Genomic DNA, 288,358 nt, shown 5'->3' on the forward strand with positions numbered 1-288,358 from the left:
TCAAAGAGCACACCCAGGTTCCTAACTGACGACGAAGACTTAACAGAGCAGCCATCAAGTGTTAGACAGTATTCTAGATTATTGCGTGAAGAAGTTTTTGTTCCAATAATTAGAATCTTTGTTTTTTCAGAATTAAGTTGTAGGAAATTGCTAGTCATCCAATTTTTTATACATTTTGTGAAATGGTAAGATTCATCAGGGTGCAAAGAAAATAGAGCTGAGTATCATCAGCGTAACAGTGAAAAGTATGATATCTCCCAAGGGTAGCATGTACAAAGTGAAAAGCAACGGTCCTAGTACTGAGCCTTGCGGTACTCCATATTGAACTTGTGATCGATAAGATGATTGTTTACTGTTACAAAATGATAACGGTCAGATAAGTATGATTTGAACCATGCCAATGCAATTCCACTAATGCCAACATAGTTTTCGCGTCTATTTAAAAGAATGTTGTGGTCGATATTATCAAATGCAGCACTGAGATCCAGTAACACTAATAGAGAGATACAGCCACTCTGAGTGTTTGTGATCTGTGTTTGTGTTTGCTTGAGTTGGACTTTGAGTTGGTTTTCACTGTTTCTAGATCAGTTTCCTTTGTGTTCATTGGTTACCATGGTTACTCATTAGTTCATTAAGTCACTCCTGTCCTGTTTTATCCCTCATTAGTTTGTGTATATCCAGCCCTCAGTTTGTGCTTGAGTTTGTCCATTATTGTCCTTGGTAATGTGGTTGTTCTGTTCGTGTTTCCGAAGATTGCTGAGTAGCCTGTGAGTTTTTGTTGTCTTTGGTTTAGTTACAAATGAAAACTGCTGCACCTAGTTTGTGCCTTTATTCATCCCTGCTGCAACCAACACACGTTGTATGTATTTTTGGCGCCCACTAAAGGAATTATCCAGTAATGGTGCAAATGGCGCATTTAGTGCTAAAAGCAACCTGCATGGATCATCCCTTGGATTTACCATTATTAGTTATTATGAGGTAACTTATGAATAAAATGACAAATGATGGTCTTTTTGCTTCAGATCTAAAGCTTTTTATGTGTATAGCCTAAAACTATCCTATTTTAAAGACAGCTGAAGTACTGTCACATTATTGAAAGATAAAGTCAAGTTAGCAATGTCTCAATGTGCCAGAAGTTGACATGTCAGACCGCTCAAACAAACCGAGCAATGTTTGGAAAGAACCACAGGGCCAATCTGTTTATACTCTTCAGGTCAGCCTATAAATAGTTTACTTAAACTGGGATAGAAGAGAATTTTCTACCATTAAAAATTGCACTCCTTTCCTTCCATGTGATCCAGATGAGTCTACTGTAAACACTGAGAATGAAAAGAGACAGCTTAACTGTACAAAAGATGCATTTCTCTCTTGCAACCTGATTATGAGGGCAGTCAGGATAAATTGCTGCAAACTTTAAATGAACAGCAATAAATGTCAGAGTGTGATGTTTGTCGTCATGGAAAGTTTTCATGCACTTTCTCTAAAGCATTGTCACTATATTAGTTCAACAATAAATCTGTACATAGATAACTCTGGAATTTTTCAATGGTGCAATAAGATGATAATCATAACAACAGTTGAAGTTGAAACCATCTGTGATTTATAAGTTTGGCTTTCTGGATGAATGCTGTGTGTGCATGTTGTGTGTCATATAATTATTATTTCTGTCCAATATAGGTAATGTTAAATTACACGTGTTTTTTCTTTTGAATACAGTGTGCAGAGCACATATTGGCTGACAACATTAAGTTGTGAACAAAATGTAAATCTACATTCTAGATTCACATTTTGTGAAGAAAGTAGTGCTTTCCTGTATAAATCTCACTGCTACAATGCTGGTGTTGATGGTGGTTGCTCGCCCATTGCTTTGTGGTTTCTAGGGTGTTGCTAGGATGTTTTGGGTAGTTTCTGGGTGGTATTCCTGTACCTTCCTCTTTCATTGTTAAGTCTGAGATTTTTCCTGTATTTTATAATACTCCAGGTAAAAATGTGTCCAAGTCCAAATGCTTGTGTAAATAGCAGTGTCTTTGACATTATTCAACAGTACAAAATATCTCTTTAAACAAAAAGTCCTGTTCACTTTAGCATTTATTTATGTCAGTGTTCATTGGTTAGATTTTCAACAATGATGTGACAGGTGAACAGAAAAGCTCCTGGGCTATGTTCACATAGGACATGTTGCCCTTGTCTCGACTGAAGAATGACTTTAATGGGAATGGATTACAGCTGACGGTCAACATATGGTGGTCACTCTCTGAGTTAAATACAGTCATGCTTCATCTCTTACATGGGTCAGTGATGTGACGGGTCTTTTTCTTTTTTTTTTCGTCCAAAGGCCTTAATAGTAATAAAAAAAACAAACATATGACATCTAAAGTATGTAATGTAGTACAACTAGATCTCTTTTATTGAATCCAGAAGGTTTTGATTATATTTTGCTACATATAAAGGTATTTTAAAAAGTGTCAAAAGGTCATTCATTTTAACCGTCCAAAGTTCAATACAGCCATTTCACTTGTGATTAAAATATCTTAATGTAATAAATGTGTATTTTTTTTTATTCTGGCATTTGGATTTTATAACATCATATATCAACATAGTGCAAAATGGTATTAAAATTATGTGTAGAAGTTGTTGCTTTGTTATGGGAAAGAATGTCTGGAAAAATTTATTTCACTGATGTCATTCGGAGTAACCAATATAAAGGGACCATTTTGGATCAAGTCATGCGGTCAATACCATGTGACAGGATGTGACATCATTCATGACTTTTTTGGTTACAAATTTTGTCCATCTTGTAAAAAATGACAAAAGCTGTGTTAATTGACACTTAATAAAACATCAAAATTAATTATATTATATTATGTTTGTTACACTTTTAAAAACTTTATTCGTCAATGACCCACATAAAGATCTCTTTTACACTATTTTATAATGGCAAGATCATCTTTTAAATTCCAAATGCCTTCATGTATGTTTTGTTTATTTTGTGTCATTTAAGTTATGGTGGGTTCAGTCTACATGATATCAGCCCGATTTTGGCAAGATCCATTTGACGTAGGGTGTTGTGGTGATTCATAAATGAAAATGAAAGCTGGGACGAGAGAATTGATCTCTTCATCTCATATAGTGTGTCAAAGTGGATGATAAGCGACGCTTCACAATATCATGACAGAAAGACTAGCATGTTTAATTTTGTCACATTTGTGAAGTTGACCAATAGGAGAACAGAAGCTCTTCCGTACACAGCTCTCTAACATGGCGAAGCGAAAGAGAGACGATGGTATTGGTGCTGCTAGGTGGAATTATGCACTGGAGGAACGGTTCGTGGAGCTATGACAACAATACTTCTGCCTTTATGATGTTTCCTCGAGTGACGACCACCAGAGAGTGGAAAAAGTTAAATGCTGGTGAATGATAGTGGAGGTGCTTCAGCAAGAGCTGGAGTTAGCATTAGGCTAGTGCAACCATTCGTTGCGTCCCAAATTACGCACTATACCTATGCCCTTAAACACTATCATGTTCTCTGCCTGGATTTATTTATTTTTTTTTTGTTTACATAAATGAGTCTACTGCATTTGGATCCAATTTTGATTGTTTGACTCCACGCAGCATTTTATTTCAACCACCATTTTTAAAAGTCTGTTGAGGTGTGTGCAGTAAGAGTTGTTTGCTATTCGAATCAACATTGGAGTTACATGCGGTCGTAAAGTACGACTGATGGACCGACAACGAGGTTCAGGCTTTATTAAGCTTATATGTAGAGGATGAAATCCAGCTGGAACTTGAAAGTCACGCGTAGTCCACATCAAAACATCAAAATAAAGAGTTAGCAGATATTAAGCAGACTGTCCACTAATACTCTAATGAGAGTTAAAAAGTGTTGATTATAGCATTACATTAGCTCTATGGCATTATATTTAGATCGTGGCATGAAAGGTTGCAGTGATGAACACTGAAGCCGATCACAGACATGTTGTTGAGCGCATGAAAGCAGTGATCTCATCATTGAAACTCAATTTCTGCACACTAACAAATGCTTTCATCATAACTAACAGTGCAAACTCAATGTAACTAAGAGATTCGTTAAATAAAAAGGGAGTTTTGGCGCGAGTCCGGAACTCAGTCACTGATAAACTTGTGCTGTTTGATTGACAGCTCCAGCAATTTCAAAGGGAGCGTTCTTGAATTGCTTTCTGTGTATAATTTAATCACAATTTAAATAACAGATTATTTTCATCCTACTAAGGGAAAAGAGTGTTTAGTCACTGGTTTGATTTACTGACACAGACAAAGAACATCTGACTGTACATGAATCATTAATATCAGATCAGGCATTAGAATGAACACAGTTACTGACATGCTGTTGCATTACTGGTGAGTCTGTATCGTAAAAGTCTGTTTGCAAAGCCTGCGCCGAAATACGATTGATTTACCAAAGAATCCACAGTGAAATAACAAAAATAAAGCTCAACTGAGACATTAACATTGTTGAAAATAAATAACCATATTCCTAGCATTAGGATCCTTTGAAAGGTAATGTTATTTTAGTCCTGTATCGCTCTTCTCTCCTCCTCATTTCACTATGCCTGTGGGCGGGGCTAACGATGCAATGATGAAGTAGGCGTTGATTTCTTCTGCAGAGAGTTTCACCATAGATAGGCACATTCTGGGATCAGTCATTCGATGGGTCTGGTGTCAATAAAAGCTTTTATTGAACTAACAAGGAAGTTTTCAGTTCTGAAGATTACAGGATATTCTTATAGTACGAATGACCTCTTATTTATCAAAAGCTCAAGGAAAAGTTGATTTCTCAATTCATAACCCCTTTAAGTAAACACTGTTGTGTTTACATTTCTTCTATCTCTACTCCTTGTACACAAGAAATTCTCTTTTACAGTATCCTAAAATCAGTAATTCTGATCAGTCATTTGGAGAGAAGGATTTTTAATAATTATAGCAGGAGGACAAACAGGCAAGTGATCTCTACAATGACAGCTTACAAATCTGTCTATAGTGTTTTTAATCATTCCACATTCTCATCATGTGTTCATATTAACAGTTTACGAGTCTTTGCTTCATGTAGCAAATTGTTCTATCGTCTGTGTAATTCTCAGTCTTTCCAGGATAAACTATTCATTGTCAGACAATGTAAGTAAATACTGTCAGAAGAACACAGAATACTGAACCAAGCCAGGAGTCAAGACCGGCTTAAAAAGTGCAGGCTGCGTGTGGCAGGATTACATAACCATGTGTGTGTGTGTGTGTGTGTGTTAGACCGGGAGGGATACACTTCTCAGGAGAGCCTGTGTGTCCTCTCTGCCACGGCTGTCACTGTGACTATATTGAGGGCTCAGGGCTTTGTAGATGGTGACGTGGATGTGACCCGGGTGTCGGCGTGCCCACTGCACACTGTGGTTCCGCTCTGCATGTGTGGGCAGGGTTGCAGGCCAAACATGGCCACAGCGCAGTGTCATGTGACACTGTTGCTGCCAAACTGCCGGAGTGTGTGTGTGTGTGTGTGTGTGTGTGTGTGAGGCACGAGTGGCACGCTACACTGGTGTTTGATTGGCTTGTGTGGTACCAGTTAAATTTTCACTTAGGCAGCATTTGATGGCATCGCAGGCGTACTCTTAACAGGAAGCCTGTTCCAAAATGTAAAAGGTTCAGAGGAACATTGTTGTGGCCAGCTAGTTTTGGAACAGAGCAATTCTGAGCCATTCCCATTCATTTTGTGTTGTTTCTAGTTTTCTGTATCTCTTTCAACTTTCCTTCTAAATTCATTTCTTTCTAAATATCTTGGGCCTGGTTTCACAGACAGAGCTTAGATTAAGCCAGGATTAGGCCTTAGATTAATTAGGACATTTAAAGGTGCCCTAGAATTAAAAATTGAATTTACCTTGGCATAGTTGAATAACAAGAGTTCAGTACGTGGAAAAGACATACAGTGAGTCTCAAACTCCATTGTTTCCTCCTTCTTATATAAATCTCATTTGTTTAAAAGACCTCCGAAAAACAGGCAAACCTCAACATAACACCGACTGTTACGTAACAGTCAGGATCATTAATATGTACGCCCCCAATATTTGCATATGCCAGCTCATGTTCAAGGCATTACACAAGGGCAGCCAGTATTAACGTCTGGATCTGTGCACAGCTGAATCATCAGACTAGGTAAGCAAGCAAGGACAATAGCGAAAAATGGCAGATGGAGCAATAATAACTGACATGATCCATGATATCATGATATTTTTAGTGATATTTGTAAATTGTCTTTCTAAATGTTTCGTTAGCATGTTGCTAATGTACTGTTAAATGTGGTTAAAGTTACCATCGTTTCTTACTGTATTCATGGAGACAAGAGCTGTCGCTATTTTCATTTTTAAACACTTGCAGTCTGTATAATTCATAAACACAACTTCATTCTTTATAAATCTCTCCAACAGTGTGTAATGTTAGCTTTAGCCACGGAGCACTATCAAACTCATTCAGAATCAAATGTAAACATCCAAATAAATACTATACTCCCATGATCCGACGCATGCATGCAGCATGCATGATGAACACTTTGTAAAGATCCCTTTGAGGGTTATATTAGCTGTGTGAACTTTGTTTATGCAATGTATTAGAGTCACGAGCTCGGGGGGCGGAGAGCGCGAGAATTTAAAGGGGCCGTAGCCTGAATCGGTGCATATTTAATGATGCCCCAAAATAGGCAGTTAAAAAAATTTATAAAAAAAAAAAATGTATGGGGTATTTTGAGCTGAAACTTCACAGACACATTCAGGAGACACCTTAGACTTATATTACATCTTTTGAAAAAACGTTCTAGGACATCTTTAAGTAGCCTTCATAAACATGCCTTGGAAAAAAAAAAACATTACTGGTGTGCATCTTGAGACAAAACAATGGACAAAACAAGTTGCATTTTCAAACATGCATTTTAGTCTGGGACTAGCCTAAGCCTTGTCTGTGAAACTGAGAGTTTAGCATGGAAGCTTGTTTTCACCACTAAATAAAAAAATAAAAAAGGTAATTGGGACTTTTTATCTCACAATTCTGACTTTTTTTTCCTCAGAATTGCGAGATTTAAACTCTCAATTGTGTGATATAATGAATGAAATGAATGTAGTTTAGGTGAGAATGTAGTTGTTTAGACATCAAATATAAGATTTGGACAGTTCCCAAATATAAGGAACTTGTGTACCCCCCGAGAGCAGCTTCATCTCAGCCAGTCCTTCGGGAATTTGCTGCTTTTGTGCTTTTGACTGAATTGTATGCTTGTTTATTTTATTTATTTATTTACAAATTCTCTATATATATATATATATATATATATATATATATGACTATTATTGTTCATTTAATTATTATTGTTCAATAAATAATATTTTAATAATATTTGCCGTATTTGGTATTGACAATGGATATATATCAGGGGCGTTTCCTCCGAGGAGGTAAGGGAGTATCTCCTCAAAAAAACTGGATAAGAAAATAATCAATATTTAAAAAATAAAACAACACACATATTACAAAATTAGACATTAAAAAGTGTAAAAGTCACTTGTTTTTCTACAGAAACACTGTCAAACAGCGACACCCGCAGGTAAAGTTACAGCGGGGAGTCCGCGTCTCTCGTGCATCCCTTGATCCCACAGAGTTAAAACAGCTTGCTGTGGGTTTAGTGGGGGATAATTGAGAATTGATGGGAGAAAGTCACGTGAGAGAGGTCTCCATCGCGCAATGTTTGGATATGATCGGTTATAACTGGATATGATTGGTTCGTGCGATAAATCCCACCTTTTGTTTTCGTGCGCGTTCTCGTCGAATAAGCCTGAATGAAAGGATTAGTTCACTTTCAAATAAAATTTTCCTGATAATTTACTCACCCCCATGTCATCCAAGATGTTCATGTCTTTCTTTCGTCAGTGGAAAAGAAATTAAGGTTTTTGATGAAAACATTCCAGGATTTTTCTCCTTATAGTGGACTTCAATGGGCACCGAACGGTTGAAGGTCCAAATGTCAGTTTCAGTGCAGCTTCAAAGGGCTTTAAACAATACCAGATAAGGAATAAGGGTCTTATCTAGTGAAACAATCGGCCATTTTCGAAAAAAAAAAAAAAATGTATGTGCTTTATAAACACAAATGATTGCCTTCCAAGTGCTTCCACCAAAACCGCACTTTCGTATTCTTCAAAAAGCTTACGCTGTATGTCCTAAACCTTCCCTATTCTAATTACAGAAAAAATGGAACTGGCGCTGCGTTCGTTCCATTTTATTTCAAATTTTATTTGAAAGTGAACTAATCCTTGAACTCAATAATGGGAAGACTAATTAAAAAGTAAGTAAACAGCTCACCCACTTAGATATTACCGCTTTATGTCACGACAAAATCAAACTTGAAATGGGCTGAAAACATGATAACTGTGGGGGTTTTTAGTGAACAATCAGCTTGGTGAAATTAAAGGTATATCTTTGTGTCTGTGACCAGTGTTAATCGAGCTTGATGACTGCTGAAAATAAGTTGACTTTTAAAAACAAAAGCTAAACATTAGTTCACAAATAATATATATTGTTTAAATTGTTACTGCCTGATTATCATCTTTGAGCGGCTCAAAAGTATCAAGTTTCGGTAGTGACAAATTTGGGGAGAGGAAAAATATTCTAATACTTTTTTTTCCCAAGACATTTCCAACTCTGACTTTGAACTAATTCTGTAGAATGGCTCATATATACATTTTATGTAAATAATCTGTTATACTGTTATAAAGATCTCATTGATTTATATTCTTTTTGGCCATATAAATATCCGTAACTTCACCAAATTGCATATTTTTGCCTCTGAATAAAACTGAGGTGTTTTTTTCCTCCTCGAGCATGAGCTCCACATTCTCATATCATACTCTTTGAGCCATAAAAGCCTGATATATATATATATATATATATAATATAATATAATATAATATAATATAATATAATATAATATAATATAATACTCTACAAAAACCCATATGTAGACTTTTTTTTTTTTTTAAATATTTTGTCTAAAGTTTAAAAAAGAAACTTTTCTGACTATTATTTCATATGTAAGGCTCTTTAGGGTTAATATGACTCTGCCTATTAAACTAAGATGGGACAAAGTATTTTAACACTGAACAAAATACACACTTCACACCTAAGTGGTTTAGCACTTTTTACTCTCTTTTCAGTCTCTCTTCTCTTTCAGTAGGCTACAAACCCTTCTCCTCTTCTTCTGTTAGTCCTGAAGATAAAAGCAGTCACCTCAATGACCCCAGCATGAGAGCTGTGAAGAGTTTGTCAAACAGAGGTCAGTAGTATCTGACAGCAGAGTGCATTAGTGAACTTATAATAATTTCACTGCTCCACATGCACAATTTATTGATAGCTGTGTCATGCTATTAATGAATAAGAGGAGCATGCATTAAATAGCAAATCACTGCTAATGCTGGTTATTATAGTCTGAATCTCTCAGCGGCGCATGAATATGTTACCAGAACGAGTCTGCTTTAAAATGTGTGATTACGTTGATTAAAGGTGATTATAGTGACATTTACTTCCACTGTGGGAGATCAGATGATGTATGCAGCCGGCTGCAGGTGGTGACGCTAACGATTATGACATAGCATGTGGGCGGAGCCTGCCGTGATCTCTGCCCGTCTCTTAGGAAGTGACGCTCTCTCACCCATCTGTCCGCACAATAATCCCTGTAGCGCTTAGTGATATTACTGCCTGGCTTATCGCCGTGGCAACAGGCCCTCAATCCCAACTTGTAACCACGTGACTGCAGGCAGTAGAAGGGGTTGACACGACACACACACACACACATAGATGTGTACAATAAAAGAAAATAGACACTAATGTCATGTATGTACAAATCCATGACCCACATATGATGCTTGAAATAAAAGACCACATTTGGAAAAAAAAAGTGTTCTAGCAGTAAAGCAGTTTTAATCTTTAATTCATGAGAGTTCATTAGCCTTTCCGTTATAATTACCATATTCCTGCTATGACCTCTGAAGCTGTTGTGTGTTTTGTTGATCTTGGAACTGCATGAACTCATTAATGCAGCCATTAAGCCATTGGAAACGACGTTTTCCAGCTAATATAGTAGTTACAATTACTTATATGTGATTCTGTTTTGCATTTTTGTAATTTGTTATTTAGTGTGTACCCCTTGTGCTTTTATGACAGCAGTACTTGAACTGGCATGGACTCCACACATTTGTGCTAAACCTCATGATCCATGTTATCCCAGCATGATTTTCCAGGATGTTCCAAAGGGCATCTTCTGTGAAATCTGACCTTTTATACCTTTTTTACAAATTTGCTTATTTGATTAGTGACCTGGAATTGTTGTGGAGTGAAATTTCTTCTACATTTTACATAATAATTTTCTAGGTTTTCACGTAGTCCCAACTTTATAGACCCAACTGTTACATTTCTGTTACATGTATTCAATTACACACTATTACATGTATTCAATTTTACCTTTCCTGACTATACAGTTCTGGGGTCATACAGTATAAAGTACAGTGCATAAATTTCTTGAAGGGAAATGGGAACTGAAACTGGAAAAACAGACTGAATTTATACTCGCTTTCACTCTAAGGGCCGGGTAAACATAAGACAGAACACATGTTGGTTTAATTTTACCCAGCATACGTTGTTTATTTAACCAGGCATAATGGGTTGATTTAACCCAGCATAATGGTAGAGATTTTGAAGCCCCCAAAAAAATCATCCATCCATTATAAACTGTAATCCATACAGCTCCAGGGGGTTAATAAAGGCCTTTTGAAATGAAGCGATGTGTTTTTGTGAGAAAAATATCCATATTTAAAACTTTATAAATTTAAATGATGTCTCAGGTTACGCTTGTAACCATAGTTCCCTGAGAAGGGAATGAGACGCTACATCAAGGACGCTTTGAGAACGCCTCTGCGTAATTGCGTCTGAAACACGTGTGTCAAGTAGTCCAATGGCAAGAGTGGACATCACGACCAGGAAAGCATAAAAGCATATCCGGAATGACCGGCGTTAGCTTCAGCAAGTCGATCACAGGGATGCAGGAAGTATAGCAGGGCGACACACAGGCAGCTCTGTGAACTTAGGTATCCAGCACTCTTCCTGGTCCTTCAAAAGGACGAGGGCAGAAGGCCTGCAGAACAATAGGCCACGGTATGTTGGTCGGCACCTTAGGGACATAAGGTTTTGGATAAAGGAATGCTTTGACCAATCCCGGTGCGAATTCAAGGCACGTACGGGATACCGATAGGGCCTGAAGATTACCTTCTCTTTTTAGAGAAAAAATGGCTAGAAGAAATGCAGTCTTTAAGGTCAGAAACTTTTCTAGAACAGTATCAAGGGGCTCAAAGGGAGCCGCAGATAAGCCCTCTATCACAACAGCCAGATCCCAAGCTGGAACTCTGGTGCAAATTGCAGGCCTCAGCCTCAAGTACCACCAGTCACTAGTGGGTTACTCCCCACTGAAACACCACCCAAAAGGACATGGTAGGCAGCTATAGCTGCCATTTATGCCTTTAGTATAGGCTGCAGTAAAACGATCTTGCAGAAATTCTAATACTGAGCCAACCGGACAGTTAATTGGATCCCACTGACGCATTCTACACCAAGAAGCGAAGACTCTCCACTACAAGTCATAAAGTTTCCTTGTGGATGGAGCTCTGGAGTGAAGTATGGTCTCTACAACCTCAATTGAGAGACCTGAGTCTATGAGTTGGGCCCCCTCAGAGGCCAAACCCACAGGTTCCATATCTCGGGGTGGGGGTTAAGAATCATGCCTCCCACCTGAGACAGAAGGTCCCTCCTGATTGGAATCTCCATGGAAGAGCCGTCAAGGAGGGATATTAGGTCCGAGAACCATATTCAGCTTGGCCAGTACAGTGCTACTAGGACCTTAGACTCACACCGGTGGACCTTCTCCAGAACTCCTGGGAGCAGAGCAGGAGGGGATCTGGTGTGCCAGTTTGCAAAGTGGACGTGACCGCAGACTACCCTGATGATTTATATAAGAGACTACCGATGTGTTGTCTGTACGAACAAGCACATGATGGCCTCTAGGTCTGAAAGGAAGTGCTTCAATGTCATGAAGACAGCCATCATCTCCAGGCAATTTATGTGAATGCAACCCCATCCTTTTTTGGAACAATGAAGTACCGGCTGTAGAAACCGGACTCCCTGTTGGGTGGAGGAACCCGTTCTATGGCCTCCTTTCCTAAGAGAGTTTTTACTTCCTGCTCCATCCAGAGTCTGCTCGGGATGAACCACTGTATGTAGAATGCTGTTGAATCGCAGTGGACGAAAACCAAACTGGATTTTGTAACCATCTGCAGGACCCATTGAGATACGTTTTGGCAGAAGTCTCCACTCTGCCAGGTGATCTACTAAGGGAACCAGCCTCTCGAGGCTGGCCTCTGGTGAAATTAGAGCAGCCACCTTGGTGGTCTGCCCCATAGCTCTCCTCAGAGAGTGTGAGCGTCTCAGTGATGCAGTGTCTTGTGACGAGCCCTTATAAATGCGCTCGATGGAAACCGCTGCACCCCGAGGCACCAAGGGTGGCAGGTTGGCAGAACGGCCTGACAAAGAGGCCAGGAGATGAGAGCAGAGCATCTAGAATAAAAGATCTGTCTTTATCTTTTATATTGGACAGATTGAGCCAGAGATCACTCTCAGCAGCCACCAGTGCTGTCATAGATTGCCCAATGGCTCTAGCTGTCTCCTTGGTAGCCCTGAGAGACAAATTTACTGTTCAAGTAACCCCCTCGCCATTATCCAGGTCCCTCAGCAGGTCAGCCTGGTATGCCTGCATGATTGACATAGTATGCAGACAGGCGCCAGCCTGACCCGCGGCCACATACGCTTTACCCACTAGGGCTGAAGATGTTCTTAGGGGCTTAGTGGGCAGCGTTGGGGCCTTCAGGGAAAATGCTGAGCCCGGGGACAGATAACTCACGAGCGTCTGTTCCACCTTTGGCATCGCCCCATAGCCACATTCTCTTAAACCTCTTATATTTGAATAAACATGAACATTATGGTTAAACAGATGAGAAGAAAATGGCTTATTCCACGATCTCAAAATTTCATTGTGGAGGTCAGGAAAAATGGAAGGCCCCATGGTAGAGGTGTAGATTTTGGTGACAAAAAGCACTTATCCAGCTTGCTTTTAGGATGATCGTTTTGTTTCTCATTTGGCCAATCGATATTTACCTTGGACAGAGCACAAGAAATCACCTCCACCAGCTCCTCATACGCTGGAGAAAGAAGTTTGTCCATTTTCAACCCAACATGGGTTGTTTTTAACCCAACATTTTTTAAAGTGTGGAAATACTGGAGATACTTCCTCATGCTCTTTACTAATTCTCTTTAATGATCAATTTTTTCTTTTAATGTCATTCACAGTACAAAACCATTTTAATATGATGCTTCTGTTTATACACTCTAAAAAATGCTGAGCTGTTTCAACCCAAATTTGGGTCAAATATGGACAAACCCAGCCGCTGAGTTAAATTTTAATTACATTTTTAAACCAACGGCTGAGTTTGTCCCAAATTTGGGTTGAAACAACCCAGCATTTTTTAGTGTATGAAAAATATTAAATCTGCACCAAATATCCATGAAAATATCTGAATTTAGTTGACAGTATACATAGAAAAACACACACTAAAGGACCAATCATTGAGTTCATTCAAGGTGTTTAATTAAGTCATTGTACACAATCCACAATTCAGAAACATATAGAAAGAAAACCTTCAAATAAGGTCAGTTACAAAATAGAAATCTGTGCTCCAAACAACAGATTTCCTTGTGGAAATTAGAAACAAGTAAGAATTGTTTGTTTGGATTAAATTCAGCAAAAACTATGATCAAAACAGGGCTGAGAGATAGACTTGACAATTAATGTACAGCTGTCAGTAAAATTGATATTACTTGAGTATTTTAGCAGCACCCATTTGATATTTCAGGAACATCACATTTTGCACACTGAGTTGAACACAATTGTGCGTTGACCTTTGCCTATCGTTTCCACACAATAATAATAAAAAAAGAGATAAAAAAAGAAAATTGGACATAAAAGAAGATAAATTAATAAATCCTATTCAGTGCACACGATAAAACCCATTTTAATTAGATAAAGTAATCAGACGGTTTATTTCATGGTGGATTAAAGGGTTGCACATTGTAATCTCTGAAGGACGTTCAGCTATAGGTAGCGGCGTTACCCTTTACCATATGGCATATCACAAGTCTAACATCTGCATTTCTGAATCTTTTAATAACCAAAAAACTGTTGCTTTGTGTGAGGAAAAACAATAGTTTTTTAGATCTTTGAATTGACTAAGCATCGCCTCAATAAGCAACTGTTACCATATTATCAGTCAAGCTTTCACTCTTTTAGGTCTAAGGAAGAGATTTGTTTGAATATTTCAGACATTATAGAACAAAACATTGTTGATGGGGCAATTATTATAGTGACACAATTGTAATCACTATGGAATGAGGCTTTTCTCTTTTTGATTGACTGTGATAAGCGTTTAATTCTGATTCGCAGATTACAGCTTTTAATCATATTACTGCATAACTTCATTAAAAATATTCAATATTCAGATTCGTTCATGGGACGCTCTGAAAGGCTTGTCTAACCAAGCAATGGGGCAAACCGTCAACTGTATTTTAAGAGTCACTTGTCTATCATGTTTCATATGGCTAATTACATCGATTGCGATGAACTGAAGAGTTGTCTGCAGTTCTCCTGTAATAATGTTTCCCTGGTTAGCAGAACAGGCCCTGATTTCTCGTGCTGCTCTCTCTCTCTCACTGTTGGTTTTTAGGATTGGTGCCTTTGCACAGATCCTGAGTTATAGCGGCATGTGTTGATGTGATTCGTCCTGTGATGGTGCAGGTACGAGGGATGGATGACTCGCCTGCCCTTTTGCCTTTGCCAAATGCTAATCCTGTATTTATACGAGCATGTAAGCAGCTAGGAGTGATTAGGAGTGGCGACTCTTCTTATTCCTGAGAGATTAGTACGGCTTGTGCGGCGGGTGTCAAACAGCCCTGGCAGCACACGTGGAGTTGTAATCGATTGAAGCTCCCCTTATGAGGGTTAAAACTAAAGGATGGCTTTTTGAAGCAGTTCGGAAATACAACAGTGGTTATTAAGAGAAGGACAACAGATTAAAACTGCATAATCCCATTTAACTGTCCATGCCGAAATGAGGGATTCGCCAGAGATTTAGAGGAAAACCTGGGTTGGTGAAAGTGTGGCTGGGACATGGGCTCTGGAGACTGTGGGTGCCGTGATTTCTGGCAGACACTCAGAGAGCATTCTGGGACATTTGATGAATCATTCAAAAGAGATTAGAATGAGATTAGGATGATTCTTTTTTCCTGAGCTAAACGGGAATGAACTTCACCCTGTTGTATTCATTACTTAATATGTATATCTCTGTAGAGTGAACGTGATTTCACCAAGTACAACATTGAAAAAAGATTTGAGGGACAAGTTTACAGTTTATGTCAAGTTTGGGTTTACAACTAGAGTTAGGTGCTTCGGTCGCCATGATTTTGAAGTAAGACATGTTCCTGGTTCAACATATTTTGTTGATCCTGGAACAACATTCCTGTCTGAAAATGTAGTCCTAACCATATCCCTACATCTAAACCTAACCCTACACATAACCTCCCTAAAATGATAGGTGAATGATAGGTGAATAACACTGATGTAGAAGCACCTATGTATATATATTAGTGCTGTCAGTTGATTAAATTAATATTTTTATATTGTAATAATTTCACAGTCCAAATTAATGTAGAAACGACTGTTACGGTATGGTGGTGTAGAGATGAGGCAGATACGGATTTCCACAGTTATAGACAATACTTTAATCAACACGGGCAAGGAGTAACCAAACATACACTTAACATAAACAGCATTCAGAACGGACCAGGAGTGAAGGGAGTGAGTGCATTATAAAGGGAGTGCAGATAATAGAGTCCAGGTGCAGGTGATCCGTGATGATGAGGAACTGACGAGGGAAGTGAGTGCAGGTGTGGAGAACAGGAGGAACATGGGAATTGAAGTCCAGGGAAACAAGGGTTCTGTGACAACGACATAAAGACAGTATATTTTAAATATGTGTTTAATTGCATCTTTTTATGAATGAAGGCCAGTATCACTGATACTAATACTGCTACTGATGTTTCTATGAAATTATAATAATATTTTTATAATTAAAACTATTTTAAATCTATTTTATAATACATAATAATTATAATATATTATAATTATAAATATTCAACACTACAGTATAACTGAAAGCAATTCATTTTAATGTTTATTAGTCTTTAAAAATGAACTTTTAAGTCAAGTGACCTTAAAACAATCTTCACATTTAGCTATTATAATAAATGTCATATTTAACCATGGCCTTCCTGTCTAACAGGTATGAAATATACAGATATTGAATAAAGTTATCAAACACTTTACAGTCTTCACTGCACAAATTATAAATTAAACCTTATTAAATCTACAAGTTTCTCTGTTCCCTTTGTCCTTTGATTAACATTATAATGACAGACATCACAGCAGCTGGTTTATTAGGCTGCTGTCACTTTAAGAGCTGCTGCAGCCGAACATGACGCGGATCTGACGTGCATCTCATTTTCTCACAACTCTTTAAGTTCATTTAAGACGTTATTTAACTCATTTAAGACTGCTCTTATGAAGATACTCGACAAAACGGGCATTTTGTCATAATTCTGTGCTTTGTTGTTTGTTCAAGCATGAAAGAGAACTCCAAACTGGTGCGCGTCTTTCTGCGTACGCGAGTCGTGTGTGTGTGTCACATGACACGGCATTCACAGACAGCACGTTCCTGTTTGTATTGTGGCCGCTTGAAAGGTTTAAATGCATTTGCATGAAAAAGAGCATGATCATATATTGTAACGCTAGCCAAATTATTATGGAAAAAACAAATGCTGCGTTAATTGCAACGCTATCTCACGACCAATTCGTACGCATTTTACGAGGTGGCTAATTCATACGAATTTGTACGTTTTGTCTAAACCCCAGTGACGGGTAGGTTTAGGGGCGGGGTTAGCAGTAGGTAATTTGTACGAATTCATACGAGTTTGGCAACTTGTAAAATATGTACGATTTAGCAAAAAAACGTACAAATCCGTATGAGTGAGGTCATAGGAATTGCCATGAGATCGGGTTGGTTAATTGCACTAACATTTTTAACGCGATTAAACTGAAAAATGTAATTGCATGCGTTAACGCGCTAAATTCATCAGGACCAATAGATAATGAATGAATACAACAGAGTGAAATTCATTCCCGTTGATTTCAATGTTGTTTCAGGACAACGATGTTGAACGATGGTGAAATCACGTTCACCGTTTAGGGGTAGGGATAGGGTTAAGACTAAATTTTCGAACAGGAATGTTGTTCCAGTATCAACAACAGATGTCTTTACAAACAAAATAAATATGTCTATATCTTATAGCAAAATCACTGTGACCATCTGGGTAGAATGATTGCTGTAAAAATCTTTTGGCACTGCCAGGAGAGACTAGACTGATGTTTGAGCATTATTCAGATTTTTCTGTAATGTACTGTATACATCCTGAAAACATGTTGGTAAACGATTCACTGATATCAGATAATTCACAATTTATCAATAGTTTTTGTTTTAAAACTCTATAAAACATGGGCAAACCTTCAACTGGCTTTTGGAAAGATATTGTACACTAAACAATAATTGTAGAAAGAATGTCTTTTGAAAAGGTCATTTTAAAAAATTTGACACCTGAGACATTTTTCCCCCACATGCCACATTCCTCCAATATGTTTTTTGTGTGTTAATTACTTTATGACCGAAATGTCAGCAGTTAATATATCTTTGCCAGTGGCAGTAGATTAACATCGTATTGTCAATTAAACAGCAGGCTGGTTACTTACACATCAATTACGTCTCAAAAACACTTTTTTTAGGTGAAAACAGTTATTTACAAAATCATCTGGCAGTGACTACAGGATGCATAACCATAAAAATACTTCCCTCATGTCAAAAGTTTGTGCTGAAAATCAAGTGTTGCATACGTTTGTAACAAGATTGCAGTCTGTATAGTTTAAAAACCTGCTATAGTCTTTTGATTCAGTTTTGGCCCATTAAAGCCTCAAGAATTTGCTACTTTACTCTGTTTACTAATCTAACCATGCCGTTTACTCATCCCTGCTTTTCTGTTTTCATAAAAAAAAAAAAAAAAGAGAGAGGGAAAAGAAGAACAAAAACATGCTTTCCATATCAGTCATACATGCTTTACAGCAAATAACCCATTCACTGGAACCCAATTAGTTATGAAGTTGCATATAACTTTGGCAAGTAAAGCCACATTTTTACTTCATATCCTAATTCTGGTCTTTAAATACCCCCTGCGGTATCCCTGTTAACCCTCATATCACAGCACGGTATAAAAGAGTAACACACATAAACATAATTCACAAGCTGGAATAAATAAAAAGAGAAAACAAAATTTGTCTAGTTTTTAAACTTGGATATAGGATTTATAAAAAATAGATTGAGGAGAAGAGTGGATTAATGCAAGCACATGAAGAAGTTCTCACTTGGGGAATCTTCATAATCTCTGAACTGCACTTGAAAATAATACGCCTGTAAAAGTTGCCCTTTAACGCTGCATAGTTACAGAGGTTATGATTTTGGTAGAGTTACTATTTTTGTAGATAATAATAAAAGAACTGGAATTGTTGGGAGAAGGTACAGTCTGAGATAAGAGATATAGGATTGGTCCCAACAGCGTAGGGATACATTTCCTTTTTACCCCTACACAATAATGGCTATAGTCCCTTATAATTTACACGTTAAACCAAACGAACTTGAGATTCAAGTTCATTCAGCCATAGCACAGTATTATTTTTTGTTCTGGTTAAGTTGAACTAAAATTGAGTTTCTTCCTAGAGAGATGCACTGCAAAAATAATTTTCTTAAAAAGTATTTTTGTCTTGTTTTTCATCTAAGTCTCCTTAAACAAGATTAATTTACCCATGAACTAAATGCAATTAAGATAAGCAGACTTCTGACACCGTGTCCTAACAGGAACGCGACAAAATAAAAGGTATATTTTTAATGTCAATTGGAGTTTTTGTCCTAACTAGCCGCGACGGCTGGTGTAATATTCATGAATTTGGTTATGTACTTATCTATTTCGAGTGCCCGGAGCTTGCCGAGAGAGCCCGCCCATGCACTCTTCTGATTGGCTGTGATTTTTGATTGATGTTATGGCATCTCATAGTCACATCGTGTCTGGTCTGAACAGACAAATTGTTTGTCTCTGGAGTCTTATCGCATCGCGTCTGCTTAGGACACGGTGTTAGAATACATCTTTTTATATTGCATTGGCATTTATTCCAAGCCTCGCTAAATTCCTGTTAGATTTAGTTGTACGTTACAAAAATACTGTTTAATAAATGACTTTTGATACACAGCAGCCAAAATTAACTTTTGAATCATGCTGGCAAATGGCGGGTGAAAATGTACCAGTTCTAAATATTGGTTAATGGCCATGGAACTGTATTTGCAATTGTTTTTTTAAACAGTTTGTATGTCTTTAAATTGCATCATCACTTCATCAAGGTTCAGATTATTGCAGTCTGTTGCAGTCCCTAATAAACTGGCAAGCAGCTTCATTTATGTACTTTCCAATTGCATTTGCAGCTTGATAAGAGTTAATTTTGGACCCTGGGCGTAAATGTAAGCAGAGAAATCCTGGTTCTCGTCTTGGAGACGACGGGGTTGTACAGAAAAGTCTGCATTTGCTTCTGAGGTTTTACGGATCATTTACGACTTGTTTACATTAGCAGTAAAACAAATGCGAGGCCTCTTAAACCTGACCCATTTTATACCTCTCATTCAATTTAGATGTGAACGACAATATCCATCCTCACACTGACTTCTGGCCTGAATCAGAATTGTGGCTGAACTACACTTCATGTCCAGCTAAACATAAACACAATTTCCTTGTAAGAATTTTCTATAAGACATGCCTAAGTCAGGACACTTTGTGTTCCTCTTAAAGGGCCTCTGCAGTTTCCTCTCTTTCTCTCTGCATCTTCTCTGTCAGTGTTTTCTGCCTCTGCGGTTTGTCAGCGAGCTGGCCCGTGTTAGTTGCACTGTGTTCTGTCTACACTGGGTTGTTTCATGTGCACTTGCAGAAGTTAGTCAGAGCGGTGTAGGCACAAGTACTGTCTTCAGTGGGCCTAAGCTAGTGCTAATATTGGCTGAATGACAACTCAATGTAATTTGTGTGTCTTTGTTAGAGACGTTACACCCTGCTTCATCCCACACTGTGTAAACAAAGGCACACAGCTACATACACGCACATACTCGTTATTGATAGGATGGACCAATTCAAAAGGCTCACTTTCCCAACACTAATGTCCTTCCCAGAGTGAGTTTCTCCTTTTATCCACTCTTCCCATCCCACAAAGTGCAATGCATACATATTTTTTCATCTTTTCTTACTAATAAAGGCATGCCGATAAACACGTGACAAGAATAAAAAGCTAATAAAAACACTGTAAATTGTTCCTTTTTCCTAATAACACACACTGAACATCAATTTTCATTTCAAAAGTCATTTGACAGATAAAGCTTTGTAAACATGCCTTTGAAAGATACCTTTATGCTTTTTTTTTGATAATAAATTCATCTGATAGAAACATCTGGATACATAAACATTATTTTTTTTCAATCCTTTCGACGGGTGTCCCCACCAAGCATCTACATTATCATAACAAGCAAGATTTCCTTTGTTAATCACATTCACCAGAATGACCATGCTGCCCAGACAGCAACATAATGTTGGCCAAGATCCAGCCCACATCTGGTACGTGTGGATTCCACAAGGAACAGATGTGGGCCGGATCTGGGCCGACACCATAGCCACTTTTCCACCAAAATTACCTAGAACTATTTGTCCCAGGAACTTCTTTCCCCCAGACTTGTTGCTGTCTGCATTTCCATCGCAGACTAAAGTACCATGAAGATAGTCCCGTGATGTGGAACTGCGCACGACACTCTAGTTTCCGCTGGATTTCATCCTCCGAATATATGCTTAATAAAGCCTGAACCTCGTTATTGGTCCATCGTTTGTATTTTTAAACGCCATTGTTGATTCAAATAGCAAACAACTCTTACTGCATGCACCGCAACAGACTTTTAAAAATGGTGGCTGAAACAAAATGCTGCATACCCAAGTCCCACCCCCCGAAAGTTCCTGTACTTTGAAAAAGTACAACCTCGTGAGCAGGGACTTTCTGAGGGGGAAAATTTTGCCTGTAACTTCATTTATACCCTGGTTCCTGCAGTCGAAACACAATGAATACCACCCCAAAGTCCCTAGTTCCTGGGGAAATTTCTTGCACTGGAAACACGGCTAATGTTGCTGTCAGGGTGGTTACCTAGCATATTTTTTTTTCTTGTGAACAGCACTGGTGCATCTGAAATCACATACTATCTACCAGCGTCAGTTGTGTCGTGTCACTGCCATTCATAAATCCTGTCCCGTGATCTCATGGGATAGTAAAGTGTCCATTGAATGCGCACTTCAGAATCTCTCGGGAAGTAGTAGGTCATCCAAGGATTTCCGCCTACTGTCTTTCCAATACTATGTATTTGGACATACTACTCTTTTGGCGTACTGTTTTTCACATACTATATAGTAGGGAAGTATTGGATTTCAGACACAGACCATGGCTATGCTGCTCCACCAGCTAATCCAGCAATAATCAACATAAACCAGCCTTGGACCAGCATGGAAATTCTTTCAGCAGGGTTGGCTCCCTTTCCCAATAAAGATAAATAATCTAACTTTGTAATAATCTTTTAACTATATGTTTTAAATAATAATCTGAAAAAAACAACAACAGTCATTTAAGTTGATGGCACCAACTTTTTCAAAAAAAAAAAAAAATCATAAAATGAACAAAAAAGAATCTGCAGTCTCTAAATTCTTTCAACTTTGGTCACATACAAACATATAAACACACATTCATGCACCACAAGAGGGAGGAATACTTGATTGGAACACGTAAGAGTGGGTGTCTTTGTGGAAGGGCACAATTTGCGCAGAGGTAATAATCATCTCCTAGTCTTGCACGACAACCAGAGAGAGATTATAAAAAAGATGCTAATGTTTGTTCAATCATATGTCAAAGTGAAGGTGCCACTGCTGTAACAATGTTTATATCTCACCCGTTGTTTGCTTTAGGCCGATTCACTGCCAGGAGAGCAAACCTAAACAGAATTCCTCTTCTGGCACCATCTCAGTGACAACGGTTGATAAAACTGGGAGGTTATAGTCATGCTACGGTCTCCTGCTAATTCATCCTTCCTCTTTCCTCAAGATCTTGAGAGTGAGAAAAGTGGGAAAACAATCCCAGATTCTTTTGTTTCCATAGCATTCTGTGCTCCCAGCAGCATACCTCACGATCTTCACCCTTCCGACGCTTGCGCACAGTTTGAGACTTTCCAAAAATTCCTCCTCCGCGCCTCGTCTTCACGTGCTGTTCCAGAAGCCTAACATAGTGCAAACTTCCTCAAACATTGTCATATGCAATAAATAGGGAGGGAGTGGCTTGTGGAAAAGAGGTGTGGCTATGTGGAGCCACTCCCTCTTTGCCATTATAAACATTTGCACAAGTACCATAAGCGCCTTGTAATTCTTCACTCCACTCCTTGCGACGCCATATTTGGATGAATGGAGATCAGACATAAGCAGACTCACTGGACTGGGTCCTGCCCAGGTTTGGCGGTTGTGACAGGTGGGACATGTCCTTTTTACGGATCTCACAGATGGACTTCCTGCGGGCTTGCACACCTCGAATGGCAGCCTTGATTTTCCTCCAGCCGAGGTGGTTGAGCTCTGCAAGGTTGAGTACGACGCAGATTCCACTTACAGCAAACATGAACACTAGAAAGACCGTCTTCTCAGTGGGCCGTGATACGTAGCACTCCACCTCCTTCAGGCAGGGGTAGCGGTCACACTCGAAGATGCCGGGAACACTGAAGCCATATAAAAAGTACTGCCCCGCCAAGAAGCCGATCTCCAGTGCATTGCGGAACACTACCTGGATTATGTAAAAGCGAGAGATGCCCTCTTGTCGGCGTACCTTGGAGCTCCTGCTATGCAGGAGACCTCTTGGAGCATTTGGGATCTCCTTTACCTCCAAGCAATCAGGTTCGTCCTTTCCGCCACCACTGTCAGAATGCTGCACCAAAATGCCATTAATGTTGCGTAGTTTGCGGGTACCCTCACGACTGTAGTCCTTCTCCATAATTGGGTAGAGGAAGGAGTAGCGACGGTCACGCTGTTTGGCCGACTGGTGTACTGAATAGGTGATGAAGCACAGACTGGGTGTGCAAACAAGGATGATCTGGAAGACCCAGTATCGGATGTGGGAGATGGGGAAGGCCTTGTCGTAGCAGGCCTGGTTGCACCCAGGTTGGAGGGTGTTGCAGATGAACATGGTCTGCTCATCCTCATAGACTGTTTCTCCTACAATGGCCACAATCAGGATACGGAATATCACCACAACTGTCAGTAGAATCCTGCAGGAGAGAAAGAGAGGGAAAATTAGATGTGTGATGTGAACAGATCACACACACACAAAACCTTCAACTGACGTAATTTGTCCCTTATTTAGGCTACCAGCTTATTAGCATTGCAGATGTTCGCATTTGCTATTCAAATGTGCGTTTTCACTTTCAAGAGCAACTTTGCACATTTAATCAAGAGCTCTAATTTTGAAACAATTCTGCTCTCTCAAGCTCTAATTATAGCTCCTTCTGCGCTGTTAAACTCTGTTAACATGGTAACCTGCACCGCTGGTACAGTAACATGTGGCAATGCTAGTCTCTGTAATGCTCATTAATTTGGTAGCGTGATGGCAGGCAAACCTGTTCTCTTTCCCATAGCAACAGTTTAGATTTTACACCTCATTTGTTAGGCTATTTCTGTACCAGTGTTTGATTGAGGAAAGAGAGAAAGATGGACAAAGAGAGAGATTACATGTGTTTGTAAGGAAAGGCAAGAGTAAAACATGGAGTGAATGTGTGGATCAGTGGCTTTACACATTACATTGAAGATGATTGGCTCTGTAATATAGGGCAGCTCATTTATTTGGGGTATTTGCATATTTCTTTTTAGGTTCTGTATATCTAGCACCTGTGTACAGTGTTGGGGGTAACACATTACAAGTAACAACCCAGGTGAAAAAAAGGTACATTTCTATACATTTCTGTACATTTTGAGACACCATGAAATATGAACTAACTACATACTAACATACTATCTATGTATTTAAAAAATGTATTTAGTTACCACTTGTAGTACACTTGAACCCATAGTTTAGTACAAGTGGTAACTAAATACATTTTTAAAATACAGAGATAGTATGTTAAAAGCACATTTTAGTTCATATTTCATGGTGTCTTAAAATTTCATGGTGTCTCTCTGGTGTTTTATATAGTAATAGTAGTTTTTTCAACTAACACATTACTTTTTCAAAAAAGTAACTCAAGTTACTGTATAGGCGTGAATTTGCATTTTCTTCAGCCTGAGGCTTAATCATTTCATTTTTGGTGTTAAAGGGCCTTTACATTTGCCAAAAAGAGAACTTTTTTGTAGTGCTGTCAAGCGATTAATTGCATCCAAAATAAAAGTTTGTTTACATAATATATTTGTGTGTGCACTGTGTATATTTATTATGCATATATAAATACACATACATGTATATATTTAAGAATTATTTACATCTGTACCTGTGTGTGTGTGTGTGTATATATACACTGCCCTCCAAAAGTTTGGAAACACCCCTGGCAAAGTGTGGTTTTGGACGACATCAGCATAATTCCTTATCATTTTTTGGTGCAAATACATTACAGTAACTAGACATTATCATTGAAGACCGGCAATAATAATTTTCATTTTGATTACATAATAATGGCAATATATACATGTCAAAGTCAGACATGCCCCTTTGCCAGCTGTGATGCTGGTTACTGGTTTAAACTTGGCCCAGGTTTGTAAAAGATCTTTGGGTCAGCACACCTTAATAGCTTCAACAATTGATTGCAAATTAAGTTTAGAATACAATGAACCAATCAGAACCCAGTTTAGGTCAGATAGCTGCTAATGGTGGATATTTTGATGAATCGAAAATTAATTTTTTTTCTATGTATAAACTGTTTATCAGTGCAAAATTATCACAAATTAAAAAGGATTCACGCCATTATATTGTCCAAAACCCCACTTTTCTAGGAGGGCAGTGTGTGTGTGTGTGTGTGTGTATATATATATATATATATATATATATATATATATATATATATATATATATATATATATATAAATGGTTAGTTCCTGTCCTTGATTCTGATTGGTCAAAAGGTGTGTTTTATTCACAATAAAACACGGCTATGACCGCTTCACCCAACAGTTCTGTGTATCACTACACAACACCCTTAGCAACCACTCTTAGCAACGTAAACTGTTCTCAGTTGATATTGTTCATTGAAGCTTACTGTATTATGTAGAAGAGTATTGTGAGAAAGAGATCAAGTGAGCGAGTTTATTACCTGCATTCAGATTTAGCATTTTCCTTCAGGTCAGTCCTATGTTCATAATAAAAATCTGTTTAAATGTCCGATGTATTATCCTGTCCTTTTATCAGTTAAGGGGTTTTCCATGACTGACAGCGCTAGTCAAAGCATTTGTCAGTTGCGTCTTCTTCCGTGTTCACAACAATTCAGTCTTTTCAATGTAAAAGTCTTAACTACTGACTGACTCACTCATAAAGACAGTCTTTGCTGCCATCTAATGGCGTAATAATGTAACTTCTGTTGCTGTTCACGGTCAGGGACTATTTTTTCTGGCGGAAGGAAGGCTTTAGTGAAAGTTTACTTCATGAAAGTTGCATTGATACATATTTTTGGCTTTAATATTTGTATTGTGTGATAACTGTTTTATAAAAGCAATAAGGTACTCGAGGCTAGTGCTGAATAAGTCACGGCTGAAGGGGTTACTCCGCTTCGCCTCGTTCCTAACAACGCTCTTTAGCCGTGACTTATTCACGATACACTACAGCCTCTCGAACCTTATTGCTTACATATATATTATATATAAATATTTTATATATAAATATAATATATGTTTGTTAAATATATACATACATGAGCATGTTCTTATATATACGTAATAAATATACACAGTACACATACATATATTATGTAAGCAAACTTTTATATTGCATGTGATAAACAGATAAACAAATAAACATCCCAGCCCAGATGAGAAAAAGTAATGCAAAAGTAATGTATCCCATTACTTTCCATAAAAAGTAACTAACGCAATTAGTAACTTTTTTATGGAGTAACGCAATATTGTAATGCATTACTTTTAAAAGTAACTTTCCCCAACAGTGCCTATGGATTGTTCTGTGCAAAGTGCAAGGTGGATATAGAGTACTTTAAGAAAAAGTCCTCTTTAACCACATTTCATAGGCCTGAAAGGTTAAGCACACACTGTAACCAATACCAATTTGGTTTTCAAATCTGATCTGTAGCACTGAATATCCACTCTCTCCCGCAACTAATGAATCAGGGGTGTGTTTCCTGAAGCCAATGGTCACAAGTTCCTCCGTCATCACCAAAACAATTCAACAGAACCTGCGACCATACTTCAGGAAACACACCCCAGATCAGTTGTTCAGAGAGCATATAAAATATCCATTATATCTAAAATTGTTACCATAGCAATGACTTTAGCATCAACACAACCTCCAAAGGAAATGTCACTTGAACTCATGAGGAGCATCAGACAGCAGAGGCATTACTGTATTATGCACATGATACGTCTAAACCTCTCACTCTGAGCAAATATAGAGACACAGCTTTAAACACTACTGTGATTTGCATATGTTAATGGTCATGTAGTGTCCTGAATGACAACATCAACAACAACAAAACTGTTTGCAATAAAATTTGACCGACCAAAACTCATTTCTAAAAAATCTACTAGGGCCATCGTTCTGATCGCAAACTACATAGATCAAGTTTGTAAAAGAATTTATGCTTTTCAGACTACAGACAACCAGGAGCACGTTTCCCAAAGCCAACTATGGTCGTAAGTTCCTCTGTCATTACCGAAAGAGTTCAGTGGAACTTGCGACCATAGTTGGCTAACGATGCTTCTGGGAAACACACATTTTTTGCCTCTCTGAGCAAAGCTACATATCCACAAAACCTGGCACAAAGCAGACAGTAACAACATTTCAAATAAAAGACACATTTGTGTACATTTTCTAGCAATAATGGCAGCAGTACTTCATCAAATAATAGTAAAATGATGGCGAAGAGAGTTATATTCTGGCACACATCATGACGCTTTGTGGTAATTTTCTCACTCACAGTAGGCTTGTGTAATGCTGCCTAATGTCATCTTAGTAAGGCATTAAATAATCATAATAAATATCAGGACTTTGCATTTTTATGCTTTTTAGAATTTATTTTTACACCCCTTCAGACACATGGTTCTGTCCAGTCAGCTCATAACATTAGCAACTGAAAATAATAACCTGCAAAGCACGGCCTCATTGCCGTATGACAGTGATTAGTTCATATAACACATTTCAGACAAACTTGCACATGAAATTCAGTTGTGAATCACACAATGAATTCTGTTATCATTGAACTTTTTATGAACAAAACCATATTTAGCCTTCTGACAACCATATTTTACTAGTTGCTAGTGTATAGGCTAAATCAAGTCATGTCAAATTTATTTGTATAGTGTTCAAAGGCAATTGAGAGATTTAAATATTGTTCTTTTGTTTTCAAAGCAAGAGTAAGCCTTTTTTATGACCAGATGTCGCAGATAAAAAGTCTGAAAGTAAATAAGGGATTTACAGTAGATAATGGCTGTTTTTGTTGTAAGTGAGAGTAAACAATTCTCAGAAAGCATCAATGAAGAAACGATTTTGTTGTCTTCAGTAAAAAAACAGCTGGTTGTCAAACAGTCTGAGTTTAACATTGTTGAAAAATATAGGATATGACTTTAATTTCAATTAGTAGCGTCTGAGATTTCAGACAGAATTGCTATAACATGATGGCATTCCTCACTGTGGTTGAAAATAAATTATATTGTGATTTTGGTCATATCAACCAAGAAATTTAAACAGAGTTGCTAGAAACTCGACATAGTGATTTGATTGTAAATACTGTATATGCATAAAGTCATAAAGTTCCTTTCCCCCCTTGAAATCATGTATTACTTGGAAATACATCACATTTCCAATTGAAATGAGGTTGTGAATGTTCTTCAAAAATGCTTTTACCATATATTTCTTGATGTCCTCATCCAGAAATGTAGTTGCTTTTCTGATCTCATTCATTTTTAAATCAGAGTCAGCACTTGAGCATGCTGGACAACCCAGACCTTAGCAGACACCAACACAGTCAGACATACTCCAAACGCTTGTTTAGACAAAAGTGTTTTAGTGCATGAACTGCAATGAACTACATGTTTGAGGTAAGAAACCATAATCAACCATCTGTAGACAACATATGCTTATCTATTCAAGCAAGTTATATTAAGGATATATCAGGAGTCTTAAGGCCCATTCACACCAAGAATGATAACTTTAAAGATAACTGTATTTAGTTTCCACCGCAGGAACTTTCCCCAGGAACTAGGGACTTTGGGATGGTACTCGGTGTGTTTTGACCGCAGGAACCAGGGTTTAAATGAAGTTCCGAGTAAAAATTCCCCCCTCAGAAAGTCCCTGCTCACGAGGTAGTACTTTTTCAAAGTTCAGGAACTTTCAGGGGTGGGACTTGTGCGCTGAACATGCTGATTGGTTGAGTTCACGTAGCATTTTGATTGATTGACTCCACACAGATTCCAGGTTTGAAAAATCATGAAAAATCATGAAAAATCTGTGAAAAGGATTTCTAGAACTTATTGTTATCATTAGTCTATGGTGTGAAGAAGCCTTTAATCTTAAATGTGTTCTTGGTGACTCATTGTCTTAGGAAGGCTGGTCAACTACTGATTAATCAAGCCAATTTCAGAGTGTTTCAAATAAACTTGTGTGTGTATTTGTCAAATGTGTCTCAAAACTCTAAAATGTTAAATCATAGTCCGACGAAGGCTAACCTTAAAAACATTTTTGCTTGACATTATTTCCAGTAATCACATGTGTCCCATAATTTCTGTCGACTGGAATCAGAACCAGCAATGCCAGATTCATTAATATCTCTCTCTCTCATTATTGTTTTTTTTTTTTAAAGAAATCAATCAAACTGGATGGCAAAATGGTTTGAACTGGCCTGTGATTCAGTCATAATCATTCACATTCAGATGATTTACATAATAAATCATTTGGAGCTAATTTTTCTTTTATTATTCTTTGAAATGCATTATACATTAGACTAACAGTTCACCAAAAAAGCCAAAAAATACTTGACTCAAATTCTGATGAGGTTATCTCTTCATAGCAATATTAATTCAGAATAGTCCCTCTGTAGTATTAATGTAGCTTTGAAATCTACGAATGCTTTACAGTTAAATTTCTCTTTATGATTGGTTCTCTAGGGGCTTTCTAGCTCTAGAAGGTGTCACATCAGGTAAGTGAATTATGTGATTGAAGCCCTCACTTATGATGGATTTATGCACTGTGTTCCTGTTGTCCAGCTGTGAGGTCAAAGAGGCAGCTTTAATCTGCACCCAATCAGCAGCTGTGTTTCTGTTTCTCCAGGCTCAGTCTGAGCTCATGGCTGGACAGGGGGCAAAGATGTACTGCACGACTAATGGAGTTAAACAAATGGACAAAATTAGGAACCTGCAAAATAGTGCCCCTAATGAAATTAATGAAACCTGAGAGATTTCCCCAAACGTTTCAAGCTTCCAAAAGTTCATGAAGACATTATAAAAGCAATCTAAATAAGTCAATGGAGTGATTTAATCCATGTAGTCTGAAGATATCAATGGCTTTATATGAAGTTTTGGGGGAATGGATTTTCATGGGACAGAAATCTCATTTGTGATGAACGAAAATGGGGCTCAAACCACCAATAGAGGTCAGGGGGAGTGAGGTTTACCTATTATTTACCTGTAGTTGTTTCAGCACATTAAACTGGGATATTTTAACATTGAAAACATAACGACACACTGATTGATGCTAAGAGAGAAAAACAGGTTTCAAACGAGCATCACATGTTGTTAGCAGTGCTCCATTGCAGGTTTCCTTAACGTTTCATCACATGAAATCCAAACTTAATTTATTTTCCGAGGTGACTTTGCCAAGGTGTGTAATGAGAACGTATTCTTTGTTTTATGCTTTTGCAACTCATTGCAATCACTGTGCACTTTGTAGGAGTGTGTTGTGTTTGTGTGGTTAACAGTGTAGGCAAGACTGATCAAAAGAGTCCGTATATTGGGAAATGGAGAAAGGAAAACACACATGTGCACAGACACACACAACACTGACAAATAATACCAGATTTTCGTGAATAAGAAAACTGCCAATGTGGTGAAAATTTCATCAGAGGATGAATTATATAATAGCTTCCACACGCCAAACCCACAACCTTTAATCTGCATTGCAGCCAATAGAGGGATTCTTGCATTACGAGTTCTTTAATGCCATCCAATAGCTTTAGATTATCTATTCCCCAACCCCCACGACTCCTCACTCGTTCCCCTCACACACTCTGTCTCTTTTCATCTCTTTTCATTTCCCTCCTGTCTGGCTCACCTGCTGCCTCTCTCATTAGTTTCCTGTCAATCCAAAAAGACATTTTAGGGCTATTTGAAAGGCTACTAAATTGTGGGGGGAAAAAACTCTTATTTGTTACAACCAAATTTATCAGATTTTCTCAAATTATATTTATGATTTGGTTCAAACCTTACATTTTTATTTAATATTAATAAAAAAATGATAATATTTTCCTCATATTTGAATGGTTTAATCGAATTTGTAGGGTCATCACTTTTGGCCACTACTGTATGGTGTGCTCCTAAATGTCGACAAATTCATTTTAAGCAGATGTATGCAAGATTGTCAATCCTTTTGCTCCAACCAGACAAGCCAAAGGCATTAAACCTGCTGCACATTTTAGTCTGTTCTGGCCAAGGACCATCCGTTCAGATGCACATCAGAGTGCATCAAAAGTGATGGTTCAACAAACATCTGGTTTACATGTAAATATCTGCCTCCAACACAATTCTTATATATCTTTAAAAGCAACTTCATTTGAGGTCTCATTCATATCTGTACCACAAACACTACAGGGCAAGGTATAAAACAAAGTTTAATACTTAGAGTTGGAATTTTGTTGGGTAACACTTTATTTCGATAGTCCACTTTAGACCTTCTACTAAAGTAACTACATGTCAATCATTAGAGTATCAGTAGAGCATTTAATATCTGCTAACAGTTTATCTTGAAGCTCCCCAATAGACATTCACTGACTATAAGTAACTTTGCAACTAACCTGAACCCTAACCTAATAATCTACTACGATCTATTAATACTCTAATGAGAGTTAGTTGACAAGAAGTTACTTATGCTTAATATAATTGCGACTTTTTTATCAGAATTGCAAGATAAAAACTCACAATTGTGTATTGTAGTAGGAATTGTGTGATATAAAGTTGCAATTGTGTGTTATAGTCAGAATTGTGAGTTATAAAGTCAGAATTGCAAGATATAATGTCAGAATTGTGAGATATAAAGTCAGAATTGCGAGATATAAAGTCAGAATTGCGAGATATAAAGTCAGAATTGCGAGATAGAAAGTAAAGTCAGAATTGCGAGTTATAAAGTCAGAATTGCGAGTTATAAAGTCAGAATTGCGAGTTATAAAGTCAGAATTGCGAGATATAAAGTCAGAATTGCGAGTTATAAAGTCAGAATTGTGAGATATAAAGTCAGAATTGCGAGATATAAAGTCAGAATTGCGAGTTATAAAGTCAGAATTGCGAGATATAAAGTCAGAATTGCGAGATATAAAGTCAGAATTGCGAGATATAAAGTCAGAATTGCGAGATATAAAGTCAGAATTGGGAGTTATAAAGTCAGAATTGCGAGATATAAAGTCAGAATTGCGAGATATAAAGTCAGAATTGCGAGATATAAAGTCAGAATTGCGAGATATAAAGTCAGAATTGCGAGTTATAAAGTCAGAATTGCGAGTTATAAAGTCAGAATTGCGAGATATAAAGTCAGAATTGCGAGATATAAAGTCAGAATTGCGAGATATAAAGTCAGAATTGCGAGATATAAAGTCAGAATTGGGAGTTATAAAGTCAGAATTGTGAGATATAAAGTCAGAATTGCGAGTTATAAAGTCAGAATTGCGAGATATAAAGTCAGAATTGGGAGATAAAAAGTCGCAATTATCTTTTTTATTTAATGGCGCAAACCAGCTTCCATACATTAGCGAAATTTCCAGAGAATAGTAAGGTCCGTTGTCTATTGTCAATAATCTATTTTGTAATAAATATACTATTGCTGATGTATGAAACACATCTTATACAGAAGGTGGTTGCAAAATATGCAGCTTGGTCAACACACCGAATCCACATGACCAACTCGAACACGTTGTGAAATCTGTGTGGGGAAATCTTTCGCCCTCATGTGAAATTCCAGATCGCAGATACCTGAAATGAATTGAAATGACTCCATTGAAATTCACCGACCAACGGTAAATGTGACCGCACCTTTATGTTATAATAAAAGTATTATACTTGGTGACATCACTGCTTTCTCCAGAACGGAACTTCATAATTGATGATCTTTACACAGTTATTGAACTGAACTGAATCAACACTGAACTGACTCTTTACTACTGTCTTTTCTGAGCTTCTTTACAGCAGAATTGAATTCTGTTTTCATCACTGAATCAATATTTTCCTGTTTATCACTGTAAAGCTGCTTTGAAACAATCTGAATTGCATAAAGCTCTACACTCTAAAAATGCTGGGCTAAAAATAACCCAAGTTGGGTTGAAAATGGACAAGCCCAGCAGATGGGTTGTTTTAACCCAGTGGTTGGGTTAAATGTTTGCCCAACCTGCTGGGTAGTTTTCTTAAACCTATTTCTGGTTAATTTTAAGCCAGAAATATAGTAATTTTTAAACAATAGTTTAGTTAAATAAAACTACCATCAGGTTGTGTCAAAACAAACCAGTTTCTGGGTTTGTCCATTTTCAACCCCACTTGGGTTGTTTTTAACCCAGCATTTTTAACATGAGTGTATCAATCAGCATGATTATAAGCTTTATTTCCCTGATTAATACATTGAAAGCACTGTTACATGTGGAGAAAGCACACGCCACTCGATATCAAGTGTATCTACCACTAGCCTGTAATGCCTCTGACTGTGTGTAGTAAGGAGGTGTGAAGGCGTTCAGTCGGCGAGGGCGAGAATCCCCCAAAACTCCCCCCGTCAATGGTACCCACAGCATCACTCTGCCTCCCTCTGCCTGTTACCACGGCAACAACACAAGGCAGAAAGCTGGAGAGAACAAGGGAAAGGAGAGTGAGAGAGTGATTTTCCCTCAGTTATGTGATAAGGACCTGCTATATTGAGATGTCGAGGTCTATTCAGCCTCTATTTGAGCTCTAGCAGTGTGCTATAATGCACTGCCTCTGATAGCAGCAATTACACCGGCACGACTCTGATTAAGAAAACACAAAGGAGAGGTTGTTTTGAAAAGCATTCTTCCTAATGCAACAAACCATAGTTCAGCTTCACCCAGTTCTTCAGAAAATGAGGAGAACGAGTCGGAAAGAAGGACAAATGGAGCAGATGAGATAAAAGTAGTTATTTTAGTGGCTGAATCAAAGGAAGCTGAAAGCTCATGTTCCAGTGCAGTTTTAGCTTGTGGCATTTCCAGCTGTGCTGCGGACTGTGAAGTGTGACTGGGAATTGTTTTTCTTTTTTTTTTTTTACATGCATATCTTACCATCGCTTACATTTCTGCATTAATTAATTATGTTAATTATTTAATATTCCATTTTGAATTTCCATCGTGCTCTGAGGCCATAATATTATACAAATGTCCATATGCATAATGTATGGGCATATAGACATGGTTGGGAGGGATGGGAACTGTATTTCAAACGTAGTTATTTCAAAAATATATTTCAATATACATAAACATTACTAATTGAGTACTAAAATGTAATGAGTAACATAATGCAAATACAACAGTGTGGATTGTATTAGAAATAAAAAATAAGTACAACATTTCCACACATTTTTTCAATAGACACAGAGGGCCCTATCATACACCAGGCACAACGCAAGTGTTTTTTGCTAGTTTCAGCCCGACATGGTTATCATTTTCATGTCCTGCACCACTTTGTTTAAATACTTTAAGTACTCGTGTCCATCTGTTCGCCCATGGGTGTGCTGATCTGAAAACAAGGTGTGTTCAGGTGCATTGTTGGCGTGTTGCTATTTCGAGGCAACTCAAAATGACTGTGCCATTGACCAACTGAAACCTGCAGTATTTTTTTTGCTGTTGTTGTTATTTAAAGGGTGTGTTAATAATATGCACTTATATGCGGGTGCACAACAAGCGTATACTCCTCTTGTTACACACACAGGCATGCGCAGCAGCACACAAACATTTTTAAATATTAAAGATGTCTAAGAATGCTTTTTCACAAGATGTAATATAAGTCTAAGGTGTCCCCTGAATGTGTCTGTGAAGTTTCAGCTCAAAATACCCCATAGATTTTTTTAATTAATTTTTTTTAACTGCCTATTTTGGGGCATCATTAACTATACACTGATTTTGGCAGCGCACCGCCCCTTTAATTCGCCTGCTCCCTGCCACACGAGCTCTCGACTATATTACAGTGCATTTACAAAGTTCACACAGCTAATATAACCCTCAAATGGATCTTTACAAGATGTTCGTCATGCATGCTGCATGCATGCTTCGAATTATGTGAGTAAAGAATTTATTTTGATGTTTACGTTTGATTCTGTATGAGTTTGAGGCTTTGCTCTGTGGCTAACGGGCTAATGCTACACTGTTGGAGAGATTTACAAAGAATGAAGATGTGTTTATGAATTATACAGACTGCACATGTTTAAAAATGAAAATAGCGATGGCTCTTGTCTCCGTGAATACAGTAAGAAATGATGGTAACTTTAACCACATTTAACAGTACATTAGCAACATGCTAACGAACCATTTAGAAAGACAATTTACAAATATCACTAAAAATATCATGTAATCATGGATCATGTCAGTTATTATCGCTCCATCTGCCATTTTTCGCTGTTGTTCTTGCTTGCTTACCTAGTCTGATGATTCAGCTGTGCACAGATCCAGACGTTAATACTGGCTGCCCTTGTGTAATGCCTTGAACATGAGCTGGCATATGCAAATATTGGGGGCGTACATATTAATGATCCCGACTGTTACGTAACAGTCGGTGTTATGTTGAGATTCGCCTGTTCTTCGGAGGTCTTTTAAACAAATGAGATTTACATAAGAAGGAGGAAACAATGGGGTTTGAAACTCAATACATGTCTTTTCCATGTACTGAACTCTTGTTATTTAACTATGCCAAGGTAAATTCAATTTTTAATTCTAGGGCACCTTTAAAAATAAAAGGATTGCTCTCTGGAGAAGCATTCAGTCTTTCCACTTGCAAAGTCCACCGTGTAAATAGCGAATCCACAATGGCGTGAGCGCAACTGGCTTTTAAAGAGAATGGGAGATGACTCTGATTGGTTTATTGCATTTAAAACACACCCATGACTCATTGAGAGACTAGGGACAACCCTTTTGGACAACCTGGTCTCATGGGAGAGACGTACCCGTGGGCACGTTTTCGCGAGACACAAAATTACGTACCGCCGCGTACGTCTGGCCGCAGTTTCCTACAGAAACGAACGCTAGAGGCTGGTAAAACATCAACGAGCGCTTTGGCTTGTTTTCACACACGGTTTCGACGACAGCCGGGGTCGGATTATGGATGAATAAAGACTCGTTTTCACATATCCTCATGCAATATCATGTCACTACTTCAAAACGCTTCTTACCGGAGCGCCCGATTTGTAAACGAACGTACTTTGGACTTTCCGGCTCTACGCGTTTCGCTTTTTTTGGCCGCAACCAAGCTTGCTCTGTAGCTCAGCCGGACTTATGATGAGGAACCAATTTTTTTGGGGTTCAAAATCTCACACCCCTTTCACTCCCATTATAAAGCTTGGAAGAGCCAGAATATTATTTAATCTAACTCCAATTTTGTTCTTCTGAAAGAATATAGTTATATACACCTAGGATGGCTTGAGGGTGAGTAAATCATGGGATAATTTTCATTTTTTGGGTGAACACATTTACTTTACTGTATAGGCTCTTTCGGCATTATCCTGAACATTGTATAAGCATTATAAATACATATTCCTGTGCTACGATTGTTAGCTTTCTCACTGTTATATTGTCAAAGTATTCTTAAGAGATGTTCATACAATTATCCTTTAATCCCTTTAATTAATTGTAAACTAATTGTATATTGAAAGCTGCTAATTCTCACAAACCTTTTGCATTGCTTTTTCATTGTGAAAAAAATAAATAAATGAAGAAAGTTGGATTGGAAATGAAGGAATGCATTTTTAGTGTGACGTTTCAATGCCTCATGGGTAAAGCACTGTTTCTTATGTGAGGCTGGGCTGTCCGGTACCACGGGTATATCAAAGTACCATGGTATTACTACCACATTATTGTCACTGTCTTTTTGTGAGGTACTTCCTTCCACAAACCCAGCAGAGACCCACATGTCCTTATATAGAGAGACAGAGGCTCTCTCCACTCTTAGCAGAAGGACAGAGGAGAAAGAGAGGAGAGGAAGGTCCCCACGCACGGTTTTGTGCCAGGACAACCATCCGTTTACCCGCACTGACGTCCAGAATCCTGCGTGACACACATGCACACACGCAGCCACAAGTCAGCAACAGGAAGTGACCATTATTGTACTCAATAAGAATTGTGTTCACTTTGATTGAGCAATCACATAAGGCTTTTAAAGGTCTTTATATGTATTTGTGTGAAGCATCTTTAAAAGTACATTTGAAGGTGATGTACTGTATGTACATTACATAACTTGGATTTTGCCAAGGTTTAGAATATTTCTCTCTCTCCGTCTTTATTGTTTTAAATCTGCTGGTCTAAAAAAAAACAGCATCCCTTAAGGATTACACTGCCGTGCCTCTGAGTGGAATTATGTAGTGTTTACGCACATCTTACGCACTCGTCTCTCACTGCGTGAAGTCACATCCTGCTAGACTGTTGCTGTGTTGCATTCAGAGATTTGAGATATCCGTAACTGATATCTCTGACTTCCGACTGAGTGACTAAAAGCAGTCCACTGCCGAGCACTTGGAAGATGACATTCAGGGAAACAAAATAATTTTATAATTATAGTTTATAATTTTCTCAAGAGTTTACACATAATATAATTGCATACTCTCTGAGTAGGTACTTCTTTTGGTCACACTTTAGATTAGGGTCCAATTCTGACTATTAACTAACTATTAACTATGACTTTTGCCTTAATAATTATCCTAATTTTGCCAAGTAAGACATATTTTGTTGATCCTGGAACAACATTCCTGTCTGAAAATTTAGTCTTAACCCTATTCCTACCCCTAAATCTAACCCTACCCATAACTTATCCCTAAAATCAGAGGGAAAAGATAGGTGAATAACATTGATGTAGAAGCACCTGACCCTGGTTGTAAACCTAAAATTGACATAAATGGTAAACTTAAATCTGATTGGTTGATTGGAATGTTGTTCCAGGATCAACAAAGATTTTGATCCAGGAACATGTTGTACTTGGTGAAATCACATTCACCAATCCTAATTACTCTTATTAAGAGTTAATAAGGTAGTTGTTAAGTTTAGGTATTAAGGGATGTAGATTAAGGTCATGTAGAATAAGGCATTAATATCTGCTTTATAAGTACTAATAAACAGCTAATTTCCAAGTAATATACATGCTAATAAGCTACTAGTTAATAGTGAGAAGAGGACCCTAAACTAAGTGTTAGCCTTCTTTTGAATAACACCGTTTCCTAACCAGACACGCCGTGATAAAAGGTATCTTTTCCATGTTAATCGTGGTTTTTGTCCTAACTAGCCGCGACGACGATACGCGATTCTATTTTCCGAACGTTTTTTATTTTGCTGCAACGTCGCGTCTGGAACAACAACACAAAGTATGATAATCTCAGGTGCTGTTTATGTGCTTTATTTATTATTGAAAGCATCTATTGTGAGTTTGAACATCATTTTGTGTGTCTTTTATAGCTGTATTTAAAGCAACAGTGGACAATCCACCTCAGATCTTCGAAATAAACAAGAACGTTCAACTCATTGTGAACAGACAAGTGTATTCTTTGACAAAGACTGTTTCAGTATCTCAGTATGTATTTTTAATGATGTTAAAATGGTGTAATATTCATAGGTTTGATTATGTACTTAATTGACCCTTCGCCGGGAGTTTGATTGACAGGCGATCTAACCAATCATAACGCTGAATCCGCCATTTTGTCCGATAAAGCAGTCAGGAGTTAGAAGATTAACCTCGGTGGACTTGAAACAACATTCTGTCACGACACATTAAAGAGCCACAAAACGGTATTTATCATTTGAATTTCTTAAAAAACTACACAGTTTGAAAGCTGAGACTTTGTTTAATATCATAGGTAACCTGCTCTGTCTCGTCTGTCGACGTGTTGTCAGTGTCCTCTTTGCTCCGCGATGTATTTTTCACTCTGTGTGGCGTGACAGCGCCGTGGCTTGTCAGACCATGTCAGACAAAGCAACAGTAACTAAGGGGGGCGGGTCTTTGCGAAGGGTCGAGAGAGCCCGCCCCCGCGCTCTTCTGATTGGCTGTGATTTTTGATTGACTTTATTGTGTCTCATAGTCGCGTCATGTCTGGTGTGGACAGACAAATTGTTTGTCGCTGGAATTTAATGGCATGGCATCTAGTTACACACGGTGTAAGTACTTTGCAACTTTTTTGCCATGTACTAAGCATTAGTACATACTACACTTTTCACATACTGTTTTCGCTTACCATATAATAGGGAAGTATGCTATTATTGATGCAGTCAATACGTCTGTCTGTATGAATGGAGATGGATTTGTCGACATCTAATGAGGCTAACACCAATTAGAGATTTTTTGAAGCAGGATTCCAATAATATTGACCCTAGGAGGTTAGAGTGGTTGTAAGGATCATGGTATCAGCCACATGAAGTAACCAATGCCTTATTATGTAGTTACAATAGAAAATGATTTACTGATTCTTCCACCATTAGGTCAAAGTTTAAACTAATTTAGTTCAATTTAGTTCAAACTTTGACCTGTGGAGGGCACTAATACACTTAGCAACATCTACACTGCCGGAATTCTAATAGAGAAGAAGAAGAGAGCTGGTTCAAGATGAGTGTTTATGGTTAAAAGTATATTATTTTTTTATTTTTTTTTAGAAAATGACCGATAGTTTCACTAGATAAGACTCTTATTCCTCGTCTGGGATCATTTAAAGCTCTTTGAAGCTGCACTGAAACTGTAATTTTGACCTTCAAACGTTTGGGCTCCATTGAAGTCCACTATATGGAGAATAATCCTGGAATGTTTTCATAAAAAAACCTTAATTTCGTTTCGACTGAAGAAAGAAAGACATAAACATCTAGGATGACATTGGGGTGAGTAAATTATCAGGAAATTTGAATATGAAAGTGAACTAATCCTTTAATGTACTGGTTTAGACACTATTATAAGAGAGGTATAAACAGAAAATCACAACATACACCAATCAGGCATGACATTATGATCACCTTCCTAATATTGTGTTGGTCCCACTTTTGCTGTCAAAACAGCCCTGATCCGTCGAGGCATGGACTCCACTAGACCCCTGAAGGTGTGCTGTGGTATCTGACACCAAGATGTTAGCAGCAGATCCTTCAAGTCCTGCAAGATGTGAGGTGGAGCCTCCATGGATCAGACTTGTTTGTTCAGCACATCCCACAGATGCTCGATTGGATTGAGATCTGGAGAATTTGGAGGCCAAGTCAACACCTCAAACTCATTGTGCTCCTCAAACCATCCCTGAACCATTTTTGCTTTGTGTCAGGAGCATTATCGTAGGCATTTCGCGCCACCTGTGACGTCATGTGCAAACAACCTTTTGTTTGCCTTGGTTTTGACCCTCTGTCTGTTATTCGGATTACAAATCTGGATTGCCCCAATAAAAGCTGCGTTTGGATCCTCAACCTGTGTGTCAGTGCATTTTCAAGACAGAATCTCAGTAGTAGCTCAATTGTATCTTCTTTAAAAGTGAGATTTATAAGTATTTTGCCTATAGGTCTCAAATTTTTAATCTGTGCTCAGATTTGCCAAGACACCAACATTTGCCTAATCTTAACCCAAAAGTCAGAGTTTTCAATATGAAGATTACTACAATTTATTTTAAAGCTGTGCGTCAAAGAATTTCTCATTTGCTTCTTTTTTTTTATTTCTCCAAGGCATTTTAGTAGAAATATCTGATAATGGGTGCATGTGATTGTTGCTATGCAGAAATAGTTATGTCAGCCCTCCTACATGTTTGCCATATATGTGAATATGTGTGTGCATAACTGTGAAATTACGTATATAGCGCAACAGGAGGTTGACGTGCCCCTGAAAGTATGCTTGTCTTGCTAACATGATGAGTTAGGAGATGGTGACATACTGTTGGTTCAGACGCCTCTGGTGGAGTGCATGTGTGTGTGGTGGATGATGAATGTGTGTGTGATCTAATATTTGTTTTCATTTTGTGCGTTTGTTGGGTGGAATTTTGAAACATTGTGGACTGTACGGTTTTTCTTTTCTTTGCTCGTGGTGTTGCCCAGATCGGTCAGTGTGTATGTAATGGTTAGTGGTCTGTAAAGCATGTTTTTTTAACAGATTTTTTCTTCTTCCAGAGTAGTCGTTCAGCTTCAGTCTTGAGGGACGTACTCTAGATGTACAAACAATATCAGCCCTAAACCTCATTTTGTGCTATATTGGTTCTGACAACCATCATGTGCATCTCCTGTCCTCACAGGACCCTTTTACCCTTCTCATCTCATCTTCCTTCGAGAAGCTCGAGGTTTTGATGCAGTTCAGAGTGGGAAGACAGTGATTTATGCTTTATTTGCTCAGGAGAGAGGCAGTTAAATGTCATCCCACAATTCTCTGCGGTAAACCGCCACACATCTTCACACAACTTCAAAATCTGACGGTGAACTACATTGTCTTCTTTATTATATGAGTGTGTCTGCATGAAATCTGTGATTTAATTCCCTAGTTGAAAACATTTGCTTGGTGATGTGGTAAGATTCACCATAAAGCTGTTTTTACTCTTTAAAGCACGCAGCACAGAAGGCACTTCAGAAGTGATATGCATAACAGTAAAGTGCTTTAAGCACTGATTATGCAACAACAGCTTCAAGTTTACGGATTTCATTTGCACAGAACCAAAGTCGCATTAAAACCTCCGTTGATACTGAGGTGGATCAGAGGTGGCATGTTTTTTACGTCCTTTATTTAACTCTGCAAAGACAGTATTCAAAGCTCATTTGCACAAATTCAATGTTAGTATTTGGTTTTGAGATACACAAGAACCAATGGCATTTTACATAGTTGACATCAAAACTAAAATTAAAACCATATGTTCTCCCAAAAATGAGAATTCTGTAACACTTTATTTCGATAATCTACTTTATTCTAGTAACTCTGCAACTTCATGTCAACTAACTCTTATTAGGGTATTAGTAGACTGTCTGCCTACACTTTATACTATTGATTATAAGTAACTTTTATAGTACGTCAACTTATTTTACTAACCCTAACCCTAACCTAACAGTCTACTAATACTCTACTGAGAGTTAGTTGACATGTAGTTGTCAAAGTTACTTAGAGTTCGTAGAATGTCTAAAGTGGACCATTGAAATAAAGTGTAATCGAAACTTCTATAATTTACATCATGTTTTGTTGAAAATAAAAGAAGCTATTTTGGGAAATGTCAATGGTCGCCAAAACTGTTTGGCTACCAAGATTCTTCAAAATATCTTCTTCTGTGTTCTGCAGAAGAAAGAAAGTCATACAGTTTTGGGACAACATGAGGGTGAGTCATCTTTTTGTTGAACTATCCATTGAAGGAAGCAATATTTGACAGTTTTTCAGTAAATACAGCTTTAGAAGTATAGCTTTAGGAAAGATGAGTCACACTAAATACTATACTGTATGAAAGAAAGTCATCCAGGTTTGTAACGAACGAGGACATGATGACAGAATTTTCAGTTTTGAACATATGAAGAGTTCAGATGCAAAAGGCATTAAATGCCACCTCCATCAAAAAGAGATCATGATATTGAGCGAATCCTCTCCACACATAGTATATCAAATACTTTCGCTTCAAACCAGCTAAATCCCAGCGTCAGCCCATTCAGAAATATCGGTTTGTTGGCAGAAACAACTAAACGCCACTTCCCTTTGTCAGCAAAAGCCTCTAAGTCTACAAAAGAACAAATCGGAAGACGCAAAACGAATCATAGATTCAAGATGAATGACAGTGTGCGTATGAGCCGCTTTCAACAGCCAAGCTGCAAGTTTTTATCATGTTTTGTTCATCATTACAGTAGCAATGACAGGATTTGGTGAGTAGCAAGTAAACGAATCTCAACATAACACTGACTGTTACGTAACAGTCGGGATCATTAATATGTATGACCCCAATATTTGCATATGCCAGCCCATGTTCAAGGCATTAGACAAGGGCAGCCAGTATTAACGTCTGGATCTGTGCACAGCTGAATCATCAGACTAGGTAAGCAAGCAAGAACAATAGCGAAAAATGGCAGATGGAGCAATAATAACTGACATGATCCATGATAACATGATATTTTTAGTGATATTTGTAAATTGTCTTTCTAAATGTTTTGTTAGCATGTTGCTAATGTACTGTTAAATGTGGTTAAAGTTACCATCGTTTCTTACTGTATTCACGGAGACAAGAGCCGTCGCTATTTTCATTTTTAAACACTTGCAGTCTGTATAATTCATAAACACAACTTCATTCTTTATAAATCTCTCCAACAGTGTGTAATGTTAGCTTTAGCCACGGAGCACTATCAAACTCATTCAGAATCAAATGTAAACATCCAAATAAATACTATACTCACAGGAATCGATGCATGCATGCAGTATGCATGACGAACACTTTGTAAAGATCCATTTGAGGGTTATATTAGCTGTGTGAACTTTATTTATGCACTGTATTATAGTCGAGAGCTCGGGAGGGCAGGGAGCGAGAGATTTAAAGGGGCCGCAGCCTGAATCGGTGCATAGTTAATGATGCCCCAAAATAAAACTTCATAGACACATTCAGGGGACACCTTAGACTTATATTACATCTTTTGAAAACACGTTCTACGGCACCTTTAAAAGAAAACGTCAGACAGACTTAGAGGTTTATGAAGAAGATATTTCTGTAAGTGCTAGAGACATCTTCTATTTTATCTTCTGTGATAAATGCCTCTCGTTCTCCTCTATCCCTTCTTTGAACTCTTAATCGTGGTTTGGCATAATGTCCGTCTTCACTGTGTATAATCTTGCTGTAACAGAGATTGAAGACGATTGTGTCTACAATATACATTTGTGGCCTCTAATCTGGATGAAATGTGTGTTGATGTTGAGTGGCAAACGGATTGATGATTTGGAAATGTGTGTCATAACACATCTCCTCTGAGGCTTCATGTTATGTCCCTGCACAGAATCGAATGCATAACCGATATAATCCAAGGGCTAAAACCGGCGAAGAGATGCAAACATGGATGGAGGGCAGAGAGAGGAACTGGAAAAGCAGGACGGACAACAGCCAACAGCCTGTGGTTCAGGAAGTCACAGTGTGACTCTTGAGTCACGCACGAGTGTATGTGAGTGAACAGAGCTGTAATGAATCTGTAAATGGATGTTTAAATATATATATATATATATACATATATATATATATATATATATATATATATATATATATATATATATATAGAAATGACATGATGGTATGAATGAATGATTCAACAGTCAAATATGACTGGATGGTATGATGGAAATGTGGAATGGAAAGTCAAATCCACTGCGATTAAGGTGTCACTCTAAAAATACACACGGATACACAGGGAGAAGCACACATGATACCCATAAATCTGTGCAGCTATAAATAGCCCATTGGAAAGTGAGCATCCCTCAGCCCTAATCACTCTGTATTGCAGAACAATTGAATTGAGCACTCTTGGGGGATGCTGAGCATTACTTACTCACAGAGACTAAAATTAACACTCGCCAAGTGCCAAATGCTGTTGGCAATCGCCAGTTGGCCGGTAACATTTTTAGGAATTCTAACAATGCAAAATTGTGAGAACATAAGGTGAACAAATGTGAATGATACACGGGAGGGTTGACGGGCCAGTGCTGCTTTGTCACGAAAGTTTAAGCCTTGCCAATTTAACTATTCAAGCGCAAGAAGACACAAAAGGGATCTCAGTTCATTACTGAATTGAGCTCTCTTTCACTTCCTCTTGCACTTGAATGGACATTTTCAAACAAAATTATGTCAAAATGCCTGTCTTGGAAAGTATCCTCATAAACTTAAGCCCTCAAGGTTCTTTCTGAGTGACATACACAAAAGTAAAGACTCATAACTTCAAAACTATAGCAAGGAGAGTCAAAAAGTAGGTATTGTTTGATATATATATATATATATATATATATATTTTTTTTTTTTTTTTTTTTTTTTTTGTAATTTTACATATCTTTCTTATTTGACATGCAATGACTCAGGAAGGAAATACAATAGGAGGACAATTCTTTTTTTGATGAAGTTCTCCTACATGTGAGATGCATCTGGATAAAATTTTGTGGTGATAGCATAAAGTAATCAAAATTTACAGCATTTGCAACCAAGGTAATGGCCATTTTTTAAAATTGTTCCTCCATTAGGAATATCTTGTGATTGGCTTACTGAATTATGTTGATTTTGGACTCATTTTATTCTTGAGCATCCACTGTAAGTAATGCTGTGCTATTTTTCACAATTGGAGCAAGTTATGAGTGCCATAACATAAATGCCGCATCGGTATGTTATTTACGTATGGCTCTTGCGGGGCTTCAGGAACAAAAACTTGCTCAAGTTTAGTCAAAGCCCAAAACAGTTATGCTTGTTGTAATCTACTCCATGAGACCTTTCAAAAGACATATGACACATGATTATCGGAGCGTTATGAATCAGAGTGTCGAATCATGATTCAGATCACGTGTCAAACCTCCAAACTGCTGAAATCACGTGACTTTGGCGCTCCGAACAGCTGATTCAACACGCTGATTCGTAATGCTCCAATGCTTCATGAAGGTGTGTTTTGAAATCGGCCATCACTTTATAAGTCGTTATTTATTTATTTTATTTTTTTTGTCACACCAAAAATATTCTCGTCGCTTTATAATATTAATATTGAACCACTGTACTCACATGAACTGATTTAAATATGTTTTTAGTACATTAATGGATCTTGAGAGAGGAAATGTCATTGCTGGCTATGGAGGCCTCACTGAGCCGTCGGATTTCATCAAAAATATCTTAATTTGCGTTCCGAAGATTACCGAAGGTCTTACGGGTGTGGAACGGCATTTCATTTTTGAGTGAACTAACCCTTTAAAGGGTTAACATAAACAATTATGAAATAAAACGTAACAGTATATTGGATCAGTGCATTAGCTCTTAAAGTGACAGTAGCCTAATAAACCTGCTGCCGAACAACAAAAGACAAAGAACAATCACCCATCTTGACTAAATAACTTTTGTAACTTTAATAAGGATTAATCTATGTTTCATGGCTGGTAAAAAATATTTATGGCAGGTGAATTTTCTTAATTCACTGGCCATTGGCAGGTGTGGCAAAAAGTTAGTTTTAGGCCCTTTGACTTTAATAATGTATTAGAAAATTTACATTAACAAAGATTAATAAATGCTGTAGAAGTATTGTTTATTATTTGTTTATAATAACCAATTTAGTTAATAATGTTAACAAATTAAACATTATTGTAAAGTGTTACCTGTATAAAATATTTCAGCTTTATGTAAAATACTTGGCATCATCAAAATAATGATTTTTTTTTTCCTCCAAACAGGTCTAAAGTACACTGTGCACTCTTAACCTGCAAAAAATTACCCTTGAGTCAAATCACCTTTATTTATACAGCACAATTGCTGGCATTACTGGGTAGTTTTCTGTATTTTCTGGTGTGAGCTGTTTCGACGTTAATTAATATGTGTAATTACGGAGAATGTTAAATAACAAAGAATGTTAAATAAATGACAATGTAATAATTTCTTCCACTGTATCTGTAAATATTCTCTGTGAACTGTAGAGCAGCACAGCCACCTGTCTGCAGCACATCTCGTGTTGTCTATTTCAAGATGTCCTTTACTGAATAATAGCTTGTAAATGAAACAGCTGTTTAGAAAAAATTCCAGTCGCCCACATTCCCCCACCCCCATCCCTACATACCAATTTAATTGAAAACTGCCTCCCATAAACCTCAGAGTGCAGCAAAATAAATCATCTATTAATTATGGAAGGGTTTATTAGGTGATTATATTGGCTCAATGGTTATAAACCTATCTGGAGCGTTTGGAAGTACATGAATCTAAACTGGATTTTGCCTAGGGTTTTGTTTGATTGCCAGCAAATTTGGTATGTGGTTACTAGCATTTCACTATGCAGTTGCCAAGGTGGTTGCTAGAGCATTGCTAGGTGGTTGCTAGGAAGTTCTGGGTATAATTGCTTGGTGGCAAGCACATTTGCAACAAACCAAGGCATTAGCCTGCTGTGCATGTTATTTTCCTGCAATGAAAAAGACATCATGCCTCACTGAGGTATGTAACACATGCTGTGTAATTGTCTTTTGTTATGCAAAACACTCTTGTCTTCTACAAAAATAACCAAATCAGGTTCAGACAACTGCTGTAATCTCATTTATAAGCCAATTGCCCTTTTCAACACAATATTTGATGTTGTAGAATAAAACGTGAAAATATCTTGTGTTAACCACAGACCTTGTAGGATAGCTTTCCGATCGTGAAAAGATGAGGCCCTCTGAAATGCATTTGAGACAGATTTAAGGTGGTGGTCAGGAGGTGGTCTGAGATGCATTCCAGTCAAAACTGAGCAAGTCTAAATGGTATGAAGGTAAAATAAGATTTGCATGTAAGATTTGCGAAACATAAGATTGCAAGCTTAAATTAAATTTGCATGCTCAAGAGAAGCTTTGCAAAGGTTTAAATCACTTTTCAAGTGTAAGAAAAAAAAATATTTGCAGCATTTTACTGTTTTTGTAAGCGTAATTAATGTATTGTGAAAATATGTCCAAAAGCATTGCAAGCCTGTGAACAGCGATTTGCAAGCGAAAACACAAAACAGGTTGACCATGTAAAACCAACCTTTGTGTAGAAAAAATAAACTGTTGCAAATGTCTGTTGCAAAAGTACGTAGGGCATAAAAGTTCCTGAAATAGCCCGATTTGTACAGTTGCGTCTTTCCTTTACCTGCGCTTACAGTTTTGGCACGATTCTCTCACTCACTGAGTTTTGTAAGCACGAGGAGGAAGGCGGGTCCTACTTTTTCATGTAGCCAATCAAATGAGACTCTCGCTGACTTTTGATTTACTCTTATCTGATTGGTTCAATAAACACGCCAGATGCCAGAACACATCTTTATCATCATTTGGCTCATCATTGTTCTTGTTGCCGGAATGGTATTTTTATAATATAATGCAATAATCAACAATTTTCATGATTCATTCATTTTGACTGCTGTAATAGTAAAAATGTAGTAAAAGTATTTGAGAGGATACACAGCAGTGGGCGTTTACACTGAAGTCTCACAGCAGACACACCCCTTCAAACAGCGTTCAAATCAGAGGGCTAAAATCAGGGTAGAAAATAGCCATTTATTTATAAATTATGTCAATTATTTGATGCACCTCAGAAACATAAAAAAAAAAGACATGTTGCACGATTCAATCATTCATGTCAGTGGCACAAAAGAAAGAGCCTTGCGTTGAAACGCTAAGAACATTCTTTGGCAACAGCCTCCATATTTACACAAATTCATTAACCTCCTCGTAACAGCTCACATCAGAAAAACACAGAAAACTACCCACATCACCTCACTAATGCCAAACATAATGAATGAAACAGTCCCTTGAGACTGAGGCATACCCTGTCAGGCGTAGTGCAATTCACCATTGGCTGCCAAGCAGCCTGCGCTCACTGAAGTGTGAGTGTGGGGGCAGTGGCTGGTGAATGAGATTTGATCAGGGTAATCATTCATATTCAGCCCATCGGCACCTCTATGAAAGTGTTGCTCAACGTCTGACCAGCCAAATCGATGCCAGAGCAAATCAATGGCAAGAGAAAAACATGGCAAAAACATGCCAATCATTCTGTCTCGTGAATGGAAAGACAAATTCAAGCATCTGTTGCGATGGAATCGATGTGTATTCTGGGTTCCAGCATAGCAATGAACTGCAGATTCAGCGAAACGTCTCATTTGAGTCTATTATTGTGTGCCAGACCCTGCTGGATGAGGTGGAGTCATCCATTACATCATAGCTTAGATGGTCGTGACCTATGCCGGTCATTTGATATATGACATACTGTCAGTAGGTGAGTCACCAACAACCTGAATGCTAAGCATTTGTTAGATGGCTGTTTGGATGTCTGAACCATTTCACACCCCATGTCTTCTGGCTGACTGCCTTAATGTACACTGCTTGACAGTGATTGCCTTCAAGATGAATTCAGATGACAGGCTAAGACAAATTAGCGTGTTTCTGAGAAAAGCGCTGCACACAGAAAAACGACAAGCTAAAACCACATGTAGCTTAAACAAGCATCAAGCAATATGTCTTTTTATGCAATGCTTGTCCGAGCTAAATCTGGCAGGACGTTTATATCTAAATTACAAACGAAGAAGAGAACATGAGGGGCTGAACTTGAAGAGAAAATAGCATCACCCGAGCAGGCGATGTCACTTGAGGTCTCGCAAGCTTCAGTGGTTCAAACATTGGATCTGCTGAAGCTTGAGATCGACCAATAGGAGCTCACGGTGCCCGCAGGATTAGTTGAAAGCTCAGCCGTGAGGTCATTCTCTCTCTTCACCGTAAGCCACCATTATGGACCCATAACACTATACAGTAGAGCTTCTTAATCCTGGTCCTGGGGAACCACAGATCTGCACATTGTGTATGTCTCCCCTATTTAATGCACACGAATCAAGCTGTCAGCTCATTAGCAGAGAGCTTTATGAACCAAACTGGGTGCGCCAGAGAAGAAAGACAAAATGTGCAGTGCTGTCGTCTCCGGGAAGAGGATTAAGAACCACTGCACAGTAATTCTCATAATCCACCAATATATATATATATAGTCAGTATTTGCATTTAAGTCATTTTTCAGCTATATATTTACTTGTATCTGTTGCCTTGGAATGATCTGTGCCTTTGTTTTGCAGGTAAATCAAACAGTTTCTGTGAAGCCATGCCCTAGATATTGGCAGTTTTATCACTTGCCAGATGCAGATCATTTGAAAAAGTAATTGCACATGTTATTACTACTTAATAAGCCACATGGTTCATTCATGTCCATAGCACAAATGGTATGAGACGAGTCACTCTGCATGTACTCTGTGTAATACTTCAGCTTACGGATTTAGACAACCCGATCTGATGGGAAAACATGACTATTTTACTAGGTGGCGATTTTTTATGATACGAAAAATGCGTGTCCACCCCTAACCGCACCCCTGAACATAACCATCACTGCGGCGTAAGCGGATCATACAAACGAGATGGTACGAATTCAAAAGAAATAACCAAGTGCAATGAGATTGTGTTGTGTTTAACACAAAGGTAATTCTGCTCCGAACTAACTTAGACACAGAAGTTGACATATTGTGCCTGTTAAACAAAGTAACAGTGTTTTTACTCTTCAGAAATTCAGCCCATCAGTGGCTTTCTTGCAGTTGCCTCTGCATGTCAAACCATGAGAGGAGAATGCACAGTACCTTAACACTAAAATCAATTATTGGAACCGTAGCAAAGGTTAATGATCATCTCTTCAAAACAACTGAAGCCGATCGTTTCATTGATTTCGCATTTCTTACCTTCCAATCATTGTAGAGTGCTGCTGCACAGCAGCCTCCAGGAGGCGCTCTAGAATGGTCCACTCTCCCATGGCTGGGTGCTGAAGACATCCAGGGATCACTAGACACTATTTTGGACCCCCACCGATCCTTCACGCAGACCTCGGAAGAAACCCTCCGTTTCGTCTCTTTGAGGTAGTCAACAGCAACAGAGATGCCTACAGATAGTTCCGCTGATGGCTGGAGAAGACACGTGCACCCATGCTTTCTGCCTTCAGCAGTCTCTGTTTGCTTTCCCTTGTTGGGTTTGAAGTGCTCAGACAGCAGTTACATTAAGAGTGCAGAATCGGAGAGCTGTGCTTGTCCCTGAATGCCCTGGCATCCTCAAGTGTCTGCACTATCTTTTCCCGTTCCTCAAGCAACTCTCCAGCTGCTCGGTTTTCCCTATCTAAACACGCACACTCGCGGACAAGCTGCACCTAGCCCTTTTGTTCACCATTAAACACACACACTCTGACACACACACACAATCGTCCTCTTCTTGATCTCTCATAATCCACCAAGCACGTTTTCCTGGCAGTATTGTTGGCACAGACAATCAGACACGCTCTCACAGACACGCTCCACGCGGCGATTTAAGCACATCACACATTTCCACACTTTCTCTCTGCTTCCTCACTGTTGCTTCCTAATGTTTCTATCTAGCCTCGGCAGGCAGTCTGCATTCTCCAGTTTTCTCCTCCAGCACTCCAGCTTCAGTGTCTTTCCTGCATTCCCCCCCACTGTCAGTTTTCTCTTCCCCTGCTTGCTCGCTCGCTCTGCCTCCCTCTGCCCCTGCTGTCACTATGAGCCGCTGTCTTGCCACACTCTCGTTTTCTACTTTGCTCTCCCTCCCTCCCTCCCTCCACTCTGTTCGCCTAACGTTCTCTCTGTCGCTCTTGATAAGTGTGCCGCCTCCTGCCTCTCTCACACACACACACACAAGTCAGTGCTCTTGATCTGTTGCACGAGTATCTGCTTCAAGCGGTGGTGCCAACTGATGGCACTCTTTATTTGAACAGTTCTTCTTTAAATTAACCCTGTTCATTCACCTTTCACTCTTCAAGCCTCTTTCTCTGTCTCTCTCGTGGGCACCTGGCTTGTGCGTGTGTCCAGAGGATTAGCGGGAGAAATCATCATGCTACCCCTCCTCTCCTTTCCTCTCATCCACACACCACATATCCAACCAAACTCCTCCTTTCATATCCAATCGCAATCCCATTTTTGTCTCTCTCGCTATGTCAGAAACAGAAGTGTTGAGCAAATAGCATGAAAAAAAAGATGTGCAAAAATGTTTAAACTGACACAGGCTGATGATCTAAAGACAGAAAGGACATGGAAAAATGGGAAATAATGAAAATGACAAAAAACAGCAGCTTTTACACAAGTTACACCACCTTTAAAAAGATATGTTTTACAAAACAGAGCAGCTTTACACCACCTTTACACAACAGAATAAACTTTACAGATCTCTGCATGATAGAATAACTTTACACCACCTTTTTACAACCGAGTAGGTTTACAGAGCACCTTTACACAAGTTCACCATGTAATTTCGGGAGGAATGAACCCATCTAATCTTTCAATTAGTGAAATTCAAACATAATCTCAAGAGGAGGGAACCCTAATCTTTCAATTACGACCAGAGCATATAAACAGCTACTCACCCTGCTCTGGCATCAGTTGTTTCGATATCCCTCCACCTCCCCAACTCCACCACATAATTTAGGCATCTCATCTATTGTACTCCTCTTCCAGGCACTAGTAGTCCCTGGGGGGGATAGCCAAGCTCGAGTTGAAGCTGTTTCCTCGAGCCCCTCCACAGCGGACAGCAAGCCAAATACGTTTAACCGTATTGGCTTAAACATTTTATGAGGAAACGAACTCATGAAACCACCTTTCAAACAGATATGTTTTACAAAACAGAGCAGATTTACAACACCTTTACACAACAGAACAGCTCTACAAACCTCTACACAGCTGGACAACTTTACACCACCTTTACGTAACAGAGCAGTTTTACACAGAGTAACTTTACACCAAGATTTACAACACCTCTACAAAGCAGAGCAACATTACAAACCTCTACACAATAGAACAACTTCATACCACCTTTATGTATAAGAGTAGGTTTACACAACTGGGGTGTGTTTCCCAAAAGCATTGTTAGCCAACTAACATCGCAAGTTCTGTCGTTAATTACATAGTTCAACGATTTGGTGTTTCCCGAATCCATAGTTCAAACAAACATTCACAAACTGCATCGCAAACTTGTGTGGTTGGAATGACAGCTCTCGAGCTGTAGTTAGAAGCATAGTTTCCTGTTTTTATGACATGTGGACTTAATAAATCCTTATCTTGAGCACAATAAGCAAGCTGACTGTAACACAGTTCGTATATACGGGAAGAAGGAGGCGGAAACCGGCGAACGTTAAAACAATAATTTTTAATAAAATAAACAAAGAACATAACGGAAGTAATGCCGGCAGACCCTCGCGGATGTCTGCCGGCCACACAAACATAATAAAACATAAAATAATATCCAGGCCTGGTCCTCTCTCGTCCTTCACTGTCGTCGCTCCTCCTTTTATGCTTCCGGACCTCCTCTGTGAGAGACTCAAGGCCGGTGCGCCTCGCAGGTGGAGCTCATTATCTCTCACATCACCGGCCTCGCGCCATTCCCTCACGGCTCTCACCCGCCCTGCTCGTCACATACCCCCATCGCCCCTCGCAGGCCGGGGGGTACTCCCGTGACTGCGCTCTACTCCCCCCCGGGGGCCTGTCTCGGCGGCCGCAGCACCTGGGGGTAAGGACAGACGAGAGAAAGGAGACGGAAGCACAGGGAGCGACAGAACGAGAGAGGAAAGAGAGGAAAAAGAGAGGGAAAAAAAATTCTTGGTCCGGTTCCCAGACACACTGCCGCTCTGTCCTCAGCCAGCCGAGAGGCTCTTCCTCGCGGTGCCATGCGATGGTACTGGACGCTCGATGGACGGCTTGATCCTGGTGGCTGGCGATGGCTCCTCCAGCTGAGGGCAGCCGGCAGCGAGTCCGCCGTCCCCTGGTCCTCCCCTTCATGGCGGACGGTAGCAGGCTCCAGCCCATGGCAGACGGCGCCGACTCCTCCGCTCCCTCCTGGATGGCAGCCACCCCACCTCGTCCCAGGAGCACGGCATCGAGCTCTCCGTCCCACCTGTCACTAGGCTCCAGCACCACCGCCTCGGGCAGCCTCTCGCGGTCTTCACTCCCACGCTGCCCTACCTCCGCAGCACCGCGATCCCCCTCAGCAGCGAGGGATCTTCGACAGCATGTCCCTCCTTCCTCCCGGGTTTCGACACCAATGTAACACAGTTCGTATGTACGGGAAGAAGGAGGTGGGAACTGGCGAACGTTAAAACAATAATCTTTAATAAAATAAACAAAGAACGTAACGAAAGTAATGCCGGCAGTCCTCTCTCGTCCTTCACTGTCGTCGCTCCTCCTTTTATGCTTCCGGAGCTCCTCCGTGAGAGACTCAAGGCCGGTGTGCCTCACAGGTGGAGCTCATTATCTCTCGTGTCACCGGCCTCGCACCGTTCCCTCACGGCTCTCGCCCGCCCTGCTCGCCACAATGACATTAAGTACAATGTATATCTTTTATTTTGAATATAGACAAATGTCATTTACATATTTTAGTTTGTCAAGAGATTTAAAGCACCGTTTTTGGAGAGTGCGCATGTGCTCTAGTACGTCAAAACAAGCATTTGATTTAATCTGGAAATAAAGCAAAATAACTGCGGAAAATGAGAACTAGTGCTCTAATGCCATGTCCATTTATAGCAGAAATTCTAGCATTAATTCAACTCCACCTGTGTGACGTCATTCACCGACGTGGTTGAACGACAGGTTTGCGACAATACGGTTTCGAGAAACAGTCGTGACTAGCTAGTTGATTTGTTCAACAATGCATCGTACTATAGTAGTTCAGCAGCGAGTTACATCGTTGTTCGGGAAACGCACCCCTGATCAGTTAAAACAGAGCAGATTTATAACACCTTTACAAACAGATTACCTTTACACATTAGAGCAGTTTTACACAACGGAATACATTTCACACCATAACTTTGGTGCTTTGCTGTCAACTTCTTATCCTGTTGTTTCAGTTTAATCCTCTTGTGACTCTGTGCACTTTCCCTAATCTTGTTTGACGATTCACACTGATCTTTATAGGCTTTGAAGTTCTCTCATTCATTACCTGTAGCAACGAACCTGATTTGTGGATCTCTTTTTCAGTTATTTTTTTAGATGTAGTTATAGGGAATAATAGGTACATCAATACATCACTTTACAATAATTACCCATCAGTCATTGCATATCACCTCAGTACTGCATGAAGTCAGTTGAGACTCTGGCATTTTTATTGAATTTAATTAGTTCCAGGTGAAGAAAGCGAGCATTACTTAATACTTAGAAATACTTAAAGAGACTTTGATGACTTATAACACCTCTACAAATGTGTTATTACAACCCTACAACTCAAGATTCAGTTACCGTGTCTGTCATTACCATCCTTCACAGATGTGAAAATATTAACAGGAAGTCACTGAGGTGAATCTGGCAACAGAACAGGATTACTGACGTTCCACCGGACAGCACGGATCAGAGATGATGACCAGGGTGGGCGTCTCTTTAGGTAAGATTACATTCACCCACAACTGCATGATAATCAGCTTTGCACGCTGTTACCAGGGGAGAAGCAAGGGGGAAAAGCCCTTGTTTCCCCGGCAGAGGCCTTAATTAAAGCTAAGGATAATGGGACTGAATCAATCCCACACCTCCTCATTCTCCTCACCCCCGTCAAAAAGTGGTTGTGTTAGAAATGCAATACAAAGTGTACTTCTTATTATACTTGATAAAAAAATACACTTATATAATGTGTGGTGCATCACAGAGCAGTGCAAGATGAGCATTTGTGGTTAAAAAGTATATAATTTTTATTATTTTAGAAAATGGCCGATGGTTTCTCTAGATCAGACTCTTATTCCTCATCTGGGATCATGTAGAGCTCTTTGAAGCTGCACTGAAACTGACATTTGGACCTTCAACCCGTTGAACCCCAGTGAAGTCCACTATAAGGAGAAAAATCCTGGAATGTTTTCCTCAAAAATTAATTAATTTCTTTTCCACTGAAGAAAGAAAGACATGAACATCTTGGATGACATGAGAGTGAGTAAATTATCAGGAAATTTTAGTTCTGAAGTCAACTAAAGTGAACTTTATTCACCCAAAAATGAAAATTCTGTCATCATTTGCTCACCTTCATGTAAAGTGTTTGTTTTCTTTCTTATTGAAACATAAAAGAAGGTATTTTGAGATGTTTCAGGTTTTTTCCCCATCCATACAATGGAAGTTATTAGTCAACAAAATGGTTTCAAAATATCTTGTGTTCCACAAAAGAAAGGCATACAGGTTTCGAATGACATGAGGCAGAATTTATATTTTTGGGTTAACTATCCCTTTAAAGGATTAGTTCACTTTCAAATTAAAATTTCCTGATAATTTACTCACCCCCATGTCATCTAAGATGTTCATGTCTTTCTTCAGTGGAAAAGAAATGAAGGTTTTTGAGGAAAACATTTCAGGATTTTTCTCCATATAGTGGACTTCACTGGGGTTCAATGGGTTGAAGGTCCAAACGTCAGTTTCAGTGCAGCTTCAAAGAGCTCTACATGATCCCAGACGAGGAACAAGAGTCTTATCTAGAGAAACCATCAGCCATTTTCTAAAGAAAAAATTAAAATTTTATACATTTTAACCACAAATGCTCATCTTGAACCAGCTCTCTTCTTCTTCTCTATTTGATTTCCAGCAGTGTAGACACTGCTAAGTGTATTACTGCCCTCCACACACAGGTCAAAGTTTGAACTAATTGTTATATACTTGCACAAGCATATTGTACATGACAATTTAGTTCAAACTTTGACCTGAGGAGGGCAGTGATACACTTAGCAGTGTCTACACTGCTGGAATTCAAATAGAGAAGAAGAAGAGAGCTAGTTCAAAATGAGCATTTTTGGTTAAAATGTATACATTTTTTTTTTGAAAATGGCCGATGGTTTCTCTAGATAAGACCCTTATTTCTCCTCTGGGATCGTGTAAAATGCTTTGAAGCTGCACTGAAACCGTCATTTGGACCTTCAACCGTTTGGGGTCCAGTGAAGTCCACTATAAGGAGAAAAATCCTGGAATGTTTTCATCAAAAACCTTTATTTCTTTTCGACCGAAGAAAGACATGAACATCTTGGATGACATGGAGGAGAGTAAATTATCAGGAAATTTTAATTTGAAAGTGAACTAATCCTTTAAGATTGAGAAGAATAAAAGTTCCCATGACTCCATAAAACATTGCTAAAATGTTAACAAAAGGTCAACTTAACTTGCACTATGTTGTGAGATTCTCAAATGCTGCACACTGCCACTTCCATAGTACAATGCTTTATTTACAATTCTAATAATTTGAACTCATTCACAAATGGGTCACAATAGTTAAAGTTCTTACATTCGCAAATAAATAATAGACATTAGTGGCCTTAATTTTAGCCTGTTTGGCAGGCAGACGACCTGGATTAGGCAATGCCTGGAGCGACAACCACAATCTGCAGCTGTGCGTGAGTGAAGCATTTAGTTTTAACTGACCGCATTCACTAGAACTACAGTGAACAAAAACACAGTACAACACAATCAATACAATAATGATTTATAAGATGTTCAAACATTATTCAATTAGCATATGATTAGTATTGCACATACTACATAAATAGAAAATATTTGGCATATGCAGTACATTTATTGTAATGTGTGGCTTTCTAGAGGGGGAAGGGCTCCCCCAGCTGAGTCTGGTTCCTGTCAAGGTTTTTTCCCACAATCTTCACATCTTATGGATTTTTCCCTTTGCCACGGTCACCTTTGGCTTGCTGACTGGAGGCACTAAATGATGGTTTTCTGAAAGGCTGATCTGCAACAGTGTGAATTGGAAAAAAAGAAATAAAATCGACTTGGCATTTTCAGAAACACCACTGAGGCAAGAGGTCGTTTGAATAGAACATTTATTTTCGTATTGCAATATGAATAGGACACCATAAGAAACAACTCTGTGCGGTCACTGTATCTCCCTGAAGGCTCTCTTCTCTGTGTATTTCAGCTTGTACTTCCTCTTAAACCTGAAAAGAGTAGGAAAGATTAAAAAATGGAAATGAAGATGAAATTAAAGAGAAAGCATTGTAGTGTCAGCTTGTCACAAAGCCTATTATTCCACATTAACAGAATCTATTTTACACAAAGCAGTAAGGCATTGATCTTACTTGGCTCTTTCTCTGGGCTCAATAAGGTTTCTCTTCTGTAAGCTCTTAAATCGATCTTTTAGGATGCTGCCCTCTGGCTGCAAGACAAAGAAACACGTGTTATCACAAACGACATGCAGCTGGAAGTCAGTCAGAGCTCAACACAGACAGATAAACACATACCTTCAGACTGCGGAGAGAGCCGGCAAGCTCATCGCTGAGCTGAATATCTAGATCAGGTGCCTGAAACCTACAGGAAAATAAAACACTGTTTTAGTTACAATCAAAGAACAAGAGGTTACATCTTCACCAACCTTTGTGTTTTTGTTACATATCTTTGTGAGCAGAGCACTTTTGATGAATATGGTGCAAAACTGACAATCTTAACCAGCCCTAATGCCAAAATATGCTCTTTCACAACAAAGTGTCAGTAACCCGTCAGAAAATACCTCACCTGGAGAGGCTAAATTATTGTCAGATTAATCTCATTGATTTTTTTTAAATCAGTTGATGTGTGAAAACTCCTAATGCTGACACATGTGATAATACAGTCAAAGCACAATTATCTGATTGCAACAACCAATTATTTAATCAAACAGGCCTATTTACACGGTAACTCAGCCCTGCTCCTGGGGACCCACTGTCCTGCACAATTTAGCTCCAACCCTAATCAAACACACCTGAACCTGCCATAGTAATAGCATAACATAGTTGTGTGTAATAGTATTGCCTAAACTAAAGGGTTAGGTCACCCAAAAATGATGTCATTAATGACTCACCCTCATGTCGTTCCAAACCCGTACGACCTTCGTTCATCTTCGGAACACAGTTTAAGATATTTTAGATTTAGTCCGAGAGCTTTCTGTCCCTCCATTGAAAATGTATGTACGGTATACTGTCCATGTCCAGAAAGGTAATGAAAACATCATCAAAGTAGTCCATGTGACATCAGAGGGTCAGTTAGAAGATTTAGAAGCATCGAAAATACATTTTGGTCCAAAAATAACAAAAACTACGACTTTATTCAGCATTGTTTTCTCTTACGGAATCCTTTCCATTGAATTGATTCCATTGAACTGATTCCATTGAACTGATTCCATTGAACTGATTCCATTGAACTGATTCCATTGAACTGATTCCATTGAATCCTTTCATCTGTCGCCGTGGTTGTTTTTGGCGATTAGGACATCCGCGACATTTTGAAGCATCAAAAATACATTTTGGTCCAAAAATAACAAAAACTATGACTTTATTCAGCATTGTCTTCTCTTCCGGGTCTGTTGTCAATCCGGGTTCACGACTTCGCAGTGACGCTGCTGATGTAAGACGCTGCTGACGTGTTATCTGGTGCGCCCGAGCTTCGTTTCCAGTCTGAGGGAGACGCACGCTGTATTCAAGCTACTCTACATTGTTTGTATTTTGGTATTGCTATATTTTTTTAAATGGTGTGTAAGTGTGCATGTCGCGGATGTCCTAATCGCCAAAGACAACCACGTAAAAGTGCTTTACCAACGCCGACAGATGAAAGGATTCAATGGAATCAATTCAATGGAATCAATTCAATGGAAAGGATTCTGGAAGAGAATACAATGCTGAATAAAGTCATAGTTTTTGTTATTTTTGGACCAAAATGTATTTTCGATGCTTTAACAAATTCTAACTGACCCACTGATGTCACATGGACTACTTTGATGATGTTTTTATTACCTTTCTGGACATGGACAGTATACCCTACATACATTTTCAATGGAGGGACAGAAAGCTCTCGGACTAAATCTAAAATATCTTAAACTGTGTTCCGAAGATGAACGAAGGTCTTACGGGTTTGGAACGACATGAGGGTGAGTCATTAATGACATAATTTTCATTTTTGGGTGAACTAACCCTTAAGATCATACACAAAGGCCTATGTAAGTTGGTACCAAACTGTAGTGTGCAGTTATTGATTCATATTTCCTAAAATCAAGAAATTGCCATTGATTATCCTCCCACAATAACAGGGTTGAATGATCAAGTTCGATCAAATGTGTGACAATAGAGAAAGTGATTTTTTTTTTGCCCGACGTTCTGTAAAAAGGTTCAAATTATGTGATGTTGGCCGTATTACTTCGATCTACTTAGGCATACCTAAAATGGTTTGCAGAAGTTCACACGCTGGATACAAAACATCTTTAAATTAAGAAAACATTCAGAATCCTGGATTATCATCATGATTATCCCAAATCCTTGTTAATGTACATGAAGACTTCATCCTAGTCTGTAAGATTGTACATTTTAATACTAGAAACAGAGCAAATAGTATAAGTTAGATGCCAAAAATATTATATATTCTTTTAAGATTAATTTATGACTCTGGATAATCTGGATTAAAAAAAATAAAATAAAAAAAAATACAGATCACAGTTCTCCCATGATTCTGAAAACAAAACAGACTCAGCAAAATCCTGACAAAAAGTTATAAACGAGTCTATTTATAAATGTCTATAATGTTATAAATGAGACTATTTAAAAATATGCATTTTAAATGAACTCATTATGTAGAAAAATCATTTGAAATGAATGAAGACTTGTTTCATCTAGAGTTTTTGATAATACATTTTAACAGTCACTGGACGCCACCTACTGGCATAATGCAATACAAGCTTTATTTGAAGCATAACAGTTTCATTTACTTATTTTTGATCAGTGTTTATATCTTTCCAGGGTCTGCTCAAATTTAGCAGAAGTGCATCATTGTTGTGAGGTGGTACTTTCCATTTTACTCTGGTGTTATTTACCCACATTATTGTTTCTTGGGTCTGCGCTATTTCCTATTATCGATACTCATGCCAATAAATGAAGGTTATCATAACGCTACTTTATGAGTTTCTTGCATTAAGGCATACATGCAGACCTAGCGGAGATGACTCTTCAGCTGTCTTCAAGTTTGTTTGTTTTTTGGACAACTCAGAAGGCATGATTCTCTTGATTTCTTTCAGAGTGACCCGGTCCAAAGACTGTCTTTGCAGACTAACAAAATCGAGGTTTTGATTTTAGGTCATAATCGTCCAGCCCTACACAAAAGCACAATTTTCCCCATCATGACAGACAGCTGGAGAACATAAGAGTCAAAGTTAAAGAAACTGACTTGAGTCTGCCCAGTCGGCGAGGCGTGCTCTTCTGCGCCTCCTGTTTGGCCTTGCGTTGAGCCTGTCTCATCTTGGTCCTCTGTTCCTGCTTCTTCAGGTCGGAACGGATGGATCGCAACTGGAATAACTGCTGCTGCTTGTCAACCTTCTGACGCTCTGCCTTCGTCTGCAACTCCTGTTCAATAAATTAAAGGTTTGATTGTGAATCAAGAGATTCATGCCCAGCTTGGTCACAAGGCAAGTTCATTCTGCTTCCTTACCTTGATCCTTTGGGCCTTCTCCTTCTTCCTCTCTCTCTCAGTTTTCTTTTCCTGTGTTGCAGTCGGCCCAGTGACTGTGTCTTCGGCGTCCCCTTCTGGCTCTTCCGGTTCAGAATCCCCTTCTTCAATCAGCCCCTCCACCTGCTCTTTAAAGTTGCTCTCCTACAAACACAAACACATCTATATTTAGAACAGCAGGTGGACACATTCCCATCTAAACATGGAGCCAAAACAGAATGCTAGCGTCCCAAAGTACTGCATAATGCTTACTATTTTAAAAGGGTGCTCTTGATTATGATTTGACTCTTTTAACTTTAGTTAGTGTGTAATGTTGCCGTTTGATCATAAACAACAAACGGCTGGTAGGGACTACAACGAGCTTCTTCCTGGATTGGTGACATCACTAACCCTAAAATTTACATAAACCCCGCCCTCGAGAACACACAACAAAGGGGGCGGGGCCATGTTGGGCTGCTTTTGTTCAAGCACCCCCTCTGTCACCTGACCACTGACTGAAGGTGTTAGCATAAGGTTTGAGGTTGTACCTTAGTGGCGATGTCCTCATTCACAGCCAGCTGACGTTTCAACCTTTCCTCTGCTTTCAGCTTCTTGACCTCCACTTCATGGGCTTCACGAAGCAGGTCCTAGAAAAACACACACATTGATTTCAAAACAAACAGATGTGACATAAAATGATCAAATCAATGTTTTCTGATGGAAAGAGCTTTGTGTAGCAGAAACAGGCTGGATTTTACCTGGTGAGAAAAGAAGTCTGGGTTGTATGAGGCTCCAGGAGCGACGACCTCAATCGCAGGAAGAACTGAAGGCTTCTCGTTCAGTCTGTCTGGTCTCTTTAAGAGGAAAACGAATGAATTCAGCACATGAACAACAACGGCTAAACCTAGCAGTCAACCGATATGGATGTTTTGTGGCTGATGGTTGATATAAAACCAATATATGTGACATCACACCATTTTATTTAAAGATAGTAAATAACATGCATAATGATTGTAAAATAAATACTACAATTTCAGCATCAACTTTCATAAACTTATGAGAAATATTAAAAAAAAACACCCATTGAGAGCACACATGCACTATGTGACAGTCTGGTAGGTTAGACTAGTGCGCGTGCATATTTAGAGTGACGCTTTCACTGAGTGATTTAGTCTATTAAAATGCCTTTAGAATGCATCAGAATTCAAGATAAGGGGCAAAAGTGCCCCTGTATATCTTTTATATTTATATAATTTAATATAGTTAAACAATATTACACAGCGCCGTTTTTTCTCATATCAGAATGATTACAAATGTGATATTTTATTCAGCGTACAGTTTAATGAACAAGAACTTAATATCAAGTGGCTTACATTTTAGACACCAAATCATCTGTTTCGCTGTATTTCACCAACGAAAATAGTTCCAAAGTCCACAGAATTGTTTTGCTTCCCTGAGCAACACTTCCTGAATGAATCAGCCGTTTGAATGAATCGGTTGAATCTCAATGATTCGCTCATTAACAGTGATTCTCTGCCACCTACTGGTGGGTTTAAAGACATTTAAAGTGTCTTTTCATTTTTTAAATAATTTCAAATAACAGCAACGTTTTATATTTTCAACATTTCAGAACATTATTTATGCATCTGTAACTGCTCTTGACTGATTAACTTTAATAAAGTTTAATCTATAGTTATATAGTTAGCTATAGCCTACATTAGACTACAATTTCTGTACCCGAAAATCTCCTGTTTAAACCTACATGAAAAACTTGAAAAGCACCATTTATTTCATTTATATGTTTGTTCTGTTGAATTTATTTGTGCTCGTAATTTGATTATTTCTTACTATTTTATTACTTGACTGTTTATTTGTCTAACAAAATTTAACAATATTTAAAATTTAAGTGAGTTAATCTAGTAGCTTTTGGTGTCATAACCCTATTTATTGAGGTTAAATGTAACAAAAACAACGAAAACAATAACTATACTTATTTTATAGGCCCATTTTCTTGGGGCAAGTGAAAGTGTTTGCGGAGCAAGTAAAAATTTGAACCAAAAATCAAGAAAAAATCCTTAGCGTTGAGCCCTGATTTATCATTCCAACTGATAAAGTTCCTTTAAAGGGTTAGTTCACCCAAAAATGAAAATAATGTCATTTATTACTCACCCTCATTCTGTTCTACACCCATAAGACCTTCATCTTCAGAACACAAATTAAGATATTTTAGTTGAAAACCTTATGGCTCAGTGAGGCCAGCAATGACATTTCCTCTCTCAAGAGCCATTAATGTACTAAAAACATATTTAAATCAGTTCATGTGAGTACAGTGGTTCAATATTAATATTATAAAGCGGCGAGAATATTTTTGGTGCTCCAAAAAAACAAAATAACATCTTATTTAGTGATGGCCAATTTCAAAACACGCAGCAACACAAAACACTTCCTGCTTAAGGAAGATTTGGAGCACAAATGAATCAGTGTGTCAAATTAGGGCTGGACGATTATGGCCTAAAATCAAAACCTCGATTAATTGAACATTTTACCTCGATTAGGATTAATGAACGATTATTTTATTTCTGATTTTTTTTTTTTCCCCTCATAGTTCACTCACAAGGTTTGCACTGTAAATAGCCTATGATTGACTATTAAGGTGGGATATATTTTTTCCTGTTGAAAGAGTGATCTGACATCATAGCTCACTATCAGCAGTTATTTTATCTATGGTTTGTAACATTTCTTACAGGTTTTTGCTCGTTGTAAATCAGATAAAGATAAATTAGCACAGTACCAGTAGTGATTGCGTGTGTGAATTAGTCATACCGTCTCTCTATTAATTGTGAAGCTGTGGGTTGTAAATAGTTCCTTCAAAAGTAGAAAAAATAGATGCTATAACTTTTGAGTTTCTAAGCTATTTTAGTGATAAATCACAGGACAGGGCTGACAACAAGTTTCTGCGTTCCTCTGTGTGCGCGCGATCTTCACGTTTTGCGCAGCTGTTTGTATGAGTGTTTGCTTTTATGCCACTGACTGGACGGGGCGGAGTCACGTGGCTCCACACGCAGTTATGTTTTTAAGGGGGAAGTATTAACAGGATTAAAAAACCGAAATAACCGACATGGGAAAATTACGTCGGTTAGAGGTTCTGAATTTCGGTTTCGATTACTTTTCGATTAATCGTCCAGCCCTATGTCAAATCATGATTCGGATCGCGTGTCAAACTGCCAACTGCTGAAATCACATGACTTTGGCGCTCCGAACCGCTGATTCGACACACTGATTCATAACTCTGTTTTGAAATCGGCCATCGCTAAAGTCATTATTTTGTTTTGTTTTTTGGCGCACCAAAAATATTCTCGTCACTTTATAATATTAATATTGAACCACTGTACTCACATGAACTGATTTAAATATGTTTTTAGTACATTTATGGATCTTGAGAGAGGAAATGTCATTGCTGACTATGCAGGCCTCACGGAGCCATCGGATTTCAACTAAAATATCTTAATTTGTGTTCTGAAGATTAACGAAGGTCTTACGGGTGTGGAACGGCATGAGGGTGAGTAATAAATGACAGAATTTTCATTTTTGGGTGAACTAACCCTATAAAGTATGTCAAATATTGGCCGATATATTAGTCAACCACTAAGTACATCCACTGTCCAACTGAGTGAATATTTTTCTAAAGACAATGTTAATCACAAAACAACAGACCACAAATGAACACACTGCTCTCACCTTGACAAGCTTTTTCTTAGTCTGTTCGAGGAAGTAGGGATCGGCCGTCTCTGGTGCTGTTGGACATTGAGCAACATTATGCCACTTGAATACATGACTGACATATAAGAGAAAGTGTAAAGATGGCCTCCACTCACCACCTGCACTCCACAGGTCATAAAACGCTCTTTCTGGATTATTATTGGCCACTGGTTTCTCTTTAACAGACAGCCCAGAGGCAGCTGCGGCCCTTCGGAGTTGAAGAAGCTTTTCTCTCCGTGGCACAACTCCCATAGCCGCCAACTTCGCTGCTTTCTCTGCCATGCGCCGCTGCTTTTTAGCATTGGGCTGCTGGAACGCCAAGACACTGAAAGAACATCAGGAGAATCAGGGTTTGGATACGATCGGAATATCTTAACGGTATATATGTGGTGCAGTAAGTATTTCCTTTAATACTTTCATCTCTGCAATTGTGTGCACGCATGTAATTATAATATATATTTCACCATTTCATCATTACATAATGGCATCGGACAAGAGAATAAGATCTCAGTAACTGAATCCTGCCCTCAGATCCTGGGCGGCTGTTCACACAACAGCCTCCAAGTTCCATAGTGTTATCTTCACATTCCCAAAGAAATGCTGGGAGCGCAAGGATGAGATCATCAGCGGGCAGGAGGATGCAGATTACGGGTCATTTTGAATTCAAATCTTACAGTTGTGCTGTACTCACTTTTTGGGAGCAGGTATGAGGGAATCCGGACGGAGAATCAGATCTATCCGCAAAGGTTTTGAGCGTTTACCTTTCTTGACTGTCGTCTCTATCAACAAGAAAAACAATTATGGATTGAACAGGAAAAAACTGTGGCATAGTGTACAAAGAGAGGACTTAAAGGTACCCTAGAATTAAAAATTGAATTTACCTCGGCATAGTCAAATAACAAGAGTTCAGTACATGGAAATGACATACAGTGAGTCTCAAACTCCATTGTTTCCTCCTCCTTATATAAATCTCATTTGTTTAAAAGACCTCCGAAGAACAGGCGAATCTCAACATAACACCGACTGTTACGTAACAGTCGGGATTAGGGCTGCACGATATATCGCATGAGATTGTCACGCGCATTTCGTCAGTAAAGCCGGTTCCCTGATTACCGCTAAATCGCCATCACCTGCTTTCAAATGGAGCAGCATTTAATAGACAGAGCTGTAGATCACTGACAAGCTACGCAATATCGCGTTCATTATCGAAGGCGATTCATCTGCAATATGAACGCGATATTGCGTGGCTTGTCAGTGATCATTAATATGTATGACCCCCAATATTTGCATATGCCAGCTCATGTTCAAGGCATTAGACAAGGGCAGCCAGTTAACGTCTGGATCTGTGCACAGCTGAATCATCAGACTAGGTAAGCAAGCAAGGTCAACAGCAAAAAATGGCAGATGGAGCAATAATAACTGACATGATCCGTGAGAACATGATATTTTTGGTGATATTTGTAAATTGTCTTTCTAAATGTTTTGTTAGCATGTTGCTAATGTACTGTTAAATGTCGTTAAAGTTATCATCGTTTCTTACTGTATTCACGGAGACAAGACTGTCGTTATTTTCATTTTTAAACACTTGCAGTCTGTATAATTCATAAACACAACTTCATTCTTTATAAATCTCTCCAACAGTGTAGCATTAACCCGTTAGCCACAGAGCATAGCCTCAAATTCATTCAGAATCAAATGTAAACATCCAAATAAAACACTGTACTTACACGATTAGACAAGCTGCATGACGAACACTTTGTAAAGATCCATTTTGAGGGTTATATTAGCTGTGTGAACTTTGTTTATGCTGTTTAAGGCAGTTGCGAGCTCCGTGGGCGGGGAGCGCGAGAATTTAAAGGGGCCGCAGCCTGAATCGGCGCATATTTAATGATGCCCCAAAATAGGCAGTTAAAAAAAATGAATAAAAAAAAAAATCAAGAGGTTATTTTGAGCTGAAACTTCAGACACATTCAGGGGACACCTTAGACTTATATTACATCTTTTGAAAACGCGTTCTACGGCACCTTTAATACTTACGTGGTTGTGTGTCTTTGTCTTTTTCACCAGTGTCCACAAAGAAGAGACTGTCGTCGGGTTTTTCTGCTATCAACCCCCTATAAATGAAGAAAGGAGAAGAAATAATCAGTGTTTGTTCAGAATCTCTTCTGTACTCTGTAATAATAATATTAATACAATACAAACGAAATGTACTACACAAAACAGCCACGTGACTCTCATCGACTATATACTGCACAGTCACATATAAACTAAATTAATGTTTTGTATGTAGTCTACTGGAAGAAAGCAGACTATAGATATGCTAATAAATATAAATATAAGAGGTTAATCAATTCCATCAATGTTAATGGTTAATAATAGCCCATATTTACATACCCGACTGCTTTCTCCTGAAGCCGCACGTCTTCCAGAAACTCCTCCACATCCTGGATGTCACTGTATTTGTTCCAGTTCTTTTTCTTATTTTTGTTCACGCGTTTTCGCCGTTTGATATCCGAACTGTTGCCGTCCAGATCCGATTTAAGAGGCAAAAACCCCGGCTGAGACGCTGCCACGCGCTTGTGTCTCCTGGCGGCCGCCATGACGGAGCGAAAGAGGCGGGGAAATGAGGGCGGGGACAATGCGTTCTGACTCATGAATATTAAATTAGTTCACGTGAGCTCTACAAAGAAGAGCGGGAAATCCAAAATGCGTTACACTAGTTACTCTAAAAAATAATGTATTATCAGCTACTGATTACATCTTCAGCAGTGTAATTAGATTACTGTACTAATTACTCTCTCTCTAAAAAGTATTGCGTTACTTATTATTACTTTCTAAATCCCATGTACGGCTCTTTCAAATAAATAATACAAAATTACATTAATTATTCTTGAACTGACTAAAGTATTTAAAGCGTTAGTTCACCCAAAAAATAAAAATAATGTCATTAATTACTCACCATCCTGTCATTCAGTGAGGCCTTTATAGAGAGCAAAGCCATTGAAACTCTCAAGGTCCATAAAGTTACTAAAAACATATTTAAATCAGTTCATGTGAGTAGTTCTATCTTAATATTATTAAGAGACGATAATATTTTTGTTCGCCAAAAAAAACTGAATAACACCTTTTTAACAATATCTTTATGGACTGATTTCTAAACACTGCTTCAGAGCTTTACGAATTGAATCAGTGAATCAGAGCGCCAAAGTCATGTGATTTCAGCTTTACAGGCTCGAGCGGCAGCACTTCAGACTGCTACACAATTAATGAATGGCGCATTTATGCCAAGCGATTGCTTATGAGCTAATGTTGATGAATTATGACAAAACTTTTAACTAAAATTACAATGAAAGCAGAAAAACTAAAAATCTAATTAAAATTTTAAACGAAAACTATAATAGTACCTCAATGATAAGTGTGTCAATCCCTAAAAAAGTACTGAATTTTGCTTTTTCGTGTCTTTTTGAACTTGAACAGTCAAAAACAGTCTGTTTTGGCGGTAGATTTAGTCAACTAAAATCTTATGATATTTAGTCGACTAAAACTAGACTAAAACTAAAACAATTTCCGATGACTAAAATATGACTGGCATTTTAGTCAAAAGACTATGACAAAAACTAAATCAAAATTTGCTGTAAAAATTAACACTGGTTCAGTGGTTCTATCTTAATATTATAAAGCGACACGGATACTTTTTGTGCACCAAAAAACCCCCAAAATAACGACTTTTCAACAATATAGTGATGGGCGATTTCTAAACACTGCTTCAGAGCTTTATGAATCGAATCGGAGCGCCAAAGTCACGTGATTTCAGCAGTTTAGCCGTTTGATAGGTGATCTGAATCACTGAATCGAAACAAAAGATTCATAAAGCTCAGAAGCTTCATGAAGCAGTGTTTTGAAATTGGCCATCACTAGATATTGTTAAAAAAACATTTTTTTGGTGCACCAAAAATATTCTCGTCACTTTATAATATTAATATTGAACCACTGTACTCACATGAACTGATTTAAATATGTTTTTAGTACATTAATGGATCTTGAGAGGGGAAATGCCATTGCTGGCTATGCAGGCCTCACTGAGCCATCGGATTTCATCAAAAATATCTTAATTTGTGTTCTGAAGATTAACGAAGGTCTTACAGGTGTGGAACGACATGAGGGTGAGTAATAAATTACAGAATTTTCATTTTTGGGTGAACTAACCCTTTAAAGGGAGAAGATTATATTAAAACATTGTTAAATTTTGATGTTTAATCCACTATTGTTTTATATAGAGTTGTTCTATAGTCTATACAGTATATAAAAGGGAAAGTGAGAGTGACAAAATTATATATAAAAATAAATATAATATAACAATGAAAGTTAATGTAGTAAAATTTATATAAACTGTATTTTTTTATAATATATTAATATTATTATAATATTATATTTGCCATTTCTAAACCCAGTTACAGCCATTTACAAACAGACTTTATTCTATAAAAGTCTATACAATTTTCTGCAGACGTCATCACTATGTAATTAATATTCATGAGCCAGTACTTCCTCCATGCTTTAGATGGCAGTAGTGGAGCTCAAGCAGCGCCAGTGAAGAAGAATGAAAGGCGGTACTGATGTGAGACGCATGGGTAGAAAGTTGAAGAAGAAGCGGAGGATAAATAAAGTACTGTAAGCAGACATATAACAGAGAGAAGCCTTATTTTCAGAGCAGACTTTCTATATTAATAGATTGAGTGTGTAAGTTGCGTCGGATTGTTAGTTTTGACCCTCTCGTAGCAGATATCATCAGGATGCGCAGTCAAACAGACACTTGTCACTCTGTTCATGCTCCTAAACAATTGTGATGAAGCTCTTCTGAGACACAGTCATGAGTCTGGCGCTGCACGAGCTGCTGATCTGCTGCCGAGGACTGGAGCATGAGAAAGCCACAGAGAGGAAGGTGTGTGACCGACATCACCTCAGCTTCAGCACTGCTGTCACTAAACATCAGAGCGTTGCATTGAGAATATGGCTTTGGAAACAAGGAAAAAAGGAAGGAAACAATATTGTAATTTGAATTTGAATGCTAAGAGGAAGACTTGAAATGTAATAAATAATCAGTGTAAGAGATTAATAACACGCATGACAAAAATACTATTTATTATAGTAAATTGTAGTATACTGTATATATTATAGTATTTACAACACTTTGTTTATGAATGCTACAGCATACTGTAGTAATAACACAAGACGTGTCACTCGTATTGTTTTGAATGGGAGAAAGTGTAACGCGCAATATGGCGGAAAGTCCCGCCTTCTAAACAAGAGCCAATCGCCGACTGGTAAAGTCATCGCGTCACTTCAGTGGCCGTTAGAATCACCGGTTTCTATAGAAACAGTCAGACGCGCGCCTCAGAAGAGACGCGCATTTAGGTCTGCGCATGCGCATTAGCTTGAGCCAGCCTGAACGATATTTTTTTTTGTCATGATTCACGCGTTTATAAACTAAATTTATGAGCCGGTTGTTGTTAGATTTCATTGGTGATTTCAAATATGAAATTTAATCGTAAGGTTGGCGAACAGTTTTGGAGAATTTGATGTTTCCCCATTCAAAGAGATTGCATGATGCCCAGGATGCCCGAGAGGCGTTTCAAATTTGAGTGAAATGACTTGTTTTAAAGGGACTTTGGTATTAACTATAGTGACTGATAAACTGTAATACATACTGTAGTATACTTTAGTTTTTACTACCACAACAGTTGTAGACTTACCACAACAAATTAATTTAAGTAGCACATCAAATTCTCGTATTGCACATCAGCAACCTACTGATAAATAATGGATTATTTCCTTCAGCTGAGACATTCAGATGTGCCCTGTCCACCATGATGGTTTTGAATCGCTTGAAATAAGATTGAAATCACTTCAAAAAGGAAAATACTGTTAAGTACAACATGTGCAGCGCAAATCTGTCGTATAGACTACATAAAATTGTAATGAGAACATTACAATTGTGTGCTTGGACATGGCTTTTAATGGCGAGACTTTTGTTTTTGTACTCAGGCTCTCAAAAATTATATAAAAATTTTAATTTAGATTTATTGGTCAATATATCGGTTATCGGCTTTCAAATATTGTTTAATATCGGTTATCGGTATTGGACAAAATTTTCATATCGGTGCATCCCTAGTATTTTATAAATTAATGTTGTGACTTGACTGATGTTTTTGTTTCGTTTTTTTCCAGAAAGAGGTGGATCGCTTCAGGAGACTCATCCGTTCACCAGACACGGTGGAGGAACTTGATCGTACGTCAGGATGCAAAGTCTCCAAAGGCTCCAAGCAGCTCACCTGGGATGCTGTTTTCCGGTCTGTTTCTGTTCATCTTTTTTTATTCTGTCCATGAGCTGAGAGTGCACTCATAATGATTTTTCCTTACAGATTTTTACAAAAGTTTCTTCAAAAAGAGACAGAACTTCTACAGTCAGGAAAAGCCAACGTCTCCGCCACCACACATGCAAACCGGCAGAAGAAGATGCAGGAAATCAGCAGCCTGATGAAGTATTTCATCAGATGCGCCAACCAACGTAATGTCTGAGTTACTGATACTGTTCATGACAGTTCAAGAGAGTTCGCTCTGTATCCATAGTAGATATTTATGTGGTTTTTGTTTACAGAAAATCACTCTTCTGTTCTGCAGGCGGTCCAAAGTTAAAATGTGCTGAGCTGCTGTCTCATGTGGTGGAGGTCTTACAGAGTTCGTTCAGCTGTACGGCGTACGGCGAGGACTACAGCAGTATTCTGCTCAAGAACATCCTGTCTGTCCGTAAATACTGGTGTGAGATGAGCCAGCAGCAGTGGCACAGTGAGTGCAAGACCAGTGTAACATCTCTATTCGTGTGTATTTATTTATTTATGTGAATTTCCATTTTTGGGTGAACTTCCCTTTTACATTTTCCCTGAGGTTCTTGTATTGAAGTCTGAAACAGATAAATTAATTCTTGAACTAAAACTTTACAGACGATCGTCGCTGTCACATTCGAGCATTATCCATATAGTTTCTGTTTTGTTAATCATGTTAATCAGCATTCCTGTTGTCATTTTGTTTGTTGTGCAGGTCTGTTGGATCTGTACTGTGGGCTGTTCAATAAGGGATCAAAGTCAATCAACAGAGTCCAAGTGAGTCGCATCATCTACACGGTTGTTTGGGGCTGTTGTGTCCAAACGGAGGGGTTATCCCACAGTCTCTTTAAATTCTTCCTGAAGGCTCTGAGCAACACCAGGTATCGTTTAATGCTTATCACATGTTTTTTTTTTTTTCTAATTAAAAAAAAAGTATATGCTTAACTTGTGTTGTGATGTTCTTCCTCAGGGAGGAAAGACAGCCGATGGTTCTGGAGAACCTGGTCTCTGCTGTGAACGTGTTTCTGCGCTCAGTGCTTCTGTCCTGCAGGAAGAGGGTGTGTGCTCTGGGGGAGGAGGTTCTGTCCGCTATGCTGTGTGTTTATACTCAGAAGAGACCCAGCTCAGTACTAAAAGAGGAGCTCGTGAAGTTTTTCCACCTCCAGCTTTGTGTTCATCACCCAAAAGGGGCAAAGACTTTAGAGACAGGTAATGATACAACAGTCATTTAAAATGCACTGCATTTTAACTATACACAAATTAATCTCATTGGTTCTTGCTGAAGTTCAAACGTGCTGCATGTTCAGAAGATGAATGAAAGTCTTACGGGTTTGGAACCACATTAGGGTGAGTAAATAATGACAAAATTTGGGGGAACTATCCCTTTAAAAGGGTCATGAAAAGGAGGAATCAAAATGTTCTCAAAATAAAAATATACTGAAAGTTTCAGAACTCATTCCCCAGTTTAAAATATGAATTATTGTTTTCTACCCTTCTGAAACTCCCGGATATCGACACACCCTGTAACATGCTTTATCGTTGTATGTAATCAAGTAGGTGTGTTCTGACCAAATCATGTCTGTCCATCAATCACAGGAGCGAGATGTCGAGTAACGCCGTCAAACTCAAACATGATTCTGTGAGTGGATGTAAAGAAACTGCACCTCCAAAAACTTTGCATAGCCTTCCAAATGCATGACTGATGTTTATTTTTAATGCCGTTCCTGAGCGACTGAAAGATAGCTTTTATTTGTTCGTCACATTTCCCAACGAACTGCTTTGTGAGTTTTTCTCAACATAATGCCATTTTTTAAAATATCTTTTATTAAAAGATACGGCAGTGCCATGCATTTTGTCCTCGGAGGCGATGCAGGTTTATTTTATTTTTAATGTCGTGTCTACGCTGGACACCAAAGCAAACGTTCCAGATTCATTTGTCAATTTGTACAAAAAACATTTCCAATAAATGCTGAATAAATATTCATCAAAAAACTCCTGACAAAATGTATCACACTTTCCAGCAAAAATATTAAGCAGCACAGCTGTTTTTAACATTGAAAATAATATAGAAATATAGCTGCAAGCAGCAATTATGGGGCCAAGCACAAAAACGGCACAAGAAGCCAGCCAACACGGCTGGGAGCATCAGACCAACCGCCACAGTGAGCAATTAAAGACCTTTTAAGATCATTTTAGACAAAAGAGCTGAAAAATGATCAAAAATGAGGATTTACTGGTTCATCACTTTCGACCAATAGGTGGCGCTGTGACCTAATTAATGTGGTATGGTCAGAGTGAGGTGACAATGACACTTGCAAAGTTTGGTGTCAATATGTCAAAGCAATGCAGAGATACAGCTTCAAGAGTTGTTTTTGCATCATGCCTCAAATTCGTTGCTCCGGTATATGAAAACGGTTTGACATATCAACTTGAAATCCATAACTTCTTGTCGGCATGGTCTGAAGATCATACGGTTCGATTTTGGTGAAAATCGGAGCAACGGTCTAGGAGGAGTTCGAAAAAGTATGTTTTTAAAGAAAAACAATGTGGCGGACAGGAAGTTCAGCCGACTATGGCAAATTTGATATCTGTGTTCTCGGCATTACCCAAGGAATCTACTGAGACCAGTTTCATTACAATCAGTTAAAATAGTCAAAAGTTATTAGCATTTTTGTAAACTTCTCAGGCTCCTTCAGGGCATTGTGCTGATGACCCATACTGAGTTTCGTAACGATACGCTAATGCGTTCGTAAAATACAGCATTTTAGCACAAAATTCAAAATGGTCGACGGCCAAAATGTCCGATATGGGAAAATTGGTTATCATTTGACTCGACATGATGCCCCCAATCTAACAAGACCAAATTTATGATTTTTGGACAAACCCATCAGAAATTATAAGCAAAAACAGCCAATTTTCATATCTCCGCACCAGTAGGTGGCGCTGCGCCGAAACGCTGCATGATGCCTCAGGTCATGCTTGTGATGACATGTACGAAGTTTAGTCTGAATACGATAAAGAGTTGCGGAGATACAGCCTTATGTCTATTTTCGCAAGCGCTATGTAAAATTCATTCGCGTGTTTTTTGAAAACGGTTTGAGGAATCGACTTGAATTCTATAACTTTTTGTCGCCATGGTCTGAAGATGATCTGGTTCAATTTTCCTGAAAATCGGAGGAACGGCCTAGGAGGAGTTTGAAAAAATAGTTTTTTCAAATAATTCAAAATGGCGGAAAAATTTTCATGATGGAAAATGACGTCATAGGGTGCAATCGAAGGAATCGGAAAAAAGAATTTTGTTTCTAACCCTCACGGTTCAAAAGTTATTAACATAAACAAAAGTGCAACTTTGGACAGCTGGTGGCGCTAGAGGGATTGAGTTAGAGACTCCAAATTTGCTATGGACATAGCTTAGACTGTCCTCTAACTGTGTGCCAAATTTCACAACTTTTTATGGGCTGCCATAGACTCGAGCGGAAGAAGCAGAATAATAAGAACGCCAACGGATACAATAGGTGCCTCTGCACCTTCAGTGCTTGGCCCCTAAATATGTTTCTTGAGCACATTAGAATGATTTTTAAAGGATCACTGACACTCAAGACAGGATTAATTCAGCTTCGCCATCATATGAATAAATTACGCTATATTAAAATTGAAAAAAAGTTCTTTTAAGTAATAATATTTCACAATATTACAGTTTTATTGCATTCTTATCAAATGAATGCAGCTTTGGCAAGCATAAGAAACTTATTTCAAAAACATAAAATAAGTATCGACCCCAAACTCTTGAACAGTATATATATTTGAGAAGTCTTTAAAATGACTCTTTGCTGGCACAGGTGCCCATGCGGAAGACTGGGTCAGATGGCAGGGTCAGCTCCGCGACCTCTATGATGCCCTCGTCAGTGAGATCAGTCAGATCGGCAGCAGAGGGAAATATGCCACTGGTTCTCGTCCTATTGCAGTGAAGGAAAATCTCATTGAACTGACAGCTGACGTCTGCCACCAGGTGATTCTTGGATGTTTTAATGCTGTTTCTGCTCAGTTACCAATATTCCCCTTGTTAATATAAATTAGGTACCTTGGTATGTGAATGTGTTCGAGGCCCATAGTATTATCATCATCACTGTACTGTGGTACGCACCAGTGCTTTTTCATAATTACAAAGCACATGGTCAGTGTGGTCTTGTGCATGACTTGTTTCCATCAAATTCTGATTTGTTGATTTCTAATTGCATACAGTGTTCATGAATGTGCCGTGTTTCTCTAGTTGTTCAGTCGAAGCACTCACGTTCAGGAAGTGACATCATCAGTCTGTCGGGATACCCAGCGGGACAGTCCGCAGAGCTGCAAACGCAGGCGCATCGAGCAACCGCTGACAAATTGGGAGGTGATACGAACCAAACTTCAGCCCCAACACAGCGACTTCGACATTATACCCTGGTACAGTTTTATTTGAAAATTTAAAGCACAAATAATCCTTCATTTAAATCCTTTCAGCATCATTTTTTATTTTTATTTTTTTTATTTATTTATTTATATAATTTTTATCTTTTTATTACATTTTTGCATCTGCATTACATCAGCATTTTAAGGCTTATTCAGATGTCCCAATATTAAATTCCAAACTTCATATAAAATGAAAAGAAAAGTTGATTTAATAATAATCATTTTACATGCTTTATCAAAGTTTCAAGCTTTTATTCGTACCCTTTCAAGAAAAATGTTCAAGTACAGTATCTTAATCGGTTGTCAGTAGTTGGTACTCGAGTTGCATGATTAATTGTTAAGAGATCGCGGTCTGGATTCAAACACCCACACAATTTTATTCCTAAATGACGATGATTCAGCTCTGTTTATTAAACCTCTGACAAGTATGATCACTGCAAACATTCAGATCTGTGTTCGCGCTGCCGCTGAGCCAGGGAGAGCAGTTTTTAATGTATAGATATCTTTTCAACCATTATTTCTGTTACAATAATTCAAATGATCACAGAAGTACTGGGATAATAGTTTATAGTTTGGATATAAACACTGATGTCAACTGTAGCAATCAAAATAGAGTAAATCGCCTTTTGAAAGTAACTTGACGCTTCAAATAACGATTGTATCAATTACATTATTACACCAATAGGTGGCGACAAGTGACTGTTAAAAATGTATTTGTCATTGAATCATTCATCATTCATTAAAAAACTCTGATTCATCCAGTAATGAAACAAGTGAAGTCTTTATGAGTGAGTCATTGAATCATTCATTCAAACTGATTTTTTTAAAAATGAATTAATTCAAATTAATGAAAATTAAAAACACACCGTAAATAGAAACCATTGATTTAGAGAGCGCTCAAACAAACACAAATGCAGCTTCAGTGGCTAGCAAATATACTCAGTACTGCAGAAATGCTGGTACTGTCAAATTTTTTTTGTACTGACTGGTGCCGGTAGCACTGGTATGTTTGACAACCCTAGTATCCTAACATTGTTTGTTTGCAGTGTAGTAACTCTTTATGTTCATCAACAGGTTACAGGTCACAGCTGCTCTGATATCCAAATACCCCTCCATCCTGCCAGCAGATGATCTTGTGCCTCTGCTGGGGCTGCTCTGCCAGCTTCAGGGTGAACAGCAGCGTCGGGGCGAGAGGGGGCCGCACGTCCTGCGCTGCCTGAGGGAGGTGGCACTCTGCCATGCCAAGAGCTCAGCGAACTCCTCGGCTCATGCAGCTGAGCTGGGCCGTCTGTGGGCCAGAGTTTGGGCTCTGGCTCTGCGTGGAGTCAGCTCAACCCAGACCACCGGCAGTTTGTGTCTGGAACTGCTGCGCACAATAGTGCAAGAATCTCTGGTGCCTGTGGATAGAGAGTTCTGGAAGGTCTTCTCTGCTGCTGTTTGCAAGCCCTCTCTGTGAGTTTCTTTGCACTATGTTCAAGCACAGTTTGAGTGTAAAAATATTGGAGTATTGTCAAAGTTAAACACAACAATCTTTTATGCAGAAAATAATTTGCACTCATCTCTCAAGTTATAAAAAAAATCATTTACAGTAATATACTGAATATATATATATATATATATATATATATATATATATATATATATATATATATATATATATATATATATATATATATATATTAACTTCTTTGGCAGAGTAATTTTTATGTCTATAAATATATGCATTATTACATTGAGTTTTCTTTATAACAAATAAATGAATAAAAATACCAGGTTTTTGATCCTAAATTATATCCCATATGAGTAGGTTTATATATTTATGATTTTCAATGTTTCCAAAATGATCAGAAATCATTTTAACAATTTCGACAATTAACACTGACAAAAATTTTAAATGAGCAGAAATTTCAAAAACAATTTAAAGGGGACCAATAATGCCTCTAAGATGTAATATAAGTCTCTGGTGTCCCCAGAATGTGTCTGAAGTTTCAGCTCAAAACGAGGGTCAATTCAACACTGGATTTGCACAAAAGATTAACATGATGGCACATGCTTGAATCAACTCCACAGCAACTACATAAATTTATCCACTAACCGTTCAGAAACGTCCTAAAAGTTGTAACTTCTTCCTGAGTCTCTCCATCAGTGTCGACTCCGGTTTGAACAATGTAAGGCTGAACACCGTTACTGACGATCCTCATTTTGGCTGCGTGAGATTCTCCAGCTTTGTTGTTGTTGAGCTGTTAAAGCTCCGCCCTCTTCTGGAAAGGGGGCGGGATCAGCAGCTCATTTGCATTTAAAGGACACACACAAAAACGGCGTGTTTTTGCTCACAGCCAAATAGGGGCAAATTTGACAAGCTATAATAAATGATCTGTGGGGGATTTTGAGCTGAAACTTCACAGACACATTCTGGAGACACCAGAGACTTATTGAAACGGGGGATAATAGATCCCCTTTAATATCTATTTGTATTTAACTTGGAATATTTATTTAATCTTTCCAAACTCTCGGTAATGTTCACTTCTTATTGCTTCTCTTTAGGGAGGGTGCCCAGAGCTTGGCCCAGGCCTTGTTGAAGTGCTCCGTCCCTAAAAGTGTTCACAGTCACGACGTCATCAGTGGCGTGCTGATGGAGACGGGTGGAGAGTCGCCCACTCTGAGAGACTCCATCATCAGCTGGCTGGTCATGAACGAACACAATGAGGAGACGGAGGAGAACTGCAAACCTCACCTCATTATCACCAGGTCCGGCATCTCTGGATCACCTGTTAGCATAGCATAGCGGCGAGATTTGCATGGGAAAGCACCACTCTGGTTTTCTTCAAAAATATGGTTTAGTGATTTGTAGTTTTATTCAGTTTCTCTAATTCTAGTGGTGCAGAAAGGTCACATTTCACCTTTGAAGTTCAACTGAAGTTGCAACCAATGTAAATATTGGTAGCATTGTGAATAATACTTTGTCTTTGTAGGGATTTTCCATTGAACCTCATTCCTAGAATTCTGGTGTCTTTGACACTGAAGGACAGCAGGGCGGGACTAACGTTTCTGATGGGCAGCCTGAAGCCAGACAGGTGAGTGTGGGCCAACAAAAGTGGCTATAACACACTACTCATACTATTGTTGTAGTGGTCTACTGTGATTTGTATGCATGGAGTACTCTGGATGACCAACTACATTTGCCAATATTATTATTATTATTATAATTTTTTTTTTTTTTTTGGTAACACTTTACAATAAGGTCTCATTTGTTAACTTTAGTTAATGTATAAACTGACATGAAATAACCATGAGCAAAACATTTGTTACAGTATTTATTAATCTTTGTTAATGTTAGTTAATACAAATACAGTCATTAATTGTTAGTTCATAGTGCATTACCTAATATTAACAAAAACAGCATTTGATTTTTAATAATGTATTAGTAAATGTTGAAATTTTAAAATTAATTTAATTAATACATACTGTAGAAGGTATTGTTCATTCTTAGTTCATGTGAACTAAAGTAGGTAACTAATGTTAACTAATGAAACCTTGTTGTAAAGTGTTAACTTTTATTGGTGTATAACAAGAACACACTGCTGTATCCTTCATTAGCTGTTTCCATCCAGTTGCACATTTAACTTATGTGCAAAATTGGAATATTGCATAAAAACATTTGAGAATAAAACAGCGTTTTCTTCCCATGTATTCAAGCGAACAAAATCATCACTTCCTGCCTGGGAAATTAGGGCACAATATCTGTAATAAAAATGAAAGTAGCTGCAATCTGAGAAAAAACTGTGGATTTTTTCCTCCATCATAAATGACTTGCACCTCAGAGTGGCAGACGAAACGCACAGTAGAAGCTGTCATGTTATCTTGTGTTTGGATACTGGTCTTTGGGAAATTAAACCAAATCATTCTGATGACGGACTTTGGCTCAGGCATTTCAAAACGACCAAACCAACATTTGAAATTTGGTCCGCTGGTTAGTCCAGTTATCCAATCACGTCTGCTGTTGAGGCAGAGTCACTTGAGTTTTTTTTTTGTTGCGCATCGAGGGATTTATCCGGTAAAAGTTTATGGGCATGTCTTCGATTAAAAAATGTATTCGCTTTAATTGAGTGCATATGTTTTTTTGCACATTTTTAGAATTTATCCGCACTGGTGTTTACATCCAGCGTGTTTACACATTTTTAATGTGATATCCTAAAATGCACATAAAAATAGGTGGATGGAAACATAGCTATCTTAATTAAGCATCTTAAATATTATTTTCTTAAACGTTTAAAATATATTTAAAAACTTCTAAATATACTTATAGTACATATTTACCTCAAGATACACAGATAAATCATTTATAATAAATACTGCAATATCCCATTTAAAAAAAAAAAGAAAAAAAAAAAAAAAAGAATTGTCAATATTGATTTCATGGTGACTTTAACACTCTGAGGTCTGAGGGTATCGCCGGCAATACCACCGCGTTTTTTTCTTACCAGTGTGAAAGAGACTCAAAATACTCCGTCAATGTTGCACATACAATTAAGAGTTATACACCATTTTAATCTGTGGAATATCTTCTTTTATTTGTGTACACTCAGAGTAAAAACAAAATGTTGTGCTTTTTGTAAAATAAAGAAAACTAACATGATGCGTGATCTCTCGTCTCCCTCTGAACGAACTCCAATCTGATAGTTCTCAGAAAATGAACTGTAACTTAGTGAATACTAATGACAAAAAAATTAAACTTATGTCTAAAGAAACGCTGAAATGTCAGGTTTTAAATCGTGTAAGTCAAATCGAAAACAAACCTTCTGTGTTTATGTAATCTGTATGAAAAGAGAGCCATGTCAGAAGTCAGTGATTCAGCTCATTATCCGCTAATGCGGCCACACCCACAGAGTCAGCGCTATTGAGACGCAAATTCAGTCAATACATGCATTCATCGTCTCAATCGTGTATTTATTGTCTTGAAAAGTGTTTATCTGGATGTTAAAGCGTTGTTGTAAAGCATGGTTAGTGAACTCTAGAAGACATGTAGTTAGTTCCTGGTTCTTCTTCTTCTTTATATGGATTTGTGGCCTAAAGGTGCACAGAGCGCCCTCCGGCTGCAAGTATGAATTGTATCCAGCACTCATAGTGATGATATATATGTGACCCGATCTGGCGAAATGAGTCGGAAGTCGCAACGTTCTATTTTAAGATATGGGCCGATAATGTGGAAAAACAATGAAAAAATCAAAAAAATTTTTTTAAGCTAATTTCAAAGAACAGACTTTCAAAAATAATCTCCCAAAGTTTCGTAGTCCAGATAATTGAGTAAAGGTATTTAAATGGCTATTAAATTTGACATGGTTTTACTAAATTCGCTGGAAATGAACTTCTCAACTCCTCTCGTCACTTATGAGCATTTCCCAGTATCCCCTGAAATGTCATTATCTCTGCTCTACAAATATGGTGTTACACGTTGTATAGAACCAATCAAAAAACTTAGAAATGTAAACATACTGACCTAAACGCTGATTTTTAACAATGGGAAGCCCCGTTTCGACTGACAGGCACGCGATCGGTCCAGCCATCCTCCTGTCAGACTAGCGCGCCTTATAAAATAAAACTCCCATTTGCGTGTCTCTCTTTAAAAGCCAATAAAAATTGAATCCATATAGGTAGCACAAAAATTCTTTTTGCATACAAAACCAAAGACTTTAAACTTTCATATCAAGCCTCCAACATGCTTCTGTTGCATTGTTTTCACCCTCTAATGAGTCTGAGTAATATGCGTTTACAACAAAAACAGCCCAGCCGCTAACTGAATACAGGTATGTATATTTCACATGCTCATAACTTCAAGAAAAATGCACAGATCATAAAAATCGCACATCAATATTTAAAGCAGATTCTCAAGATTAAAATGAATCCAAAATCAATATAATATATTGCGTTGATCACAAGATATTACTCACGAAATGATTTAACATAGTTGGCTAAAAACATGTCTCTCATCTCTCCGGGATGCAGTGTGTATCCAATGTTCCCGGACCCATCCATGTTCGTTTTCCAACGTGGAATAACACATAATAGATATCATTTTAAAGCTTAGAATCTCATCTTTTTAATGCATCTAACCATTTTAAAAAACTCCTAACGAGTGCTGAGAAGCTCCTCTAAACCGGAGTTTACCGCCCGTTGGCGCCACCTGGCTGCGGAAAAAATGAACAACAATTTTTCAAACTATTCTTTATAATATCACCACGAAATTTGAACCAGATGCAGCTCACATATAGGAGAGCATCACCAAAAAATAATTTTTTAGCGATCTTATTGTGTTCCTGAGTTATTCCATGTCAAATAAAAAAAGAAAAATTATTTTTTAAAAATTATATATATTTTTTGTCTTTTATCAGCTGTTTCTCAGCAAGATAATGTCCAAATGGAATGTTTTCTATCAAATGATACCTACCTTTTGACTCTCCTTGCTAGAGTTTTGGAGTTATGAGTCTTTACTTTTGTGTGTGTCGCTCAGAAAAAAAAAAAAAAAAAAGAACTCTAAAAAAGCCTTCAGGTCTTAAAGGGTTAATTCAAATAAATACTTTAAAAGAATTTGAGCTTCAGCCTGGTTTAATAGCATTTATATATATATATAAAAATGTCTTTGGTCAAATTAAGCTGTAAAATAAATAGTTTATCCCTTTAAATGCAATGGATTTTGAAAGATATCAACAAAAAAACGGGCAAAAAATTTTAAAAGCGATTTTCTCAGGTTTTCAATTGGAAAAAGAGGGCAGACGACCATAATTAAAATGGGTATATCTTTAAAATGACTTTGACTAGGATATCATTTTAAAGCTTATTGTCTCATCTTTCCATTGATACCAAAATCTTAATTTTGAAATTTGGGTCACTGTGACTCATTTTGCTGGATCAGGTCACATATAGAATAAATATAGAATAAATATTACTCCTCTGTATAGAAATTTGACATAAACATATAAGAATCCATCAATATTTCTCCAAATGTGCATGCTTTAAGCTAAAAGCCTATATGAAATGCCATAGAGGTAACATAATTGTTCAGGCACTTTGAATCACAGAAATACATTATATTTTAAAGAATATAATAGAATACCATTATTTTAAATTGAGCTGAGACATGATTACAGAGGGTTTTTTCACACCCTACCTGACTGAAAGGCCTCATTAATATGCAAGTCATTTCAGGTCATTATTATGTGATTCTTTTGCCTTCTCAGGTGTAAATGACCCATTATTCATGATCATTCACGCCTCCATGCATACTGTGTTTCTTGACAAAAAGTGTCTTACAAAAACTAAATCAATATATTGTTTTATATGAAGGAGTAGGCAGCATAATTTTTACATAATTCTGAAGCAAAAACTCTAGTCTACAATCTCCAATACCCAGAAGTCTTATGAACACAGATTTAATATACTTTTTTTGGCCTTATTTCAGTGACTTAAGTTTTTTGTTTTTTCAATAACCACGCATAAACGTTATTCCTTCAAAAACACAAACATGTACATACATGTTCCTCACATATTATGGTAGCCTAGTTTGTGTTGAATACAGTGTAATGACACTTGTGTCATTAATGTGTTTATGAACAAATGAAAAAAGCACAAATGTCAGGGCATGTTAAAACTTCTCCAGTCCCCAAATCAGCCTCAGACTCCAGAGGGTTAAAAGGTGTTGAGAATTGTTTCTAATGTTTAATAATATGTCTTTGTGTCCTGTACAGTTTCTCTTCTCAGAGTTCTTCCATCACTGAGGGCAAAGACACTTTGCGGGAAGTTGAGAGTCTCTTCCTGCAGTTCACTTTTGATGACACACACCCCAGTGCTGAAGTTACGGTTGATAGAGATAGTGTTTACTCAGAGAAACCACAGTTCACTGTTATTCAAGCTCTCAGAAGCAAACTAGAGCACAGTCTCCTGTCTGTCGCTGAGCAGCTCTTTAACTGCTACTCTCCTGATGTAAGTATAGTAGGCTGTATCATAGAATATGAATGTCAAAAGCACTGGTACATAGGTAGCATGTCGATAACAACATTGTGGAAAAAAAGTAAAAATATAGCTATATCGGGGTTCAAGCACTTTAAGGCCTTTAAGCACGTGTAAAAAGGCCATATATGTTTTCACTTTTACGGGAGAATGCTGATCCTTGGAAATTTTAACAGTTACAATAGGGTTTCAGTGCTACACGCTTGAACCCCTAAATACTATTTTTTTTTAATAATAGACTCATTTTGCTTCACAATGGTAAAACTGAGGGCTGAAACTAATCAATAAAAATTCACACTGTGTAAACCATGAACTGTTTATTGCAGTGAGATCTGATCTGTAGTGTCTTCATGTTTCTCATGCAAGATTTTGCCTTCACTCACTCCACAGAGTTCAAACTCTCCTCACGAGTGTGTGCTGCGTTGTGTTTCGCTGCTCACTGGAGTTCTGGCTGCTTACGTGTGTATTGGACTCCTCACAGAAGAACAGGCCTGTCACTCTCCCCTCTTCCTAAAAGCCAAGGTGGGATTTTCCATCCATGATATCCATTTATTTTGATATTGTTTTAAAGGGGTCATGACATGAGAAATCAAATTGGCTTGATCTTTTGACCTATAAGAGGTCTTTGTACCATTAAAACATCCTGCAAGTCTCATAGCTTAAAATGTCCTCCTTGTTATAAACAAAGCACTTATGTAATCAAGCTCCAAAAACGGCTCTTTTTGATATTGTGGGATCTGTGATGTCACACAGGCAAATAATTTGCATATCACTGCCTCCAGAGCAAGATATCATCGAATAGTTATACATCATCGCACCATAGGCCCCGCCCACTGGCGTTCAGTTGCATAATAGCTGACACTTCCCTTCACTGGATGTGAGCATCGCGTCAAAATCAAACAGAAGTCATTATAATCAGTGATGCTGTCTACACTGATACAGTATACAGATGTGTGTTTCGGACATACTCCACAGTCTGTCCACAACAGGACAAATGGAAGAAAAACATTCGCCAAAATTCGCTAGTTTAAACCGCTTATTTCTTTTTATTGCTTCGTGGATCGTGTCGGAGGTTTGTTCAGAGGATTTGACTGCAGATTTTGTAAACAAGGCACAGTGTAATGGAGGTCTCAGAGAAATGATTGTTTCTATTGCAAACCGTAAGTAAACAATTAAATTACAGTTTTATATGGTTAATGTTTTCAAAACACTTACACGTGCAGTAATGTTCGTTGATACCGTTCCCTATGCATTTAGCCAATCATTACAGTGACCGTTTACTGACAAGCCTTAAAGGAGCCGCTCCTTAAAAACTGATTGTTTTAGACAGGGGTCAGAATGAGGGTTGAAAATAATCGTTTTTCTGCATATACATTTGTTTGTTTGGGTTTTTTGTGCAAAAAATGTACATTGTAAGTAAACATCAAGGAACAAATTAAAATACTAAAAAAAAAATCTGTCATAACCCCTTTGTTTACTTAAATTATAATTGCTATAATTACTAATTTTATTCTCAGAAATTAAAAGAAATATAATAATAATAAAAACAATATAAATAGCTCTAGTAAAAGGATGCTATTAAACAAACATTTTAAATATAAAACATTTAAAATACTGTATTTCTGTTGTTTCCACAACAATTTGGAGCTTTAATTCAAAATGCATTTATGATTACACATTATAGGTGTGAATAAAACAGAAGCTTAATTATTTGATTTAAAATGCATAGGAATAAATCTAGATCCTGGTATTTAATTACCTTTTCTTTCCATTATAGGCATTGGTTCAGGAATTTAGTCATTACATATCAACGGCAAAGAGCAGATTGGCTGAGAATGAGACCATCAAATCAGTTCAGTCAGTGATGCTGTTGTGCTCTGATAGTATTTGTAGAAGAGAAAAGGTAAGCTGTATTATTTCTCCAAATACAAGGTATGACTGTTATTTCTAACAAATATTTGCTTATTCAGTATTTATAGTTTTATATTTTACAAATACTGTAGTAATAAGTTATAAAATGATGCATACATTTTTATATTTTCAGTTAAATCTGTTTAAATCAAAAATCCAATGTTTCTTAAAGGGATATTCCACTCAAAAATGTAAATTGTGTCATTTACTCACCCTCATGTTGATCCAAACCTGGTTGGCTTTCATTCTTCTGTGGAAAACAAAAGAAAACACTTTGAAGAATGTTGGAAACTGAACAACATTGGAGCCCATTAACTTCTGTTGTATGGCAAGTGACAAAGTTTACATTTTTGGGTGGATTGTCTCTTTAAAGGTCATGGAAGGGACTTTTCATTTCATTTATGGATTTGGCATAAGCTTTTATCTAAAGCGGCTTATGTTGAATTCCAAGTACATATTTAATCAGTTCAATCAATGCAATCCCTGGGAAAACCCATGGCCCTCACTGTTGCTAGTGTAGCAACTTTGCTCTGTTGTTTGAGCTACAGGATTAATATACATATTTTTCAGCTCTAAAATGTGTCATGGGCTCTTGTGTCGAGTAAAACGTCCTTGTAAGCCAAGGTGATTTCTGATTTGTGAAGTCAGTTCTTCTCAATGTTTTGGTCAGTCAGGTTCATAGATTGGTCCTTTTTAAAAAAAAATAATCCAGTAACCTCAAAATGATTCTACGGATTTAATATTTTTTTCTAGGATGACAAAGTTTCCACCATCTCTCGCATTTTATTCATGAAGACTTTGCCTGGGAGGTTGCTGAATGACCTGTGTGACATATCCAAGCAGTTGGTGAGACTTACGGGCATCCCGACACTTTATTACAGATGTCCATGTCTCCTGAATGATCCATGAATCTACAGGAAGTTACAGGAGACATGTTTGTTTATGAATAAGCAACAAAAAAGTACATTTGATCACCAAAAAATGTTTTAATGTTTTTGAAAAAACAATCCTCAATTTTTATTTTTTATGTATTGAGATTTTACAACCAACCTTCTAGGGGTGGGCAATATGGCAAAAATATCACATCATATCACAGTTTTTTTTTTTCAAACAGGATTGCAATCCACAATCTTATCATGATTTTTTTGAAGAAGAAGAATGAAGAAGATTTTGCAAGTCACTGAGCAGTACAGACAAACTAATTTCTCAGTTTTTAAAATGTATCCCTACAAGGTAACAAAATGGTAGACCAAAATAGAGGTGGGTGATACAACCAAAATCATCATCAATTTATTATTTTATCTTTGTTTTTAAAAAAATAAGAACAAAGATGCAAATTACAAATAATAGGACAAATACAATATAATATACAGTTGAAATCAACAGTGCATTAATATTTTCAGCTACAGGTGTATTTAACAGTAGCATTAAATTAAGAAATTGAATAAAGTAATGTAAAAATAAAACACTACATAGATGTCACCCTATGAATTAAAAGGTTAGTTCACCCACAAATGAAAATTATCCCATAATTTACTCACTGTCAAGCCATCTTAGGTATATATGACTTTATTCTTTCAGTCAAACACAATCAGAGTTATATTAAAAAATATTCCGGCTCTTGTAAATTATTTGCTGTTATGTTTTTTTTCTCTTTTTTTTTTTTTATACATGTACCGTAGGTGTTTCTGACAGTAAGATTATTGTAATTATTAGATTACTGTAAATAATTAGAGCAATGTTATTCAAGCATAAATTGGTTTAAAATAACCGTAGCCTATATACCTTCACATATTTATGTATTTTTAAATTAATTTTATTTTTGCAACCAAAAATCACTTATTAAACTTACACTCAATAATACACCTCTTTGCGGAGGTCTGCTTGCACGAGTAAAATAAATAAATAAAAAACACTCATTTAATGTTTGAGAGCATAAACATAATGCTGGTATCACATTCACTAACCTGTCGCTCTTTAAATTCTTTGTACAAATCGGGATGTTTGTCGGCAAGATGCTTTTGACTCCCTTCGCTTGCGTTATTTTGTAACATCTTTTGCAGACGGACTTTGTGGTGTCCGTGGGCTTGCATTGTAAGCAAAATAATGCCATATTTCGCTTCGTGCATCTGCTTTCTCAACTGTCTGCAAACATACCTCTCGTTTCGTCACCATAAAAGCCGTTGCGCAGTTGAGAGGAATAAACACACTCAATTTGCCTTAGAAACAGCGCGCTGCACGCACACTGTCCTCTGCTGTCGCACATTAGGAAATACGGCTGGCACTCAAAGTACCGGTACTAATAAAATGAAGAACCGGACCGTTTTTAAAAGCAGGGTATCGTGATACCTTTCTAGTACCGGTATATCATGCAACACTAACTCCTACGTCATACACTGAACTCTCGCGAACACGCGGACGGAAGTTACCAGAAGATAGTGATTACAGTCTATAAAGTTATAAATATGGATATTTTTCTAACAAAAACCCATTGCTTCACTTCAGAAGGCCTTTATTAACCCTCTAAAGTCGCATGGATTACTTTTATGATGGATGTGCTTTTTGGGCTTCAAAATTTTGTACTATTCACCTCACATTATAAAGCTTGGAAGAGCCAGAATATTTTAAATATAACTCTGATTGTGTTTGACTGAAAAAAGAAAGTCATATACACCTAAATGGGCTTTGGAAATGGCTAAGTGACTTTATTGACCTTTGGCTACAGTAGGTAGATCCAGTGAGAACAACAACAATGTCATTTCTGCAGGCTGCATCTTACTCTGTGAGATCAACACTCACTCTTTTCATAGCTTTTGCTGGCTCTGAGACACTCATTTGGTATTTATCCTGCTCTTTGTCTAGCAAAAAAATCCCTCATCCCTAAATGAAAGCTTAAAATGAAGGCCTGATTATTTCAGGGGCTTTGTCACAAGTCCATTGTTTTTGAATTTCTGTGTTACTTTTGCTATATTTTCACACTTAAAACAATGATTTGGTAATCCTCTTGTACCACTGTCCTCTTTTGGGCTAAGAAATAAGTCTCCTGATGATTCTCTCCCAAGTGCTTCCATTGTTGTCAGCATTAAGTCTGAGAATGATTCAGTGGGCTATATAACACTTTTAATTGTCATGAAATTACTTCTTTTTAAATGTTTTGGTTCAGCATACTTACCTGTTGATCGAACATTGCCTTAAACTTACACCAGAACATTTTTATTTCATTTTATTTAGTAACTTTTAGCAGGGTGTACTCATTTTTGCTACACAACATTTTATCACCTTGATATGAAACTCTTATTTTCCTGAATAATTTTGACATGCTTCTTTAGTAATTGACTTGCTGGAACATTATATCTCTAAAGAACCCTAACATGTCTTCTAAGTAATTTCAGTAGTGTTTTGGTACCGAAGTCAGTACTTTTGACAACACTTGTTCCAGAATGACACTCATCTAAAGTGCACCTTTTACTTTTGCAGTTGACCAACTCGAGTAAAAAGGACAACACAGTCATGGAGAATGACCCAATGGATGAAGATATGGATATGACCAGAAACCAAACGGATAATCAGGAAGAGATTGATCTGTTTGAAGATGGAGATGGGACACAAAACAGCACTTCCAGACCTCGTCAATCTAATGACGAAGCTGGCGATTCAAAGTTCAGCACAGGTGCTCAGAGAGACTGGAGAACTCCCAGATATAATCAGGGATGTGATTTCATGTTTCGCAGCTGTTGAGATCACATAATTGATTTTTTTTTCTTCATTTTCGATCATAGGGACCAAGAGTGCATTATCTGAGGAGCATTTATCTAGGCAAGACTTAGCCTTCCTGTCTGTGCTTGGATTCCTGTCGCTCTGTGCATCTTCAGAGCTCAACGGTGGATTCTCCTTCAAACCTCTGGACACACAACGCAAATTACTCAAACTACTGGACCTCACAGACTTCTCTCAGACGCTTCACCTCCACATGGTGATTATGATTTCTTAATGTACTGACTCTTATAATTAAAACATTGAATTATATTAAATATTGTTCATGGGGTCATCTAGGAAACTAGTCTAATGTAGCCTAGTCTCATGTAGCCAGACCTTCAGACTGACGGCAGAAGGTCTGGACTGCCGTCAGTCTGGACTTGCAGCCCGAGAAGACGTTTGACTGACATGTAATACAACCAATCACAGTTTGTTTTGTTCTGCAACACGTTTAAGGGCGTGAAAAGTAACAGACCGGCGTGCATCTAATAAATTATTCATTCAAGAACGTTGTGCAAGTTTACTGCAACAATGGAGCCGTGAACTTCACATACTTTTGAAAATCCAGCATTTAGTTGATCCTGGTTAAGCGCTCGTTGTCACAGTTGTAAACATGACATCATTCTTTTTCCATGAGGGGGTTTGTCATCATGACATTTGTTTCCAGGTGGACGGTTAAAGAATGTGACACACATCTTCTGGAAATCTGTAGAATTCAATCAATCAGATGATGACTTTGAATCTCCTAAGGTGTTTCCCATTTTGCGTGTCTTATGCATGAGACGTTCAGCCATCAGTCCGTGGCTGAGACTACATGTAGACAGACTCTTGACTATTGTCATGAAATATGGTCCACATCTTAGTCTTGATCATCCATTTCTTGTGCAGTATCTTTCCCTGCTGAAGAAACTCCCAGCTGAAGTCACATCTCTGGATCCTGAAGAATTTGATGCTCTTCTCAAGCCTCTGGCGTAAGGATACCTTCATTTCTCTTATGTTCTGGTCAATATCTTATATTCGGTGCATTAAAAGTTCATTTTAATAAATGGTCGACCAACTGATATCTCAGTTCTTCTAAAGTGTATTTGAAAATGTAAAATTTAAACTAACTACTGTATCTGACAATACTTTGGAATAATTAAGAGTCTTTAATGTGTTTGAAAGAAGTTTATGCTCACTAAGTCTGCATTTATTTGATCAAAAATACAATAAAAAGTTAAATAAATATTATTACAATTATTCATTAGAAATGTATTAGAAGTTTTTTTCTGTTTTAATCATTCCAATATTCTGATTTGTTGCTCAATTATTACTAATGTTTCTTATTATCAATGTTGAAAACAGTTTTTACTGCTTAATTTTTGTGGAAACCATGATGCATTTTCAGAAGAACAGCATTTTATTTGAAATGGGAATCTTGGTAACACTTTACAACAAGTTTTCATTAGTTAACATTAGTTAACTACTTTAGTTATTTTAGTTTAGCATGAACTTCGAATGAACAACACTTCTACAACATTTATTAATCTTCGTTAATGTTATACATTATTAAAATAGTGTTGTATTTGTTAACATTAGTTAATGCACTGTGAACTAACATGACCAAACAATGAACAGCTGGATTTGTACCAACTAACATTAACAAAGGTTAATAAATACTGTAACAAATGTTTTGCTTATTGTTAGTTCTTGTTAGTTCATACATTAACTAATGTTAACAGATTAATTATTACTATTGTAAAGTGTTACCAAAATCTTTTGTAATAATATTATGAATGTCTGTCACTTTTGATCCATTTAATGGATCAATAAAAGTTGAATAAAAGTATTAATCACTCTCTTTTTTAAAAAAAAAAAACATCTTACCCCAAATGTTTGAATGGTAGTGTATCACGATTTTACAAAAATTTTAAGCAATTAAGTTTTCAACATTGATAATAATCATAAATGTTTCTTGAGCAGCAAATCATCATATCAGAATGATTTCTGAAGGATCATGTGACACTGAAGACTGGAGTAATGATGCTGAAAATTCAGCTTTGATCACAGGAATAAATTACATTTAACATAAATTTAAAAAAAAAAAAAAACATTTCTTTTAAATTGTAATAATAGTTCACAATATTACTGTTTTTGCTGTTTTGATTTTGCTCAATTAAATGCAGCCATAGTGAGCAGAAGAGATTTCTTAACAAAACATTAGAAAAACTTGGATTTAGCCAGTAGTGTATTCCAATAACAATTTTTTTCTAATTCCTTTTTTGGGGGGTTTTCACACAGAGATGTTTGTTCTCTGTATCGGCAAGACCAGGAGGTGTGTGCCGCCGTCCTGTGCTCTCTTCTGCCGTCCATCCGCTGTCTGGGCCGCTCTCCTCCTGTGAGCGAGCAGGACGATGACATGGCGCATATCAGAGGAGCTCTGCTCAAAGTCATGTCAGGATTTTGGTGAGCAACAAACTTTGACTGAAAGAACTCAATTATTCCTTTGGGAACACTTGTCAAGTCAAGTCACCTTTAATTTATAGCGCATTAAGCTGATTTATACTTCTGCGTCGAGTGTACGCCGCTGCACGCATAGCTTATGTAACAACGTGTCAATTTTACGTGGACCGCAAGCGCTGTGATTGATTCACTAGAACCCCTCCCTCAGGTCAAAAAACTGCCGTGGAGCAAGCGGAGAAGAACGAGTGTTTTCATCCTCCACAGGAATGAGAAAACGCTCTGTTTTAGGGGACACGCACCGTTAAAATGCAACAAAACTCATTGCCTATTTGCTGCCATCACTTCTGGAGCTTCTCTGACAACGTACATGACAAGCTGCTGCTTCTGTTCTTCGGGTTTTACCTTCATACTCAACATGACCGCAGACACTGCCTACTAGCGGTCTGCATGTTGTACATCGATGCAGACAACTTTGCAGAAATATATCCGATGCGTAGTCTACGGCGCAGAGGCCCGGCGTACGTCTGACGCAGAAGTATAAATCAGCCTTTATACAATAGAAATAGTTTCAAAGCAGCTCCACAATAATACACAGGAAAGTAACAGAATCAGTTGCTATGTTTCCGTTCAAAGATGTGAATTTAACTAATGGAAATATCACATAAAACATTTGTGAATAAAGCAGCGTTTCCATCCCATGTGTTCAAGAGGACAAAATTGTCATTTCCTGGGAAATTGGTGCTCAATATCTGTAATAAAAATGGAAGTTGCTGTAATCAGGGAAGCCACTGAGGCTCTTTTTCCTCCATCATAAATGACAGACGAAACACAATAATCGCTGTTGGGAACTTAATCATGTGAGACGCTTCTGGGAGGAAATTAAACCAAATCATTCTGATGACAGATTTTTCTTTGAAACCCATTTTCAGAAGCCCCCAAAACGTGTTTTTGTGTAAATGAACGGCCAAAGTTTTCTGTTTTTAATTGAAAATGGTGTCGTGTAAATGGTTGTAAAGTTTCAAGTTTGGATACGGATGTCTATGATAGCAATCAAAATAGAGTTAAACCGACCTTTGAAAGTAACTTGGCACTTCAAATAACGACATCTTATTCCACTAGGTGGCGACAAGTGACTGTTAAAAATATATTTGTCATTGAATCATTCATTCAAAAGATTTGTTCAAAAACATTGATTCATCCAGTAATGAAACAAGTATTATTAATGAGTCATTGAATTAATTCCAAACCATTTATTTTAAAAAAATAATTCATTTAAATTAAATAAACATTTAGAGTCAAGCAATTAATATTTAGTCAGAACCTCTAGTAAATTACATGTTATTTTGTTTAGTTTTATATTCAGAATCATGGGAGAATCTCTAATTGAAACCAATAAATCGTGATTCTCATTTTATCCAGAATCGTGCAGCTCTAACCATGGTATATATAAAACTATGGTATTACCATGATATTTCTGATTTTAAAATGTTTTAGAGATTATTTTACTTTAATACATAACCCAGATAGCACAAAGCGATTCTTCAAGATCTTCTTAAGGTTAAATTCAGTCTCTTTCTACAGCATCTTAGGGAAATCTGGCAGATGTACTTCAGCTGTGAGAGTGGCACTAAGGCAGTGTTTACTGGCTTTGCTGGAGGTTAGTACAGTATCATTTTTATTCCAGTATAATAGTACAAAATAAATAGGAAATGGTAAATGTACTCTTTTAAATAGTATTATTTTATATTTATTTATACATCTTTCTGCTTTCGAGTCCATGTAAACAGCTGTTTCCAGGAGAGGTTTGCATATCTAGTATTCTGCTTTACCTGTTAATTAATTTTTTTACAAGGTGGACCCATGCTGTAAGTGGGCGGTGCTAACTCTGAGGGAGGAGGAGCTGCCAGTGTCTGTGGTTCTCTCGTCTCATCTAGCAGATCCCCATCACCATGTGTGCATGTTGGCGGCTCTCTTTGTGGAGAGGTGGGCTCAGCACTCCTTCTTTCTGCTGAAGTAAACGCTAATATAACCTGTTCAACTGAAACTGATCTTCTATTATACACACGAAAATTCTAGCTTGTTCCTTAAAAAAGGACTGGATAGCGGTGGGAAGATGATGCTTCCTCTGAAGAATCAGCAGACGGCATTTGAGAACATTTACCTCAAGGCTCAGGAGGGAATGAGGGGGCAGGTACAACTCTTCGACCTTCATCTGAATGTCTAAACAAGTAGTGTGTTTATATGCAGTCTTGCTTTTTATGCTTACGTGTAAATGGCCTAAATAGCTTTACCCTTTTATGTGCTCATATCTGACTTCTGTGAGAACTTCAAGTCAAAATCCAGCATTGGCATTATATTGATTTGTTTGTAAATCCTTAAAATGGGGGTTTATGATCAGATTTCTTTTGACGGTTATCATCAGGTTGTTGACATGTAAATGCACTCAAGATAAATGACACCACAGTTTACTAGAAATTAAAGATAAACTTATTTATGATTTTGACTAGACGCCTATTTTATTTGTTCATCAGAAATACAATTTTTAATTAAATTGAAATGTGAATTAACGTGCTTTGAAATTGTACTTGTTTTAATAAATCTTGACCATTGCATAAATGGATTTTGAAGTTAATCAGATGACTTTAGATATTATAATACATTCTCAGAACTAAGGGCAAGATTCGTGTTTGTTTGATCTTTATCTGATTATAGGTAATTTATGACATAACCAGTCAAATAATTATGGAAAAGACCTGGGTTGTTACAACACTAAAATTTCGTGAGCTGATATGTATACCATTGAGTTCTGATGCCACAGCAAAAACATATTCCTTTATTTTAAAAATTACATTTTAACTAAACAAAATTAATTGTGTAGATTTATAAATATTACATGAAAACAAAGTCATATATCAATTAAGAAGTTTTTGCAAGTAATTATTCCAGTAAATAGTCAGTCATAAAATAAAGAACACAAATTACAAACGGTAGAACAAAAACAACAGCAACAAAAATAATAGATCAGAGATACAAAGATTTTAAGTAAACAAGTTTTTGAATGCTCTGAAATTTAATTTAGGCTTAAATTAAATTTTTTTAATCTAATTAATTACGTGAATTAATGAATTAATCGCATTATTGTGTAATGAATTAATTGTCATTATTGTGTAAAGCATCAAATAGACATTACAAAAAGTAGCTTCAGCAAGAAATGTTTTATTTGGCTAACATAAAATGTATTACACATGAACTTTTGGACCATGAGGGTGAGTAAATGATGACTGAATTTTCATTTTTGGGTGAACTATACCTTTAACCCTTTAAGACCGGATGGAGCGTCGGCGCTCCCATTTGCGTGTCTCTCTTTAAGAGCCAATAAAAATTGAATCCATATAGGTAGCACAAAAATTCTTTTTGCATACAAAACCAGAGACTTTAAACTTTCATATCAAGCCTCCAACATGCTTCTGTTGCGTTGTTTTCACCCTCTAATGAGTCTGAGTAATATGCATTTACAACAAAAATAGCACAGCTGCTAACTGAATACAAATATGTATATTTCACGTGCTCATAACTTCATGAAAAATGCACAGATCATAGAAAATGACTATAATATATTGCATTGATCACAAGATATTACTCATGGAATGATTTAACATACTTGGCTAAAAACATGTCTCTCATCTCTCTGGGATGCAGTGTGTATCCAATGATCCCGGACCCATCCATGTTCGTTTTCCAACCTGGAATAACAGAAAATAGATATCATTTTAAAGCTTAGAATCTCATATTTTTAATGCATCTAACCATTTTAAAAAACTCGAACGAGTGCTGAGAAGCTCCTCTAAACCGGAGTTTACCGACCGTTGGCGCCACCTGGCTGCGGAAAAAATGAATAACAATTTATTAAACTAAACTTTATGCTATCACCACGAAATTTGAACCAGATGTAGCTCACATGTAGGAGAGCATCACCAAAAAATAATTTTTATCCGATCTTATTGCATTCCTGAGTTATTCCATGTCAAATAATAAAAAAAGAGAAATTATTTTAAAAAATTGTATATATTTTTTGTCTTTTATCAGCTGTTTCTCAGCATGAAAATGTCCAAATGTAATGTCATTTATATTTTCTTAAAATTTAAAAAGTGTTCTATCAAATGATACCTACCTTTTGACTCTCCTTGCTACAGTTTTGGAGTTATGAGTCTTTACTTTTGTGTGTGTCGCTCAGGGGAAAAAAAACTCTAAAAAAAGCCTTCAGGTCTTAAAGGGGTTAATGTTTTTTTTTTTTTTTTTTTTTTTTTTTTTATTACTATCGAAATATGAAATTATTTTTTAATGAAATTATACTCTAAATAAGAAACTAAAACTGCCAGTAGGTGGCTGTAAATGTCTGAATGATTGACTCATTGAGTCATTGATTCATTCGATTCGTTCAAACGGCTGATTAATTCAGGAGTGAAGTGAATGGCTCTCTTTATGAATGGTCCATTGAATCATTAGGCTTGTTGGACTTGGTCTGTTCAACGCCACTTCAAGTCCAACAAGCCTATGGTTCATCTGTTCGTTCAAAACGCAGATTCAGAAATGAAATGCCACTGTGTGTTTCTCTGAGATGAAAAGTTCTGCTTTGTCTTTATATTTTTGTTGGTGAAATTGAGCAAAACATTGAATAAAATAACACAATATTAGCTTCTTATTTATCGAACTGTTGAATAAAATCAGTATCACATTTGCACTCGTGCTGTTCTGGACAGAAAACAGCACTCGTGTGATATTGCACTCGTTGCTTGTGTGATATAGCTTAACTATATCATATGATGTAAACATGAGACAAAAACTCAAACAGGGCATTTTTTGCCCCATATCTTGAATTTTAGGGTCATTGCAACTACATTCGTCATCAATCAACTGAAATATCAGATGGCCTACGTTGGTCTGGGGCGGGGCAAGTGAGTTAAATGCGTTAATAATATTAACAAGTAATTTTTCACTGTAATTTAACATGTTAACAATTGACAGCCCTAATTTAAATTAAAACATCTTGGTTTAGATTTGATATTGACTTGGTTTGACGTCCTAAGAATAGACTTCTAATTCTGTAATGCTGTTGTTCTGCAGAAGAACTGTCCTTCAGAAGACTTACCCGACGAGACCTTTAATCGACGGGCAACCTTGCTGAAAAGTGTCTCTATGGTGATGTCCTGCAGCCCTGTGTGTGAGAAGCAAGCCCTGTTTGCGCTCTTCCAGTCCTACAAAGAGAACAACATTGATGAACAGCTCATCAGAAAGGTGAAGAAATGTAAAGATGTTCAACATTGAACTGTACAGATGTTTCTTTGTATACTCCATTAAAATGTTGTTCTGTGGCGACTCTGCAGGTGCTAAGAGGCGTGTCCCGGTCGCTTGGGTACAGGGACTCTAAGAGTTTAATTAATTCACACCTATATTACCTAGTGGCCGAGTGGCTGAACCAAAAACAGTCCGACTCGAGGTACACGCTGCAGTCCTTCCCCTACACACTGCTGGGCTACTGCAGTCTGGAAGAGTTTTACAGGTATGTGCTTCTGTCATCTTCCTGTTTACTAGGCTGAATCTCACAAAAACAAGGTTCCCTTGGATCCTAAAAAGTCTTAGATAGTATGTATTAAAATTTTAGGTCATCCTACCATGTGCTGATCCCGCACCTGGTCTTCCTGAATGACTTTGAGGAGGTGAAATCCATTGGGGATCACTTGGCTCAGGACTGGAAGCAGCTGCTGGCTAACTGCTTCCCCAAGATCATGGTGAACATCCTGCCTCACTTCGCCCTCGCCGGGCAAGACACCCATGTGGCCCAGCAGAGAGAGAAAGCTCACATGGTGTATGACATACTGAAGAACAGCAACTGCCTGGGAAAGCAGGTGAGGATACAGTGGTGTTCCAATTAATTCAACTGATATTTAGTACAATACTCATCTACACTTAGACCTGTTTATATCTTTCTGTAGATGCAGTTAGTACACAATTGGTAAAATTGGTACACAGCTCAAGAAATTTTTATTTTACTGATTAATCTGCACCAATAAGTTAGCGATAACCTATTGCTGGAACAATCAGTTATCGGCAAAATTCCATACAGATAGTTTTTCCGGGTTGCATCCGTTCCTGGAGCATCTGAGAAGAGTCCGCTGTCATTATACAGTACGAGAGCAGCCTCTAGAGGTGGAATAAAAACTGTGCGGATTTTAAAACAGACACCGAAACACTATGTATACGGTACACTTCCATACGTGTTTTCATATCATTATAAAGTAATTAATTTGTTGACTAGATTCTGCATCAGTGGAGAACAGCAGTTTGTTTGTTTGGTTAAAACAATGTGACAAAAACACACAGAGGTCTGACCAAAATGTTTGATGTCAGGATTGCTACCATCTCTTTGCATTATTTTATATCCACCAGCTGGTCATTTTTATGTATTCGTTTGTAAGCAGAGGTGCGTATTTAAAGCTAGTGATGTGAGAAAGCAAGTTGAAATTTTCTTGCAGCTGACAGAAATAAATCATAAATTCATCCAATTTAAGTTATTTTTTTTATCGTCACTGTAACACATATTTTGTTATTTTTTATTGGATAATCTTTAAGTGTTCTAAAATATATGCCAATAGCATGTGAGAGTATACATAATATATATATATATATATATGTGTCTAATTTCAATGCTATGGCCTTTGTGTAGAAATTGAAAGAGGACCATCTTTAAGCATGACTGTTTGGATTATATGAAATGGTAACACTTTATAATGAGAGTCCATCTGTAACATTACCTAAGGTTATTAAATGCTGTAGGAGTATTGTTCATTGTTAGATCATTAATTTCAACATAATCTTATACATTTTAAATTTTAAAGTTGTATCTGTTAACATTAGTTAATTCAGTATGAACTAACATGAATGATCAAGGTATAATTAATATATTAACATTGTACTGTACTTAATTTAATAAGTATAGTACATTTTTATGGTTCAGCACTGACTTTTTTTATTCAGCACTAGTTTACAGCCCGAATTCTGGAAAAGTTGAGACGTTTTTTAAATTTGAATAAAAATGAAAACTAAAAGACTTTTAAATCACATGAGCCAATATTTTATTCACAGTAGAACATAGATAACATAACAAATGTTTAAACTGAGAATTTTTACACTTTTATCCACTAAATGAGCTCATTTCAAATTCGATGCCTGCTACAGGTCTCAAAAAAGTTGGCATGGGGGCAACAAATGGCTGAAAAAGCAAGAAATTTTGAAAAGATTCAGCTGGGAGAACATCTAGCAACTAATTAAATTAATCGATGGGAAGAGCTGTGAAAGAGTGCATAAAAAGATTGTGGAATACTTTAAAAACAATGTTCCTCAACGTCAAATTGCAAAGGCTTCTCATCATCTACAGTGCATAACGTCAAAAGATTCAGAGAAACTGGAGAAAGAAACTGAAGGCCAAAGTCCTTTATTGGAGACCCGTGGTCTTTGGGCCGTCAGACGAGACACCGCATCACTCATCGGCATGATTGTGTCAATGACTTTACTAAATGGGCCCAGGAATACTTCCAGAAACCATTGTCGGTAAACACAATCCGCCGTGCCATCTGCAGATGCCAACTAAACCACTGTCGGTAAACACAATCTGCCGTGCCATCTGCAGATGCCAACTAAACCATTGTCGGTAAACACAATCCGCCGTGCCATCTGCAGATGCCAACTAAAGCTCTATCATGCAAAAAGGAAGCCATATGTGAACATGATCCAGAGACCTTCCAGCGTGTTATCAGTGTTCAGTTCAAAAGCCAGCATCTCTGATGGTATGGGGGTGCATAAGTGCATACGGTATGGGCAGCTTGCATGTTTTGGAAGGCACTATGAATGATGAAAGGTATATAAAGGTTTTAGAGCAACATATGCTCCCCTCCAGACGACGTCTATTTCAGGGAAGGCCTTGTGTATTTCAGCAGGACAATGCAAAACCACATACTGCAGCTATTACAACAGCATGGCTTCGTCGTAGAAGAGTCCGGGTGCTGAACTGGCCTGTCTGCAGTCCAGATCTTTCACCTATAGAGAAAAATACACCAAAGACGACCACAACCTACAACCGAAACCTATATCAGGCAAGAATGGGACCAAATTTCAACACCAAACTCCAGAAACTCATAACCTCGATGCCCAGACATCTTCACACTGTTTTGAAAAGAAGATGCTACACCATGGTAAACATGCCCCCGTCCCAACTTTTTTTGAGACCTGTAGCAGGCGTCAAATTTGAAATGAGCTCATTTAGTGGATAAAAGTGTAAAATTTCTCTGTTTAAACATTTGTTATGTTATCTATGTTCTATTGTGAATAAAATATTGCCTCATGTGATTTGAAAGTCTTTTAGTTTTCATTTTATTCAAATTTAAAAAACGTCCAAACTTCCAGAATTCGGGCTGTAATTGGAGTATTTTTGTATGTTTTCGTTCAGTGTCAGTTTTAAAAAGTTATCGGATGGTTAATTGGTTATCAGCCAGTGTGGTCCAACCTAGTTATCTGTATCGGTAAAATCCACTATTGGTCGACATCTGTTATTTATATACAGTCTATTATTTATATACACAGTTGAACTCTTTAATTTAATTAATTAATTAATTAATTTCTTTTTTCCTTCAGCAAATTGACAGTTTGATTTGCAACAACCTGGCTGACATTGTGGTGGAGCTGTTGATGACACTGCATGAGACAGCAGGAGCGGATAGTGGAGATCTACAAAAATTTACTGGGTATATTTATTTCTTATCATGCCACCTTACAGATCATTAAAAGGATTATAACATGAGGAATCAATATTCATTGTTTATTTGAGATAAAACAGATAAAAGAGAGTTGATACACTATGAAAACATACTGTAACTTTAAGAACTTTCACACTTATTGAAAATAGCTATGTTTCCATCCACCTATTTGTAATGCAGAAAAAAAGAAACACTGGATGGAAATGGCACATAAATTCAAAAAATGTGCATAAAAAAACATATGCACTCAAATGCTCATCCAGCATTGAGAAATTCATTGATATTTCCACTTGGAACGTATTATATTATTGCCACCCTATATGAATCATAAGAAATTTCATGAACATGTTGTATTTTTGTAATTAGGGAGTTGGATCCTGCACCAAACCCACCATTCTTCAGCTCATATGTGATCAAAGCCACGCTGGATTACCTGAGCAAATGCCACAGTGCCAACCACAAGTCTCTAGTCGCCATCCTGTCCAAGACTCCTGTGAGCCTCCCACTGAAACTTGCGTATTCATATTTCCCTGAGCTCCTGTATACATGTGCAGCAAGTCTGTGTTTGTTCTGTTTGTTCCAGATGTCCATTCAGAGGATTCTCATAGCAATCTGTCAGAAGGCTGCTGAGACCACCAACGCCTACGAGAGGCACCGCATACTGATGATGTACCACCTATTTGTCAGCCTGCTGCTCAAGGAGGTGAAGGACGGGCTGGGCGGAGCCTGGGCGTTTGTGCTGCGTGACATCATCTATACACTTATTCACCACATCAACAGCAGGTCTGCTCTCACACACACACATTAGAGCTGTTTTAGGGTCCTATTTGTTTACAAAAAATATCAGCTAGATGGCAAATGAATCATTAGTAGTCATTAGTTGGAGACAGGTTGAGAAGCAGAGTCTACAGGCTGATTTTGCTGTGAATTACTGAGCTGTTGTTTTCTGCTGCAGATCATGTCAGCAGGATGAGGTGTCCACTCGCAGTCTGTCCCTGTGCTGTGACCTGCTCTCGCTGGTCTGTCAGACGGCTGTGGAGTACTGTGATGATGCTCTAGAGAGCCACCTGCAGGTCATTGTGGGTACTCTCACAGCACAGGTCACTGAACAGTCTGCCATATCTCAGCAGGTGAGAGAGCAAAGTGCTTGTGCATGAACTGTTATCTTAGTCACAACCAAGAGCACAGGTTCTCAACTAGGGTGCTTCAGCAAACTTCCAAGGGGCCTCAAGATGACTTAAAATTATTTAAAATAAGACAAACAATCTTTGAAAAAAAAATCAGCCCTTAAAAGGGTTAGTTCACCCAAAAATGAAAATTCTGTCATTAATTACCCACCCTCATGTCGTTCCAAACCCGTAAGACCTTCAGAGGCAAAACTGGATTATGGTTCGGATTTAAAGCACAATTGAGTCAATTACAAGATTAACAGTGTTCACTAACAAAATAAAAATACATTGTAAATTTGCAATATATCACCCATCCCTGTTTACAAGTGTGATGCATGATTTGACTGATTATTCATTATATAACATGTTGTACATGTGGCTGCTTTAAGGTCCTCAGTCTGCTTAGGTTCCTGGTAATAGAAAACCCGGAGAACCGAATGTTGAGAGAGTCCATTCCCCTGTTGGAGCCTTTCCCTGACCGACCAAGCTTCAGAGAGCTCAGAGCCGCCCAACATGCGCTCAAATACAGCACAGGAGCCTTCACTCTCAGACAGGTCAACATCCTCTTCTTTTTCAGGAATGCTGCATAGACACATATTATTTAACATTAAAGGTGCAGTAAGTGTTTTCTAAAAAACACTATTGAAAGTGGATCGGACTGAGCACAACAACACTCTTGTAGCCAATCAGCAGTATGGGGTGTGTCCACACATGATGGGGGGAGGAGAGTGGGCCAATCAGCGGTAGGGTGTGTGTCCGCTCATAATAGGGGGAGGAGAGAGAGTGGGCCAATCAGCAATAGAGGGCGTGTCTACTCATGATGGGGGAGGGGAGAGAGTGAGCCAATCAGCAGTAGGGGGCGTGAGTGGGCCAAACAGCAATAGGGGGCGTGTCTGCTCGTGATGGGGGAGGAGAGAGAGTGAGCCAATCAGCAATAGGGGGCGTGTCTGCTCGTGATGGGGGAGAGAGTCGGCCAATCAGCAATAGGAGGCGTGTCTGCTCATGATGGGGGAGGAGAGAGAGTGAGCCAATTAGCAATAGGGGGCGTGTCTGCTCATGATGGGGAAGAGGAGAGAGTCGGCCAATCAGCAATAGGAGACGTGTCTGCTCATGATGGGGGAGGGGAGAGAGTCGGCCAATCAACAATAGGAGGCATGTCTGCTCATGATGGGGGAGGAGAGAGAGTGAGCCAATCAGCAATAGGGGGCGTGTCTGCTCGTGATGGGGGAGAGAGTCGGCCAATCAGCAATAGGAGGCGTGTCTGCTCATGATGGGGGAGGAGAGAGAGTGAGCCAATCAGCAGTAGGGGGCGTGTCTGCTCATGATGGGGGAGGAGAGAGAGTGAGCCAATCAGCAGTAGGGGGCGTGTCCACTCATGATGGGGAGGAGAGAGAGTGAGCCAATCAGCAGTAGGGGGCGTGTCCGCTCATGATGGGGGAGGAGAGAGAGTGAGCCAATCAGCAGTAGGGGGCGTGTCTGCTCATAATGGGGAGGAAATAGTGGGACAATCAGCAGTAGGGGGTGTGTCCACTCATGATGGGGGAGGAGAGTGAGCCAAACAGCAATAGGGGGCGTGTCTGCTCATGATGGGGGAGGAGAGAGAGTGAGCCAAACAGCAATAGGGGGCGTGTCTGCTCATGATGGGGGAGGAGAGAGAGTGAGCCAAACAGCAGTAAGGGGCGTGTCCACACATGATGTGGGAGGAGACAGAGTGAGCAAGAGGGAGATTTGAAGAAAGACTGTAGAAAGAGAGATGGCTGAGAGACATTACAAAAGAGAAAAGATCAGAGGGAAAAGAAGAGTTATGATCAGGCAAGAGCTTTAGGACCTGCGTTAACGATGCTGTATGTGATTTCTCAAATTCGTTGTTGAACACTGTTGATATTTGAAATCAACCCAAACAAACACACCCCTCTCTTCATTGGTCCGCCTCCAAAATCGCCAACAGAACAGCAGCTTCAGACGGTCAAACCCCAGTGTTACTCGCATGAGAAGAGGAATCAAATCAGCCTCCGCGTCTGTTTTCAGGCCTTCCCTCTTATCTCTCTCCAGTGCTGGAAAGCTTTTCTAATATAAACCGGGTCCTAAAGCGCTTGCCCAGTCATAAACCTTCATTCCAGTGATATTCTTTTGAGCTTTTGTATTGTGTCTCATCTTTCGTTCTGCAGGTTTTTTTTTTCTTATTTTCAAATCTCCCTCTTGCTCGTTCTCTCTCCTCGACCATTATACGCCCTCTAATGCTGATTGGTTAGACGTTTGTTGTTGGTATCGGCCCGACTAACTTCCAAACAGTGTATTTGAAATACTACTGAGTCCACCTTTAATATTTGAAAAGCTTTCCAGAGCTGGAGAGACCTAAGGGGGAAGGCCTGAAAACAGACAGCGAGGTTGTGTTGTTTCTGCTCCATACATGAGTATGGACCTCCATTTTGCTGTTTCACAGATGGAAATATGCTGTTGTTGTGATGTTAGCTCTAGTAACAGGTCAGTTTTGAGTGTGATTGTTTGTCTGGAGCTGCTGTGCTGCTGGCGACTAACAGTGATCTCTAGCTTGTATATACTCTTGTGTACTGTATGTTCATTTTTTGTTCTTCCTTGTCATTTGTTCATCATCTTTGCTTTATTTTCACATTTTGCATCACTTCAGCTATGATAAAGACACATCCACTCTTGCATTGCTTGTTCGTGTATTTTGGGGGCGGAGCAATGAAGGGAGGGGTGTGTCTGATTGGTTTGATTTCAAACATCAAAAGTGTTTCTCAGAAATCGCTTACTGCACCTTTAACATGTCTAAAAATATCTAAATGTTGTGTTGTGGGTTTATAATGAACTAAATATAAATTGGAGAAGTTGAATTTGAAATTAGGTCATTTGTAATTGGTTGATGATACTACTTTTCAGATTCAAGCCTATTGCTTAACATTGACAATTTGTTCTTATGTTGTTCTGTTCTTATTAAAATTTGTTTTATGTGCCTTTCCCTCCAATTTTTCTGTCTATTGCAGGAAATTGAGCATTTTCTGTCTGTGACGTCTTGTGATTCTTTGCCCCTGGCTCGTTTGGAGGGATTGAAAGATTTGAAAAGGCAACTTCACAGCCATAAACAGCAGATAGGACAACTCTTGAAAGAATGCCATGGTCAGAATCACATTAATGAGAATTTGTATACAACAGTCAGATCAATTTGCTGTAGCTTTTTATATTTAACCCTACTAGCACTGTCTTAATGCCTCATGTTCATATCTGATGTTTGTGTTTGTTTAGCCGATCCTGCCAGCTGTATTCTGGTTAAGCTGGTTCTAAACCTTCTTCAGCTTTGCAAAATCGCAGCTAACCACCCTGGAGGAGGAGACATCTTGAGTAAGTGCTCTTCACTATTGCCATACACATAACCCCATTGAAATGAATTACTGCAGGGGTGTCAAACATACGGCCCGCGGGATGATTTGAACTATAATAAAAAAAAAAAATAGAGATGCACTAGTACACACGGTCATAAATCCAAACTTTTTTTAGTTTTATCTTGTTCAGTCTTTATTCCGGGATTGCAAACAAAGTGCTTTGTAATAGAGCCCGACCGATATGGATTTTTGGGGGCCGATGCCGATATTAACTCGAAAAGAGCCGATTTATAAGCCGATATTTTGATTTTGAAAATAAACTGGATATTAGACCCATTTCCTATAAACTACACTTACACAACATTCAATAGCAAAATATCTGCCTGTTCTATGTATGTGGGCTGTATAAACCATTTTCCAGAAGGGATTATGTTAAAAAAAGCTTAGATTACAGTCTCAATGACTAAACAATTGCACATCAAAAGTATATTTTTTTAATGATCAAAAAACAGTCTGGTTTTAAACATTTAACAGTTTTACTTACTTCCAGTTGAAGCTGGTTTTAACAGTCTGTGTGTGTATACTGTAAATAAATTATTATACTAAAGTTAAAGTAAAAGAGCTATACCAAACAAATTCAATATTCCACAAAACCATGTCAATGAATTGAAAATAAAATTAAAATAAGTTAAATGGGAAACACTGCAGATATATTTAGAATAAGTTAAACACTAACGTTATAGTTTGACCTCTTATTAACGTTCGCGCTCTTCCACTGATAAACATGGTATTAGCTTTGTGGCTAATCTAATATAGCAATGCATTAGCGGCTGTAAGTGATGTTACAGAATATTTAGAAGTGATAATGATAGGACCGTTAGCTAGAACTACCACACTGTTTTATATACAGTGTATGAACTGGTAACACTTTAGAATAATGGTCATTAGTTAACATTAGTTAACTACATTAGTTAACATGAACTAATAATGAACTGCACTTATAAAGCATTTATTTATCTTTGTTAATGTTAATTTCAACATTTACTAATACATTATTAAAATCTTGTTAACATTAGTTAATGCACCGTAAACTAACATGAACAAACCATGAACAGCTGTATTTTTATTAACTTATGTTAACAAAAATGAACAAATACAGTAACAAATGAACTGCTCATGGTTAGTTCATGTTAGTTAATACATTAATGTTAACTAATGACCATTATTCTAAAGTGTTACCTATGAACTAAATCTACAATCATTTCACATGACGAACGACAGACTCACCGTCAAAAGGCTCGGCTGATAGCTTTCTTCTGTAGTGGATTTCTGGCGCTGTTGTCAACTGGGGAGTTGCAGAGCTCCCTCTGGTGGGCAAACTATGCAACACTCATAACATGAGTGAAGCATGAGACTCTGTTTCTCATGTTTCATCGGCCGTTATAAACGCCGATGCCTATTTAAATGCAATTAGCTCATATCGGCCGATAATATCGGCCGGCCGATATATCGGTCGGGCTCTACTTTGTAATAATTTACCAAAATTTAATTTGTGTGGAAAAATTTACGAAGTCTATAAACAGGATGTTAACACAGGCACACGCTGAATATGGACACAAAGAGGAGAACAGACACGCCAGCAGAGAAAATATTCTACCATGCACAAGCTCACAGTTTGCGAAAAATAGGAAGAATAATAAAAATATTGAATTGGGGTTGATATGAATGCATCTCTGAAGGGAACTGTCTTCAGACAAGTTTCAATGGCTTTTCCTCTTATCTCCATATAAAGTAGTAGCCTATTTATAAACGCAGCACTGCTTTGTGTAATGGTAACCAAGGAAACGCTGTCACTGCTGTTCCATAAGTGCCACCTACTGTCAGAGAGTGAATTTGCATTTCATTCAGTCCGTCTGCTGATTTTGATTTGTGCAGTTGTCTTATGTAGCATCATTTCACAAACCTTTGCTGTTAATCTTGAAATTATACAATAATTTAAATTTAAAACTGTTCATGCTCATGTGCATAACATCTTTTTTGGGACTGTGATAAAAATGCAGTGTTTGCCTCTAATATCAAAGAGCTACACATATTTTTTGAACAAATAAACAAGTAAATTTGCTTGAAAAAAATCTGCAACCAGTATCAGAATCGTCCAGTTTGCTTCTAAAAAAATTGGAATTGGCCACAAAAAATCAAAATGGGTGCATCAATATCAAAAAAATATTTAAAAAAGCATTATTTTAAAAATCTAAGGTTTTTTTTTTTTTTTTTTTTTTTTTTTTTAATAAAGTTAATTAATTCGGCCCGCACAATGGTTATTTCTTTCCAATCCGGCCCTCAACCTAAAATGAGTTTGACACCCATGATTTAATGGGTGCAGTTATTTTATGGCATGTTGATGAATTTTGCCCGAGTCCTGTCGGATTGCTTTCCATCAGCTGTGGATGTGAAGACAATTCCCATGATTCCATGCTTCCATGATTCATGGCGTCATAAAGCTACATCTTTGTTATTGTTTTGAAAAAACAACCTCTAGTGGCGAAACTTACATACTGTGCCTTTAAAGAGAAATAACAATTTTGTATAAGAAGTAAAACAGTGGCCTTTAAAGGTTGGGTAGGCATAATCATAAACACTTCTTGTTATAGTGGTCGAAACTCTCTTCACATCCTGATAGCAGTCAATAAAAGAAGTGCTCTAAGTTCCGTATTCTGCGTTCATGCCATGTCGTAATTACCGTAATTAAGAGATCACAACCCGTTCCACCCGAAGCTGATGTTCACGGAATTATACGTTTCTATGGCAACACTGTCAACGCCGAAATGCATCTGCAGCAGTCAGGTGGTACAAGTCCGGTAATTTAACTGTCTCTCACGATGCTTTGATGAATCTGCTCTGGCTGTAAATGTTCATGTGTTTTGAAGGAGGTGTGGCTATGGAGATGCTCTGAAGGAAGGGAGGAAATCTAATGTTTTCAAAGCTAGCTTGCTATTGCTAGCCTCTTTGAAATTGCCTACCCTACTTTTTAAGTATTTTTTACTTAAGTAAACATTGCTTCAAAAAAGAAAAATTACGCTATTGAACAAAAGTTTTGTTTTTCAGAAGAGAAAGACAAATTTGTAGATTTAAAATGTATTTATCTGTTAAAAGCTTTTAGTATACATGTCATGACTTCAAAGCTAATAGACATTTCAATAGATTTCATTGGTCTTTTACCAAAATAAATGAATTTTTAAATGTTTTTTATCATTTGCCCCTCAGAGGCTGTTGGTCGGTGCCTGGGAGAACTTGGGCCAGTTGACCTATCATCCATTGCGTTGCACCATGGGAGAGACCAGCTGTATGCTAGAGCAGCCGATTTGTTCCATGATGTTCCTCTTCAGTGGATCTTCATCATCCTGAACTGCATGGACAATGCACTCACACACCACAGGCACTTCATTACTGCTTCCTTTTGCAGATCTTGCACTTTCATGCTGTTCTTGGATCAACTTAAACACAAATTCTTTAATTATTATGAATGTACCTGCACCAATTACATCACAGTTCTCTCTCACTCCTTTTATTTCAGTATTGCGGTGCGTCAGGCTGCTGGTGTGTGTTTAAAGGACATCTTGGCCACTCAGTCTGGGATTGAGTTCGGGGACATGTATAAAAGTAAAAGGGACCCTTTGTTGGCATACCTAAACCCCTTCCGCTCTGCCAAAAGACGGGCAAGTGTTTCACATCTGCATATCTCTACATGAAATCCTTTTTACGGACATGTTTGATTCCAACTGCATGCTGAATATCTGTGAAATGATGAACCATTAAAGTGCCACTATTATGCTACAAGTTGTTTGTTTTGGGGATCTAAACCCCTCCTTTCCTCTGCTCTGATTGGTCAGATGGCCCAGACTGTTGTGATTGGTTGACCTCTTGCAGCTGAATTTACCATCTGAATTTCAGCTCCAGAGCTTCTGAGCACTTGATACACAGTGATATGAACACTAATGATGGCATTGATTAGTGTTAGCCAAAAAAGCATAATGGGGGCACTTTAATATACAAATGAGTGAATAGATATTTTAATGAATGACAACAAAAAGAATACCTGGAGTAATAAAAGTGTCCCATAAAACAGTCTGTACCTTACACAACATATCTGCTCTTTTATGCAGGAGCCCATCATGACCATGGAAGTGACCTCAGAGTCCAGAGACAGGCTGGACAGTTCTGACCTTTGGTTAGTTCAGCCTGGTGGACACAAGGACTGGTTAATGAACCTGTGTATGGCCCTGTTAGACAGCGGAGGGGTCCGAAATGAAGTTCTGCTGCTCACCAGACCTTTATGTGAGGTACAGTGATGAAACAGTAGCCATGCTGTATTTTGGTGATCGAGTGTATAAAGCAGATTTGTGTTTGTCTAACCCAAAAGCCTTAGTGCTAATGGAAACAACCTCTGAGTGAAAAGCTTAACCCTTGTGCTGTGTTGAAATACATCAAAAATGACCAACCTGCAAAAAATGCTTATAAATCTCTTGTATGCTACATCATCATCAAATATTGGGTTCAATCTTTTTGGCAGGCTGTTTTCTTTCAATTAGGAGAGGTTTTGTATTTATTTTTGTAATTGATCGATCATAAGCCTCTTTTATCTGAGCTGATGTACCTCGGTTTTTGAGTGAAAAAAAGTGTTATTTGTGGATACTTTTGTCAATTTTGGATAAAATATGAATAAAAAGTGCACAGTTTATCACACTAGTGTGCTTTAAAGAGGTCCTTGATTATGATTTCCCTTTTTTAACTTTAGTTAGTGTGTAATGTTGCTGTTAGAGCATAAACAACATCTACAAAGTTACGACGCTCAAAGTTCAATGCAAAGGAGATATTTTCTTTTATAGAAATCGCTTTTTCAGGACTAAAACAAATAGCTGGTAGGGACTACAACGAGCTTCTTCCTGGGTTTGTGACATCACTAACCCTAAAATTTACATAAAACCCGCCCTCGAGAACACACAACAAAGGGGGCGGGGCCATGTTGGGCTGCTTTAGAGAAGAGGAAGAGTTGTTGTAGTAGAGTGTTGTTGTCATGCCGTCATTTTACGCCGGACTGCTTCACAAACGAGGGTCAATTCAACACAAAAGATGAACATGACGGCACATGCTAGTGGATGAGTTGAATCAACTCCACAGCAACTACATAAATTTATCCACTAACCATTCAGAAACGTCCAGTTTCATTCTAAAAGTTGTAACTTCTTCCTGAGTCTCTCCATCAGTGTCGACTCCGGTTTGAACAATGTAAGGCTGAACATCATTACTGACAATCCTCATTTTGGCTGCGTGAGATTCTCCAGCTTTGTTGTTGTTGAGCTGTTAAAGCTCCGCCCTCTTCTGGAAAGGGGGCGGGAGCAGCAGCTCATTTGCATTTAAAGGGACACACACAAAAGTGGTGTGTTTTTGCTCACACCCAAATAATAAATAGTTACTGTTGCTTTGTCCGACAAGCCATGGCGCTGCCACGCCACAAAGAGTGAAAAATACATCGCGGAGCAAAGAGGACACTGACAACACGTCGACAGACAACAGAACCGATCATCTCTTCCTACTAGTTAATTTACAGCATCAAATAAACATGAATGAACTTGAGAAAGAATGTTGTTTCAAATGCTGAAAGATGTAAATACACACCATTTTTCAAGTTCAAGTCCACCGAGGTTAATCTAACTCTTAACTGCTTTGTCGGACAAAATGGTGGATTCAGCGTTATGACTGGTTAGATCACTTGTCAATCAAACTCCCAGCGAAGGAAGTTGACAAAAAATTTGAATTCAATATTTGGTGATGTAGCATAATAAGAGTTTTTGTAGGCCGGTCTTTTTTCACTGAGAACATCACAAGTGTTACAATGTGGAAACCCCCCACAAAAGCATTACAAAAAGTATCGAAACATTTTTGGGAAGTTGTTAGGCTCTGGGTGAGTAAAGTCAGTCAATTTTAGTCCAACGCAATAACATTAACTAGCATTTTTGGGAAAATCCTCTCTGGGTCAAAATGACCCGAACCCAACATGAGAGTTAAAGCGGCTTCTTTACTGCTGCAGGTGAACACGGATTTTTGTCAGAGGATGCTGCCGCTCTTTGTTCATGATATTCTTCTGGGAGATGTGGACGGCTCCTGGAGGCAGCTGTTATCCACACACATCCAGAGTTTCTTCAGTCAGTACCGCAGACCCTCCACACCCACCAGCCGCCCCACCACCCCCATGCTCTCTGATTCAGGTGCAAACCCATTTGTTAGTCATGACTATGTCAATAACAGCTTGGTCTGCTGCAGTGCTGCCTTATCAGAGACTCTCTGTTCTGAGCATTTTTTTTTTCTGTTTTAACAGGGAACAGCATTGATGTTGCCAACCAGAGCCAGATAGACAAAACCTCTCTCCGCAGCATGCTGGCGGTCATAGACTATCTCAGACAACAGAGCCGCCCAGTGGCACCTGGAAGGTTGGACACGTTTTCATTTCTATCAAATTCTGTGTGGCCAAAGCAGTGTATAATTATTATTAATGCTTTAATTTTGGTGATTTGAATATGCATGCCCCTAGGTGTGGTAACATTTATTGCTGCTCGCGAGTTTTACATGAGGGTGAAAAGATTCTCCACGCTGATTTTGCTCATGTTCAAGTTGGTCAAACAATTTTGCCGTGCTGATCAAAAGAAATCTGATCATTGATCAATGGAGTTTGGTTTTTTTTTTTTTTTTTTTGCTTCCGAAATTCTGTGTATGTGTGTCAGGTGGATATTTTTTCAGGATTCTTTTATCAATAGAAAGCTCTAATTATTTGAAATAGAAATCTTTTGTCACATTTTGTAATAAGTGTCTTTACTGTCACTTTTGATCAATGTAATGAGTCCTTGCTGAGCAAGTATTAAACAATGTTAATGTACTTGCTTACCTGCTTCAGATAAAAAAATGACACTATAAAACTTTTGGATTTTGCTGTCAAATTATGCAGATGTGTGATTTTAGGATGCCTTAAATGCTACAGTATATTTAAAAATTAGCCTTAGCATGACTAAAGACATTTCACCATGTATTATTTAAAAAAAAAAAAAAAGCAATTGTAATGAGACTTGGTTAAATAGTTAAAGCACATTCTCACTAATTGTACAGTGCAGTAATTGAGAATTAATCTTTTGACAATTTTTTTTTTAAAGTAATGAATATGGGACGGTGTGTGACTCAAATTTTTGGCTGGATCTGAATTATCTGGAGGTGGCTGGAGCCGCCCAGATGTGTTCCGCCCATTTCACTGCTCTCTTGTACTCTGAGATCTACGTGGACAAGATCAGATCCAACATGGAGCAGAACCAAAGGTACTGCCAGTGACACTCTGACTTGCTTACCTCACGGTTGCTATAATCATGACCACAGTGTTTTAGATTGATTAGTTGTTTAAAGAGTTGTTTGTCTCAGGTCACAGTCGCGAGTGTCGAGACGGATCACGTTTGAGGAGAGTAGCCAGACGCTGTCCATCAGCAGCGTGAATGAAAAGAGTTTAGAAGACTCTGGCATCAGTCTCCAGGTGGGTGATGGGTATCAGAACATGTAAGTGGAGTGGAGCGACAGCCATTTCAACTCCACTCCATTATTCTGCTCTTCACTGTAACACACTCTTTCACTTCCACTCTTCACCACTCACACACTCGATTTCACTGATTATAAATGTCAAAAATATTGATATTTCGATATGTATCGGTACTGAAATATCTGAATATCTACATCGATACCAGCTGCATTTTCTCACTTTCTCTTCTCTCCGACGGCGAATTAACCCTCTGGGGTCTGAGGATTTTTTGGGCCCTGGAAAAGTTTTGACATGCCCTGACATTTGTGCTTTTTTCAGTTGTTCATAAACATATAAATGACAAAAGTGTCATTACACTGTATTCAGCAAAAACAAGGCTACAGTAATATGTGAGTAACATATATGTGCATGTTTGTGTTTTTGAAGGAATAACGCTTATGCGTGGTTATTGAAAAAACAAAAAACTTAAGTCACTGAAATAAGGACAAAAAATAATCTTATATATGTGTTCACAAGACTTCTGGGTATTGGAGATTGTAGACTAGAGTTTTTGCATCAGAATGATGTAAAAATTATCCTTCCTACTCCTTCATATAAAACAATACAGAGATTTAAATTTTGTAGGACACTTTTTGTCAAGAAACACAGTATGCGTGGAGGTGTGAATCATCATGAATAATGGGTTATTTACACCTGAGAAGACAAAATAATCGCATAATGAGCTGTAATGACCTGCATAATAATGAGCCCTTTCAGTCAGGTAGGCTGTGAAAAAACTCTCTGTGATCATGTCTCAAGCTCATCATGTATATCAAACATACAGAAAAAAACAGCATTACTGTGAAATATTATTACAATTTAAAATAATGGTATTCTATTATATACGTTAAAATATATTGTATTTCTGTGATGCAAAGTGTCTGAACAATTATGTTAACAATTATGTTACCTCTATGGCATTTCATATAGGCTTTTAGCTTAAAAGCATGCATATTTTGAGAAATATTGCTGGATTCTTATGTTTATGTCAATTTTCTATACAGAGGAGTAATATTTATTTAGTATTTAATGTCATCACTATGAATACTGTATACTGTGTTTTCAATTCATACTTGCAGCCGGAGGGCGCTCTGTGCACCTTTAGTCCACAAATTAATCTAAAGAAGAATAACCATGTGACTCTCCAGGAACTAACAGAGGCCAGATATTGCTATAACATCCAGATAAACACTTTTCAAGACAATAAATACACGATTGAGACGATGTATGCACCACATGAGCATCTGTCACTCACTCGTCCCATTCTACTCAGGTTGAATAGTGCTTGTATTGCGCATAAGTGTAGTCATTCACGCAGGTTTTGCACTCACACCAAAAGCGTGTGCACCACACCACAAGTGATGCTCACATAAAGCCGCCTCTCAAACAGCTCTTTTTTGTGGCTTATTTTACTTAAACTGCCAAATAAATACAAAATTGTCAAAATGGCCATCTTGCTAAGTATTGAGGTAGATAAGTCAGTTTTGAAACGTAATTAGTTGAGAGAAAACACATGTTGTGTAACAGTATATTGGATCAGTGCATAAGCTCTTAAAGTGACAGCAGCCTAATAAACCTGCTGCAAAATCACTCGCTGTTCTTGACTGAATAACTTTTGTAACTTTAATTGTAAGCATTAATCTTTATTTAATTTTTAAAATGAAAACTATTTAGTGTTATTTTACATTTGATTACTTTCATTTCTGTTGTATTTTTTACCTGAATACTACTGTTAGACCCACCTGAAAAACTTAAAACATGTTTATTTCATTAGTCTCTTTATTCTATTGTACTTATTTGTGCTGTCATTTGTTTATTTGTTCTTATTTTATTACCGACTGTTTACTATTTACTTAGCTATTACAACAAAATTACCCAAATTATCAAAAAATTATGAGATGATTATCTGTTTGGCGGTGTGCAGTTTTCCCCTTGGTATCAAAAACCGATATTTTCAAGGTATCGTATCGAAGTTGTAAATTCCAGTATTGTGACAACACTACTAAGCACATAGTTTGATTTTTCTGTGTCAGGATCTTCTGATTGAGGTGTACAGGTGCATTGGAGAACCGGACAGCCTGTATGGATGTGGAGGGGGAAAGTTAATCAGTCCTTTGACTAGGTGAGACTTTTCAATTCAATTCAATAAATGATCTTTTAAATAAACCCAGTTGTTTAAATAAATGTAAATATGAATATACAATATATGCACAATGGGCCTCATTCAAGAACAAATGAGGAAAAAATATATAAATTAACAAATAAAATGGACCTTCCCAAAACTCTCCTTGGGTTCACAAATGCTTCATTAACCTTTTTTGTTTTTGTTATGTAAATTTGATAGTTAAATGTGTGAATGTTAATGAATTCCAATTATTCGTAAATAGGACATGTGTGCACACTCATTCACAATTAGCATAATCCCCACCCATGAATTATAACTATGTGAAGTCTCAGGTTTTGCTCCAGTATATTGCATAAATGCAAAAGAGACTAACTGGCCATATGCCTTACAAAAATTATTCAGTTTAAGCTTGCAAATAAATACTACTATTAATCGGAATAGTAGTATCTATAACAAAAAGAAAACCAGATAGTGTGGCTGTTTTCAATCATTTTTGTTTTTACATTTAACTTATTATGGCATATATATGGTAAATTAGTGTTATCATAATGCAGTGTCATTAGTTTGCCTAAAAGAAAATAAAGCTTTTGGATAATTTATGCACAGTGTACTTTGGGATCATGTGTAAAAATTGTGCTGTCAATCTATAAAAAAAAAAAAAAAAAACTAATTAATCGCACATTAATCACGCAATTAATCATGATTAAAAACATTGGAGTTTTTAATATATTTATATTGTAAAAATTTCACAGTTACTCTCCAAATTAATGTAGAAAGAGCTTAAAGATATTATATTTTAATATAAGTATATTTTAAATATTTGTTTAATGGCAAGTTTTTATGAATGAAGGCCAGTATCACTGACACTAATACTGCAACTGATGTCTCTATGAAATTGATTTTTTTTTTAGGAAATATACAGATTATTGTTATTGAACACTTTACAGTCTGCATAAATGACAAATTAAATATAGATTAATCCTTATTAAAGCTACAGTTTTCTCTGTTCCCTTTGTTCTTTGATGAACATTAATGACAGACATCACAGCAACTAGTTTATTAGGCTGCTGTCACTTTAAGAGCTGCCGTTGTTGAACATGATGCGGATCTGACGCGCATCTCATTTTCTTACAGCTTTTTAAGTTCAAGTCAATATTTAACTCTTTTAAGACTGCTTTTATGAGGATACTCGACAAACTGGCATTTTGTCATAATTTTGTGTTATTGTTTGTTCAAGCGCAAAAGAGAACTCGATACTGCCGCACGTCTTTCTGTGAGCACAAGTCGTGTGTCACATGATACGACATTCACAAACAGTGCGTTCTCGATTGTCTTGTGGTGCTAGAATGGTTTAAAAACATTTGCATGAATAAGACCGCGATCATATAATGTAACGCTAGCCAAATTAAGATGGAAAAAACAAATGCTGCGTTAATTGCGTTGAATAATTTTGACAGCATTAATGAAAAAAATGCACCAATTGAAAGTATAGACACTTGCATGAATCTAAAAATATACATCAAAACATATTTTCAAACAATTTACACAAATTCATTCTGCTTGTGTTTCATGAATGAGGTCTATTGTGAGTACAGGTCAACATGAAAGTTTAACTAATGAACAGTTGTATTTTTATTAACTAACATCAACAAGGATTAATACAAACTGTAATGTTAGCTCATGTTAATTAATGGTCCTTATTGTAGTGTTATCTTATAGCTATTTTTGCTTTCTTACCAATTAAAGGTGCAATATGTAATATTTTTGCAGTAAAATATCAAAAAACCACTAGGCCAGTGTTATATATTTTGTTCACTTGAGCACTTACAATATCCCAAATGTTTCCAACTATTTGTAAATCGTGAGAAAATTGTAATTTTAACCAAGGCTCCGGGATGCGTGAGGAGTCGCCTGTCAATCGCGTCATACCCGTTACCCTCGGTTTCTGGTTTATTTTGTAGAAACCATGGAAACATGACGCTTTAATATATTACACGTTTTAATAGACAAGGGAACAACTGTTTTGATATATTTATAGACAGAAAACTAATTGTTGTTATATAGCTCAGCACGTTTAGTCTTATTGTTTAAATCTAATTTTCTTGATTTTTTTTGCGAGTACCATGCTTTACCATGCCTCAGAGAAAAACACTGTTTTGTGAAGTAGCTAACATAGCATAATCAGATGCAGCTTTATTTTTAGTAACAGTAATACAGCATTTTCTCCATCATACAATACGTTTTAAAATTAATTGCATGCCATTTATCAACACAAGACATCCAGTATTTAATATGATATTGTAAAATCGATCTATCTTACTGCAGTGTGTAACAGTGTCTCACAGCAGCCGCCGAGCGAACGCACAGAGTAACGTTATAACATCATTTTCGACACACTCAAATGTATCTAATATAAATAGAGCTGCGTTACCTCATACTCATGACCGGAAAAGCGGAAGTGGCGCCGGCGACTGTGTCATAATAAAAGTCCCGCTGCTCGTGAGGCGTGTGTTGATCAATCGCTCCAGCTCCTCGTTCAGCTCCACAACACTCGCTCCTGCTCTGCTTCATACTACAGTAACATTAACCCTCTGGAGTCTGAGGCTGATTTGGGGCTTGGAGAAGTTTTGACATGCCCTGACATTTGTGCTTTTTTCAGTTGTTCATAAACATATTAATGACACAAGTGTCATTACACTGTATTCAGCACAAACTAGGCTACAATAATATGTGAGGAACATGTATGCACATGTTTGTATTTTTGAAGGAATAATGTTTATGCGTGGTTATTGAAAAAACAAAAAACTTCAGTCACTGAAATAAGGCCAAAAATAGTATATTAAATCTGTGTTCACAAGGATTCTGGGTATTGGAGGTTGTAGACTAGGATTTTTGCTTCAGAATTATGTAAAAATTATGCTGCCTACTCCTTCATATAAAACAATAGAGAGATTTAAATTTTCTAAGACACTTTTGGTCAAGAAACACAGTATGCGAGGAGGCGGGAATCCTCATGTATAATGGGTGATTCTCACCTGAGAAGACAAAAGAATTGAATAATAATGACCTGAAATGACTTGCATATTAATGAGGCCTTTCAGTCAGGTAGGCTGTGAAAAAACCCTCTGTGATCATGCTGATAACAGGATTAAAGTCCACTCAGGACAAAAAAAAACATGATTTTTGTGATCTCATGCATGCACGTATTATTGCACATGATATGAAGAAAATTGTGTATAGGCCTATGTTAAATTACACTACCAGTCAAAAGATTGAACACATTGCCATTATAATGTTTTTAAAAGAAGTCTCAAGTCTCTAACCAAATAATGGTTTTCTATTTTAATATACTTTAAAATATAATGTATTTCTGTGATGCAAAGCGTCTGAACATTCCTACCTCTAGGGCATTTCATACAGGCTACTATATTTGTTATATTATAGAGCCTAAATGTTGATGTGCAGTTGACAAACTATACATCATTAAAAAGATCTAAGACTCAAGCTTCACATTTTGACTCTTAAAATCTTATATTGACCATAATTTCTTAATATGCTTAAAAGCATACACATTTGGAGAAATATTGATGGATTCTCATATGTTTATATCAATTTTCTATACAGAGGAGTAATATTTATTATTCTATATTTATTGTCATCATTATGAGCGCTGGATGCTGTGTTTCTAATTCATACTTGAGCCGGAGGGCGCTCTGCCCCTTTTGTCCACAAATGCCTCAGTAAAAGAAGAGGCATATCATGTGACAATCAAGGAACTAACAGAGACAAGAGATCGCTAAATATGGCTATTCAAAACACTTTTCAAGACAATAAATACACGATTGAGATGACGAATGCATGTATTGACTGAATTTGCGTCTCAATAGCGCTGACTCTGTGGGTGTGGCCGCATTAGCGGATAATGAGCTGAATCACTGACTTCTGACATGGCTCTCTTTTCATACAGATTACATAAACACAGAAGGTTTGTTTTCGATTTGACTTCTATGTTTTAAAACCTGACATCTTAAAGTTTTTTTAGACATAAGTGTAATTTTTTTGTCATTAGTATTCACTAAGTTACAGTTCATTTTCTAAGAACTATCAGATTGGAGTTCGTTCAGAGGGAGACGAGAGATCACGCATCATGTTAGTTTTCTTTATTTTACAAAAAGCACAACATTTTGTTTTTACTCTGAGTGTACACAAATGAAAGAAGATATTCCACAGATTAAAATGGTGTATAACTCTGAATTGTATGTGCAACATTGACGGAGTATTTTGAGTCTCTTTCACACTGATAAGAAAAAACCACGGTGGTATCGCCGGCGATACCGTCAGACCTCAGAGTGTTAATAATCACATCCATGAACATGAGTTCTTCCCGACACCAATCCCTATTTTGCACCGTCCGTTGAGATGAAGACCACATGTCCCAAGATTCCGTGCTTAAACTTGACGTCATCAAGCTACGCCTTTGTTTTGAATAGGCCTCTAGCGGACAGAAAATATTACATACTGCACCTTTAAGATCTAAATGTAGAGGTGCTGATGTTTTCTTTTGTGTGTGTGTGGTCTCTAGAATTCGAACCTATGAACATGAGGCCATGTGGGAGAAGGCTTTGGTTTCATATGACCTTCACTCCAACCTCCCAGAGGTCACGCGACAGATTGGCATAGTAGAGGTACGTTTGACCTGTTAGTGCTGATGCTTCTGTAAAATTGTGATCTTTGGTCAACAGCGGTTAGTGTGTGTCTTTCTCAGGGTCTGCAGAACTTTGGCTTGTGTAGTATTCTCAGCACGTATCTTCACGGTCTGGAGAGAGAGGGGGTGGAGTGGAGTCCTGAACTCCGAGAGCTACGCTTTCAGGCAGCCTGGAGAAGCACACAGTGGGACTGTGACCTGCCTGAGAGGTGAGTGTTTGGATCCGCACTCTTTAACCATGGAGTGGAATTAGAATCATTGTTTACACTCAACCGTAGTGAAGGTTTTTTCTGTCGTAGATTTTTTTACCCTCTCTCTTTTATTCAGAAATGAGAAGCTGAAGCCTGGCATCAACGAGTCCTTGTTCAATGCCCTCCAAGCTTTGAGAGATAGAGAATTGTCCCTATTTGAGCAAACGCTCAACTATGCCAGGTAATCACTGTGTTAGGACCTGTTCACACCAAGGACAATGATTATAGAGAATCTAAGAATATCATACAACCAAGATAGTTTTCATCCATGTTTTAAATTTATAGTTCTGTTGTGCAGCACAAAAAAATAAAAAAAATCAGTGTTTTATTATTAATTAATTGTTATATTTTCTTTAGATTATATTTTAGAAGCTGGATTACATTGTTAAAGGGGTCATAAATTGAGAAATCAACTTTTCCTTGAGCTTTTGATATAAACGAGATCATCATACTATAAGAATATCCTGTAAGTTTCAGAACTGAAAATTTCCTTGTTAGTCCAAAAACAGCTTTTAATGTTACTAAGTCCATCACATGACTCGTCCTGATAGAGAGGTGAAAGACCACCTGTGCAGAAGATCAACGCCTACTTCACGTTCACCATTGCAACTTTAGTTAGTGAGATGAGAAAGAGGGAAGAGCACAAGATCACTCACTGGCCTAAAGATAACTTCTTCCAAAGGATCCTACTGCTAGCAATGTGGTTATTTTATTTATTTTCAACAATGTGAATATCTCAGTTAAGCATTATTTATTTTTTATGCAGTTATATTTCACTGTAGATTCTTTGGAAAATCAGTTGCAATTTTGGAACAGGCTTTGCTAACCGATGTGTTCTTTGCTAAAATCAGGGTAGGAAAATTGACTTTTATTTGTAAATTATGACCATGGAGTTTAAGTGTGAACAAACAAGTTTACATGTTTACATTCATTCTCAAGGTCTAACAAATATTACCCCCGTTAATGGTGAATAAATATTGTGATAAACATTGATATCGAATGATTATTGATTAATATTGTGATAATATTTCTGGCCATATTGCCCAGCCCGATGCCAAAGTATAATGCATTACAATAATCAACCGTGTGAAAACAAATGCATGCATAACAGTCTCCAAGTGTTTGGTTAAAAGAATAGATTGTAGTTTAGACAGTTTCTTTAACTGAAAAAGAGTTCTTCACATAACAATTCATATTACTTGACAATAGTCCATAACTGTCAACTTTTCAAACCATCTGGCTTTAAAATACTTGAGCATTTAAAGTGGCAGAGGGGAAAACTCTTATAATAAACAGAATGGTATTGTGCGTTGGTGTGGATGCTAATGTAGTTATCATTATAGATATCTTTATAGTTATCATTCTTGGTGTAAATGATCATTTACACTGGGAAAATGGGTGTATGTTTTTGTTTTTGTGGATGTTTGTTGTCCTCACTTCATGACTTTTACAAATACACATCCTGTCCATGAGGAATTATCCATCTGAACTGTATGTGTTTGCATGTTCTGTCAGAGGTCACGAGGTCGAGGAGTTGTGTCGTGGTAGTCTAGAGGCCGTGTCTTCACTCTATCCGGCTCTCTGTAACCTGCAGAGGATCAGTGAACTGCGGGGTGTCGAGGAGCTCTTCTCCAGGTCAGATTACACTCTCATGTTAGAATCATAGAGGCAAAAGCAGCACTGTTTCTCAATTATCATATAAAATCTTGAAACATTATTTTTTCTAAAGGGATTTAAGAACTTGAGAATTTTCATAGATTCTAAATGTTATTGTAAATGTTTCTATGTCTGTATCAAGTCAAGGTCAAGTTTGTGCTGTTTAGCATAGCCTGTATGTACAGTATAGATCAGGGGTGGCGAACATCACTCCTGGAGTCCTGCAGAGTTTTGATTCAATCCTAATCAAACACACCTGAACAAAGCTAATCAAAGTCTGAAGAATTACTTGAAAGCTAAGCAGGTGAGTTTTTATCAGGGTTGGAGAGGAAGTCTGCAGGACTGTGGCTCTCCAGGACCGGAGTTCACCAGCCAGAATGCGTTTTTTGCCGCAGCGGGTACGCGTGTGGTTGCGGCGTGAAATGCATTTCTTCTCTTGACCACTAAGTGGCATTAAAATCATCGATTTTCACATTATGGAGTGGACGTATCATAGCTCTTTTTCACGAGCAGCATTCAACCGTGCGATGTGGAGATTACAAAAAAAAAGATTAAAAAAAAAAAATAAAAAATTTACATAACCAATTGTAGCTATCAAAAGCCAATGTAAGCATTTGCTGTTTAGAACGAATTCAAATTGAACAGTGTGTCAAAATTGTTTATAATGCTTTATAATGCAGTACTAATACCATGCATTTCAAAAAATAATTCTTAATATGTATTATGATATTTTCTCCTTGTAATAAAATAAAAAAATATATAGAAATGTGAATTATATAGGCTACACATTTGCATGGGAGTATTAAGAGGGCTACTAAGACCATAACCTTGTGGGCAGCCCTTTAAAGGTGCCCTAGAATTAAAAATTGAATTTACCTCTGCATAGTTGAATAACAAGAGTTCAGTACATGGAAATGACATACAGTGAGTCTCAAACTCCATTGTTTCCTCCTTCTTATATAAATTTGATTTGTGCAAAAGACCTCAGAAGAACAGGCGAATCTCAACATAACACCGACTGTTACGTAACAGTCGGGCTCATTAATATGTACGCCCCCAATATTTGCATATGCCAGCTCATGTTCAAGGCATTAGACAAGGGCAGCCAGTATTAACGTCTGGATCTGTGCACAGCTGAATCATCAGACTAGGTAAGCAAGCAAGGACTATAGCAAAAAATGGCAGATGGAGCAATAATAACTGACATGAACCATGATTACATGATATTTTTAGTGATATTTGTAAATTGTCTTTCTAAATGTTTTGTTAGCATGTTGCTAATGTACTGTTAAATGTGGTTAAAGTTACCATCGTTTATTACTGTATTCACGGAGACAAGAGAGCCGTCGTTATTTTCATTTTTTAAACACTTGCAGTCTGTATAATTCATAAACACAACTTCATTCTTTATAAATCTCTCCAACAGTGTGTAATGTTAGCTTTAGCCACGGAGCACTATCAAACTAATTCAGAATCAAATGTAAACATCCAAATAAATACTGTACTTACGCGATTAGACATGCTGCATGACGAACACTTTGTAAAGATCCATTTTGAGGGTTATATTAGCTGAACTTTGTTTATGCTGTTAAAGGCAAGTGTGAGCTCTTGGGGCGGGGAGCACGAGATTTAAAGGGGCCGCAGCATGAATCGGCGCATAGCTAATGATGCCCCAAAACAGGCAGTTAAAAAAATTAATAAAAAAAAATCTATGGGGTATTTTGAGCTGAAACTTCACAGACACATTCACCGGACACCTTAGACTTATATTACATTTTGAAAACACGTTCTACGGCACCTTTAATATACGCCGCGGCTGTGCTTCAGGCGATCCAAGTTTGAGTCCCGGCTCAAGGTTTAGCCATCTCACACCAATATGATAGTTTAGTCAAACTTATATTTGTCACAAATAAAAACATTTGAAATGTACATTTATTGATTCAAAACACTTTTCGAAGCTTTATTCATTGTTTGCTTTAGGGCTGCGTCAATAAATCGATGCTTCGTGATTTGTGGATTGATTGAGATTTTCAGAATACATTGCGATTCTCTAATAGATTCTGAGCTTAGTTTTTAACAGCAGATGGCGCTCTAGGCTCATTTTTAACCGCATGCTCAAACACTCACAAAGAAGAGCGCTCGTGCATTCGGCTGAGTCTGAGAATGTATTTGCACCACAGAATGCTTTTATGACTCGAGATTAATGTAAACATCCCACTGCAAACACCCTTGTAATTCACTTCAACCTGTCCGAAATTTATGAATGATTATTTTATAGAAGGTTCAAGTGTTGTGTGTAAGGAATTGGAAACAAGCAGAGTACGGCTGTTTCTAAAGCACACAGTCTGCTGTTAAAAACTAAGCTCAGAATCGATTTGAGAGAGAATCGAGATGGATTCGGAAAATCTCAGAATCAATCCAGATCATTTCTTGATTTGCAATGCATAGATTTATTTTCCCAGCCCTAGTTTGCATAGAGTTTAGTGTTAATTCTCTGTGCGATTTTATGTAAAATGAGGAATAAAGAATCTTAATCTTGTTCCTGCGACATTTAAATTTGTATTGCCAAAGAAATTGCAGCGTTGCTGTGTACAATTAAAACAAAATGCAAAATGAAAATAGTACAAAGCAACATAAATCAAGAACAGAAGTTTTTCTCTGCCTTTCTGTATCTCTTTCAGTCTCTCTCATGTAGGCAATGAAATAAAACCTTTCAGAGAAGAAACATTTCATGATAATACTGTATATGCTGATGCATGTCATCCACACCAGTTACAAAAACTTAACTGTAACAAATTATTTTTGCTCCTTAAAAGGAACTGAGTACCTTGTTGAATTCACTAAAACGAGGTTAATCACACATAAAAGAGCTCTGTATCCCCTGCTCCACTCAACAGTTCATGTTTAGGTAATGCAAAACCAATTGAAACACTTGGATTAAACACTTCAATGGATTAAACATCAATTCATCGTCTATGTTTTTATATTTTATATTGTAGATCCAGACACAAGAAATTAGTGTATATGACTGTATATTAATATATAGTATGATTCTGTTCTTGCCAGGCCTGTAACTGACTCCAGCCTCAATGAAGTCTACAGGAAGTGGCAACAGCACTCTGATCTCTTAACCGACAGTGATTTCAGTCTGGTAGAGCCAGTCTTAGCCTTGCGTTCCTCCATACAGGAAACATTGATTTCCTCAGAGACAGACCCAGACAGGAAGAACTACCTGATTTCTGCCTATTCCTCCCACCTGATGGAGCTGTGCAAACTGGCTCGTTCTGCAGGCAACACACAGGTCTGTATGTAAATTAGCCAGACTTTTGGCTCATGGACATGTGTCATTGGTGTAGTGCATTATATTAACATAAGAACACATTCCACAACGTTTAGCAACCAGAAAGTGTCCAAGACATTTTGTCGTCAAGTCAAATTAATTTGTATAACATTTTTCACAATACACATTGTGTATGAAGTTTCATTGTTTTATAACTCCTGACAGGTACCACAGTTAGCGATCAAAATAGAGTAAATCTCCTTTTCAAAGTAACTTGACGCTTCAAATAATGACTGTAGCAATTCACCCTTCGTCAGAAGTTTGATTGACAGGCGATCTGACCAATCATAACACCTAATCTGCCATTTTGTCCAACAAACAAACCAGATGGGAGAGTTAGTAGATTGACGTCTTTCTGTGACAACATACCTTCTGATGTTCATTCATGTTTATTTCGTGAAATAGCACGATTCACATGCCGCTTAAACTGAGGTGCTACAGCGATCTGTCAACATATATTAAAAAGCCACAAAGAGGTATTTATTGTTTGAATTTCTTAAAAATAAATGACAAAATTTGAAACTTTGTTTCATACCAAAAATAACCTGCATTGTCTTGCCAGTGTCCTCTTTGTTCCACGATGTATTTTTCACAGCGTGAGAACATGATGTGTGGCATGAGAGCACCATGGCTTGTCAGGTGTAGCAACAGTAACTAAGGGGGCGGGTCTTTGCGAAGGGTTGATTACATCATTACGCCAGTAGGTGGCGACAAGTGACGTTAATAAAATGTATTTGTCCTTGAATCATTCATTCAAGAGATTTGTTCAAAAACAATGATTCATCTAGTAATAAAAAAAGTGAAGTCCTTATCGCCATTTTGAACAATAAGTCTTTTGCTTCATATTTTATAACCTAACAAACTGTTTCTGTGAAATATTTTTGCTTGAAAAGTGTGTCATAATATAAAATGCCTCTTTTTATGGTATTTTGTTATGTAATGCAAAGGTATTTTTTGCATATGTTCTAGCTGGCAGAGCGTGCCGCTTTCCACATGAAGCAGCACCGCCTGGTAAGTGGTGGCGGCGGCAGCAGCAGCTCATGGGCCTGGCAGCTGGAGGAGGCACAGGTGTTCTGGGTGAAGAAGGAACACGGGCTGGCTCTGGGACTGCTCAAACATATGATCCAAAAACTAGAGGATCTGGTGAGTTGAAATGTGGTTAAGGTGGCATCTGTAGTCCATTTCACAGGTGTAGATAATGCCAAATGTGCCAAGTACTCTGCTGAATAACACAGGACGTCTTTGTGTGAGCAGGTGTGTGTGAACCCTGCTGTGGTGCCGGTGTATTCTGAGTGTTTGAGACTGTGTGGAAGCTGGCTGGCTGAATCCTGTCTGGAGAGCCCTGCTATCATACTGGAGAAATATCTGGAGAAGGTAAAGCGCTCATATATTCTGCAAGTCATGATGGGAAATAAAAGGAATTCAGTGACACATGAGTAGTCTATAATTGTGCACTATTTCTTTTCTAGTGTCATTGCATTTGTTATAAAGCTTATATGATATTCTATATGAATATGATAATTCTGTACAATGGTAAATATCAAAATCCTGATATAATAGTATGTAGTGCCCTTCTGCCAGTTCAGGGATGCTTTACAATACAACAATTGAAAAATACAACAATAAAGTAGGAGAGAACAAGTGAATAGTACAAAATACGGCAATACACACAAAATCACATATAAACCAAGAATAGCTTGTAAGAAACAGGTGGGTTTTCAGTTCTCTCTTTAAAGTCAGGCATATTGGAGAGTCGTGTCGCTTTAAAGGTGCCCTAGAATTAAAAATTGAATTTACCTTGGCATAGTTGAATAACAAGAGTTCAGTACATGGAAATGACATACAGTGAGTCTCAAACACCATTGTTTCCTCCTTCTTATATAAATCTCATTTGTTTAAAAGACCTCAGAAGAACAGGCGAATCTCAACATAACACCGACTGTTACGTAACAGTCGGGATCATTAATATGTACGCCCCCAATATTTGCATATGCCAGCCCATGTTCAAGGCATTAGACAAGGGCAGCCAGTATTAACGTCTGGATCTGTGCACAGCTGAATCATCAGACTAGGTAAGCAAGCAAGAACAATAGCGAAAAATGGCAGATGGAGCAATAATAACTGACATGATCCATGATAACTTGATATTTTTAGTGATATTTGTAAATTGTTTTTCTAAATGTTTTGTTAGCATGTTGCTAATGTACTGTTAAATGTGGTTAAAGTTACCATCGTTTCTTACTGTATTCACAGAGACAAGAGCCGTCACTATTTTCATTTTTAAACACTTGCAGTCTGTATAATTCATAAACACAACTTCATTCTTTATAAATCTCTCCAACAGTGTGTAATGTTAGCTTTAGCCACGGAGCACCATCAAACTCATTCAGAATCAAATGTAAACATCTAAATAAATACTGTACTTACGCGATTAGACATGTTGCATGACGAACACTTTGTAAAGATCCATTTTGAGGGTTATATTAGCTGAACTTTGTTTATGCTGTTAAAGGCAAGCGCGAGCTCTTGGGGCAGGGAGCACGTGATTTAAAGGGGCCGCAGCCTGAATCGGCGCATAGTTAATGATGCTCCAAAATAGGCAGTTAAAAAAATAAATTTAAAAAAAAACTATGGGGTATTTTGAGCTGAAACTTCACAGACACATTCAGGGGACACCTTAGACTTATATTACATCTTTTGAAAACACGTTCTACGGCACCTTTAACGTGCATTCGGGAACAACATACGCTACCATCTTTCCATACTTGTAACTAGAAGCACTTATCAACAAAAGAGAAGCTTTAAGGGGCTCCTGTGGTTTTCTGTCAAAATAAAAGTTCAATGGTTTAAGATTAGTATAGTTTTTATTAGGGCTGTAACGATATGCGATATGAAACCGAAATCGCGATACGCAGGTCCACGAACCTGTATCGCGATGTGAGAAGGCAGAATCGCGACACACCCCTTCCAACTCCCAGAGTTATCCTTCCTGTCCAGATCCAATGCTACCACATTTTTAAATTACTATAAGTATTAGGGGTGTAACGATTTATCGTAGATGGTGTGTCTCAATCAGCTCTCTAGTTCAGTAAGTGTTTCGGGCACACATTGAATCTTGCAAGCAGGTTTAAACGTTTCTCATGTCAGTCTCTTGCATGGTCGCGTGAGAAAAGTCGTGGCTTTCTTTCACCGCAGTGCACAGCAACAGCTGTGCTCACAGAAGAGCAAAAGCCGCTTGCGATGCTTTGCTTTAAGAAGTTCTGTGGGGCCGTTCACATATTGCGTCTTTTCCGCGTGCAAGTCAGTTATTATTTTCAAATGTAGCCGCGCGGCAGGCGCGCTCATAATGGGATCAACGCGGTCGCGACGCGCATGCAGTTCTCAACTTCTCAGAATGCCGCAAGCGCACCGCAGGTCGTGTGACAAGAATCAACCGATCAGCTATGGCCTTTCCGTAACAAAACATCAAAAGCTCAGCCGAACAGCTGATCATAGCTGTACATGGTGGTTTTTATATCTTATCTCCATCAATATATCTCGTAGTAAAACTAATGCAAGGGCTAGAAATCATTTATCCTTTGCAGAAACATCCTGATCCTCTTGGAGAGCTCAGTTCATGGTTGCATAGCAACGACCGACGCCACGGGAGCGCAAGCGCTTTGGAAAGAAGGAGAAGCGGTGCGGCCGCGCCTTCCACGCGTTTTTAGATGCGATATGTGAACGGCCGGCCCTATTCATAATTCTAAGTTCATGTTAAATTTAACATTTTTTTTCAGTGGCAGACAGCCCTATTCAACTGTTAATTTGAATACAGAAGGTTTTTATTAAAATTTTATATTTATTTATTTTATTGAAATGTGATCTTGTATGTACAACAAGGAAAATTATTGAAATTTGTTCATGTTTTTTTAATAAATCTTGTTTGAATTTCAGTTTCATTTTGTTCAAAATATCGTGATACGTATCGTATCGTGAACTCCGTATCGAGATACGTACCGTATCGTGACCTGAGCGTATCGTTACACCCCTAGTTTTTATTATTATATTGTTTCTTAAATACTTGATTTTTTTCTTTATTTTACAGCAAAACATTACAGTTGTTTATTAATCAGTAGTTTTTATATTTTTATTTAGTAATAATAATATTAATAATAAAATAAATTATTATTATTATTGCCATATTAATATATACCCACAAAATTGTAGCCTTATTGTGCACACTTTTGTCACACGTTGTATCGCAATTTCTATCAGAAAAATCTAAATTTGTTTTTTCACCCAAATCGTGCAGCACTATATCAAATTTTCACGGTCATACCATGCTACCATAACATTTGTGTTTGGGTTAATGATGTGTTGTTGTTGGATAGGCTGTGGAGGTCATTGAGGAGCACTGCGGCGGTTCAGACGCTAAACTACAGAGCCAGAAGACCCAGGCTTTCTTTTCGCTTGCCCGTTTTTCTGACGCACAGTACCAAAGCATTGAAAACTACATGAAGTCATCTGAGTTTGAAAACAAGCATGCTCTACTGGAGAAGGCCAAGGAGGAAGTTGACCTTATGCGGGAGAGGAGGGTCGGCAACAACAGGTCAGCATGAAAATCTTTTTAAGAAATTATTTTGCTCACCAGTTACAGCTATACAAAGTGTTAAACATGTATTTTATTCATGTGTAGATACACAGTGAAAGTTCAGAGAGAACTAGAGCTGGACGTCAAGGCCTTGGCTAACCTACAGGCCGACCGCAACCGCTTCCTCCTCAAGGCTGTGGAGAACTACATTCAGTGCCTGGAGCTGGGAGAAGAACATGACACCTGGGTCTTCAGACTGGCATCCCTCTGGCTGGAGAATGCTGATGTCAAAACCGTGAATGGCATGATGGAGGTATGATGATTGTACATCTTCCTAAAGTACAATGTACTGCATCAATCCATAAGAAATAAGAATGGGTTGAGATGAAAGTCTCTAAATAGGGTCTAGAATCTACAGATTCTGTGTTGGAATTTGTTCATGTTTTTATTAGAATGGTGTAAAGAAAATCCCGTCATATAAGTTCCTGCCCCTGATGTACCAGTTAGCTGCTCGAATGGGCACTAAAGTGTCCAGCTCCGTGACACAGGACGTGGGCTTTCATCAGGTTCTAAACGAGGTAACCTTCAGCTACTCCTTTATATTCTGAATTTTAACCTCATAAGTGAAATCTACCATAGATTCACAACTACAATATGTTCTGTCATCAGCTGATCTGTCGGTCATCCCTTGACCACCCCCACCACACTCTCTTCATCATCTTGGCACTGGTCAACGCCAACAAGGATGAGAGTTTCTCTCGCAGTCGTACATCCAAGAGCAGCGCCCGCCAACCTTCACCTCTGGACTTGGTATAAAACACATCATGAAAGAAAAAGAAATTAAAGGATAAAAATATACAAAAATAAAATAACACTGTACATTTAGATTCAAAATCCAAGAACTTGAACCTGATATTTATATATACATTATGCATTTTATCATTTATTCCTAGTGCATGCATTTATAATAGTCTTTTACATTTTTGGCAACATTGGCTAAACATTTGTTATGAGAAGACATTTCTGCACTGCTCTAGAAGGTTTTCATGTCTGGTGATAATGTTTAAATCAGTGGTTCTCAACTGGCACGAGAATGAACCTCATTGGTTCTTCCTGAAGCTCAAGCATGCTGCGTAACACGAGAATGAACCTCATTGGTTCTTGCTGAAGCTCAAGCATGCTGCGTAACACGAGAATGAACCTCATTGGTTCTTCCTGAAGCTCAAGCATGCTGCGTAACACGAGAATGAACCTCATTGGTTCTTCCTGAAGCTCAAGCATGCTGCGTAACACGAGAATGAACCTCATTGGTTCTTCCTGAAGCTCAAACATGCTGCGTAACACACGAGAATGAACCTCATTGGTTCTTGCTGAAGCTCAAGCATGCTGCGTAACACGAGAATGAACCTCATTGGTTCTTCCTGAAGCTCAAACGTGCTGCGTAACACGAGAATGAACCTCATTGGTTCTAGAGGAAGCTCAAACGTGCTGCGTAACACGAGAATGAACCTCATTGGTTCTAAGCTCAAACGGCTGCGTAACACGAGAATGAACCTCATTGGTTCTTGCTGAAGCTCAAGCATGCTGCGTAACACGAGAATGAACCTCATTGGTTCTTCCTGAAGCTCAAACGTGCTCATTGGTTCTTCCTTAAGTAACGTGCTGCGTACACGAGAATGAACCTCATTGGTTCTAGAGGAAGCTCAAACGTGCTGCGTAACACGAGAATGAACCTCATTGGTTCTAGAGGAAGCTGCTGAACACGAGAATGAACTCATTGGTTCTAGCTCAAACGTGCTGCGTAAAAGAATGAACCTCATTGAGAATGAACCTCATTGGTTCTTGAGGAAGCTCAAGCATGCTGCGTAACACGAGAATGAACCTCATTGGTTCTTCCTGAAGCTCAAACGTGCTGCGTAACATGAGAATGAACCTCATTGGTTCTTCCTGAAGCTCAAACGTGCTGCGTAACACACGAGAATGAACCTCATTGGTTCTTGCTGAAGCTCAAACGTGCTGCGTAACACGAGAATGAACCTCATTGGTTCTTGCTGAAGCTCAAGCGTGCTGCGTAACACGAGACTGAACCTCATTGGTTCTTGCTGAAGCTCAAACGTGCTGCGTAACACGAGAATGAACCTCATTGGTTCTTGCTGAAGCTCAAACGTGCTGCGTAACATGAGAATGAACCTCAGTGGTTCTTGCTGAAGCTCAAACGTGCTGCGTAACACGAGAATGAACCTCATTGGTTCTTGTGGAAGCTCAAACGTGCTGCGTAACACGAGAATGAACCTCATTGGTTCTTGTGGAAGCTCAAACGTGCTGCGTAACATGAGAAGGAACCTCATTGGTTCTTGCTGGAGCTCAAACGTGCTGCGTAACACGAGAATGAACCTCATTGGTTCTTCCTGAAACTCAAACGTGCTGCGTAACACGAGAATGAACCTCATTGGTTCTTGCTGAAGCTCAAGCATGCTGCGTAACACGAGAATGAACCTCATTGGTTCTTGTGGAAGCTCAAACGTGCTGCGTAACATGAGAAGGAACCTCATTGGTTCTTGCTGGAGCTCAAACGTGCTGCGTAACACGAGAATGAACCTCATTGGTTCTTGTGGAAGCTCAAACGTGCTGCGTAACACGAGAATGAACCTCATTGGTTCTTGTGGAAGCTCAAACGTGCTGCGTAACATGAGAAGGAACCTCATTGGTTCTTGCTGGAGCTCAAACGTGCTGCGTAACACGAGAATGAACCTCATTGGTTCTTCCTGAAACTCAAACGTGCTGCGTAACACGAGAATGAACCTCATTGGTTCTTGCTGAAGCTCAAGCATGCTGCGTAACACGAGAATGAACCTCATTGGTTCTTCCTGAAGCTCAAGCATGCTGCGTAACACGAGAATGAACCTCATTGGTTCTTGCTGAAGCTCAAACGTGCTGCATAACACGAGAATGAACCTCATTGGTTCTAGAGGAAGCTCAAACGTGCTGCGTAACACGAGAATGAACCTCATTGGTTCTTCCTGAAGCTCAAACGTGCTGCGTAACACACGAGAATGAACCTCATTGGTTCTAGAGGAAGCTCAAACGTGCTGCGTAACACGAGAATGAACCTCATTGGTTCTAGAGGAAGCTCAAACGTGCTGCGTAACACGAGAATGAACCTCATTGGTTCTTCCTGAAGCTCAAACGTGCTGCGTAACACGAGAATGAACCTCATTGGTTCTTCCTGAAGCTCAAACGTGCTGCGTAACACGAGAATGAACCTCATTGGTTCTTCCTGAAGCTCAAACGTGCTGCGTAACACGAGAATGAACCTCATTGGTTCTTGCTGAAGCTCAAACGTGCTGCATAACACGAGAATGAACCTCATTGGTTCTAGAGGAAGCTCAAACGTGCTGCGTAACACGAGAATGAACCTCATTGGTTCTTCCTGAAGCTCAAACGTGCTGCGTAACACGAGAATGAACCTCATTGGTTCTTCCTGAAGCTCAAACGTGCTGCGTAACACGAGAATGAACCTCATTGGTTCTTGTGGAAGCTCAAACGTGCTGCGTAACACGAGAATGAACCTCATTGGTTCTTCCTGAAACTCAAACGTGCTGCGTAACACGAGAATGAACCTCATTGGTTCATCAAGTGAACATGCTTGAGCTTCAGTTTACCCCAACTGATGTGTGATGAATGTTTATATGTCAGTAAAAGCCTAAATTCAATGTTCAGCATGTAAAGCAATCATGTTTCTTCAGAAAATTTGGACTAAACTGTCTCTTTATGAACTTCAAAGTGAAACGTCAAAGTGGTAGTTGCTTCGCTGTCAATGGAGGGACAGAAAGTTCTCAGATTAAAAATATCTTCATTTGTGTTCTGAAGATGAAAGAAAGTCTTATAGGGTTGGAACAGGTGATAACAGTATAACGTTTGACAGGACAGGAAAATTTGTCTTTCTTAAGAAACAGCTTTCATGCATGTCAATCAAAATAAGTCTTGCATCAGTAAAACATTTTGAATTACGTTTGTTGTTTTTTCTGTGACTACACACTCCACGACCCACTCAAAACGACCTTATGACCCACCAGTTGAGAAACAATGGTCTAAATACTCTGTAGAAATCTAAAATTTCTGTCCTGACTAACTTTTTTGTTACTAAATGATAAACCTTCATTAAATGTGTTGTTCTGTAGGAACGGGCTGAGGTCGCTCGTAAGGTCATCGACGTGGTTCGTAAAAAGAGAGCCGAGATGGTCAAAGACATTGAGACACTTTGCAATGCCTACATCACTTTGGCATACATGGACGCCAGTCGCCATAAAACTGAAAAGAGTGAGTAAAAGTCAATCATCTGAGAAGATTCATTTCCTGTCTGTTCCCATTATAATGCAAGTCAGTTTGCACTAATACTTTGTGTCCCAAAAAATTTTAAACAATAAATGTACAAATCCCGTGTTTACTTTACCTTGAGAACACACAATAAAGGGGGCGGGGCCATGTTGGGCTGCTTTAGAGAAGAGGAAGAGTTGTTGTAGTCGAGTGTTGTTGTTTTACGCCGGACTGCTTCACAAACGAGGGTCAATTCAACACAAAAGATGAACATGACGGCACATGCTAGTGGATGAGTTGAATCAACTCCACAGCAACTACATAAATGTATCCACTAACCATTCAGAAACGTCCAGTTTCATTGTAAAAGTTGTAACTTCTTCCTGAGTCTCTCCATCAGTGTCGACTCCGGTTTGAACAATGTAAGGCTGAACACCGTTACTGACAATCCTCATTTTGGCTGCGTGAGATTCTCCAGCTTTGTTGTTGTTGAGCTGTTAAAGCTCCGCCCTCTTCTGGAAAGGGGGCGGGAGCAGCAGCTCATTTGCATTTAAAGGGACACACAAAAACGGCGTGTTTTTACTCACACCCCAATAGGGGCAAATTTGACAAGCTATAATAAATGATCTGTGGGGTATTTTGAGCTGAAACTTCACAGACACAATCTGGAGACACCAGAGACTGATATTACATCTTGTGAAAAAGAGCATTATAGGTCCCCTTTAAAATCCATTTTTCACCCACAAAATCTGTAATACGTGTACTTTTAAGTCATTTTGGATAAATGACTAATTAGTAGTTATTTAATTAGCAAAATTATTGTACGGTTCCTATCAGACTTTTACACTAATAGGGTGCAGTAACACTACAGTATTGTGCTTTGGCAAGTTGACATGAAATGGAAGTTGTGCTAGTTTTTTTTCTCTATTGTGATGCATATCTGAGTGAAATGCTTCTCAAACAAGAACAAATGTAGGGCGGGACTTGATTTTGTCCATGGAGAATTGATTGGATGCTTGTGGTTTGCTATTGGTGGATCTCATGTGAGTGACATGTTGCCCCGCCCTCACGCCAGTAAACACATCATCAGAGAAGAGATGTTGATGCCAGAGGGAGGGGAAGTTATTTTGATTATAGATTACAAGGCACGCGAGTTAAAAAAAAAATGTGCATGAATAAATAAATAAAATTATAAAAAATTTTTTTTGCAATATTCCATTAAAAACAAGAATTTTCATGGTGACTTTAAGGCAAGTGGTACTTGCAGAGTTAGAGTCAACAAGTTAAAAATGTTATATACAGCCTGCAAAGTGTTTATTGTTAAATATGATTGTCTTTTCTGTGCAGAAGCCATTCCTATTCCACCGGAGCAACCCATCATGCACATCAAAGACCTCAATGATGTCATCATTCCCACCATGGACATCAAGGTGACAAATATCACTGAAAGAGAATCTGTTTTCTTTTCTGTCAGAGAGGCCTGTGCTCTGCGTCATGTGGTTACCTGAGTTTGTTATTGTGTATGTGGGCATTTCTTTCAGGTGGATCCATCAGGCGGATATGAAGACCTTGTGACTGTCAGGTCATTCAAACCTCACTTTCACCTTGCTGGAGGCGTCAACCTACCCAAAATAATTGACTGTGTGGGTTCAGACGGCAAGAGCAGGAGACAGCTAGTGAAGGTCTGGTTATCAAGAACATGCCTTCACCTCTTTTTTTCGTAATAAAAATTCCACATACAGTAAAAAAAAAAAAAAGCTGATTTCTTATTTCTCTTAGTTTTTTTTTGTTTTGTTTTGTGTTTTTTCTGCTGCTTCTTTTTTCAAGTATTTGGACTCCCCTGGAGAATCCCTTTTTCACTTGTGTTAGATACAGTGGGGACAAAATCGGCTCGCACATGTCTTAGTCATGGACTTCTTTAAAACGTGTGCATCAGTCTTTTTTGTAACTGAGTCTGAAGTGAGGTTATGTGTCGTGACGCAGGGTCAGGATGATCTGAGGCAGGATGCAGTGATGCAGCAGGTCTTTCACATGTGCTCCACCCTTCTGCAGCGCAATGCCGAAACTCGCAAGAGGAAACTCAACATCCGCCGCTACAAAGTAAAGACACCTTTCATACACTATCCTGATAGCACTATATAACACTTATAAATGTGGATGTGTTTCTTAAAAAAGTCATCGCTTCACTTCAGAAGGCATTTATTAACCCTCTGGAGTCGATACTTTTATGATGGATGTACTTTTTTGGGCTTTAAAATCTCTGTTACTATTCAGTCCCATTATAAAGCTTGAAACAGCCATAAAATTGATTAATATAACTCTGACTGTGTTTGACTGAAAGAAGATAGTCATATACACCTAGGATGGCTTATAGGTGAGTAAATTATGGGGTAATTTTCATTTTTGGGTGAACTAACTCTTTAATGCTGGCAAATGACCATGGTATAAGCGGGATAATCCACGGCTAGCTGTGCATTAAACGATTTGAATACGCCATCTAATGCATGACTTTAGCAGTGTGTGTGCTTACTGGGTCGAGTCAAATAGCTTTTAGAGCTATAATGACACATTCAATGTGACTTTATCAACACTGAGCCATGTGTTTGTACCAGGTGGTGCCGTTTTCCCAGCGCAGCGGTGTTTTGGAGTGGTGTTCCGGTACTGTGCCCATTGGAGAGTTCCTGGTGGACCCTCAGAAGGGGGCACACAAACGCTTCCGCCCACAAGACTGGCCCAACATGACCTGTCGCAAGAAAATGATGGTCCTGGATTTTATTAGCTTATTTCATTTGTCATCCTGCTAATTCATTCTTATAGGCATTTTAATATGAATAATCTTATTTAAAAAAAAGATTATTTATAAAATATTTTGCTTGTTATGTTCTTGTAATGATCCAGGAGGCACAAAGGCTGGAATTTGATGACAAACTTGAGGCTTTCACAGAGGTGTGCCAGAAATTCCGGCCAGTATTCCGATACTTTTGCATGGAGCGCTTCCTGGACCCCGCGGTGTGGCTGGAGAGGCAGCTAGCATACACTCGCAGTGTGGCCACCTCTTCTATTGGTACACATTCACACATTATCATTATTCTCAAGTTTTCCACTTAACCATAAACTGATTATAGGTGACATGCACGGTCGGAAATTAAAGGGGGCTTAGGGAAAAATGCCCCCAAAATAGGGTTGTGCCGATGGACGATATCATCGTTACATACTGCACTGAAGCGGCAGTTTAAGATATAAACCCAGAATTCAGTGAACGTCAATTAACTTTTGTCTGGTTAATTTAAAGACAATTTTCCTTGCCATAATGTCAAATCAAATGAAAGAATGAAGGTGATTCTGATAACACAAATTCATTAAAACACAGAAGAACAACAAAGAACAAGAAAACTTTTTTTCCCCCTCACGTGCAACCTATTGGAAAGCCCGGATGATCGTTAGTTGGGTTGGTAAAATAACGAAATTATGGCTTTTAAGTAGAAAATAGTATTTATGTAAAGAAATATATTAAAATAAAAAGTGCACAACTCTTCTTAAGTGGAAGAAAGCTACCTTTTTCCCCTTACGTGCAACTTATTGGAAAGCCCGGATGAGTCATTAGTTGGGAAATGAAATAAATAAAGTAATAAAGTACAGTAAAATAACGAATAATAATTATATAGTAACATCGCAATGTTTTACTGTAAACATCGTCAACTGCCAATTTAGGGGACATCGCCCAACCCTACCCCAAAATGAAAAAATGCTCTCTAAAAATTCAAGATAAGGTGCCAAAAATGCTTCTTTACAGTTAAACTAAATCTTTTATGACAGTCGCGGTTAACGTTAAATGTGAAATTAATGAAAAGCGCCATTAAACGTTGCATCAGAGCATTATAACCAATCACGTGTTTCTGTTGAGCTTATGAATGCAGTGGCCAGTCAGAAGCGTTTAAATGAATCACTGTTGGGGTTTTGTTTATTGCACATGTTCACTGACTAAATTACACAAATACTATCATCATAAACGACAAAGTGCAGATATGATATAAGTAAGGGATTCATTAAAGTCATGGACTGTTGTTTGCTCGCTTTCTGTATAGAATTTATTCCCAGTTTAGTTTTTGATGCTACTAAAGTAACTACTGTGACATCTTGGTTTTCTAATGTGTAAAAAGCAATAAACAAATAATGAAATGTCTGTGTAGCCACAATATGACGTCGTGCCATTTCTCCAAACACTAAATATTTTATGTATTTTATTAAGTGACATTAATGTGTGAAGATGGCTTTTGTTGATGTTGATACAGTTTTGTTGATAACGGTCTATAGTATTCTGATTGATAGTAATTGGTTATATTTTATGTAGGCCTATTTGATGTAAAAGGCATCACAGATACATTTAATGAGAAAAATGTCCCTGAAAATCAGTTCCGGGGGCAAATATTGCCCCTTTTTGAGTTTCTGAGCCCGGTGACATGTCATTTCTACAGGCATCTGGCCTCAGATTTTCCCAACACCTTTAAAATACAATACGCATAGACATGTGAGTGATGTGAAAATAGTGATGTGTCTGTGTCTGACAGTGGGTTACATCGTTGGCCTGGGCGATCGGCACATTCAGAACATTCTGATCGACGAACAGACGGCAGAACTGGTCCACATAGACCTTGGTATGTGTACACAGAACACTAACGCTTCAGAAAGTCTTTTTGTGTTTTCATTTTCACCTTCATCGTCTCTCCTCACAGGTGTTGCCTTTGAGCAGGGTAAAATCTTGCCCACCCCTGAGACGGTTCCGTTCAGACTGTCTCGAGACATTGTGGATGGGATGGGCATCACAGGGGTGGAGGGCGTCTTCCGCAGGTGAGTCTTACGGAGGTGTTTTCATACTTGAGTCATTTAAATTCCCTGAAGTCAATCATTTTATCCCTTAAAACTCATCTTTGATCACCAAAATGACATATTTAAACATTTTTTCCTTAAAATAGCTTAAATGTAACTCTACACCCTTGCCTCATTTGGTATATGCGGATCTACGAATATGCACTCCACTCACACCAGCCCAGGGATCCACTCGTTGACGATCACACGTTGATGTGATTGGTCACAAGGTAGTTTGTGATGTCAGAAACGCCAGTGATTTCAAACCGCGGGTTTGAGACTGTCTTTGGCTCACTGCAGTTTCAAAGAGAAAATACTCTTCAGTGGTGTTGACTGATGAATTTGCACATGGTTTGTCTTAAAGCATATTGAAAACACCACACAGACATATAAACAACATTAAAAACTTGATTTTCACCACAGGGGGTCTTTAAAAGAATGCCATATCATATGTCCACCCCTGTGGCCTATTGTTGCAAGTGTGAGTTTACTTTGAGCAAACTCCTGTTTTTCGGGCTCAAGAAGATGGATTGGTTTTCAGCGGTGTTCTTTGCTAGGGTAACTACATGGCTCCAGTGCAGGTTTTATTTTGGGTAAGAGATTGGAAACCAAAATCAGCTTTGAGCAAAGTGACATATATTTCATGCAATAAAGCCAATCCCTTTTATCTCTTGCTTCAATTCAAGGCAGTTCAAAGTGAAAGCATTTTAGAGATGATATCGCCTGGCTTTTTTGCTGCTACATTTGCGAGTGAACAACACTCACTCTTGTAGAGTTGATGGTCAGTGCTGTATCATCACCAAAAATTAAGCCTTTCCAATGTAAACATAACAAGTGCTAGAAATACAGTACAGTCCAAAAGTTTGGAACCACTAAGATTTTTAATGTTTTTAAAAGAAGTTTCGTCTGCTCACCAAGGCTACATTTATTTAATTAAAAATACAGTAAAAAACAGTAATATTGTGAAATATTATTACAATTTAAAATGACTGTTTTCTATTTGAATATATTTCACAAAGTAATTTATTCCTGTGATGCAAAGCTGAATTTTCAGCATCGTTACTCCAGTCTTCAGTGTCACATGATCCTTCAGAAATCATTCTAATATGCTGATCTGCTGCTCAAGAAACATTTAATGTGTACAATTGTACAAAATATTTGTGTACAATATTTTTTTTCAGGATTATTTGATGAATAGAAAGTTCAAAAGAACAGTGTTTATCTGAAATCTAATCTTTTGTAACATTATAAATGTCTTTACTTTGATTGATTTAATGCATCCTTGCTGAATAAAAGTATTAATTTCTTTCATTTCTTTTCAAAAAAATAAAAATAAAAATTCTTACTGACCCCAAACTTTTGAACGGTAGCGTATAATGCTACAGAAGCTTTGTATTTCAGATAAATGCTGTTCTTTTGAACTTTCTATTCATCAAGGAATCCTGAAAAAAAAAAGTACACAACTGTTTTCAACATTGAAAATAATCATAAATGTTTCTTGAGCAGCAAATCAGCATATTAGAATGATTTCTGAAGGATCATGTGACACTGAAGACTGGAGTAACGATGCTGAAAATTCAGCTTTGCATCACAGGAATAAATTACTTTGTGAAATATATTCAAATAGAAAACAGTCATTTTAAATTGTAATAATATTTCACAATATTACTGTTTTTTACTGTATTTTTAATTAAATAAATGTAGCCTTGGTGAGCAGACGAAACTTCTTTTAAAAACATTAAAAATCTTAGTGGTTCCAAACTTTTGGACTGTACTGTCTATCAAGCACTAGAACACTTGAAAGAGCGCACTATGTAGGAAGTTCAACATCCGAAACGTCCTAAGAAGAAAAAATCCCTGAAAGCCGTGTCTCAGACGCAAATACTAAGTTGAGCTTCCTTTAATGCCGCCCTGTGCTTGAACGTTCAAATTCACACAAAATTGTCACAAAATTGTCTCCATGAGTATCCTAGTATACATAATCGGTTATGTCTTTGATTTAAACCCTAAAGGGTCCTTCGGGACAAATTTGAGCAAAATCATTTTGTTTAGGTTTTGTTTCCTTAATTTCCTAAGTTTGCCACCTGAACACACACATCAAATTGGATTTGATTCAAAAATAAGGAAAAACCATTTCAATTCAGTGTATAAGAAGAACACTAGGCAAGCATGGCCTTCATGTTGAACATCTTATCGAATGCCACTCTTGACCAAGAAGAACATAAAAGGCTGACTTGAGTACGCTAAAATTAATTTAATTTCAAACATGTAACAGACACTGAAATGATTCAAGTGTAAGAACACCAAAATGGGACTCTTTTCTGTTTTGTGACATTATAATCAAAAAGTATTTTGATTTCTGTGAAAGGAACTGAACAATTATTATGATGTTATGTAGATGTTGTGAGAAGACCATGGAAGTTATGAGGAGTTCTCAGGAAGCTCTGTTGACCATTGTGGAGGTAAACAGATTCATTTATATCATCTCATGTCTGACAGGTGTCACTCGTCAGGAAATGAATGTTTGATTGTGTGTTTGTGTGTGTGCAGGTGTTGCTCTACGACCCTCTGTTTGACTGGACCATGAACCCTCTGAAGGCCTTCTACCTGCAGCAGCACGACGAGCAGGCGGAGCTCAATGCCACGCTCAACCCCACGCCGGGTGGAGACGAGATCGACACCCACCGCAAGGCCAGGTAACACATTCATCTGCTTCTGTTCGTCAGCTGTTTTCTCTGAAATGATGTAACATCAGGGCTCCAGACTCTCCAGACATTTTGCAACCTTTTTTCTTGCCGTTGTGAGTAAATTTTGAGTCTCACTGGCGGCACCACCACATTACTCCATCGATGAGAGCCGCCATTTCTGTTGCATATGAGAAACATCAAAAAGCAAACAAAACAAAGCTGTGCAGCACAGACAGTTCATCAGCTCGGACCAATATTAGACAGCGCAGTGTGAGCTCAGAACAGGTTTTACATAAACCCCGCCCCCGAGAACACACAACAAAGGGGGCGGTGCCATGTTGGGCTGCTTTAGAGAAGAGGAAGAGTTGTTGTAGTCGAGTGTTGTTGTCATGCCGTCATTTTACGCCGGACTGCTTCACAAACGAGGGTCAATTCAACACAAAAGATGAACATGACAGCACATGCTAGTGGATGAGTTGAATCAACTCCACAGCAACTACATAAATTTATCCACTAACCATTCAGAAACGTCTAAAAGTTGTAACTTCTTCCTGAGTCTCTCCATCAGTGTCGACTCCGGTTTGAACAATGTAAGGCTGAACACCGTTACTGACAATCCTCATTTTGGCTGCGTGAGATTCTCCAGCTTTGTTGTTGTTGAGCTGTTAAAACTCCGCCCTCTTCTGGAAAGCAGCAGCTCATTTGCATTTAAAGGGACACACACAAAAATGGCGTGTTTTTGCTCACAGCCAAATAGGGGCAAATTTGACAAGCTATAATAAATGATCTGTGGGGGATTTTGAGCTGAAACTTCACAGACACATTCTGGAGACACCAGAGACTGATATTACAAAGGGGAATTATAGGTCCCCTTTAAATTCAGCGCAGAATTGTGTACTAACTGTAACCATGGTATTGTGGCAGAAATAGTCAAATGTTTTACATTATTAATTTCAGGGTTCGTATAACTTTTTGAGAGGGATATTCAAGACTTTCAAGTGCTTCACAATTTTTCCAGCACTTCAAGGCTCTAAATATTGTTATTTTTAATGTGATGGCCAAATAAAATTTTAAATTTTCCCTATAAAAAAAGTGTTTTTTTTATGTGTTACTGTTGTTAATAAAAGTTAATTTTATCTCAACTCAAGCTCGGTGCTTTACTGTCAAATGCACATTTCCAAGAAATAAACATGTAAGATGATTGGTTACTGTGCTTATTAATTAAATTACCTTTATGATTTAAAATACCCCCAGATCAGGTGCTGGTGCCACCATCTGTAGAAATTGCTCTCAAATGTTAGTCTGGAGCCCTGAACATACATTGAATTTAAGGCACTGAAACTTGTGTTGAGCATAAACAAATATCCTGAAATAACCTAAGGGTTTTTAAAAGGGATAAACATCTAGTACTTCTGATTTTGAGACGTAATATCACTGTTACTCTTGAACATGCCATTTTGAATGTGGCAAAAGTATACACTGTGAAACAATGCTGTCGAAGAATTTCATCTGTTACAAATAATCATAAACTACATCTCATGAGCTTTAGTTTAATGAGCAAAGCTCTGTAGTTTTCATTGTGGATACATATATAATGCAATGATGATTGTACAAAAATCGTTCCTCAAAAGCCTGATGTATCATATTTGATACAATTTAACATGATTTTTCTAAACAATGATGTATGGATAATCTAATAACCTAAATTGCTTCAGTGTGTTTACTACTCTGAACAATCAGTAAAGATTTGACAGCAAAAAGACTTGCTTTTAATGGTTAAAAATTATGAACTATTAATCAGATGGTATGTACTAGATGTTGAACAACAGGATTTTCAGCAAGTTTTGATCATGTTGGTAATTTAGAGGATTTTTTTCATATCAAATATGATATATTAGGCTTTATATGGTTAAAGCAATGTCAACAATATTATTTTGTCATAATTGGGCCTCTTAAATTATGATCTGCCCAATGCCAGGATTTGGCTGTAACTGCAGTTACAGTATTTTACCTTTGTATGGCAGTATAGAGTTGGGAAAAACGTATCCAGTCCACATCCGCTCATCTGAATAAAGGTTTTAAATGAAAACACAGCTTGTGTACACATATATTTCCCTTGTCCGGTGTGAGGCCATGTTTCTAACAGTCAGGTTTATGTATGACGAAGCGCAGTGATTGTGTGGATGTGTTTGTGCAGTGACAGTCAGAGCTTCAATAAAGTGGCGGAGCGGGTGTTACTGCGACTGCAGGAGAAGCTGAAGGGTGTCGAGGAGGGGACGGTGCTCAGCGTGGGGGGACAGGTAAACCTCCTCATTCAGCAGGCAATGGACCCCAAAAACCTCAGCCGCCTCTTCCCCGGATGGCAGGCCTGGGTCTGATACACATGCTTGACAGCATTATGATTTATATACCAAAGAAAATGACACATAAAACAAGCACTTGAACAAATAGCAGGTACAGTGGAAATGTCTTATGACTGTATTTTCATCCGCTTCGTAACATGAAATGTTTATCAACTCTGAATGTCCAACTTTTAATACATGTTGCACTATTAGCCTGTATATAATTAAATAAAATGAATATATTTAGCGATGATCATTATAGCCTAATACTTACAGTGAACGGTCTGTTTTTGTAACGTTTTGTTAAAAACTTATTTCGAACGATAATGCTTCTGCAACAAATTGAAAACAGATTTTTATTCATTATCTCCACAAGCTTCGAATTGTATGTATTGAATATGAATGTTTACTTAAAGGAATTGAAAAGAAAGAGTAAAATCAAACAACATCCACTGATGATCAAAGTTTGGTTCATGTAGTAATGTGCACCTTATGTACAGTACAGATATTACTCATAAATGGTTGATCTTTTCATGGCAAGCACAATAAATCACGGTTAAACTGTTTAGTTCTCATTCTGTCTTTCATTTCTGTTTAAAACACTTTTGACAGTAATTAGATGACTAATAGTAACATCAAATCACTACAGTAGGAATCTTTCAGTCAACAGGTTTTATAACAACAGTATAAATGGGTCATTATACATTAAAACTATATATCTTTTTAATGTCTTTTTATCTATATCAAAACAATAATAACTTTATTCAGCAATTTCTCATAGCTCTTAAATATCCTTCACAATGTTAAATGCATTCATGCTAAGAAAGAAGAATTCATGCTGATGTTGTCCACTTCAAAAACTTTTGGAAGGCACTGTATGTCTGGAGACAGAAGCAGATTTTCCCCCCGATAACAGCATAATGTCTCTAATGTACACCTCTGCCTACTACAGTATCCCATGAGACAGTTAGCCACATACTGTACCATCTCTGCTTCATTAATCAATGTGTCGGTGCAGTTAATGAAGTTATAAAGAGCATACGAGTCAGTGGAAGGACTGGAGTTGAGCTGCAGAATGATTACAGCTGCTTTAGCTTCATTAGTGGCTTCATGAGGCAAACCTACTTAAAACAGGAGTGGAGAGGCTGTTACATAACTCACTAAAAGACTTGTGTGTGTGATGAATCATTCCCTCTTGATATATCCCAACTTATTTCAGTCAAGTGCATAGCCTATTTACACTACTCTTGTAAATCAAGCACATTAATTCAGTATAGCTCAAGCTGTATGATATCATTATATGTGCAACATTGCAGGGCCGTTTTGGCGAAGTTCTCCAGCATTTTTTTTTTTTTCATCGGTTGGTCGGCAATCACTTAGCAAATGGCAACTCATCAAAAACCAACCAGAAAATTTAGGAAACCAGAAGCTAAAACTAAAAACCACTCCTTCTGTAAACCAATGACACAAGTCTCATTACACTGCATTCTGCACAAACTAGGCTACAATAATATGTGAGCAACAAGTGTACATGTTTGTATTTGAGACAATTTCATATATGCATGGTTTTTGGAAAAAGAAAAAGTCACTGAAATAAGGCCTCAAAACACATACTAAACATTTTTTCACAAGACTTTTGGGAACTGTATATTTTAGTCTAGAGTTTTTGCTTCAAAGTGATGTTAATATCATCCTGCCTACTCTTTCACATAACACAATGCATTGATTTGAAATTTCTAAGACACTTTTTGTTTTAGACAGGCCATATGCGAGGTGTAAATCTTTATGAATAATACTGTGATTCACACCTGAGGAGATTAAAGGGTTAGTTCACCCAAAAATGAAAATAATGTCATTTATTACTCGCCCTCATGTCGTTCCACACCCGTAAGAAGATATTGTTGATGAAATCCGATGGCTCTGTGAGGCCTGCATAGGGAGCAATGACATTTATTCTCTCAAGATCCATTAATGTACTAAAAACATATTTAAATCAGTTCATGTGAGTTGAATATTTATATTATAAAGCCACGAGAATATTTTTGGAGAGCCAAAAAAAACAAAATAACTTATTTAGTGATGGACGATTTCAAAACACTGCTTCAGGAAGCTTCGGAGCATAAATGAATCAGTGTATCAAATCTGCTGTTCGGAGCGCCAAAGTCACTTGATTTCAGCCGTTGGCAGTTTGACACGCGATCTGAATCATGATTCGACACCAAAGATTCATTTGTGCTCTGAAGCTTCATGAAGCAGTGTTTTGAAATCGGCCATCACTATATAAGTCGTTATTTTGGGTCTTTTTGGCGCTCCAAAAATATTCTCGTCACTTCATAATATTAATATTGAACCACTGTACTCACATGAACTGATTTAAATATGTTTTTAGTACATTAATGGATCTTGAGAGAGGAAGTGTTCATTGCTCCCTATGCAGGCCTCACTGAGCCATCGGATTTCAACTAAAATATCTTCATTTGTGTTGTGAAGATGAACGAAGGTCTTGCGGGTGTGGAACGACATGAGGGTGAGTAATAAATGACATTATTTTCATTTTTGGGTGAACTAACCCTTTAAGAAACCACCTGGCAACTCCTCAAAAACCAACCAGAAATCTTTAGAAACCAAAAGCTAAAACTAAAAACCACTCCTAATGCACTTTTGTAAATCTAGTTACTTCTACTGATTTTCCCATGTTGATATCAGTAATTATTTAGCCAATGCTTTATCCAAAGCAATTTATGGTATACAATACTACAGGGACAGTCCACCTCAATGACCTCTAGAGGCACTAAACTGTACTGCAAAAATAATTATTGCTTTCAAACAGGTTTCACTTCAAACACTCCATGTAAATCATGGTTGTAGGGAATGAAGTAGGATATTGGAAAGTACAAAAAAAAAAAAATAACGTACAAACTTTGGGGTACCAGTCCGGTTCGGCAACTAGTTAATATATATAAATGTTAATACATAATAATTTGGCAGGTGATAGTATTTAACTCCCAACCAGCATTTTCTAAAGAAAAGTTGCCAGCCAGTGGCAGCATTTTTGATCATATTCACAACTTTCATGGCCCCCATATATTTTGTAATATGAATATGTGAACATGCAAAAAATTAAAACACAAAACAGAACCTCTACTTAAAAAAAAAAAAAAAAAAAATTCTAGATTCATTCGTTCTTTTTTTTATCACTTGAATGTGGGAAGGTTCATAAATCCGTAAGATCTTACCTTCATGCTGTGGAAATACAAACCGGAAGACAGAACACAACAGGTGCGGATCTGCATGAGCTCTATAGAGTGCAACAGTGTCCGCCCCTTTTCTCAGAGGCACTGGTATGTTCTACATTAACTTTTCCCATAGGGACTTTAAAATAATCTTTGTTAAAGAGTTATAAGCCATGAACCAAGCTAATCAGCTACGAGGTGAATCGCAACACTACAAACTTTGATTTGAAGCAAAAAAAGTTTTTGAAAATGAGACAAAGAGACAGGATTGTGTACTCAACTGCTTTTGTGAGGGAAAGAATCCCATGAAGCATTGCGAACAGAATTGAGAAACATCTAATCCAATGTTTAACACAATTATTTTAAAAATTGGCTGAAATAATGCGGGCTGACGGCTTCAACAGAAGCAAATACCATCGATTAACAACCTCATATCTCACAGTAGGTCTGTCTTTAAAGGTTTGTAAGTTATCATTCAAAATCTGTTTCGTTATGGAGAAAATGAATAGACATTTTACTTCTGGATCCTGACTGGTGCACTCTATACCTCTTCCTGGGTCGACATTTCATTTGGTAACAATAGGCAGTTTTGATTTATATGCTGTTGAAAGTTTGATGATCAAGTTAGCTTATTTCTGTCTGCTTCTTCTGATTTATGCCAATCATCTTCTTCACTTGTTTTTGGATCCGGAGATGCTGTATCATTTCAGAAGATCTGTAACAGCGCCCCCTACCGTATAACCACGAAAACACAGATTTCAGGAACTCATCAATGGCAGGGAAGCATCGTCTCACAAATGACAGAAAATCTCGTCAATGGAGTTAAATAATAAAAAGAAGAAAAAAATGATCAGGTGGTATTTTAAACACTTTTATTGGTGGGTTTCTTGTGGCAGTGTGCATCATTTCCTGGACTGAATATATGAGCACATGCAGAGAGAATTGAGCGCTGAACTCAACACCAATGTGAGATTGAGGAAAGAATCGAGGCATAGTGGAAGCTTGTGGACATTTGCATTTATTTCAGTTACCTTTCAAATTTTACAGACTAAATCAATCCAATTCAGATCTATCTGTAGTGAGTAGAAATGACTATAAATATATACATTTGTGTAATAAATAATTAATTAGCATTATACATGTATAATAAAATTATTCAAATACATTTATAATAAGTACATTTAAATCATTAAGGGCCAGATTTACTATACAGGGCAAATTAGCGTGAGAACGCAGTCCCATAAAAGAGCAGATGACAGAGTAAAGTTCTGTGGGTGAATCTACTGACTGCACGATCTACCAAGAGCAGCGCAAATTAACATTGGGCTACAAAGACGCAGAGCTGATGATAATCAGGTGTGGGTAATCTACTAACAATACAGGAGCAGCAAATTAAAAATAGCATGGTTTGCCAAGCGACATGTTCGGATATCATCGCTTAGTAAATCATGTTGCATGATTTATTTACATACCCTCCTCCCGTAAATTTTGCGTCTGAAAGGGAAACTCCTACAAATGCATATGCAATAAGGTTAGCCACAAAAATAACTGTCCATGGATTTTTCACTGCGTGTCTTTAGGAAATCCTGACAGTACTTTAACTCCAAGAGAGGGTTTGCGCTGGCGTCAGCTGTTAGTAAATCTGGCCCTAAATCACATAGATATCCATCAGTTAAACGTTTGGAAAAACTCAACTGAATATGTTCCTTATGATCTTGTAATGTAAAGGCCCAGGTTTTTCCAGACCATCTTTACAGATATTTGCATGATAAGATCATCTTATGATGTTTAGCGAATGTTCACGCTGCTCTTTTCCATACAATGACAGTGAATGGGGATGGACCCAAAAAAAGAAAGCTGACCCAACAATGGAATCCAATAGAACGGTTCAGCGTTTCCTGTATGAATTTTATGTGCTTCTGTTAAAAAAACAAAATGCTTCTTGTGCACAAAAATGACCTGTACACAGCAAGAAAAGCTTTAGGTGTGCTGGTAACTACATTTTTAAGGCTATTTTCTCGTGACTGTTTCTAAGATACTGATGTGAACTCTTGTCGTCGTCAAGTAAGCTTAATTCATAACGTTTCCCCTGTTGCAAACAGGTGCTGCACTTCTCTCATAGTTGACTTTCGCCTTCGTTGAAGTGACAACATCATGTTATTAATTGATTTTCTAAATGTTTATTTCTGAAATTTGTGAATCGGTTCGAATCGGCGGAAGATAGAATCATGATTCAAATGTGAATCAATTTTATCCCCCACCCCTAATAAATTCACTCACTAAGTAATATGGTGTAATGGTTTATCACTTTCAACCAATAGGTGGTGATGTGGTTTAGTCGGAGGTAGGTGACAATGACACGTACAAAGTTTGGTATCAATATGCCAAGCATCGCAGAGATACGGACTCAGAGTCATTGTGGCATCAAGACATTCAATTTGTTGATGTGGTATACAAAAACGGTTTCGTCTATCAATCAACACAAAATTCAAAACTTTATGCCGGCATGGTCTGAAGATAAATCTGAAATTCAATTTTGGTGAAAATCAGACCAACGGTCTCAGAGGAGATCAAAAAAGTAGTTTTTGGAAGAAAATCAAAATGGTGGACTGGAAGTTCAGCTGACTATGGCAAAATTGGTATCTATGTTCTTGTCATGACTCAAGGAATCTATTAAAACAATTACAATAGCCAAAACATATCAAAAGCTATTAGCATTTTTGTAAATTTCACAAGGTGGCCAAAACTTTTATACCTTCATGGCATGGTGCCGATGACACTTATCGAGTTTCGTAATGATATGCCAATGCGTTTGTAAAATAGAGCATTTTATAACCAATTTCAATATGGCCAACGCCCAAAATGGCCGATATGGGATAACTGGCATGCTGCACTGAATCTAAAGAGACCAGTTATGATGATTTTTGGCCAAACCTTTCAGAGGTTATAAGCTAAAAGAGCCATTTTTCATATCTCCTGACCACTAGGTGACACTGTGCTGAAACCGTGCATGTAGCCTCAGGTCATGGTTGTCATAACGCACCCAAGTTTGGTCAGAATGCCCTAAAGCGTTGCAGAGATATAGCCTCACATCCATTTTGGCATGCTCTTTGTCGAATTTGTTTGTGTGTTTGACAAATCAACTTGATTTCTAACTTTCTTCAGCATGGTCTGAAGATGATCTGGTTCAGTTTTCATGAAAATTGGAGTGACGGTCTAAGAGGAGTTAGAAAGAGTCAAAATGGTGGAAAAAATTTCATGATAGAAAATTATGTCACAGGGTGCAATCCAATCAGCTTGAGCCAAAAAGTCAGAGAAAAAGATTTTGTTTCTAGTCTTAACGGTTAAAAAGTTATTAGCATCAATGTAAGTGAAACTTTGGACAGTTGGTGACGCTTGAATGATTGAGTTAGAGACTCCAAAATCGCGGCGGATAATGTTCAGACTGTCCTCTATCTGTGTGCCAAATTTCATAACTTTCCCACAAGTGGTTCTGTGGGCTGCCATAGACTTCGAGAGAGGAAGAAGAAGAATAGGAACACTAACAATTACACCTTCGGTGCTTGGCCCCTAAATAAAATGAATGAAAAAACTACTAAGATAAACATTAGGGGAAAAAATCCTTTTATCCTAAATTAACCTTGACTTAGACTGAGATTCTCATTAAATACTGACCATTATTTCAGATATTTGATTCTAGGTATTCACATACCCTAAATCAGTGGTTCCCAAACTGGGGTACGCGGACAAAATGCTGAGTAGTTCATTTAATTCTACCTTAAAGTAATATTTAAATCAAGCATGCATTTCTAAATACCATAATACCAAATACCAATACCAAATAATACCAAAATACCATAAATCCAGTACATTTAATCAAATTACCTCATCATTTGCAGTCAAAAATGACTGTATCCACACAAGCAGCATGTGCATCTGCATTGATTGGATACAGAGTCTGCTGCCTTAAATCGCGCTAAATTACTGCCGTTCTCAACAACGCACCTTTGTAAAAGTGGGGATTTAGCACTCGCATGAAGAACAAATATAGACACAGATAGTGGATTAATTTCAATTTAATACTCAAACTTTCTCCGATATAAAAGCATACCTTGTGTGAGTTCTTGTATTTAATGATGATAACGAGCAAGAATGCAATTGTTTCCAAATATCCACATGCCTGCAAACGTGACATTATTATAGTACAACAGGTCAAAAAACAAAACATACATTTTAAACACAGTACTGTCAGTATTTACTCTATTTTGCAATGAAATAATAGTTCTAACGAAAACCACAGCAGAACTACAACACGCGTCTGTGTTTCACGAACAATTCTGTGGCTTTGAACGAACGAGTCGATGATTCAATGATTCATTCACAGCCACTTGCTTCATTACTGAATGAATGACTCAATGACTCACTCATAAAAACAGCGACTTGCTGCCACCTACTGGCAGTTTTAGTTTAATATTTAAAAGTATCACTTAGTTTTACCATCATTGCATATTTCTCTATTAAACATTTTTATTTAAAACATTATTTATTTATAAAGTTATTCATAAAGGAAAAAAAAATGCACTGGAAAATCAATTTAGGGGGCAAATACTGTCCCTTAAAGGGATAGTTCACCCAAAAACGAAAATTCTGTCATCATTTACTCACCCTCAAGTTGTTCAAAATCTGTATGATTTTCTTTGTTCTGTTGAACACAAAAGAAGATATGTTGAAGAATGTGTTAAACTGAACAGTTTTGGGGCACCATTGACTTCCATAGTAGGTTTTGCAGAAGGATGGTAATCCCTTCAGGGGGTACTCCACGCTAAAAAGTTTGGGAACCACTGCCCTAAATGATTGAGTCTTACTCTCACACCAGCTTCACCTTCATGATCTCACTGTCACAAACTCGCCATAACTTACATACAGCTTTCTAAGTCAGATAATAACTGGCTTAATTATTTATTTTTTGAAAATCCCTATAATCTACTAGAAATAATAATTTCACAAGATTCCATTCTAACAATTTATTTACCAGGCAGGACTGCACATGTCAATTAAAGAATCAGAAAACAAAATATCAATCCAAAATCAATTACACAGAGCATAAAATTCAAAGAAGCATACCAGACCACAAAAACACAGCATGTAAAACACAGTTTTGTCCTCTTTTGCCAGTCTTTCTTAAATATCCTGATCAGAAATGAAAGAAATCTTCAATCTAGGGGAATTAATAACACAATTAAATTTTAAATAAACCCAATCCCATGACCCTCAGGGGTCACAGCTTAACTAGGGCAAAAGATCATTTTTAATCAAGGGTAGTTTTTACACAAGAAAGGCACAACCCTCAAATTAGAGAAGAGTTTCCCCGTTTTAAATCTTTATTATAATCTGCTCTGCTGGTATGAGAATGACGTCGTTCTACCAATCACACAGACATGAAGAAGAAATTTATATATTTATGTGACATACATTCTGAGTGACCTTTAATGGCGGCACGCTGAACTCTCCTGCGGTCTCTGCCCAGTGAAAGTGAAACCAGGTTTATTATTTAATTGTGTGTGGTTCGTTTTCTGTGAAAGCTCCTGAATACAGGCCACGACTACCTCACAAAAAGATTATAAACAGTCCATACAGCTTGTGTGCTGCATAACAAGTCTTCTGAAGCCATTACAATAGCATGGGTTTTCATTTTTGACCTCAACTGCATCCCTCCCCACTTACTGTCATTATACGTAAAAGAGCAGCATAACGTCCTGCCGAACATCTGCATTATACACGTTTGAATCAACATAAAAGTGAGTATATTTTTGGGTGAATTGTTCCTTTCAAAGTACTGCATCTAAAAGGACAAGAAAGCCTGTAGATGTGAACAGTACTTGAACCTCATTTAGACCATTGCTGATTTACAGTAGCTTAACTGACACAATTATATTGAAGACTAAGAATAAAAAAAGAGCAGCATACTTTAAAGTGAAGTATAGGGTAATGCTGATTTCTCCAATCTTTCTTGATACTCATTTTGGCACTTTTGTTTATAATAATACCATAAAAGTCACATTAATAATCATGATTCCTTCATCCTTCAGTAGTTTTGTCCTGCTTGAAAAGTTCAATCTACCGTAAATGTCCACAAGTGTCAAGAAATGTTCAAATCTTCCACCCAGACAAACGGGAATCTGTGATCTTGGGCAAATGTCAGTGCAGCGTGTTCACCCCCGTTACCTGCCCCGAGTTCCCTTCAGCCCTGCTTTGCTGAGTTGGTGTCTCCTCGTCTTCCATCAACGCCTGACGTCACTTGATGCGATGCCGCACCAGCGAGGACTCGTCCGTGATCTCGCCGTCTCTGTGGCATCGGCAGGGCAGGACGAGCAGGACGAGGAGTATGATCAGAACCACCGCACATATGCCCATCAGACCGTATGCGATCACCCACATCATAGGCTCCCTAAGAGACACGCCGCTTGTGCAGTCTGACGTTACGCCCTCAGCTGGGAAAGGCCCTGCGATCTCTGCAAATGGTACACCGCCGTTTTCTGTTTGAAGGACAGGAGAGGGTTATTCAAAACGAAGACAGCTGCACTCTAGACCACTCAAATGAAAATCACCTGAGGGCCACTAGCCAGGCGGTGTTCAGGGACCATTTGAACAGTTAATCCCAAAGTGTACTTCTGTTTTTATATGTACGCTAGGACAGTGCTTCCTAACCCTGGTCTCTGGTACTTTAGGCGAACGGACCAGGACCGGGTTTGGTGAAGCAAACTCTATCAAAGCATAGTACACACATACTGAACATGTCACGCGTGACCTTTCCAACATGATTACGTAATGTGTGGCGCATCACAGAGCAGTGCAAGATGAGCATTTGTGGTTAAAAAGTATATAATTTTTATTTTTTTAGAAAATGGCTGATGGTTTCTCTAGATAAGACTCTTATTCCTCGTCTGGGATCATGTAGAGCTCTTTGAAGCTGCACTGAAACTGACATTTGGACCTTCAACCCGTTGAACCCCAGTGAAGTCCACTATATGGAGAAAAATCCTGGAATGTTTTCCTCAAAAACCTTCATTTCTTTTCCACTGAAGAAAGAAAGACATGAACATCTTGGATGACATGGAGGAGAGTAAATTATCAGGAAATTTGAATTCTGAAGTGAACTAATCCTTTAAGTTGCTTGATTTATTTTTGTAGGCCGACATACAAAAACAAGTTCGCATCACCCTGGTTCCCTCGGCAAAAACCCAATAGGATTTTTTCATTGGCTTTTGGATTACTGCAGAAAATAAGCTCTGTGACCAACAAAAGCTTATGATTCTTACACGTTTTATTCATCATGATAATCTTCATAAATGTTTATAACCTTTAATGAATTTTTTAAGACTAAATATACAATCATCAGAAGTTAAAATCTAAATGTACGATCTGCATCGCGGTTTGTAAGAGCACGACTATGAAACACAATAGCTATGTTTCCATCCACCTATTTCTATGCACATTTTGGGATATTGCATAAAAACAGCTGGATGGGAAAGTCAGAATGCACAAATTCTAAAAATGTGAATAAAAAAACCCGCACGCTCGTTTGAGTCGGATACATTTTTTATACAATACGACAACATGCACATAAACTATGATGGAAACACATTTGCCGAATAAATTGATGGCCATCAAAAAAATAAAAATCACACGACTTTGTGTAATGGGACGGCATAACTGGACTAACCATTGGACTGATCTTTTTGCACAGAATCTGAAACGCTGTTTTGGTTGTTTTGAAGTGCCTGAGCAAAGTCTGCTGCCAAAGTGGTTCGGTACACTGACCTTCCTGGATTGTCTTATTCGACCGCATTCCCAAACAGGCTTCCGAAAGCAAAATAACACATTTATTGCGTTTTGTCTGTGCACTCTGAGATGCAAGTAATTACAAAATTTATACAGTGGCTTCTCCTACTTTTCTTAGTGTTATTTACTGCCAGTTTATCAGAAAGTAACAATTTAGTTCTCTTTGACTCACTGGATGGAAACGCTGATTTATTCACAAATGTTTCATGTGATATTCCAATTTTGCAACTTTGGATGGAAACATAGCTAGTGAGGCTGTGAAAGTGAACTAGTGAGTAGATGTTCGTTTTCATGTTCAGTGTGATGACATTTATCTCTTTTCAGAAGATGTGTAATAGTTCCTCCTACCATATAACAGATAACATAAATGACAGAAAATTCCTTCAATGTTGGCGAAAGAGTCCCTGAAAACCTCTGTAATCCCATTTAGCCACTTGTTAGCAACCACTTTTTTTTTAAAGGTGCCCTAGAACATTCTTTCACAAGATGTAATATAAGTCTAAGGTGTCCCCTGAATGTGTCTGTGAAGTTTCAGCTCAAAATACCCCATAGATTTTTTTTTTTATTAATTTTTTTTTAACTGCCTATTTTGGTGCATCATTAAATACGCGCCGATTCAGGCTGCGGCCCCTTTAAATCCTTGCGCTCCCTGCCCTCCCGAGCTCTCGAATATAATACAGTGCATAAACAAAGTTCACACAGCTAATATAACCCTCAAATGGATCTTTACAAAATGTTCGTCATGCATGCATCGGATTATGTGGGTATTGTATTTATTTGGATGTTTACATTTGATTCTGAATGAGTTTGAGGCTGTGATCTGTGGCTAACGGCTAACGTAACAGTCGGTGTTATGTTGAGATTCGCCTGTTTTTCAGAGGTCTTTTAAACAAATGAGATTTATATAAGAAGGAGGAAACAATGGAGTTTGAGACTCACTGTATGTCATTTCCATGTACTTAACTCTTGTTATTCAACTATGCCGAGATAAATTCAATTTTTGATTCTAGGGCACCTTTAAGACGAGTAAAAGGTTTAAAATTCACAGGGGGTATTACTGATGTAAATTATGTCATTGAATAAAATGTGAAAATATTTTGAGCTTGTGTTCAACTTCAGGACAATGGAACCAGAAGTGCTAAAATGCAAACTTGTTTCTGGTTTTTGGCCTACAAAAATATGTCATCCCAGCACTCTATATAAGCAAAAATATAAGGACTAAAATTAGCAACATTAAAGGCCAATCCAAACAGAAACCGAAAATTGATTTGCCTGCTGGATTGTCTAAGGATAAACTATTAACACTTCAATGGCCCACTGGGCGTTAGATCACTCTAGATTAGACCCCTGCCCTACTCTCTCCTTACTTCTCTTTAACACTTTAAGTTAAATTGTCTTATAGAAGACAGTTCATCCTAAATACAGTTGTGTCACACCTGAGCGCACGTCTCCAGACCCCTGTGTCTACTAGTGACCCACCTACCTGCACATGTGCTAACAGCAAAGCCCACCCTCTTTTGTGCGCGGTCAAAGATGACGTAGAAGCCCTCCATCACAGTGGCTCCAATGACTAATCCGTTGGCTGAAGGGGAGATTCCGAAACGGAAACAGTCCAATGTGCCGTCGATATCTGTGACCGGCTGGACGTACAGCTGCAGAGACAAAAACTGATGTCAAAAGAAGATCTGCGAGGTATGTATGATATTATTTTCTCAAAATGAAAAGAAACCATGCCAACATCACATCAAAAACCACAAAGTAAGGGACGATTCTAAGGGCTCTGGTCAGACAGGATTAAAATATCCAAAAACCACCAGAACAGTGTTGTAGATTTTGTCGACTTGTGTCAACAAAATCAATACTAGTACTGTATTGATTACAATATTATAGCATTGGAAATATTTTTTCTCTATAAAAAAAGAGGGCCCGGCAGAAGAAGTTTGGGAACCGCTGCTCTAAGGGATAGTCCTGACCTGTGGGAGGATGGTGATGCGGAAGGACTGGCTGGTGTTCGTTGCTCTGAGGTAGATTGAGAGTTTCGGAAAAAGCCTCAATGGTGATTCTCCTCTCATCCAACATGCAAGCTTAGTGCCGTCAAAAAATCCAGCTGAGAAATCCTCAATCTAGGAGAGCAGGAGAAACAGGATTGCATCCAATCAGGTGTAACTGAGGAGTCGTTTTAGAATAATCTAAAAAATTTGAATATATATACAAAAAGTTTGTGTTTCTGAGGTAAATATTTGCCAAAACAGTAGGTCATACCAATGATGTTTGCATAATAGCCTCCATCACAGCACTAAACACATTTCCGGGAAGTCGCAGTAGAGTCGTCCCGCTATCCACAATGGCTTTATCCGAGTTGTACTGAACAAACGACCAAAGGGAGAGAAAGATCAGTCATAAACAAGATCACTACATACTTATCGCTGCCGTATATCTCATCGAGTGCTGTAGTTACTCTACTGGCAGCCTTTAAAATTACAATTTCAGCTCACCCTTTGAGCAATTCCAGTGGAAACACTTTACAAAAGTTCAAATAATCATTGTGTTTTCCCCCTTAACTCCATCTAAAAGCATGGACTAGATTTTCTGGTTGAATTGACTTTATTTTTGGAGATTAGACTGTCTCATGTACCTCTTTGCAATCTAGGTTTAAATTTTGGTCTCCAACTTCAAGCTTCAAGACTTCCACTTGATAGTACCACTCTTCCAGGACTGGTGTGTACCAGACTGAACCCTGGTACAAGGTTGGCTCCACTCCTCCCATGATCTGAAACGCAACACAAAGACATTGAAGCATGTCATTTTTTTCATTTGTTTATAGCAAAAATCATTCAAGATATTAACAATGGATACACTTGATATAAATTAAAGTGAGTGTGACGTGACGTGTCCCATACTTGGAATTTGTGCTTTGCATTTCACCCAATCAAGTGCACACACACATTGAACACCCAAAGCAGTGGGCAGCCATTTGATGTGGCGCCTGGGGAATGATTGGGGGATAGGTGCCTTACTCCAGGACACCTCAGTTGTGGGTAACGAGAGGCTGTTCATTCCCCCACCTACACTTCCTGCCGGTACTGAGGCTAAAACCCACGACTTTCGGTTTACAAGTCCGTCTTTCTAACCATTAGGCCACAAGACAGATGTTTTGTATTGCAAGTGTAATAAAATAAACACTTAAATGTGTATTTTGGATGTTTTCTTTCCACTGGTCTGAAAGATGACATGTTGTGGAAGCAAAATAGCCCAAAATCTCAAAATTGACCAATGCCTGAAAAATCTATTGTTTTGTATGTAGTGTCTTAACTTAAATCTTTTTCACACTCATTTTTTACAAGATGGACAAAATTTGTCACCAAAAAAGTCATTTGGTTTAACCAAAAATTCAGTTTTACCGAATGACACTTTTGGTTATAGCGAATGACAATATTTTCAAACGATGCTATCAGACCGATATCTAGCTAACTAGCAAAAGGACAATCAAAGATTTTATATTTAGTACAAGTTTTTGAAATATTACAACATTTTCCAAGTTTTATAGCGGTTGCACCAAATGTTTCGGGACATGCGTATGTGCAAGTGAAAACATTAATTTTTAAAAGAGAGTTAGTTACTTTGCTTCATGACCATGTGGTCCTTTGCATGTGTCTGAATGATGTCACATCCTGTCACATGATATTGACCACATGATTTGATCCAAAATGGTGCCTTTATATTAGTTACTCCGAATGACATTAAGGAAATTCATTTTTCTGGACATTCTTTCTCATAACAAAGCAACGACTTCTACTAATTTTAATACCGTATTGCACTATGTTGATATATGATGTTATAAAATCATCATAAAATCTGAATAAAAAAACATTTATTACATTTTAAGATATCTTAATCACAAATGAAATGGCTGTATTGACCTTTGGACGGACCTTTTCACACTTCAAAATCTGTAAAATACATATATATGTAGCAAAATATAATTAAAACCTTTTGGATTCAATAAAAGAGTTCTAGTTGTACTACCTTACATATTCTGGATGTCATATCTTTGTTTTTTTATTATTATTAAGGCCTTTGGACAAAAAAAATGACCGTCACATCATTGACCCACAAATAATAAAATAATTATAAATGAAAATCAATACAAAATAATCGTATTTGTTTATAAATTAATAAAACATTTACACAGAGAAAAACTATTTTAAAACAGAACTGGTATCATCTGAATCAGCAGGTTCACTTTTTTTTTTTAGGTAACAATAATATAATGGTGGATCTACAGTATCTATTTTTCCTTAGCTTATATTACAGAATATAATATCCGATAAAGCAAAAAATTCTCAAAACGCATCCAACTGAAGACAATAAAAAATTAAATTGACTAGATCTGGTGCTATGATTTCTGCAAATAGCATCTAATTAAGAGGCTAGTCAAATATTTCCAAAAGGCTTTGGACGTTGTTCAGCGGTGGACACAGGACACACCCCTCCCCACCGCGCTTCCCATCTGCTCCTGTCTGCGGGACACGTGGCCGTCTCTTCTTCCAGCGCTCCCGTATTGCTAACAGAATGTGCCGGCAGCAGGGGGCTCTCTTTAGCTTAATTAGCTTCTCACTAACGAGACATGCCGTCCTATACGTGGCAAAGGAGGTGTGAGACACAGGGACGCACTGAGCTATTATGTTTCTTGAGTAGCGCTGAGAAACCCAATCTCATCTGTCCTTGAGATGTGTTAAGGGGTCTGATTTATGAGAGCAGGAATCCTGAATGCTACCTACAGCACCAGTTCTTATGGTTAAAATCCATTTTACCTCTTAAAATAATGTTCTCAAATGTTTTATCAAGGGTCTTGTTATCAGGGTCTCTGATTTTGTAGACAATGGGCTCAAAGTCTGGTCCACTCTGTTCAAATTGTCCATAGACACTGCTGCTACTTGTTTGAATACAATATCTGTAACAACCTATTTTTTATACACCTAAACAGTCTCGGTCAGAATAAGCTGTACTGTTTTTCTGTCATTTGCCAATTTTAAAAAATATTGATGCTTACCTCAAAATGCTTTCCAACATTTTAACAATTAATAAGTTATCTTCTTTTCTTTCCCTAAATTAGGAACATATAACAAATTATGCTAATAAAAAGAGAAAATTAAGTTATATAGTGTTGGTAAAACTAAAACAGCTCTTGCGACAAATGTTTTTTGTTATATTATGGTACCTTTTATTTTTTATTAATTTATTTAAATTGAGTTTTGAAATAGAATGTTCTGTGACTGAATAAATATGAATAAAGATACTTAATATTGAAACTTATTTTCTAATCCTGAGATCTGATTATAAACAAAAACTTTATAACTTACTTTAAACATATTCCATGAAAAATATAGCCAACATACTTATGTTTTTGAGGTCTAAGAAATCCAATATATGAAAATTGAATAGTTTTCATGTTAACATGAACAAATTGAGGTACACATGGTAGCAATTCACTCCAAGTAGTTGGATTAGTTTTATACTAATTTGGATTAGGCGTATATTTTTGCAGTCCATTGTAAGACTGCTTGATGTTCGGTACACACCAGGCTTCCACCTGCTGGGTCAGCTGTAGTGCTGGCAGAGACCCCTGCTCCACACATCTGGAGAGAAAACACATCTGGAATGCCAGTCTGCCGCACAACAGAGTTGAAGAAGGGCTCCACGGATGGGTCGGGCTGAGAGGAGAAAAAGACAAATGCATCCTATTTAAGGAAGCTCTTAATATTTTCAGATCATATAATACTAATAGTCTAAATACAAATTAGTATTTGTGTTTAGTATTTAGAATTAACTGACAAAAATAGATGACAAGGACAAAAATATGCTCTGAAAATAGTAAAAAATGTAATTGAAAAGTAAACTCCAGCGGGCAAATACTGAAAAAAGTTTGATACTATGGTATAGGGATGATATTAGAAGCATTTGATTATAGCATCTGCCATTGGTACACACCATGGCACTTAATAACCATAATCATTTACCACCGTTTTTGTATGGTCCTTCAAAGAATACCAAGGTACCTGTATGTCAAAAAACCTGTTACTAGCATGGTACTATTTGGTGCTTTAAAACAAACTATTTACAATTATTATCTGGAAAAATGCCACTTAACAGCAAATATACACCTACCTAATTGTTGTGTTCACTAGACCATTATCAAACTCAAAACACCACTGATGTTTGATGATCTGAGCCACACCTTTGTGACAACATAATTTAACTTATTATATGGCAACCATAGCTGAGCTAAATCAAACATTTGCAACCATCCCTAACATAACACACCTTTTCTCAACAAAACACTTGTGTAACACACCATCATGTGACTTACCCGAGCCAGTAGAGGATATGCAAGTCCAAGAATTCCCTGCCAATTGATTCCAGGCAGGAAGAAGCCTTCTGAGGTGAGGATTGCAGCTATGTTGATGGTGATGGTACCACTGGGCCCTTGAGGAATGGTGATGTGGTCAGTTCCCAGTTCTCCGTCCCATTCTCCCTGTGTGTATTTTACTGCAACTGCTCTCCCAGTGCTCTGATATGTACTAGAACTGAGCAAACCATCATAACATGATCACATCACTAATGCACTGCTGAACTTACAAACATATATCACTGACATACATTAAAAAACTGGAATTAATTAATGTACGTTTTGTCCGTAACATGTTACTACATGTACTTACTATAATAATAACAGTAAATTATGCATAATAAGTAAGTAACCCTAAACCAAACCCTAACCCTAACTGTAACTCAATGGTAAGTACATGTAGTTAATAGTACTCAGCATTTATTTGAGTAATTACAATGTAACTACGGGTGTAAAATACTGTCAAATAACCATTGTAAAATAAAGTGTAACCACTTTGTCTGTATGCACAGTGTGATGTAGTTGTGAGGTGTGTTTTGATCTTACAGTATTCTGTTATAGTAGTGTGATATAGGGATGTGATCTTACAGTGTTCTGTTATAGTAGTGTGATATAGGGATGTGATCTTACAGTGTTCTGTTATAGTAGTGTGATATAGGGATGTGATCTTACAGTATTCTGTTATAGTAGTGTGATATAGGGATGTGATCTTACAGTGTTCTGTTATAGCAGTGTGTGATGTAGGGATGTGATCTTACAGTATTCTGTTATAGTAGTGTGATATAGGGATGTGATCTTACAGTGCTCTGTTATAGTAGTGTGTGATGTAGGGATGTGATCTTACAGTGTTGTTATAGTAGTGTGATATAGGGATGTGATCTTACAGTATTCTGTTATAGTAGTGTGATATAGGGATGTGATCTTACAGTGTTCTGTTATAGTAGTCTGTGATATAGGGATGTGATCTTACAGTGTTGTTATAGTAGTGTGATATAGGGATGTGATCTTACAGTATTCTGTTATAGTAGTGTGATATAGGGATGTGATCTTACAGTGTTCTGTTATAGCAGTGTGTGATGTAGGGATGTGATCTTACAGTATTCTGTTATAGTAGTGTGATATAGGGATGTGATCTTACAGTATTCTGTTATAGTAGTGTGATATAGGGATGTGATCTTACAGTGTTCTGTTATAGTAGTGTGATATAGGGATGTGATCTTACAGTATTCTGTTATAGTAGTGTGATATAGGGATGTGATCTTACAGTGTTCTGTTATAGCAGTGTGTGATGTAGGGATGTGATCTTACAGTATTCTGTTATAGTAGTGTGATATAGGGATGTGATCTTACAGTGCTCTGTTATAGTAGTGTGATATAGGGATGTGATCTTACAGTGTTCTGTTATAGTAGTGTGATATAGGGATGTGATCTTACAGTGCTCTGTTATAGTAGTGTGATATAGGGATGTGATCTTACAGTATTCTGTTATAGTAGTGTGATATAGGGATGTGATCTTACAGTATTCTGTTATAGTAGTGTGATATAGGGATGTGATCTTACAGTATTCTGTTATAGTAGTGTGATATAGGGATGTGATCTTACAGTGTTCTGTTATATCAGTGTGTGATGTAGGGATGTGATCTTACAGTGCTCTGTTATAGTAGTGTGTGATGTAGGGATGTGATCTTACAGTGTTATGTTATAGTAGTGTGATATAGGGATGTGATCTTACAGTGCTCTGTTATAGTAGTGTGTGATGTAGGGATGTGATCTTACAGTGTTATGTTATAGTAGTGTGATATAGGGATGTGATCTTACAGTGCTCTGTTATAGTAGTGTGTGATGTAGGGATGTGATCTTACAGTGTTATGTTATAGTAGTGTGATATAGGGATGTGATCTTACAGTGTTCTGTTATAGCAGTGTGTGATGTAGGGATGTGATTTTACAGTGCTCTGTTATAGTAGTGTGATATAGGGATATGATCTTACAGTATTCTGTTATAGTAGTGTGATATAGGGATGTGATCTTACAGTATTCTGTTATAGTAGTGTGTGATGTAGGGATGTAATCTTACAGTGTTCTGTTATAGCAGTGTGTGATGTAGGGATGTGATCTTACAGTGTTCTGTTATAGCAGTGTGTGATGTAGGGATGTGATCTTACAGTGCTCTGTTGTAGGAGTGTGTGATGTAGGGATGTGATCTTACAGTGTTCTGTTATAGGAGTGTGTGATGTAGGGATGTGATCTTACAGTATTCTGTTATAGTAGTGTGATATAGGGATGTGATCTTACAGTGTTCTGTTATAGCAGTGTGTGATGTAGGGATGTGATGTTACAGTGTTGTTATAGTAGTGTGATGTAGGGATGTGATCTTACAGTGTTCTGTTATAGCAGTGTGTGATGTAGGGATGTGATCTTACAGTGCTCTGTTGTAGGAGTGTGTGATGTAGGGATGTGATCCTACAGTGCTCTGTTGTAGGAGTGTGTGATGTAGGGATGTGATCTTACAGTGTTCTGTTATAGCAGTGTGTGATGTAGGGATGTGATCTTACAGTGCTCTGTTGTAGGAGTGTGTGATGTAGGGATGTGATCTTACAGTGCTCTGTTGTAGGAGTGTGTGATGTAGGGATGTGATCTTACAGTGTTCTGTTATAGCAGTGTGTGATGTAGGGATGTGATCTTACAGTGCTCTGTTGTAGGAGTGTGTGATGTAGGGATGTGATCTTACAGTGCACTGTTATAGTAGTGTGTGATGTAGGGATGTGATCTTACAGTGCTCTGTTATAGTGTGATGTAGGGGTGTGATCTTACAGTATTCTGTTATAGTAGTGTGATATAGGGATGTGATCTTACAGTGTTCTGTTATAGCAGTGTGTGATGTAGGGATGTGATGTTACAGTGTTCTGTTATAGTAGTGTGATGTAGGAATGTGATCTTACAGTGTTCTGTTATAGCAGTGTGTGATGTAGGGATGTGATCTTACAGTGCTCTGTTATAGTAGTGTGTGATGTAGGGATGTGATGTTACAGTGTTCTGTTATAGTAGTGTGATGTAGGAATGTGATCTTACAGTGTTCTGTTATAGCAGTGTGTGATGTAGGGATGTGATCTTACAGTGTTCTGTTATAGTAGTGTGTGATGTAGGGATGTGATCTTACAGTGTTCTGTTATAGTAGTGTGATATAGGGATGTGATCTTACAGTGTTCTGTTATAGCAGTGTGTGATGTAGGGATGTGATCTTACAGTGCTCTGTTGTAGGAGTGTGTGTGATGTAGGGATGTGATCTTACAGTGCTCTGTTATAGTGTGATGTAGGGATGTGATCTTACAGTATTCTGTTATAGCAGTCTGTGATGTAGGGATGTGATCTTACAGTGTTCTGTTATAGCAGTGTGTGATGTAGGGATGTGATCTTACAGTATTCTGTTATAGCAGTCTGATGTAGGGATGTGATCTTACAGTGTTCTGTTATAGCAGTGTGTGATGTAGGGATGTGATCTTACAGTGCTCTGTTGTAGGAGTGTGTGTGATGTAGGGATGTGATCTTACAGTATTCTGTTATAGCAGTGTGTGATGTAGGGATGTGATCTTACAGTATTCTGTTATAGCAGTCTGTGATGTAGGGATGTGATCTTACAGTATTCTGTTATAGCAGTCTGATGTAGGGATGTGATCTTACAGTGCTCTGTTATAGTGTGATGTAGGGATGTGATCTTACAGTATTCTGTTATAGCAGTGTGTGATGTAGGGATGTGATCTTACAGTGTTCTGTTATAGCAGTGTGTGATGTAGGGATGTGATCTTACAGTGTTCTGTTATAGCAGTGTGTGATGTAGGGATGTGATCTTACAGTGCTCTGTTATAGGAGTGTGTGATGTAGGGATGTGATCTTACAGTGCTCTGTTATAGTGTGATGTAGGGATGTGATCTTACAGTGTTGTTATAGTAGTGTGATGTAGGGATGTGATCTTACAGTGTTCTGTTATAGCAGTGTGTGATGTAGGGATGTGATCTTACAGTGCTCTGTTGTAGGAGTGTGTGATGTAGGGATGTGATCTTACAGTGCTCTGTTGTAGGAGTGTGTGATGTAGGGATGTGATCTTACAGTGTTCTGTTATAGCAGTGTGTGATGTAGGGATGTGATCTTACAGTGCTCTGTTGTAGGAGTGTGTGATGTAGGGATGTGATCTTACAGTGTTGTTATAGTAGTGTGATGTAGGGATGTGATCTTACAGTGTTCTGTTATAGCAGTGTGTGATGTAGGGATGTGATCTTACAGTGCTCTGTTGTAGGAGTGTGTGATGTAGGGATGTGATCTTACAGTGCTCTGTTGTAGGAGTGTGTGATGTAGGGATGTGATCTTACAGTGTTCTGTTATAGCAGTGTGTGATGTAGGGATGTGATCTTACAGTGCTCTGTTGTAGGAGTGTGTGATGTAGGGATGTGATCTTACAGTGCACTGTTGTAGGAGTGTGTGATGTAGGGATGTGATCTTACAGTGCACTGTTGTAGGAGTGTGTGATGTAGGGATGTGATCTTACAGTGCTCTGTTGTAGGAGTGTGTGATGTAGGGATGTGATCTTACAGTGCTCTGTTGTAGGAGTGTGTGATGTAGGGATGTGATCTTACAGTGCTCTGTTGTAGGAGTGTGTGATGTAGGGATGTGATCTTACAGTGCTCTGTTGTAGGAGTGTGTGATGTAGGGATGTGATCTTACAGTGTTCTGTTATAGCAGTGTGTGATGTAGGGATGTGATCTTACAGTGTTCTGTTATAGCAGTGTGTGATGTAGGGATGTGATCTTACAGTGTTCTGTTATAGCAGTGTGTGATGTAGGGATGTGATCTTACAGTGCTCTGTTGTAGGAGTGTGTGATGTAGGGATGTGATCTTACAGTGCTCTGTTATAGTAGTGTGTGATGTAGGTATGTGATCTTACAGTGCTCTGTTATAGTAGTGTGTGATGTAGGGATGTGATCTTACAGTGCTCTGTTACAGTAGTGTGATGTAGGGATGTGATCTTACAGTGCTCTGTTACAGTAGTGTGATGTAGGGATGTGATCTTACAGTGTTCTGTTATAGCAGTGTGTGATGTAGGGATGTGATCTTACAGTGCTCTGTTATAGTGTGATGTAGGGATGTGATCTTACAGTGCTCTGTTACAGTAGTGTGATGTAGGGATGTGATCTTACAGTGCTCTGTTATAGTGTGATGTAGGGATGTGATCTTACAGTGCTCTGTTATAGTGTGATGTAGGGATGTGATCTTACAGTGCTCTGTTATAGTAGTGTGATGTAGGGATGTGATCTTACAGTGTTCTGTTACAGTAGTGTGATGTAGGGATGTGATCTTACAGTGTTCTGTTATAGCAGTGTGTGATGTAGGGATGTGATCTTACAGTGCTCTGTTGTAGGAGTGTGTGATGTAGGGATGTGATCTTACAGTGCACTGTTATAGTAGTGTGTGATGTAGGGATGTGATCTTACAGTGCTCTGTTATAGTGTGATGTAGGGATGTGATCTTACAGTGCTCTGTTACAGTAGTGTGATGTAGGGATGTGATCTTACAGTGCTCTGTTACAGTAGTGTGATGTAGGGATGTGATCTTACAGTGCTCTGTTACAGTAGTGTGATGTAGGGATGTGATCTTACAGTGTTCTGTTATAGCAGTGTGTGATGTAGGGATGTGATCTTACAGTGCTCTGTTATAGTGTGATGTAGGGATGTGATCTTACAGTGCTCTGTTATAGTGTGATGTAGGGATGTGATCTTACAGTGCTCTGTTACAGTAGTGTGATGTAGGGATGTGATCTTACAGTGCTCTGTTATAGTGTGATGTAGGGATGTGATCTTACAGTGCTCTGTTATAGTGTGATGTAGGGATGTGATCTTACAGTGCTCTGTTATAGTAGTGTGATGTAGGGATGTGATCTTACAGTGTTCTGTTACAGTAGTGTGATGTAGGGATGTGATCTTACAGTGCTCTGTTATAGTAGTGTGATGTAGGGATGTGATCTTACAGTGCTCTGTTATAGTATGATGTAGGGATGTGATCTTACAGTGCTCTGTTATAGTAGTGTGTGATGTAAGGATGTGATCTTACAGTGCACTGTTATAGTAGTGTGTGATGTAGGGATGTGATCTTACAGTGCTCTGTTACAGTAGTGTGATGTAGGGATGTGATCTTACAGTGCTCTGTTACAGTAGTGTGATGTAGGGATGTGATCTTACAGTGCTCTGTTACAGTAGTGTGATGTAGGGATGTGATCTTACAGTGTTCTGTTATAGCAGTGTGTGATGTAGGGATGTGATCTTACAGTGCTCTGTTATAGTGTGATGTAGGGATGTGATCTTACAGTGCTCTGTTACAGTAGTGTGATGTAGGGATGTGATCTTACAGTGCTCTGTTATAGTGTGATGTAGGGATGTGATCTTACAGTGCTCTGTTATAGTGTGATGTAGGGATGTGATCTTACAGTGCTCTGTTATAGTAGTGTGATGTAGGGATGTGATCTTACAGTGTTCTGTTACAGTAGTGTGATGTAGGGATGTGATCTTACAGTGTTCTGTTATAGCAGTGTGTGATGTAGGGATGTGATCTTACAGTGCTCTGTTGTAGGAGTGTGTGATGTAGGGATGTGATCTTACAGTGCACTGTTATAGTAGTGTGTGATGTAGGGATGTGATCTTACAGTGCTCTGTTATAGTGTGATGTAGGGATGTGATCTTACAGTGCTCTGTTACAGTAGTGTGATGTAGGGATGTGATCTTACAGTGCTCTGTTACAGTAGTGTGATGTAGGGATGTGATCTTACAGTGCTCTGTTACAGTAGTGTGATGTAGGGATGTGATCTTACAGTGTTCTGTTATAGCAGTGTGTGATGTAGGGATGTGATCTTACAGTGCTCTGTTATAGTGTGATGTAGGGATGTGATCTTACAGTGCTCTGTTACAGTAGTGTGATGTAGGGATGTGATCTTACAGTGCTCTGTTATAGTGTGATGTAGGGATGTGATCTTACAGTGCTCTGTTATAGTGTGATGTAGGGATGTGATCTTACAGTGCTCTGTTATAGTAGTGTGATGTAGGGATGTGATCTTACAGTGTTCTGTTACAGTAGTGTGATGTAGGGATGTGATCTTACAGTGCTCTGTTACAGTAGTGTGATGTAGGGATGTGATCTTACAGTGCTCTGTTACAGTAGTGTGATGTAGGGATGTGATCTTACAGTGTTCTGTTATAGCAGTGTGTGATGTAGGGATGTGATCTTACAGTGCTCTGTTATAGTGTGATGTAGGGATGTGATCTTACAGTGCTCTGTTATAGTAGTGTGATGTAGGGATGTGATCTTACAGTGTTCTGTTACAGTAGTGTGATGTAGGGATGTGATCTTACAGTGCTCTGTTATAGTAGTGTGATGTAGGGATGTGATCTTACAGTGCTCTGTTATAGTGTGATGTAGGGATGTGATCTTACAGTGCTCTGTTATAGTAGTGTGTGATGTAAGGATGTGCTGCTGCAGCTACAGCAAAGTTGCTGCTTCCAGTATCAACCAGGATGTTCAGCTGCAAAGACAGAACACAATGATGTTTATTACCGTCACTCATTTTTTTTATTCATTACTTGGTAATAGTGGCATTTCAGATGATCATCTGTGACATGCTCTTGATTTCCATAGAAAATAAACATCATCACCCAGCTAGTAAAGAACTGATCAAATGTAAATGTTTATCTTGAATGCAGTGCAAGTCACTTTGGATAAATGTGTCTGCCAAAATGCATAAAAGTAAACGTATAAGTAAAAAAACAACAAAAAACACATTAACTGTAATGTACTTTAATGTAAGTCTAGGAGGCAAGTGCTAGAAGGTTTTTTTGTTAAGCAGAAATGTCTAGTTCTTCTTTTGTTAAGAACTGTTGAGCTGTAAAGTTTGTTTTTGTAGTAGGACTACTTTCCTAGGAATATGATTCCTGTGGGTGGTTCACAGGATTATTGCCATGCTGGAATGAAAAAAAGGCCCTTCTCAAGCAGTTGCAACACAGTGGAAGGCACACAGTTCTCTAGAATACCACTGTATGGCGTAGCATTAAGATTTGTCCTCAGAGAAATGACTGAAATAACCAAACCCATTAATTAGATGTAAATAAAACAATATAAAGCCACTTTTTGCACATCTACAGTGGATATAAAAAGTCTACACACCCCTCACCCCTAACATAAATCATAAACCACACCCCTAACATAAATCATATCAAAAATTGTGTGTTTAATATGAAAATTAGAAAACTGAAAACCAAAGTGACACATTTTAGATAAAAAATACATTTACAATTAAAAACTTGGAATAACTAACTGCATAAGTGTACACACCCATGAACTCATACTTAGTTGAAGCACCCTTTGACTTTATTACAGCACTCAATCAGTTTGGATAGGAGTCTATCAGATTTTCCCACTCTTCTTTGCAAAAATGCTCCAGATCTGTTAAATTGTGAGGCCATCTATTCAGGTTCCCCCACAGATTTTCTATAGGATTCAGGTCTGGGCTCTGGCTGGGCTATCCCACAACATTAATCTTTGCTGAAGCCATACTTTTGTTGATTCAGATGTATTTTGGATCACTGTGATGCTGAAAGATCAAAGTTCTCTTCATTTACAGTTTTCTACCAGATGCCAGAAGGTTCTGTGCCAAAATCAAATGATTCCCTCCACCTTCACTAAAGCCCAGAAAATAATTTTTCCACATTGTTTTGGGAAAGTGGATATATATTTTTGCAAAGTTTAGCAGGGTTTGGAGAGAATACAGAGATAGTTGTCACATGTAAAGTGCAACCAGTACTAGCCAGAAAGAGCTGTAACTCTTGTAACGTTGCTGTAGGGCTCTTGACAGCCTCTCTGACCAGTGTTCTCTTTGTCTTCTCATCAGATTTAGAGGGACACCCTGTTCTTGATAATCACTGTTGTGTCATACTTTCTGCATTTGTTGCTGACTGATTGTGTTTCATGGTATATCAAATGCCTCACCTGAGCGATACCTTTCAACAATGAGATCCCATTGATGCTTCCTATGCTCTTTATTGCCCATACAACCAAGAAGATGTCAGAAAAATATAACAGCTGTGGTTTATTTTGAGTTAGAGTCAGTTCAGGTGAAAACAGGTGAGTACTTTCACAGGAGCTTGATTAGTTAATTCTGAAAACAGCCACAAAACTAATTTACTAAAGGATTTGCACACTTATGCAGTTAGGCTATTTTAAGGTTTTATCTTTTTTTTTTCTCTGAAATGTGTGACTGGTTTTCAGTGGCTTTGCATAGGTTGTAATCTTCACATTTAAGGTGCAAAAGTTCTGATAAGTTTTATCTTAGTTTTCTTTTTTTTACATTACAAAAACCAGGGGTTTTATCAGGGGTGTGTAGACTTTTTTTACAGTAGGAGGTCCATTGTATATAAATCTTAGTAGTTAGCCACAATAATGCAGTGTCTTTGAATTATCTTCATTTGGGAGCCTTTCTCAGCAAATATTGATACAAGGCAATAATTATTAGTTTGATTAATTAGTATAATCACACAATTAATTTGATCAAAGTTTTAATTAATTGATAATCCTAAAAAAGAAAATGAAATTGAACTGATGTCACCAAGTACAAAACATTTCAGCAGTTGATCAGAATTAACATTATAAGAGTATCTGATAATATATATATATATATATATATATATATATATATATATATATATATATATATATATATATATATATATATATATATATATATATATATATATATATATATATATATATATGCATAAACTTATAAATCAGATGTATATCATATTATAAATCAGAATGGTTTTCAAACAATAACGTTTGATTTTAGTAGACTAGATGAGAAATGAGTCTGGGATGATTCCTTTTTTATTTATTTTTAATAGAATGGGGGTGTTATTTCATTCAGCTGTTAAAGTAACGTTCAAAGAATAATTATGAACTTTAATGAAACAATATCGGAACATTTCGACAAAGGAATATTTTACCCCAATTTTACGCTGTAATTCAGAGCGATTTACATTTAATTATGTATTAATGCCTTGTCCTTTCCTCATTGGGAAGCGCTCATACACATAACAAACATCTCCGTTTGAGCAGATTGATTATCTCTGTACCTCTTGTTGGTTTCATATGGATTACATAATCAGAGAATCTTTGATTTCAATTTGAATTGGTTCATTTAAACTTATTTCTTATCGTGACTGGGGCAAGTATACACCAGTTTCGTTTCATTTTTGTGACGTGCTCCAGTTCAGGTATTTAGGATATTTTATATGGTCTATTGGTGAAGTAGCATTGATTACTGTTGAGTGAGGGGGGGATACATTTTTATGTACAAACAACTATATTGTATTGTTTTGGTTTATATCAAATATATATTTTTAGGCTTAAATATCAACCATCTAAAAAGCATCAAACCCTGCTGGCACAGAGCCCTCCAATTTAGCCTCTCCACACATATGTTTCTGTTTGCCAGGCGCTTGCGAGGCGGTCACGGCAGTTGGAATAATGTTGTTGGAGCGCTGGTTCAACGAGGGGGAACTAATGAGATAACAGAGCTGTGCCATCTCACCCAGTTGCCAAAGAGGCCATTATGGGCATTCCTCATCGTTAACGCCATCATAATATACACACAGATCTGCTCCACTGCACTGATCCTAACAGCTTCATTTAAAAACACTTAAACTCTTAAACCTATGAATGCATTTTAATGCCGTGTTTGAATTAAACATTATGGAAAATCTTGAGTTGTTATTAAGTAATGATTTTTATATCTATTCTAAGGAGGAGAAAAAGGGAGGGTGAAAGGCCCCGGCTATGTTTGAGTGGAATGCTATCGTACTGCTTACTGCCAAGTGTCTACTGCGTTTAGATAGTAATACATAGTATGCAAAAAAAATATAAAAAAATCAAACATTAGGTGTGTTCGACTTGTTCCTACTTTGCATAAAATATCTTAACTCTTTGCAATCAGAGCAAATAATGAGTTATACTAATAATCCAGTTATACTATGCATACAGTAACAGGAAATTTCCACACTATGCACACTGCATAACCAGGTCTAGATTTACCTCATATTGTGACATAGGCAAAATAAATATTTGGGCCCCCTCAAAGCCCACGACATATTAGTGTTGGTTGGAAACCTCAAAACTACTACTTTTCAGGAAATTAAAAAAAAAAAAAAAACATTGTAGGCCTATTTTTTAAGTAATTAAACACTGCATTGATAAAGTTGATATTGTGGCTTTATACAGTGAGCTCAATTTTTTATACGCATTTCTAGAATTTATCCGCATCTTGGTGATTCCATCCAGTGTTTTTTTTTTTTTTTTTTTTTTGGGCGATATCCCAAAAATGTGCATAAAAATAGGTGGATAGCGTTTAAATTTATTCGACCACCACCCAGTGTAAGGTTTGTGCCACAGCTGCCCTAAACTATTGGTGATTACCAGAATCTTTTTTTATGTTTCTGTTAATCCACAGCAGTGTGTTTAAGCTCTTTAGTCACAGTAATGTTTCTAATGCTATAAAATATAATTATTGTTGGGATTTAATGGATTCGAAGATAGATTGCACAAGTCTTTGGGAACAACTACTAACAACTTTGGAAGTCAGTAACAACAGAGACTGTGGGAAAGTACACAAAAACTATGCCAGCAAGAATGCAAACTGTTACCAAGGCCAAAGGAGGGAATTCAAAATAAAAAATATATCAGGGGTTTTTTGGTTATTTACTGTTGTCAAAGTACCGACTTGGTATCGAAGTTTTAAAAGCATCAAAGGTGCCCTAGAATTAAAAATTGAATTTACCTTGGCATAGTTAAATAACAAGAGTTCAGTACATGGAAATGACATACAGTGAGTTTCAAACTCCATTGTTTCCTCCTTCTTATATAAATCTCATTTGTTTAAAAGACCTCCGAAGAACAGGCGAATCTCAACATAACACTGACTGTTACGTAACAGTCGGGCTCATTAATATGTACGCCCCCAATATTTGCATATGCCAGCTCATGTTCAAGGCATTAGACAAGGGCAGCCAGTATTAACGTCCAGATCTGTGCACAGCTGAATCATCAGACTAGGTAAGCAAGCAAGAACAACAGCGAAAAATGGCAGATGGAGCGATAATAACTGACATGATCCATGATAACATGATATTTTTAGTGATATTTGTAAATTGTCTTTCTAAATGTTTCGTTAGCATGTTGCTAATGTACTGTTAAATGTGGTTAAAGTTACCATCGTTTTCACGGAGACAAGAGCCGTCACTATTTTCAACACTTGCAGTCTGTATAATTCATAAACACAACTTCATTCTTTATAAATCTCTCCAACAGTGTGTAATGTTAGCTTTAGCCACGGAGCACTATCAAACTCATTCAGAATCAAATGTAAATATCCAAATAAACACTGTACTTACGCGATTAGACATGCTGCATGACGAACACTTTGTAAAGATCCATTTTGAGGGTTATATTAGCTGTGTGAACTTTGTTTATGCTGTTTAAGGCAGTCGCAAGCTCTGGGGGCGGGGAGCACGAGAATTTAAAGGGGCCACGCACTGAATCGGCGCATATTTAATGATGCCCCAAAATAGGCAGCTAAAAAAAAAATTAATACAAAAAAATCTTTGGGGTATTTTGAGCTGAAACTTCACAGACACATTCAGGGGACACTTTAGACTTATATTACATCTTTTGAAAACACGTTCTACGGCACCTTCAACAGATATGTCTGTGATTGGCTACAATGATCAACACACGGGAGCGTTTGAATTTGAAAGCATTTTGAAAGTGGGAGCAGGAGCATTTGAAAGCAGTCTGCTGATAGATGCCTGCTTTCGAACGCTCCCGTGTGTATCTGTCAAAGTGCTTGCTGAAGAGCTTCACTGATGTGACGTCTATTTACAGCATGTTTTTGAAATGTTGATCATTGTAGCAAATCACAGAGAGCGCGTGAACACAACGGCCAATCAGAGGTTTTCACAAATCTGCTCAACAACGCTCAAAGCGTCACACCAAGTCGGTATTTAAATGTTAAAAATGTCACGCTTTTGACACTAATCCCTATAAGTGAATAAAGTTTTTTGGTTATTTGTTGGTCTAATAAATTTGATGAGCACTGTAAGAGGGGCATCTTTCCCCATCTTACCCTAAATACTGTATCATGGTTATTCACACGAGTAAGTAAACTTATAAGAACAAGCATCTGTATCTGCTTCGTAAAGTATTTCAGAAATAGAATGTGTTTGTTTTTCCGAGCACAGCTTCTGTTTGTGCAGGGTGTGAAAGAAATTCAATCGTCACATTGTTTTACTAGACCTTTCTAAGTAAGCAGAAACCTGATCATTATTGTGTCTAATTCCTCATTCCTTGCCGGCTTTAACTCAAGACGATTATTAAGGACACATTTTCAGGCAAACAGCACAAAGTTCAACCGTTTCAATCACGTGCCTCCTCCTCGGTCACAATCACATTCTTCTGTGGAGATGGGAAACAACAAATATAATAAAAGACCACATTCAGTAGTAACAGCGGTGCTGGCCTTGCCACTAATAATTCTGGAGGATACATTAAGGACAAGTTCCTCACTTTGGCTACTGTCCAGCCATGCTTCAGTCATGACTACCGGCTTCTTTCAGTAAACATGAAGTCTGTCCGCAGCAGGGCCCTGGCTGGCACACACATACTCCGGCTGGTTCCAGGAATCCGGCCCCTTCCCTGCGCTTTCCGTTCCCTGCACTCCTCCTCTCTTCGCTCCCATGGCTCCTCTACTGCTGAAGCGGGATCTAATCACCCCTATCGAGGTGGCTTAGCTAATTGGCAGGCGCTCTGTCACTGGGAACGCATCTGCTACCTGTTTGTACCAATTAGCAGATGTGAGCCACTCCAGTCCGACGCCTCCGCACATACGACAGATTCCGCAATTAGTGGCTCGTTTAGAAAGAGCGCCTCAATTAACATGAGTACCCTTAATTACATATTCGCAGAGGATGCGGGAAGATCCTGGCCTCTCGCAGTTCACCTTACTCACTCGTTTGTGATGAGATGAGAGAATAAACATGATGTTCAATGACACCGGAGATTTCATTACAATATTTCCAGAGAGACACGCTATGTGAAGGATTCATGATCACTTACAGGCAAGCCTGATTTTCTAAAGGGAGTGGAATGCAATTACGGTTATAGTAGGGATGTAAAAATGCTTCTGCATGACGATGAACATTTGATGCATCAGTTTTTAAAAATAATTTAAGTAGTGGTGTTGTGGTTGAACTCTTTATTCTTAGGGATTTCGACAAACCTAAATCAAAATATATTTTGATATTTTTGGAGGGCATCATGATAACATGAAAAATTGTTTTTTTGCATTATCTTTCATTATTATTTCATGAAAAATATTTTAACCAAACTGTGTTTGCGTGTTAATATTTGAAAAATGCCAAATCAAAGTCGACCAACAAGCAGACAAAAAAAAGGTCAATAATTCTCTTCTCAAAATAATAATTGAACTATATAACATGAAATATGCAAAATGTCATTTAGTGTAACTTCTATTGAAGCGACTGTTAGAATAAAATTTAGTTGTTTTTTTATTTCTATAAAAAGCAAAACATCAGTGGAGGTGTAATGTAAATGTAATGGCAATATCTCGAGACAGCTTTTCACCTCGACGAGAAATCTCATCACATTTTAATCTTGCGAGATCTCATCACACACCTAGTAATGATATTTCTGAATTAATAATTTGTGATATTTTAAAAACACTTTACTACCTTAAAAAATACATTTTAAAATGTTTAATATGTTTTTTTTAAAATAATGATTATAGCTTAAAGGGTTAGTTCACCCAAAAATTAAAATACTGTCATTAATTACTCACCCTCATGCCGTTCCACACCTGTAAGACCTTCATTAATCTTCAGAGCACAAATTAAGATATTTTTGTTGAAATCCGATGGCTCAGTGAGGCCTGCATAGCTAGCAATGACATTTGCTCTCTCAAGATCCATTAATGTACTAAAAACATATTTAAATCAGTTCATGTGAGTACAGTGGTTCAATATTAATATTATAAAGTGATGAGAATATTTTTGGAGCGCCAAAAAAAAAAATTCAAATTTCGATTTCAAAACACTGCTTCAGGAAGCTTCGGAGCGTTATGAATCTTTTGTGTCGAATCATGATTGACTTTGGCGCTCCGAACAGCTGATTCGACACACTGATTCATAACGCTAATTCATAACGCTGTTTTGAAATCGGCCATCACTATAAGTTGTTATTTTGTTTTTTTTGGCGCACCAAAAATATTCTCGTCGCTTTATAATATTAATATTGAACCACTGTACTCACATGAACTGATTTAAATATGTTTTTAGTACCTTTATGGATCTTGAGAGAGGAAATGTCATTGCTGGCTATACTAGGGTGACCATATGTGCCATTTTCCCAGGACACGTCCTGTCCAGGATTTCTAAGTTGCATAAAATGTAGTTTTGGTTTTGTTTTCATATTTGCGGAAGGTAATGATTAAAAAATTATTTTACCAATAGCGTGCATTATACATAATCGACCAATCGGTCTACAGAGAACGGTCAAATCATTGCAAATACGACAACATTTTAATGCATTGCATGAAGACTGTCAGTAAGAACAGTGGCTTGCACAGAAATTGCGTTCAGGGGGCACATCGATATGACCACTTTCACGATTAAGGAGGCAAGGGCTCAAGCCATTTTAGGCAATTTAGAAATCCCGGACAGGACGCGTCCTGGGAAAATGGCACATATGGTCACCCTAGGCTATGCAGGCCTCACGAAGCCATCGGATTTCATCAAAAATATCTTAATTTGTGTTCTGAAGATGAACGAAGGTCTTACGGGTGTGGAACGACATGAGGGTGAGTAATTAATGACTGAATTTTCATTTTTGGGTGAACTAACCCTTGAAGTATGTAACTTAACTAGCGGCATATCTAGAAACTAGAATTTTTATTCTAATTTCTGTTCACATTTGCATCAGATAATGTAGAAATCTAGTTACTGATTATAAATCACTACAACAATCAATGTCTCATGTAAGTGTTAATTTTAGTCCAAAGCACAGTACTTTACTTTTAGTTGTGCCGATCATTCTGCTCATTTCTGGAACAGATCCATGCAGTTGTCGCTCCATTTACGTGTGTATGCTTTAATTATGAATCATATCGAAACAAATGAATCACATTACTATCCAAATTTTGGCCGGTTTTCACATTTCAAAATACATTATCATTTAGCAAAGAATCAAATGTACTGAATAATCAGGTTAGAAAACGAGGCTGTGAGAGGCTCAGTCCGATCAATAAGATCCACGTAAAACCTTCTACCATCTACACATGTAATATTAATCAAACACTTGGAGATTTGCAGCAATATTTGATAAGAAAGAGAAACAGACAACTGGCCATAAAGCCTGTACAGACAAGTGGACACACACATCAGCTTCAGGCCCTAATCTGAGTCAGCTGCTCTCATGGAGGGGCCCGCTGTCATGTGAACCCATGTGAGCTGGCTCTTACATATTCTCAGCACAAAGATCAAGGGCTCTTTGGTCTCCCTCCTGCGCCCAAGGCATCTCATAGAGACTTTCACATCACATGCTTCTTGAACTGATTTGCTCTTAACGGCTGAAACACTGCTCTGAGATCAGCCTGGCCTGTAGGACCCATCTAACCTCATGTTTTTGAAGCACGGTAAGAGCTGATCAGAGATCAGTTTTGAACAAGACTGTGGAGGGCAAACTGTTGAATGTACACATGTAGTATAGTGGCCTACAAATATCTGAACGTCATTTCATTAGATTAGTGATTTTCTCAGAAATACTGTAACTTTGCTTTCTTCAGCTTTTCGTTTGCACTGTCTTCTAACAGGTCCAAAGCTGTTTTTAAATGGATGCATGATGTAATTTCCTCTCAAATTCACACAGGTCTTAGGATAGTAACCACATCACAACTTCACTCTAAAAAAATGCAGGGTTAAAAACAAAACAAATTGGGTTGAAAATGGACAAACCCAGTGGTTGGGTTAAATGTTTGCCCATCATGCTAGACAGTTTTATTAAACTCAACTATTGTTTAAAAATGACTATATGTCTGGCTTAAAATGAACCCAAAATAGGTTGGAAATTAAAAATCAGACACATAATTACTAGAGGCAACAATAATAATCAAAAGGTGAACAATTATTAATAAGCATTTTAATAAATGTTTATTGTTTAATTGTACTCTAAAAAGTGCTGGGTTAAAAAATAACCCAAGTTGGGTTAAATGTTTGCTCAACCTGCTGGATAGTTTTATTTAACTCAACTATTGTTTAAAAATGACTGTATTGCTTGCTTATAATGAACCCAAAATATGATGAAAATTAACATTTATTAATGTGTTTAATAAATGAATTTTGTGTTCATTTTAAGCCAGACATATAGTCATTTTTAAACAATAGTTGGGTTAAATAAAACTGTCCGGCATGTTAGGCAAACATTTAACCCAACCACTGGGTTAAAAACAACCCAAGTTGGGTTAAAAATGTTAAAACCCGGCGGTTAGAGTGTATTTTACACTAGTGTTTGACAAACAGAAAGTGTCTAAACACTTTTTGAACAGAATATGTAAAATGTTGTGAAACTTTTTGTTGTGAAACTTTTTAAAGTGTGCTAGTGTAGCTTTCTTTCAAACAACTAATGGTTGGGTTAACTAATTCAATGACATTCAGTTGTTCTTGAGACTTAAATGTCCACATACTTTCGAGTAATACTTTTAAAGAGGCTGCGATCAACAATTAATGGCGAATCTAGTAAAAGTTTACAGATGCCGCAGGGTTTTGGGAAAGTTTTGTAACTGTACTAGCTACTTCAAGTATGAAGGAAAACATTATGATTTCAACATGTGTGTGCATACCGTTTGTCCAGGAGTCCCAATGACCATCTGCATGTAATACCCCCTGCCAGAGTCTCCTTTTAAATTATCGATCATGTCCAGAAAGTTGACAATCCCGGCCGGATCTGAAGCCAGGGACAGTCCGCTCTCCGCGGCGCCTTCATCCCGTCTCAGAGGCCGGAGGTCCAGCTGTGCAGACGCGTTGAAGTTCCCAGCAAATATCTTTAAAGGTATTTTGAACACTGCATGAGACGTCCAGAAGGAAAGAGAGAGTAGCAGGAGACCGTAGAGCCGCATCTCGCCAAACTTCAGCCTGACACACACTCAGCTTCGCTTCAGAGTGCAGGACTCTGTCATTGATAGTCCCATTCTGATTATTAGTTATGGGAATAATCTTCGGCAGCAGAGAGTATGTGAACCAGACACATGCCGCGGGGAAATAAAGTATGTGTGTAATGTGTTCAATTGATAACTTCCTGAAAGAGCATATGACGGATATGACGAGCATATCCAAACATTCCAGCGTTTAATCAGGGCCAGAGGCACGGAAGAGAGAGGAGGACTGCTGGGCTGTGTCTCAAAAGTTAGTGTACTCACTGCGGCTGCCTAGGCAGGGCGCTATTCAGACCTGCGTTTTTTTTTTCACTGAGCGTAAACATATTTTCTTTTTGAGTCTAAAAAACAAGATTTGAGCATTTTTTTTATTACATTTTTTTCATGTGCACTAATGGACATCAAGACTGAAGCACCAAAAAAATGTGTCATATTTTAATCATACAGTATGAGCTCAAACACAGTATGTGAACTATAGCACTGAAGATTTGGAAATAACCATGAAAATGAAAAACTGAATGACAGTTCACAACAATGAAGTACGGAAGAGGATTAGGGCCAAAAAAAAAAATAAAACCATCTCGAGATTAAAGTTGTTACATTTCGAGAAAAAAACTCGTTAATTTTCGAGAAAAAAAGTCGAGATAAAATGTTGAGAATAAACTCATTAAATTACGAGAAAAAACTCGTTAAATTTCAAGAAAAAGTTAAGATAAAATGTTGAGAATAAAGTCGTTAAATTTCGAGAAAAAAGTCGAGATAAAATGTTGAGAATAAATTCATTAAATTACGAGAAAAAAGTCGTTAAATTAAGAACAAAATCATTAAATTATGAGAAAAATGTAGTTAAATTTCGAGAAAAAAGTTGAGAATAAAGTCATTAAATTAAGGAATTTATTCTTGTAATTTAACGAATTTGTTCTCGTAATTTAACGACTTTTTTCTCGTAATTTAATGAGGTTATTCTCGTAATTTAATGACTTTATTCTCAACATTTTATCTCGACTTTTTTCTTGAAATTTAACGACATTTTTCTCATAATTTAACAAATTTGTTCTCGTAATTTAACGATTTTTTTCTCATAATTTAATGACTTTATTCTCAACATTTTATCTCGACTTTTTTCTTGAAATTTAACGAGTTTTTTTCTCGTAATTTAACGAGTTTATTCTCAACATTTTATCTCGACTTTTTTCTTGAAATTTAACGAGTTTTTTTCTCGTAATTTAACGAGTTTATTTTCAACATTTTATTTCGACTTTTTTCTCGTAATTTAACAATTTTAATCTCGAGATGTTTTTTTTATTTTTTTATTATTGCTTGGCCCTAATCCTCTTCCGTAATGAAGACATAAAATCAGATAAAAAAAAAAATATTAATAATTATTTAAGACCCCCTGTGGTGAAAATCAAGTTTTTAATATTGTTTATATGTCTGTGTGGTGTTTTTAATGAGCTTTAAGACAAACCATGTGCAAATTCATCAGTCAACACCACTGCTGAGTATTTTCTCCTTAAAACTGCAGTGAAAAAAAGTGGTTTGAAATCGCTGACCTCACAAACAACCTTGTAACCAATCACATCAATGTGTGGGCGGGCTTTAGCATATCATTAACAGTGAACTAACAGAGGAGTCTCGAAAGAAGCCAGGTTATCCCAGTACATTTTACTGTTGATATGAAAAATCATGTTGATTTAGCAATATGGCGGGTGTATGATGTATATTACAATGTTATGATGAACTATATGTCTTTCTCCACTGACGTTCTGAGTTGTTCAAAGTGTTTGTAAGGATACTGATTGTTAGAAGGCAGCTGTCTGACTCTGAGATGAAGAACAGGAACATGGTTTGTGTAACACATTATTAGCTGTTTGATAATGTAGTCAAGCAAAAGGCTAATCATATTAATTACCGTTATGTTTCCAGTGGTGTATAAAGTACTCGAAAACGATACTTGAGTAAACCTATAGATATCTTACCAGAAAATGACTTTGGTAGAAGTTAAAGTCACTGTTTAGAATGTTACTTGAGTAAAAGTTCTAAAGTATGTGATAATTTTTGTACTTGAGTACGAAAAGATTTTTTTGATATTAAACGTACTTAAGTATTGAAAGTAAAAGTATAAGTACATTTAAAATACAAAAGGAGAAAAAATATTATTAAAAAATATTCTATACACAGTTTGAGCAGCAAGATTGTGTTCAGTTTTAACTCTTTCTTACATTTTGTTTCTTTGAATTAAAAAAATGGCTAAATGTTTATTGTAATTTTTACATATATAAAAAATACTAATATATTAATTATACATTGATCGTTCATGTTAATTCATAGTGCATTAGAACTAATGTAAGATACAACTTTAAAATGTTAAAATGTAAATGTTGAAATTAAAGATGAACAATACTTTTATTAACCTTATTTAATGTTACAAATGGACTCTTATTGTAAAGTTCATATAAATCCAAACAGTCATGCTTAAAAATGACCATCTTTACACACAAAGTCATAGCATGGGGCTATTATATGTATACTTTTACACATTATTTGTCTCTATTTTAGAAAACTTTATGATTGTCTAATCAAAATATGTGTTACAGTGCCGAAAAAAAAAGAACTGAAATCGAATAAATTTCTGATTTGTTATGTTTCTGTCGCTGCATGATGAGAAAACAGTTTAAATATGCAACTTCACTGGATAACGAATGCATAACAGCAAACAAATGGATATAAACTAATGCAAATGAATGGTAACAATTGTGACATTAAACAGCTGGTGTTTTTGTCACATTGTTTTAACCGCTTGAGGTATCCCAAATGCTTTGGGAAAATGTATCAGAATAAAAGTATACATTTTATTTAGGAAATGTAATGGAGTAAAAGTAAAAGTTGACAGAAATATAAAAACTCAAGTAAAGTACAGATTCTCCCAAAAAATACTTAAGTGCTGTAACGAAGTATTATTACTTAGTTACATTACACCACTGTATGTTTCTGACGTTGTAAAGAGTAATACCACTGTGCAGCGTTTACCTCAGTAAGTTGACCGAGTGGATCTCTGAGCTCATGTGAGTAAGTGGAGGCGGGGCTAATTTGCATATTCATTGATACGTATATTAAATAAGGCAAGGGTGTAGAGTTACATTCAAGCTATTTTAAGGCATGAAGACAATTTTTCACAGGAAAAAAAGTTTAAATATGTCATTTTGGTGATCAAAGATGAGTTTTAATGATTGATTACAGGGGGGACTTTAAGACCTAATGTCCATTGCGATGGACATCATTTTTCAAAAAAATCCTGTGTTCTTCAGCTCTGAAAGATCTTCAAATTAACGTTGAATATTATCACTTGATACTATTAAGATTATAATAGGTGTGAGTTGATGATGCTACCATGAACATAAATCTGCATATAAAAAGGAAAAAAGGAGCTCCTCTATCTATCTATCTATCTATCTATCTATCTATCTATCTATCTATCTATCTATCTATCTATCTATCTATCTATCTATCTATCTATCTATCTATCTATCTATCATTAATATGATGAACTAGCCTACATTCATCATAAGAACAAAAATTCAGCTGATAAAATACAATGACATTTATTTATAACCTTTTTGGGGACCCTTGTGTGCATACTTATGTGCATGCACATACTCTATCTCTCTCTCTTTATATTAACATATTAAAAATAGGCTACATGTGCAGAGATATGTTCATAAATCTCCTCACAGTCGGGCCATTGTCTTGCAGTACCGCTGATAGTCGGATGAGAGCGCAGTACACCGCTCACTCCCCCAGCTGACCCCCTCTAACAAGCTGTGCGGTAAATGAGGGAGATTATCGGAGTGAGCAGGCTAACAGTTTACAGTCCAAATCGCCTTTACTGGAACATTGCTCCCTAATCTTCCACGAACCCTGATTGGAACAAGACTTGAGAAGCAAGACAGAGAACCAGTCAGAGGGAAACGCACCAGCGTCCTTCACCTCAAGACGACACCCATCTTCCACAGAACCACTGCCATTTTAACCCAAAACACCTCTGTGGGGAACGATGGTGGGTTATAACATGTTATATTTGGTGTAGCAGTCACCATAATCGTTTGAAGATCAATAAAAATGCATTTAAAACAATTACTGTAGAAACAATAATAAAAAAAAAAAATTGAGTTAAAAATACATCCAGTGGCGACCATTACGCGCGTTTATCTTTAACAATTACCGCGTACCGAGTAATATTTCATAATAAAACTACTATTTAATTAAGGATATTAACAGCATATGCTCTTATAATATCCCCCTCAGTCTCGTGCTGAAACTGACCACCTGTTGGCCATTTCTGCCGCTCGACCTCAGACCTGCACGCGCTCCTCAATAATCTGCATGCCTTGCGCAGGCCGAATTACTCAAGCATCTCTAAGTCCATAATGCTTGTCTTAGACAGTGCATCTGTTGGCATCTTGCATGGTGATATTGTGTAATTACAGGCAGGGAAGAGGAGTTGGACAATCTGGGATTAAGGGGGGGGGGAAGGAGAGGATGTGTGTAGTGATGACCTGTCCACATGATTTTGCTCCAGTGTTAATTTCCACCCTGGACCATTTAGTGTGCAGCTGATGGAGCAACACTAATGACTGGACCATGCAAAGTTGATATAGATTATGAAAGGCAACATTAAAGGGGTGTTTTACTTTTTTAACATTAGTTAGTGTGTAATGTTGCTGTTTGAGCATAAACAACATCTGTAAAGTTACGACGCTCAAAGTTCAATGCAAAGAAGATATTTTCTTTTATAGAAATCGCTTTTTAAGGGCTACAACAAACGGGATTACAACGAGCTTCTTCCCGTATTGGTGACATCACTAACACTAAAATTTACATAACCCCGCCCCCGAGAACACGCAATAAAGGGGGCGGGGCCATGTTGGGCTGCTTTAGAGAAGAGGAAGAGTTGTTGTAGTAGAGTGTTGTTGTCATGCCGTCATTTTACGCCGGACTGCTTCACAAACGAGGGTCAATTCAACACAAAAGATGAACATGACGGCACATGCTAGTGGATGAGTTGAATCAACTCCACAGCAACTACATAAATTTATCCACTAACCGTTCAGAAACGTCTAAAAGTTGTAACTTCTTCCTGAGTCTCTCCATCAGTGTCGACTCCGGTTTGAACAATGTAAGGCTGAACACCGTTACTGACAATCCTCATTTTGGCTGTGTGAGATTCTCCAGCTTTGTCGTTGTTGAGCTGTTAAAGCTCCGCCCTCTCAGGGTTCAACGCTAAGGATTGTTTCTACAGTGGTTCAAATTTTTACTTGACCTGCCAAAATTTTCACTGGCCTCACAACAAAAAAATGAATAAAGTAAAAGAAAAGAAAATGGTCCTATAAAATAAGCCTAGTTATGGTTTTCGTTGTTTTTGTAATCATCATAAATAAGGTTATGGCACCAAAAGCTCAGATTAACTCACTTAGGCCCCGTCCACACGGAGACACGTTTTTGTGAATACGCACAATTTTTTTTATCGGATAGCCGTTTCGTCCACACGGATCCGGCGTTTTCGAAAGGTGAAACCGCTATTTTTTTAAACCGGGTCCCAGAGTGGATAAATTTGAAAACGCCGTCTTTGCGTTTTCGTGTGGACGGGGCAATCCGTATATTTTCTGAAACAATGATGTCATCACCCCGTGTCGACCCTAGTCAGACGCCGCTAACGGCACAAAACAGCACCAACAACAGCAATAGCAGACTCTAGATGCTTGTGTTCGTGCCGCAGACGATACTGAGCCAAAATAAAGCGTTATTTCTAATGCTGCGTTCACACCGAACGCGTCTGGGGCGTCTGATTTACATGTTAAGTCAATGTAAACGCGCGTCTAGTCATCCTGCGGCGTGAATCAAGCGTATAGCGCGGCGCGAATTGAGCGTTCACACGCCTGATGCGTCTGACGCGCTAATTGAGCGCCCTAGACGCCCAAGTTGAAAAATCTGAACTTTGGCGTAAATTTGCGGCGCGTTAACCAATCAGGGACTCTGCTTTGGTAACGTGTTTATGACGTGATCAGCGGTGGAGACCAGAACAAAGATAATAGTCGCTGTGCGTGGCCACCTATGATGTGTCATCATATTTTTATAGAGACCGGAATAAAAAGGACCTTGCCTGGAAGAGAATAAGCGAAGAAATTGGACAATCTGGTTAGTTGTAAAACGCTTTGCATGATTTTAGCCGTTGATCATAGCCCACCTGCTCGCTAGCAAAAGCCGGCCGGCATAACCGAGTTAAATTGCCGCTACTAGTTTCCAACTGACAAGATGATGTGTTTATTCAGAGGATCTGTGCAGAAAGAGATGGAAGCCCCTCCCATGACGCGAATTCGCGTCTGAACACACTTTGTTTAGACGCGCGAATTGAGCGAATTTTACGCGCGTCTGAAGCGTCTGACTTCAAAATGTTCAAGCGTCCAACTCGGTGTGAACGCAGCATAAGCTTTACTATAGTTTGTATTCAGCGCGCAAGGTTTATGCGCATGCTCCAAGTCTTCTTTGCTGCTTTAAGTGCATTTCTGTGACAGAATTACAGCGCCACATAATGGTCTGGCATGTATACTACATCATTTTGAGTCGTTTCAGTGGTTTCGTGTGGACGCAGATATTTTTGGAGACGAGGAAAAAAAGATCGGTTTCGTGTGGACGTAGCCTTAAACTTTAAATATTGTTAGACAAGTAAACAATAAGTAATAAAATAGGTGCAAATAATCAAATTACAAGTAATATCACAAATAAATACAACAGAACAAACATATAAATGAAATAAATGGTGCTTTTCAGGTTTTTTATGTAGGCTTAAAGAGGAGATTATCTTATAAATCTTATAAAATCTTATAAAAATATAGCAATAGAGAATGGGGCTGGAGCTTTCTCTCTCTCTCTTCTCTCTGCCTTTGCATGTATTAATTTGCCATCTGAATGTTTACGGCTAGTTTTATGTTGTTTTATATCTCCACTGTGTATTACTCGCGTAACTGCTAAATTGAATCAGGCAGTGTTTCTGCTAAAAGCTGGTTTAAAGATTCATCATTAGTAACGGGTAAACTCTCACTGGCTGTGTATTTAAAGACGAGTCCCTGAGCAACAAACATATCCAGTTGATTAGAAGATAACTACATTCTACAATGTCCTTGATAACTGAGAATCTTCACACATTTACTCTTATAGGAGTTTACTCTGAACATGTTGATGTTACAGTACAGATCATCTATCACAAGGTCATTTTTATTTCCAGTTGAACTAGAAATAAGGACATCACGTGTTGTTTGAATACACTAAACCAGCTAGCTGAACTACCACATACTGTAAAGATCAGATTAAGTCCTTTGTTGTGTAATGCATTTTGGCACTATTTTTCTCTCTATTCCCACTTCCTTCTATGTTAATTTAACCCAAATAAAATTGGGATTGTTTCAAAAAACAAATAAAAAAATAAAAATAAAAATACATCAGTGTTTTCTCATGTGTCCCCACAAAAGTTTCAGAACAGATTCATAAGATCAGATCTATGCTGTCCACATTAAGGAAGTTCAGAAGAAACATCCAATTCAAATTTAAGACTATATGTTATAAATTAAAAGCATAGGCCTATTTATTTACCACCAGTCTCTGATAAATTTTATTCTGGGTTCATCTTCAGTCCTGTTCATAATAAAGAAAGAAAACACTTTTCTCAGTTGTTTCTCCATGACCGAAGTCAATCACCAAAGATTAAATGGAGGGACTTTTGCACAATTGAGACTTTTTTTGCACAAGTCTCATGCTTATCCTGACAAAAAGAGTCTAGTAATCTCAGTTGTCTCCTTAGGAGTTTTTAGAGCAGTTGTCAACTGTCTCAACTGGCCTTGCCAAGATATCATAGTCTACAACCAAACATAAGATTTCTTATAATATTCTTCATAATGGTGATATCCACATTTATTTTATAGCTCGTACTATCATCTCTTTAGACTACTCATATAAGAAACGTCAGGAAATTTTTAAAGGTGCCGTAGAACGTCTTTTCACAAGATGTAATATAAGTCTAAAGTTTCCCCTGAATGTGTCTGAAGTTTCAGCTCAAAATACCCCATAGATTTTTTTAAATTAATTTTTTTTACTGCTTATTTTGGGGCATCATTAACTATGCACCGATTCAGGCTGCTTCCCCTTTAAATCTCTCGCTCCCTGCCCCCGAGCTCTCGACTATAAATGCAGTTATACAGTGCATAAACAAAGTTCACAAAGCTAATATAACCCTCAAATGGATCTTTACAAGATGTTCGTCATGCATGCTGCATGCATGGATCGGATCATGTGAGTACAGTATTTATTTAGATGTTTACATTTGATTCTGAATGAGTTTGATAGTGCTCCATGGCTAAAGCTAACATTACACACTGTTGGAGAGATTTATAAAGAATGAAGTTGTGTTTATGAATTATACAGACTGCAAGTGTTTAAAAATGAAAATAGCGACGGCTCTCGTCTCCGTGAATACAGTAATAAACAATGGTAACTTTAACCACATTTAACAATACATTAGCAACATGCTAATGAAACATTTAGAAAGACAATTTACAAATATCACCAAAAATATCATGTAATCATGGATCATGTCAGTTATTATTGCTCCATCTGCCATTTTTTGCTATTGTCCTTGCTTGCTTACCTAGTCTGATGATTCAGCTGTGCACAGATCCAGACGTTAATACTGGCTGCCCTTGTGTAATGCCTTGAACATGGGCTGGCATATGCAAATATTGGGGGCGTACCTATTAATGATCCCGACTGTTACGTAACAGACGGTGTTATGTTGAGATTCGCCTGTTCTTCGGAGGTCTTTTAAACAAATTAGATTTACATAAGAAGGAGGAAACAATGGAGTTTGAAACTCGACGTATGTCTTTTCCATATACTGAACTCTTGTTATTCAACTATGCCGAGGTAAATTCAATTTTTGATTCTAGGGCACCTTTAAAGTCACCATGAAATCAAAATGGAAGTTTTTGGCTTTAAGTATGCACATGTTAGTCTTTCTGTTATCTATAAGCTAATGTGCTCCAAAACAATTACAAAATTCACATTTAGAAGATTTAAGAGTTCAAAACTCCGCCAATATGGATCAATGACGCTACATCACTCTGCACTCCAGCTTCTCATTATATTTTCAGTCCAATCAAATGCTTTCCAGAATCTCGAGCTATATTTGCCTCAAATCACGTCTTCCGCGCAAGTTGAAAAATTTCAACTTGAGCGGGACATTCGCTTGATACGTTGTCACTCAAGCCAATCAGCGAAGAGCTTGACACGTCCGGTTGTATCAGAAAACGGAGGAGAGCATTATCGTAGCTGTCTGTGGGCTCCCACGAAATTTATGAGACCAGACAAAAAAGGAGATAGCTTTGAGAAAACTGAGCGAGGAAGTTGTAGGGCCCTATGATTTCCGTGATGCGGAAAACGCGAACGGAATCGCGGAATCCAGTCATAAAAACGTAATTTAATATATAACGCGGAATGTCACGGAATTCGTCAAACACAGTACAATCGTGATATGGACTAGTGTCCGTGAATATTGAACCGCAAATAGACTATTTAAATATGAATCCTGCATGTCTGCATGCCTCTGAAATGAATGAAGCGCGTTTTCATTTACCTCACACACGTACACGTACGCGCACACACTGAAGCATGTGCAACGCTTGCAGTGTTTTCATCCTCTTTCGCCTCACTATATGAGGAAATGAACGCATGAAATTCATCTCCAGAGCTGCTCTGAAAGTCACTTTCATCAGCATTTAACTGCTTCGTTTGAAAAACTATGGTCATAAACACAGAGAAACTCAAAACTCTCGGCAACCCGTCAAAATAAAAGTTCGATTTATCTTGACAGAAGCATTAGTGTTGTACAGTAGAATTTAGATAAATTAATTTTAACTATTGGTATTATTACCTATTATTACATTTTAACTATTGGTATTATTAACTATTAAAATTAAAATTAATTATTGCTTTAAAAATAAACTATCTAATCTCAGTTTTTCATCCATGTTTTAATTTTAACAGTAAAGCTCTGTTGTGCAGCACAAAAAAGTTTAATTTCATGATTAAAAGATAAATTAAATGGTATGCATTAATTTGATTGCCGGAAAAATTAAAACACAGAACAGAATTTCTGAAGGAAAAAAAAAAAACATTTAATGAAAATACTTTTTTTTAATTAATGAATTTTGTTGTTTTTAAGAATTCAATTAATTAGACATGCTTTTTGATAATTAAAATGGAATTAAACCATTAAAATGGAATCCAGAAAAGTTAAAACAGAAAACAGAATTTGGTAAAAATAAAACAGAATTTGAGGGGAAAGAATAAAACGTATATCATAGGGCCTTAAAAAATGTAATTTTTTGTTAAATTTTGAATAAATTGTTGGTAAATTGGATAAGTTCATTATTTCAATTAATTAGACATGCTTTTTGATTACTAAAATTTAATTTAACCATTAAAATGGAGTCCAAAAAAAAAAAAAAAACGGAATCCAGAAAAATTAAAATGGAAAAAAAACGGAATTTGGGAAAAAATAAAACAGAATTTGGGAAAAAATAAACAAAACGCTATTGGCTATTTTTACAAAGGGGAGGAGCTGTTTGATATGCCCCACCCTGTCTTCCTGTTTCAGTTGAAATTACGTCAACACATTCAATAGTGCTGTGCGTTCCAAGGCACTTCAGTGGGCCTTTAACTGAAACAGAACTTCTTTCTTCCTTTCTTTCTTTCTGCTTGTTTTGTAGGCATTACCTATATAGTGAACCCTATGGCATTCACCTATAGGTTTTCCACATCCAAGTGTGTTGCGGTGTGTAGCTGTCCGTACTGCAGTGTGCATCGCTGCACACTACGCACACTGCTGATGGCCCACTCAGCTGGCAGGGTTAAGCTCACCGTCCCTGTACCTGCCAGCTTGCTCTCTTAAGGGGCATCGCCCGCTTGCCATCTCTGAGGTATCACCCTCGCCCGCCATCTGCGCCCCGACAGACGCTCGTACGCCACACTGCGCCGCAGCTGTTCCCAGGACAGCGGGAGGTCGAACGGTGAAGTCTTTCTGCCACCCTCGCTGCCTCACGGTGCCCCCTGGGGCCGGAGCCATCCTGCACTCGGCATCACAAACACCTTCTGTGATATGACCGCGAGGTGTGTTGATCACCGGCTCATTTGAAAAGGAACTAGAGGACATAGAGGAGAAATGTTTTGGTGGGCTAGAATCACCATTAAAAGTTAAATCCACTTTAACACCAAATTGCATTGGCTGCGTTCACAGTTGTGAGTTGAATTTCCTCATGTGACACAGATGTGCTGAGGGTGACAGTGTGTACAGCAAAAATCACTTTGAATCTGGATCAGTTCTGATCTGGCTCAATCTAACATGACTTGACACGATTTACCCTTGAAGAAGATGGAGGACAAGGAAAATGGACAGTTGAATGATGAGATGTTAGACCCAAAGGGTTAAGGTGTCTCTGGTTAGCATGGCCCTGTTAACCCCTGCCAGTATAAATACACAGTTAAGGGCCAAGGCCAATCTTAAACAACACATTTTTGCTATAAAAATGTGAGGTGTAGGGCAGTGGAGAAAAAAAAAAAAAGCAAGGTCTAAAAAAAAAGCTGAGCTACTTATATCTTGATCTGTGTGCTTTTTTGGAATGCCTTGTCATTTGTGAGATGGGCAACACGAGTGCAGTGGTAAAACACGTTTCCACATTATTTTTTAACACTGAATGTGCGGAGATTTCTGATTCATTAGCCGCCAAATAACAAGAACAATATCAAAGTATATGGAAGCTTGTTTCTGCCATGAAATAAAAAAATAAAAAAGGTAATTGCGACTTTTTATCTAACAATTCAGATTTTTTGATATCACAATTCTGATATAAAGTCACAACTGCAAGATATAAAGTCAGAATTGCGAGATATAAAATCAGAATTTCGAGTTATAAAGTCAGTATTGAGTGATATAAAATCAGAATTGCATGAAAAAAGTCAGAATTGCGTTATAAAGTCAGAATTGCGAGTTATAAAGTCAGAATTGCGAGTTATAAAGTCAGAATTGCGAGTTATAAAGTCAGAATTGCGAGATATAAAGTCAGAATTGTGAGATATAAAGTCAGAATTGCGTGATATAAAGTCAGAATTGTGAGATATAAAGTCAGAATTGTGAGATATAAAGTCAGAATTGCGTGATATAAAGTCAGAATTGTGAGATATAAAGTCAGAATTGCGTGATATAAAGTCAGAATTGCGTGATATAAAGTCAGAATTGCGAGATATAAAGTCAGAATTGCGAGTTATAAAGTCAGAATTGCGAGTTATAAAGTCAGAATTGCGAGATATAAAGTCAGAATTTCGAGATATAAAGTCAGAATTGCGAGTTATAAAGTCAGAATTGCGAGTTATAAAGTCAGAATTGCGAGATATAAAGTCAGAATTTCGAGTTATAAAGTCAGAATTTCGAGTTATAAAGTCAGAATTGCGAGATATAAAGTCAGAATTGCGAGATATAAAGTCAGAATTGTGAGATATAAAGTCAGAATTGTGAGTTATAAAGTCAGAATTGCGAGATATAAAGTCAGAATTGCGAGTTATAAAGTCAGAATTGCGAGATATAAAGTCAGAATTGCGAGATATAAAGTCAGAATTGCGAGATATAAAGTCAGAATTTCGAGTTATAAAGTCAGAATTTCGAGTTATAAAGTCAGTATTGAGTGATATAAAATCAGAATTGCATGAAAAAAGTCAGAATTGCGAGTTATAAAGTCAGAATTGTGAGTTATAAAGTCAGAATTGCGAGTTATAAAGTCAGAATTGTGAGATATAAAGTCAGAATTGCGAGTTATAAAGTCAGAATTGCGAGATATAAAGTCAGAATTTCGAGTTATAAAGTCAGAATTGTGAGATATAAAGTCAGAATTTCGAGTTATAAAGTCAGAATTTCGAGTTATAAAGTCATAATTGCGAGATATAAAGTCAGAATTTCGAGTTATAAAGTCAGAATTTCGAGTTATAAAGTCAGAATTGCGAGATATAAAGTCAGAATTTCGAGTTATAAAGTCAGAATTTCGAGTTATAAAGTCAGAATTGCGAGATATAAAGTCAGAATTGCGAGATATAAAGTCAGAATTTCGAGTTATAAAGTCAGAATTGCGAGATATAAAGTCAGAATTTCGAGATATAAAGTCAGAATTGCGAGATATAAAGTCAGAATTGCGAGATATAAAGTCAGAATTGCGAGATATAAAGTCAGAATTTCGAGTTATAAAGTCAGAATTGCGAGATATAAAGTCAGAATTTCGAGTTATAAAGTCAGAATTGCGAGTTATAAAGTCAGAATTGCGAGTTATAAAGTCAGAATTGCGAGATATAAAGTCAGAATTTCGAGTTATAAAGTCAGAATTGCGAGTTATAAAGTCAGAATTGCGAGATATAAAGTCAGAATTGCGAGATATAAAGTCAGAATTTCGAGTTATAAAGTCAGAATTTCGAGTTATAAAGTCAGAATTGCGAGATATAAAGTCAGAATTGCGAGATATAAAGTCAGAATTGCGAGTTATAAAGTCAGAATTTTGAGTTATAAAGTCAGAATTGCGAGATATAAAGTCAGAATTTCGAGTTATAAAGTCAGAATTTCGAGTTATAAAGTCAGAATTGCGAGATATAAAGTCAGAATTGCGAGATATAAAGTCAGAATTGCGAGTTATAAAGTCAGAATTTCGAGTTATAAAGTCAGAATTGCGAAATATAAAGTCAGAATTTCGAGTTATAAAGTCAGAATTTCGAGTTATAAAGTCAGAATTGCGAGTTATAAAGTCAGAATTGCGAGATATAAAGTCAGAATTTCGAGTTATAAAGTCAGAATTTCGAGTTATAAAGTCAGAATTGCGTGATATAAAGTCAGAATTACATTTTTTATTTAGTGGCGGAAACAAGCTTCCATAGTTTTCTCCACAAACCAGTTTGTTTATAATTATGACAATACATTAAAATAATAAGAAATACCAGTTTGGAGTATCAAGCAGGATAACAAGCTGTTTTGTACAGCTACAAATAACTGGAAGCGGATATGAGACCGGAAGCCAGACACATTCAATTTACAAATGGTTACGCTTACTCTTACGTGAAAAATAAGGAAGATAAAATGCATGCATAGAAATCACAAAATGAATTGTGTTTAATTCATTTAGTATATTAAATGAATTAACCACATAAGAATTAATGAGGTACACACCAAAGTTTAATACTTAGAAATGTAGGTTTGTTCAAATCTGCAGTAGAAATATGGACGCTTGCCTTTGAAAACATCATTAAATATTCTTCAGTGTCCCCTAAAGCTGCCTGCTTGTACATTTATTCAATCTTTAGAGGTAAAATCATATTCCACAGAAAATTGGCGCAATGCTGCAACAGACACAGTAGAATTACATTGTAGCCTCAGTGTGGTGGATGATGGGAAAAAAGTGTCAGGTGTTATTGAGCGCTGGTGTCTGTCCTCCCCCTGGAGGCTGAATGGATTCTGCCGAAATTATCACTGTCAAGGCCAATCCAATAAAGGTACAGCCTCTTCTATAAGCCCTCTCCCTTTCAGACATTTCCCTTTCTCTCTCCCATATAGATACATGTGTGTGTGTGTGTGTGTGTGTGTGTGTGTGTTAAATTTAAACCATGTGATCTGCTTCCCTCCTACCCAGTGTGTGTTGTGAGACAGTGTTCTGGTTCAGATAACAACGCTGTAATGAAACAAGGGAGCTCCCAGGCAAAGCGCGCACACACACACACACACACACACTCACGATAGCAGTGCTGTAGTAGGGAATAAGAAAATGCATAGTGTGCTTTGCCCTTGGCTGCGTGCGAGTGATTGTGCATGGAGAGCGGGGAATAGAGAACCGAGGAAGGAAAATAGGGGGGACTTCATACATTTTTATGACCGCACGAGATAAGGTCAGTTGTGTGCCATCGTTACTAGGCAACACTGCAACCCGGTATTGGATTGAGTTGTGGAGCTGAGCAGTCAAATTCACAAGCTTTATTGGACTCATCTTTTATTTAATTATTATTTTATTTGTTTTACAGTTGCTCATGAGCAGAATGACACACTTGCTGGTCATTTATTCTAATTGTCAAACACAAAATGATCTTTTGTTGATACTGGAACAACATTCCTATCTAAAAACATAGTCCTTACCACTGAACCTAACCCTACCCATAACCTATCCCTAAAATCAGAGGGAAATGATAGGTGAATAACACTGAAGTAGAAGCACACTGATGGTTGTAAGCTTAAAGGGGTGGTTGATTATGATTATGATTTCACTTTTTTAACTTTAGTTAGTGTGTAATGTTGCTGTTTGAGCATAAACAACATCTGAAAATTTACAATGTTTAAAGTTCAATGCAAAAGAGATTTTTTCTTTTATAGAAATTGCTACAACAAACGGCTAGTAGGGACTACAATGAGCTTCTTCCTGGGTTTGTGACATCACTAACCCTAAAATTTACATAAACCCCGCCCTCGAGAACACACAACAAAGGGGGCGGGGCCATGTTGGGCTGCTTTAGAGAAGAGGAAGAGTTGTTGTAGTAGAGTGTTGTTGTCATGCCGTCATTTTACGCCGGACTGCTTCACAAACGAGGGTCAATTCAACACAAAAGATGAACATGACGGCACATGCTAGTGGATGAGTTGAATCAACTCCTCAGCAACTACATAAATTTATCCACTAACCATTCAGAAACGTCTAAAAGTTGTAACTTCTTCCTGAGTCTCTCCATCAGTGTCGACTCCGGTTTGAACAATGTAAGGCTGAACATCATTACTGACAATCCTCATTTTGGCTGCGTGAGATTCTCCAGCTTTGTTGTTGTTGAGCTGCTAAAGCTCCGCCCTCTTCTGGAAAGGGGGCGGGAGCAGCAGCTCATTTGCATTTAAAGGGACACACACAAAAACGGCGTGTTTTTGCTCACACCCCAATAGGGGCAAATTTGACAAGCTATAATAAATGATCTGTGGGGGATTTTGAGCTGAAACTTCACAGACACATTCTGGAGACACCAGAGACTTATATTACATCTTGTGAAAAGGGCATTATAGGTCCCCTTTAAACTTGACACTAACTGTAAACTTGTCCCTCAAATCTGATTAGTCGATTGGAAGGATGTTGATCCAGGAACGTGTTCTACTTGGTGAAATCACGTTTATCAGATAATAATTTGTAACTTTTTTGGTACAAATAAAAATGGCAGTAAAGTAAATGTAACTTTCATGAACCTGTTTTATCTCTAGCAAGAAATGGAAGTATTGCATTGTAGTCATTATGTATTTGTTTGGTTTTGTCTAAGACTCACTTTTTCAATTTGTTCTAGATATTTAGATATAGACTTGGTCAGCGTTACTGGGAACACCCACAAAAACGTCATATCCATTTGTGCCTTGGGGAAAACAAACTATTCAAATTAACGTGCGTAGACCTTGTTAGGCGCTTGATCTTTACTCTTTGTGATTACGATTGCTTTTTGCTTGGTGCAATGCTGAAAAAAATAGCTGATTTGCTGATAAAAATATAGATCTGAAGTTTTATATACTGCTTGTACCGAAATCTGACTCCCCGGAAAAATCACACTCCGTCTCGCGTGCACGTGCCCCACACATTAATACGTGGAGCAGCGCCAGCGAGTTTAAATGCACTTCATTTAATATATCCATTTATCGACCGCTGTTATAAACAGCATGCACCAAGAATGTACACGGAAGCTTTGTCTACACTTAAATAAATATGCTGAAATTTAATTTGGTGGATAATGGATGCAAAAAAACATGGCGGTTTGATTCGAACTATAAACTGCAGAGACTTCGACAGGGTTCAGGAATAAGCTACCAGTTGCCAACACAAAACTTCACATTGAAATAAATATTATATGTAAGGCTTATGTGCTGTTGTCTTTTCTTGTTTTTAGTTGGTGAATGTCATTAAAAATAATAGGCTATTTTTTAATCACATTCATTTTTCATGAAGGTAGGCGTTTTAGGCTTTATGCACTGAATACCTGGATGACCTATAATTTTTGCCAAATTGTGCAGTATTCAACCGAGCACACCACAGAAATCCCTTTCAAAAGTCTGTTCGCTCAGCAGCCATATTGGCATTGCCTCCAAGCAGCTGTTTTGGTCATGCAAGACCAACACCTGTTTACTGAAATCTCTAAATGTCTAGCATTTCAAATCAGCAATAAAACTTGACATCTCAAAAATGTTATTATGCTCAAATATCATTAAAAAGTGCATTTTTCAGTTGGTCCCGGAGTGTCTAACGGCAGCTGCAGTGATGCGATGACTTTACCAACTGCTGATTGGCTCTTTCATTCAGAAGGCGGGACTTCCTTTTACTATTGAGCGCTACGGTTGCTTCAATTCATTGTAATTGGAGTGAACCATCTTGGTAATATACTGTCTTTAACACCACATACACCGAAATACTGTATCCCACAATGTAATGCACTGTGACGTACAGTATTTGCATTGTATGCAGTATAACAGTTTTTGGATACAGTCATTTTTTATTATATTACTAAATCAGGTGTTCCCAAGCTTTTTTTGTTGAGCAAACCCCTTAGACATGTTATTATTTAAGAATAATTTTTATCATCTTCATTTTAGTCAATCATAATAATGTTTTAACTCTAATTATAAAAATGAAGACAGAGATATATTACTGTTGTAAATCACAATCACGTTAAATGAAAAAATAATATTTGATAATAATTATAATAATGATTTTATTTTTCATTACAAGTTACAAAACTAATATTTATGTCTTAAAGGGTTAGTTCACCCAAAAATGAAAATAATGTCATTTATTACTCACCCTCATGTCGTTCCACACCCGTAAGACCTTCGTTAATCTTCAGAACACAAATTATGATATTTTAGTTTAAATCCGATGGCTCCGTGAGGCCTCCATAGGGAGCAATGACACTTCCTCTCTCAAGATCCGTTAATGTACTAAAAACATATTTAAATCAGTTCATGTGAGTACAGTGGTTCAATATTAATATTATAAAGCGATGAGAATATTTTTGGTGCGCCAAAAAAACAAAATAACGTCTTATTTAGTGATGGCCGATTTCAAAACACTGCTGCATGAAGCATCGGAGCACAGATGGATTTCATCAAAAATATCTTAATTTGTGTTCTGAAGATTAACGAAGGTCTTACGGGTGTGGAACGACATGAGGGTGAGTGGGTGAACTAACCCTTTAAATTCTTCACTTCCAAAATTTCAAACCATCGAGATTTTTAAACTTCAAATCCTCAAAACTTTAATTTGGCAGAATACTGGTGAAATGCTGTATATTTATTAGAATTGTATGCAATGTTGGATATTATGTGAATAAGTAAATAAAGTAAACCTTAGCACACACAAGGTTCTCAAAAAGGTGTATCACGATTATTGCACATGCAGCCCCTTATATTTATATTTATTTTAATTTTACATTTGATATAATTAATCATTAGCTCACAAACCCCCTAGAGTTTTCTCTCAAACCCCATTTGGGAAACCTTGCACTAGACTAGACTAACAACATTTAAGATCATTTTACACTAAATTCAGTTCAAAATAAATCATTATTATTATTTTTCCATATTTCTAAGATGATAAATGAACAGCACTCAGATGCAGTGTGATCATATGACAACATTGTAGCACACTGCATTTGAAGCATTTATTCTAGAATATTTTTCATCTTTTTCAACAGTATATGGTGCATACTAATATATATATATATATATATATATATATATATATATATATATAATGCTAGTATTTAGTGTCATTTTAAAGTATCTCACTAAAAATACTGGATGTCCTAAAGAATGATTATTCACAGTGATTCAGTTATTGCCCTGTAATGTTGCTAAAGTGTACTGTGTGCTAAAACTGTGAAAAACACAAAGCACACAGCCCTGTTCTGTTCTTGTCCCCCCAACCCCGCCTTCCCACCACTCCCTCAACATTTTCCTCTCTCTCCTCCCCTCATTCTAGCATTCTAACCCTCTCAGTGCCCTAGTTTAGTACTTCAAGGTTGGCCACATATATTCTACCCCATGCCTTACGGCCAGCCAATGACAGGCGAGCAGCGGTTGCAGTGGAAGGGTGGGGCTGTCGTGTCATACAGCAGCGCAGCGAGTAGCCAGTGGAAGGCGAGGGGCTGGGGTGGTTTGGGGGGGGTTTGGTCGCTGCCACTGGTGTGTGATGCTTGTTTTACTGTGGCAGGTCACATCAGGGAAGAACCTGAGAAGAATAGACGGCATGTGTGCGGAGAGCAGGCATTACAGAGGCTGAGAGCGGAAAATTGGCTGGCTGGTTTATCATACATCTTCAGTGCTTGGATGCATTCAAGAATACTGTAAGATTTGAATATCAGGTAATATTAGGAATTAATTGTAATACAAATAAACTCGTTAAAAATCATTGCCATACTGCCAGGGTTATATAGTTAACTAAAACTAAAACCATTAAAAAATTCATTACTTGAAATAAAAATACAAATTAACTGAAATATAATAAAATATAAAAAAATCTTGCACTTTCTTTGTCATTTAGATTGACTTGATTTAATAAAATAACTCAAATTAAAATAAAAAAAACTATTTAGACATATTTACAAAAAAACATAAAAATTACAAAGACAACAAACTTAATAAAATTAACAGAAGTATCTAAGTGATACTAAACACTGTATGCTATATTACTATATTCTGATTTTAAAAGTTACATATACATATAATACAAACTAATTTAATCCTTAAAGTGACAGTTTTTCTTTCCGATCCTGTATGATTATCTATCGCAAATGTCAAGGTTGTTGTTTTCCATACATCAGGGGTGGATAGTGCCAAAAAAGTCCCCTCATTCAAAGCTCATTCTGGTTGTGAATGATAGCTTATATCACATGGCTATTATTTCTAAGAGTGTAGGGAATCCTTAGCAAATACCATCCTAGCATTACGCATGTTCACAATGTAAAAAACAAGATATTTTTGCAATGCTGTTTGGTGCCTCCAGTGGCAAAGAAATTACACGCTTCACCTTTAACCGAAAACAATATTCCCAATTATTCTAATGAAATGCCTGTTCCCTATTCATGAAAGGACAAAGTCAGATTTTAGAGACCCTTCTCAATTAAATGATCTTATCACAGTAGACTTTGAGCTGACTTTTAGCTCAATAATGTTACAGACTGTCTCCGTCCTGTCAGCCTCAGTCAATCTGCCCTTGTCCCAAAGGTCATCTCTCTCCTACAAGCACAAACTCCGCTCTGATAGAGACAGCACGTCTGCAAGACTTAAAGGAATAGTTCATCCCAAAATGTACCCTCATGTGGCCCAATAAGTTCTTTATGCACCATTTCCACATAACAATCTTTAAAAAAGTATGATTTACTCTCTTCAAAACGTATTCTAAATCCTCTGAGGCCATACAAAGCTTGCCTTAAAGATGCCTTAAAGATGAAAAAATGCTATATTACTACACATGAGACCCAATGACACTGTGATTATGTTTCCTTGGCATTTCTAACATTTAGAATCAGTAAAACACATTCTGATAAACAGTGGGACATAATGGCTTAGTGGGTACCAATACTGCCTCACAGCAAGAAAGGCCCTTGTTGGCATGGGTGTCATCTTAGACATGTCAGCAGTTATTACCTGAGTGAAATAAATTTTAGTTTTATCAAGATATAATCAAACTAAAGTTTCACAAAAGGCAGATGTTATGTGTATTATAATGGAGGTATGTGGTAATTGTAGTAAATAAAAAAGTGTTATAATATGAATGTATTTATTGTATAATACAGACTAATTTTTAATTAAAATTTTATTGCAAGAAATTTTGCATAAAAATACGACAGTGTGACAATGTTTGAGGTATTATGGGATGGCATATTGGTGCCTGTACTCTTTTAATATAAAGTGCATTTTAAAGTGATGTAATGCTAATAGATCCATCTATTTGAATTACCAAATTCATGTTTTTTTTACCTTAAAATGTACTGATAACCACTATGAGAATACAGATGGTACAACAGAAAGTTAATTGTAACTGGCCTGTCCATAAAACATGGCCAATACTTATACATAGACTTAGACTCCACGAAATCAACAATGTCACCAAAGAAGTGTGTTTTTGGTTGTGAGGGAAAGATAACCTTGCTTCCCAAAGAACCCAGCATTAAGTGGAGCTGAGAGTTTTGTGCTCACGCATTACATTGATGCGCTCTCGATATTTGTTATTAAAATAACCATAGAAACTGATAGTTGAAATTACTTTTTTATTGGTTAAAATGAATGAAGAATATCTTGTGTTTTTCCATGGCTGCTCGAGCCCTCAGGATCTGCACTTATGGTTTCATAAACAAGGCCCAGTTCTACGCTGGATTTACAGATCGTTTGAAACTGAAAGATGGAGCGGTCACAGCGGTAATGATCCCGGTCATGAGTCCGAACTGCAGGTGGTGAGTAAAACTACTTCAAATGTCTGTTTTTTTGGCAATAGGTGCCTAAGTGCATGTAATGTAAACAACACGAACGTAGTGAATTCATAAATTCATTATTCATCATTCACTTTACGCTATGTTCATTATAGTGATTCAAAAGTTATCCAGGGATAATGCGATGGTGTATTGTGTGTGTTTAAACACAGTTGTTTAGCTGACCATTGATAGCTTGAAGACGATCGCTATGCAAAATCTGCATGTGCTCGTCACTCTTTAGCTCCGCTCACACGGCACGCCTCCAGGCGCTCGGCTGTTTTCGGAAAGACTCAGTACAGCGTATGTATCTTTTATAAATATGATAAAACTAAAGACTTTTTGGAGATATGAAGGATGCACTATTACTCTATAGGTACTCAAGATAAACAGATTGGCAGAAACTGTGAGATTGGCAGAGAGTGTGATACCCCCCTTTAACTAAGTAGTGTTTTTGTTTTTCTACATCTGAGTCATATTCGTGTGCTTTGACTACCACCCCGCCTTACAGAAGAACCGATCTAAAAGTGATAAGAGAAAAAGTGAGTCTTGGTTACTATTGTAACCTCTGTTCCCTGATGGAGGGAACCAGACGTGGTGTTCATGACTGACACTAGGGGTCGCACTTGGGAGCCCCAAACATCTCTGATACTTGAGAAAAGGCCGATGAGAATTGGTGAGTGAAATTTCCATGCCACTCCCCCGGGCACACGAGTATAAATGGGAGACGGCATGCATGACTCATTCAGGTTTGTGCTGAGGAGCCGAGACAGTGTCCCGGCCATTTCAGCAGGCAGTTCAGCGTTGTGGTAGGAAGGACACTATGTCTCGTTCCCTCCATCAGGGAATGGAGGTTACAATAATAACCAAAACGTTATCTACCTGTCAGTCACTTCAACGTAGTGTCGATGACTGACACTAGGGGTCCCCCTGGGGAAAACGGCACAACAGCTGAACCGTGTTATGAGGTTTGGGCGGTGTAAATATCAGCAGGGTAACTTGCAGTGCACTTGCAACATTGTAACCTACCCAACACCCCGCGTAAGACGTGTAGTCTTTCGTACCATGTGGGGACAGAGAGGACAGTACTTACCATGTGAGAAGAAAGCGGACTTTGTTGACCTCCCTCAACTTAGCAAGGTTAAGCCATAGATGGCGCTCCTGGACCACCATGGTGGACATCACCTGTCCGAGAGCATGCACCATGACCTTTGTCACACGCAGAACGTCGTCGCCAAGCGCAGTTCCTTCATCAATCCTGGCTCAGAACTACCCTCGTGCAGCTCTTTTAGAGCTTTGGCCTGATGGACCTGCAGGATGGTCATGGCATGCATGGCGGTGGCAGCATGTCCAGCTGCACTGTAAGCCTTCGCTGTTAGAAATGAAGTGAACCTGGATGGGAGTCTGGAACGATTCTGTCAGGTGGCCCTGTTTTGCGGGCATAAATGCACCGCACCCGCACGCTCCACCTGTGGAACGTCTGTATACACACTGGCCCTCCCACCATTGAGGGTAGCTCTTCATGCTTTTCATGCACTTCCAGGAAGAAAGGCACTGGGGCTGGGCGCGGCTGTGAGTGGCATTTCAAGCACAGATATCAATCAACCAGCCATGAATGAACTCCAGCCTAATGTTCACAGCGGCCCGGGCAAGCATGGCTGCCAACTCTGCATTAGACTCAGACTGAGCTACTTCACCCGAGGGTGGGAGTCCAGCCAAATCCTCAGCATCGGAAGGCATAAGCCTGCCCACTGATGCTGCTATTGATAGTTTGTCCTCACCCTGAATGAGAAATTAGGTGCACCATGTAAAGCACCCTCAAAGTCAAAGCGAGGTCAATGTGCAAGACGAGGAATGGGAGGACCATGGGAATTGACCCAGCAGAAACATCACAATGTTGACATGGTCATGTTCTCGCAATGAGGACATGAGCCATCCACAAATGCTGTCTCGGCATGGGTGAGGTGGAGTTTTTTGAGCTGTACCATGAAGTGCGGTGGGATAATGAGGCACTCAAGTACCTCTACTGGAACGGGATGGATGACATCTTTTGCCAGATGCTGCTAATGAAGGAAGGCTGCTGTCCCCTATTCGACTTCATCGATTACATCTTATGGGTGTGTGGATCATCCTTCACCGTGGGAGTCTTAGAGGAAGACAACATTAACTCAGACTTCACCAAGCCAGTACCAACTCCAGCAGCCATCTCCCTGCCTGCTCCAGACTGGAAGCCTCATCATCAGTGCCCATAGCTTCCCACAGTGGCAGAAACAACTTCTGCAATAGACACAGAGGCGATGCCCACGCCTGTCATAGGCCCCATGGTAGAGCCCACTCACACTATGGACCCAGAGCCAGTGACTGTGTCCATCCTGGAGCCAGAGCTGACCGCTGTATCCGTCCTGAAGCCCAAGACTGCTTCCAGGTCTGTTCAGGAGTCAGTGCCGGTAGACCAGTCCACCCAAGAGGAAGAGGAGAAGCTATGGCTCATTGATTTGTGGACTATGGAGCCAGTCCCCACCCAAGTTCATACCCCAGAACTCTCTCCTCCTCAGCCTGTCCTGTCTGGCTTATTGGATGAACCGGTCCCATCTGTTGATTCCATGTCCACTTCATTATCTCCTTGTACAGCGACCTTGAGCTTGGGAAAGATGCTTTACACATAAAATGTATTAATATTATATGGAATCATCCCTCACCCATTGGCCCCATCCCCTCCGCTGGCTCCATCCACTTCCCTGGATCTGCCCTCTCTGCTGGCTCCCTCCAGCTCTTCGGCTCCACATCAGGCCTCTCTAACACCAGCTCAGCCTTGTGAGGTGGATTCCCTAGCTGCACCACAGGCCTGAGGGCCCATGACTCCACCTTGGCCTGTTAGTCCGTCAGCTCTGCCTTGGCCCATCATCCCTTGGGCTCCCCTGGGCTCCCTCAATCCTCTGGCTCCACCTTGGTCCATCGTTGTCCTGGTTCAGCCATGGACTTCTGGGCCTGCTGCTGTGCCTCAGCCTTCCAACCCTTTCGGCTCCACTGGGCTCCTTCCCTCAAGTTCCTCAAGTGCCTTCCGAGAGGGGGGAGTTATGTAAGAGTTAAGTTGTCATTTTGTTTTTGTGTTTCTGTTTCTTGGATTCCCTTTCAGTTAAGTCTCTGATTACTCCCTAGTTAGTTGCCTTAGTTGCTGATTAGTTTCACCAGTGTCTATTCTAGTTTCCTTTGTTTGCCATATATTTAAAGGTGCCCTCGAATGAAAAATTGAATTTATTTTGGCATAGTTAAATAACAAGAGTTCAGTACATGGAAATGACATACAGTGAGTCTCAAACTCCATTGTTTCCTCCTTCTTATATTAATCTCATTTGTTTAAAAGACCTCCGAAGAACAGGCGAATCTCAACATAACACCGACTGTTACGTAACAGTCGGGGTGTACGCCCCCAATATTTGCATATGCCAGCCCACGTTCCCAACATTATCATTATGAAAGGGATTACACAAGGGCAGAACGTCTGGATCTGTGCACAGGTGAATCATCAGACTAGGTAAGCAAGCAAGAACAACAGCGAAAAATGGCAGATGGAGCAATAATAACTGACATGATCCATGATATCATGATATTTTTAGTGATATTTGTAAATTGTCTTTCTAAATGTTTCGTTAGCATGTTGCTAATGTACTGTTAAATGTGGTTAAAGTTACCATCGTTTCTTACTGTATTCACGGAGACAAGAGCCATCGCTATTTTCATTTTTAAACACTTGCAGTCTGTATAATGCATAAACACATCTTCATTCTTTATAAATCTCTCCAACAGTGTAGCATTAGCCGTTAGCCACGCAGCATAGCCTCAAACTCATTCACAATCAATGTAAACAATATAACAGTATACAATACTCCCATAATCCGACGCATGCATGCCGCATGCATGACGAACACTTTGTAAAGATCCATTTTGAGGGTTATATTAGCTGTGTAAACTTTGTTAAGGGACTGTTAAAGGCAAGCGCGAGCTCTGTGGGCGGAGAGCACGAAATTTAAAGGGGCCGCAGCATAAATCGGCGCGTTTATAATGATGCCCCAAAATAGGCAGTTAAAGAAAATTAATTAAAAAAAAAATCTATGGGGTATTTTGAGCTGAAACTTCACAGACACATTCAGGGGACACCTTAGACTTATATTACATCTTTTAAAAACATAATCTAGGGCACCTTTAAAGCCCTGTTATTAACCCTGGTTAATCCTTGTAGGTTCTTGTTTGTTCATGTGTGGTATGCAATCTCCTAAGTTCCTGTTGTTTACTCTCCAGCGATCTCCTGCGTGTTTTGTTTATTTAAAAAAAAACAAAAAACAAAAAAAAAAAACCCTCCTGGTCTACTCCTGAGTCTTCTTTGTGCTTTTTGGCTACCATTCTACCTTAAAATTACAGTATTTTTTTATTTTCAGTGATGCCTATAGTAAATGTATGTAACATATGTAACTTCTGAAGGAGAGATAACTGTTCAAAATTATACAGTATATGCTTTTTAATCAATTGTAAATAAATGATTGCTTTATTAAGACATTTTGATTTAGGTCACTCAAAACAGTGTGCCAAGACTGTGTCAGTGAAACCGTTAGTCTTGGAGGAAGTTGAGGAATGAATTGTGATTGCACATACCAGATATTGCCAGTCAGTTTGTTGTGAATTAAGTTACAACTGATGTTAAATCAGTTATGTTAAGTCTCCCCCAAGTATAGCTTCCGTAATATAGCAAAAGGCATTTGACACAATTCTTATGAAATGTTACACATCCATCTTTAGCAATTAATTTTCCACTCTAATTGTACTTTTGTGTTGCATGGAAATGTTTCGAATGACATGAGGGTTGATTAAATAATGGCTAGTAATTTTTATTCTTAGGCAAATTAATATTTTAAGACTGACTTTTGATTTATCTGGGAGATACAGTATGCATATGGCAATTCTAACACTACATTTATGAATATTGTGCATGTCTGTGTTGAGTGATCTGTAAGGTGAATTCTAGCTCTCATGGGAATGTATTTGTAAATGGTGCATTAGTGACAGTACAGCCAGCGGATAACTTTACATTACGTTGTTATATTTAGTTCTCAACACGCGCCTCATGTCACTATTGTTTGAGGTAACAAAAGAGATCATATGGCGTTGCTCTAGACGGATCTATTCCTGGCTAATGGGCAACGTAGTGAAAGGGGAACCGATCCTCTGCAGGATGTCTGGAAGTCAGCGGGCTGACATTTGGCCGCCGATAGACCGGTGTGTGTTTGGTTGTAAGGGAAAACTAGGCCTCAGTGGAGTTGTCAAAACAAAGGGGCCGCTCTCAACAGGACTGACTTACCGACTGTCAACTTGCGTATGTGTACATTGAAATGGCTGATTATGACAGAGGAGTGGAATACTGTGATTCGTGTGAAAGTAGCCTCACAACATTAAAACCTGACAGAAAGTCAGGCAACTATTATTGTTTATATATTTGGTCAGACATTGATGTTATTTGATTACGATTATTTACTATAATGTCCAACACAAAATTGTAAATCTGGACACAATTCAATTTAAATTAATTCAGTTTGAGTGACTAGGGATCTGGATATACTGAATTTTTACAACTAAAAAGAGATCAAGAACTGTGTTTTGAGTAAGAAATGAACACATAATATGCTTTATGTTTTTTATAATAATTATAAATGTAGTTATAAACAAAGGTTGGCAGGAGTGGGTTCATCTAATCCTGCCAATCGTAACACAAGATGAGATTTATCATGGACATCTAGCCAAATCTGTTTGCAATCATTCCACTTAAAAATTATATTAACATGTGAATGTGTGACTTCATCAATGTGTTGAATTTTCATGGTCAGAGTGATGTATCATGTACATACATGTATTAATGTGAAAATATGTTCCACTGAAAATAAGTGTCATACTTTGTGGGTCTCGCTTATACCATGTACAGTATATGGTCAATGTCATTCTAAGTGTAGAACATGAACAAACTGAAATATCTTCCACATCATCCCACTGATGACTTTAACATATATCTTATATCACTTTCATAATGTGATTGGGATTGTGCTACTCTCTGATTTAAAAATCATTCAATGCCATATTTTTCCTTTTAAATCAAAGTTGCATTAGATAAAAACATTGGCCAAATGAATGAATACAGAGTATCAAAAAAGTGACCATCTTGATGGAAAATTCTATTTACACTAATTCCACCCACCACTGTCTGGTTGAACCAAACAAAATTACAAAAGAAACCAAGTAGTAACAGGAGCGGTTGCATGGAGTAAGCATAGTGGATTTTGCTTTTGACGCAACTGACCTGAGTTCAAACCTTTTTCCATTCTTTTCCTATTTAAAAAATAAATAAAAATGAAGAAAATATTTGGATATTTAACAGGCATGTAATTAAAATTGGATGTGGTGTCCATGTGCTGATCAGATGGACTAGCACCTCGACTGCGACGCATGCAGCTTGCATTGTTTAGGGATAGGGATAAGTAAGGTCCCAATAAGGCATCTATTTATGATTCGAATAAATATGTTATATGTTACTAAGCTATGTGCGTAGAAGTAAGGGGGCACAAAGACCGAAATGGTCAGTTCCCCCCGGGCCCGGTCATGGTGGTATTATTGCATACTGTTTTATAATGTACTATAATACACTAGGGTGCAAATACTGTCTGCTACTATTTACACCAGTTTTTCCCAACCCTGTTTCTGGAGGCACACCAACACAACACATTTTCAAACTCTTCCTAATCAAACACATCTGATTCAACACGTCAGCTCTTTAATAGGGACTCCAAGACCAGAAATAGATAGGTCTGATGAGGTAGACATCCAAACTGTGCACTGTTTGTGTGCCTCCAGGAATAGAGTTGGGAAACACTGATTTACAGTATAACTACTACTAGGACAGAAAATCCTGATATTTTGCATCTGTCACTACTTGTTGCACTTGTCATTGCTTGTATTGTGATTGAATGTTACCTTCATGTGTATTGAGGGTATAAGTTACCCTGATTTATGACATGACAATAGCAGTCAGTGGTTCACACAGTATGCCCCTGAGAGGGAACTGGTGTATTGAGTTTCACACTGTAAGTGATCTACATGTCCTTGTCATAAAAGTCTTTCACATTAAGACAACTGTTCCCTCCCATGTATATCATACAGAGGGGAAAAAGTCCTATCTGGTTGAAATTAAAATTAGAAAAAGATTAGAAGTATTTTTTAAAATAAGTATGATAAACAAATATATACTTTGTTGCAATTTCTGTTGAATAATTAATTGTTACATCAACTAGCATCGGGGTACCCCAAGGTTCAGTACTTGGTCCCATCCTCTTCTCGATATATAGCCACAGACCACATCAAAAAGACCGTCCAGTCATGCATATACAAACCCGATTCCAAAAAAGTTGGGACACTGTACAAATTGTGAATAAAAACAGAATGCAATGATGTGGAAGTTTCAAATTTCAATATTTTATTCAGAATACAACATAGATGACATATCAAATGTTTAAACTGAGAAAATGTATAATTTTAAGGGAAAAATAAGATGATTTTAAATTTCATGGCATCAACACATCTAAAAAAAGTTGGGACAAGGCCATGTTTACCACTGTGTGGCATCCCCTCTTCTTTTTATAACAGTCTGCAAACGTCTGGGGACTGAGGAGACAAGTTGCTCAAGTTTAGGAATAGGAATGTTGTCCCATTCTTGTCTAATACAGGCTTCTAGTTGCTCAACTGTCTTAGGTCTTCTTTGTCGCATCTTCCTCTTTATGATGCACCAAATGTTTTCTATGGGTGAAAGATCTGGACTGCAGGCTGGCCATTTCAGTACCCGGATCCTTCTTCTATGCAGCCATGATGATGTAATTGATGCAGTATGTGGTCTGGCATTGTCATGTTGGAAAATGCAAGGTCTTCCCTGAAAGAGACGACGTCTGGATGGGAGCATATGTTGTTCTAGAACTTGGATGTACCTTTCAGCATTGATGGTGCCTTTCCAGATGTGTAAGCTGCCCATGCCACACGCACTCATGCAACCCCATACCATCAGAGATGCAGGCTTCTGAACTGAGCGCTGATAACAACTTGGGTTGTCCTTGTTCTCTTTAGTCCAGATGACATGGCGTCCCAGTTTTCCAAAAAGAACTTCAAATTTTGATTCGTCTGACCACAGAACAGTTTTCCACTTTGCCACAGTCCATTTTAAATGAGCCTTGGTCCAGAGAAAACGCCTGCGCTTCTGGATCATGTTTAGATATGGCTTCTTTTTTGACCTATAGAGTTTTAGCCGGCAACGGCGAATGGCACGGTGGATTGTGTTCACCGACAATGTTTTCTGGAAGTATTCCTGAGCCCATGTTGTGATTTCCATTACAGTAGCATTCCTGTATGTGATGCAGTGCCGTCTAAGGGCCCGAAGATCACAGGCATCCAGTATGGTTTTCCGGCCTTGACCCTTACGCACAGAGATTGTTCCAGATTCTCTGAATCTTTGGATGATATTATGCACTGTTGATGATGATAACTTCAAACTCTTTGCAATTTTTCTCTGAGAAACTCCTTTCTGATATTGCTCCACTATTTTTCGCCGCAGCATTGGGAGAATTGGTGATCCTCTGCCCATCTTGACTTCTGAGAGACACTGCCACTCTGAGAGGCTCTTTTTATACCCAATCATGTTGCCAATTGACTTAATAAGTTGCAAATTGGTCCTCCAGCTGTTCCTTATATATACATTTAACTTTTCCGGCCTCTTATTGCTACCTGTCCCAATTTTTTTGGAATGTGTAGCTCTCATGAAATCCAAAATGAGCCAATATTTGGCATGACATTTCAAAATGTCTCACTTTCAACATTTGATATGTTATCTATATTCTATTGTGAATAAAATATAAGTTTATGAGATTTGTAAATTATTGCATTCCTTTTTTATTCACAATTTGTACAGTGTCCCAACTTTTTTGGAATCAGGTTTGTAGCATCAGGGAGATGATTAAATAATTGCCATATGTGCTATTACATTAATAGCATAAGATTTAGATCAGAAACATGATCTACTCCAACATGCATACAGTACGACTATAAAACAGGACAGTTAATGCTAATGTCCACTGTAGCCCCCTTGAGGAAGTGTATCAACTTCTTTATGTATCAACACAATTGAATGGTGACATTATTGCAACAGCGAAAATAGAAAACAAGCAGAAGAAATTTTCCAGACAATTAAGCTTACAGAATTGGTATCTCACAAGACCTCCTCTATGTCATGGAGATTTGCTGCTAATAGAAAGATGCAGAGGTGAGGTGTTGTTTTGGACCACAGGTGTACTGTACTTAAAGGGATAGTTCAGCCAAAAAAATGAAAATTCTGTCATCCTTTACTCACCCTGAAGTTGTTCCAAACCTGTATGATTTTCTTTCTTCTGCTGAACACAAAGTATTGAAGAATGTCGGTAACCAAAAAGTTGACTTCTATACTATGAAAGTCAATGGAGTCCATCAACTGTTTGGCTACCCATATTCTTCAAAATATCTTCTTGTGTGTTCAGCAGAAGACAGAAATTTTGAGGTTGAGTAAATGATGACAGAATTTTCATTTTTGGGTGAACTATCCCTTTAAATTGTTGTCCAGCCAGTGGTGCACAGGCTTTTATCAGTCTGCTATGGAAAACCTGTACATGTACAGATTCACAAGCCCATTTTCTAATGTGTTACCCCCTAAAAAACTTTTTTTTCCGCCAAAAAAATTCAGAATTTCTCTTGGCCCCTGCACTTTCAGTTGGAAATGGTTTGATATTTCATCATGTTTAGGAAGTGAGTCTTGTTTTTTGTACATGGTTTAAAGTGAAGTATAAGTCTCTTTTACTGTCACTGGGAGTATGTTTACACTTACATAGCTTCTGTCAAGCACAGTTCAACTAAAAATTAATTGTTAAGAGCATAAACCATAATCAGTAATTGACAGATAAACAATGTCCTTGACACAAAGCACAGGAATACTGACTGTAAATAATGTGGTGTGATCAGATTAACCATACAGTGGGAGATATGGCGCAGAGATTTCAAGATTTGTTATTTGCTAGCCTGTAGCATTAGCAGCTGGCACATTTTCATTTAATGGACAGAGTAAAAAAGGTAAGTTTTCATATATACATTTTAAATGTGTATATCAGCTAAAAGTTTACTGGGTGAACTTTTTAAAATGCTCTAGCATAGATAGTCTCCAACACGACAAAAAAATACAATTTGGTTTTGAAGTTTAATTTGAACAAACAATAAATGCACGCTGATATTAAAGATTCGCGAGCGCGACTTTTCCCCTCGTTCACACTAAGTGCGCACCTGAAATAGGTGTGTCCTCCTCATCCCTCAGCCTTCAGAGGAGTGTCTCGGCTCCTTTAAGGCAGTGAGCAGCGAGCCAGGCTGTGGAGGCAGGGGAGAGAGAGAGAGGGTTATTCTCTAATGCTCTGAGGCAGAGAGGGTTAGCAGCACACGAACCAATGCGATTAAAGCGCCACGCAGGAGGAAGATGCGCCTGCTTGCAGCCTGCTGGACGGCGAGAGGTGCTCAAGAAGATGGTCTGACTCTGGGATCTCACCTTTGTTCCTGCCGCTTCAGCTTTTCCGGACTTTCTTTCCATTCCCATTTCTGATTAAACATCTATGATTTATTCTCCCCTGTTTAGTTCTTTTTCTTCCCCTTTTTTCAAAAATACTTGGTTCCCCTTGGTTTAAATGACACGCTTGAACGGCACCGTTGCTTTTGCTTTGAAAGTTTTCTTTCTCCGCATCACCACCTGCTCCGTGGAAAGACGCTCCTGAATCAGCATCGCACCTGCACCCAGCATCCCCCCCTGAAGCACAGCAGCATCCGGAGAGCTTTAACCAAGACAATCACACCAGAACATCCGCACATCCTTCATGCGCAACGACCGGGCGCAAAAGCGCACACATAATACGCACGGTGGAGATCCTCTCAAGTCATTGGCACAAGAAATCAGGACTGGCTTTTGTTTTAACCTTCTGAGTGGGGGATCAGGAAAAAGCTGTGGACAAAGTGTGCGGAGTGAAAAGAGGAAAATCTAGCTTGGGGATTGAACGCAGCGGGGCATGTGGATATTGGCATTTCTCTTTCTCCAGAGCATCCTGAATGGTTAGTCCTCATTTTTTCCCCCATAATTTCAAACTTCATTTACTCTCATCAGGACATTCTGGAAAAGGTGTATGCAAATTCATTTCAAGATTTTTATTGGTGTTACGCGTGGTCACCTTTAGGCTGGAAGAGTTTCCCTCCTCTAATCATTTATAAAAACCACCTTCCATTAGTCACATTATGGCCTTGGTGATGGCAGCACTATATAAGCACTGCGTACTGCAAAAGCCTCATGTAATGATTCCCGTGCACACACCGGCAGGTATTGCACAGGTTTCTTGTCGGTTGTTTTACGCATGGGGAGATGTTAATGAATGTGACCTCTTGTTTATCACACGGAGTGTTGTAGAAGCTACTCATCCATGTGCTTTCGATTTTCAGTGTTGCATATCTTATTTTTAAAGGTCTTTTGTATCTATAATGACTAACGTTTTTTTTTTTTTTTTATATTGCTTCTGTGTGCTGCGCCCTTCCCCGTCCGCGCAACTGTTTTAAATGAACAAAGTCCAATTTCATTTAATTAACGACAGCAATATATTGTTTGATTTAAAACGGCTTTATTTTTTAAAGATGATTTTAAATAAATCGTGGCATAGAATTATTATTATTATTATTTTTTTGTTTATTGTATGAGCACAATCGTTTGACAGCAGACAATTAAGACAATGAAATATTTCAATATTTCATGCAGGCGCGTCAAATGAAGTTATTTCATCCAGTTATTTTTGTAATACACCCCTGTTGTGCACTTGAGCCTCACAGTGAGTGGATAGCAGTGGAAAAAAGAGAGAAAACAACAGTCATTTCCTTTATATAATTACATTTTTATCACATGTTAACACGTGAGACATCAAATTTGTATCTGTTTTTTTTTTTTTTTTTTTTGCAAAATGTATTATATGCTTAGAGTCTTGTATGATGTGTTTAGCTTGCTGGTCATACTTTTTGAATTGCATATCTAAAATGAGACTTTAAATCATACAAAAATGAATCAGTGATGTAAAAATCTGCAAAATAGAAAACAAAAATAGACCGTAAGACAAATGCAGGGCAGTAAATACTACACAACGCCTTAATAAGTGTGTGTGTGTGTGTACTTAAGGGACTGCGCCTGCGTGGATTCATGTGTGTGCAGCGAGAAATTTAAAGCCAGCTTTATATTTTATAAGGCCGATTTTGCCTTAAGCATGATTTTCCTTTCTTTCCTACCTGTTTTTAATACTGCATCTTCGCAGCAGTGTAAAAAGGTGCGATTCGGCAGAACTGGAGAGATGGTCAGTAGGTGCAAACATGGAAGGGTGTGTACGTAAGGAGGGAGCCATGGAGGGGAAAAACAGAATGAAGCGAGACGGGAAAATAGACTTATCTCCTCGAAAAATTGCAGACAGACAGACATTGTCGAGGGAAGGTTATCGCGTGATGCAAAAGAAGGAACCGAGACCCTTGAAGATTTGCTGTAAAATGGCTATCGGGCAAACGCTGGCATGAGTCCTCGATGTGAAGCTTTGAATGGCAGTCATTTTGAGGCGGTGAGGATGTTACGAAAGCTCACCCTTAGAAAACAACACAAATAATCCCTCTCTTCAGAGGAGGGAGATAAACACACCCTCACTCTTGCCGTTTGAGCTCCGAACACGAGGCGCCTCTCACTTGGGGCAAATATGAAATCAAAAATATTGAGATGTATTTTGTAATAACTTTGAATTGAAATTGCGCCACCCTGCCTCCGCTGAAACTCATAAAAGAGCAGTAAGAGCTCATCAGTCACCATCGCCCGACTCTTTCTGCGTGTGCTCGGGCTGTTTCTTTCCCGTTCTTGTATTTCTGTAACATCTGATGCTGTGCAGCAGTTTTTACATATCTTAACTAAGCTGTTGACGTCTTAATATGCTAATTTGTTGAGTGGGGGAAAAGTTCTGAAAATCACTAAACGAGTGTGGCCTTTTCCAAAGATCTGAGATTAATCAAGCTTCCCATTATACAGTAAGTGGCCACTTTCTCGTCTCAGAAAGCAACTGTATTCTAGAACATTCGAGCCTCTAGTCTAGAAGGTTTATCACACGCTGCTTGGCCTGTCACTATGGAAACCTCTATTATTAGAGCCATAGTCACGTATCAAATAAGGCCGTTGTGTGTGAGTGTGTGTGTGTGTGTGAATGAATGACCCCTGACGTACAATAAAAGGGCATCGATTGAATAGGTGTCATTTAGGAACATGTTTTTATCAGATGAAAATCAGATTTCTTATTTAGAGCTCAATTTCAATCATTTGGGATTTAAAAAAAAAAAAATTTATCATATATGCATCATCATATAACAGATATAGATTTTTTTTCTGTAATAAGAAACCCTTCAACTGTTGCATGTGCACGACAGCCATGTTGTGCAAAGAAATGCAGCTGCATATACTGAAGTTGTATAGACGTCTAATCAAACAGGGAGTGTTCAGCACCTCGATTTAAAGCAGGTAAACACAATAATGTGCTTGAGGCGAATGAGCAGTGGAACCGCCTCAGATCTGTTACTCAAAAATGATAATCCGTCACTTGTTGTCCACAGAAAACACATGCAGTCGCATGCGGACGCTGCGGATTATAATCTCAGCCGTCTAAATCCTGTGAAAAACATGCTGTTGTTATTGAGGATTATACAGTCCTCGCAGTAACTGAATTATACAGAGTAATCACAATGATATGATCCAGAATAATGACTTCATTTCAGGTTTAACTGGGATTTCTTCAAGAGTCTATAAGGAGAAATTCGAGGAATGATTTGACTAAATTTGGCTGTGTGCAACTGTTAATCTATTGGGGGCAATTAAGGCAGTTTGCTGATTAGAGGCCCATCTGTTCAAGTTTGTGAGATAGTCCTGTAAGACCTGTGCCCTGCAATCCTCCATTACAATATTTACAGATTCTCAGTGAGCGTCCTCATCCTCAAGTACATATTTAACTCTTACAATTTACATTATCTTTTTTTGTTGTTGTTGTTGTTGCTGCTAATTTAGGTGTTTCTGCTCCTTTGACACATGTGGTAACAGGATATTTTCAATCAAACACCCACTGATTTTAATGTTAGCCAGTTTGAATAATATTACATTACACAGTTTTTATGTACTTACTTAAGGACTGTCTACTTAAAAATGCATGAAGGACTGTAATGTAAAGTGTTGCTGATATCATTCAACCACAAGATGCAAAGCATATTTCTAATAAATCGAGCTGTATTGCTGTAGATAATGGAAAGAATGTGAGATGATTTGTTAACTGAGAAAGACTTAGAGGACAAATGTGTTTAGAGGTCATTTTGAGGACAACATGGTGAAATAGTTGTCCTGTCACATTATGATGTCCGTTTTATTCATTAGGTGTGAACTGTTATTTCATTTACTGTAAATTAATTGATTATTTAAGCATTTATTATTGTTATTACTGGATTTAAATATATTTTTTTTCAATCTCATGCACATTTAAGGGAACCATCTAGTTTTTTTTTTTTTTTAAACAATTATTATTTAAATTTAATTATTTATTACATTTAAATGTGGCAGGGAAAACGTTTCTCATCTGTAACCTTCATACTCTCTAAAAAAATAATGTGTTGGCTCAAAATTGCATCTATTTTTGCGAGTTATGACAACTTTGAGTTCAACCAACAAGCATAAACACAAATCATTTGTAGCATAAACACGAATTTTTAAGTTGATTACTCAGAAAAATTAAGTCTCTCCATCTACCCGGGTTGTAGCCCTGAAACCAGTTAATCTGATCTGTTTCAGTTCAAATCAGCAGCTGTCATGCTGGAACTAGAACCCACTGCCTAATTTCCGAAGTTATTAAGATAATTTTATTAAGTTACTACAACTAATTTAAAAAAAAAAAAAGCCAATAAATGCAGAAATTTGAGTTTAGATTACAGACGATATTAAGTTGATGTAATGATAAAGATTATTATGTCAATAATAATGTTTTCAACTTAAAAGGTTTAATTAAAACAATAAATTAGAATAAATGCATTTATTTAAGTTGCGGTAACTTTACTTTTTAGTCATAGAAAGCAAAGAAAGTTTGAACATCCATAATTATGATTTTTCTATTATGATCAACACCTATTTTAGTGTATTACTTTTTATAGAAACTACACTGTAAAAAAAATAATTGTTGGTTTAGCTTAAAACATTTTTGAGTTCATTGAAATTAAAACTTTGAGTTAATACAATTAAGGTGATTGGTTTAATCAACGGACACTCAAAATATTGTTATCTGAAGCACATTAATTATTGATGTTGATTTGACAAGAAAATCATGCAAATAACACACACTCACACTACACACTCAAGATCAAATTAAATTATTTTATATTTAATTAACATTTTTTTCTGACAAAAAAGTAATGTAATTGTAAAAATGTAAGATCATTGTTTTATGCAGTGCTTTATCCGTCCAGTATGTGGAAATGTCATCAACCTAATATCCATCAACCGAATGGACCTGTCTGTCATCAGTGCCCTCGGTGAAATACCATCATCTCTAGTATGCGTCTCTGTATTCATGTGCTTTCCCTCCACCGCTGTCTTGTTATTTTTAAAAAGAGACCCAGAGAGAGGAATGTAGGCTGAGGCATCTCTGACCTAGGTGGGAGAAAGTGACAGGGTGACAAATGACCAGAGCTTGCTTTCTCAACATTGTGATATATTTTTAAACATGGCATAGACTGTAAGATGTAAGACCAAGTTGGTGGTTGGTATTTTTAGCTGCCCCCTTTCACAGCACTGTCACTTTTGCCAGATGTCTGCTATGCATCGTATGTACTGCATGATGTGGACATACGTTTAGCCCAGCCGCGAGACTGTCATGGTCTCATTCGTTTCAACATTATTCATATCACAAGATCTTTAGAGAATGGAAGCGCACATGTTGTATCTTCATTACTGCGCTGCAAATCAACCATTCACTCTAAACAATGCAGGGTTAAAAACAACCCAAGATGGGTTGAAAATGGACAAACTCAGTGGTTGGGTTAAATGTTTGTCCAACGTGCTGGACAGTTTTATTAAACTCAACTATTGTTTAAAAATGACTATATGTCTGGCTTAAAATGAACCCAATATAGGTTGGAAATTAAAAATCAGACACATAATTACTAGAGGCAACAATAATAATCAGGTGAACATTTATTAATAAGCAATTTGTTTAATTATTATTCATTAAACTTATTAACAAATGTTCATTTATTAAACATATTAATAAATGTTAATTTCCAACATACTTTGGGTCAATATTAAGCAAGCAATACAGTCATTTTTAAAGAATAGTTAAGTTAAGTAAAACTACCCAGCAGGGTTAAAACAACCCAATCGCTGGGTTTGTCCATTTTCAACCCAACTTGGGTTGTTTTTAACCCAGCATTTTTTAGAGTTAAGTTGAAGGTCTTTGTTGTGGTATCAGTATTAGCAAGACAAGACCAGGATCAATATGGTTTTCATATTTCCTTGTCCAAGATTTGACCACACTCTAAAAAAATGTTGGGTTAAAAATTTACAAACCCAGCAGTTGGGTTAAATGTTTGCCCAACCTGCTGGGTAGTTTTATTTAACTCGACTATTCTTTAAATATTAAACCCAAACCCAAAATTGAACCCCAAATAATATTTATTTATATGTTTAATAAATGAACATTTATTAATACGTTTATTGAATAATAATTAAACAACAAACATTTATTAAATTGCTTATTAATAAATGTTCATCTTTTGATTATTATTGTTGCCTCTAGTGATTATGTGTGAGATTTTTAATTTCCTATTTCCTATTTTGGGTTCATTTTAAGCCAGACATATAGTCATTTTTAAACAATAGTTGGGTTAAATAAAACTGCCCAGCATGATGGGCAAACATTTAACCCAACCACTGGGTTAAAACAACCCAACCCATTTAACTCAACTATTGTTTAAAAATTAAACCCAAACCCAATATTGAACCCAAATTAATATTTATTTATATGTTTAATAAATGAACATTTATTAATACGTTTATTGAATAATAATTAAACAAACATTTATTAAATTACTTATTAATAAATGTTCATCTTTTGATTATTATTTTTGCCGCTAGAAATTATAGTCTGATTTTTAATTTCCAACAGATTTTGGGTTCATTTTAAGCCAGACATATAGTCATTTTTAAACAATAGTTGAGTTCAATAAAACTGTCCGGCATGTTGGGCAAACATTTAACCCAACCACTGGGTTAAAACAACCCAATCACCGGGTTAAAACAACCCAATCACCGGGTTAAAACAACCCAATCGCCGGGTTAAAACAACCCAATCGCCGGGTTAAAACAACCCAATCGCCGGGTTAAAACAACCCAATCACCGGGTTAAAACAACCCAATCACCGGGTTAAAACAACCCAATCGCCGGGTTAAAACAACCCAATCGCCGGGTTAAAACAACCCATTAGCTGGGTTAAAACAACCCAATCACCGGGTTAAAACAACCCAATCGCCGGGTTAAAACAACCCAATCTCTGGGTTAAAACAACCCAATCACTGGGTTAAAACAACCCAATCACCGGGTTAAAACAACCCAATCACCGGGTTAAAACAACCCAATCGCCGGGTTAAAACAACCCAATCTCTGGGTTAAAACAACCCAATCTCTGGGTTAAAACAACCCAATCTCCGGGTTAAAACAACCCAACCACTGGGTTAAAACAACCCAATCGCCGGGTTAAAACAACCCAATCTCCGGGTTAAAACAACCCAACCACTGGGTTAAAACAACCCAATCGCCGGGTTAAAACAACCCAATCTCCGGGTTAAAACAACCCAACCACTGGGTTAAAACAACCCAATCGCCGGGTTAAAACAACCCAATCTCTGGGTTAAAACAACCCAATCTCTGGGTTAAAACAACCCAATCACTGGGTTAAAACAACCCAATCACCGGGTTAAAACAACCCAATCGCCGGGTTAAAACAACCCAATCTCCGGGTTAAAACAACCCAACCCATTTAACTCAACTATTGTTTAAAGCTGCAGTCCGCTTTTTTTCCAACTTTTTTTGTGTTAAAAATTTACCAAAATTATATAATGAGAATATAAAACATGAATCCATTTTCCAAACCGTGTTTGTGTCTTATCCTGAATCATTATGGTACACTTATAATAAGTGTTTATATTCGGACTATTTCAGACCGGACTGGTAGGACCCGCCGCAGAGTATCACAGTAACTGCGTGACTCGCCATAGACTTACATGGAGAAAAGTAGCTCCGGCTAGAATGTTCCTCCGCAAGACGCGTGCAGTTCTGTTTATTAACCGCTAGAGGGCCAAGAATCGCAGACAGCGTATTAATAAATGAACATTTATTAATACGTTCATTGAATAATAATTAAACAACAAACATTTATTAAATTGCTTATTAATAAATGTTCATCTTTTGATTATTTTTGCCACTAGAAATTATAGTGTGATTTTTAATTTCCAACCTATTTTGGGTTCATTTTAAGCCAGACATATAGTCATTTTTAAACAATAGTTGAGTTAAATAAAACTGTCCGGCATGTTGGGCAAACATTTAACCCAACCACTGGGTTAAAACAACTCAATTGCTGGGTTTGTCCATTTTCAACCCAACTTGGGTTGATTTAAACCCAGCATTTTTTAGAGTGTATGGTAACCATTTCTGCCAAAAATACCATAGTTGGTGTAAATGCTGTAAAATTATATGGGATCTTTCAAAGCATATTTTTTTTAAATAATTTTGTTTAATTTATTATATCATGCTGTCATTTTTGCATATTGTTATAATGCCTTTTTATGTCGCAAAATTATTTTTTCTCCATTTGCACAATGGAAAGACCTATTTTTTTGGTTTTAAATAACTGAACGCATCTTTCAGCATGATTTCCCTGTTAAATGGCTGCATTTGAAACACATTATTGTCCTTCAGCTCATAACAGCTGTCTCAGCTCCAGAAAGCATGAAGATGTTGCGTTTTGATGTGTGTTTTAGCAGTTAAATGTCTCATTAGAGCGGCAGTTGCCTGAGGTTTATTATGTGTTGCTCTCTCTCCTCTATCAGCTGTTCCCCACAAGTGATTATGCTAATTGCTGTTTGATCAGATGATTAAATTATAATTCGATTAATCCAGGGTACTAAATGCTCTGAATATATTTGTGTCTGCTCGGTTGGCTGGCTGGCTGGTTGTGTGGAGCAGCGGTCTCCTGTCACCTTGCTAGCACACATGAAGAAGAAGGGGGGGGGGGAGAAACGTGACAACCTGAAATGGAAAGAGAAACACTCTGCAGAGAAGAGGGGTGGGGAGGGGTGCACTGTGTCCTTCCTTTCAGAAAACACTACAGCGCTGTAGCCTACAGATGGACATGAACCATTTTGATACTAAAACGGAAAAACAACAACAGCACCAAAAAAACAAACAAACAAACAAACAAAAAAAAACTGTCCATTTAGATAAAACTGTCAAAAATGGCCAGTTCATATATTACCCTAAAATCAAAAGAAAATGAAATTATATTTTGCTTGAAGACAATGTAGTCTGTTTTAGGACAGCTGGGGTTAATTGGGCATTTTCATCATTGGGTCATCTCATCATCTCAATGTCAAAAATGTCCCAATTTACCTGTATTCACCCTATTATTATTATTAATAATAATATTATATTAGTTATAGTAGTAGTGTGGCCTTATCTTTATTTATAATATTATTATTAATATTTTTTCTTCTTATTAAAATCCAATAGTTATTGTACAAGATGATTTGTATTGTATTGCTGTATTATAACAATGATAATGTAAGTATTTTTTACATTACAGTAATTTTTTTTTTTTTTTTTTGCATTTTGATAATGCGAATTTGGGGCAAATTTTGCCTAGTTCTAAAGAAAATGTCATGGTGATTTCAAGAAAATCTTGGGTGCGTCTCAATCAGCTCCCCTGTTCAGTAGTCAGGGCACTGGTCAGGGAGTCAGCCATTTTAAGGAATCCTACCAGTGCACTGAAACGTTTGCTCCCTAAAAAGTACCACAATGCACCGGGAAAACCAGGGAGCATCGATGCTCACTATGTTCACTTAGTGAAAGTATTATGTGTTTCGAAAAATCAAACCGTAATTTAATAATATTTCAGCATAAACAGATACATAACTAGACAGGTAGTGAACATAATCTGGTTAACATTTATAGCTTATTTACGGCTGAAATGTTGTAGTAACGAGCAAAGTATTTATCACTGCGTTACTCGCTAAGAAAGCAACTACAAATGCTGGATTAAAAACAACCCAAGTTGGGTTGAAAATGGACAAACGCAGCGATTGGGTTGTTTTAACCCAGCGAATGGGTTAAATGTTTGCCCAACCTGCTGGGTAGTTTTATTTAACTAAAATTTACTGTGTTGCTTTATTAATATGCACCTAAAGTATGTTGGAAATTATCATTTATAAATATATTTAATAAGTGAACATTTATAAAAAGGTGTAATAAATAATAATTAAACAATAAACATTTATTAAATTGCTTATTAATAAATTTTCATCTTTTGATTATTATTGTTGCCTCTAGTAATTATGTGTCTGATTTTTAATATCCAACCTATTTTGGTTGTGTTTTTAACCCAGCATTTTTTGTGTGTGTGTAATTGCATTACTTAGTTACTTTTTATGGAAAGTAATTTATGTTACTTTTGCATTACTTTTTCTCACCTGGGCTGGACTTGCTTGTTTTTTTCTTTTTATAACAACAACAACAACAACAAAAGTTCTATTTTTGGCAAATGTAAAGGCCTTTCCACATCAAAAGCTTTAGGCTGAAGGAAAATCCCACCTGTACAGTAGAGGGCGCAGCTCAAACAAACTTTTCAGCTGTGCTTCCATTCTGGATCACAGAAGAATAGGATAAAGGAGAAGGAAGTTCAACTCTTGCTTCAGCAATAAAAAATGAAACACGAATGTGATGTTTATCTAAAGTCATTTTTGCTTATGGTTGAACTGGATCATCGAAGGTCAGCAGCAACAACATTGGTTAATAATGTGAGATTAAATACATCAAGGATGTTTTTGTCATTTTTTAATTTAAAAAATGGTGGCTGAAATAAAATGCTGCATGAAGTCAACCAATCAGCATGTTCAGCGCCCAAGTCACACCCCCGAAAGTTCCTGAAAACGTACTACCTCGTGAGCAGGGACTTTCTGAGGGTAAATTTTTACCCAGAACTTCATTCGAAACACATCGAGTACCACCCCAAAGTCCCTAGTTCCTGGGGAAATTCCTGCGCTGGAAACACAGCTTTAGTCTAGAACTACAGTAATCATGTTCACACAACGCCTCTGCACTTATTCACAATGTTTCTTAACATGGGCAAAGGAGAGGTGTCGGTCAATAAATGGGGAACTTGCGTTACTTATTTGGAAAAAGTAATTCAGATAGATTGTTGTAAATTTTTAAAAGTAATGCGTTACTTTACTAGTTACTTGAAAAATGTAATCTGATTACGTAACTCACGTTAGACTACTTGTAATGTGTTTCCCTCAACACTGTAAATAACTTTTTTTAAGAAGTGAGAAAGATATCAGTTCTGATGTTGTTTATAAACACCAGCAGTGATATTGTACACTGAGGACGTTGTCATGTCACCGGAAATAATGTGTAGTGAGTCAGAGTCCTTACCACTGCCTGAATTTGTGTACACACTATACTGATTCACCACCTAGAGAGCTGATCGAGACACACCACTTTTCTTTCTTCTTTCTTTCATAGATTAACATTGTTTTATACTTGGAATAACATGCATTTCATGTTGACTTCAAAAAATGGGAAAATGACAGAAAAGTCTGCAGATAAAAATTTAGTACTTAATTTAATAGAAAGTTTAATAGTCTCTGGTGATAAAATCAGTGACATACTCTGGATTTATTCTACAAATTCAAAGCAATTATAGATATTTACTGTATGAAATATACATTTTCTTATCAATGCGGTGATCAGCGGCAAAGTCAGCTTGCTAATGTTACAAGGTTAACTTCCCCACTATGGTCTTTTGTTTGTATAAATTATACTTAAAGTCTATGTCTATGTTCAGAATACCATACTACTTTTACTACATTTCACAGTAACTTGTGGGTCACCGTGATTTTGCCAAGTAAGACATGTTCCTGGATCAACATCTTTGTTGATCCTGGAACAACGTTCCAATCAACCAATCAGATTTGACGGACAAGTTTACCGTTTATGTCAAGTTTAGGCTTGCAACCAGGGTCAGGTGCTTCTACATCAATGTTATTCACCTATCTTTCCCCTCTGATTTTAGGGATAAGTTATGGGTAGGATTAGGTTTAGGGGTAGGGATAAGGTTAAGACTAAATTTTCAGACAGGAATGTTGTTCCAGGATCAACAAAATATGAGATAATGAGATACTACATTTGCTAAAATGTGAAATATTCAACAGACCATGATGTGCTGGATACTATCCCACAATGCATTGTGCCTAGCTTGACCTTCCATTTAAAGTGTGACAAATAAACTAAGATATATCAACCATTTCTTATTTTTATTTATTTATTTATTTTTTCTTTGATTGGGCTGCCAAATGCAGTAAGAATTTCCGTTTTTATTTCCGAAATAACAGAACACCACTTACAAAATTAAGCAAATTATTAAGGCATATGATGTAACAATGTAGCACACTACTGATTGAAAGATTATTGCACACTGTTTTCGCATACTATACCCTCTAGACTGAATTTGAGTCTGGTGTAGATCCACATCTGTCAGTAAATTAGCATCAGTGTCACTGATGTCATTAATCATTATAAAGCATTTGTATTCTAGAGATAATGCCATATTGTCTCATATAGGACCTCAGTAATGACCAGGTGTACTGAGATGTGGACTGGGATGTTTGGCATCGTTGACTAGCGCACACAGCTAACCGAGCTGGGCATTAGCCTTTGCGAGCTCAAATAGACGGATGTGTACAGATGCTATTGAAACAGACACCTGCACCATGATAAAGACAACACAGAGGAAGTCTTTTACTGAACCCAGAACAGCTTTACGTGCCAAGGAGGGAAAACAGCCACTATCCGGAGTTGTGCTGACCACAATGAGGGTTCTTGTTGAACCTCTCGCTGGCTCTAATGAAGGCAGGATGCTTGTTTGTAAAGATGCTCTACATCATTATGAACCGTCAAGGCAGGACGGCCTCTCTGGACACCGGTCTCATAGTCTTTCCTTTCAGTCATTAGATAGAGGCTTCTCTGTATGTTGACACAGGAGTTTTGACTTCCCACTGAAGAGCTCTTGTATCCCCTAATTTTTATTCCCTCTGCCCCTGTCCAATAACAGACTCTTATTTAGGAAGCGCCAAGATTAGAAGTCAGATTTTATTGATTAGACACATTTTCTTAAAACTTGAGAAGAAATATAGCTAACATCGTGCTAATCAGCTAACATTAACCAGATAACATTCAGAGGATCGTTTGTACAGAAAACTACTATTCATGATACCACGACACGTTTTTGTGTTTTTCCTTCAGACCTACTATGGCTTTTTGGACATTTACCATGGTATATATATATATATATATATATATATATATATATAAAAGTATTGTGGTATTATCAGGTGATATAACTGCGATTATCACTATACATGGTTTTCCCTCAGTACATTTCTGATAAAAGTAATGGTTTGGCCAGTGAATTTGTTTCAAATTAAATTTTTTACCGTTTCTTTCTTTTCTTCAGACCTTTCTACTGTGTCGCCAGGTTGTGCAACATAGTTTAATGACAATTCATAATTTTTTTGCATTTCGGTTGTTGAAATGCAATTGTACGAATTTGTACGTTTCCGAACATACAGCACAGTTTTACGACCTGCTGAGGGTTAGGTTTTGGGGTGCAGGCTTATTTTATTTTCCTACATCATACAAAATTGCAACTTTGTAAAATAATTATGCTTTCTCGCAAGATTGGGTTGGATCTATGACTAGCAACGTGGTCTTGGGCCAGTTGCATTAATATAGCCACTATGTTAAGACTATAGTTGTGTCCCAAATGACGCACTTAACCCTGTAGTTTGTGAATTTTATAGGGTTATTTTGTCATTCAACATCAGAGTCTGATAGCCCCTGATAGCAGTACCAAGTTGGTACTGAAATTTTAAAAATGTGACGATACCAGCATTTCCCCCAGCATTTTGAGTGTTGTTGAGTGGATTCGTAAACACCTCTGATTGGCCATTGTGTTTATGAGCTCAACAGATATGTCTGTGATTGGCTACAATGATCAACGCTTCAAAAACATGTTGTAAATAGACATCTTTGACGCTCTTCAGCGAGTGCTTATGGGAGCGTTTGAAAGCAGGCATCTATCTGCAGATCCGTCTATCGGCGAATAAATTAGGGATCCGTTGATAGACGAATCCGCTGATAACATGTTTTTGAAGCGTTGATCATTGTAGCCAATCACAGACGTATCTGTTGAGTGCATGAACACAATGGCCAATCAGAGGTGATTAACTTAGAATCCACTCACAGCGCTCAAAATGCTAGGGGGAAGTGCTGGTATCATCACATTTTCAAAATTTCGACTAAAAGTCGGTACTTTTGACAACACTAACTACTTTCACTACTTACTACAAAACAGCATAAAAGTACACAAATTTGGATGAGAACTAGTCTGACCAGTTACAGTTAGCCAGTTTTACTTTTCACATTCGAATTAGACCAATCTACCTTGACTAAAAACGTTATGACCCGTCTTAAAGAAATAAAAATTGAAAGACTAGCTTGTAAGACTAGTCGAAGCAGTTTTTTACAGAAAACAAGAAAGAATTTCTGTCTCTCCACAAGCAATTAGTATAAATTATTTCATAGGCATAGCTTCAATTCTAACTAAATGCACCTGAACTAGATAAGCAAGGATAGCTTCAGGATAGCTAGAAATTTGAACTAACCTGGAGCTAGAAGTTCCTATTTTGCTGCCGTATCCAACTGTATCATGTGGATCACATTCTGTGCTCTCATTGGTAGTTGTGGGGTTTTATCCAAACTTTGTCAATGTCGTTGTCATTTGTCTCTCTGGATTTGAAAACTCTCATTGAAAATGAATAATGTCTGGTTGCTGCCAATCGCTCTTATAGTCATGGAATATTGAAGACCTTTTCTTCCATATTGTGGTGTACATCTGAGTGTAATGGATTATCAAAAAAGAAAACAATGTAGGGCAGGGACTTGCATCAGTTGTTCATTGGTTTTTCAGATGTGGGCGTTTTTTACTGAAAAGTGGAGGCAGATGAACGTGAGCTTGCAGAGACGGGGTTTGAGCAGACTAAATGATTGGAGTCCTGCATACGAGAAGTTTGTCGTTTTCATCGGAAGGTCCAGTTATGACATTTTGATTAAACATATGCACGGATTAATCGTTCACAATAAGATCTATAACATTTAGAAAATAGATGATTTTTTATTTCATGCCGACTTTAATGTGAACATCTCTTTAGGCTGAATCCACACTGTTAGGCCTTATTCAGATTTATACAGTATCTGCATTTAAATGTATTCATTTAGCAGGCGCTTTTATCCAAGGCAACTTACAAATGACTAATGCAACAAAGCAATTCATCCTACACTCTAAAAAACACTGGGTTAAAAACAACCCAAGTTGGGTTGAAAATGGACAAACCCAGCGATTGGGTTGTTTTAACCCAGTGGTTGGGTTAAATCTTTGCCTGCTGGGTAGTTTTATTTAACTCAACTATTGTTTAAAAATTACTGTATTGCTTGCTTAAAACAAACCCAAAATTGGTTGGAAATTAAAAATCAGACACACAAAATCAGAAAAACAATCAAAAGGTGAACATTTATTAATAAGCAATTTAATAAATGTTTATTGTTTAATTATTATAACATCAGAAGTGCTTCACATGAGAGAGTAATAAGAAATAGTGAAAGCACAGAAATAATATTAATAATAATCTAGATATTTCTTAAATATAGTATGGGATTTGGCTGTCTGAGGAAGGAAGATCATGCCACCAGTGAGGAACAGTGAACGTGAATGTTCTGGAAAGCGTTTTGTCTTTCTGTGAGGTGCTGCTTATTCGCTGGAGTGAAGGTAGTAGGGTGCAGAGCCTGTGGCTGTTCTGTATTCAAGCATCAATGTTTTGAACTTGATGATGATCCAGTGAAGAGAAATAAAAGAAGGTGTGACGTGGGCTCTCTTGTGGGCTGGTTGAAGACCAGCCATGCTGCTGCTCGTTTTGTATCAACTGTTGAGGTTTGATTGCACATGCTGGAGGTCCGGCCAGTAAAGCATTGCAATAGTCCAGTCTAGAAATGACAAGGGCCTGGTTGAGGATCCCACAGACAGAGCTTTCTGATGTTGTGCAATGCAAATCTGAATGACCTTGTGTAATGGACGTAGGACAGTAAGAGCTGTGAGTGTAAACCTCACTCCCCTGATCTTGAGGCACTCTAGGGACTTCGGGTTTTAGCCCCGACTCCCATGCCAGCAGACCTGGGTTCGAGTCACACTTAGAGTGGGTGGTTCGAACAGGAGGGGTTACACTTGCTGTCTTTGCAATGTGGTCTTTGAAGCTACACTGATCATCAAAGAGTATTTGATATCTAATCAGAGATGAGACCCAATTAAATATCAGATCTGATATTTTTACACAAATCAGATTTTGTGGAACCAAAATACTGGTACAGTACTTGTGAGATCTTTAAATGCGCCAAACATATCAAAAAGCCAGCCAATCAGATTGGAGCTAGCCAGATGTTTTACGCGACAAGTGAACGGAATTGGGCTGAAGGTGTGTTTGACTAAATGCGGCATTGAAGCAATGCATGCCGGCATAAAAACTTGAAGCAATGCATGCGATTTGAGACGGCGCCGTCTGATGACAACACAGCTGTTTCATGATTGGCTGGATTGGCCAGATGTTACAATTAACATGTTTGTTTCGTGTTTATTCTGACGCCTTCCCAGCTAACAGGGAACATTCTCGTAACTTTGGCTAATATTCTGGGAAGGTTGTTTTAAAGTTATTGAGAAATGTTTTTCCAGTAACGTAGTTACCTTAAAAACTCGACGGATTTTTTCAAACATGCATTAAATATTTAAGAACATTAAAAATTATAATGAATATGTAACATGGTGCATATATTTAGCAAAATGCTCCTCTCTAGAATTCATTTTTCTAGCTGACTAACGAGATTATGGTCACTGAATATGGTAAATGTGACGTTGCGTGATGTTTTATTGACGTCTTTCCGCGGTTGAAACACTGATTGAGCTATTACATGAAACATATTACAGATTACAGTAAGTTGTACTGTATCTTGTAACATACCTTCAGATGTTCATTCATGTTTATTTCGCGCTGTAGCTGGTATAAAAGCGGAGGAGATGATCAGTTTACGTTCGCTTCGCGCTGCCGCTTCTCTTGAACTGAGGCGATACAGCGATCTGTCACGCCACATTAAAGAGTGCCAAAATGTCGTAATAAAATGGACAGAATTTGAAATCTGAGACCTTGTTTCATATCAAATGTAACAAAGCACAAAACTTATTGTGATTTAATGTATGGAAGGCACGCTACAATGTTCCGTTTATTCATCAACTGAAAACAGGATAGACTAATCGATTCTAGGGATTTAAGAATCAATTAAAATGAGAATCAATTAAAATCGAGAAATCAATATTTTTTACCCAGAACATTCTTAGAACATATTTTTGTTGCTAAAAAATCTGTTTTTATCAAATTAACTTTTTCATGTAACCTTAATGTAATATTTTGTCACGTTTACAAAAATGGAACTGATAAACTGATCCACTTTATTGATATTTGCATAGTATATTCTAATGTTGAACTTTATTCTTGTATATCCATGCGCTGTGCTAAACAGTACATCAAGCATTGAATGAAAAGTGTTTCTGCTGCTACATGAAAACCTCTGAAACATCTGTGTGTTTGACAAATATTACATCAAATCCACTTCATATGTGAAAAAGGACACAAACACATTGCAAGTGTCACTACAGGGAAAAGAAAGCGCCCAACTTCATGTTTCTGAAAGAGTGGCAAATCTCGCCGATAAACACCTCGAGTCTAGTTGTAAAATCTAAAGTGATGAAATGTGGCAGTAGCTAATTGTTGTAGCTTCTTGATATACAGTGCTTATTAGAATTAATTAAAATGTATTGAAGCAGTTGTGTTTGTCATCTGTTCATGCTCTAAGAAAGGCTTGAAACGGATTGGGTGTGTAACGTAGTGTGTAGGTTAAATGAATTTGATAATTGTTAATTACTTATGGAATTAAGAGATGCCAGTCAGTAGCCTTCAGCTGCAGCTCCAGAGATCCGACCTGACACGATCGTTGATAAATATTATCTCGCTGTACTCGGCTAAGTGACTTGCCATAATAGATTTAGAAGTTTTTGAATGTGGAAGTGCTTAGATTGAAATTGCCTGACTAACAGCCTCGTTCGTGCCATCAGCTGGGCAAATTCAGACATTAAAGTCAGCAGCGCTTTCGTTTTCCGATCTCAGCCTGCTGCCAAGTCGGCTCTTAACGAGCCGCTCACGTTCGCTCGTTTAAAACATGACAACGGGAATCAGAGGCGCACCGCAGGGCCACACTCGGCGCGCTTTACCCTTCGCCGACATCAGAGAGCCGATCTGTCTGCACATATCACAGGCGAGCAGACGGCAGGCCTTTTCTCGTCTGTCATGTCCTGCTTAATATTCATGAAAGCAAATTGGGAGACAGTCATTTGGCAAGTGCTGCGAGTGCTAAAGCCTGTGGGGGTTGTAGGAGAGAAGTGCATACTCACAGTGGCAAAAACCCTGTCCCGCTCACCCCTACCTTGTCCTCGGTCCGCGACGCCCGTCCCCAGCCGCTCCCTTCGGCACCTTGTCGCGTCCCATCTCCCCCCTCTGCTCCACAAACCCAAAGCCCCCCAGGCGCTGTTCTGAGTGCAGCCTTAATTACCCCAGGCCCCTGACAGAGCCTGTCATTGTGAAGCAGATATCCCACGATCCTGTCCAGGGCACACAGTGCCGTCCCTGCACTAGACCTGGCACAACCAGTAGGGTGGGAACTAGGGCTGGGCGATATGGCAAAAAAATAAATCCTCCATTTTTTTTCAGAACCGATTCATGATTTCGATTTTTTTTTTTTTTTATGTTTAACTTGTCACACCTGAAGTCATCAACAATGACTTTAAATATCTTTGCAGAAAATATACATGAAATATGAAGGCAAATGTTGTACAAACTTATCTTAAACACATCCATATACTCAGAAATAATATAAAAATGCTACATTTCTTAGCCAAAAAGTAATAGTAATGAATAACACCAGTAAAAGGCTATTATTAACAGCCAATGCTTTGTAAAAACAGAAAATAACAGCACATTTCAGCCTGTCACCATCATGCAGATATGAAATATCAAACATACAGTAGTAGTTCTTTACAGGTTTTTTTTATTGTTTGGCTGTTGCACTCGTGTCTCACGTCTTTTGCAGCGTCTCACCCATGAAACGGTGCGGTGTGAAATCGAGTCCCCCCAGGAATCGGGTCTCCTTTAGGAGACAGTCGCTGCAAAAAAGGTCACTGCAAAAAAGGTTGTGCTGTTGCAAAGTGCCGGACGAGCAGAAAATGACAATATAACGGAGAGATGTTTTGAGAGCGGTGGAGACGACGGCACTGAATAAAGCCACACATACCAGCCTCGTGTTTCTGACGCTTCCTCATAAAACGCAGTAGTCCAGCGCAGCGGCTACACAATAAGACAGCATCTGTATTGCAAACCCCTCATGTTGCGGTTGTTGTTGTTTTAGGTGTATGTCTACCAGCGCAACGTCAATGCAATAGAAACCCATGCAGATATTCTGGAAAACGAAAGAGCGACATGGACACACAAATCGGATCTGAAGAGTTGTAATACACAGTGTGGACAGTCAATAATTTTAGATCGGATTCCAATCAGATACACAAATAATCAGATTGACAGTGTGAACGTAGCCTAAATGAATCATTTTCTTTTTTTGGTTCGGACCAAAACAACCAAAGAGAACCGAACTACAAGTGTGAACACTCCCTAAGGTGGGTGCCCAATCCTGTTCCTGGAGATCTCCCTACCTGCAGAGATCAGATCCAATCCTGATTCAACACACCTGTTTGTAATTATCAAGTTCTCCTGAAGATTAACGCATTCAGTTGTGTTTGATTAGAGTTAGAGATCAACTTTGCTGGAAGGTAGATCTCCAGGAAAAGGATTGGGGAAAACAATAACACTGGAGAACCAAATTCACTAAACACCTTATTAATAAAACATACTATGTGCAGATAAACCCAGAATATTAACACAGCATGCAAAGTTTCATGTTAAGCAGTTTTCCCATAGAAAGACATTGTAAAGAAAACTTTAGCGAGTTGCGTTCATATTCTGGGCTCTTCTGCTTGCCTGTATATAGAATGCATCATCAATAATGTGTTTATTGAATTTAGTGGTGGACAGTAACCAAGTCTTTTTACTTTGTTAGAGTGGGCTACTTAAGTACATTTTTCAATTATCTGTACTTTACTCAAGTATTTTTATTTTGAGCAACTTTTACTTTTACTCCACTACATTTCATAAAACATGAAGAAATTGACATGTGCTCCGAGACGCAAAAGCAGTGTCTGATCAGTGCACAAACTGATTATTTTCAATCATCCTGTTAAATCGGTTCGCAAATCACATCAAACTGTTCATTCTCAAATTGGACTGATCGTATTGCAGCTGTTCTCGAGTCAACTGATTCAGTGATCCATTCGGAATGACTCTCCAGTGAACTGAATTTACAAGTCTGACTGAAAATTAGCCAAGAACTGGGGGATCCTCTGCGTGCGCAGGCCACCGATGGTGACACTAATGCTTCATATTAGGCATTTGAGAATGTCTTGCTGTTTTCAGTGATTGAAATACTGCGGCAGGTGCTGGATATGGATCACAAATGCTCAAAACTTGCCGTTTGGTCACATATCTTAGTTTTTATTTATTTATCTATTTTTTTTGTTTGTTTTTTTTTACTTTTGAGAGATGATCTAACTATTCGTGACTTGAAACAGATGAAAAATTGACGGGCCTGTGCTGCAGCTATATGGATGTTTTGCCCTCCAGATCTCCGCACCAGTCACATGACTGAAAACTATGAATTGCCGTGTGGAAAAAAAAAAAAAGAACTAAAGTATTATAATTGACCGTTGACAACACCAAAATATTATTCTTCACATGCGCACAGGGCGAGAAGCATTTTGATTTGGGGGGCAAATTTTGATTTTTGAGTTAGATATTTTGATGTTTTAGAATATTGTTGTCATTTGTTTTAATGAAAACTAGGTAGTAAATCAAAATCAGTTTTTGTTAATGGCAGGTTGGAATGGTGCTCGACAGTCATAGATATGTTGGTTTGTTTGTGGTGTTAGTGTTTGCCTCATCAGCATTGATCGCACCATTGCTCAGATCAAATGCATCAGTGGCCCTGAAAGCTGTTTGGGATGGCTGATTAGACAGTTGAAGATGATAAATGCTTTTGTCTGTGATTGACTGGTCACCCTAAATTTGAGTCAGAGACTAGATTTCTGCCTCTTGTGTTTTTAAATAAATGTGTAATTGTTCTTTTGTCCAACTAATGCTTCAATGATTTATATTTCATCTATATCTATAGCCAAAGTAAGCTCCAAATATAAGAGATAGAGATGTTTATAAAACATTAGTTCTCTTGAATGAATCAGACTTTCTGATGCTGTACAGAACGAACCGATTCAAATGAGCGAGGATCATTTAGGACCAACTGACTCACTAGATTAAATCAGCCTTACCAATGCTAGATATGAGAGAGAGCCATTTATGATGAACCAATTCACTTGTTACTGGAAGAAAAAGAAAAAAAACTACACAGTTTTAAAAGCTAGTGAGTGTTATATGTTATGTTATCTGAGGTGAGTGAGCGATTCAAATGAAACTGCCTACTAGAAAACATGTTTGATTTTTTTTGTGACTCTCACATCTTATCTTAAATGCTTAGTTTTTAGTTTTTAAATCTTTTTGTCAAAACATATGAGTATTCCACAAAATAAATCATCAAAGCTGGAGCAAATCATAATGTTCCTGTTTTTGTGATAGGCACAGGTATAATCAAGTGAATTTGCACACTAAGTGCACTTTTTGCGTAGTTTGTTCTTGCTGTTTAATATTAAAATAAAAAAGCAGATTGCTTTGTGTAATCCGCATAACCTGGTAAGCTCTAGTAGTAATGAAAACAACTAGCTTGTGTAAAGCGTAATTAATTTAAAGGTGTTCTATAATGCCCTTTTTTACAATATGTAATATACTCTAAGTCTCTGGTGTCCCCAGAATGTGTCTGTGAAGTTTCAGCTCAAAATACCCCACAGATCATTTATTATAGCTTGTCAAATTTGCCCCTATTTGGGTGTGAGCAAAAACATGCCATTTTTGTGTGTGTTCCTTTAAATGCAAATGAGCTGCTGCTCCCGCCCCCTTTCCAGAAGAGGGCGGAGCTTTAACAGCTCAACAACAACAAAGCTGGAGAATCTCACGCAGCCAAAATGAGGATTGTCAGTAACGGTGTTCAGCCTTACATTGTTCAAACCGGAGTCGACACTGATGGAGAGACTTTAATGAATGATAACGGTCTGTTTATTCTAAGCTCACGTGCTGCGGTTTCAAAGTGTGTACGACATATTCTTGTTGCATTTACACAGCTTTAACCAGCAGATGTCCTCAGCAAGCTATGTTTCGAGTGAATAGCTAGTGTAATCGATATGATCTAACAGTGAATTTAGCTGACAAAGTCAATATACTGGAATAAAAACAACACCTAGTCTTTTTCACTGCAACTTCAAAGGAAGAAAGACAATGTTGTTGAGACTAGTGCTTGATACCTGAGGTCATTTTATTACACTGTTTGCTAGCCTGACATAATGATCTCATCGTTAATACCATTTATTCCGAAGGGTATGACTGATTGTTTTCTATATGTCTATTTTCTTTAAAGGGGGGGTATCACACACAGTTTCTGCCAATCTCATGTTTATCTTGAGTATCTATAGAGTAATAGTGCATCCTTCATATCTACAAAAAGTCTTTAGTTTTATCATATTTATAAAAGATACATACGCTGTACTGAGTCTTTCCGAAAACAGCCGAGCGCCTGGAGGCGTGCCGTGTGAGCGGAGCTAAAGAGTGACGAGCACATGCAGCTTTTGCGTAGCGATTGTCTGCAAACTATCAATGGTCAGCTAAACAACTGTGTTTAAACACACACAATACACCATCGCATTATCCCTGGATAACTTCTGAATCACTATAATGAACATAGCGTAAAGTGAATGATGAATAATGAATTTATGAATTCACTACGTTCGTGTTGTTTACATTATATGCACTTAGGCACCTATTGCCAAAAAAACAGACATTTGAAGCAGTGGATGACCGTGACCGGGTTCATTATCGCTGTGACCGCTCCATCTTTCAGTTTCAAACAATCTGTAAATCCAGCGTGGAACTGGGCCTTATTTATAAGACCATAAGCGCAGATCATGAGGGCTCGAGCAGCCACAGAAAACACAAGATATTCTTCATTCATTTTACCCAATAAAAAAGTGATTGAAACTATCAGTTTCTATGGTTATTTTAATAACAAATATCGAGAGCGCATCAATGTAATGCGTGAGCACAAAACTCTCAGCTCCACTTAACGCTGGGTTCTTTGGGAAGCAAGGTTATCTTTCCCTCACAACCAAAAACACACTTCTTTGGTGACATTGTTGATTTCGTGAAGTCCTGTGACCTGTGCAGCGCTGCCGACGACTTCTGTAAAGCCGAACACGTTTTGATGGGCGCGCACTTCCCGGAGAAGTGCCCGTACAAGGAATTCCGACCTTTATGATGTCACACAGCCCCATACGCGAAAAAACTACCATGAAGTTTATGAGGATTTGGAAGAGTATTTTTGGCACAGAAATACTCCGTCATACGTCCAACTCGTGTTTTGAAACTTTGCCATGTTTAGCATGAAAATCCTACTCTTTAACAGTGTAAATAAGTCAGAATGCATGAAATAACATTAGACCCCCTTTAAAGTGTTCTTGAAAAGGGGGTTTGACTTGTCAAACAGTGGTGTTTTTTTCTGGACCATGGCGATTAACTTCTCCGCAATGTCGGCTGCCATTTTAAATGTGTGAGCCCTTAAATGAATGATTCTGATTGGCTGTCAGTGTTTTATAGTACAATAACTGGAAAAAAATCGTTCTGAAAGTGATCCCAACGATATTGTTCCTCTATAACGTTATCGTTATAGCTGTGGTGTGGACAGTGCTATTCTTTTATATTTATATTTTAAGAACTATATCTTTATCGTTATCTTTTTAGTTATCGTTCTTGGTGTGAACGAGCCTTTAGTTTTAAGCCTTGTCTGTGAAACCAGGCATGTAAGTGTGGAGGTTTCCATTCAGAAATTTGAGTAGATTTTGGCAACTTAAGGGAATTTGGGTTTAAACAACGAGTGGATATTCTCTTTGAAGCCTCTAGATTCTGACTGGTAGTCTTTGCCTTTGGCATAAAGCTCATCGCCTGGTGCTCTCAAAGACGATTCTTTTTAGCATGCTGTCAGTATGGCAGAAAGCTCTTAGATTCTTCAATTCATAAATCTTCTTTGTCCCTTTATCAATACACATTCAGGTGTTCTGTTCCTTAATCAGTCAGTGTAGGGCTGTGCGATATGACGATATATATCGTTACCACGAAATTAAATGTCTATCGTTAGAGATTTTGCTATATCGTATATATCGTAGTATGTAAATATATTGCACTACTGACGCTTCAGAGTGATGAAATGCATGAAGGAGAATATAAAGAGCGGGACGTGCTTGATGTTAACAGAGTTATAAGCTGAATATATCCTGAAAAGGAACTCGGTGCAGCGCTCGTGCTGACTGGCACACTGCCAAAGTGCGCGCATGAAACCTGCCTCTCTCAGAAGGCGAATTAGAGATGTGCTCGATGTTAAAGTGTATTAAAGCACAATAAGTAGGGGTGAGCGATATACTGGTAGACACGATTAGCTGGTAGAAATTTGTCAACTGATAAGAGATTTTGGACGATCGTCTCTGACGCGTGAGGTTGCTATGCTGCGCCGTCACGAAAGCTTATAGTTTGCATGAGTTTTAAAAACATTACGGTTTAAAAACAAGTGGTTTTAAACCATTTAAGTGCAATTAGCAGTGAAGGACGACTCATTTCAGCATATGCACGCGCTCTCTGAAAGAGACTGTTTCTCAGCGCCGTCAGAGAGACGCGCGACATGAAGCCGCTGCTCATAGAGCGTGTGAGGACTGAACTGAGTGCTTTTTGATGCCTAATTGGGCTTGAACGGTTAAATACACATACCTATGTGCCAAAGTGACCACGTATTTGCAAGTAAACAGAGCCATTTATGTCTTAAGTGAAGGTAGAGTTGAGAAAGGCAAGGCTCGAGTTAATGGATCGGTGCAGTCAGTCTTAAAGGGATAGCATCCAAATTTACCTGCTGTCATTATTAATGCTAATCAAACAACAAAAAAGAGAGAAAATCTCTCACTGCTTGCTTTTGTAACTATGCATTGTTTTTTTTATACCGTTGATTACTTAATACATTTTCTAGTGTTTTAAATGTTTTCATGTAGGTCTATTTCATCTGTTCTATTGTAGTTTGTCTTCTTTGCTCTTTCTTTATCACAGTTTATTTGTATTCAGTAAGATTGAGAGTTTTTTAGGCTAGTATTAATTTTATTTTGTATTTAATTATATTGAAATTAATGATAATTATGAAATTTCAATGATATGGAAAATTTTGATATCATAAAAATCTTATTTAAATCAAAAATAAATATATATTGTGATGTGTATATATCGTTATTGTGATATAAAATTACTCATATCGTGATATAAGATTTTGGTCATATCTCCCAGCCCTAAGTCAGTGATTTAGTTGAGTGAATAATTCAATGAATCTTTCATAAAGACAGTCAGGTAACCACTGCAGCAAAAGTTAATCAAAAATCAAACAGTACCTCCAAACCCGTCTGTACACATTGCAAAATAAATCAATATTTGAGCATCTCAGTTTGAGTATGCATGTGTGTACGCACAAATGTATATCTTATTGTAGTATGTGGAATAAAAATTCATGCAAGTTGTGTGCGTGTTTCTGAAATGCCCTACTAAAGTCACCTTGGCTTGTTGTTAGCCACTTTCCATCAGGTTCAGCCCACGCCTCAGGTGACATGACATTAAAGGCCTACAGGCAAAGCAAGGCCAGTGCATTAGAGTCAGCTGCCATCCCAATCACTCTCCCAGCCCAAATAAAAGGATGGGTAGATGTGTTTGATGTACAGACCTTCAGATGAGAGAGCAGTTTAATATTGAATAGAGTGCAGTTTTTCTTCCAAAGCTGTACCCAAAGAGAGAAAAACCTTGGTTAATTATGAATGCACACAGTACATTATTAAACAGTGTCACTTTTTCGTCTTTATGGTTCATCTCATGAAAAATTATGACAATTATGAATTTTTCCTCCGGGTTGTTGAGCATTAAAGTGCTATTTTCTTGTAAATTCAGATGTGTGGCAAATGAAGGGTTTGATGTGACTTCTGCTTTTGGGTATTTTATGCTTCATTTGTAAGGAAAAAACTAAGCTTTAAGAAGGCTACCTTTTCAGAGCAAACTCAACGCTCAAACTAAGATGTCGTGGATTGAAATAATATTTCATTTGTTTTGAACCATATAGGGCATAAGGTAATATCCTCAAAGGGTAGACATATAAGGGCCGGTTCACACAGAATGCATGTTTGCTGTTAAAAGTTTTTTAACTTGAGCACCGTGTTTTTAGGACTCTGCGTCATGCGCGAGACGCTGCAAAGGATGCAAGATGCGAGGGCAAACATGCCTGGAAGAGATGCGCAGTGGAATGGAAAAACACTTTTAACAATAATAATTAAAAAAAAGAACAGAAAACAGAAAACATTTTTTAAATGTGAATTTTAAAGCATGCCAAGTCCTTGTATACTCCTTGACATGCCAACGAAATGACTTGTTTGTATTCATATGGTTTAAAAAAACTTTTATACCACTTTTAAAAAATTTTTCAGCTTAGTGGTGTAACCATCAAGTAAAAAGCAATATTTTAACATATTTTATTTACACATTACAAATATTAAATACATTGAGACACCGTTTTTGTGTGTGTCCCTTTAAATGCAAATGAGCTGCTGCTCCCCGCCCCCTTTCCAGAAGAGGGCGGAGCTTTAACAGCTCAACAACAACAAAGCTGGAGAATCTCACGCAGCCAAAATGAGGATTGTCAGTAACGGTGTTCAGCCTTACATTGTTCAAACCGGAGTCGACACTGATGGAGAGACTCAGGAAGAAGTTACAACTTTTAGACGTTTCTGAACGGTTAGTGGATAAATTTATGTAGTTGCTGTGGAGTTGATTCAACTCATCCACTAGCATGTGCCGTCATGTTCATCTTTTGTGTTGAATTGACCCTCGTTTGTGAAGCAGTCCGGCGTAAATTGGCGGCATGTCAACAACACTCTACTACAACAACTCTTCCTCTTCTCTAAAGCAGCCCAACATGGCCCCGCCCCCTTTGTTGTGTGTTCTCGAGGGCGGGGTTTATGTAAATTTTAGGGTTAGTGATGTCACCAACCCAGGAAGAAGCTCATTGTAGTCCCTACCAGCCATTTGTTGTAGTCCTGAAAAAGCGATTTCTGTAAAAGAAAATATCTCCTTTGCATTGAACTTTGAGCGTCGTAACTTTGCAGATGTTGTTTATGATCAAACAGCAACATTACACACTAACTCATAATCAACAAATATTGTGAATATTAATTCATAAATATTTTATTATATCATGGGAAGATTTGTTGAATCACCACCACATTACATTACATACAACCTGAACTAGCCTGCTCAAGAATTGTATTCTTTTAATGAGACGTTTTTTCTTCAGAAATTGGAAATGACAAGAGCATCGTGACTCGACTGTCAGTCCTTTCTGCTGGTGTCCAACCTTTAATGCATCCCAGATTTGTTGGTTACTCTCTGCAGTCTGAATATCTTAATTAGGATTTATTCATTTGTAGCAGACACACATGGAGTTTAAATCTGTATTACATCAGCAGGTCTTTATTTATTTCAGCGCCGGACGCTTGTCTATTAACCGACATACCCACATGAATTCATCAAGTGCAAGTTGATTAGTGCAGAATGTGTTGAATCACTTGCGTTGGGTAGCAGAAAGTCCTCTTGGAATGAAGATCAACAATGATTGCTTTGGTTTACAACAGCGTGAGTGAGCAAATTCTTATTGCATAAAGGCCAGAATGTTTTCACGCTCTTTAATATCGGAACAAACGCTCCGCCAAGCCTCTCGCTGGCAAAACAAGACATTCTAACAGATGGTTGCTTCAGCGTGCCACTTGATGAATGATACCATATGCCTCAGATTGCCACAGTAAAGATTATCACCATTACGAGCGCCTGTTCGCGGGTTCCGTTTGTTTGCTTGTCGGTGTTTGCTCATCAAGTGTGCCAACAACTGGAGTGTAATATCTGAGCATGTGGGCGCACATGTGTTTATGAACGCACGTCTTCTTCTGCGCGCACCTTCTGCTTTGTGAGTGAAACCCGCTGATCCTCAGAAAAGGTTGAACCTGCTGCAATTTGAAACCTTGTTAGAAATTTATGAAGTGCTAAAATGTTTCGTCCCGAGGGAAAACACTGCCAGCTGTCACTGGTGAGCCATTTACTGCCAAACGGAGATTGGCGCTCAGATAGGGCCTGTGGCACGGCGTCGAAGAGATTTTCATCAAGACACACGCAAGATTTAGCAATTAGCAGGAAGTCATCCATCTTGAACTTTTCTTTGGCTGTGATTAGTGACGTGATGTCAGATTTTCTCTTCTTTGTCTTAGTGTTGACCTTTAATATATGTACTGTATGCATTTGAACTTATGTCATATATTTATTATGATATTACATCGATATTTACTGCCAATTCAATTTTTTGGAATATTTGATAACAAGGTTTCATTAGTTAACCATCGTTAATTACTTTAGTTAGCATGAACTAACAATGAACAACACTTCTACAGCATTTATTAATCTTAATTCATGTTAATTTCAACATTTACTAATACATTATTAAAATCAAATGTTGTATTTGATGACATTAGTTAATGCACTGTGAACTAACATGAACAACGACCAGATTTTTTATTAAATAACATTAACAAAGATTAATACTGTAACTAATGTATTGTTCTTTGTTAGTTAATACATTAAAGTTAACAAATGAAACCTTATTGTGAAGTGTTACCATATTTTTAGACATTTTATGCATTTTTGGCTACAGTACATTTGCTGATTTCTGTTTAACTTTTTTTGGTTAAAAATAATTATTATAATTCTTAGTAAAAATACTGTTTATAATAATAGAAATAATAATAAATTGAATCAATTATATGTAGATAAGTATTTTCAACTTACTCGATTAATTGTATCAACCATTTTATCATAATTTTGTGAGTATTTAAAAATCTAAACTGGTATAACTTATATAACTTAAATACAGTACACTGTTAACCTGGATAAGTTGAATTTACTTAAAATTTTTGAGGAAACTGGTTGCCTTAAAAATGTAAGTATTGTGAACTTAAACATTTCAGTTCATATAACTTAAAATGTTTTTACTATCAATTAATTTACAGTCATTACACTTAATAGTATATTTAAGTCCAATTTATTAATTTCCAAGTTAAATTTTTATTAATTGTTTTATTTTTTTAATTTGTTAAACTAAGAAAAAAGCAAACAAATAAAGGTGCATTCATACAATTTTCTGTTTTATTTCAAATGTTAATTTGAAAATACAAAAAAACATGAATTTTTCATGTCCTGAAAACATTTTCCCCATAAAAAAATGTTTAAAAAAACTAGTTTGCTCAGTGCTAACTCCTGTCCTGTCTTTTCCTTGACAGTTTTCGGTGAAGATCTACGTTCCAGCTTATATTTTGTCAATGCATCTCTGCAAGAGGTAGTGTTCTCCAGCACCACAGGGGCACTGGTGCCGTGTCCTGCCGCGGCCGTGCCCCCCGCCACGCTGCGCTGGTACCTCGCCACCGGGGAGGAGATCTACGATGTCCCAGGCATCCGCCATGTGCACCCCAACGGCACGCTGCAGATCTACGGCTTCCTGCCGTCCAGCTTTAGTAACCTAATCAATGACAATACGTACTACTGCACAGCGGAAAACCCATCAGGAAAGATCAGGAGCCAAGATCTACACATTAAGGCCGGTCAGTAAAAATCATAAACACACAAAAATGTCTTTTTTACTATTATAATAGCTTTATTGTTATCATTAATTTAATTCTTGATACTTATGTACAAACAAAATAATCACTAACACTTTACAATAAGGTTTCATTAGTTAACTATATTAGTCGAAAGTTGTATTTGTGAAAATCTACATTCACAAACATTGAATAATGTTGTAATTTTAACTTTTTAATTTTAATTTTTTATTTAACTAAATATATTGTTAGTTCATGTTAGTTAATAACTAATGTTAACAAATGAGACTTTATTACCTTAATTAACTTAATTAAGTGTTACCAAAAAAAAAATTGAACACCCTTTGAGTTTTGTGAAATCTCCTACAGTACAGTACATTGTTTAAAAGTGCTCATAGAGCTATGCTTCTGTGACAGCTCTGAGATAGACAGATGAAAAACACTGAAATATTAATGAATTTTTGCTTAGGTCAGTCATGTGTGGAGAAGACAATGCAGGAATTTGGGTCATTTAGTTTTTTGTACATTTCAGCCAACTGAACGAACCACACTCTTAGAATAAGGTTCAGCTGAGTTCTAAATAGAACCCTGGGGTTCTTGACTCAATTTAAAATGCCAAAAAGGTTCTAGATAAGGAGAAATGTCTTCATTGCACAATACTTTCATGTTTAATGGGTTATTTCAATGTGTTCTTGTTTACAAGCTGTTTAATTCATAACATTTCATTGAAATTAAAAATGAATTAAAACTAAATGAATTCATTCAAACTAAATCTATAAAATGATCCCATGATGGGAAGTCCTAAAAGGTTCTATATATGAAGCACATGACCTTTAAGGTTCTATTTAGCAATAGGCCCTGATTTTTTTTTCTTAAATATAAATAGCACAAATATTTACAGTAAATTGTGTCACATTTTATTTGATAGCACTTTATTTTGATGTTTTTGATGAATCAATTTACCAGTATTTTTTGAAAAGGTCCTGTTCACACATGATCTCTTTGTATATGAAAAATATGACTGCACACTCACTTGCAAACAGTTTATTCACCAGCGTTTCGGCAAAAAGCCTTTGTCAAGGTGTAATGATCTCTTACCTGCAGGGTCATAACCACCGTAGCCACTGAGGGGGACAAGTCCTCCCCAATAATTGAAAATGGCCAAAGTGCCCCCCCCAATATTTGCTATTTCTTAATGCTGCTCTTCATTATGCACCACTCCATTTGTTGATAGACAGTTTAAAAAGTTACATTTTTAGGCTGGTCCTAACAGCGCTCGTCAATGACAAAATGACGGCAAATCAGATCAAAGAAGGCGGGGCTTATTGTTCACTGAAAACGAGTGTGAACACCAGTGCGACACTTTTAGTTTTTACAGTGAAAGCGTGCATGCGTGGTAAGATATAATAAATAACATTGAAAATTTGACAACTGTTTTACGATGGATATGTTTAACAACCCACAGTAACATACAGTGATACAAACTACTCAACTTTTTAAAATGAATTTCTCCAATTTGAATTGAAAATATACTATCATTTATATGATGTTATTCATAACTGAATGTGACGAGACAAGAGACGCTTTATAAATTTTTGACATATTAGACATACAAACAAGTATGGAAGAGGATTAGGGCCAAGCAATAATAAAAATATAAAACCATCTCGAGATTAAAGTTGTTAAATTTCGAGAAAAAACTCGTTAAATTTCAAGAAAAAAGTTGAGATAAAATGTTGAGAATAAACTCATTAAATTACGAGAAAAAAGTTGTTAAATTTCAAGAAAAAAGTCGAGATAAAATGTTGAGAATAAACTTGTTAAATTTCAAGAAATAAACTCGTTAAATTTCGAGAAAAAAGTCGAGATAAAATGTTGAGAATAAACTCATTAAATTACGAGAAAAAAGTCATTAAATTACGAGAACAAATTCGTTAAATTATGAGAAAAATGTCGTTAAATTTCGAGAAAAAAGTCGAGATAAATAGTTGAGAATAAACTCATTAAATTACGAGAAAAAACTCGGTAAATTTCAAGAAAAAAGTTGAGATAAAATGTTGAAAATAAACTCATTAAATTACGAGAAAAAAACTTGTTAAATTTCGAGAAAAAGGTCGAGATAAAATGTTGAGAATAAAGTCATTAAATTACGAGAAAAAACTCGTTAAATTTCAAGAATAAAGTCGAGATAAAATGTTGAGAATAAAGTCATTAAATTACGAGAAAAAAGTCGTTAAATTACGAGAACAAATTCGTTAAATTATGAGAAAAATGACGTTAAATTTCGAGAAAAAAGTCGAGATAAAAAGTTGAGAATAAACTCATTAAATTATGAGAAAAAAGTTGTTAAATTACGAGAACAAATTCGTTAAATTACGAATTTGTTCTCATAATTTAACGACTTTTTTCTCGAAATTTAACAACTTTAATCTCGAGATGGTTTTATTTTTTTATTATTGCTTGGCCCTAATCCTCTTCCGTAAACAACAGTGAACGTGTGCATATTTTTAAATAAAATATTATTTGCGAAGAGTTTAAACGGACTGCTTCAAAGCTATAGGCTAATTAGACCTAAAAACTTCTTTTACTGTTCTTATTTCATTTTAATCCCCTTAAATCCCTTTTAATCCTTTAATTTTTAAATTTCATTAAAATAAAAATTAGGTCCCCCCTAATGTTCAAGACATGGTTACGGCCTTGTTTACCAGTAATTTACCCGTAAAGACTGTATGTGTGAAAGAGGCTGTAGTCAACAAAAAATGTGTTACAAAATAAAGTGAAACCTATTGCCTGTTTTGCACATTTACTATTGTATTTACTAATATATTCGTATATTGCTATTTATTTATTTAACAGAATATAATTAGGGTATATAGAGTATATGTTGATCCTGGAACAACATTTCAGTCAACCAATCAGATTTGATGGACAAGTTTACAGTTAATGTCAAGTTTAGGCTCACAACCAGGTTTATGTGCTTTTACACCACTGATTTTAGGGATAAATTATGGATAGGGTTAGGTTTAGGGGTTAGGAATACATTTTTGGACAGGAATGTTCTTCCAGGATCAACAAAATATGTCTAACTTGGCAAAATCAGGATGTGCATATTCTTGGAGTTAGTATTTTGAATTTGTAAGAACGACACTGAGTGAAAAACGCTTGTTTTCTCCACACCGCAGTATTCCGGGAGCCGTACACAGTGCGTGTGGCCGATCAGAGAGTCATGCGAGGGAATACGGCCGTCTTCAAGTGCATTATCCCGGCCTCAGTAGAGGAGTACGTCAGTGTTGTATCATGGGAGAAAGACACAGTCTCACTTGTCTCAGGTAGGGCACTGCTTTTGATAAACGTTTGCAAGTCAACACGAAAGGCAATGAAAACATGATTTGATCAACCCATCAATATCACTGACTTTCTTTTGCATATTTTTTTAATGTTGTGTCTCAATCTCCCATCGTTGAAACCAAAGGGCTCATTTAGTGTGTTAATATTGATCTGCCTCAGCTTTTTTTTTTTTTTTAAATAGTTGAATGCTTCACTTTATGTCTTGTTTGTTTCAACCCTTTGATTGAATGGGACCCTCTTGTTGGATTTGCCACAAATGGGAGCATTTGGAAAGTTCAAGTGTGGTTTGTTGCATGTAAAGTTGAACAAGTACATTCACTTGAAGTAATTTGGAGCCCTAAGATTCAAAGATACACCTCTCAAAGAATCTGGCCATGAACATCTTGTACCAGAGCCTTTATTGAGCTTTGAAAAATCCATTCTCTCACCAATCAATGTACATCACCACTTATGACTAGCTGATGACATTTCCATGGTAACAGTCTGGTAGTAATTGGCCGGTGTGGTTGGTGAAATATGGAATACTATGCATGATATTCCTCATACCTTTGTGAATGGTTCTGCAATTACATGGTCAGGCTCGTTTATAAAGATGAATAACTGTTTTATCTGACGTGGTCGCAGCACATGCCAATATCAAACCGTGTGCGAAATGTCAGAAGCATTAGACCAATCCAACGCTCATCCCTCGCTAAATATTTAATGAAGGAGGACCTCAGACGTGTGGCTGAAAGCTCTCTGGCATGTGAGGCTGAAGAATTGTTTACTCTTGCAGAGAAATGGGCTTTGTGACATATACAATGAGGTTTTTATGCTGGCATGTGTCTGTGCTTCATTCCTTTTTTTTAATCAAGCAGGTTTTTTGAGTAGTTGTGAATGTGGTCAGCCTAAAGGAAATAGAGTAACAATGCTTGTCGGCAAATTTGGAACATGTACTTCACAGAAGGAGAGCAACAACAAACGAATGTACCGCCCGTAATCAATCCAGCTGTAATGTCTGGGAGACTACTGGTTGTATATTTAAAGGGTTAGTTCACCCAAAAAAGAAAATTCTGTCATTAATTAATTACTCACCCTCTAAACATGCAAGACCTTCGTTCATCTTCAGAACTGAAATTAAGATATTATTGATGAAATCCGAGAGGTTTTATTTATCCCCCATGTAAAGCAACGTAATTGCCACTGTCAAGGTCCAGAAAGGTACTAAAGACATCCTTAAAATAGTCGACGGGACTGCAGTGACCTTAATGTTATGAAGCGACGAGAACAATTTTTGTACGCAAAAACAAAACAAAAATAATGACTTTGTTCAACAACATCTTCTCTTCTGTGTCATTCTCTTATGCTGTTTACGTCCAGCGCTTCCAGGTTCTACGCTCCAGAATGCAGACTCATTATTGGCCAAGGCTGATCACGTGAGCAGCACGACGCATGTGTGTGATGCTGACGCAGGAGCCGGACAATAACGAGTGGTTTAGTTCGAGTAAAACATCTAGTCTATAATTCATCCGGCTCAACATCATGATGTCTGTCAGCCACTGGCGATGGACTATGTCATCGTCTATCTTAACCCTAAAATGCAATAAACATTAATTTAAGAACATTAGACATAACGTAAAGCCCTAATGTATATAACTGATTAGAAAAACTAAGAAGAAACAGAGTTATTTCAACAAAAAATATATCAAATGTGAAGTATCACACAGGGAGTTGTGGGAATTTAATTTTCAATTTTAATTTTCTTTTTCACTTCCAAAAACTGTACATTTAAGAGTATTTTACTGTAAAATTACATTAAATATAATATATTACAGTTATTCACTGTATATAGTTCTGTTAACAAAGTAAGAGTTTTTACCGTAGCATTTTTACAGTCTTTTACTGTTAAAATCACAATCATTTTTTACAGTGCATGTACAAATACTGTTAAGCCCTGGGTACGCTAGTGTACACGCGCGGTCAAATGCAAGCCTTAAGAAGTATACTTCATTTGACTCTTACGAGTACACAGGCATTCGATGCATGCGTAGTTTTGAGCATTCTCTCGCTATGAGTTACACCCCATGTAAACATCTTTGTATTTTTTCATACTATAGTTGTACAAATTATGGTACTTCCTAACCTCTTCACACAATCTCTCATCTATGTAGGCCTCCATTGTCGCTGTAGCTTGCATGTGTTCCGCTCTGTTCTGTTTATGCAGTTTTTCTTTGACTACCTTGTGAATCGACGCCCCCAGGGCACGGTTGCCACCTTGTGGATAAACTAATTAATGTGACCAGTTACAAAAATCTGGCGGTGCGTGTACAGTACCTCTTCTGGTGATGAAATTCGTGTCACGTGCGCTATACTTTGGGCTTTATTTAACCTTAAAAAAACCCCACTTTAACCAACATATTATCTTAAATGGTAAGAAAAACATGTTAAATGAGTGCAGATTTCTGTAGTTACACATTCATTTCCTTTTTTCTATTTTTACAGAAAAAATTTTAAAAATATTAATCAACATTTTATTTAAAATTACACAAAATTCTGTAAAAATACACAAAATTTCCTTAAAAAACAAACAAAAAATTTAAGCAATTCTATGCAAATATCTGCAAAACAATAGGCATTTCATTGTATAATGACAAAACGGGAAAATTCTGTAAAAAAAAAATACAGACCATTACCTGTAAAATTACAATTATTTTTAAAGGTGCCCTAGAATTAAAAATTGAATTTATATTGCCATAGTTAAATAACAAGAGCTCAGTACATGGAAATGACATACAGTGAGTCTCAAACTCCATTGTTTCCTCCTTCTTATATAAATCTCATTTGTTTAAAAGACCTCAGAAGAACAGGCGAATCTCAACATAACACCGACTGTTACGTAACAGTCGGGATCATTAATATGTATGACCCTAATATTTGCATATGCCAGCTCATGTTCAAGACATTACACAAGGGCAGCCAGTATTAACGTCTGGATCTGTGCACAGCTGAATCATCAGACTAGGTAAGCAAGCAAGAACAATAGCGAAAAATGGCAGATGGAGCGATAATAACTGACATGATCCATGATAACATGATATTTTTTGTGATATTTGTGAATTGTCTTTCTAAATGTTATGTTAGCATGTTGCTAATGTACTGTTAAATGTGGTTAAAGTTACCTTCGTTTCTTACTGTATTCACGGAGACAAGAGCCGTCGTTATTTTCATTTTTAAACACTTGCAGTCTGTATAATTCATAAACACAACTTCATTCTTTATAAATCTCTCCAACAGTGTGTAATGTTAGCTTTAGCCACGGAGCACCATCAAACTCATTCAGAATCAAATGTAAACATCCAAATAAACACTGTACTTACGCGATTAGACATGCTGCATGACGAACACTTTGTAAAGATCCATTTTGAGGGTTATATTAGCTGTGTGAACTTTGTTTTTATGCACTGCATTATAGTAGAGAGCTCGGGGGCGGAGAGCGCAAGATTTTAAGGGGCCACAGCCTGAATCGGTGCATAGTTAATGATGCCCCAAAATAGGCAGTTAAAAAAATGAATAAAAAAAAATCTATGGGGTATTTTGAGCTGAAACTTCACAGACACATTCAGGAGACACCTTAGACTTATATTACATCTTTTGAAAAGACGTTCTACGCCACCTTTAACAGTGTATGTATTCGGACATACTACTCTGTTGGCGTACTGTTTTTCGCGTACTGTATAGTAGGGAAGTATTTGATTTCAGATGCAGCACTTCTTGTATTTAACCTTAAACACACACTGACATTTTTAAAAAATGTAGTTGCATTTTTTTTTTCATTGTTTCAAAATGTGACATTTTTATGAGTTATTTGAGTCAACACTCGCATTAAAATGTACAGTAATTTATAAAAAGAACCAAAATGAATCATAGTTTTGCAAATGTTGCATTCTGAAATTAGTAATCATCATTTTTAATAATCAATTTAAAGGATCAGGATTGACGCATACAATGCTGTGCATGTGAGCTGAGCGCTTGTGCTGTTAGCATGAAGCGTTCCATCTCTTTTCCCTTGTCTGCTTAGCATAAATCAGTGTTCGGAGTGGACGCACGAGCTATTCCGGCCCTATAATTCCGGCTAACGCTGGAGATTGTCCCGCAAATCACAGAGAAGATGAAATGCATGATTACAGAGTGGGACTTGTCTTAATTAATGAACTGTGATTGAAAATATAATTACAATATGAATTACCTCTCAAAATAAAGACTGCTCCCTAGTCATTTGAAGCGAGGGCCTGTTTTAAATGTGAATGAACGCGGCCTAATGATTCTCTAACTTACCATTAACCTGTCATGCATTTTAAAACGGACCTTTCTGTGTGCGCTTTCAAATTCATGGCCGTGGATCCGTCCCCTCTCGGCTTTTGATAAACAATTGACAGCTCTAATAAAGAGATGAAAGGCTGTGCAGGTGAAAGGGCTTGTGTGTGTGCGTTTGTGAGTGTATCTTCCTCTTTTTGAGTGTCCAGAGCACAGAACAGGTCCTAATGCACCTTGCAGGCTGTTTTTGTATGTATTTCAGGGGTTCGACTACTGAATATTGATGGAGGCCGTTTTTCTTTTGTCATCTTGTCTGTATGCAGGCCTTTTATCCATTGGCTCACCCATTTGATCTGGTTTTAGTGACTGAAGGGATGCAATCAGCTTCTGGATGAAACATATATTTAAAGTCAACATGACATTGAAATTAAGCCTGTTTATTTTCATAATACACATTCTCTGTCTTTCCATGCATGATTCGGTATAAACCATCTGTGTATGTTACTCCAAAAAAAAAAAAAAAAAAAAAAAAATCTTTATAATCTTTCATCAAAATGTAAAAACATGCTTTCCTTTTCTGACGACATCACCATGTCCTCAATTGTTTTAGCCCCTCCCCTCCAACCAGTTCATAAGTATGGAAGTTTGTTTAAAAAAAATAAATAAATAAACCAAATAATATTAAAAAAAAAAAAAAAAATTAAATAAATTAAAAGGGTAATTGTGACTTTTTATCTCACAATTCTGACTTTTCTCAGAATTGTGTAATTTAAAGTCAGAATTGTGTTATAATGTCAGAATTGAAATATAAAGTCTCAATTCTGATTTTTTTTTTCCGCAATTGTGAATTTTTATCATGCAATTCTGACTTTATATCTCGCAATTCTGACTTTATATCACGCAATTCTGACTTTATATCTCGCAATTCTGACTTTATATCTCGCAATTCTGACTTTATATCTCGCAATTCTGACTTTATATCACGCAATTCTGACTTTATAACGCAATTCTGACTTTATATCTCACAATTCTGACTTTATATCTCGCAATTCTGACTATTTTTTCGCAATTCTGACTTTATATCTCGCAATTCTGACTTTATTTCTCGCAATTCTGACTTTATATCTCGCAATTCTGACTTTATATCACGCAATTCTGACTTTACAACTCGCAATTCTGACTTTATATCTCCCAATTCTGACTTTATAACTCACAATTCTGACTTTATAACTCGCAATTCTGACTTTATAACTCGCAATTCTGACTTTATAACTCGCAATTCTGACTTTATATCTCAAAATCCTGACTTTAACTTGCAATTCTGACTTTCTATCTCACAATTCTGACTTTATATCTCACAATTCTGACTTTCTATCTCACAATTCTGACTTTATATCTCGCAATTCTGACTTTATATCTCAAAATCCTGACTTTAACTTGCAATTCTGACTTTCTATCTCACAATTCTGACTTTATATCTCACAATTCTGACTTTATAACTCACAATTCTGACTTTATATCACGCAATTCTGACTTTACAACTCGCAATTCTGACTTTATATCTCGCAATTCTGACTTTATTTCACGCAATTCTGACTTTATAACTCGCAATTCTGACTTTATAACTCGCAATTCTGACTTTATAACTCGCAATTCTGACTTTATATCTCAAAATCCTGACTTTAACTTGCAATTCTGACTTTATATCTCACAATTCTGACTTTCTATCTCACAATTCTGACTTTATATCTCACAATTCTGACTTTATATCTCACAATTCTGACTTTATAACTCACAATTCTGACTTTACAACTCACAATTCTGACTTTACAACTCGCAATTCTGACTTTATATCTCGCAATTCTGACTTTATTTCACACAATTCTGACTTTATATCTCACAATTCTGACTTTACAACTCACAATTCTGACTTTATAACTCGAAATTCTGACTTTATATCTCGCAATTCTGACTTTATATCTCGCAATTCTGACTTTATATCTCGCAATTCTGACTTTATATCTCGCAATTCTGACTTTATAACTCACAATTCTGACTTTACAACTCACAATTCTGACTTTACAACTCGCAATTCTGACTTTATATCTCGCAATTCTGACTTTATTTCACACAATTCTGACTTTATATCTCACAATTCTGACTTTACAAATCACAATTCTGACTTTATAACTCGAAATTCTGACTTTATATCTCGCAATTCTGACTTTATATCTCGCAATTCTGACTTTATATCTCGCAATTCTGACTTTATATCTCGCAATTCTGACTTTATATCACACAATTCTGACTTTATATCACACAATTCTGACTTTACAACTCGCAATTCTGACTTTATATCTCGCAATTCTGACTTTATATCTCACAATTCTGACTTTACAACTCGCAATTCTGACTTTATATCTCGCAATTCTGACTGTATATCTCGCAATTCTGACTTTATATCTCGCAATTCTGACTTTACAACTCGCAATTCTGACTTTATATCTCACAATTCTGACTTTACAACTCGCAATTCTGACTTTATATCTCACAATTCTGACTTTACAACTCGCAATTCTGACTTTATATCTCGCAATTCTGACTTTATATCTCACAATTCTGACTTTACAACTCGCAATTCTGACTTTATATCTCACAATTCTGACTTTACAACTCGCAATTCTGACTTTATATCACACAATTCTGACTTTACAACTCGCAATTCTGACTTTATATCTCGCAATTCTGACTTTATATCTCACAATTCTGACTTTACAACTCGCAATTCTGACTTTATATCTCACAATTCTGACTTTACAACTCGCAATTCTGACTTTATATCACACAATTCTGACTTTACAACTCGCAATTCTGACTTTATATCTCGCAATTCTGACTTTATATCTCACAATTCTGACTTTACAACTCGCAATTCTGACTTTATATCTCGCAATTCTGACTGTATATCTCGCAATTCTGACTTTATATCTCGCAATTCTGACTTTACAACTCGCAATTCTGACTTTATATCTCACAATTCTGACTTTACAACTCGCAATTCTGACTTTATATCTCGCAATTCTGACTTTACAACTCGCAATTCTGACTTTATATCTCGCAATTCTGACTTTATAACTCAAAATCCTGACTTTAACTTGCAATTCTGACTTTATATCTCACAATTCTGACTTTATATCTCACAATTCTGACTTTATAACTCACAATTCTGACTTTATAACTCACAATTCTGACTTTACAACTCGCAATTCTGACTTTATATCTCGCAATTCTGACTTTATTTCACGCAATTCTGACTTTATATCTCACAATTCTGACTTTACAACTCGCAATTCTGACTTTATAACTCGCAATTCTGAGTTTAAAGGTGCCCTCGAATCAAAAATTGAATTTTCCTTAGCATAGTTGAATAACAAGAGTTCAGTTCATGGAAAAGACATGCACTGAGTTTCAAACCCCATTGTTTCCTCCTTCTTATATAAACCTCATTTGTTTAAAATACATCCGGAGAACAGGCGAATCTCAACATAACACCGACTGTTACGTAACAGTCGGGGACTCCGCCCCCAATATTTGCATATGCTCATGATCCAGGCCAGGCGGAACCGCCCAGCGGAATCATCGGAAGTTCTGCAAGCAGAGTGAAGAAACAAGCCAAGCGAGGATAACAGCGAAAATGGCAGATCATGGAAATAAATGTTATGTTCCAGGCTGTGAAGGGGATGTGAAAACTTTTCATAGTCTTCCTCCAGAAAAAAACTGTCAAAAGGCATGGCTGATGTTTATCTATAACCGGATACCGGAACAATTTAACTCAAAGTTGTTAGTTTGCTCTGCCCATTTCACCACGGACAGCTTTTCTAACCTGGGACAATATCAAGCAGGCTTCGCTCAGCGTTTGACACTGAAGAAAGGGGCAATTCCAACTATATTCCCGCAAGCAGTAAGTAGTGCTTTTATCCACATCTTGGCTGTAGAAACTATTTCTGATTAAATGTAAAGTTTCTTAGTGAGCTAACAACATTAACGACCATGTACCCAGTGTTGTCTAGATCTAATGCAAGATGCTAGTACAGTAACAAATAGCAAAGTTTACGTAACTACTATTAACGGTGAGGTTAAAATTTATTACTGTCTTTGTTATATAAATCTATAACATAACCGTAGATACATATGCCAATTCTCTTTTGTCGGATATAATTATAATTTGACCTATATTTAACCAACAACACATTACACCGAAGCTAACTATGTTAGTTTATTTGCTTACAGATAGCTACAGATACTCGATCCTTCTAGCTAACTTTCTACACCGTTCAAACTGAAACGATAGTCATTTGACAAGACATTTAGTCACTTTTTTTTCAAATATTTTTATTTTTGAGAACTTGTATGACTTGTATGCGTACACCTGTGGAAAAAGATATTTATAGACGATGTAAGTTTTTGTTACTAATAGCTAAATCGTAATCACACTACGGCAGCTGAGTAGTAAACATGACACTGATTTTTGGAATGTCTTCTATGCTTTACTTTGGTTGGCTAAATAAATCAAATTTAAAATCATATCGGTAATGTCAATATATTAGAAACAAATTTTCGTTCGTTGTTTAGAGTTGTTATTGCAAAGTGAAGAAGCTATCATTGTAAAACCATACAGCGACACATTATTACAATTATTTTTTTTTACAATGCTAAAAACAAAGTTGCAAATACTGACGTTATGAGTTATAGTGTAAAGTTAACGCTATATGCTAGTTCCATTGACGTAACAGTTACGTTTTGCAGGTGCATACTGAAAATAAAGACTAACTTACCACTCAGAAACGTCTATGGCCAATCGCAACAAAATTGGTTGTTCCTCTACATCTGCATCTTCGTCAGAAACAGGCTCAAACATATAAGGTTGAATACCAAAACTCTCCATCGTTCACGCCGTACAGTACAGATTTGTTCGCTATCAGTGTGAGCTACTGGAAGGAGCCGAACAGTGAAACAGCCAATCAGAGCGGAGCACCATATTACTATTCATGAGCCTTCCAAATAAGGCAAAAACAGACCTTTTCATTCTAGGGGCTATTTGTGGGGTTATAAATGGAGCTGTAAAACCATATCTGGACAATTTTCGGCCATAAAAAAGCCACATACCCTCTATGTAGATATCAGGGAACAATTTAAAATGTTTTTTCAAATCACTCAAGGGCACCTTTAAAACTCGAAATTCTGACTTTATATCTCGCAATTCTGACTTTATATCACACAATTCTGGCTTTATATCTCGCAATTCTGACTTTATATCTCACAATTCTGACTTTATATCTCGCAATTCTGACTTTATATCTCGCAATTCTGACTTTATATCACACAATTCTGACTTTATATCACACAATTCTGACTTTATATCACACAATTCTGACTTTACAACTCGCAATTCTGACTTTACATCTCACAATTCTGACTTTACAACTCGCAATTCTGACTTTATATCTCGCAATTCTGACTTTATATCTCGCAATTCTGACTTTATATCTCGCAGTTCTGACTTTATATCTCGCAATTCTGACTTTACAACTCGCAATTCTGACTTTATATCTCGCAATTCTGACTTTACAACTCGCAATTCTGACTTTATATCTCGCAATTCTGACTTTATATCTCGCAATTCTGACTTTATATCTCGCAATTCTGACTTTGTCATACAATTCTGAGAAAAAAAGTCAGAATTGTGAGATAAAATGTTGCACGTTACCTTTTATATTTTCTTTTATTTCATGATGGAAACAAGATTCCATACATGTGTCTGGGTAAAAGGGCTGGGTAAAAAGTATTGATTTCTCAATTTTGACTGATTCTCATTTTTACGAACCTATCTCGATTCTTAAATCCCAAGAAACGATTAGTCTATCCTGTTTTCAGTTGATGAATGAACAGAACATGTAGCGTGCCTCCCATCCAATAAATCACAATAAGCTTTGTTACGTTTGATGTGAAATAAAGTCTCAGATTTCAAATTCTGTTCATTTTATTATGAAATTCAAAAAATAAATTCCATTTTGGCGCTCTTTAACGTGGCATGACAGATCGCTGTATCGCCTCAGTTCAAGAGAAGCGGCGGCACGAAGCGAAAGTGAACTGATCATCCTCTTCTCCACTTTAATACCATTTACAGCACGAAATAGACATGAATGAACATCTGAAGGTATGTTAAAATATACAGTACAATTAACCAAAATCCGTATCATGTCTCATGTAATAGCTCAATCAGTGTTTCCACGGAAAGACATCAATAAAACAGCTCATCATGCAACGTCACATTTACCTCAAAAGAAACATATTCAGTGACCATAAACTCGTTAGTCAGCTAGAAAATTAACTCTAGAGAGGAGCATTTTGCTAAAAAAAAAAAAAGTATAAATATAATTATGTGATTGTAAAGTTAGTATTATAACTTTACTATTATAAAAACTACAAATCAGTTAAGTTTAACCTTCAATATTATATAGTAATTTAGTACAAACTGACTCCATGTATAGTTTACAGCATTAGTTGAGAGATTTTTTTTCCTTGAGAAAATTTGCCATGTACTGTATCTGATATATATTCAAAATAATATTGAATCGAATCGAATTTAATCTGAATTGCAAGCATTGTGAATCGAAATTGAATCGAATCATAAAATTTGTGTCAGTACCCAGCCCTAGTCATATACATGAAAGAGGTGTGTTTTTGACTCTGACCCGTTACTCAGATCGCTCAGAAAAACCGGCAGCTCCTCTAATAACTATCCTATACGCAGCTTGTTGCATTCATGTGAAACTTTGGTCCCTTTTTTTTTTTTTTTTTTTTTTTACAGCGCATTGCCTTTGGCTTTTCTCATTACGGTTTACTTCATGGCTGCAGAAGTGTCCCTCTCTCATGGCTGACATTCACTGACATTTGTCAAACCATTAAGCTCAATTCACTTTCCCTTCCAGCGCAGTTAGAGGGGAAATCACAGCCACATGCTCTTTACTTATTTAATGGTTTGTTTCTAATGGGACTTTGCTGTAAATACTGAGAGTTTGCATTTGCAAATGCGTTGATGAGTTAATCTTTTAAGGTGCCGTTGTGGATTGGCGCTTAAGATGCTAACTGGAAAATGAATGAATCATTTCAGCCATGGTACTTTAATGTGTCAGTGTTTTAGCCGGTGGGAACACGTTCAAAATTCATCACTCATTGAAAACACAGTGTAAAATCTGCAGTCTGAATGGGAGTTTCAATGAATTGCTTAAATCTGTGGGAAATGACTTTTCAAATATTTATTTAAAAATAGTTTGGCTATTTTCTTATAGGATTAGTTCACTTCAGAGTTAAAATTTCCTGATAATTTCCTCACCCCCATGTCATCCAAGATGTTCATGTCTTTCTTTCTTCAGTGGAAAAGAAATTAAGGTTTTTGATGAAAACATTCCAGGATTTTTCTCCATATAGTGGACTACACTGGGGTTCAACGGGTTGAAGGTCCAAACGTCAGTTTGGATAAATTTCCAGAAAACAAGACTATATTCAGTCATTCTTTCTTCTTAAGTAAATGTATTGCAATTTAGGAATGTTTTGACATTTGTACTGAAAATCAAGTCAAAAATACTAAGTAAGAACATCTAACTAACTGAAACAAAAATCACAGTAAAAATAAATTTCAGATCACTTCCTATATTCATAAATCAAAATCTGACCTATAGAGGTGTAAAGCCGGTATAAACACTAAGCGTGCGAGCGGAGAGAGGAATATCAATGGCGTGGACTCCTCTGGGCGACTGCCGCTGCTTATAGAATATATAAAGAGCGGAGGGGCGGTCAGACATGTTGAAAACCCAGCGCCATGTTTGAGTGAGTGCGGCTGGGGCCAGAGACGGTGTCTGTGGCTGCCGCTGCTGCTGGGAGCCTGCAGATAGTGCATTCTCATTAGAACAAACCCACACTCCTTTCATCTTCCTCTAGCCTGCAGATTAAGTTGGAGATGGTGAAGCATCAGGCTTACAGGCTGAAGCTAGAGGAGAAAGATAAATGTAAGCCTCTCTCTCTCTCTCTCTGTCTCTGTGCTCTACCTTCTCTTTGTGTGTACAGCAAATGTTCTATGCAGTGTGGACGTCTCTCCTGAAACCTCGCTCACTGCTGTAGGAGTAATGTGAAGATTTCTCATGGCTTTAACCCTCTTCACACCTTTCTTTACCTATATTTTTCATAATAGTGGCTCTATCTATCTATCTATCTATCTATATATATATATATATATATATATATATATACACACACACACACACACACATATATATATATATATATATCAGAGGTTGCGTTAGACTTTAACATTGTCTGTCATTTTGACGGACAGGGTCGTAAAAATTCCGTCATAATCTATTACTACCCGTCATTTTAATTTTCATATTTTAATTATAATGACACATTTAATTGGTTTTATTTTTGTTCACAAATAAAAGCAATTAAATGTGTTATTATAATTAAAATATGAAAATTAAAATGACGGGTAATTCACACGTGAAATTTCTCTGTAACGTGACTGTTGTATAGGCTACGTGTTGGTAGCCATTAAAGAAAACGTAGTTTCATATTTATGTTTAAATATTCCTATGTTATATTTTAAATTCATCTATTTGATTATGAAAAGTTAACAGCATGAGTAAGATGCATCATGAGATGCGCAGTATATCCGGAGACATGGAGAGGGTCAGACATGATTTTAAACACTTCATTAAGTTTTATTTTGTAGAAAGCCTTTCTTTAAAGTGAATTTCGTTTTGTAAAAATTGTATCTTAATTTCAATGTTTCATTAACCAATTGCCTGGATGTAATAAATAAGAAGCAAATATAACAGACAATATAATCATGACATGGAGGCGCGGGCGCGATCACTGGCGCGTGAACTGGAGCGCGTCTTACAGGATAAATGAACCGAAACTCAGCGGCTGCTTGCCTCACATACATGAGAAATATATCTACAGAAAGCTTTAAATGCCTACTTTAACGAAAACGAATTAATTCAAAACAAAAAGAAATAGGCTACTCTGATTATGTAGACTAAACCGAATGAAGTGCATTCTCTAGCGCATCCATAGATGATGAGAGTCAATATCAACTTCATCTTTGCAGCCGACACTGATTCAGAAGACATTACTTTATTAATAAACAATTAAAATGTCTACTTGCTGTTTTGCGCATTCATGAGACCAATATCGATTCGTAAACCATATAGTCGATCTCTTGGTAGGCTATATGCTGTTTTCAGTTGACGAATAAACAGTGCATAGTGCGCCTCCCATCCAATAAATCGCAATAGGCTTAACACTTTGTGTTGCTTTTGATATGGAACAAAAGTCTCAGATTTCAAATTCTGTCCATTTCATTAAGAAATTCAAGCAATAAATACCGTTTTGGCGCTCTTTAATGTGGCGTGATAGAGAGTTGTAGCTTCTGGGTACTCGCCTGTGCGTTATCAGTATCAAATGCATAGCAAAAGATTCCTGCCAGTTTAATTTTTGTTCTGGATCCAGTGCTCTGCTACTACATTGGAGCGCACTCGCCACCAACTGGACAGGGGTGTGAATTACAGTTACAATTTACAGTAGATCACCCTGAGTGTAATCTGTCACCGTGACGGACGGCCTTCAGATTTTTCCGTCATTGATAAAAGAATTCCGTCAATGATGAAAAATTTTCAGTTAACGCGACCTCTGATATATATATATATATATATATATATATATATATATATATATATATATATATATATATGTGGATATCTTCAGGAGAATAGAATTCAAATAACACTTATTTTGCTCCTTTTATGCCTACATTTTTTATTTTTTTGTTTTAATATTTCCCTCATTTTAAAATAACAGTAAGACTCCAGAGACACCAGCAGCTTCAAATACCTGTTTGCTGCTCAACACTGGCTTTTTTATAGCTGCCCTTTTAATACAATTCATTTTTTTTGACAGGAACTTTCCTCAATAAGCCTTTATCTGACCGAGTTCTGCTGTGCTCTAAATCACTCACAAATCTTATGATAATTCGATAATCTCCATTCAGTTTCACACAATATTAGTTGTTTTCATGCCTTTTGCACAACATTGCACCATTTCATGCTTTTCATCTTCAGAAAGATCTTTCTTCCTCCCCATATTGCATGAGAACTGTGACTTGCTTAATAATGTGGAACAACCTCTAAGTAGGGTTTCCATAGACCTGGCAAATTTTGTCTGAGATTGATACCAGTTATCTAAAAAGACATGGATAAATAAACAAACAAACATTTTCTTAGAAAAACTAAAATCTGAATGTTTATTGTACTGAAATCTTACTGATTTGTCTCTTGCATAATAATTTGGAATGCAGTGTATACAATATACACACATATATATATATATATATCTTCAGGAGAATAGAATTGAAATAACGCTTATTTTGCTCCTTTCATGCCTACATTTTTTTTTTTTTTTTTATATTTCCCTCATTTTAAAATAACAGTAAAGGCATTAAAACTAAACTGACACTACTCTAATTGGCTGCTTTACCTTCACTATCTTCTCCAACTCAGCCATTACAACTATATTGAGCATTCGTGTAGCTCAAGCAATAGAGCCTGGCGCTAGAAATGCCACAGTTTGTTCAATCACAGAGTTTGATTTCCAAGAGAACGCGTGAACTCTTGTACGTTAAATGCACCGTAAGTCATTTTGGATCAAAGCATCTGCAAAATGCATAAATGTAAATATTGAACCCATCAGCAAAATTTGCAGCCTGTTCATGAGCAGACACAGCGCCAAACAATGAGCCATTTAAGGAAAATTTATGTTACCATACAGTATATGTGACTCTGGACCACATAACCAGTCATAAGGGTCAATTTTTTTAAATTGAGATTTATACATCATACAAATAAATAATATATTTAAAAATAATCTTTCCATTGATGTATAGTTTGTTAGGATAGCACAATATTTGGCTGAGATCAACTATTTGAAAATCTGGAATCCTAATGTGCAAAAAAATCTAAATATTGAGAAAATCGAAAACAAATTACAAATTAATATTGGCTGTTTATTAGTACTTATAAAGCACATATTAATGCCTTATTCTGCATGGCCATATTCTACATCCCTTAATACTTCCCAATACCTAAACTTAACAACGACCTTACTAACTATTAATATGCAGTAAATTAGGAGTTTACTGAGGCAAAAGTTGTATAGTTAGTAAACAGTGAGAATTGGACCCTAATCTAAAGTGTGATCAAATTACATATTAACCTCTTTTATTATTCTTATTCTTAATAGTATTAATATTATTATTACAGGTATATTTACTGATTTTGATATTGTTTTGCTGTAAATAGTAATTTTGTCAATCATGGTGTTTAATTTTCCCTTAGTGAGCTTGAACCCTGTTAAATTCAAAACGTGATTGCAAACACATCATAAAAGAGCAGTTTTTATTGTAGTGTGATGTTAAAACAACCAGATTTTAATTCTGAGTGAAGTCTGCTGCTTTTATAGTGTAGTTCACTATATAGTAAACTACTAAGTGGGATCCTTTAGCACATTATGAAGATTGTGAGGTTTTTAGAGGGACCGCTATGTAATTACCTTGAAAAAATAATTTCAGTGAATGATTTGCTATTACAAGAGAACAAGAGATCCTGTAATTCTGAAATGACCCATTCACTATTGACCCAGGCCACCTCAAGGCACTGTGGGAGAGACAGTAGATGCCGTGTTGCCAAGTCTGTGGATTTCCCATGGAGTTGGGCTACTTTTAAATTATTGCCGTGGTTGATTTTTATTTATTTTTATTTATTTTTTTCTTATTTCCCTCATTTTAAAAGAACAGTAAAGGCATTAAAACTAAACTGATGCTACTCTAATTGGCTGCTTTACCTTCACTATCTTCTCCAACTCAGCCATTACAACTATATTGAGCATTCGTGTAGCTCAAGCAATAGAGCCTGGCGCTAGAAATGCCACAGTTTGTTCAATCACAGAGTTTGATTTCCAAGAGAACACATGAACTCGTGTACGTTAAATGCACCGTAAGTCGTTTTGGATCAAAGCATCTGCAAAATGCATAAATGTAAATTTATGACCATTTTGAAATCTAATTTGTCACATCATTCTTTCGTCCAGATGAAATGTACTTGCAGCAGCAATTGTGAGCTGTACGTGTATCACTTAAAAAAAAAAAAAAAAAATCTACAAATTCTGCTCCTCATGCCTTTAAAACCCCTGCTTTCATCACGCAAAATACGTCAGAGAGAGAGAGAGAGAAAGAGAGAGAGAAGGAAAAAGAAAGAAGGATATAGTGTAGAGGAGAAAAAAAAGGACCTAAAAAATCAATAGCTATGTACATTAATCACACAGCTGCCACTGAGAATTATGGGAGCATAAGCTGAAGGATGCATTTGTGCATTTGCAGCATGAGTGCTGGTGAACGTTTAGGGAATACAAAGAGAGAGAGAGAGAGAGAGAGAGAGAGAGAGAGAGAGGTATTGGTTTTCTGATGTCTCCTTTAAGGGTGTGATAACCCTAAAGAAATGGTTAAAGGCTTGGTTTTTATTTCTTAGTAGTCATCACTCTGTTCATTTTACATACATTGACAAATGTGAAAATACAGTGTCATTTATTTAAAGTTCATTTTTATATCGGTCTAATCAAAAATCATGGTTCAAACCCGTTTTGTTCAATTTGGAAAAAAAGCAAACAACACTCCTCATAGTAAAAAATAAACTAAACAATTTTGTGTAAATAGTATTTTCGCTTGACACCATTGCAGAACATATGCTGACTGCAAAAATTATTGTGGGATTGATTGATTGATTGATTGATTGATTGATTGAAACCAGGATACATAACAAAAAAGATGATGCATATTTTAAAAAGACATCATAATAAACATTAAATATTCCTGTCTTTATTTATAGTACTGTAAGTTTTATCTTAAGTGAATATTATGCTAATTTAGCTTTTGTTTATGGTGAAGTTGTAAAAAAAAAAAAAAAACATGTTATATTGATCTACATTAAATAACAGTACTTAAGGAAATGTTTTAATTACTGAAAAACTGCAAAACACAGATTGTCTAATTTACTAGTCATATTATTTGTAGGGCTGCCCTTGACTGAAGATTTTTTTTAGTCGTTCATTTAAACCGATTAATCGACTAATCGCACATTTAATAATAAACCATAAAAACAATAAAGAGACTTTAATGCCTACATAGCCTAATCAAGTGTTCAAGCACACGCATAAAGCTCGCCACAGCGCACCGGCAGAAGTAATGATTCTGAATGCGACGGGGAAAAACAGCAAGGAAACTGCTTTAACATTTTAATAATTAATTGATAAACTAGCATTTTCTGTGTTTTCGACTGCAGTGATGATGCTGACTGGTCAACCTGAGAATATTTGTTTTCCAGTTGCATTGGTTCATTTACAATTAGACATTTCGCTTTCTATAGATATATTTTTCGTGTCTGTGAGGCAAGTTTACGTGGAGTTTCGGTTCTTGTTTTTCCTGGTGCGCTCAAGTTCACAGAGAGAGACTGCAGAAATCACATCCTGTTTGCTTTCATTATTTGACAAAAGCAACGTTTTGTTGTTATTTTGAGTGCACACAAATAAAAGTAGACTCTTCACAGATTCAAAAGATGTATTACTCTTATCTGTATGACCAAAAATGACTAATGAGTATTTTAAGTGCAAGTGATCGCACCGGCGCCTCCATGTTAGCTGTCATGCAGTAAGCGCGCTACTATTCAACTTTCACACTCCGCACAGACACTTGAAAGCCTGCATTTTTCTAGGTTAGCGTTAAAGCGAGCGGCCATGTAAACTTGCTATTACTTACATGTTTCAGATAATAAGCCATATTTGAGGTCGATGAATGATAGGCGAGCATTTGGATTTGTACTGTAATTTCCACATAGAACAGCTGGATTTTTTTCTCTAATTTTGGTCGACTAAGCCTCTTCTCGTTGACTATTAGATGGCAGCCCTAGTTATTTGTGAGTTACACAAATATAAAAATTGTACTGCATCCAAAATTGAATACTTCCCTACCATATAGTTTGTGAAAAACAGTACAGAAACTGAGCAGTATGTCCGAATACATAGTATTGGAAAAAAAGCAGGCGAAAAGTCCTCGGATGACTTACTACTTCTGGTGAGAGTCTGAAGTGTGCATACGATGGACACTTTACTGTCCCATGAGGCCACAGGAGAGGATTTGTGAATGGCGGTGATGCTGTACTTGACAGTGACAATTATGACGCCTACTATATAGTATAGTGAAGTATGTGATTTCAGATGCAGCCTGTCTTTACGGCTTTCCTTAAGAAGCAGACTTAGCATTTAGCATTCTAATATGCGCTATTGCTCGCTAACGTTTTTTTTTTTTCTTCAGTTTATGGTTTTTGTAAACAAATAATCTTTTTACTTTGTGTGTGTCACAGTTATTCTTCATTTGATGTGTTCTGGTTTCAGTTTCAAGGACTTTTAGTATGCTTATCATTGTTTTCCTGTTTGCTTTGTTTCATTTTCCCGCTCTTTGTTTGTTTCTGTGGTAATTGATTAACTAGCACACCTTCTTGCAGTTTGGTTCATTATCAATAGCTTTATGCGCATTTTAGGGATATCACATAAAAAAACTGCTGGATGGAAACAGCAAGATGCACATAAATTCTAAAAATACACATAAAAAAACCTGTGCGCCCGTTTGAGCCAGATACTTTTTTATCCAATAAGAAAACATGCGCATAAACTATGATGGAAACACATTTACCGAATAAATCCCTCGATGCGCATTTAAAAAAAAAAAAACGTGATTTTACGTGATGCCGCAGCATGTTCTGAAATGCCTGAGCAAAGTCTGCCATCAAAGTGGTTTGGTATAATGACCTTTCCAGAACTGTCTTATTAGGGCTGTAAAGGGGCGGACAATTTCCAGGAAATTTCCAGAAACTTTCCAATATTTCTGAAAGTTTCCAAAAATCCTGGAAAGTTTCTGGAAATTCTGGAAATTTTCCTCCCCTTTGCATCCCTATGTCTTATAAAACTGCGTTCCCAAACAGCAGCATCTGTCTCCGAAAGCAAGATAGCATGTTTATTGCATTTTGTCTGCGCTCTCTTTTCTTAGTGATATTCAGTGCCAGTTTATCAGAAAGTGACGATTTTGTTCTCTTTGACTCACTGGATGGAAACGCTGATTTATTCACAAATGTTTTATGCGATATTCAAATTTTGCGCATAAGTTAAATTCGCAACTTTGGATGAAAACATAGCTAATGTGTATTTAAGTACGCTGTTTTTTTTTAAGTTACTTATTTTGAATTACTCGTTTTGAAATTAGTTTTCTTTGTTTAATCTTTATTATTTTCTTTGGACTAAAATGTGACAGTATGAATGTAATTTTTGTCTTATTAAATAAAAAGATAATGTTTGAACCAAACCATAAATATAATTTGAGAAAAACTTGGCATTAACAGGTTTTTTTTGGTCTAAAGTATTATTATTATTATTATTATTTTTTTTTATCAGTGTAAAATTACAATGACAGATAAAAGTAATATCTAAGATAGAGCACCAAATTAAAAGTCTGTCTTTTTTTTTGTAATTATTAAACTGCTTTCTCCTATTAGTTATCACTTTACTGAAATAAACCATTTTTTGCTTGATTCCCTGAAAAGTGCACTTGAAAATGCATGTTATACATATAAATATGTACGAATGCGAAAGAGATAACCCTGGATTAATCCCTCTTACATCAATGTTTACTGATAAATAAGAGCAATATGGTGGCGATTAGGCAGTTTAGGATGAATATGATTACCGACCGTGCTCAGGCCACTGGGGACTAAGCGAGACTTAATCTTTAATAAGTGCTGATGGCTTCGTTACTGTCTGATGCTATGCTTCCGTTTGGCTCCGCTCCCCAGAACGGGACTTTTCCCGAGCTTATGGATAACACCACGCTCTGGACCACGGCCAGGGCATAAAATGGCAGCGCTCCAAATGGCAGATTAGTAATAAGTGTGGCGTGAGCTAATTACGGGCGGAACAACCAATTAATTTCAGTTTATAAACGCCTGTAGATTTGGCCTCGTTTTTACCCCAGGTGCCCTGGAATGGGGTTTATCTCGCCCCATTGCTGGAGGAGGTTGGTGGCAGGTGTTGTGGGCCATGGTTGAGATCTTCCATATGTTCAGATGCAGAGGTGCTTTTGGAGATCTGAGTGGTGCTTCGCGTCTCATCTTTGGATCCAGGGTCTGCGGATGTTTTAAAAGAAAGTGCTCAAAACAACAGCGTTCTTGGACAAAAGATTTGTTTGTGCTGAATCTTGCTGTTGAATCTTGTAGATTTGATCAGAGTTTAAGTTTACGGCTTAGGCCTATTTTTGATATGTGAGGATCAAGGCCATGTCATTACTAATGAATGGAAACATTTTCACTTCCTTCCTCTTAAATCATGAGCTTTCTACCAAGAGTGTGTGAATGCACTGTGCCAAAAAGAGAAACTATATGAATAAACATTAACTAGTGATCTGATAAGCATGATATAACGTGCTAATTTTAGTTCACTTTTCAAATTAATGTTATTATAAAATTTACAATGCTTATTTCTTAAAGGAGCTAGTGGTTGAAATAGGTACTGTAATCCAAGTTCAAAATACTGGAGTTGTTTGCCCCGCCCCCTGGCTCACACGGGTTGCCAGATTCGAGGGCACGCAAAGGAAATGAGTGCAATTGACAATGGAAGGCGGCAAGTTGATGAGCTGATTCATCCATTTTAGGATGCCGAGATCTTTTAGGTTGGGCAGAGTCTGCTATCTCTAACCCAGTTTGTTTGCTGGCTTCCATAGCTGTAATACGCTGTGTTTCCCACCAAATGGCAATCCGGAGTGTCTAAATACTATTGGGTAAAATGGTAGTGGGCGGCGTCACACAGACCAAAACAAAAACAGACGTTCAGACACGTAACGCACATTTCAAAGTAGAATAACTGGCTGTCGCATTGTTTTTCGGATAAACAAGTACTGCAAACACAAGTAATTTGGTAAAGTACATTTTTTAAGTTAAGAAATTCAAAGTTTAAGAAAGCAGAATTAGCATATTTTTATTTTAATTGTTCTTAAATTGAAATATTTGAGTAAACTTATACATTTAACTTAAAATTATCATGCAATTTCAACATAAACCTTTTTATTAGTGGAAACTTAGCTAGTTATAACTAGCTAATACAGAAAATGTTAACTTGCTAATTTGCTAACAATAGCATGGTATAGCACTTGCTGAATGAGTGCAGCAGTTTAAAGCATTTAACATACTTGCTGTCAAACCAAGTCATATGCGTCACTTGTCACCATGATGGAAACTCTCCAAAAACCCACATTAACAGAAACTCTTCTAAATTAGCATAACAAAACATTAATCACTACTAAATCTCCCACTTAACATCTTGCACAAAAAACATTACATAACACTTAATTGTAGCATTTACTCTCTTAAATATATCAGTTCTCTGAACTCGAAAGAAAAAGAAAGTGCTAAATACTCATAAAAGTTAATTTGACTGAACTAATTTGTTAAATTTAAGTTTGTCCTACACAAAACAGTCCAAAAAAATGACATTCAGGACATTTAAATGCTGGCATACATTTCATACAAGCCATACTGGCTACTGAAACAGTCTAAGTATGATTATCAAGACCTTTGCTGGGAATGAAATGTAGAGAGTGGACCTTTGAAAAACTCTTATTTAGGTCATTAATAAAGAATCATAAGTAACACGTTAGTATGGCGAACAATTCTCACTGTTATTAGCTTGCATATTACAAACTATTAAAGGGGACATCAGATGCAAAATTCACTTTTACAAGGTGTTTGGACATAAATGTGTGTTGGCAGTGTGTCTACACAACCACCCTATAATGATAAAAACCCACCCAGTGCTTTTTTTTAATTCCCACAAATCATAAGCATTTTGTCAGATCAAGCCGTTCAGATTCTTGGCAAAGTGACGTAAATGTGCACAGGCCCCTGCCACGACTCTTGACGGACACTGCCGTTTTAGCATAGACCCGCCCTGAGTGAGCTGTAAACAGTCTGCCATTGTTTCGACGCCGCACAGGTGTAGACAAGAATGTCTCCAAAGCAACTGAGGTGTTTTGTTATTGTATATAAGAATGAACATACCAGTCGTCCTTTACTCTCGACATCTGATCTGCTGAAGACACAGTGGGTTAATTTTGTTTTTTGAAGGGAATGCGCCCCCGGATCTACCTATATTGTATGAGTAACGTTATAGGTTGTTTTTTTTTTTATGAATCTTTGCAAATCGACTTTCCTAATAATGTGCTAGTTAGCAAGATCCACAACGAATGCGGCTAAAGTTAAAGGCAGTTCACACCGCTCAGATAAACGCCAACAAACACGTCTGTTGGAGTTTGTTGGATCAGGATTCAGCCTCCGAAATGAGATGCAGCCCTGTCGCGTCTGTTGCCACTGGTCAGAGGTTGTTTTCACTTTACTGAACATTTTTAATCGGCCTTTGTTGGGTTGGGGAATGTCTAAGCAGTGTGGTATGATTTTCCAACAAACTCTGACGTAATCTGACCTGGCCACGAACCATTGCCATGACGATGAGCAAAGACAGCTGTTTGATCGCGCCGGCGCCTCGCGCACGCACAACAAAGCACTGCAAACGGGACATCGCAGCTTGTTCATTATCAAAATAATACAGTCGAACAAACACATATGTCGTCATTTCTATTTAAAACCTTCTCACTGTAAATCATAACTGAACGTTTATAATGAACAATGCATTGTGGTGATTGTCTTATTACAAACTGTGTACATTTTATGTAAAGATAACATGTTAACACTACAATAAGGTTTATAAAGCTGTTAGTTAAGTAATTTTCAAATGCATTTTAATCGTTTTTGAGCATTTATAATAGCATAAATAAGAATGGTGAGTGTTTACAGCCCGCCCATGGAAGATAGGGGTGGGGTGAACAGTAGCTCATTATCATTTAAAGAGACATGCACCAAAACAGCTTGCTGTGATCAGAGCTGTTTTTGACAAGGTAAAAAGTGTTTTGTTTTTTTTTGTTTTTTTACACAACCATTCAGAAATTTTAATCAAAGTATGTTATAGACTTTTTATGAAGACCCTAAAGAATAATACTAACTTGTGGAAAACTGGCATCCGATGTCCCCTTTAATAAGCATTAAATTGCGAGTTTATTGAGGCATAAGTCATAGTTAATAGTGAATATAGTGTTCCCCATACCAAAGTGTTAGCAAATCATATTTAAAGTGAATCATTGTCAGTGCAAATGTTTACAGCCCTTCTCCCCATGTATTATATTGTAACACAATGCCATTGAGTTCTCTCCCTCTATACACTGAAGTCCCTGTATAGATGAGAATGAACAAACCCTGCCCGACTGCTGTCTGGGTGTCTCAGCCATAACTCTCAGCTGTCTTGTTTGACCTTCCATCCTCTTTCTTGTTTACCATGTTAACCATCAGTCTTGAGCTGTTTAGTTCCTGCAGACCCCTCTTAACAAACCAATCACAGTTATTTTGTTAAACCTATTGGATATGTTAAATCATAGGCTGTTCAGGATAGAATACCATCTTACAGCATACTGTAATATACCCTGAATACTGCCGAATATAAAATAAATAACTGTGAAATAACACATTTCTTTGGCCATGTTACATCACAAAGGAAGATATGGGTGAACTATTCCTTTGAGGATCTGTTTATATCTGATTTGACCATTAGAGGTGACTTCTGTTGATTTACTACAATGTAATCAGTCAAAGTTGATTAAGTCATACTACATAATATTTTTGAATAAAACTTTTAATTAAAATGTAATACCTTGTCATGCATTTTTATTAGTGCAAACTGTCAGCTTGTAAAAGAACTCTCCGTTTTCAGACAAAGTGACACGCATCTTCAATACTGATCTGCAAAATGTCACGAGTGATTTTTCCCCTCAGTTAGTGGTGGATATCATGAGCTTGCAGGATGACCTTTGACTCTTGATGACGTACACTGCAATCTTAATGTAGCACGGGTCAGCCAATCACAACGGCTCCTGCAAGCAGCATTTGCTTATCACATGAATTCAGCTGTGCTTTTGTGGCTTTTATGTAAGAAAAAGAGCGAAGTCAGTTACTCTGTTTCATTTTATCAAATGTATAACATACTGCATCACTCTCTTACTTGTGTTACAAGCAGCTGCTGTTTGGAATTTGATACGTGCCTGTTGTATTTAAAATGATCAATTATGGTATTCCGAATACATGAGGGTGAAGGGGATTTCTATTGCTGGCTGTGCTGAAATGAAAAAACAGAGAGAGAGAGAGAGAGAGAGAGAGAGAGAGAAATTTGGAATCGATTTTCCCGTTACTTTCTGCTGTACTTGTGTTGCCATGGCAACATGGTCAGGTTTCTCCATCCTCCCAGGGCAAATGTAATTGTTGTCTGTTTCTCAAAGCTAGAGTCAACATTCAGCATCTCACACTCTCGTGGCTGCTCAACACATCAAAATCACACATACGCTCTAAAGTACAATTTAAATGGTGTATCCACATTTAATGGTAGTGCTTTTTTAATCATTAATAATAATAAAAATAATAATAATAATAATATTGTTTTACTAACATCTCTGGAATGATGCTTCCAAATGCTGAATTTTGTCCACAGGTCTTATAATAAAAATCTTTGTTTGCTTTTAATTTATATATATATATATATATATATATATATATATATATATATATATATATATATATATATATATATATATATATATATATATATATACAAATTTATAAAAAAAAATAATTAATCTCAAAGTATCCTTTGTAAGCCTTGAAAAAGCACACACACACTTGTTTCTGTTATAAATGTAATTGTTATACTGTCAAAGAAATGATTTCTTCATTACGTTACACCATTATGCTGTAGCACAGTTATAACAACATCTTTGTTTCCCTCCATTTAGAGTGGTGGGAGAATGTGCAGTGAATTTATGAATTTAATTTTTAGCCATATTGACTTTACTTAAAACTTAGAGGCAGCAATTAAATGTTCCAGTTGAAGAGAGTTCGCAGTGTACCAGAAATGTAAGCCAAAAATAAGACTGCTTGTCCTGATATACAAAGTCTTGATCAGAAAGTCTTTATAAATGGGACTAGCCTGTTTTCCTTCAGGTGTAATTAGCAGGTTGACTGGTTTGGGAGCAGGGCTTGATATTATCTTTTTTGCTCACCAGTTACTAGCCACTCAGCATTTTCACTGGCCACAATTTTGACATTGATACCATAGGGGAAAAACTGCCATATAGATATTTTTTTTAATATTATCTCATGATTTGGCAGCAGGTATATTAGGCTGCTGTCACTTTAAGACCTGACGCACAGATCCATTATACTGTTACACATTCGTTTTCTTTCTCGACTCTTTACGTTCACAAAACATAACTGTGTTTACGTGAATTCTCGCTAAGACCAGCATTTTGACATTATTTTGTGTTTTTGACTGTTTTAAGGTGGACTCAGTAATATTTAAACTACACTGTTTGGAAGTTAGTCGGGCCGATACCAACAGCAAGCGTCTAACCAATCAGCATTAGAGGGTGTATTACGGTCGAGGAGAGAACGAGCAAGAGGGAGATTTGAAAATAAGAAAAAAAACTCCAGAACAGGAGATGGGACACAATACAAAAGAGCTCAAAAGAATATCACTGGAATGAAGTTTTATGACTGGGCAAGCGCTTTAGGACCCGCGTTTATATTAGAAAAGCTTTCCAGCGCTGGAGAGAGATAAGAGGGAAGGCCTGAAAACCGATGTGGATGCTGCTTTGATCCCGCTGCTCATGTGAGTAACACTGGGTTTGATTGTCTAGAGCTAGGGCTGTGCGATATGATGATATATATCGTTACCACAAAATAAAATGTCTATCGTTAAAGATTTTGTTCTATCGTATATCGTAGTATGTAAATATATTGCAATATAAAGCAATATAAAGAGCAGGACGTGCTTGATGTTAACAGAGTTATAAGCTGAATATATCCTGAAAAGGAACTCGGTGCAGCGCTCGTGCTGACTGGCACACTGCCAAAGTGCGCGCATGAAACCTGCCTCTCTCAGAAGGCGAATTAGAGATGTGCTCGATGTTAAAGTGTATTAAGCACAATAAGTAGGGGTGAGTGATATACTGGTAGACACGATTAGCTGGTAGAAATTTGTCAACTGATAAGAGATTTTGGACGATCGTCTCTGACGCGTGAGGTTGCTATGCTGCGCGGTCACGAAAGCTTATAGTTTGCACGAGTTTTTAAGCATTGCGGTTTAAAAACAAGTGGTTTTAAACCATTTAAGTGCATTAAGCAGCGAAAGACGACTCATTTCAGCATATGCACGCGCTCTCTGAAGAGACTGTTTCTCAGCGCCGTCAGAGAGACGCGCGACATGAAGCCGCTGCTCATAGAGCGTGTGAGGACTGAACTGAGTGCTTTTTGATGCCTAATTGGGCTTGAACGGTTAAATACACATACCTATGTGCCAAAGTGACCATGTATTTGCAAGTAAACAGAGCCATTTATGTCTTAAGTGAGGGTAGAGTTGAGAAAGGCAAGGCTCGAGTTAATGGATCGGTGCAATCAGTCTTAAAGGGACAGCATCCAAATTTACCTGCTGTCATTATTAATGCTAATCAAACAACAAAAAAGAGAGAAAATCTCTCACTGCTTGCTTTTGTAGCTTTAATAAGAATAAATGTATATTTAATTTACACAGTCGAGACTATGCATTGTTTTTTTATACCTTTGATTGCTTGCGACTAACATTGTACACTTTGTATTTACTCTTGTGTACTGCATGTTCATTTTTTGTGCTTCCTTGTCATTCGTTTATCAACTGTGCTTTATCCACTCGCATTGCGTGTGTAACAGTGGCCAGATAGTGAGAGTTGAGCAGGTAAACTACTGCACACCGATGACCACTAGAGAATGAGGTGTTTAGCATCATTGATAGTGCGTTCGCCAGGGTTCAAGGCCGACTCAGAGCAGGGTGGTTAGGATTGGAGTGTGAGTTTTGGAGGCGGAGCAGTGAAGAGAGGGGTGGGTTTGTTTGGGTTGATTTCAACTATCAACAATGTCCAACAGCGTAGTTCAAATACTACTTACAGTACCTTTAAGTGCAATAATCAGCAAAAAAGATCTCAATTTAGTGCTGAGAGGTGGCTTTATGTGTGCACACTTTGAGTGTGAGCTCAAAATCTGAGGAATGAGTAAAATCATGTGCAATACGCCCAATCCCACGCCGAAATTCACCAACAATATTCATCCGGAGCAGATGAAACGAAGCGGGTTTGTGTGTCAACTCGCTGTCAGGGAGATGAGAGAGAGAAAGAGCAGCTGGTGTCGTGTATCTATTAAGCAGAAAATGAGTATTGGAGGATATTTCAGTATCGATATGTATTGATATTTTTGACACCACTACTAACACTACTTAGTTTATTATTTCAGATGCCTTTTTAAAAGACTACAATTGAAAAATGTATATATTGTATATAAAATTGAACCCGCCAAAGTGGCTATAGGAGTGATTGTGTTACTCGCCACTGCTAAAATACACCTGCATTTGACGGGTTGGCGGGTGTTGATGTCAAGACCTGTTTGGGAGTAAACTAGCTCAACCGAAACCCCAGCATCTGAATCAAACAGGCCTCTGGCTGACATCTGTGTCTCATATGGATTTGTCCCGTGGCGACGCTGCTTCTGCACCCTCCTTTACTAAATCACTGCTAATTAATACTTATTCCTCAGGGACAAAAAAGCATCCACATGGGAATTACAGAAGGCTGTTGATTCTGTAAAAGTTGTTTTTGGCTAAAGAATTCCCAGAAGAATATTGCTCTGGCAAGGCTGGTTACGTTTTTTTTTTTTTTTCTTTACTATAATTAATTTGGGAAATATAACCGCTAGAATGTCTGGGGTAATTAAAAGTGATGTATTTAACTAGACTGTTAGTATGTCCCTGTCCTCACCCTTCACTTAGAAAATCACAGTATGAGGTACAGTAATGGTGTCAGACAGTAACACCAGATGATTTTATTTGCATGTTACTCAAAGAATACCATGATTTTACCATACTGCTACACTAATAAAAAAACATGGACATTTTACATTTTGTTCCTGAATTTATTGTGGTCATCGAGTTTACTTTTTGCATTTTGTGCAATCTTTGATAGTTATAGTCTATAAAGTTATAAATATGGATATTTTTCTTACAAAAACGCATCCCTTCACTTTATTAGGCCTTTATTAACCCTCTGGAGTCATATGGATTACTTTTAAAATTACTTTGGATTACTTCAAAATATTGGTTACTATTCAATTTTCATTTTTTGGGTGAACTATACCTTTTAATGGGAAAATCAGATGAAACCAGTTCTGTCATTTAACATCCATTAGCGTGATTACAAATTAAAGGTGCAATGTGTAAATTTTAGCTCCATCTAGCAGTGAGGTTGCAAATTGCAATATAGAGAAGCTACGGTGGCCAACACAGGACAAAAATGTCGTCGTCTGAGACAGCAGAGAGTAGCCAGTCAAGCAAACGCGCTCTGTAGAGTGTTTGTCCATTTAGGGATACTGTAGAAACATGCCGGCGCAAAATGGTGACTTCGATGTAAGGGGACCAGTGGTTTATGAGATAAAAATGGCTCATTCTGAGGTAATGAAAATATAACGGTTCATTATGTAAGGTGTTTATACACCACTAAAAAAAATATATGTATATTATATTGCAGTTCTTTCACTAAAATGTACACATTGCACCTTTAATTTAGAACCCAGATGTAAAATTTGACTTTATTACTTAATTGTTATGTAAATCCTTTATATTTGTACACACTTGCACCTTGATGATCATGTATGATAGTGAATCATCACCCTGTGGCTAACTTCTAGTTGGTTAAACTGATGGTGTTACTCACTGTGTCACACCCCCTGTTCTCCTCTATATATGTTATAGATAACCATTTAGCATGACCTCTTATTTTAGAAATTTGAAGTTAGTTACCCTTCAGTGTTTTAACAGTACTTACAGTAAATGACCATCCACGTGTAGTCATGCCATCAGTGTGGCTCAGTGCTCTCTTCATAGCTCTGGCTGATCGCTATTAGGGCTAATTCCTGATAATTGCTGGGTTATTAGGTCAAATCCATTCCACACGAGTCTGCCTGCGCTGTAATGTCACTTTCATGCCTTTTCCGTATGTCTATTTTCACATTGATGGAGTTTGCTCCTGTATCAGCCTCTAAGATTGATTTTAAATACAAATATTTAATGACTTAAACAGATCAATGTATGGACAGTGCTGCCTAGAAACGGATTACATGTAATCAGGATTACGTAATCAGATTCCAAAAATGAAGTACTTGTAAACAGATTATATTGTTTTAAAATGTTCATTATCAAATTACAGATACTTTTTGATTGCATGATTACATATTCACACAATAGCAGTGCATTGTTGATAATTTAGTGATTATCCCCAATTAATCTTTTACATGTTTCTATAAAAGCATATGGCATTTATAAGTTATACATAAGAAAAGTTATGTACGTTTTTTGTTTTTGTTTTACTACAGTATGTCTCTTTCAAACACATTAAAAAACATAATTATCATTTCACATTTACATGTAATGTAGGGATTCCACAACTTTTTTTTATATCTTCGAATTAATATATTTACTGCAAGTAGCCCCTGAGATTTTAAGTTAATAATTAAATCAATAATTTAACAACACATTTGCATGTCCGCAGTCATCGTTAATGGTCACATGGTCACATCTTTTTTTGTGTTTAATTTCTGTGTTCAAGTGTTTATTTTAAAATGATCTATTTATTTTAATTTTACATTTTTATGGTTTAGCGTAATTAATTATTTGCTTTATCAGCTGATGAACCCCCTGCTGTTCCTTCACAAACCCTGACGTAATGCATATCGCTTTGTTGATAACAAAAATGGAATATATTTTCTTTCTCTTTGTATTTTTATATAAATATGGTACAAGATTAGCCAATTCAAATCAATATGATAAGTCAGTTCAAAAGTAATCTAAAAGTAATCAAAAAGTAGTCAGATTACATTACCTAGAATGTAACGGACCACATTATAATTACAATTTTTGTCATGTAATTTTAAATCAGTAATTGACTACAATTTGTAAGTAATCTACACTGTGTATTGACAACATCTGATCTTTTACATATGAACAGAGGATTTGTAAAGATTTGCACATTTCAAAAGTTGTACTTTGATAAAAGTCTTCATGTTGTAGATGCTGCCAAAACAACTAGACCTTTCAGTGTTTATCTACAGATCACCCAGGTGGTTCTTATCTGATGATTATGTTATTACATATGACAAAAACTAGCTGTTAAAGCCATTTAAACAGTTTACCTTATTGTTCATTACTACCACAGTCATTTTACACAAGACACCCCCCCAACAGCCGCACACTTTTATAAAGTACTCTATTAAAACACGCAAAAGCAAATTTACCAAAAAAAAAAGTCTTTTGTAAATGGCTTGCGGACAGATGGAGAGCAGCGTAACTAGTGATTCTTCTGAAGTGGGTGAAATCTATTTGCTTGTTGAAGCTGCTTGCATAATCCTTTAGTTCCAGTTGGCAGCTGTGAGCAAAGATACGGCACTGCGGGAATTTGCATGAATATCATTGAGAGGACAAAGAAATGAGCGCGATAAGCGTGCATGTGCAGACTCCTTTGCATAATCCCACCTAATCCATAATCTGAGCTCTTAGAAAATATCACCGAAATATAAGTGAGGAGAAAACCCATTAATAAGTGCATACAACTAAAATAACGCAAGATCACATCACTTTTTGTAGAGGCCGACAATTCATTATCAATGTGATTATCGTTCATCCACAACGAGCAATTAAATAAGAACAGGTATGATACCTGCATGCTCAGAAGAGAATTCCATCGCTCGAAGGTTTCTCTAGCAACAACCTGATAATGCCCTAGCAACCATCCAGCAACAACTCGGTGTGGTTTTCTATTAAAGCTCCTCACAATGATGTTTGTACAAAAATTCCTCAGGAGAAAAAAAAAATATCGACATAAACAGGATGATTTTTGATATACATCAGGATTTATTGCAGACTTTGGTATCATCGCACCACAGTTTGAATCACTGTTGACATTATATGACCCAAAAATTATTATAAGTAAGTTCTGGCTCACTATAGAAACTATATTGATTAATTGTGGTGGTCAATTATGGTATATTGATTAATTATTAGTGCTGTCAAATCGAATAAATTGCAATTAACCATCTAACATAAAAGTTTCTAAATATGAAATATATGTGTGTGTGTGTGTGTGTGTATATATAATATATCACATTAATTATATACATTTTTAATCTATATAATTAATTGATTATATGTTCAATATTTAATATTTGAAATTATTAATGCTTAATTAATATATTTTATTTTTAATATCATATAGCTATGTAATATGCCAAAAATGGGCATGTTTAGGTGTTATGAAAGCTATAGTATATTTTACTACATTAAATAACATACATCAAGTTCAAACTTAAAAAAAGAAAATATATCTCTATATAACTGTATATATATATATATATATATATATATACACACACACATATTATATATTTCCAAACTTTTATGTTAGATGGTTAATTGTAATTTAATCGATTTGACAGCACTAATAATTAATCAATATACCGTAATTGACCACCATAATTAATCAATAAAGTTTCTATAGTGAGCCAAAACTTACTTATAATAATTATTGCAATATGCAATTCAATATGTAGGGCTCTATGAAATACTTTTCCCCCCAAATTCCATTTTATTTTATTTTATTTTATTTTATTTTATTTTATTTTATTTTATTTTATTTTATTTTATTTTATTTATTTACAAATTCTGTTTTCTGTTTACATTTTTTTCTGGATTCCATTTTAATGGTTTAGTCAAAAACATTTCTAATTATTTGAATTAATAAAAAGCAACTTCATTCATTTGTTTACAATAATACGACATTATGTTTTTTTTTCCAGAAATTCTGTGCTGTGTATGGCATAAAACATTAATTTATTTTTAATTAAATTAAATTTAAACATAGTGCTGCACAACAAGTTTACTGTTGAAATTAAAACATGGATGAAAAATTGTGATTATTCCTTCAAAAATAAAGTCTTAATAATTATTGTATTATTATTAGTAGTATTACATTATATAGGGCTAAACCGAACTTTTATTCTGACGGGTTGCCATGATCTTGATGTTTCTGTGTGTTTATGATATGACAATAGTTTTATTTTCTCAAATGAAATGGTAAAATGCTCATGAAGTGACTCTCAGAGCAGCTTTGGAGATGAAGGTTATGTGTTATCGTCATATAGTAAGATGTTATTCGCCGTGTTATTCTGTCATGTTTTCTCTCTTTCTTTCCAAAACGTGACAAACGCCACTCTTCCTTCTCTGCAGAACGCGATATATCCGCTCAACCAATCACAGCGCTCCATTCCACACACTGTAAACAGTAATGGCGGCGCTCTGAATACACCCGGCATCCTAGTTTTCCTTATCTACTTTGTACTTTGTGATCAACAAAAACAGAAAAATGAATCATTTCGACGGCATTGATGAACCTGTGGTGGTTTCTGGGAATAAACGCAAGTCATCGAAATGTAATCATTTACGTGAGGAGATTAAGAAGATGAGGCACTCGAGTCGGGAGGAGGAAAAATGCAGCTGTTGCTTGTTCCACGACAGCATCAAACTTCTGTCACGCTCCACAAAACTGAATCATGGACAGTTTTTAACTAATAGCAAATGTGTTTATTTTAACCGTGCGGTGGCGTCAGATACTCTTTAATCGGTAATGACAAACGGAGATATAATTAATTTATAACATTAACAAGATGACTCGTTGAATTCATTTTGGGAGCGACGGCTGAATGTATTTTTAGTCAAATGTCTGTATATAACATTAGTATTGACAAAGTTTAGACTCTGTCATATATGTGAATCAACTTACTTTGTTGTGTATTTTCAATATGAAAAATAACTTTTAATTTGATGGATTTATTGCATTTTGAAAAAAAAAAAAAAGTGTCATGGATTTATTGCATTTTGGTAATCAGTTTTTATAATAAACCTTTTAAAATCAAAATCTAGATTTGAATGTTTAATGTTTTATAACCAAAAGATGCTATGTGAACATTTGAAACAGAAAATAGTGGTTTTCATCTTGCCGCTTTCTTGGTAAAGAAAACACATTTTTACTCAAATTAATCAAAATGGATTTATATATATTGCTTTTTATGACTTAATTTCACTATAAGAATTTTAATTTAAGATAAGAAAATATATTAGTCAATGTTTAATTTAGCTTACTTACTATAATTAAAGACAACTTCCAAAGACCTTAATGTTTATTGTGAGTTTTTTTTTTAGTATGCATCATATTTCTATTATGTTTTATTGTAGAAACAAAAGACACCCCAAAAAAAAAATTAAAACCCGCAATGATTTTTGCAGTCAATAAAGCTAGCCATGTGTATGTGTTCTGCACATCACACTCTGGTGTCAAGCCAAAATACTATTTAAACAAAGTTTATTTATTAAAAATGTGGAAAATGTGTGATTTTTGATTAGACCAGTATAAAAATGTACCTTAAATAAATGTAAGCAACCTGGCAAATGCAGGAACCTTGCTAAAGCTCTTGCAACATACAGAAAAACGTAGCAACCGCATAGCATTACGGCAACAAGCATTACGTTCAGAAAATGTCATTTAGTTGAGAGATGTTTATGTGTGTGTGTGCATGTGCGCGCTTGTTTTTGTGACATATCAGGACTCAAATTTGTATAATGACATCTGTATTACAAGGATAGGGTGACTTATGAGGACATTACCCCATGTCCCCATTTTTGCGGTTTGTACAGTACAGTTTAAAAACCATTACGCCTATTGAATGTGCCCACAATTCACAAAAACAAACCTGTGTGTGTGTGTGTGTGTGTGTGTGTGGTTGTATTGGTGTATTTCTTTGGTGAAAAGGCTAAGAAACAAGAGAAAGCAAAAGTCTGCACATGCACTCTATCTAATCTCATTGCTCAGAGAAACGTTTGTGATTTTAAACAAATCTCATTTGTGGTTTTCTGGTGGCATTATGTTGAAAAGTAAAACATCCAATGATTTGAATGCGCCTCGGTGATGTTGAGAGAAGAGCTTTGCGTCTGATGATACTATTGGCTGCCACAGAAACGGTCGGTGAAGCTCCACTGCCAATTGAATGAAAGCAGTAAATCATTCTCTACAGACAGAAAGGGCACTCGTTTCTCTTTTCCTCCTGGCTGTACATGCTGAAAATCTTGAGATTTAGTTGATTAGAGATTCATCATACTACATAGTTTATACCTTTAGATGATCTCATATTAGTGCTTTTCTGTGACCACCTCAGCCCGTACAATATTAACATTTCATTCCGAAAAGATGGAAGAATAATGTAAAAAAAAAAAATGAAGAAAGAAGACAATTCTGTTTGAAATATTTATGTCTGTGTAGGCAAGAAAATGGCCCAAATGTGAGACACGAGCAGAAAGGGGGAAAATGGCAGGAAAACATGACGTGTGGGGAGAGAGAGAGAACGAGGGATGAGGAGATGTGTCTTGTAAGCGGCTCACTCCAGGGCTGTGGCGCATAATCAATGAAGAGAAGTGCGCGCTGTAACCTCTGTGTTCGAGCGGTCTCGCTGAGGCCCATCCTATTTTTATAGGGAGGGCAGGTCTGTTGCTATGCTTCAGCTGAGCAGGACTACCACCGAGAACAGGCCACTCGCCACCAGCACCACTGCGCCTGTGCCGAGCACAACATTTTTACACGGTCGTCTGACACGTTGACTTATATTACCCACTGCTTGATCAAAATTGATGCTAAGACACAATTTGAATTCCTGCATTGTATATTTTCAGGGTTCATGGACAGTTGTGATATTATGGGATGGATTCTGTTAGTGGTGTTCACTACAGTAAACATTCTAATGAATGCTGTTCTTTTGAACGTTCTATTCAAGAATCCCTCAGAATTCCACCAAAACACTAAACCATTTTCATTTGTGATAATGTTCTCTGGTTTATTAAAATTCATGCTAAATATTGATCACTATTTGAATTCCTGCATTGCGTACTCTCACAAGGCGCAGAACAATTATAGCATGACTCATATGTCACTGGGGCATGAAGTCTTCAGAAATACTGTGCATACTGTAGTCCTGTTAACATTTCAAGATGTGAGATGGCTTCTAGCAGATTGTGTTGATATAAAGTGCGTTGCATATTCGCATATCCTCAGTTTGTAGCCTCACTGAAGTCATTTCTGATCCACATCAGATCTTAAACAACCCACACTTAATTTCGTACAGCAAGACTTTTGACTATTCTTATTACAGCTTTCTCTGGCCAAGAACTGCCCACTTAGGAAGAGGCAGTCTGACCATCATATAAAGTGAACAAAGCATGTCTTTTTTTGAATTCGAAATACAGCCAAAATATTCCCTGATACATCATTTTAATTGCTTAAGGATGAGGTTTTGATTGTTTTGTTTTTTATTATTTATCTTAGCCTAGTTGTATCCGGTTGAGATGGTGATGAGTATGTACACCTGTCAAATTGCTGATTCTGCAGTTGTGTGCTATGTGTTTACATGCATATTTAATAAATGAGTGATTTATATTATTTCTGCATGTGTTCTGCAATTTTTTTTAATGCCCTTTTCACAAGATGTAATATAAGTCCAAAATCCCCCACAGATCATTTATTATAGCTTGTCAAATTTGCCCCTGTTTAGGTGTGAGTAAAAACATGCCGTTTTTGTGTGTGTCCCTTTAAATGCAAATGAGCTGCTGCTCCCGCCCCCTTTCCAGAAGAGGGCGGAGCTTTAACAGCTCAACAACAACAAAGCTGGAGAATCTCACGCAGCCAAAATGAGGATTGTCAGTAACGGTGTTCAGCCTTACATTGTTCAAACCGGAGTCGACACTGATGGAGAGACTCAGGAAGAAGTTACAACTTTTAGACGTTTCTGAATGGTTAGTGGATAAATTTATGTAGTTGCTGTGGAGTTGATTCAACTCATCCACTAGCATGTGCCGTCATGTTCATCTTTTGTGTTGAATTGACCCTCATTTGTGAAGCAGTCCGGCGTAAAATGATTTGCAAATATATAACACTTTACCGACTTTCTTCAGCGCATTTTCTTCATAAATGAAATTCAACCACAGTGTCCTCAGTGGCTCAGATGACGAGAGTCTATGTAGACTCTTATGTTCATTGATACATTCAGTAAGACAGACATTTGATATCTCCAGCTGCTACAGCGAGTAAACAGAAATGGCGGACTGCTGCGGCTCAGGGCGGGATCTGTGCTTAAAGGGCAGATCGTCACCAGTCATGGGTGGGGCTCTTACGTAAGAATAGGGGGGAACCTGGAACCACACATTTTGGAGAGACTGTTTATGATTTATGGAGATCATAAAAAAAGAGGACACACATCTGTGTTCAAACGCCTTATAAAAGTGAATTTTGCATTATATTTCTAGTTTCATGTAGATATGCAATAGAAAACAAATGGCTCACTATAAAATTCTCATATAAAATTCTTCCAGTACACTGATAAAAAAAAAATTGGTGTAGAAACGTTTTTATTCAGAAAGCACTAGTAAATTTCACAGATAATTACAAACAATCGGCAAGTAACACACTGAATTAAACATGACATTTTGAAATAGAAAAAATGAAATGGTATTTTCTTGCAAAACGTACTTCAATAATCTTTTGAAAAAAAAAAAAAAACACTTTTTACAGTGTTGTGTATTATCTGAGCTATGCAATCCAAATTTAAACTCTTAGCTCCTTACTATCACCAAGAGTTGTTGATGCTGTTGGTTTGTGTCTATTTACTTCTTCCAAGAAATGTTAGGGGAGAAATCTGAGATTAAGTTAATGCTTAAATGAAACGTAATCAAGAACCAAGATTGCTTTGATCCTAGAAATGCATTTTGCTATTGTCACATGACACTGTGGGGGGGGGTTTGTATGATGTTGAGTGTGTATTATAGCTGTTTGTGCATGAAAATGTAATGTAAATGTAAAAGTTACAAAGCACAAATTCCATGCCAAAGAGAGTAAATCTCTCCAATAGAAAACACTTGCCTGAACCACCTCGCTTGCAGTCATTTTACACATTTGCATAATGTCCTCCTACTGGCTGCTTTGGCCTGCCGTCAAAGAACAGTTGGATAAGTGATTTCACTATGTCAAGGAGACATTTTTTTTAATGCAAAGGCAAAAAACATTGAATAGACTTATATCGACACTGTAGTTACCATAGAATAATACTGTTTACAGCTGCTTATGATTCCTCGGGAGCTGAAACTCATTTATGGTAAGGGTTATTGCCAAGGTTATGTTTAGTTGTCTTTTCGTTCCTGTGTCTCTAAAATACAAAGTTCTTTCATGAAACTCTAGATGGCGGGGTTGATAGGTCCTTTACTCAGTCTGCTTGCAATCACATCTTTAGCTTTAGGGCACAGCTGATGGGTTCCTTCTGAATCAGTAGCCAAAGAGCTCACTGATCAACCTTTAAATACTTAGTTTGCATTTGCTGTAGCAGTCGCAGTGCACTTTCAGAAACCCTCCACCTTCCCCAGCTCCACCTGTATAGATCTGCTACGGGTACGCTATATTGTACAGCAGCAGCGTGTCTTACTTGCTCACAGCAGCGTGTCATGTTTGTATTGTAGCAGACCCAAAAAATAAAATTAAGAACTTGTAAATGAGCATAATATGGACACTTTAACACTCTGAGGTCTAAAAACGCGCCGGCGCGTTTTGCAGGTTTTTTTTCACATTGCAGCAAAACAGACTTAAAATACTCTGTCATTTTTTGTCATAGAGACATAAGTAATACATCAATTGAAACTATAGAATATCTCCTTTTATTTGTATACACTCAGAGTAAAAACAAAATGTTGTGCTTTTTGTAAAATAAAGAAAACTAACATGATGCGTGATCTCTCATCTCCCTCTGAACGAAGTCCAATCTGATAGTTCTCAGAAAATGAAGTGTAACTTAGTGAATACTAATCACAAAAAATTCATACTTATGTCTAACAAAACGTTGAAATGTCAGGTTTTAAATCGTGCAAGTCAAATCGAAAACAAACATTCTGTGTTTATGTAATCTGTATGAAAAGAGAGCCATGTCAGAAGTCCGTGATTCAGCTCATTACCCACTAATGCGGCCACGCCCACGGAGCCAGCGCTATTCACAGGCAAATTCAGAGACAACACATGCATTCATCATCTCAATCGTGTATTTATTGCCTTGAAAATTGTTTATCTGGATGAAAAAGCCATGGTTAGCGATCTCTGGAAGACATTCAGTAAATTCCTGTTTGTTTTCTTCTATTGATAAGTTTTAAGTGAGTTTTTGTTTCTTTAGCGCCCTCCGGCTGTAGTATGAATTGGTAAACACCATTCATGGAATATCATCTTCTTCTTAGGTGAATTTGTGGACTAAAATGCACAGAGAGCGCCCTCCGGCTGCAGTATGAATTGCAAACACCAGCGCTCATAGAGATAACAATGAATATTAAATAAAAAATAACTCCTCTGTATAGAAAATTGACATAAACATATGAGAATCCTATATTTCTCCAAATGTGCATGCTTTTAAACTAAAAACCTATATTCAGACTCTTTGCATCACAGAAATACATTATATTTTAAAGTATAATATAAAACCATTATTTTATATTGTAATAAAATTTTTCTGTATGTTTCATATACCATGATGAGCTTGAGACATCACAGAAGTTTTTTTTCACAGCCTACCTGACTGAAATGCCTCATTAATATGCAAGTCTTTTCAGGTCATTACTATTCAATTCTTTTGTCTTCACAGGTGAGAATGAGCCATTATTCATGGAGATTCACGCCTCCTCGCATACCGTGTTTCTTGGCAAAAAGTGTCTTACAAAAACTAAATCAGTATATTGTTATAAATGAAAGAGTAGTCAGCATAATTTTTACATAATTTTGAAGCAAAAACTCTAGTCTACAACCTTCAATACCCAAAAGTCTTGTGAACACAGATTTAATATACTTTTATTGGCCTTATATAAGTGACTTAAGTTTTTTGTTTTTTCAGTAACCACGCATAAACGTTATTCCTTCAAAAACACAAACATGTACACACATGTTCCTCACATATTATGGTAGCCTAGTTTGTGCTGAATACAGTGTAATGACACTTGTGTCATTAATATGTTTATGAACAACTGAAAAAAGCACAAATGTCAGGGCATGTCAAAACTTCTCCAGGCCCCAAATCAGCCTCAGACTCCAGAGGGTTAACAACACCCTTTAAGGGTGCAATGTCATTATATCATCCAGATCACATGAGGTTATTTCAGTCAAATATAGTGAGAGTGGACATGTTGGAGATGGAATTAATTTGTGATCTCTATAGCTCATCTTAGCAAGCTTTTTGCGATTTAGTTATCTCTTGTGTGTGATTTTGCCGTGGCGTTGTCACTCAGCGCCGGGGAAGGCGTTTGTCACGTCTGATTAGAGTTAACCCCTCAGACAGCGGCGTGTGCATGTGTCACGGCTGCTCTGTCCTCCCCTCCTCGTCTCCTCCGTTTTCTTCCCCACCCCTCCTTCTCCTCTGGTTATTTTCAGACAGCGCAGCAGAAGAATATTTCCCCCTTCAAGGTCTCCCGCCCACTCCCGTGGGTGCCGTTTCCCTGGAAACCATGTCAGAGTTGACTCGGGGACCGCAGATGGATTGCCCTTTATCAGGTTACACAATTGGCCCATTAAAGAGAGGCAGCCTGCCGTTCTAATGACAGGACCAGCCAACCCCCCCCCAATACACCCCACCCCTAATGGGTATAGCTGCACATCCACGTCTGGACACAGGGCTGGACCACGTCACAGCTTATAAGGTTGTTTATGTGCGGATTACAGCTCTCTGGGGATAGCTTTGTATGCCAAACCTGACCTGGCTGATAGAATCCGAATGGAAACTTTGAATTGAAACAATGTTATTAGATCCTGTGATTGGCCCACCTGACCTGACAAGCACCACAGTAAATCCTACCATATGAATCCAAGTTTTTATCCTAACCAACTAGGCCTTCTGCAGCAATTCCTTTTATTTGGCGTCTAGTCATCTAGGGGTGCATTTCCCGTACAACGACGCAACTCGTTACTCTCTACCAGAGTGCAGTGCTTTGTTGGAGATATGAACTAGCTAGTCATGACTGTTTCACAAAACCATAGTAACTAAATATGTAAACAAAATAGAACTGTTGTTAATGACGTTGTCATGCAGGTAGAGTAATAACTTCTGCTAATTAATCTTCTTGCGAATGTTTGTTGGAACTACAGTATCGGGGAACATCAAATTGTTAAATTATGTTGATAATGAAAGAACTTGCGACCATAGTTGGCTAATATACTTCTGGTAAACACCCTAGAAATGCCCTTTATTAGTTGGCAGATCAAAGTTTCCAACCTGGTCTCATGACGAAAACGTACCCGTGGGCACGTTTTCGCGAGTCGCAAAATACGTACCAATGAGTACATATCGCTGCAGTTTCGCTGCAAAATGTCCACTGAGTGGCGCTAAAAGCGTGTTCCCTTTTTTTTTTTTTTGCCAGAGCAGATAATAGGGTGAATGCGGTACGTTTTTATGACGTTGCTTTTTAGACGATTCGCCGCAGTTCTTGATTTGACATTTGCGCTCCGTTGCGTTTTAAAATAACTTCCCACCGACACTACGCCTAAACCTACCCGATAGTGTTAACAAAAGCAAACGTGAATTAAGAAGCGTCCGCGATCGTATACCGTTTTTCAGCTCGTTTAGATCTCTCTTTCCTCGTCGTAAGTCCAACTCCGTATCGGCTGAGCTACCGAGCAAGCTTGGTTACGGCCAAAAAAAGTGAAACGCATAGAGCCAGAAAGTCCAAAGTACGTTCGTTTACAAATTGGGCACTCCGGTAAGAAGCGTTTTGAAGTCGTGACATGATATTGCGCGAGGAGACGCGAAAACGAGTCTTTATGAATCCATAATCTGATCCCGGCCATCATCGAAACCGTGTGTGAAAACGAGCAAAAGCGCTTATCGACGTTTTACCGGCCTCTAGCCTTCGTTTCTGTCGGAAACTGCAGCAAGACGTACTCGTCGGTACGTAATTTTGTGTCTCGCGAAAACGTGCCCACGGGTACGTCTCTCCCATGAGACCAGGTTGAAAGTTTCCCTTAGGTAAATACAGCTCTGGAGGAATGGTTTTCGGCTAGTTGGCGTAAAGTGAATTTGTTAACTGCTTAGTTACAATACTGAACTGTCGCTAATGATGGTTGTGGAGTAACTGCTAATTAATCTGTTTGTGAAGAGACTGTCCTCCAAAAAAAAACGACCCTATAGGTCATTTTTCAAGCACCTTATTACGACCTATATTTACGTTTTGAAGTCATGCGCCCTCTAGTGGGTGTAAAAATAGTCAGTGTCGTGTTACGTCTGTCGTCATGAAATGACATACGACTGTCATTACCAATCAAAATACGTGTTCATTTAAATGCAATGTGTGGACTTTTTACACCATTTCTCCTATTTCCATTTAGCAAAACTCATTTTTTTATTAATGACTACGCCCACCCCCATCCCTAAACCTAACCTTAGTGATTTTTAGTGCATATACACTTTATAAGCACATGTGTTCACATGCCACTTTAGTAAACACTCCTATGGGTCGTATTTCAGGGAAGTGACAAACCACCTATATGGTCATATTGGTTGGAGAACGTGTTGATCAGGAAGCATCAAATTGTTGACTTATGTTGATAATGACGGAACTTGCGACCATAGTTGGCTAATGATGTTTTTTGGAAAAACACCCTAGAAATGCCCTTTATTAGTTGGCAGATCAAAGTTTCCCTTAGGTAAATGCAGCATGGAATTGTCCTCAGCTAATTGGCACAAAACGAATTTGTTGACCGTAGTGACTGCGTTAGTTAAACCATATTGAACTGTCGTTAATGACGATGTTGCACAGGTGGTGGAGTAACTGCTAATTAATCTGTTTGTGAATGTATGTTGGAACTATGGTTTTGGAAGACACCAAATCGGTGAATTATGTTGATAATGACTGCCCTTGGAACCATAGTTGGCTAACGATACGTTTTGAAAACACACCCCAGTAAAGTACTTTATCAGTTGGCTGCAGCTTCAGTGGAATACTCCTCGACTCGTTGATGCAAACCTAATTTGTCGACTAATAGCAGAACTGACTAGTGCAACCCCTATTGCATTGAGGGAAACAATACTGCTCCCCATAACTATAATTCTGAGTGGCTGTGATTATTTCACAATGTGCAACATTTTAATTGTCAGTTCAGACAAACAAATTATTTGTCCCTGAAAACTTGTCACTAACACATTGTCAGCTAAAAGCCGTGAAATGTGTGTTTTACAGTACATTCAGGCATGTCATGGAGAATGGTGAGCTGCCCAATAGCAGGACCTTTAAAGTCATTACCGCACGCCTCATCTAGACTGCAGTCTCTGCCGTGTGACACTAATCCTGCTAACGTATGGAGACGGCGAGAATTACAACAGAAGGAAAATGAATGACTGCAGTGGACTTCCTCTGTCTTACACATTCCTAGTGACATAAGATACCTGTTAGATATTTCAGCATGACAAGATTTTGACTGCATATTTAACATCTAAAGATCTGAAATGTCATTAGTTGAGTGTACGATTGAGAGTTCAAGTCTAGATGCTCTTTATTTGTGGCGATGGGATGATGGAGCTGGCTATAACCTAAT

General features: G+C 37.5%; 5 protein-coding genes across 7 annotated transcripts in view; 2 read left to right on the plus strand and 3 right to left on the minus strand.

The window, feature by feature from the left end:
- Positions 1-16,222: 16,222 nt before the first annotated feature.
- On the minus strand, positions 16,223-51,253 carry LOC125249267 (gap junction delta-2 protein). The gene is made up of 2 exons (XM_048161526.1): positions 50,403-51,253; positions 16,223-23,675 (listed from the first exon to the last, which is right to left on the minus strand). Exons 1-2 carry the CDS (start codon positions 50,471-50,473, stop codon positions 22,832-22,834), a joined length of 915 nt encoding a protein of 304 aa, XP_048017483.1. The 5' UTR covers positions 50,474-51,253; the 3' UTR covers positions 16,223-22,831.
- Positions 51,254-57,137: 5,884 nt separating this feature from the next.
- Positions 57,138-67,503, minus strand: nop53 (NOP53 ribosome biogenesis factor). 2 transcript variants are annotated; one of them, XM_048161396.1, is made up of 13 exons: positions 67,275-67,503; positions 66,918-66,994; positions 65,572-65,659; positions 64,997-65,205; positions 64,860-64,915; positions 61,880-61,975; positions 61,670-61,768; positions 61,125-61,286; positions 60,864-61,039; positions 57,920-57,986; positions 57,758-57,834; positions 57,534-57,616; positions 57,138-57,411 (listed from the first exon to the last, which is right to left on the minus strand). In XM_048161396.1, the coding sequence occupies exons 1-12, from the start codon at positions 67,478-67,480 to the stop codon at positions 57,556-57,558; spliced, it is 1,374 nt and encodes a 457-aa protein (XP_048017353.1). In that variant the 5' UTR covers positions 67,481-67,503; the 3' UTR covers positions 57,138-57,411; positions 57,534-57,555. The 2 variants fall into 2 exon arrangements, with proteins under 2 accessions (XP_048017353.1, XP_048017352.1); XM_048161395.1 differs by lacking the exon at positions 57,138-57,411 and having other exon boundaries at positions 57,486-57,616.
- Positions 67,504-69,481: 1,978 nt separating this feature from the next.
- On the plus strand, positions 69,482-144,191 carry atm (ATM serine/threonine kinase). The gene is made up of 62 exons (XM_048160175.1): positions 69,482-69,822; positions 71,109-71,230; positions 71,303-71,448; positions 71,562-71,726; positions 71,979-72,144; positions 72,234-72,472; positions 75,103-75,272; positions 75,534-75,706; positions 76,787-77,164; positions 78,257-78,460; positions 78,685-78,786; positions 83,455-83,689; positions 84,107-84,238; positions 85,494-85,619; positions 86,381-86,473; positions 89,105-89,297; positions 89,407-89,600; positions 90,272-90,354; positions 91,664-91,828; positions 93,407-93,482; positions 93,678-93,808; positions 93,902-94,016; positions 96,950-97,120; positions 97,210-97,385; positions 97,488-97,731; positions 100,514-100,623; positions 101,002-101,128; positions 101,219-101,418; positions 101,591-101,765; positions 102,194-102,358; positions 104,810-104,942; positions 105,069-105,164; positions 108,410-108,581; positions 108,720-108,861; positions 109,309-109,485; positions 111,234-111,411; positions 111,522-111,633; positions 112,348-112,506; positions 112,607-112,715; positions 114,791-114,879; positions 119,465-119,567; positions 119,648-119,796; positions 119,915-120,019; positions 121,354-121,473; positions 124,561-124,795; positions 125,804-125,977; positions 126,089-126,208; positions 129,205-129,422; positions 129,510-129,717; positions 129,857-129,982; positions 130,074-130,214; positions 133,586-133,724; positions 135,069-135,151; positions 135,263-135,403; positions 135,705-135,821; positions 136,334-136,483; positions 136,620-136,785; positions 138,290-138,376; positions 138,455-138,569; positions 140,986-141,049; positions 141,138-141,283; positions 143,472-144,191. The coding sequence occupies exons 1-62, from the start codon at positions 69,751-69,753 to the stop codon at positions 143,650-143,652; spliced, it is 9,303 nt and encodes a 3,100-aa protein (XP_048016132.1). The 5' UTR covers positions 69,482-69,750; the 3' UTR covers positions 143,653-144,191.
- A 7,667-nt stretch (positions 144,192-151,858) lies between these two features.
- bace2 (beta-secretase 2) lies at positions 151,859-179,621 on the minus strand. The gene is made up of 9 exons (XM_048160913.1): positions 179,095-179,621; positions 168,575-168,663; positions 161,062-161,278; positions 160,274-160,405; positions 157,327-157,461; positions 156,954-157,055; positions 156,665-156,814; positions 156,175-156,343; positions 151,859-153,385 (listed from the first exon to the last, which is right to left on the minus strand). Exons 1-9 carry the CDS (start codon positions 179,368-179,370, stop codon positions 153,144-153,146), a joined length of 1,512 nt encoding a protein of 503 aa, XP_048016870.1. The 5' UTR covers positions 179,371-179,621; the 3' UTR covers positions 151,859-153,143.
- Positions 179,622-183,273: 3,652 nt separating this feature from the next.
- dscamb (Down syndrome cell adhesion molecule b) overlaps positions 183,274-288,358 on the plus strand; it is a 226,346-nt gene continuing 121,261 nt past the window's right edge. Inside the window, exons 1-3 of one of the 2 annotated variants that reach the window (XM_048160359.1) lie at positions 183,274-183,463; positions 241,327-241,644; positions 244,824-244,970. In XM_048160359.1, the coding sequence (XP_048016316.1) occupies positions 244,868-244,970 (103 nt within the window). In that variant the 5' untranslated portion in view covers positions 183,274-183,463; positions 241,327-241,644; positions 244,824-244,867. Of the gene's footprint in view, positions 183,464-211,490; positions 212,209-241,326; positions 241,645-244,823; positions 244,971-288,358 lie in introns of those variants that run through there. The other variant, XM_048160358.1, reaches the window with a different exon arrangement.

The sequence above is a fragment of the Megalobrama amblycephala genome, linkage group LG16, assembly GCF_018812025.1.
Source record: "Megalobrama amblycephala isolate DHTTF-2021 linkage group LG16, ASM1881202v1, whole genome shotgun sequence".
NCBI lineage: Eukaryota > Metazoa > Chordata > Actinopteri > Cypriniformes > Xenocyprididae > Megalobrama > Megalobrama amblycephala.

Bases quoted from the DNA above. Each gene is read 5' to 3' on its own strand.
- LOC125249267 (XM_048161526.1), bottom strand. From the start codon at position 50,473: ATGGGAGAGTGGACCATTCTAGAGCGCCTCCTGGAGGCTGCTGTGCAG. The intron at 23,676-50,402 runs GTAAGAAATGCG...TCTCTCCTGCAG, and splicing joins CACTCTACAATGATTGGAAG to GATTCTACTGACAGTTGTGG.
- nop53 (XM_048161396.1), bottom strand. From the start codon at position 67,480: ATGGCGGCCGCCAGGAGACACAAGCGCGTGGCAGCGTCTCAGCCGGGG. The intron at 66,995-67,274 runs GTATGTAAATAT...CTTCATTTATAG, and splicing joins CTTCAGGAGAAAGCAGTCGG to GGGGTTGATAGCAGAAAAAC. The intron at 57,987-60,863 runs GTCAGTTTCTTT...ATTTTCCTGTAG, and splicing joins CGCCGACTGGGCAGACTCAA to GTTTCAGGCACCTGATCTAG.
- atm (XM_048160175.1), top strand. From the start codon at position 69,751: ATGAGTCTGGCGCTGCACGAGCTGCTGATCTGCTGCCGAGGACTGGAG. The intron at 97,732-100,513 runs GTGAGGATACAG...TTTTTCCTTCAG, and splicing joins GCAACTGCCTGGGAAAGCAG to CAAATTGACAGTTTGATTTG. The intron at 136,484-136,619 runs GTCCTGGATTTT...GTAATGATCCAG, and splicing joins CCTGTCGCAAGAAAATGATG to GAGGCACAAAGGCTGGAATT.
- bace2 (XM_048160913.1), bottom strand. From the start codon at position 179,370: ATGCGGCTCTACGGTCTCCTGCTACTCTCTCTTTCCTTCTGGACGTCT. The intron at 168,664-179,094 runs GTATGCACACAC...CTGTCTTTGCAG, and splicing joins TTGGGACTCCTGGACAAACG to CTGAACATCCTGGTTGATAC. The intron at 160,406-161,061 runs GTAAGTCACATG...TTCTCCTCTCAG, and splicing joins CATATCCTCTACTGGCTCGG to CCCGACCCATCCGTGGAGCC.